Raw genomic sequence first — 288,358 nt, 5'->3', positions numbered from 1 at the left:
AGAAGCTACAGGGGTAGGTGTAGTCCTTGTGTCCCCAACACAGGAATACATTCACTTGTCGTTCAAATTAGCCTTTCAAGTCACAAAACATAGCAGAGTATGAAGCTTTGATTCTAGGCTTAAGCGCTGCTAAGGAAATGGGTATCAAAGGCCTGCAAGTGTTTGGGGATGCAGACCTCATCATTCAGTAGGTAAATAAAACATTCCAAGAAAAGCATCCAAGGCTGAAAGAATACAGGGATGAGGTATGGAGGCTCAAAGATTCTTTCAAAGTTTTCAACATTTCTTATATTCCAAGAATGAAGAACCAGCTTGCCGACTCCCTTACTGTCTCTGCTAGCACGTTTGTTCCCCCTTTGCCTCCTAAATTGACATATGAAGTTCAGGTAAAATACAGACCGTCCCTGCCAGACAATGTCAACTATTGGAGAGTTTTTGAAGACGATGAGGAAATTAACAGGTTTTTACAAGTCATTGAGGAATTTGCTAAAATGCACATCAACCAAGAAAATCAAAACGTGGAAGAATTCGACGAGTCCAAGCCAAAAAGTGAAATCGGCCGAGAAAGCATCGTCCAGTTGCCCAGTAATCACATACCAAAGGGATTGGTGCCTCTAGAGAAGCTTTTCGATTATAATGACGTGCCCTACAAGCCGGCCGAAATAGAGAATGAGTCTGCCATTTGTAAACATAATATAGGGAGCCCTGCCCATCTGAAATTCATCAATCTATCTACTCATTTGTCTCCTGCCCAGAATTCTGAGTATTGCTCCCTCATGAAGCAATTCACTGATATTTTTGGCTAGGAATACAATGATCTTAAAACCTATGACCCATAAATTATTCAGCATAGAATCCCACTGGAAAAGAACACCACCCCTTTTAAGTAGAAATTAAGACCTACCAGCCCTCTCTTACTGCCTTTGATTGATATAGAAATCAAGAATCTGTTGGATGCCAAAATCATAATTCCCCTAAGATATTCGAAGTGGATAGCCAACCTGGTGGCGGTAAGGAAGAAAAATGGAGAAATCAGGCTTGGCGTCGACTTCAAAAATCTGAACAAGTGCTCTGAAAAAGATAATTATCCCCTGCCCAAGATGGAACACTTGCTATAGGGAGTTTCAGGGGCTAGAGTCATGTCTTTCCTAGATGAATTTTCAGGCTACAATCATATTGTTGTACATCCTGAAGATCAGAAAATGACCGCCTTCACTACTCCTTGGGGCACTTTCATGTACTCCAAGATGCCTTTCGGACTAATGAATGCCGGGGCTACCTTTCAGAGGGCCATGGACATAGCCTTTGTGGGAGAGAAGGACAAGTTTTTCCTTATTTATCTCGATGACATAAAAGTCTTCTCCAGCAACCACAAAGATCATTTACAACATTTGAAGAAAATCTTTCTGAAGTGCAGAGAATTTGGAATTTCAGTCAACCCAAAGAAGTCACAGTTTGCTCTAGAAGAAGGCAAACTTCTGGGACATATTGTTTCCACTAAAGGTGTGAAGATTTATCCAGCCAAGGTTCAAGCCATTCAGACATTGTCCATCCCAAGGTCAAAGAGGAACATTCAATCCTTCCTGGGTAAGATCAACTTTGTAAGTAGGTTCATTACAAACTTTGCAGAGTTATTAAAGCACATCACTTCCATGCTAAAGAAAGGATCGGAGATAAAATGGACAATCGCTTCAAGAAGCTCTTTTGAAGCCATCAAGCAAGCTATCATGGAGGCTCCCACTCTAATCAGCCCAGATTACACTAAGGGGTTTTGTATCTTCTCTTTTGCCTCTTATGATACACTAGCAGCAGTCTTGTTGCAGAAAAATGATGAAGGCATAGAGCTCCCTGTGGCCTTTTTCAGCAAAACACTAAGGGATGCTGAACTAAGGTATGACCTTATGGAGAAGCAAGTTTATTCTCTCATAAAATCATTGAAAGCATTCGGGATTTATATTCTACATTCTAAAGTAATTGCATATGTTCCCTTAGCCTCAGTGAGAGATGTCTTGACTTAGCCAGATATTTATGGAAAGAGGGCAAAATGGATTGCAAAATTCATAGAGTTTGACATAGAGGTGAAGCCCACTAAGCTTTTCAAAGGCCAGGGCTTGGCTAAGCTCATGGTCGAAGAAAATTGTAGCTTGTTAGACATAAATTTCATGGGTTTAACTTCAGATGATGAGCAAACAAGGGGAGCATCATAAGAGCAAAAGAAGAATTAGTTTGTGGCTGAAAATCTAGCCACATGCGAATGGTATGCCAGCATAGTTCATTTCTTGCAGAAGTTGGAAGTTCCTCCAAGGCTTAGTTCAAGTCAAGCTCGTACCACTAGACTCAGATCAGCCAAATTCTACATTGGAAAAATCTGCTTTACTGGAAAGACCCATCAGGAATCCTCTTGAGGTGTCTAGATAAAGAAGAATCTGTAGAGGTCATACACCAATTTCATTCTAGCATCTGTGGTGGGCATCGTTATTGGAAAACCACAGCTCACAAGATCTTGAGGGTTGGGTATTATTGGCCTACACTGTTCTCTAATGTGTTTTCTTTTGTAAAATCTTGTGAAAAATGTCAGAGATTTGGAGGAAGACAACAGCTAAAATCTCTGCCCTTAAAGCCAATACATGTCAATGGTCCCTTCCAGCAGTGGGGCTTGGACATGATAGGTGAGATTAACCCACATTCCAGTGGCCAACACAAATGGATCTTAGTAGCCACTGATTATTTCACCAAGTGGATTGAGGCTATACCCACTAAGAAATCCAATCATCAAGTTGTCATAAAGTTCTTGAATGAGAATATTTTCACTAGATTTGGTTGCCCAACCAAACTAGTCACTGATAATGCAATAGCTTTTAAGGAAAAGGAATTGATGCACATGGTTGAATCCATGGGAATTAAAGTGGTGCATTCTACCTCATATTATCCTCAAGGCAATGGCCTGGCAGAATCATCTAACAAGAGTTTGGTAAGGATAATAAAAAAACTGTTAGAAGACAACAAAAAGAGCTGGGATTCCAAGTTGAAGTTTGCACTATGGGCTAACAGAGTTTCCATCAAAAATTCCATAGCAAACCCTCTATTTGAACTGGTTTATGGTGCTGATGTTGTTTTCCCTATCCAACTGATCCTCCCTGTGGCTAAGTTCTTGCAAGAAGAACAAGATGAAGAGAATGACTTAGTAAGAAGAATGAATAACCTAGTCGAATTATAGCAGATCAGAGAGCATCTAGTTGAGAAGTCACAGGTCCATAAGAAGAAAATCAAAGGAACCTTTGACAGGAAGGCAAAAGTGGACAATTTCCAAGTTGGTGATTGGGTGCTCAAATGGGATGCATTGAAGGAAAAGAGAGGTAATCATGGCAAGTTTGACTCCTTATGGACTGGTCCTTTTGTCATCGCTCAAGTTTAGCGCAACAATACATTCATCCTGCACAATCTGGAAGGAGGAGACCCTTTTGGTAGCTCAGTAAACAGGCGGTTCCTGAAACTCTATTTCATTTAAGGCTCTAAAACCTTATTATTGTACATATGTTTTTCTTTAATTTTTTATGTTATGCTAAAAAGATTACATGCCCAATGGAACACTAGGGGAAGAATTTAATTTTGTTTTACAAGAAAGGCATTGTTCTATAGTTCTTGAAACCTCACAGGGAGGATTTCATCCCCAGAAGGAGCCAATGTTAGCCTTGGAGGTGTTTGGCCCAAAAATGGACCCAAAACACTCCCAAAGTCTCCAAGGTTTGCTTAAAATCATGCCAAAGGATCCAAGTATGCCCCAAAAGTCTTCTAAATCCTCTTAAGGATCATTCAAAGTCAAAACCATCGTAAGAGGAGAGCCCTTGGAAGGGCGAAAATACACTATCGGGAGGCAAAAACACTCCAAAACCATGAAAAAACCAAAATCATAGGCTTAACAGTCCAAATGCACGATAGCCATTCGATCTGGCCGATCAATGGTCCAAATCTAATCGGCAGATTGCATCGGCAGATCTAATCGGCACAGGTAGGCAGTGGAAATCGGTGCAAGACACCACCGATTAGCGATCGCTCATGATCGGATCGGCAGGTCGCAATCGGTGGAGGTGAGTCAAAGGTTATCTGCGCAGATAGTATGCAATGAGCGATTGTGATCGACGATTCAACATGGACCGTCGATTGCATGCGCAGATCAATGGCCCACATCACATCGGCAGATCACAATCAGGAAAACCAAGGGGCACAACCTTTACATGTATATGTGTGCGATGTGATAAGACCCGGACCCGATGGGTTCCAGAAGCAAAATGTACAATCTTTCACATCTGCCAAAGCCCATTTTCAATGTATTTTTGTGTGTTTTCGCGTATTTCCAAATAAAAAGGGAATCATAGAACAGGCCGAGTGCGACATGCGACAGTGACCTAAGGGCGGACCTGATAGATAATTAAACCATACTTGAGGACTTTTGAAGTACGAAAGAAGTAGAATGGGCAGGATTTTTTAGTATTTCAGCATTTTCTGTATACAACAGGCAACGATCATTATTAAGCATTTTCAAGAGATCACAAAGGCCTGAATAGCCATTCCATCAGCTAAAAGAGGACGAGAAATAGAGATAGAAGGTAAGAAGGTGAAAGGCGATAGCACAACACACACAGCTCATCCCAAACCGACAAAGCAATCATGGAGTAGCATAGCGTAACATAGCATGCACAACACATCCAAACAAACAGAATGGTCATGAAGAAGATAGTGCAGCTTGCCCAAAACAAATAGAATCAATTATGGGGCATCTCTAGCACGAGAGAGCTCCCAAGCATCATGGCAGGCTACCCAAAATATCTTAATATGCTTATTCCTCTGTTAGAAGAGGAAAACCGTCGAGCCATGCCTGCCTATTGAGGGAATCAATCAGTTAAACAAGACAGAGGGATAGATTAGGACACCTGAAGCCTTAAAAGGCTCAGGACCATTGTAAACAAGCTATAACTAGCTGAAAACAAGATGTAACAAGGGTTCAACTTCTAGAGGCTATTGAGACTTTGCTACTCAAGCTTCTCATCTTCATTCTAGAAATATAAGCTTATTTTACTGTTATATGTTCAATGTCCATTTTTTCTTCTGTTCCAAGCTTGCACTTGAACAGGTTGTTCATGTTTCTTCTGTGTCTAATGCCAGATAACTGTCATCTTATCTCTGCGTTGATAAATTAGATTTGGAAGCTTCTTTTACTTCCTATAGTTGGCCATTCAAATGTGTTTATATATGCATCTGCTGGTATAGTAGGTATTCTCCAGCCATTCATTAAATCTACAAACTATTGGCATTAGTGGTCTAAAGCCTTGTAAAGATGAGGGTGTTCATGCATGTCTTCAGTAAAAATAGAATTGAAATGGTTATCTGGCTTGATCCAAACCGTCTTTCATTCCAATTGTTCAGAGAACAACATTGAAGATTATATGTTACCAGGCATCTCCGAGCTACAAGCTAGGCGAGTTTCCTGGAGTGATAATAGGTCCAACGGTGAATTTTTATCTTACTTCCACTTCTTTCATGGAATTGTGGCTCTCTCTTTGGTGTGCTTCTAGAATTTAAAGGGGGTTAACACCTCCTCAACCCCATCATCACCCTACGTAGATAGCTCATGCTCTGTGGTATGCGAGGAAGCTGACGCTTGCTCCTTTTCTGTACGTTCCTTGTCTGCATGCTCCTTTACAATGTGCACTGTTTCCACAATGGTATTTTCAACAACTTCTTTCTTTTTCTAGGCAACCTTCTCCCACACGACTACCTATTTTTTTCCATTCCTCTAGTTCGTAGTAGAGATCTGCACGGATGATCTTTCTCCTATTTTCCTTGTCCCAACATCCACTCGTAGGCTCGTGCCACTTTGTTGGCCATCCACCCACAACTTCTTGTACATCTGTTGGGGCCACTAAGTAATGAAGCTTGTTCCATACCTTTTGAGGGTCTCTCCTCGTGTGGATCCAAACATTGTGAAATTCTACCTTAAATTCTGTGAATGCCCATAGCTTCTTGAAAAAGGTGTGAGATAATGTTGGTCTCTAGTTTATATTTGTTTGGATGTCCATCTCCATGAGTACCCAAAAAAATTTGGATTATGTAATCTGGTCCGCACTTTTTGTCTGCCATAGCGAAGCAAATTTCGCTACCTCTGGGAGGGTCTCATTCAAAGGATGGAACTGACTATCCTTCAGAAGCCTCCATGCCACCAAACCGATTAGCAATAAGAGCCAAGAATAGTGGAATGATTGGCTCTTCTCTTGCACCTTGTGATAGTTTGTAAAAAATTCTCTACAAAGATACTAGTCCCAGTTATACTGGACCCCGTTCGCACACTGCACTGCTAATGAAATGACTAGCGTGTGCACTTCATCACGTGACACTTCCGCAATATCTTTCCTTCTAGGATATGCATTGCAAACTGTACCTCTTGGTCTGTTATGGAGCAGATAGAATATATGTGCTTTCCCTTTAGAAGCCCAAACTCGGTCTTCATGGAATATGCAAGTTGTTTTTTCTTAGTTTTGCCTGTAAACTCCTTTTTTAGGTCTACTCCTTTATATGGTAGCTTAGTAATATAATGGATTAATATATCCATGATGGGGATAGGCTCACCTAGCCATACACACCCATCATGTCCTAATGTCAGCAACTCCACACAGACATCGTATTGATGCTGGAATGGTGAAAATGGGGTATGAATATCATGTGCAATAGTCTTGCCAACTGAACTCCTCTGACCCATTTCATTGGTTCCACCTTTTTGACCCATGTCCCTTCATAATATATGCACTGACATATATTGAGTTGTTGCTAAATGCGATAATTTCCCCTGGTCAACAAGGTCCTAGTCTTCCATTTCTAATGCTCATATGCGTGTTAGGAGCATACCCTCAAATGCAACTTCATCTTGGAGTAGTGGTGTCGAAATTGAAAATTTCCTATACTCAGGGGTCTTTGGTCACCTTCCTCTACCATTTTCGTGGAGGCATATATGTCAAAAGCATAAGGATTAGTTCAGCATCCCCGACATCTAACTCCTCAATCCCCTCAAAGAGTTCCTCTTCTTCTAGATCTAGGGGAATAAAAAGTTGTTTTTTCTTGTCCATTTTTCCTTTTTTCCGCACCTCCTACGGATGCTTTCTAGGTGAGTGGCGCACTAGTTCTATGACTAAATTCTTTTGCTTTGGCTTAGAAGCAGTTTACTTTGGCCTAGGTGACCTTGGCACCGTAGTTATTACTGGTGTAGCTTCTATGCCCATAGCTTCCGGAGCTGGGGCCTTAGACAATGTAGCCTCATAACTCATAGGCTCAGATATCCTCTCCAAAGAAACTTGGAACAATGTATTAGAATAATGAGCTTGCCCTGGGTGCTTGAAAAAAACCTCCCAATCCTCGCGATGCATGAAAGAAATTTGTAGACAATAAAGTGTTTATTTGCAGACCAAGAGGATATACTTATAGAGATTTTTGGATTCAAATCCAACTGTTCCCTCTATAACTTTGTCATAAATTCACCTTTAGCTACAGATTTTCAAATATTTTCACCTTAATTGATACCTATCTGCTCCTCCTAACGATATTTTCTCAGTCAAATCAGCCACAGTGACTCTAACGACTATTTTTGGGTTAGGACATATGACACCTTCCTCCATGGTGCAACATCTTGAGTGCAGCTTCATCTGTTGCACCATTGTCAAACTTCATGTAGCCTTCTTTCTACCTTGTCCTCCTAGTCGGGCAGTGTAGTTTATTGTCCTATTCTCCCTTTCAACTACTTGGAGCACTAGGATTGTCCTGCATCCATATAGTCATTGCATAGGGGTAGGATCCCCCTTATACAACTTCAACTAACTCCCATTCACTTTTCCCTGAAAGGGTTCACCATTCAACTTCATGAGCTGAACTGCACCGCCCTCTGTAATTTCCTTGAAAATATATGGTCCTAACCAATGCATATGGAATTTACTTGGAAATTTGGTGAACTTGCTATCGTATAACACATGATCATTTATCTTAAAAGTGCAAAGCTTGATATGGCGATCATGCCATGATTTTTCACGTTCCTTCTGCACTTGTTGGTGGAATTGCACTAGAAATCCGTCCTCCTCTAACTCCATTAGCTATGCGAGCCATTCCTCCAAAGCCTCACAATCCACCATATGTGTCAAAGCTGTTATGCACAGACTCGGTACAATGTACTCCATAGGCATCACCACTTCGACACCATAGACCAATATAAATGGCATTTTCCCTGTCAATTTTTACAGGTTATTCTATAGGATTATAGTACTATAGGTACATGCACATCCCAATCATTCAGTTGCACATTACATATCTTTGTCAACGTGTTCTCCAAAAAAAAATTAAAAACTTCGGCTGTCCCATTTGCCTGCGAGTGATATGGTGTGCTATTCTAATGGTAGACTTGAAATTCATCTATCATCACACTAATCATTTCATTCAGAAAGTGTATTCCCCTATCACTCATTAGTACTTTCAGGAATCCAAACCGCATTAAGAAATATTCAGAAAAGGAATTTCTTGTAGTAGTTGCTGTACAATCCTTGACTAGTTGTGCTTTTGCCCATCTGGTTAAATATTATGTGGCAATGATAATGTACCATGTGTCCATTTTCTTTCTAGGTGGCTGAATTGGGCAAATAAAATAGATCGCCCATTTCTCAAATTCCTACAAAGATATAGGAGGATGTAGTGGTAGTTCAACCCTTCCCAATGGTCTACCAGTCCTTTGACATGCATCACACGCCTTTCAGTATGCCTTGGAATCCTTCTGCAATGTTGGCCACCATAATCATGTGAGAAAAATCTTTTGCGTGGTTGATTTTCCTTCATAATGGCCTCCTGCAGCTCCCCCATGAGCTTCAGCAAGAATATTATCACACTCAAATTCTAGCACATATCTCTGCAATATTTTTTCTACCCCCATTTTGTACAAATGTCCCACAATGACCGGAAAATTTGCTACGCGAATGACTAGTTATTCCTTTTGTTGATTTGTATATCCTGTAGGTGTCATCTATGTAGTTAAGAATGGAATAATGTTAGCAAAATGGTCATCTGTGATACGTATCGTAAAAATTTATGTGTCTGGCAACCCTTTCTACAAATTACTGGGTTCGTTGCCTGTTTCAATCCTTGACAAATGGTCTGGACTGGCGTTCAACAAACTGAGCTTCACAATAACTTCAAAATGATATTCCTGAAATAATAACAATCACCTCAAATCTTCCCCCCAACACAGGCTTGTTGACTAGGTACATTAAGGAAGAATGATTTGTATACATCTTGAAATGTCCCCCTAATAGATAATGTCGAAATTTTTGTAGTGTGTAGACCACGGCCAACCCCTCGCACTCTGTCATTGAATAAATTTTTTGAGCCTTTGATAGCTTCCTACTTGCAATGGCTATAGGATGGTCTAGTTTTCCTTCGCCTACTTGTGTTAGTACTACACCCAACACAATGAAAGAAGCATCCACATGTACATGGAACTCCTTCTTCCAATCAGGAAATACCAGGATTGGTGTAGTCACCATATTTTGTTTTAACACATCTAAGCTCCACTAGAATTCCAATGTGTCCAATGAATTTTCTATAGTATCCAATGTGTCCCAGCATTACACGTAGCTGCTTCACATTCTTAGGGGCCTCCAAGTTCACAATTACAATGATATTTGCAAGGTCCACCATCAATCCTTGCTTACACACAACATGACCCAGCAAGATGCCAAAAGGAACATAGAATATACATTTTTTCAAATACAGCACAACCTGGTATCTTCGACATGTATGCAACATAAGGCACAGACTTGCTACATGGCATTTTACCTATCCAAATACAGTCCATTCATCTAAGTATACTTCTAGAAACTTATGAATGAATTCTTTCAACACTGCTATGACTACGCGAAAAAATATTGCAAGCGTGCTATTTAACCCAAAAGGCATAACAGTGTACTGAAAGAAACCCCACTTTATTACAAAGGTAATTTTTCTTCGATCCTCTAGCACAATATTACTTTGATGAGAACCGGAAAACCCATCTGTAATGGAATAAGTCTCCTGCCCTCCAACATTTTCTAACACTTCATTTGTAAATGACATTGGAAATGGATCATGAACACATGCATGGTTCATCTTTCATAGATCTACACAGATCCTTATTTCTCCCTTTTGTTTCTTCTCTTGGACTACCATCACGGTCACCCAATTGGACTCTTCAATAGGTTCTATAATTCCATCATCCAATGTTTTATCCAGCTCTTGGCTAACCTACTTCTTATACTTAGGATTAAGGTGATAATTCCTTTGTTTGACAAGCCTCATATCCTACTTCAATGTGATCCGCATAACACCCAAATCGTGAAGTATGCCATTTAAATCTGAAAACTTAGTGGGGAAGAGATCCTGGTACTCACGAAGTAATTCAACAACTTTGTCTACTGTAGCATCATCCCAATAATCTCCAATCTTCGCGAACTTCAGTTCTTCTTCAATGCCAATGTATACCTATCTTGTTTTCAAAGGTGCATAGATGTCTAGGTTCTCTACTTGTGGCCCTTCTATTATGCAATGCCATTCTGTTTCACGAATATTGATATTCCTTGAGTCCTATTTCTCCTCTTCAGTAGTCACATTATAGAATTCCAATGCGTGGTGCAGTTGGGTGCTCCAATCATGTTGTGTCCATTCCAAAGGATTCTTCGCCATCCTAAAGATAACTACTTTAACCTCTTAAAGTGCTTCATCAATGTTTACAAACACATCCTCGAAGCTAAAAGTCAATAATAAACTCTCTCTCAATACATCCCATTCCGCAGTGTCATGGCGGAGTTCTCTCTCGAGATACCAGTTCATGGGGATTTTATCCAAGGTATGAAAAGTTATATGTACCCATTCTGGCTACGGTTCCATCCACCACGCCTTAGTCCACTTCACTAGGTGATCACGCGGATCATCCTTCCCATTATACTTCTCAATCATTTTGGTATTAGGATACCCAAATCGTAACTTCATCATTCGTTTGTAATCCCTTCATCCAGCAAAACTTTCTTTATGAGTAACCCACCAATGGGTAGGTGTAGCGTGAAAAGCTAATTCCAGTGCCTGGAATCGATGTCCTTCTAGTACTTCATGTTCAAATTCATCTAAAAACAATTCCGCATCAGTGAGCCCATCATAATAAGGTAGCTTTCTTACCTTCGACGAAACACAACATAGTGACTTCGTCATCATATTGCACCGTAATGTAGACACTTCATGTAAGCGATTTTGTCAATGCTCTAATTCCTCAACTAAGTCAGAAATGCATGAAATATCTCAGTCCCATGCAATCAGTCCATCCACCATTGGATTGATCCAATCCCCATCTTGGATTGTAATCTTGTATATTTGATCTAGTTCGTCATCACTTTCTACATAATCGCAGACGGGTTCCCTATAACACACTCATTTCGTAGGATCTAGTGGCACTACAACCCTAAGTGAATTATTTTCGAAGGTCATTTTTCTCTTCTTTAAATTAATGACCCCATTAATATCAATAGCCCAGTCGATTCTGAGGAGCGCAGGGTAGGGATTACAGTCATTGACAATTTCTATAACTTCAAAGTCCACTAATGCACTCGCACCTTCAATGTCAACTGTCACACCATACAATCTTCCCATGGGGATGCTTTTCTATTGATTCTTCATTTGGAGCTGAATTGAAGACCACTGTAGTGTAGGTCTCCCCATCCTTTCCCATGTATGTTTCGATAGAACATTCACATCAAACCCCAGATCCAAAATTACCTTGTCCATTTCATAATCGCCTATCTATGCCATTAGTCTCAACTCCTACCCTATTCATGTCTTATGCTTACCAACATGTCTAACTGTGCATTGCTCCATAAGAGTCTTTTCCTTATTGGTGCACTTGTCTATTAAGTCTTGCAATCCTTCAACAACTTTTTGATCACACAACAACTTCATACAAGTTTTCAGGAAAGTAGTAAGTATGAAAGGATCTACTTCCTGCGAGGCATTAGTCTCCAATGTTTTCTCCTGACTTCATAAGGCAGAGGACTCAACGAAGTTCTTCTTTGCTTCCAATAACATTTCTTTAGCGCGATTTAGATCAAATTCGACTTCCTTCTAAGGATCCTTTGCCTACCCATCTCTCTTTCTCAGGCTACTTACCTTTATCTGCGCCAATTGTTATACCACTTCTTAATACAATGTTTATGTTTTGATCCTCCTCATAGGGCTCAGCCCTCATCATTTGTAAATTCTATGTAGGCCACTTGGGTTGCACCTTGCTCTCTTGCATCTTCTCCATAAGGAATGGACATTCCTCTATGATGTGATCAAATTATCGACAATGCTAACATGAGGGATGCAAGGGATTTGGACAATCACGAGCAAAGTGCCTTGCTTCACCATAGTTATAGAAAATTACCTATGGTTTTGTCCATATATTTTGCACATGGTTTTGGGCATGATGATTTCCTGTCCATGGTATTTTCTAGATTCAGTCAAGGGAACTACGGTTATGTTCTAATCTAGTCTTAATGGATTGAGGTTTAAGAATGCTTTGACATGTATATATATGTATTATAACATTGAGAGGAACTTAATGAAAAATCAATCTGGTAGTCTTGGCTATGTGATCTAGGGGAAAATATCTGTGTATATCTGTTTTATGTTTTATGTTCTTGCCATTGTTTATTTTTTGTTTTTATAATTAGTATGCAGGTAATTTTTGTATGGGGTTAAAACCTACACCAAAACATATCCCTCAAAAAGATCCATGTCCCAGAAATGGAACCATTTATTGGTTGGAGGGGGCTTGACTCAGGTTTAAAGTGTACTATGCACCAAGAAAACCCTCAACCACTAGCCCTTTCGGAAACGACCTACAAGAAGATCGCAGTTTCACCTGAAGTAGTTATGGGAGGTCATAGAATGAGGTTTCTATAGTGAGAGGGATACTGCATTGTGGTATCCATGTGTTTAGTTTAGTTAGGGTTGTAATATGCATGGGATGACCCTTGCATGCCCTACTAGTATGGCCAAGGCCCATGAGGTCTCCTATTATATATGTAGCAGAGTTGTTTAGTCACCCCTTCAGTTCCCTAATACACAAATTTTAGTCCATGTAGAGAAGGGCACTTGTCTATGGAGTGGTTTGCTTCCCAGACATAGCACATTTCAATCAAATTCAATGGACATTCATTCCTAGGGTGCCTCCTTGTGCATGTAGGGTAGAAAATGGCTAAGGCTCTCTCTGCTTCCTCCTACCTTCTCTTGATGTCCATAGTGTCCATATGTAGGGAAAGGGTTTGTAGCATTTCACTCTTGAAATCATCCAGCATATTTATAATTTCACCTTTGATGGATGTATTGGAATAGGATGGAATTGCCATTGGTTAACTACCCCTACCCTTTTTTCTAGTTGCCTTAGAATGGTTTCTAAATATAGTCTTGATATCTTCATAGGGTAGCTGGTAGATATCCCCTCCTGCTAGTAGGTTTAGGGTATCTAGAAGATCTTCCCTTACCCCTCTAAGCAGGACTAGCTTCAGTGATTGAGGATCAAGTGTGCACCTAGCCCTTTTATAGCTAAGATGGAATATTTCTTCATAATCCTCTAGGGATTCATTATGCCCTAAGGTCATCCTAAAAATATCCTTTTTAGTGTTTTTGGACCTACATTAGTCTCGACTTTTTGTTGAAGGCTTGCTGCATCTGAGCCCAGGTTGTGATGCTATCACTAAGTAAACCCATGAACCAAAGTAGAGTTGCATCTTTGAGAGTGGATGGGAATAGTTTCAACTTATTCTAATCAGTGGTGTAATCATAAGTTTTGCATATGACAACAAACTCAAACAAGAAATTGTCTAGATCTTCCGAGGTCAGGCCATGGAAATGAAAAAGAGCAGAGGGGCTTATGTTTCATCTTGGTATCCCCATTAGTTTCTTTAATGGGAAAGGCACCCTCAATTCTTTCCCTATCTCCTCTATCATTTCTATTTTCAACCATTAGGTCAGTTGGGATGGGTTCTCCATGTTCTTCTCCCCATGTAGGCTCTTAAAATATATGTGGTTGTTCACCTAAGGGGTCCTCCAATTCACAACCATCGAAGAAGAGGGAAGGTTGGTTGTTTGAAGTGTTGGGGGTATTTGGTAGAAATTTTCCTAGGTTATCCCTATTCCTACATGGCATGAAATAAGTGTTTTTGTTTTGTTTTGTTTTATGTTTTTTCAAGCTTTGAGAATAATTGCAGAATTGAAATCAAAAACTTAATGGAAACTAATTGACTGAATGAAAACTAACTGCTTGAATGAAATCTCACTTGGAGAATGGAAAAGAAAGCAAAGTAACTTACAATTACTTTTGTAGAAATTAAGCTAATAGAAGAATGTCATATACAAGAAATGGAATAAATAAAGTATAAATCACAAATTACTCATAATGTAGCGAGAATGCTTCAACTCCTAGGGCTACCAACTTTACTTTATCAACCCAGGGTTCGTACAAACTTGGAGGTGATAGTGTTGTATACACAAGTAGATGTGATGGGTCCACTCTTTGTCACTGCTAAGCTGGTGATAGACAAATTATGTTTTTTCAAACTAGACTTCTATTGATTCAGAAGAAGCTTGATTACCAATGAGAAGAAAAGGAAAATTTGCACTAAAGGAAATCTTGTCTATTGTAGTAAGGAAAAGACTGAAATCAAATGCTAAACACATCATTCATCTAACTAACTGCTACGAGGAATTTCTTCAAAAGAATGCTAAGTTAACATATGTGCAATCCTACTATCCTAGGCATGTAATTTAAAACATCCAAACATTCTACTGTTGTGCATGTAAATGAACAAAATAACTCTTTTTTCCTTTTTGTATTTTTTGTGTGGAAATGCTAACTTCTCTTGGTGGTGTGGCAGGTGGATTATGGAAGATGGTGAATGGTTTGATGGCTTGGGAAGCAAGTAGGGGACTTCTCCTATCTTCCTAGGAGCCTTTTCCATCATTTGACCTTAAGACAAGCCACTATAGGTCAACCTACAGGACATCCTAATGCATCCTATAGGGTGTCCTAATGCTCCTATAGGATCCCCTGTATTCCTACAGGATAAAGCTGAGAGCAAGAGGAGAAATTTGGAAGGTGATGTAAGGCTTAGGGAAGGTGAATAGTGGGTGAAATGAGGCAAGGGAGTGCCTAGAACTCCTTTAGAGCTCAAAACAGAGTTGTGAGATGGTTGGATACACTCAACAATATTGAAGAAGTATTCTTATGAAATGATGAACTTGGTGAGGGATTTAGTTAAAGAAAGTGATAACCATGGATGGATGAGGTTAGTATGGGGTTCCTTTTCATTAATTCTCTTTCTACTACTGGAAATCCTGCACTGCATCAATCACTAACATTTTATCCATGAATAATGTTAAACAAGAATGTTTTTCAATTAGCTAAGGAAAAAATTAATTTTATTATCTAGTTGCCTATGCATGGGAAATCATGTAGAATTATGTGAAACCATTATGAGATCTAATGCAAGGTTGAAGACATCAGAAATGGCAATCAAATCCTATTCTTGAAAACTAGTACAATGTTGGCCTAAGTAACAGAAAACCATAAATTCCATGAGAAATAAAAGTTGTGTCTTTTTGGAGCTGCATAGGAGTTCTTTACTCAAACCATGGTCCCTGAAGGGATGAGTGAGGCTAGATCCACCCAATAATAGATTTTGGATAGTCCTTTACCTTCCTAAGATACTGCTACAACAATGAACAAATGGTAGCAAAGTAATCAAATCCACAACTACTTGCAACGAAATAATGTAAAGACATTTGAATCATTAATTTATAAAATGAACTAAGCATACAAATAAAAGAAGAGGAGCGTTTGCTACTAGGGTTGGGACCTAACCCAAGAGCTTCAACCCTTTAAGTCAACTTAGTGCTGGATCAATGAAATGCTCATTCTTGTTATCAAGTCATAAAATTACATAACAATGTCTTCCACAAGTCTTGAACTCGAAAAATTCTTAATGATTTTACATAAAAAATTCGAATCCTAATGAGGTTCTAGGACTCCTTATTTATACAACTGAAGTCTCCAACAAATTCCTTAAATATAGGGAGGTTTAGCTCCCAAACTCAAGATGACTTGGCTCTTTAACTGTCATTGGCTTGGCAGGCATTTGATCCTCATGACTTGGCTACTTGTAACTCCAAGCTAGTGTGATTTGGTGGAGAAATATTTGAATCAGTGAGGAGTAAATGAGGAGGATCTATCTCCTCCTTGTCTCATTCACGTTTCTACCCTTAATTAGCCAAAATTTCCATGATTTTCTCTCAAAAACCTGCAATCAATGCACATTAGTCCACTAAGCATAATATCTCACTTTTACTCATCTCAGTAAGCAAAATATAGTCAAAATATATAAGAAATTATGAGAAGAGTTGATTTAAATAAGCTAGGAGGTGTATTAAGGTCCATATAGTTACCCAACAATGAGGCTCACCAATATTGACCTTGCATATTTTTCATGACTACTCCTCTCACTTAATTCCCATAAGACCAGGAACCTCATCATGCCATCCTCTTGCATAAGTAGTCATTCCTCCACGAGAATGATTCCTAATGACCTATGGGATAATGGCATAGATAAATGGATATATGAATATATATACATAAAAATCAACATAGAATAGTAAGGATCTAGTCATTCAATGACATACATACATTCATACACATACAAACATAGAAAAACCAACATAATCAAGATCATAACATAATTACCAAATAACATAAGGTCTAGGTTAAGAGAACTTCCTTATTTTTTCACAACTTGCCCAACATTCAGAACAACAGTTCCCAACATAGCCAAGGAATCTGACACCTCAGATCCATTTACTTTACCTTTTCTAGATACCTTTCTCATGTTTGTACTACTACCATCCATTTACCACTATGGACCCAACGAGTCCAACCAACTGTCAGTCTTACCTTTGCTACACTCACTCATGCATAAAGCTTCATCTGAATCTTACATTACCTTTTGGGTACCACACATCTCTTCCGATCTCCATCAACTTTCCTCCTACCAACCAATTTCTAAGTCTCAAAAGATAAAATGAAAGAACAAGGAATAAACAAGATGGATACCCATGAAAACCAATAACAACATGATTATGTAAATAAAGTGGTATATCCATACAATAGACATAAATTAAGCCGCAAATCAAGCACAACAAATCATGAATGAACAAAAGTACAAGACTGACAACAAACACCATGACTCAATCCCCATGGTTTCCAGGGAAAGCTCAACATGAGCCTTCTTCGAGATTTGATGGAAACCTATCTTGCCATGAAACTCCTTGCATCATGTTGTCATTAACAAATAACTATGAGTGCATAAATAAATATAAAATATACCATTTATCTTATGTTTCTTTTCTTAACACATTTCTAGCAACTAAACACATCCATGGTATCTCTTAAGGGACTAAAATTCCTTTGACAGATTCACCTGCAACTAGATACTGGCTAATATACATATCAAGTACATGTTCATGACTATAACATATATCCAAATAATGTCAGAAAAAATCAAGGTTAAGAAGCCTCCCTATATGCAAAGCACTCCTTCGTTTGGAATTAGGGTTTCCAAACATAGCCAAAGGACTTCTTAATTGATTCCTTTCTTTTACCTTTACCCTGTTGCAACTTAGTCTTACTATATACTATCACATCACCCAATTGTTGGTTATATAAACACATCAATTACTATCTCATCATGCTAATACCAACCATGTTTCTTGCAACTACTCACACATGTCAACCACGTGGTTGAAATATCAATACAATCATAACTATTAATTTGAAATCAACTTTTACAAACAATCATGTCATAATCCATAGTCAGCTAATAGTCATTAGACATAATGCTACAACTATCACCTTGTACACTCAAGTACATATCAACTGTCTCAACACATGTGTTACTAAAACCATATTAAATCAAGATCATTGGAACGGATACTCATATTATGAAATTCATCAAACATCCAACCAACTTGAAAACATACCATGTTAAATAAATCAACTAGGCACCAAACACTCAAACAAAAAATAGACGTCATAATGAAAGAACCAAGCACCAAATATATGAAATAATAAAACTCCTACCTTAGTGTATATCAGGGGAGGCTATCTTATCTATACAATAAAGCTAGGTTAGCATGATAGAACTTCACAACATATCAACTCAAACATAAATCATGATATCCATCACAGTAACTAACTAATATGTTCACGTCATAATCTCAAAAGCATTTATTGTTCAAGCATAACAATCACATATGTATTATCAATCTAGATTAGTATGACACCATATCACAAATATGTCGGCTCATACCTAAATATCACAACCATAACCATCTATGTAGGTCAAACCAGGTTAACACAATACATAACCATCACGGATATGGCCAATCCAAATTACAACATCAAGATCTCAATGAAATAACCATAACCATCAAGTTAATATCACATAACAACAATAAACTATAGATCATGCTCATCAATAGAATAAAGCCTAATCATCAAGGTAAATGTCATATAACAACAACAGGTTAGACTATAACATAGTCATCAACATCATATCATATAACATAATCATCAAGTTATCTAACCTAAATAGAAACAAGAATGCTTAAAACGACATGTTACTATCATTCTTGACTATCAAACTCATGTGCATATGACTATGCTAATCAACTATCATCTATGAGGCATGTAACCATAACATCAAAATTAATGTACATAACCTAATGTATATAACCCTAATGCATATAACAATCGTTAGCCTACATACTTTCATGCCCAACATACAAACCTATATGAAGACATGCTCTCGAATCGAGATCCAATGCTATAACTTCACTTTTATGATCTACATATCCTCCTTCACCTTGTTCAACACATTAGCACCATAACATACCAATATCTCCATGATGAACTAAATTGCATACAACGACTTCACAAGACATGTTTTACCTACTATTCAAACTATAACCAAGACGATACATGCATAACAACTATATATAGACATATAACAAATGAGTACCGAACCATACACACACCATTGTAACTAGAGTCCAGTCATCGATGCATGACCATATCAACTACAAAAACCATTACCTCATGCATGACAACAACAACCCCTCACGTGCATTTGATAACATGTGAATACTCATGTGCATAACAATTCATAATCAACCATACGCGCATGAAGACATACTCCATGAGAACAATTTCAACCATCGGATGGCAGCATCACTACAACCAAGATCAACACCATGCAAATGAAAAAAGCACATGGAATACATGCATAAGGAACACATATGCAACCAATATGAAATCATGATCAACACATAGCCCAAGGAGAGCGTAGCCATGCTCTGATACCACTCCCTAACACCCTCCTCTCACATCTACACAATCAACCAATTAGCTGGGGTAAACATGCAATGAGAGGCTACTATGATTAGATTCTACCTCCTATGTGACATTAAGGAAGTGGAATCCACTAAACATCACATACAACCATCTAACTCCATCAACAGAACCCTCAGGAGACAAGTCAGCAACTCAGACAACCTATCCCTTAGTCCCACTACTCTTCTAGACCTCTTATGTCATAGTCGCTCTCATGCTATGGGTGAGGGAGTGACGAGAGACCTAAAATTGATGTCATAGGCCTGCATTCCAGTGACTCTGAACCAAACTTGCTAGTTTTGTACCAATGACCTTGGGATTTATGCTACCTTTTCAGTTCCAGAGTGTAGGCCACTCCCCAAAATGGAATGGTAGCTTGAAATAAAGAAGAGTATATCGAAACAATGATGCAAAAGTAATAAGCTCAATAAGAGCTTAATGAGACCACTACTAGCCATGACATGCATTTCGTCAAACATATCATCGACATGTAACCTAATGGTGTAAATTACAAAATTAATTGTAGGGATGTCATACTTATCTAAGAATCATTATGAACCATTGTTCCCTCATGCCATTTGCTACATACATATCTATTAGGTCATATACACATTATCTATTCATATATAAGTAAAAACATGCTAAGATCCATACATAGTTGTTGTCATAAAATGTGCATATAATTGTTGGGCAGTATAAATGCAAGATTTACACCAACATTTAATTTGTCAATCCGAGTAAGTAAACTTAAAAGCATAGCACAATATATGCGAGAAAATGACCTCAGGGATCTGTCAAATAAAAACCAAGCTTTTTCAAGAAATTCAAAATGGCATCATTCAGGAAAAATGAACAAGACTCTTTGAAGGAAAAGTAAACACACAATGGGAATCTACTTCTGGCTCCTGTTGGCATTATGATGCATATGTTGTACTTGATGGCAACACTCTCATAGAAGATCATCTCACTTATATACATTCAGATGAATCTACAGAAGAGATATCAGATGTGACATATTACAGGATAGCTCAAAGGAATCAAATGGCAAGCTCTTTGTAAGTAGAGGCTCAAATATTGTTGAAATTATGAAGGACGCAGGTACACCTTACAGAAAGTGCGTCCCCGCAGGTAATCCATACAGAACCCGTGTCCAGGGACGCCGGCCAGCCGTTCAGGAGGTGCGTCCGCCCAGTGCACACATTTCAAGGCAGAGAAAAGCACGTGGGGGTTTCTTGCGTGGTATCTAGCCGACGGTTTTGTGTTTCTATGGTGTCGGCTCGTGGTATTGTTCCATGTTTTGGGGAGAAGCTTGCCTATATAAAGCAAAGGAGTTCATTTGGATTAAGCACCATCTTTGTTGAATATCTTTTGGTGAGATCTAGTCCAGATCTATGAAGGCGAATCTTCTAATGGACTATGATCGCTATGGCGCACGATCAGATCTGTAGATCTGACTGTTTGGGTTAGTCTTGAAGTCTTAATATCTTTCATATCTAAAGAGACGCAGGTGCAGTAAGGGTTCAGGTGCGTCCGGGACGCAGGAGCGAACCAGTTCAGGTGTGCCGGACGCAGGCGCAGAAGGGTTCAGGTGCGCCGAGACGCAGGCAGTTCAAAAGACTCAGAGCGAGGGACGCAGGCTAGCAGTTGAGCAGAGTGCGTCCGGGACGCAGGCTAGCAGTTGAACAGGGTGCGTCCAGGGACTCAGGCCAGCAGTTGAGCAGGGTGAGTCCGGGACTCAGGCTAGCAGTTGAGCAGGGTGAGTCCGGACTCAGGCTAGCAGTTGAGCAGGGTGCTTCCTTCTCTTAAAATCTTTGTTTATCATTGTTGCATCCTGGGTTTGGTCCTATTATTGTTGATCTAGTTACTACAGTTGATTGGGTGTTTCAGAAGGTTGTTTGAGCTTCAATGTTGTTGTTGGGTCCAGTATGAAAATTGGATGAAATGTGGCCTTTCAAGATTATGAGTTGTGCCTCAATGTATCCAGTATGAAAATTGATGAAACGTGGTACTTAGAGGGAGAAGATTGTAGGCCGGCGCCTACGTACTAGTATCTAAGCTAGTACAAGAGCTAAAAGAAATCTTGGAGCATTGTAGCAGGTAGTAGCCTGCGTACTAGTAAATGGATCGGCTAGTACAAGAGCAAAGGGGGTTGTAGCTCCCGTACTGGTATAAGGCTGCACCAGTACAAATATTGTAAAAGAATTTTCTTATTAAGAAGAAGATTGAGATGACTTGCAGCAGGTGGTTTTCTCCCGCATTGGGTTTCCACCTTATATCATTGTGTTCATATGTGTGCCTTATGTGTGATGATCTACTTTATGTTACTGCATCTGTTAACTGATAATATGGTTGATAATGTCCTAATGCACTCATTGAAGATCGATTAACTTAATCTTAAGAAGTTGTGGAAGTAGCATATATGAATCTGATTATGGAATTGAAAAATTTTATTAATGTGATAATACTGATTCACCCCCCCCCTCTCAGTATTATTTCCAACAATTGGTATCAGAGCAGGTCCTTCAGAAAAGCTTGATCGCTTGAAGGAGATCCGTGGAACAATGGGAAAGAAGCTTAAGAAGAAAGCTCATAAGAAAAAGAAGTCATCTCAGAAGAACTATGATAGTGGAAGAATCGATTGGGGATTAGGCATAAGAAGCTCTTCAGATTCAGAATCAGATTCAGAATCAGTATCAGGTATGAATGTGTTATCCTCTGATGTTCCAGCTATATTTCCTTGTGAAAGAGATGAAAGTGATAGCGAAACTATTGAATTTGCTCTTATGGGTGAACAAGAAAGATATCAAATAGAGGCAGAATTTAAAAAGCTGACAGACAAAATTAGAGATCAACAAGATCTATTGAACAAAAGGGAATGTGATTTCAAAGAAGAAGCTACCAAACTAAGGGCCCAACTAGAAGAAGGAAACAAGGTAAGAAAGCTACTCAAGGACAAGGAAGACCAATGTCAAAAATTGCAGCATGAAGTGACATCATTAAGAAAAGAAGTCAACGAAAGAAGCACAACCATCAAGAAACTCAAAGATAGATCTAGCTACTATGAAAATCTTGAAGCTACAATCCTCTCACTAAAAGGAGATCTTGAAGAATCAAAGAAGCAGAATACAGATCTACTCCAAGCTATTGCAAAACAAGAAAACGAAGTCACCAGCTTAAAATCTCAACTGGAATGTGCCTTCCGAGTTCGTCAAATGCAGCAGGATCTGTATGAAGAACATGAAAAAGAAATTCTCAAACTAAGGGAACAAATGGAAGAAGGAAGGAAAGCTGAAGAAGTTTTGAAAAAGAAATCTCTTGAAAAGGAAGAACAACTTCACGTTGAGGTAAATATCTTGAAAGGTAAACTAGAAGAAAAGGATAAGCTTTTACGATTTCAAGATAGCTCTAAAGTATTGGATGATATTCTTAGTAGTCAAAGGTCCCCTGCTATAAAGACTGGTCTTGGTTTCCATGAATCTGTTGAAGGTGAATCTAGTTCACAAGGTGAGGCAAGAAACTCTAAAAGGAAATCTAAAGTGATCAACGAAGAAGTGAAAGATCAATCTCATCATCAACCAAGGAAAGAGATTCCTCAAAGAAAATCCTTTACTCCTCCTATGAATAATGTTGAATGTTATGTATGTCATAATCTTGGACATGTTGCAGCTAGATGTAGAAGAAGAAGAATTCAAGACCATTATGCAGAAAGGTCATCTCAATCAAGGTACTTTTATGGATATTGCTTTGCTTGCAATATGTTTGGTCACAAAGCTACTGATTGTTACAGGAGGAATATGAAACATGTAAGATGTTATGCATGTAACAAGCTTGGACATATAGCCAAGGAATGCAGGAACAAAGTTTGGGCACCATATCAAAAGGAGAAAATGTCATCATCACGCTTGAAGATATGGAGGAAAAAGGAAGTACAGTCAGAAAAGGATGGCACAGTACAATGTACAGACATACCAGAATCAGAGGAAGCTGAAAGTACAGGACGCAGTGCAGTAACAGGAGACCTGCGTGTGGACGCAGGCCAGACCAAGTCCAGGTGCGTCCAGGACGCAGTTCAGTAACTGAAAATCTGCGTGGGGACGCAGAGCGACTGAGGATCAGGTGCGTCCCTGAAGCAAAAGGACGCGGCGCAATAGTAATTTTGGGTGCGTCCCTGAGTAAAAGTACGCGGCGCGATAGTGTTTTTGGGTGCGTCCCTGCAGCAACAGGACGCAGCGCAGCAGAAGATGAAGTGCGTACCCGTCTCAAAGCATTTATTGGCTGATTCTTCTTGGTATGCATGATCAGATTTAACAGATGGCACTGGTTCAGGGGGAGCATATGTCCTGAATGCATTGTTGGCATTATGGTCCTTGGTGACAATGCTTATGATTCATCTTGCTATGGTTATGAGTTGATCACATGATCAGATTTATGGTTGATTCTCTAATGATGCTTGCATGGAGTCTTTATTTTCCTTGGCACATACATAGATGAGGTTGGCTGATTTCATGGATGATTATTCAAAGTCGCATTGTTGAAGACATGACGATGATGAGTCACTCATATGCAGCTGTTGACATGTGCATGATGCATGATTTCTTTCTTGGCACAAATGGATAAGGATTGTTGGCTAGATACAGGGATGATTATTCATACATATGTTGATTGATGTTGATACTCTCATTTGATGACTCTTGATTCATGTAGATCTGGATGGTTGTGAGTTGATGTTGACAGATACTATGGAGCAGATTATACAGTGTTGTTGATGATGTTTGTCATCTGAAAGGTCATAGCAAAACTCATGTTGTAATGGTCTATTGTAGTCATCTCTTCAGGTCATGTAACGGCCTTTGTCCCCCCCCACTATGCATGGGATGAAGATGTAATGTATTTGGTTTTCATATTTCTGATGTATTCCCACTTGGTTGGATGGATGATCCTTATTGTGATGGGTGATGGATGTATGTATTGAGTCTTTTGGTGATAGGAAGGTCATTTATGATATATATAGAGTCATGTTCTTCTTGTAGAACATCTTTTTGCAGACCTTGCTTATTGTCAGGGGGAGTTTGAGCATGAACAAGCACTATACAGCAGAGCAGACATCTCAGCTTGTTCTCAGAAAGACCATTATCAGATTGGAGCACCATGACATATACAAAGGGGGAGCTCATTCAGAGACTTCAGCAGATCTGGCTCATAGTCAAAGGGAGCATGTTCTTAGGGGGAGCATACCCCTTTGCCCTTGATGTCAAAGGGGGAGAGTGATTCGGTGTTGTTGCCATCAAGTCCAAAGGGGGAGATTGTTGGCATTATGATGCATATGTTGTACTTGATGGCAACACTCTCATAGAAGATCATCTCACTTATATACATTCAGATGAATCTACAGAAGAGATATCAGATGTGACATATTACAGGATAGCTCAAAGGAATCAAATGGCAAGCTCTTTGTAAGTAGAGGCTCAAATATTGTTGAAATTATGAAGGACGCAGGTACACCTTACAGAAAGTGCGTCCCCGCAGGTAATCCATACAGAACCCGCGTCCAGGGACGCCGGCCAGCCGTTCAGGAGGTGCGTCCGCCCAGTGCACACATTTCAAGGCAGAGAAAAGCACGTGGGGGTTTCTTGCGTGGTATCTAGCCGACGGTTTTGTGTTTCTATGGTGTCGGCTCGTGGTATTGTTCCATGTTTTGGGGAGAATCTTGCCTATATAAAGCAAAGGAGTTCATTTGGATTAAGCACCATCTTTGTTGAATATCTTTTGGTGAGATCTAGTCCAGATCTATGAAGGCGAATCTTCTAATGGACTATGATCGCTATGGGGCACGATCAGATCTGTAGATCTGACTGTTTGGGTTAGTCTTGAAGTCTTAATATCTTTCATATCTAAAGAGACGCAGGTGCAGTAAGGGTTCAGGTGCATCCGGGACGCAGGAGCGAACCAGTTCAGGTGCGCCGGACGCAGGCGCAGAAGGGTTCAGGTGCGCCGAGACGCAGGCAGTTCAAAAGACTCAGAGCGAGGGACGCAGGCTAGCAGTTGAGCAGAGTGCGTCCGGGACGCAGGCTAGCAGTTGAATAGGGTGCGTCCAGGGACTCAGGCCAGCAGTTGAGCAGGGTGAGTCCGGGACTCAGGCTAGCAGTTGAGCAGGGTGAGTCCGGACTCAGGCTAGCAGTTGAGCAAGGTGCTTCCTTCTCTTAAAATCTTTGTTTATCATTGTTGCATCCTGGGTTTGGTCCTATTATTGTTGATCTAGTTACTACAGTTGATTGGGTGTTTCAGAAGGTTGTTTGAGCTTCAATGTTGTTGTTGGGTCCAGTATGAAAATTGGATGAAATGTGGCCTTTCAAGATTATGAGTTGTGCCTCAATGTATCTAGTATGAAAATTGATGAAACGTGGTACTTAGAGGGAGAAGATTGTAGGCCGGCGCCTACGTACTAGTATCTAAGCTAGTACAAGAGCTAAAAGAAATCTTGGAGCATTGTAGCAGGTAGTAGCCTGCGTACTAGTAAATGGATCGGCTAGTACAAGAGCAAAGGGGGTTGTAGCTCCCGTACTGGTATAAGGCTGCACCAGTACAAATATTGTAAAAGAATTTTCTTATTAAGAAGAAGATTGAGATGACTTGCAGCAGGTGGTTTTCTCCCGCATTGGGTTTCCACCTTATATCATTGTGTTCATATGTGTGCCTTATGTGTGATGATCTACTTTATGTTACTGCATCTGTTAACTGATAATATGGTTGATAATGTCCTAATGCACTCATTGAAGATCGATTAACTTAATCTTAAGAAGTTGTGGAAGTAGCATATATGAATCTGATTATGGAATTGAAAAATTTTATTAATGTGATAATACTGATTCACCCCCCCCCTCTCAGTATTATTTCCAACAGCTCCTCTTCTGGGTTGAGTTTTCTCCTGCAATAGGTCTTCTTGAGTTGTCGAGGGGACAAGGGAATGTAGGCCCCATTCATAATAAAGTGATTCAAAAACCTATTAAAAATTACTACTATGTTGCAAGCATGAAAATAATGAAATTAAACTAGAAATCCAACATCAACTTCATTCCAACTAATCTATGGAAATAACCGAATGATTTAAAGAGAATCAAGATAATAATGCACTACTTCTCTTAAAGACAATTTAGTACTTTAGTTGTAAGGAAAATATGCAATAAGAACCAATGAAATAAATATATAATTCGTGTTGATTACCCTCATATTATGAAATACATCGTGAAAATGTACTATATAATAAGTGAACCATTTAATTATAATGAATAATTCTGTGAACACTTTACCAACAAGTTTTACAATATTTCCTTATGCTGGTCCTAGCATTTTCTTATTGAGAGTGTAGGAATCGATTTTTTCTTTGAAAGTGCAGGAATAAATGTTTTTCTTTCAGAGTGGAGGAATCAATTTTACATTTAAAATAATGATCTTTAGGCAATTAATTTAAATTAACGAGAATTCTTCACCCAACAGTTGTTTCCTTCACCATTGCATTATGAAAATAAACTTTATTATGCAGCAATGAGACCAGGGCGAATCTTGTAATAATGAATAAGAGATGGAGTTTAAAACATTCACTATTTATGTTTAGCCTTGATAAAAATATATCCAAGAAACAACAATTAACGTTAAACTTAAATAATCAGAACAACAATGAAGAATTTATGGATTGAAGTTGAAGGTTAAATGGATGAAAAGAAAAGCTATCAAATGAAATTGCATAATTTTCTAAGATCACACTCACACCATGAAAAATAAAACGAAACAAAGGAAAATTAAGAGGTTTGGGGCAATGGACTCGCTGGTGGGCCCAACCACCTAGCTTGTTTCCCTTGTAGCAATTTAAATCATAGTCTTAGAACGTTATGGAGAAACAAAATTACTCAAAAGTGATTCCCAAACAAACTCATTTCTCAGACGAAACCAAAATTCAAAATTAAATGCCAAAGAAATTCATTGGAGAAGTCCTGTTACAAAATCATTAAATAATGCAGAGATGGCTCCAGTGGTCCCCCGAGGGATCATCCAACTGAGAGTGCAACTCCTCCCTTCCTGCACAGCAACATCAAATTCCCTGTTCTACAATCTGTAAAGTAAAACACCCGATCTGAATCTCAGGTCTCCCATGAGTTCGATTGCTGATCTTCTGAGTGCACAATCCTCTCTTTATAGTAGCAAAACTGCCCCTCCTTAATCAAATCCATGCTTATGATTTTAGCATGATTTGTTAAAACAAATTTTCATCCTGAAAGAAGAAAATATCACTTGGCTAAGTTCGTGAGATAATACAACCATAAGAATTATAATTGTTAAAGGATATGACCATTATAATGTATGATATTGAGATACCATTCACGCAACAGTATTCATAATCTGCTCATGTTCTTCTTCACTCTAACCCTGGGAACATTGCCAATCAATGCAATGAATGGTTTCCATAATCCTCGAGTGGTGTGGATTCCTTATCATCATTTATATAGGACCGTGAAAATGATAGCAACGCTTCTATGGTGGGAGAAATTCTTCAGCCGAGAAGAAAGTTATGGTAACACGATAATGCAGCATATGTTTACACTCTTTTCTCATCACGTGACAAACACCAAGCAAGGTAGGTTTTAAGTCCAATGCCCACATGATTTGTGTGTGCAGTACCTAGTGTGTTTCAAGTATCGTGATGTAATCATCATAGAGCAAAAAATTTTCTTGTATTTCCCTTAACATTGATGATGAACCATATTCATTTCCTTTGTGATCCTTTGAATACCTCTTCTCTATTCCATAAGCCTTGTACGACATAATTATGTTGTCCGGAGCCCATTCTAATGCATTAAGCTTTGTTCACTTTCGTCCACGGAACTTAAAACAAACGGGATAGTTGTAGTACATTACTCCTTCTACACAAGGATGACAATATTTCAACGCAATTGGCTAAATGTGATAGTTATGCTGAGCAGGACAGTGGTGGTAGTAAGTGTGCTCTCCTCTTTCCCTGCTACTACAACCTTATATGAACACACATCCTTTCCTTGCTAAACAACGAGGTAGTCATCACCCTCAATAATAAAAGCCAACAACATAGAAACAACATATCATATATGTATTGCTAGTACACGAACCACTGGTGTAGGAATAGCTAGTGCAGGAATCATTGGTACAGGAACAACTGGTGTATGAATAGCTAGTGTGGGAATGTTGGTGTAGGCACAACTAGTATAGGAACTGCTAGTATAGGAATGTTAGCACCTGCCACAAAAGAGCCTATCGTTAATGAAATTTTCACACTAAATACTCTTCAAATAAACAAAACGAGAAAATATCATAGATCAACAACTATCAGCTCTAAATGCCTCTAAATAATGGCTCAATAATGCGTAGAAACAATACTAATGACTATAAATTCTTAGTATAGGCATATAGTTATTTAGAAAAAAAGCATAGAAAGATGGACAAAATGGAGGCCCAACACTCCCCCACGCCGACCTTCTTGCATGTCCTCATGCAAGCCAAACTTTAGGACTATAAAACCATGGAAGAAGGCAGGGGAATGTATGCTTCTCGATAAAAAGTGTGAGAAAAAATATCAACAAGGGAATATGAAGATATCTGGTATGTCATCATTTTTAAAACATTCATTAAGTCTGCAACATTATTATTATTGTGCCAACTAAAACCATGTTACAATCATAACGAAGATATCAAGTGCAGAGATGTTAAAATTGTAATGTAAGAGATCAAGTAAAGGAAAGAAATGCTTGTACCAAACATGATGGAAAAAGAGTATTTCACCCTTATGATAGACATCGCATACCTGCTATCCTATTTCAAATGAAGTCCCTGCTTGTCATATATTTAATAGCTCTTATTTCTATCAAGAGTCTTATTAACAATCATGATAAAAAATAAATCTTTGTTGAAAATTTGCATTTTTAAGAAAATTACCATAAGATTCCTACACCTACTATAACAATCCTATACATAGGTCATGTAGTTCTTATTTAATGGCAACCATAATCAACACACATTTTTGTGCATGAACACCTAGTGAGTAATCATCACTGAGAAATTCATCACTCTAAATACCATAAAGAATTGGAGTTATGATAGCAAAAAAGGGAAATAAAAATAGAACACTCTAAATTTTATTGTCATCTAGGTGCAAAACTAACTTTCTTCTTAATCCAGTACAAAAAATTACCTTCACTAAGGGTACCACATCATTAAAGATTCCTAATTTTTGAAAGATAGAACTCAAAGCACCATGCTGAAATCATCTTAAAACCATTTTCCAAGAAATAAAATGATGAGTTTTAGGGAAAGAGAAGGATAACCGAGTAAATCTTAGTATGCAATTAAATTTAATACCACAGACATGGCCTTGCTACCCTCATGTTTCTATAACCTCGACATGGATGTCTTTTAACCCATTGAAATGCATGTGTCCCACTTACTAGATATAGATTCAGAGTTATCTTATTTAATTTTAAAAATTAGATAAAGGCCACTGTCCTTGCTTGGTAACCAGCTGATGGTAGTGCCACTCATAAGAAGCAACACAGATGAACAGGTCACTTCATGATGAGAGATCATGTATTCCATATTTTTAGATGAAATCCATTACTCTCACTTGGCAACCAACACAATAATGTCATGCATGTTGGGTCCCATGATCATGGTAGTTCGGCTCATCACGAGACCTCCTATTCTCCACTAAATCTTTTATAAATTCTTATCGTAATTAAATTTGAAGGCTACTTAATAAGTGGGGAGGAAGATCTACTCCTTAATAGTATGGGATGGTGTGAAAATTTTTTAATGAATAATCATTACTGGCTAGTTCCTCTACCCTAAAGACTTATTAAAAATATCCCACATAGTGACTGAAAAATTCTTTAAGTAATTAATTATAGTGTTCCCATGACTAGCATATTATGATCTTTATAAGAGTGGTCCAGCATAGGGGCTCTCCAATAGTACCTTCTAAGGGAAACTTGAAAATATATATCTGTGATGAAAAATTCATTAGAGTGATTAATCATGGTTACTTTTTCAAAATGATGAGGTATTAGGGTGAATCATACTCAACTAGATTTGTCACAGATGTGTGTAACAACCAACGTGGATCAAAGCAGTTTCAATGGTTATGCTTTGAAAGTCAAAACCCCAATTGCATTGTTGTAACAACTTTATTCATGGAATTTCTTTATTCTTATATCCTACTCTACCTTAAGAAGTAGAAGACTCCCTTTTAAGTATAGGAGGACTTCCAGTGCAACCAAGTGCACAACAAGAGGATAATCATATTCATGTTCAAATTTAGAAAGTATATGCGAGAAAATACCAGAACATGAGGAACCAACTGCATTAACTAAGGTGATACTACAAATTGCTGAATGATAAAGGAGCAGATACTAATAGTCATATGAAACCAAGATTCGATGGGATCCATATAGTCTTGGTCATTTAATTCATGGGTAACATATGGTGTATCATGCAAATATTCCACATTTATTTTTTCATCCTCTGAAGTGCAGGCTCGATCAGGTTGGTGTTTTTTAATCTCTCCTTCTATTGGATTCTCCTCATCAAGCATTATCCATAGCTTCTCGGTCTCCCTAGGAAGATATTCTGGTTCTTCATGAGTCTCTTCCTCCAAAGGAATATACTTCTCTCTGATTGATGCCAAAATGTGTTCTTTCTGTGAAGGAGAGACCCCAGCTTCTGCCAAAATTTGAGATAGTTACTTGAATAGGATTGCACTTCGTGGAATTTTCCTGCTAGTTGGGAAGTCTTGTTAGCACTTGGATTGAGAGTTGGGGGTTATTTTAGCACCTGAAAAACTCAAAAGATTAATTGTAGTAAAAAGAACAAAGCAAGATTGTAAATTAAGGAAAGCACACATGCGGAAATTAAATAACCTCTATTGGAGAAAAAAAGTAACACACTTTGCAGTAAAAGAAATTTCTCATAAAAAACTCAATTGCAGTAAATTAAACATCACACTTTGTAGAAAGAAAAATTACTCATAAAAACTAAATTGCAGTAAAAGAAACAAATCAGGCATCACACTTTGCAGTAAACAAAATCAGTCATTTGTAGAAAGGAAAACCTATCTTGTGAGCCCTCTCAGAATGTCATCTAGTATACTTTAGCAAGCAAGAGGAATCTCATTAACCTAGCAATTCAATTGTGAAGGAATGGGAAAAGTATGACAAATCATTGAGCCCTTATCCTACAACGCTTCCCGGCAATGATGCCAAAATGTTGGGCAGTATAAATGGAAGATTTACACCAACATTTAATTTTTCAATCCAAGTAAGTAAACTTAGAGGTGTAGCATAGTATATGCCAGAATGCAACCTCCGGGATCTGTAAAATAAAAACCAAGATTTTGCAAGAAATCCAAAAGGGCATCATTCAGGAAAAATGAACAAGACTCTTCGAAGGCATAGTAAACAAACTCCGAGAATCTACTTTTGGCTCCTCTTATAGGTTGAGTTGACTCCTGCAGTAAGTCTTCCTCGGTTGTCAAGGGGACAAGGGAATGTAGGCCCCATTCAAAAGAAAGTGATTCAAAAACCTCTTAAAAATTATTGTTATGTTGCAAGGATGAAAAGAATGAAATTAAACTAGAAATCACATGGCAACTTCATTCCAACTAATATAAAGAAATAATTGAATGCTTTAAAAAGAATCAAGATAATAATGCACTACTTCTCTTAAAGAAAATTTGATATATGCAATAAAAACCAATGAAATAAATATATAATTGATGTTGTTTAACCTCATCTTATTAAATACTTCCTCAAAATGTCCTGTATAATATGTGCAACATTTAATTATAATGAAGAATTATGTGAATGCTTTACCAATAGGTTTTACAATCTTTCCTTATGTTGATCTTGGAATTTACTTATTAAGAGTATAGGAATAAAAGTTTTTCTTTCAAAGTGCAGGAATACATGTTTTCCCTTCAAAGTGAAGGAATCAGTTTTACATTTAAAATAATGATCTTGAGGTAGTTAATTTAAATTATCGAGAACTCTTTACCCAGAAGTTGTTTTCTTCACCATTGCATTCTGAAAATAAACTTTATTATGGATAAATGAGACTAGGGTGAATCTTGTAATAATGAATAAAAGATGCATTTAAAACATTCACTATTTACTTATGTTAGGCCTTGATAAAAATATATCCAAGAAACAACAATTAATGTTAAAATTAAATAATTAAGACAATAATAAAGAAATTACGTATTGAAGTTGAAAGTTAAATGGCTAAAAAGAAAAGCTATGAAATGAGATTGCATAATTTTCTAAGATCACACTAAGACCATGCAAACTAAAATGTATCAAAGGAAAATTAAGAGGTTTGGGGCAATGGAATGGCTAGTGGGCCCAGCCTCCCAACTCGTTTCCCTTACAAAAATTTAAGTCATAGTCTTAGAACATTACGGAGAAACAAAATTACTAAGAAGCGATTATCAAATAAAATCATTTCAGAGTAGAAACCAAAATTAAAAATTAAATGCCAAAGAAATTAATTGCAAAAGTCCTGTTATAGATTAGTTAAATAATGCGTCATTGGCTCGAGTGGTCCCCTCCATGGATCATTCCACTAGTTGTGTAGCTCCTCCCTTCCTACACAACAAGATCGAATTCTGTGTTCTGCAATCTACAAAGTACAACACCCGATCTGAATCTGATGTCTCCCGTGAGTTCTATTTCTAATCTTCTGAGTGTGCAATCCTCTCTTTTATAGCAGCAGTGCTACCCCTCCTTAATTGGATCCATGCTTACGATTTTAGCATGATTTGTTAAGGCAAATTTTCATCCTGAAACGTGAAAATCTCACTTAGGTAAGTTCAGGATTAAGCATTATAAGTGTTGAAAGTTATGCCCATTATGATTTATGATGTTGAGATACCATTCATGCAATAGTCTTTATAATATGCTTGTGTTCTTCTTCACTTTAATCCTAAGAACATCGTCAATCAATGCAGTGAATTGTTGTCATAATCCTCGAGTGGTGCAAATTCCTTATGCAACATTTATATAGGACCATGAAAATGATAGCAACGCTTCTACGGTGGGATATATTCTTGACGTGAAAAGAAAATGATGGAAATGCAATAATGTAGCTTACGTTTACACTGTTTTCTCGTCATGCGACAAACAATAGGCGGGGCAGGTTTTAAGTCCAGTGCCCACATGATGTGTGTGTGCAGTACCTGGTGTGTTTCAAGTATCATGACGTAATCATCATAGAGAGAAAATTTCATTTGTATTGCCCTTAACTTTGATTATGAACCATATTAATCACCTTTGTGATATTCTAAATACCTCTTCTCTATTCGAGAATCCTCGTACAACAAAATTATGTTCTCCAGAGCCCATTCTTTTGCATTAAGCTTTGATCACTTTCATCCACAGATCCTAAAACAAATGGGACAATTGTAGTACATTACTCCTTCTACATAAGTATGAAAAGCCTTCAATGCAATTAGTTGAATGTGATAGTTATGTTGAGCACAATGGTGGTGGTAGTAAGTGTGCTCTCCTCTTTCCTTACTACTATGACTTTATAGGAACAAACATCCTTTCTTTGCTAAAATAATGAGGCAGTCAACAGCCTCAATAATCCAAGCGAGCAACATAGTATATTTGTACTACTCGTACAGGAACAACTGGTGCACAAATAAATAGTGGAAGAATTGTTGGTGAAGGAACAACTAGTGCAGGAATATCTAGTGTAAGAATGTTGGTGTAGGGACCACTAGTGTAGGCACAACTCATATAGGAACTGCTAGTATAGGAATGTTAGAACGTGGCACAAAAGAGCCTATCATTAATGACATTTTCACATTAAATAATCTTCAAATTAAGAAAACAAGAAGATTTCATTGATCAACAAATCTCTATTCTAAATGCCTCTAAATAATGATTCAATAATGCATAGAAAGAATAATAACGTCTATAAATGCTTAGTACATGCATAGAGTTATTTAGAAAAAGGACATAGAAATATGGACAAAATGGAGGCCCAACAATAAATAGCATAATAGCAACATAAATAGAATAAACATATCATGTACCAAAATCCGTATATACATCATTACCTTTACACTGAAATTCAAGGGAATGGACTTCTCATTAATGAATGTAGTGAACCAACCAAAGATGGGACTACCACATTCCACCTGACCGTGGAATGGCTAAGCCAAATCTCTCTTCAACCATTCATGCCCATGCCATATTCCAAGCATTAATGTGGGATCTCAAAGAAAACATCAATAAAAAATCATTAAGGGCTTCTAGAAGCCATCCACCTCAACCCATCAAACAGTGGTTCCACCTCATGGTCAAACATCAGAAAACCATCATGAGATTGGTCTCCATCCAAGCCTTTTAAGGCTTCTAGAGCGTTTTTCCAACCAAGGATTCTAGAACTAGTAACTCAACCCACAACTTATACATGGCTTCCAGAGTGTTTTTCCAGCCAAGGCTTTGAGGACTAGTAAGTCAACCCAAGTTTTCACAGGGCTTCTAGGGTATTTGGTCAATGAGGGCTTTGATGACTAGGAACTCAACCCATGCTAATGGAACATGAAAACCAACCAAAACAAACAATTAAAGTAAACATACAATCACCATGACTATCGAGGAAATGGCAAGGTTAGGCAAAACCACTATCAATCCAGGAAATCCTCCATTCCAGTGAGATCATGACCAAAAAACCACATGCACGTGCCATGCATGGGAAAACTAGTGATGGAAACATACATGCAACTCGATACTTGAAAGAAAAACCTGTTGTAGCTATTGATACTAATGTCATTTTGCGTTTTCCTACTCTTCCTTTTCCTTCTTTCTCCAAAAATCCAAGTATGCCACACCCTCTAAGAGTGCTCCAAGAAAACTCTAAGTAAACAAGTGTGTGAGAGAGGGAGAGAGAATGATGAGAGAGATCCAATATTGAACTCACCAAGTCTTCCCCACTGACACTCATAAGACTTTTTATTAATGGGGCATCTATTTTCTTTATTTTCCATTATTTTCCTTCAATTTCCTCCTCACATGCAACCTGTGACCTTTCACCTTCCTTTTCTCCCATTTTCCATTATTTTCATAAATAAATGTGCCAAAATACCTTTTTGCCTCTTTAAAGCCTTATTTATTTCCTTTTCCAATTTCCTTGGCCATAAACAACCAAATGAACACCCACTAGGATATCGTGCCAACCATTCAGCTTGGAATGCATGTCCGATCTTCCGTGGTATTTATATATTTTACATCAGTTTTTTAACGAGGGCTCTTACATGTAATTGTGTGAAAGTGATCAAGTGAGCATGAAAAGTGTGAGAAGATATTCATATTCGATGATCCATTTCAATATGATCCTAATTACACTAGATTTCAGTTGTAACTTTCATGAAAAAAATGATATGTGGATAATGGGTTTCTTACTCGTTTTCCTATTACACTATGTGGGACTAAAGGAAGATCGAAAAAATAAGTGCATTAAGAATTCTTTCATATGCTAGCCCAATTTTTCCCAAAAGACAAAAGGGAAGAAGAGGTTACTTCATTTCTATACTGATACTTGGTCCTAGTCTAAAAACTATTGAAATGAAAAAATTCATTGGTTAGTAACAAGATTTGTGGATGATAGGCCACTTTCTCCTTTACTAATTAAGCTACGTTATTTGAAAAAAGTAGCAAAATAGATTCAAAAATATGTGTGGAATTTGGAAACTTACTTTTTACCTTCTTCGCAAGGCGCTCCAATGTAGAAATTGAGCGTGTCGTAGCCCTAACCTTGTCATAATGATTTTGGAGCTCGCGAATCTCTATATTCAATATCTACATGTTGGGGTCTTATTGGAAGGTCATCACCAACTCCATCAATTGTTCAAATAGGGTTGTGCAGTTAGCAATTGCGTCATCCAAAGTGGTCATTCCTTATTTTATAGTTCTTACTTTCGAATCTTGGCCTCTCATTGTGTGTTCTCGGGTATGTGCAACTCTGACGTTATTCTTCATGCCTCTCCAACCGCAGCCACTAGCTTGGAACTCTGTACCTAGATAGTATCTCTCTCTTTTAGGGCCTCTGTCTTCTTGGTAAACATTTCTTCATTGTTCACCTGGTACTCGCTAGTTAAACTGTGAGCATGCTCCTCCTGAGCTATCAATTCCTATGTTACCCCTGTATGTAGCGCATGAATAAATTCATTGGGGAGCGTTGCAATGTTCAATGCGACGTACTTATGAGTTCTTAAGATAACTTTGTCATCATATGATCCTACTTGTAGGGACCCTTCTGGTAGGGCAACCATCCAAAGGTCCAATGTCCTAAACAATTCTACATCCTCACTTGTCCCGAGTGCGAGGCTCATTTTTGTTGTGCTCGCTTGACCTACGCCCACCAGTATCCTACTAGTTTGGATATATAGCTCATGCACATCCTCCTAGACACTCCCTAGTGTCTTCATGTACTATTTCTCAAACTTTCGTAGCAGTTTAGTTGTCCTATCCTAGAGTTTCTTTCTGATCTCATCGAGATCTCCCACCTTCAAGGTCATGGAATCCACCTATGTTTTTTATGACTTCTTCTTCTTGGAGGAACCCTCATGTTATTGTTGTCTACTCTTTTTTAGCTGAAATGGGGTGCTCTACCCCTCAACTCCTCAGCCACCCTAATCATATTTTTCTTCCTCCTGTGTCATAGGGGAAGGGGACTTACCACTTCTTTGTGATTCACACCACTCTTGCTCGACTTGCTCCTTTGCAACGCACTCCTTTTCCATCCGAGCCTTTTCTATGGCTTCCTCTTTTCATTGCACAACCAACTTCTGTGCAACCTACTTTGTTGCATCCTTCCTTTTCTTTTCAAAGGAGATGCTCATGCCCTTACTAGTTCCGGCATCCAAATATGATGGGGTGTGCCACTCTACAGGCCAGTGCTTCATCACCTCTTGAATGTTATGATCTGTGACCCAGTATGGTAAATCGTACCATTTCTATTGCAAGTCCTTACGTGCTTGAATGTAGAAGCAGTGAAAGTCAGCTTTGAATGTAGCATATGCATACAACTACTCATACAAAGTTCGCGAAAACCTTAGGCACTCGTTGATGGCATATGGATGATGGATTCCATCAACACCCAGAAGATATTCATCTCAGTGACCCATGCGGGGTCCTTCATGGCCCAGAGGGAGGCGAACTCCACAGCCTCTGACAATCCTTTCTTCAATGAAGGGAATTGGCTGTCCTTAAGCAGCTCCCATGCGACCAATACAATTAAGGGTAGCAACCAAACATAGTGGAAAGGCTTGGTCTCATCTTTGACCTAGTGGAAATTTGCGAGGAACTCGCTGCATAGGTATTGTGACTAGTTAAACTCCAGACCCTTTATGCATTGTGTAGCTAATGATACCACAGGCGCCGGAACTTTGTCCACGTGGAACTTCCTCATTACATTTCCTCCGAGGATTTCTGTGGAAATTCGTACTGTGGGGTTATTGATAGACTTGATTGGATAGTGTTATCAGGAAATCTAGTGTCCATGCGGAGCTTGTAGTCCCACTAAGATGGGTAGCTATCTTAGAAACAAACAAATTAAAGTTACTTTCGTTTTCCTTTATGGGAAGTAGATAGGAGAGGAGCAAAGAATACCAACCTCAATCTTTCGCTTGGTCCTTTGCTCTTTCCTTCTCCTCTTTGACAGATCTTTGCCACTCCTCCCTTGGTTACCCCACTTTTAAGAGTACCTATAAAGTCAAAGCAGCATAAGGCCTTCAAAGTATAGAGGTCTACAATCATAAACAATATAGGACCAGATATATATATTGACCACACAAATGTATATATCATCAAACGTACAAGAATGTGGAGGAAAGCTTGAATAGCTTTATTGATATAAATATTAGAAGAAAGGATTACAACCCATTGATTTGACCTAGCGTCATCCTCCCAGCATGAAAGCCCTTCTTCACCTCATGAAAAGCTTAGATCACTCAACACTATGATGTTTCACGAGGAAACCAACAACACTTCCAGCCTCTGGATCTCTGGAATGAGGGATCCATATATAGATGATTGCAGGGGGGTGAGTCGGCTTCTGGGATTTTGATTAGTATCCTCTCTCTGATAGTTCTTGATTCCACTTGGAGATTCATGATCTCTTACTCATCCCTGCGTGAATTCAGAGAGGCAAGTGTCACAGGAGAAGTTTCTAGAAGATTCCATGATCATCCACCTTGCAAACTATCTCTGCCATTTGTCTACTCTAGCCCATCGCACCCTACAGAAGGGACTTTCAGTATGAATCACACTTTTTGCATGTGGCATGTGTGATGCATCACACCCTTTGCACTGAGCAGTCTGTATGGTCCAGTTTTGACGAGTTCTGAGCAGTTTTCTGTGGAGAACTTATGGGAGATGATGTAATAGTTTGACCTTGTTCCTTTAGGGTGTGAAACAACACTTTTAGGGACTCAGAAGCCCTTGGTTTATGGACATATATGATTGGGGTTGCAGTTCCCAAATATGTCTATAACAGTTGCCCCCTAAAGCATGAGGTCAAAAATCTTTTGATGTCGGGTGAAATGCTTTATCATGAGGATTCGAGGTTTTTTGATTTGGAAGGTGACTTGTAATAAGATACAATACAATACATTATGTTCATAACATTTTCATGATCTAGCTGAGGTGGGCATTCCCATGCTCAGCTTTCTAAATTCATTTTCATGTACATAGGACAGACAACCGTCTGTGTGGCACACTAATGATTCTGATAGAGCCATCATCCTTTGATTTAGATTATCATATGTGCAGTAATGATGTACATTTGATGTCTTTATTTTCTTGAATATATCGTAGCTCGGATGGATGGAACTAGATCCGGGGTCTTCAAAATCGTCCAATCTTCGCCTGAAGTACAAGTTGATCCATGTGAAAAGATGTTCTGGAGTCGAACATGGAAAGACGTCACCTAATTACCAACCAATGATGTAAGTTGTTAACAAGCATGAGAGGAATCATCGATAATGATGATGACCCTCAAGGTACGACAGTACAATTCACGTGGTGTGAAAATGGGACTTGGCATTGAACACCACGCAAAATCTTTGGTCGAAGGCCATTGATGTAAACCTGTCACCGGAAGTGAGAAACTTTCCATTAAGGCATGCAAGCTTCAAAGTACTGAAAGGGTTGTTCCTAGGTCGACTTCTTGGATAATGAGCTGTTGTCAACAAGAAGTGACCCATCATAGGAGGGCCTTAATGAATCCCAAATCTATGACACAAAACAGAGAAAATGATTTTGTGGAGGTGAAACAATCCCATGATATAGGGTTCAGGGCGGCGGTCATGAAAGAATGAAGCGTGAAGGTATTGCAGTGGATGAGACACAAGCTGGGTTGGTGAGTTCTCTGATCGACTTCTCTTGAATATATCAGCGACACTGAAATGGATCGGTAGCATTAATCCCAAATATGGATGGTATGACGGACCAATGGTAATATGACTGGTGAATGGAATAACCCAACCTGACTCAATCATGGTGATGGAGTGAAAGTGTCATGTTCAAGAGCGACTCATTACCAATAAAGTTTCTTCAAGTTTTCTTCCCAATTTTCCCCAGTCATTGCTAACCAATACCTCTTTATTTTTATCAAGCTTGAGGAGGATAACATATGCTTGTTCTATAATTTTCCCTTCAGGCAAACCCGTTGCTATGTTTTAACAAGCATAGCGACAGTGAAACTCACTCTTGTATCTATGGACAAGTTTGTCGCTATTGGTTTCAATGAGTTTAACAACAAAGACAACTCAGTCCTTTTTCAATTTTAGAGAGTCTGAAAAGGAACGTAAAGGAAACTCGATTAATTCTTTTTCGTCATATAATCCCTTAAGTCTGAAAAAGTATAAAATAATACGAAAGGGATGAATTTTCGATAATTTTAACGAGCCAAACAAAACAAGCACTCGATATTTTTGTGTAATAATCCCTCAGGTCCAAAAAGATTAAAATCTAGAGGAGGGATAGCACTTCTGATAGCTTTAACGAGCTAGAGAGGCCAATTTCTTGGCAATATTTTCATATTTTACGAGTCAGATGAAAAGAGCTTAAGGGAGACTTGTTTTTTAGGAACGAGTGATATTTTCAGGTAGCTGCTGATTCCAGGTAAGGTTTGGAATTTTCCAATCATGCTAGTGTCACAAGGATGGCTAATAAAATAACTCATTGCAGTTGTTCCTCAAAAGGGTAAATAATCAAATGGAGGCGTATGATCCGCTAAAATAGAGTGGAGGTGATGATGAGAACACGACTAGGGCTCAAGAGCTGATGATAATGCATTCGTAATGGTTATTTACCAGATATTGGTTCATTTTTTAATGAGCTTAAACTCTCGGGGAAACATTTTCTCATTGCTTAGGTTTAATTTTTAACGAGCTTAAACTTCGCATAAAAACTGCCCGTGCCAGTCGTAAAATAAGGATGTCTCACCGATAGTTTCAATTTTTAAGGAGCTTGCACCATTCAAAACTTTGCTCCATATACTTTCTTTATGTAAGCTAGGAATGACGAATCCCACGAGTTTAAAGGGTTAAGAATCTACAAAATAAGAAAATAAATGGTTGCTCTTCACTTGCATGCAAAAAGGTTTTCATGCCCCCAGGTATAGTGAAATAGAGTTTCCAGGCTACCATATATAAGTTCTCGCATTTGCAAGATAGTTTCCATCCGTGTAGTAGACAGAAACACTTCCTGGCTTAGTCCATTTGGACAAATGTGATCCTAGATCCAACCACCTAACCTTGACGAGGGAATCTTATTCCGGTCTAATCCCATTTTCCTAAACAAATGGGTGTCAGACTAGTCATATATCCTTCGTGGAAACCTACACTATACCCAAAGTTTCCCTGCTGAAGCAGACTAGGGTGCATGCCCCCTGGGTTTCAGTCATGGCCACCGAATTATTCGCACTCTTCAGGAGGATGGACTAGAGATTGATGAGACATTCCTTGCATGAAAAGACCAGATAGCGATGGCATTTGACTATTAGCTATGTGTGAGCTGGGGAATGAAAGATGGTCTACGAGCTAGACCACTCGGCCTTCATGCGGAAAACACATTACTCGAAAGAGTGAGGAGACAATGGCTCCCATTCTATAAATATAGTCATGTCCAAGGAGCATATTATAACCTAAAGGTCCTTGGACTACCATTATGTTCAGATACATGGTTTTCCCTCTCAAAGTTATAGGCAAACTTGGAAGGATCCCTAACGGTCGACTAGTTCCTTTGTCAAAACCTGTTAGATTTCACATCTCAGGCAGAAGCGATGGAAAACCAAGCGCTTTCCAAGCAGTTGAGGAAATGATACTCACAGAAGCCCCTTCATCTATGATTGTACTGACCATGACCAATCTGTAAACTTGTACAATGATTCAAAATGGTACATTAGATGGTAGACAAGGTCTGACTAGTAGATTCCAATCGAAGGAAATGACTAGGTTGCTTGGAGGTGGGACCGAATAAATGGCTGCATATGACTCTGAAAAATTTCCTCCCTGTTACAGGGACAAGTGTCTATGCAGAACTGCTAATCCCACTAAGGCGGGTAGCTACCTTAGAAACAAACAAAGTAAAACTACTTTCGTTTTCCTTTATGAAAGATAGATGAGAGAAGAATAAAGGAGACCAACCTCTGTCTTGTGCTTGGTTCCTTGTTCGATTCCTCTCTCTTCTGATAGTCCTTTGCTACTTGCTTTCTTGTATACCGAGCTTCACAAAGTACGTGTACAATCAAAGCAACATAACACTATACGAGAACATCGATCTATTATCATAAACAATCTAGGATCAGATGTAAATTTACCATCCAAATGCACAAAACATAAATTACACAAGAGTATGGAGGAAAACTTGAATAGCTTTATTGATAATCAAGAAAGAGCCAAGAGAGTTACAACGAGTTGTTCAGACCCAGCATCATCCTCTCACCAAGTAAGCCCTTCTTCACCTCATGAAAAGCTTAGATCACCCAACACTATGATGTTGCCTCAAGAAACCAACATCAATTCCTTACAAGATGCAAAATTCCAGCCTCTGGATCTCTCGGATGAGGGATCCATATATAGATGTCTGCAAGGGAGATGATTCAGCTTGTGATTTGATTAGTGTCTTCCCTCTGATAGTTCTTGCTTCCACTTGGAGATTGATGATCTCTTACTCATCCCTGGTCGAATTCAGAGAGGCAAGTGTCACAGGAGAAGTTTATGCAAGATTCCATGCTTCTCCACCTCATGGATTGACACTGTCATTTGTTTCTTCTCGCCCATCGCACCCCATAGAAGGGCTTTTTGAAATGCAACGCACCCACTGTGTGTATTTATGTGGGATGCAATGCACTTTGCCTATGGAGCAACTGAAATGATCTAGTTTTGACCAATTCTGAGGGGTTGGAACAACAATTTTAGGGACTTAGGAGCCCTCGGTTTATGGACATTTTATGCTTGGGGTTGCAGTGGCAAAAAATGTCTATAACAGTTGCCCCCTAAAGCATGAGGTCGTTCATCTTTTTTGATGTCGGGTGAAATGCTTTATCATGAGGATTCGAAGTTCTTTCAAGCTGGAAGGAGACCTGTAATAAGATACAATACAATACATTATCTTCATAATATTTTAATGATCTAGCTGAGGTGGGAATTCCCATGGTAAACTTTATAAATTCATTTTCATGTACATAGGACAGACAGTTGTCTGAGTGTAGACTGGTGATTCTGGTAGAGCCATCATCCCTTTGATTAGATGATTATCTATGCTGCAATGATGTACATTTGATGTCTTTATTTTCCTGAATATATATCGCAGCCCGGATGGATGAAACTAGATTCGGGGTCTTCAATCTCGTTTGATCTTCACTCAAAGTACAAGTCGATCCATGTAAGAGATGTTCTGGAGTCGAACATGGAAAGACATCACCTGATTACCAGCCAATGATGTAAGCTGTTAACAGGCGCGAGAGGAATCACCGATAATGATAATGATCCTCAAGGTACTGCAGTACAAGTCATGTGGTGTGAATAAAGGACTTGGCGTCGAACACCATGTAAAATCTTTCGGTCGAAGGTCATTGATGTAAACCTGTCGCCGGAAGTGAGAAACTTGCCATTGAGGCATGCAAGCTTCAAAGTACTAAAAGGGGTGTTCCTAGATCAACTTCTTGGATAATGAGTTGATGTCGACAAGAAACGATCTGTCATAGGAGGGCCTTAATGAATCCCACATCAATGACACGGAACAGAGAAAATGATTTTAATGGAGGTGAAAACGATCTAGTGATATAAGGTTTAGGGTGGCGGTCATGAAAGAATGGAGAGTAAATGTATTGCAGTGGGCGAGACACAGGTGAATTCTCTGAGTGACTTCTCTTGAACATACCACCGACACTAACATGATGGATTGGTAGCATTAACCCCAAATGTGGATGGTGTGATGTGACCATGGTGATGTGACCGATGAACGAAACAACCCAACGCGACTTGGATGTGGAGTGAAAGTGTCATGTTCAAGAGCGACTTGCTACCAACAAAGTTTCTTCAAGTTTTTTTCCCAATTTTTCCCTAGTCATTGCCGACCAGTACTTCTTTATTTTTGTCAAGATTGAGGAGGATAACATATGCTTGTTCTATAATTTTCCCTTCGGGCAAACCCATCGCTATGTTTTAACGAGCCTAGCGATAGTGAAACTCGTTCTTGTCTACTATGGACTAGTTTGTCACTATTAGGTTTTAACGAGTTTAATGACAAAGATAACTCGGTCCTTTTCAATTTTAGAGAGTATGAAAAGGGATGTAAAGGAAACTCCAAAAATCCTTTTTCGTCATCTAATCCCTTAAGTCCGAAAAAGTATAAAACAACATAGAAGGGATGAATTTTCAATACTTTTAAGGAGCCGAACAAAACAAGCGCTCGATCTTTTTGTGTAATAATCCTTCAGGTCCAAAAAGATTAAAATCTAAAGGAGGGATAGCACTTTCGGTCCCTTTAGCAAAGTGGAGAGGGAAATAGCTCGGCAATCTTTTCATATTTTACGAGTCAGTTGAAAAGAGGTTAAAGGAGACTCGTCTTTGAGGAACGAGTGATAAATTTGGGTAGCAGCTGATTCGAGGTAAGGTTTGGAATTTCCCAATCACAGCAGTGTTACAAGGATGGCTAACAGGATCACTCTTCATAGTTGTTCCTCAAAAGTGGTAAACAATCAAAAGGGGGTGAATGATCAGCCAATACAAAGTGGAGGTGATGATGAGAACACGACCAAGGCTTCAAAGGCTGAAGTACTACATTCACGATGGTTATTTACTGGAAATTGGTTCATTTTTTAATGATCTTAAACGCTCAGGGAAACATTTTCTCATTGCTTATGTTTATTTTTTAACGAGCATGAAGTCCGCTTTAAAACTTCTCGATGCGGGTTTATTTTTTTATGAGCTTGAACCCTGCAGTAACACTGCTCGTGATAAGTTTGCATGCCCCTAGCATAATAATGCAAATCAAGGTGCATGCCCCCAAGCTTCATTGCATTCAACTCGGTGGTTGGAATGAAGGTTTACCTTTGAGATTTGGAAAGGGGATTTGTTTCATTTTTTAATGAAGTTGACACAGTAAAATAACTATCCTCATGACTCCTTGTTTCATTTTTTAACGAGGTCGACACAAGATAAGAACCATCCTCAAAATCAACCGTATTTACAGTATTTGATAGAATATCAAAAACTGATGGATGATTAAGGTTACTGGAATAATCTTCATGGTAATCCGGCAGATGGGAGCGATGGTGGTAATATTCCCATGGTTTCTTTCCTATCCTCATTGATTGAATGATTCCTTCGTCTCTAGAATATACATGCGGCCAAGGATCTGAAGAGGTGCCATATTCCTTAGACCTATCTATCCAAACACTCGATGAGCGTTGATTTGGGTTTGCCCCCTAAGCCAAGAAAATTGATTGCTACAATATTTCTAAAATGGCGATGATCCATGCTCACAAAATGTTTAGGATTCTTCTTAATCCATTAGATATAGAAGATTTTATATTGTAGGTTTCTCCTGTGGCCACTTCCGCCAGATTACTCGGAGGCAGTAGGGCAGAAGTACCCATTAAGGTAGGGTCTTTTAGGAGACCTACTCCGATATTTTGAAGTGAATGATTGTTTCCATGGATCATTGGAATGCTTCCCGTAACTTGTGAACTGTTGGGGAGAAATGTTTGTTGGTTGACGATTTTAATTTCTCCTTGAAAAGGAAATGCAATCTTCCTGAAGTAGGTTGACACAACAACATCCATAGCATATATCCATGGTCTTCCCAGTAGGATGTTGTAATCGATATTTCCGTCGAATAATTCGACATCTATTTCTACTGTTTTCCCTCCTAGTTCAACCTGCAAGTTACTTAGAATACCATATGGGGTATATTTTCTTTTTTCGAATGATTTTAATGTCGTCAAAGATCACGACAAGGTTGGAGACCCTAAAGTTTTCTAGCAACTCATCAACATAATACATGTAGATGCCCCCTCATCAATAATTGTTCGATGAACAGTTTTGTTGAGGGCTTCACTTGAATGAGGAAGGCTAGTTGAGCTGGTAACTGAGGGTCATATCCTTTGTGATCAAAGGATACAAGATTGGAATCTGTTGGGTCAATCCCACCTATTACTGATAATAGATCCTGCTTTTGGGAGAGGCAATTTTGCGGTACCTCAAGTGTCGACATAGCGGATGGCGATTGGGCTAGGTCCTCTACTATATTATAATTCTGTACTATTTTGGCACGAGGATTAAATGTCGATTTGTGTACTACTCCCTTTGGCAGCTTTATCATTGATTCAAGAATGATGGGTGGCACAAATTCTATCAAAGTTGTTTTCGAACTACTAGGTTGTTCATTAGCCTTGTTATTCGACAGCTATCGATTCCCGTAATCCTTATTCCTTGCAAAGCATCATTTTGCTGCTTTGAGATAGAAAACATAAGCACTTGGGATTTGGAAGCATTTTTATTAGCAACCAGTTTGGTTCCCGAGTTTGGAAATAGATCAGTCAATACTGCTGAGGTTTTTGAACTCTTAAAGAGTTTCTTAACTTCAGCTTTATGTGGACAATCTCTCGTCTGGTGATCCTCATCGCATATCTGATAGCCCACAGGGGGTTTCCTTTGCCTAGAAGGGTTTGCAGAAGCTTTTTCATGAGATGACTCATCCTGCTTCTTTTTTCTCCCTTTCTTTTTCTTCTTTCCCCCTGGTTACTTCAGTTGTTTGCCCTTGTTGGTCAACATGGATTTACCTCCGAGGAGAGAAGTTCTTCATTTTCATTTTGATCAGAAATCTTATGGGCTTTCTTAGATGTAGCCTTTGTCAATTTCATGCTTTTCGTAGCTATCACGCCATCACCCGCATGAGAGTCTTTGTTTGATTTAGGATGAGGAGGGACCGAGAATTCCGGTCTGGGCACGTCAAGTATTTTATCGTAGATCATGCCAGACTGAGTGTAAATCAAGTCCAAATATTGCGCACGAGCAATAACTTGCTCTTTGGTGACGACTCCCCCTTTTGCCACATCTTCTATAATGGAAGTTTACAAAGACTTAATAAACCATTCAGCTAAAAGCTTATCAGGAACATACATTTTTACCATTATACAACGATGTCACCACTCATGTATATGATCAGATATGTGAGTGGCTGTTGTTTGTTTGAAATTGGTAAGAAGTTCTGTTCCCGTTTTGTACCTTATTGGTAACTGAGAATGGGTTAGAAAGGTTGTGGCTAGTGTTGTTGGGAAAAGTATCCAATACGGAATGACCCTATCCCACTCTAAGGGTGATAGTTCCTTAGCAACAATCAAAGCAAAGCTATCTGAGATTACTTCTTTATGAGATGTAAAAGAGGGGAGAAAGGGATCCACTAACCGATGTCTTTCGCTAATGATTGATCCAATCTTCTCTCCTTGCTGCTTGCTCCCAGCTCCTCGCTCTTTCACTGGCCCAGCTACACCAAGATCCTGCAAAATGGCAAGAGAGGGAAACTACAAGAAGCATACATTCATAACTGATTCAAGGATTAGAATAATTCAAATACACAAGTATAACAACACAGCATTGAGACACATGCATATAGAAGAACCTCAAATGCTTTATTAATGGAAGAAGTAAGGTTCAGGAAGTGATACAACCATAAAAGGCCCAATCCAGCATCACCTTCCCAGCAGAAAGAAATCTCCTCTTCACCTCCTTCAAAGCAAATCACCCAATAGTTCTAAACTCAGACCAACAACAATTCTTTACATTCACCAGATTCCAGCCTCCCTAGACCTCATGAGAGAGATCTATATATAGGAGTTTTTGAGAAAGGATGAGTCAGCTTGAGACTGGCATGAAGCTGACTAGTGTCCTCTCTCACTTCAGTTATTCTTCAGTTCTTGAGTCCACTTGGAGGTTCTTGCTTCCACTTGGAGATCTAGAACCTCTTACTCATCACCAGTCGAATTCCCTGATCCAAGTGAAATTTTGGAAGCTTCCTGGGCATTGACACCTTGAGGAATGACTGTGCCACATGTCCAAACTCGCCCAGCGCAGGTAGGCTTCTTTGCAGTTGACATTCAATGCAGGTAGACAGTGGAGCAGTTGACATTCAGCGCAGATGCTCAGTGGAGCAGTTGACATGATCCAGAATTGCCTTGTTTTTGAGTGTTTTTAGGTGGAGAACTTTTATTCAGTGCTGTGGTTTGCTGACCTTGTTCCTATAAGGGTAGGAACAACATGTTTAGGGACTTTGGATCCCTTAGATTATGGACATTTCATGCTTCATGCTGTAAGGCACAAAAATGTCTATAACAGTTGCCCCCTAAAGTATGCGGTCGTTTATCGGGTGAAATGCTTTATCAGGAGGATCCGAAGTTCATTCAATCGCTGAGAGGTGACCTGTAATAAGATACAATACAATACATTATTTTTCATACTGCTTTCATGATCTAGCTAAGGCGCGCATTCCCATGCTCAGCTTTATAAATTCATTTTGGTACATAGAGCAGATGACCGTCTGATGGTAGACTGATAATTTTGGTGAAAATTATCATCCTTTGAGTAGGATGATCATCTGTTGCAATGATGTACATGTCAAATGTCTTTATATTTCCTGAATATATATCGCAGCCTGGATGGATGAAACTAGATCCGGGGTCTTCAAACTCGTTCGATCTTCACTCTAAGTACAAGTCGACCCATGTGAGAATTGCGCTGAAGTCGAACATGGAAAGACATCGCTTGATTACCGGTCAATGATGTAAACCGTTAACAAGCGCGAGAGGAATCACCGATAATGATAATGACCCTCAAGGTACTACAGTACAATTCACGTGGTGTGAATAAAGGACTTGGCGTTGAACACCATGCAAAATCTTCTGGTCGAAGGTCATTGATGTATACCTGTCGCCGGAAGTGAGAAACTTGCCATTGAGGCATGCAAGCTTCAAAGTACCGAGGGGGTTGTTCCTAGATCAACTTCTTGGATAATGAGCTGAAGTCAACAAGAAGCGATCCGTCAAAGGAGGGCCTTAATGAATCCCACATCAGTGACACGGAACGGAGCTAATGATTTTAATGGAGGTGAAAACAATCTGTGAAATATGATTCAGGGTGGCGGTCATGAATGGATGAAGGATAATGTATGGCAGTGGATGGGACACGGTTGACTCTTTCTGAACAACATCTCTTGAACATATAACGACACTGATGCGATGGATCGGTAGCATTACCCCAAATGTGGATGGTTTGGCGAGACCATGGTAATGAGACCGGTGAATGAAACAACCCAACCCGATGTGATACGGAGGAAAAGTGTCATGTTCAAGATCGACTTGCTACCATTAAAGCTTTGAGGTTCTCCCAATTTTTCCCCAGTCATTTCTGACCAATACCTCTTTATTTTTGTCAAGCTTGAGGAGGATAACATAAGCTTGTTCTATAACCTGCCCTTCGGGCAAGCCCATCGCTATGTTTTAATGAGCCTAGCGATAGGGAAACTCGTTCTCGTCTAAAGACAAATTTGTCGCTATTTAATCAATTTATCGAGTCTAACGACAAGGAAAACTCAGTCCTTTTCATTTTTAGAGATTTTTACCTTTATCTGATTTCCTTATATCGAATTATAAAGACCCCCTTTTAAACCTTATTAGTAGTAAGATAATTAACTAATAACATAGTTAATAAAAATAATTAATGAATATAATTATTAAATTAATGATAAAAGGTGATCTAGTTTTACCAAATGACCCTTAGGTTAAATGGTAAACAATAAAAATATATGATAACATGAGATAATGGATATACTTTTAATAAACTTTTATTTTTATTTCACCTAATGTAACTATATTCTAGGAATATTAGTGGTTTAACTAGAACACTATTTATTGTTTTTAATAATATTAGAACTATAAATTAGTAAGAAAATATAGATTATTGTATAGAACTTATTATTTTAATTTCGAATGGGCCTTTACATTAAATGAAAATGATTTATTGGATTTGAACTTTTACCTTTGATAACTAAATCCTAAGAACAATTTAATAATATTTAATCGTATTTAAATAATTTGAATAATAATAAATATAGGTTCTATGAAGATATAATTGATTAATGACCATTATATCTAGTTTACCATTATTAATTTACCATAATTTATTAATGACCTTATATCTAGTTTACCATTGGGTCCCTAGATATTAACAATTATTATCAAATAAATACACAGATAGTAATTTAATACTATTTATTTGTAATTAAATAATTTACGAATAATAAAAAATATAGGTTTTTAATAAATATGTAGATTTATTGACCATTATATTTAAAACAATAAATTTGTGGTATTATTCAATTACCTAATAATAATATGTCTCTATTAACAATAAAAATATTAGTTTGACTTTGGTCATCAGGTCAAAATTAGCCGTTGCAATATAGCCGTTGGAGTCTTTGCACACTCTATTTATTCAAGCTAAGCCAGATCAGTTCTTCATCTTGTCCTGACGATGAACCACACTGGTTGGTTCAAAACGTGTCGACATATGATTGATTATGTGATTTTGCCGAAGATTACTAAACAATGTTATGGATCACAGAAGTCTAAATTCCTTAATAAGGTACGTAAAGTTAACTCCAAAATTCCTTTTTTGTCATCTAATCCCTTAAGTCCGAAAAAGTGTAAAACAGTACAGAAGGGATGAGTTTTCGATAACTTTAACGAGCCGAATAAAACAAGCGCTTGACCTTTTTGTGCAATAATCCCTCAGGTCCAAAAAGATTAAAACCTAGAGGAGGGATAGCTCTTCTGGTCCTTTTAACGAGCTGGAAGGCCAAAACTCGGCAATCTTTTCATATTTTACGAGTCAGTTGAAAAGAGCTTAAAGAAGACTCGTCTTTTGAGGAACGAGTGATAAACAGGGATAGCAACTGATTCCAGGTACAGGTTGGAATTTTCCAATCACGGCAGTGTCACAAGGATGGCTAGGTGAAATCACTCTTTGCAGTTGTTCCTCAAAATGGGTAAACAATCATATGGAGGTGAACGATCGGCCAAATGAAAGTGGAGGTGGCAGGTGCAAACACGACTAAGGCTTTTATGGCTGATAAATTTACGATCACAGCGGTTATTTACCGGAATAGGTTCATTTTTTATTTAAAAATGAGCTTAAACTCTGGAGGAAACATTGCTCACTGCTTTTATTTATTTTTTAACGAGCATGAAGACCGCGTTAAAACTGCTCGGATCTTGCGTTTATTTTTTAACGAGCATGAAATTTATGCTAAAACTGCTCGATATACCAGTCATAAGATAAGAAATGTCCCCTGTGAGATCTCTATTTTTTAAGGAGTTTCATCTTCACTAAGCTTTACTCCATATCCTTTCTTTATGCAAGTTTGGAAACGGCTAATCCAAAAAACAGATAAACAACTGCTCCTTGCTTGCACTCCAAAAGGGTCGCATGCCCCCAGGTATAAAATACAATTTCAAGGCTGCCCCTCCTCCTTCCCACCTCTGCTTTTCTTTGGGTGTTCACAGCTACTTGTCGTCTTGCTAGTCCAATTTTAACGATACTTGTCTTCTTGTTAATTTTAACGGGTCTACGATACTTGTCTTCTCGTCAGCCCAACTTTCAACAAATTTTTCGCAAGATCGCAAGAGAACAGCTACTTGCGACAAGAGAGCAGCTACTTGCGACAAGAGAAGAACACTACTCAAAGACAAAACATTTGTGTTATTGAGGGAGGCTTGCCTCTTTCTGGTTACCCAAAGATTGTCTCGTTAATCTTTCAAACAAAACATTTCCTCGGCAATGTCTATCGAAATAGAAAAGGGTGAATGACCTTTGTCAAACACGTAACTTTGACAAAAGAATCTTATTCCAGAACAACCCCTCTTCCATCCAAGGACGAGGTACGGACTAGTCATATTCTCCCGCGGAAATTCTACCTTACACCCAAGGTTTTCTCTGCCCGAAGCAGACCAGGATGCATGCCCCCTGGGTTCCAGTCCCATCTTTCCGAATCACTCGCATTCATCGGGAAGAAGGACTGGGGGTGGAGACATTTCTTGATTGAATAGACCATTCAGGGTTGGTATGTGACTATTTGCGATGCGTGATCCCGGAAATGAAAGTTGGTCTACGAGCTTGACCATTCTTCCTTCGTGTGGAAAACACATTACTCTAAAGAGTGAGGAGACTATTGCTCCCATGCAATATATATAGTCTCGTCCAAGGAGTAGGTTATAATCCAAGGGTCCTTGAACGACCATCACGTTCATTTGAACGGTCTTCCCTTTCAATGTTACAGGCACATTGGGAGGATCCCTAATGGGCGACTGGTTCCTTTATCGAAACCCGAGAGATTTCTTATCTTAGGCAAAAGCGCCGGGGAACCCAGTGCTTTCCAAGCAACAGAGGAAAGGATACTCACAGATGCCCCTTCATCAATGATAGTTTTAGCCATTACCATTCTGTATATTTGGACTATAATTCTGAATGGTATACTGGCTGGCAACCGGAGTCTGCCTAGTTGGTTCCAATCAAAGGACACAACCAGGTTGCTTGGTGGTGGGACCGAATACACGGCCGGATATGAACCTGACGATGTTCCTTCCTGCGATAAAGGAATGGGTGCATTGCCCTGATGCTCGTCAGAGTCTGTGTTGATGAAAAGAATCTGGATGGTATCATCCTTATTCTCTTCAGTGAGGGTGTCATTTGAAGATGAATCTTCAGTGACGGTGTCATTTGAAGATGAAACTTCTGAAGGGAGAACTGGGTCAACTGCCATTTCGACCTTTGGACTTTCGTCTGGTCTGGATTCAGTAGGTTCATTTTCAATTACTGACGCTTCAGCTGACCACTTGAGCGGGCCAGCTGTATTCTCAACCAGCGAAGGACTTGGCACGAGTTTTTTGTATCCAGGAGGAAGTCTCAACGGTGAAACCGGACGATCTTCCAAAACTCTCTTCGCTTCGTCTAAGAAGGGACAACGGTGGATGGCATGATCGCCTTCACACAGTCTACAGGGGGATCTTGCTCCCCCTCTTTGTCTTGAACCTTCACTTTTGCTGGTTGACGGTAAGCATTCAACATGGCTATCAGAGGTTGATGCTCCCGAACTGTGCAAACGAGGGGACCAGTCCCTTAGTATTCGGGGAATACAGGGACAATCTCTATGGAAGTGGTCTCCTTTACATATGACACATGGCGATTTAGGCCCGGTCTGTGCTGTGTGTGGATTTTTGTCAGATGTCTTTTACTTGCCCCCAGTCGCCTTAGGCTCCTTCTTCTTCTTCTCTCTCTTCTTCTCCTTCTTCTCCATGGGAGCTTGGCTTTTGCTGGCTCTACCTTGCGAAGATGAAGGATTGGAGGAAGAGTTATAGGAAGTAGAAGGCTGGTGGGTAGCTCTAGACTGATCTAACGGTTGACTCGACTATTCAGGAACCATGGTGTTCTGAACTACATTGGTTGAGAATAGCCATATTGGCAGGCCAATTGTCAGTCCTCGAAGCGACAATGTGGCCATGTGGGGTGCACCGACTTCTCCCCAAGAGGAGAAAGGACTAGGATTCCCATCATGGGGAATTCCTTGGTTGGTGCGTTCCATGTTCTCAACCTACAGATCAACGTAGGAATAGGAGGTGATTATGTTCCGTTTAAAATAGATTTTATAACGACGCTTTAGACACAACTTGCTTTTTCACTTTTTAAGAGTCGAGAAAAAGCTAAAGATGACTCTAGTCTCCTTCAATGTTTTAACGAGCCCGAAGTGACAAATGCTCGGATGGACTTTTTCAGTTATAGAGTTTGAAAAAGGCCAAAAGAAACTACTCTGGAGTTCTAGGCAGAGGGTGTGCCAAACTTTTCGCAAAACCACAGAATACGTTTTACGGTACGGGTGGTCAATCTTCGTGAATGTTGTGTTCACTACATTGCGATCAGTAGGGCGACCGACACGGCTTCCTATGGATAAAGGATTTTTCCTATAGGGGTCTCCCAATATATACGCAACGGTACGTGGGAGCACAAGTCCGTATTGATACTTATTGCTTCACCGTGGAGGAATCACCCAACCACTCAATGCTAAGATATCACGTTTAACGACGCCGGAACACGTCTCTAGCTTAGACCTCTATGTGTTTGCGTTATGTTTCAATGCGTTGTTATGTAAATTCAATTTATTTTAGGTTGATCTTGTTTAGCAGTTTGCCTTTATGGATCACCACGAGATGTATGGTACAACTTCCTAAATGCAGTCTAAGATGATAAGCAAGCTTTTCAATCTTTCAACTTATGAAAATCTTAACTACTGAGGGAAAAGAAAGACATCATCTTTTCACACAGATCATAGAGCACACACTAATGCACTTTTTCCCTAAATCAACATGCAAACTGTCAAAATGCACATGTACAATGCAGGTATTTCTTTTCTCTTTCTTAATGTTGGTGTACTACAAAAAGAAAGCTGTTGTATAACTTTGAATTCAATTTCAAGTGAAAGCAAACAAGCTTTTGTCCAAAATCAAAACACACCTTAAGATTTACTTGTTTCAACACTAGAAATACATAAATTCAAACCATATGATGAAAGCAAAAGCTCAATCAGCTATGAACAGCAAACAAACTAACTCTTAAGATCAGAACGACACTTATCACAGGTCTAGATCTAAGAGGCCACAGCAAGACTAGTTCACTTTCGTTATGGGAAACTGCAAATGATGGAAGAAATACACAAAGAACAAATACAGTTTCTTTATACAACCGAGGCGGAATAGTGGTAAAGAAAGGTGGTTTCAGATAGGTACATTGACTGATAACAGGCTGCAAAAACAAGGATGAAAACAAGGCAACAGAAAGCAGAGAACCCCAGTTGCACAAGGAAAAACTGGTTCAGCGCAGGTAGAACACTGTCAGTTTGACATTCAGCGCAGGTAGCCCCTTCGGGACCTGCGATGAAATGCAGACTGCCTTCACAGTGTCTGCAATGAAGAGAGAAACTCTCGTTTCTCTTGGTTTCCGGGTTACAGGTTGCTCAAAAATCAACAGTTTTTGGCCAAATCAAAGCTATCAATCAAGTACACACTAAAGGGTGAAAAGGAGGATGAAAAGCTATCACTAAGAGCTGTTCAGAGTCTTTGTGGATCAGCTCTTCAAATCATAAACATGCCCAGAAACTGAGCTAGAGTAGCTGCCCTCTACTTTGCATTTGAAAGATCCAAATGCAGTTCGATTCGGTACTCCTTGTGTTTAGGAAATGAATAGCAAAAACACAAACAACCAACAAGATACGATCCCCAGCGGAGTTGCTAATTTATTGTTGGGAAAAGTATCCAATACGGAATGACCCTATCCCACTCTAAGGGTGATAGTTCCTTAGCAACAATCAAAGCAAAGCTATCTGAGATTACTTCTTTATGAGATGTAAAAGAGGGGAGAAAGGGATCCACTAATCGATGTCTTTCGCTAATGATTGATCCAATCTTCTCTCCTTGCTGCTTGCTCCTAGCTCCTTGCTCTTTCACTGGCCCAGCTACACCAAGATCCTGCAAAATGGCAAGAGAGGGAAACTACAAGAAGCATACATTCATAACTGATTCAAGGATTAGAATAAATCAAATATACAAGTATAACAACACACCATTGAGACACATGCATATAGAAGAACCTCAAATGCTTTATTAATGGAAGAAGTAAGGTTCAGGAAGTGATACAACCATAAAATACCCAATCCAGCATCACCTTCCCAGCAGAAAGAAATCTCCTCTTCACCTCCTTCAAAGCAAATCACCCAATAGTTCTAAACTCAAACCAACAGCAATTCTTTACATTCACCAGATTCCAGCCTCCCTAGACCTCATGAGAGAGATCTATATATAGGAGTTTTGGAGAAAGGATGAGTCAGCTTGAGACTAGTATGAAGCTGACTAGTGTCCTCTCTCACTTTAGTTATTCTTCAGTTCTTGAGTCCACTTGGAGGTTCTTGCTTCCACTTGGAGATCTAGAACCTCTTACTCATCACCAGTCGAATTCCCTGATCCAAGTGTCATTTTGGAAGCTTCCTGGGCATTGACACCTTGAGGAATGACTGTGCCACATGTCCAAACTCGCCCAGCGCAAGTAGCCTTCTTTGCAGTTGACATTCAACGTAGGTAGACAGTGGAGTAGTTGACATTCAGCGCAGATGCTCAGTGGAGCAGTTGACATGATCCAGAATTGCCTTGTTTTTGAGTGTTTTCAGGTGGAGAACTTTTATTTAGTGTTGTGGTTTGCTGACCTTGTTCCTCTAGGGGTAGGAACAACATGTTTAGGGACTTTGGATCCCTTAGATTATGGACATTTCATGCTTCATGCTGTAAGGCAAAAAAATGTCTATAACAGCTAGGGTACTGAAGTTGTCAAACGAAGCTCTGGGAAATTCGATATACCATTCTTCTGTCGGACCAGTTAACTTCGTCTTAAAAAGGAAAAGCCTAATCGAATCATCGTTCAGGGTGTTTGATGAACACCACAGATGAAAGGTCATCACATGATTCGACAGATCTTCTCCCGGATTTCCATTAAACTTAGGAATATCTGACGGAAGTTTATGCGGAATTGCTGGCCACCAAGGGGCGTAAGCGATTGGATCGTTTGTTAACCGATTTAGCTCTGGTAACTCTAAAGTTGCCACGAAGGGTAACTGTTGATTCAAGTTAGACGAAGCATGCCCAGGATAAGATGGAATCACCTGAGCAGTTGGTCTTTGCATACCGACATAATGCATTTGATGTTGGTAACTTTGGTAAGGTTGGTGGGCATAACCATTGTAGAATGGTTGATTTTGACCGTTTTGAATATACAGCTGCTGACTATTTGCAAAGATTTTTTGCTCAGATCCTTGGTATACTTGTTGGAATTACGGTTGTTTCTATTGCACTAGCCAGGGTTGTGAAGCCATGTGTTGTTGCCCGATACTAACTGTTTGACAAGGATGAGGGGTAATTGAACCTGTTTGGGCCTGTGTCATTCCACCAGTCGACGATTATGATTGAGTCGCAGGGTCAAGAGGTTGTTGCATTCTTGAGAAACCTGAGGTTGGCATACAACAAGTAGCGCTTGTACTTGCGACGTCGTCATAATAGCTGGTGTAGTTGGTATATTTGACATAGGTAAACATTGTTGCATTGAATATACAACTCTTGGTTGTTGAGGCAGTATCGACACCCAACCGTAGATGTAATTCTAGCATAACCTGAATTCTGTTGTGAACTCCTGTATGGTTGTCCTCCCAGAGGAGACAATGAAAGGGTATACTGCCCCCCATACGGCGGTAATGCGGTACTTAAAGGAATGGTTTGCCCTTGGGGACCGGATTGCCTAAATTGACACTGTGATGGATCAATCTGCTGAGTCTCAACATAAGAGTTTCCAGATACTATTCCGGACGAACAAACAAGAACGAACCATACTGTTGAAGTAGCCCCTGAGTGGGCCCCTTTTAGCGATTGAGAGCTAGTTGGGGCAGATGGTATACCAGCGAACATTGTTGGAGTGACAGCAAGAAGTTCTGTCGTCGTTGTGTCGGACGACACAGTCCTAGATGTCGATGGTTTTTTAGACATTTCTAGTCTATCCAAAAGATTACCTAGCGATTCTACAGGAGCTTTCGTTGGCGATAGACTAATTTCTAATGAAGAAGGATAAAGAGTGATCTCAACTCCAAATTGCGATGGAGTACTAGATGTAGGATCCTCCACAATATCTTCTATAGCAATCAAACTAGGTGGAAGAGGTAGACCGTCAGGTCCGTAAAATATTTCTGGTGCCGAAGAAGGTATGGAATCTGCAGTGACAAATGTTTGGGGAATAACACTCTCCGAACTGGTTGTAGATGAAACTGGTTCAGTAACACAAGCGTTTATATTCAAACTAGGATCAGAGCTACTGTCCCTCGGTGGTTGCTGAACTTCTTCTGTAAAGGCAGGGATACCAGAAACGTTTGGAGTAACCGGAGTCTCTGATGGTGTTGGAACACTTGTTCTAACTTTACCAGGAGATTTGGAAATAGTTAAACGAGTTTGCTTTGTCCGTAATAGTTTTGATTCCGGAGACAAAGATGGTTGAATCGCAAGCCTCCGCGAATGACGGGCTTTCAATTGACTTTCTTCCACGATTGCGGATTACTCGATCAACTAAAAATAAAGGGGAAGTATGTTTCCAAATTAGATGAATTTTAGACGCTTTGGCACAACTTGTTTTTTCAATTTTTAAGAGTCGAGAAAAAACAAAAGATGACTCTAGTTGCCTTCAATTTTTAATGAGCCCGAAGTGACAAGTGCTCAGATGGACCTTTTCTGTTAAGGAGTCTGAAAAGGAACGAAAGGGATTGCTCCAGAAATCTAGGCAGAGGGATTACCAAACCAATCGCAAAACTGCAGAATACTTTTTACGGTACGGAAGTCAATCTTCCCGAATGTTGTGTTCAGTGCATTACGATCGATAGGGTGGTAGACACGGCTTACTATGGATAAAGGATTAAGCCTATTGTGGTCTCCCAAAATATACTCGACGGTACGTGGGAGCACAAGTTTGTACTAGCACTTATCGTCTCAAAGTGGAGGAATCACCCAACCAACATTGAAAAAAACAGTTACCAGGCTTTACAATGCCATAATACATCTCTAGCCTAGCTTCTAGATGTTGTGCGTTAGGTTCCAAAGCGTTGTTAGATTCATTAAATTTATTTTATAGTTGATCTTGCTTAAGAAATTTTCCTTTCAGGTTCACCGTGTGATGTAGATGTACAATTCCTAAAATGCAATCTAAGATAATAAATGGTCGTTCTATCTTCTTTGTGCAATGAAAATCCTAGCTACTAAGGAAAGAGAAATGGCGTTCTTTCAGCAAAGAGCATAGAGCACACACTATATGCACTGTCCTAAATCAAACCAATCAAATAGTCTAAATGCAAATTCACATGCATGTATTTGTTGTCAGCCTTCTTAATATGTGAATGATAAAAAGAAAGCTACTGTGCAAATCTGAATTATTTTTCAAAGCGACAGTTACTAACAAGTTTCTTTTCAAAACCAAAATGAAGACAATGACAACACTTTGCGATTTTGAAATGAAAACTTTCTTTCGACACTAGAAAAAACTACTAATTCAGATTGAATACAATAGTAACAGGGTAATCGACTATCAAGAAGAATCAAATTCTCTTCTATGACTGAAAACAACACTTGCGACACTTTCAAATCAAGAAACGACAATATAATTACATTACTTCTTTGTAAAGGAGAACTGAAAATGACTCAAAAAATACATAAAAACATTTACAGTTCTTTGCACAATGGAGGCAGAATAATAGCAAGGAAAGGGGTTTCAAACAGAGATGTACTGACTACAGGGAGCAAAACTCTAGAAAAGATCTGAAAAGAGTGAACACAGAAACCAAAATTTAGGAACAATGCCTAGTCTGATCAGCGCACCTGTAACACAGTGAAACTGAAATGCAACGCACCTACTACACTCGGGAAGTGCGCTGAATTTGAGATTCACAGAATAGACAGTGCGCTGGACCAGGGACGAGACTTTGATTGGGTTCTGGGTCACAGTTTGGAATTTAGTTCAGGGATTTTGGCCGAGCAAGTGGTAATCAGTGAATCAATCACAGCGGTAGATCTAAGGAGGTTACTAGAGCCCCCACGAGGGAAATTAGAAAGCTTGTAAATCAATTGTTTAATTCATAAAAAAACCTGGAGATTGACTAAAGCAACATTGATCTACTTTGCACTTGCATAGCAAATGCAGTTCAAAGGCTAGCTGGCTTGACTTCACGCTCCGTCTGTAAGTTTATATTTAAGTAAACAAATGTAGATAAACAATCAATCTATTCACTCCCCAGTGGAGTCCCCATTTTGGTACAGGGAAAAAGAGTCTATGCAGAACTACTAATCGCACTAAGGCGGGTATCTACGTTAGAAACAAACAAAGTAAAACTACTTTCCTTTTCCTTTATGAAAGATAGATGAGAGAAGAATAAAGGAGACCAACCTCTGTCTTGGGCTTGGTTCCTTGTTCGATTCCTCTCTCTTCTAATAGTCCTTTGCTACTTGCTTTCTTGTATACCCAGCTTCATAGAGTACCTGTAGAATCAAAGCAGCATAACACTATATGAGAACATGGATCTATTATCATAAACAATCTAGGATCAGATGTAAATTGACCATACAAATGCACAAAACATAAATTACACAAGAGTATGGAGGAAAACTTGAATAGCTTTATTGATAATCAAGAAAGAGCCAAGAGAGTTAAAACTAGTTGTTATGACCCAACATCATCCTCTCAGCAAGTAAGCCCTTCTTCACCTCATGCAAAGCTTAGATCAGCCAACACTATGATGTTGCCTCAAGAAACCAACAAAAATTCCTTACAAGATGCAAAATTCCAGCCTCTGGATCTCTGGGATGAGGGATCCATATATAGATGTCTGCAAGGGAGATGAGTCAGCCTATGATTTGATTAGTGTCTTCCCTCTGATAGTCCTTGCTTCCACTTGGATATTGATGATCTCTTACTCATGCTTGGTCGAATTCAGAGAGGCAAATGTCACAGGAGAAGTTTCTGGAAGATTCCATGCTTCTCCACCTCGCGGATTGACACTGCCATTTGTCTCTTCTCACCCATCGCACCCCATAGAAGGGATTTTTTAAATTCAATGCACCCACTGTGTGTATTTAGGTGAGATGCAACGCACTTTGCCTATGGAGCAGGTGAAATGATCCAGTTTTGACCAGTTCTGAGTAGTTTTTCATGGAGAACTTCTGGGAGAAGCTGAAATTAGTTGACCTTGTTCCTTTAGGGGTTGGAACAACACTTTTAGGGACTTAGGAGCCCTTGTTTTATGGACATTTTATGCTTGGGGTTGCAGTGCCCAAAAATGTCCATAACACTCCCTACAGTAAAGGAACGGGTAGATTTCCCCCATGTTCATCGGAGTCTGTGTTTACAAAAATAATTTGAACATTGTCATTATCTTTCTCTTCGATGACTGTATCATCTGAAGGTGGGCCTTCCGAAGACAAGACTAGGTCGACTGCTGCGTGAACCTTTTAACTTTCATCTGGTGTGGATTCAGAGGGTTTATCTTCAATGGTAGATGCTTTGACTAACCATAAAGTTGTGTCAGTCAGATTTTCAACTAGTGATGGACTCGGCAAGAGTTTCTTGTGCCTAGGAGGAAGCTGTAGCAGTGAAGTAGGATGGTTATCCAAGAATCTTTTAGCTTCATCTAGGAAGGGACAATGGTGGATGACATGATTTCCTTCACATAGTTTGCAAGGAAATTTACATTTTCCTTTCTGTCCAGAGACTTCGTTTTCACTAGTTGACGGTGTACTCTCAACATGATCATTAGAGGTTGATGACACCGAATTGTGCAAATGAGGAGACTAGTCCCTTAAGATCCAATGGATACAAGAACAATATTGATGATAGTGGTCCCCTTTGCAAATGACACATGGATATTTGGGTCTGGATGGTGTAGTGTGTGAATTTTTGCTAGATGATGCTTGGTTGCCCCTTTTTTCCTTTAGCTCCTTCTTTTTCTTCTCCTTCTCCTTCCCTTTCTTATTCTTATCAGTTACTTGGTTTTTAGCTTTACCAACTTCAGCAAGTGAAGAGGAAGGAGGGGAGGGAGAAACAAGTGAAGGAGAAGGTTGGGGGGTAGCTCTAGTATCATCTAGTTGCTGACTCGATTGTTTAAGAACTGCGGTGGTTTGAATGACATAGGTTGAGAACAGCCATATTGGCAAGTCGATTGTCAATCTTGGGAGGGACAATGTGGTCATATGAGGTGCACCAACATCTCCCCAAGAGGAGAAAGGACTAATATTTCATCCAAGGGAAAATCCTTGGTTGGTGGACTCCATTTTCCTCAACCTAAGATCAATGAGGGAACAATGGTGTTATTCTGATTAAAATAAATTTTATGATGCTTTGACACAAGTTGCTTTTTCAATTTTTAAGAGTCGAGAAAAAGCTAAAGATGACTCTAGTCACCTTCGATTTTTAATGAGACTGAAGTGACAAGTGCTTAGATGGACTTTTCCTTTAAGGAGTCTAAAAAGGAATGAAAGGGACTACTCTAGAAATCTAGACAGAGGGATTACCAAACCAATCGAAAAACTGCAGAATACTTTTTACGGTACAATATTCAATCTTCCCGAATGCTATGTTCAGTGCATTGCGATCGATAGGGCGATAGACACAGCTTCCTAAGGGTAAAGGATATAGCCTATTGTGGTCTCCCAATATATACTCCACGGTACGTGGGAGCACAAGTCCGTACTGGCACTTGTCGTCTCAAAGAGGAGGGATCACCCAACCTACAATGAAAGCGATAGTTACCAGGCTTTATGACACCAGAATATGTATCCGGCCTAGACTTCTAAATGTTGTACGTTAGGTTCCAAAGCGTTTTTATGTTCATTGAATTTATTTTACATTTGATCTTTCTTAAAAAGTTTTCCTTTCAGGTTCACTGCGTGATGTAGATATACAATTCCTAAAATGCAATCTAAAGATGATAAAAAATCGTTTAATCTTCTTTTTGCAATGAAAATCCTAACTACTAAGGAAAGAGAAGCAGGATTCTTTCAACATAGAGTAGAGAGGACACACTAGATGTACTATCCTAAATCAAAATCAACAAGCAGTCTAAATGCAAATGCACATGCATGTATTTTTTTTCACTTTCTTAATGTGTGAATGACAAAAAGAATGCTAAGTACAAATCTGAATTGTTTCAAGTGACAGTACTAACGATTTTCTCTTCAAAAGACGAAAGGAAGATAATGACAACACTTTGCGATTTTGAATTGAAAACTGCTTTCGACACTTGAAAAACTTATTAATTCAAATCAAATACAAGAGTAATAGTGTAATCGACCATCAAGAATAGTAGGATTCTTTTCTTTGACTGAAAACGACACTTGCAACACTTCCAAATCAAAAGACGACAGTTTGATTACGCTACTTATTTGTAAAGGAGAACCGTAAATGGCGAAAAATACATAAAAACATTTACAGTTCTTTTACAATGGAGGTTGAATCATGCAAAGGAAGGGAGTTTCCATAGTGGTATACTGATCATAGACAACAAAAATCCTGAACAAAGCTGAAGAGAGTGAACAAAAAACCAAAATTAGGAGCAGAAGGATACTTATCTAATCATCGCACCTGTGACACAGGGAAAGAGCAATGCATCTCACCTACTGCACACAGGAGGTGTGAGGCATCCAGATTCCCAAGAGGAGAAGGTGCAATGGTCCAGGGACGAGATTTCAACTTGGTTCTTGGTCACAGTTTGCAACTTAGTTCAAGGATTTAGGCCGAGCTCATGATGGTCAGTAAATGAAAATCATAGGAGCTAATCTAATGAGGCTACTTGAGCCACCACCAGGGCAATTAGGATGTTTGCAAATCAATTGTTCAGTTCATAAACAAAACCCAAAGATATACTGAAGTAGCATTGATCTACTTTAAACTTGTATAGCAAATGCAGTTTGAAGGCTAGCCGGCTTGACTTCAGGCTCCGTCTGTAAGTTTACAAAGTAAACAAATATAGACAAGAAAAAATGCTATTCATTCCTCAGTGGAGTCTCCATTTTGTTATCGAGAAATCTAGTGTCCATGTGGAGCTACTAGTCCCACTAAGACGGGTAGCTATCTTAGAAACAAACAGATTAAAGTTACTTTCATTTTCCTTTATGAGAAGTAGATAGGAGAGGAGAAAAGAATACCAACCTTAATCTTTCACTTGGTCCTTTGCTTTTTCCTTCTCCCCTTTGATAGATCTTTTCTGCTCCTGCCTTGGTTACCCCACTTCAAAGAGTACATGTATAGTCAAAGCAGCATAATACCTTCAAAGTACAGAGGTATACAATCATAAACAATATAGGACCAGATATATATTGACCACACAAATGCATATATCATCGAACAAACAAGAATGTGAAGGAAAACTTGGATAGATTTATTTATATAAATACTAGAAGAGAGAATTACAACCCATTGATCTGACCCAACGTCATCCTCCCAGCATGAAAGCCCTTTTTCACCTCATGAAAAGCTTAGATCACCCAACACTATGATGTTTCACCAGGAAACCAACAAAACTTCCTTACAAGATACAAAATTCCATCCTATGGATCTCTGGGGTGAGGGATCCATATATAGATGATTGCAAGGGGGTGATTCAGCTTCTAGGATTTTGATTAGTGTCCTCTATCTAATAGTTCTTGATTCCACTTGGAGATTCATGATCTCTTACTCATCCCTGGGCGAATTCAGAGAGGCAAGTGTCACAGGAGAAGTTTCTAAAAGATTCCATGATCATCCACCTTGCAAACTGTCTCTGCCATTTGTCTACTCTCACCCATCACACCCTACAGAAGGGATTTTCAGTATGCATCATACTTTTTTCATGTGGCAGGTGAGATGCATCGCACCCTTTGCACTGAGCAGTCTGTATGGTCCAGTTTTGACCAGTTCTAAGCAGTTTTCTATGGAGAACTTCTTAGAGATGATGTAATCAATTGACCTTGATCCTTTAGGGTGTGAAACAACACTTTTAGGCACTCAGAAGCCCTTGGTTTATGTACATATATGATTGGGGTTGCAGTGCCCAAATATGTCTATAAAAGATAGCCACACGGATTTTTCACCAGTGCAAATTCCTTTTTCATTTTGTCTACCAAGACTTTTTCTCCTGCCTTTCCGCCAAACTCTTTGGCTAGATTGAAGCCCTCATGTGGCAGGTATGTTATCCTATGGATGAGCATGTCTGTGATGGGTATAGGCCCACCAAGCCATAAACATGCATAGTGTATGAGAGTAAGCAACTGTCACAAACAAGCTACATTGATAGTGGTGCGGTGATAGTGGGGCACACACAAAATGTTCAACAAGCTGGAATTCTCCACTTCACGGAGCCATTCCACCATCTCCAACTCAGTGACACCTAAATCTAGGCAATAAACATGATTTATATAATTTGTTGTTGCGAGGTGAGGGAACCATTCATGGTTTGTTAGGTCTCAATCTTCCATCTTTAAGATGGGTGTCCACGTGAGGCACGAACCTTCAAAGGGAACTTGCTTCAGTAGCAGGGGCATAGAGATGACGAATTTGTTAGAATCCATGTCCTTGGTGACCTTTGTCTTCCCTTTGCGCAGAGGGATGTAATCAGGTAACTTGGTATAGGGCTCCACTCCCTCAGCATCTATGTCCTTAGTGCCCTATCCCTCCTCAGCCTCCAAATCAACAACCTACTCAGGCTTCTTGTCCTTCTTTTGCTTTTGAGTTGCAGAATTTTTTCTCAGTGACTCGTGCACCAAAACTGACTTCTTTTGCTTATCCTTCTTTGGCTTCTAGGTTTCTTTAACAAGAGTAGGCTTTGGCCTAGGTGACCTCAGTGTCATAGGCATAACAGCCTGAGCTTCCATGTTCACCACCTCTGGAGTAGCTCCTTCAGACGTGATATCTCTCCCAGTACTTACCATCTCAACCGGGCTTGGACCTAACATGGTTTCAAGGATAAACTTCTGGTTCAACTCTGGTAAATTGGAAAATGCAAGGCTAGCGACCAAATCATCAAAGAAAGAGTGGCTCATAAGTAGTAGACAACTCAACTCAAAAACTCAAGGTATGCAAAGTTTTCTCTGTTGGAACTGTACACATAATTTATAAGGGTTTTTGAATTCAAATTTGATCGTTTCCCCCAAAATTTGACCATTAATGTTGTTTGGTGGTAGATATTCCAATATTTTAGCCTTAAATTCCATGAGCCCACTCCTCTTAACCATCTTCTAGTTGTCAAATCATGAATTGTGACCCGTTCATAGCACACCTCCCTTCGTGCAGTTTCGTATACTGTAACTTCACCACTTTTCACATGACCTGTGAGCAGCGGAGTACTCCGAGCCTTGTAGTGTAGTTTATAGTCCCGTGCTCCCTTACAACTTTGTGGAGCACTAAGACTGTCCTTGCATCATATAGTCATTGAGCCGGATCCCATATATATGGATTCAATCAGCTCCCATTCACCCTTCCTGGAAAAGGTTCTCCATTCAGCTTCGCGAGTTGAACTATGCCTCCATCTATGATTTTTTTCATAACATATGGCCCAAGCAAGTGCATTTGAAATTTCCACAGAAACTTAGTGAACTTGCTATCATATAGTAAGACCAAATCATTTACCATGAACATGCACATCTTGATGTGTTGATCATTCCATTCTTTTTCGCGCTCCATTTGTACTTACACATGGAATCCAGCTAAGAATTTGTCTTCTTCAAGTTCCATGAGTTGTATGAGTCATTCTTCTAAGGCTTTGTGATCTGCCATACCTTTGAACTCTACTATGCTTAGACTAGGCATGATTTATTTTATAGGCATTAGATATTTTATGCCATATACCAATCTAAAATGTGTTTGTCCTATCAGTTATTTGCAAGTATTCATGTACGCCCATAGTACTACAAGTACGCGCACATCCCAATCATGCCACTATGCCTTGCAAATCTTCATCAAGGTGTTCTCCAAGATTTTTTAAAGGCCTCAACTATGCCATTAGCTTGAGGATGATATCATGTGCTCTTCTGATGATAAACGTGGAACTCTTCAGTGAGTTCATTGATCATTTCATTCAGGAAGTGCATACTCCAATCACTCATCAATACTTTTAGGTAGCCAAATCACATTAACACATATTCAAAAAATAATTTCACTACTATATCCCATGTACAATCCTTCACTGGCTCTGCCTCTACTCATATGGTTAGTTACTCTATTGTGGTGATGATATAGAGCGCACATTTCTTCATTCGTGGGGGTTAAATTCACCCAACAAAATCAATTACCCATTTTTCAAATGGCTATAGCCATACTTGAGGATTCAATGACAACCCGTCCCTTCGTGATGGTATGCTAGTTCGTTGACATGCTTCACATGCTCTATAATATGCTTTGGAATATTTATGCAGCGCAAGCCACCAAAACCTTGCACGAAAAATCCTTTGCGCGGTCGAATTTCCTGTATAAGGTCCTCCCACGGCCACTCCATGAGATTCAATGAGGATGTTATTTCATTCAAAATCTGGCACGTATCATCACAATATCTCATATGCACCCATATTATATAAATGTCCCGCAACTAAGAAATTCGTTGTGCACACTACTAATTCCTTCTTCTGTTGATTTTGTATACCTCTCCAGTGTCATTCTTGTTGTCAAAAAGTGAATAATATATGTGAAGCAGTTACCTCTTACGTGTACCACGAAGAGTTGCATGTTAGGAAACCATTCTTCCAGATTAGTAGGCTCTTCCCATGTTTCGATTCGTGATAGATGGTCAGGTCCTACATTCAACCTACCGGGCTTCACAATAACATCAAAGTCATACTCCTGGAATAGAAACAACCATCGGTATATCTTCCCCCCCAACATAGGCTTATTGACCAAGTATTTCAACACAAAATGATCTATGTACATTTTCAAGTGACCGCACAACAAGTAGTGCCTAAAATTTTGAAGCGCGTAGACCATAGCCAATCCTTCGTGCTTTGTCATTGAGTAATTCTTCTCGACTTTTGATAATTTCCTACTCGTGAATTCTATCGAGTGGTCCATCTCTCCTTGACCGACCTATGTCAACACTACACCCAATGCGATGCAATAGGAATTGACATGTACATGGAATTCCTTTTCCAATCCAGGTAGACAAAAATAGACACAGTGACCATCTTCTCCTTCAATACATCAAAGTTGTGTTGACATTCTTCATCTGAACAAAATTTAGTGTCCTTCTTCAGCAATTTTTCCATGGGTGCGGTAATGTGGGCATAAGCCTTGATGAACTTCTGGATTTAAGACCTCTGTGGTTTATTATTTTCGACTTAGTCACCAGAGAATCCACAGTGAGAACGATTTTCTGCCAACGTTTCAAATCCCAACCGAGATCCATCATCAGGACAACGTGAATGCTTGATAGAAGAAGAGCTTATTTGAGGGTTTAAATAGTAATGGAGAGAGAAAAAAAGAGATGAATGCCAACTCTCAATTTTTGAAAAATATTTTTTGATGAGAAATCGGTTGTCTCTGATTAATTAATTTAATTAATTAATTAATTAATTTTTATTTATTTATTTATTTTTAAGATTGATCATTATCATAATAAAATTAATATTAATATTAATTAGTTACTTTTAATATGATAGTTATTATTAATATTAATTCTATTAATAATTATTATTAATATACTAATTAATAATAATAATAATTAGTATTATAATAATTAAAGATAATTAGAATTAATGATATTATATTGATCATAATTAATGTTAAAAATATTAATCTTGGTATATTGTATTAATTTTTAATATTTATTATAATATATGTTGGCACAATTTTTATTTATTTATTTATTAATTTTTTAGAATAGGTTTTAGCTTAGTAAGGAAATTAATAAAGAAATAATTGCTAATTGTAAATATTGTTTTTATTAATAATTATTATTTATTAATCTAATAACTAATAATAAATAGAATTAATAATATTAATAATGATCATAATTAGAATTGATCAAAATAATCCTAGAATATTGTATTAAGAATAATATTGAAAATATTAATCCTAGAATATTATATTTATTATTTATTTAATTATATATAATAAATCTGTTAGTACAATGTTATTTATATTTTTAATTAGAATTATTATCAATATAAATTTGATAATTTGGGAGAAGAATTATACGAGTAATGGGATAATATTAAAATTAGTTAAAATTATTATTTAAAAGTATAAATATTAATAATTATTATTATTATATTAAAATAGATATTTTAATATTAAGAATCGAAGAAAGTAATATAAGTAATTAATAAATTGATTAATTAATTAATGATAAAGGTCAATATCATAATTAATATTGTAAATTCTTAATTGTGAATTAATTATTATTATTATTATTATTATTATTATTATTATTATTATTATTATTATTATTATTATTATTATTATTATACTGATAGCGGGTTAATTTTTCTGATTAGGGGAAGCGAGCTTCCACTAATCTCCATACCATTGTCTCTATTGAGATTATGCGGGTGTTTGATAATTTCAAGAGCTTCTCTGATCTTTCGCCTATGGTGTTGCTCTTCCTTAGTGATAATAGAGGCACTTTCCAAGCAAACATGGTGCTTAGTTTTTTACGAGTGTTCTGCCATGGCGGACGTACGAGACCTTTCATTCTTAATATCAGCTCCATGTTCCTTGAGTCTGGTCTGTAGGGAGCGACCTGTTTCACCAATGTAGCTTTTCCCACATGAGAAATCAATTTTATAGACCCCTTTAAGTTGATGTCTACCAATATTATTCTTGACAGATCCCATACCTTGCTTAATAGTTCCAGGTGCTGAGAATTGTGTGCTTATGTTTTTCCTTCTTAGGATTTTTGCAATCTTATCTGTAACTCCATGAATGTAAGGTAGAAAAGCCCTACCACCCTCAGGTTGATCTCGGGCCTTAGGTTCATGAGATAACATCCTTTTCTTAGCTTTCTGAATTGCTCTTTTAATCTCATTTTCTTTGTAACCTATACCTTTAAAGGTTGAGACTAAATGCTTCTTTTCTTCATTCAGATGATCAACGTTAGAATGAACTTCCTGTAATATCTTGTATGTATAATAATTGCACACAGCTATTTGACACTTCTTGGGACCTCCAAATTCACTATTACCACAATCTTAGAAGGGTCCACCATCAACCCTTGCATGCACACCACATGAACCAGTACGATCCCAAAGGGGACATAGAATAGGCACTTCGTTATGTTCAGGGTGGTCTAGCATCTATGACACGTATCCAGCATCAGGCGCAGGCTTTTACATGCCACTTCACCAATCCAAGCACTGTCTAGTTATCAAATTACACCTCCAAGAACTGATGGATGAATTCCTTAAATGCTGCTATAACTACGCAAAATAATATCGCGGGCACATTCTTGAGTCCAAATGGAATGATAGTATACTGAAAACAACCCCATTCAGTGAGGAAGGTTGTTTTTCTCCTATCCTCTGGCGCGATCTTGATATGATTGTACCCCGAAAACCCATAAGTGAATGAGTTTGGCTCTTTCCCTCCAACATTGTCCAATACTTCATCAATAAATGGTGTCACTAATTTTCCTTAGATCTACGCAAATTATTATTTCTCCCTTCTATTTCTTTTCTTGAACCACCATGAGACTCACCCAATCAGATTCCTCCATAGGTTCGATGATGTGTTCTTATAGCATCTTATCCAATTCCAAACATACCTCTTCCTCGTAATTCCAAGCAGAGGTTCTGCAACTCCGATTAAATTTGTTGGACTCCCAAAGTCGCATCCTCAATAAGCATGTCGTACAATCTTATCGTGATTTCTATGGCTTTCGCTTGAGTTCCTATCTTCGGTTGTGAGAAACAAATCCTCAAGTGGGGTAGAAGTGAGGCTATAAACCATTTGCAATGTTGACCTTCCATGAGCTGCATATTAGCTTTGTTTATCACACATTTCAACCTTTGATCTAACTCACAAGGCATTTCACCAGCCCTCATTGTGATTTCCTTTAATCCAACTACTAACTACAAGTCAGGATTAGGCTTACTAAACTCTTTGTTTAAAGCATCATTGGTCTCTGCAAGCATTGCTACAGGATGATGAGCGTAGTAATTGATTTACCATGTTAGCGCATTATCCTGTAGGTCAGTAAAAAAGTGTGCCTTATCGATGTTATCATCAGTGATCCGTTGTGCGGTCCATACAACATTCACAAAAAACAAGAACTGATATATATCTTTACTCTATATACCCTTTAAAATAGTCATCTTTATCAACTTTGAGATGTTTATTAACGATGGGGGTGGCGGTGGTGTGGGCAAAGGTGTATGTTGTGGATGGATGATGTGTCTGTGTAAAACCTTGAGTGATCAGTTGTACAACACTTCGTGGCGTGGTTTGCTCCACTCCTTCATCATCACTTACATGGGGCCCAATCAGGGGAGTTTACTCTGGTCCTGATCCTTCACGATTTCTAAAGACCCGTCCACTTTGCTTAGATCTAAGCATCAAGGCAATGGCATAACCCTTTTCTCATAGAAGAGCAACCTAATTAAGGTATTCAAAGATCTCAAGTACTTACATTGTGGTCCCTTTAAGATGTGTCACTTTGCTTCATTGTAGCTAAATGAGATATCAACCATGAACTCTGTAACAAGTGCTGCTATGATTCGATCGAGCCAGTGGTTTATAGTGTGCATGATCATGTCTTCAGAGGATTCCAACATCAGTACCAGCTCTGGAGGCCACACTATTGGATCGTCAAGCCTCCACCTTCCTTGGCCTTCTGCTAACCTAGATATCCATTTGCATAGTTCGATCAGGAAAGTGCAAAAGAAGATTTCATGTCTGTGTACAAATATTTGTCCAACCACTGTTCCTTTGTCAAGCACAGATTTATGTTTTCTTGTGCCACAAATTCATGGATCTTCTTATCCAACCACTTCTAAATTTCCTTCTTGGTCGGATTCTAGTGATGCAACATCACACATCTCCTTAAGTAGACCACATCCTAGCAATGGAATGATTTGTTTTCTTAACAGGTCTTGACCTAGGTTCAGAGTTAATTGTGCCAAAAAAAAAACCTACACTATTGTCTGTTTCAACATCAAGTCACATAGCGCAGGCTGAAATCTCACCTGAAGCAGTATGGGGGGATGCTGGAACTGAGTTTCCGCATCAAGAGATCTGTGTGATTTCTCTGATTGTGCTATATTTTCCTTCACAGGGATCTATAAGTCCTTAGGGTTTAGCACTATAACTCCTTTTAACAGCTTCTAGACATTTGCATATGTCTACGATACGTCTTTGCGAATCCTTAGCAGGAAAATTATCTACTTACATGGACCATAAATTAACCCTAGATCTGAGTTCATGTAGATCTATTTAAGAGATTAATAAACATAACACAACGTATTATAATCATTGCATAAATACTTAACATGTATTGCAATTAGTTAATAGTGCTTATTCAATAAAGTCGCACATCTATACATTATTATTTCATAAATGCATTATTTTATCACAACGTATATTGCAAACATAAATAACAACAATAAACAAATGAACACATGAATTCCTCTAAGAGTCCTATTTATTGATATTCAATATGAGGTTGTAGACTCAAAAATTCTCTGCGCAGTTAGTTGTGGACTCTACTCTAGGTCTTTATGCACTTAGCTGCAAAGCGTTTTCCTCCTCTATGACTCACTTCTCTATGTTACCTTCTATGGACCCATTACATCCATCATCATCTTATTATGCCTTAGAATCTCTAAGACACAATCATTTATAGCTTTCTGCATACAATCCCATGGCTTGTGGACCATGCGTGGATCTGAAAAATGACTTGACTTTACATAGAGAAGGGGCTAAACCTCTTTTGACTTCTAACTATCTACGAGCTTCGTGCCCATAAATTCTGGAGACTTTACATACTTTTACCAAAATTTACATCAAAACATGGGTTTTTAACCCCGAAACTGATCCAAGGGACCCAATCCCAACACATTCAATTAGAAGTAAAAACTTGATGAGAGACACACATGGCTATTGCCATAAAATACATACATAACCAACATAATAGCAGCAAAAATACTCACGAAATTATAGCCATGTATACCACATGTAATCCATCAAAATTATTATATAAATACAAGGAGAAATAACCTTTCATTAATGTTTCAAAATCTAAACCTGGGATGGGACTTCCAAGTTCTACCCAATTGTATAATGGCTGAGCCAAATCTCTCTTTAGCCATTCACCCTCGTGCCATATTCCAAGCATAAATGTGGGATCTCATAGAATACATCAATCAAAAGTTTTCTGGGGCTTCCAAAGGCCATCCACCTCAACCAATCAAACATTGGTTCCACCTCAGTGTCGGACATCACAAAACCATCATGGAATTGGTATCCATTGAAGCATTCGAGGGCTTCCAAGGCATTTGTCCAACCAAGGCTTCCAGGACTAGTAACTCAATCCATAGCTTATTGAGTTCCTCCAGAGTCTTTGTCTAACCATGGCTTCCAAGACTAGTATCTCAACCCACAAAGTGATTCCAGAGTTTTTGTCTATCCAAGGCTACCAATACTAGTAGCTCAACCCAAGGTGTTACAGGGCTTTCGGAGTGTTTTTCCACCCAAGGCTTCCAGGACTAGTAACTCAACCCAAGCTAAGGAAACATGAGAAACAACCAAAACAAAACATTGAATGTAAACCTACAATGACCATGGATATCCAGGAAATGGCAAGGCTAGGAAATACATTGTTAATCACGGCCATCCTCCATGCCAATGATAGATTGCAACAAAAAGTACACATGCATATGTCATGCATGGCAAAACTAGTGAAGAAAACATACATGCAACTTGATACCTGCAAGAGAATATGATGTGGATTCTAATCCTAATGCCTTATTACACTTTCACGCACTTCCTTTTCCTTCTTTCTTCAAGAATCCAAGTATTCCACGCCCTCCAAGAGTTATCCGAGAAAACTCAAGTATCGAAGAGTATGAGAGAGGGAGAGAATAATAAGAGAACTCCAAAATTGAGCTGAGAAAATGTTACCAATTGATCCTCTCAAGCCTGTTTATGAATGAGGCCTCTACTTTCTTCATTTTCCATTATTTTCCTTCAATTTCCTCCTCACATGCAACTTGTGACCTCTCACCTCCCTTTTCTCCTAATTTCCATTATTTTCGTAAATAAATGCACCAAAATTCCATTTTTCCTTTCCAAAGCCTTATCCATTGCCTTTGCCAATTTCCTTAGTCGTAAACAATAACAAATGATCCCCATCATTAGCATTTTTCACAACATTCATCTTAAAATAAGTGTCCCATCATCCGTGGTTCTTACTTTTCCTTTATTTACTTTTATTACATGGAATTTTCACTAGGGTTGTTACAATTTCTCTATCATTTCTAATCAGAAACATATCATCCACATACAAGACCAGGTAAATAACATAGTCACCAATTAATTTGATATACACATAGTGATCCACTTTAGTTATGGTGAAACCGATTCCCAGTATCTATCTATCTATATATATATATATATCTATATATATATATATCTATATATATATATATATATATATATATATATATATATATATATATATCTCAAATTTTTTATACGACATCCTTGGTGACTGTTTTAACCCATACATATACTTTTTTCGCTTACGTACCAGTTCTTTCTTTCTGTTCATGGCAAAGTCTTCAGGTCGCTTCATGTAGATCTCTTCTTCTAGATCCCCATGAAGAAATGTTATCTTCACGTCCATATGTTTTACCTCCAAATCAAAATAAGGAGCAACAGATAAAAGTAATCTAATAAAAGCTACCTTGGCAACATGAGAAAAATATCACCAAAATCAATTCCTGATACTTGGGAATTCAATTTTGCTACCAATCGAGCTTTGTACTTCTCCACCTTTCCTTCTGCATTCATCTTCTTCTTAAACACCCATTTTCTTCCAATGGGTTTCCTTCCAGTCAGAAAATACACCACATCCCAAGCCTCATTTTTGTCCAAAGATGCCATTTCATCAGCCATGGCCTCTTTCTATTGTTTTCCATCCTCTAAATTTATTTCCTTGATGACAGTTTTTGGATCATCATCAGTAATATATAAAGAAAAATTTGAATAGAAATCAGATGGACTATACCTTTTTGGCCACTTTATTTCTCAAACTAATCTTCTCATAACTGGAGTTTGTCACTCTTCATCTTCTAATACCTATTATGTTGTAGAGTTGGATTCTTCCACCTTTAGCTCAAACTATATCTTCTTAGGTTCCTTTGGTAGGACTTCATGCTTAATAACATCTTTCATCTCTCTAAACACCACATCATGGTCGTACACAACCTTCATTGTGTCTGGGTTCCAAAGCTTATAACCTTTTAAACCATCCTTATACCGAATAAAGATGCATCTTTTAGATTTACTATCCAACTTGGCTCCTTTCTCCTTTGGAAAATGTACATGTGCATCATAATCAAATACCCTCAGATGTGAAAGTGATGGTTTCTTACCAGTCCATACCTCACATGAAGTCCCATCCTTAAACACTCATGAGGGTGATCTATTAACCAAGTAACATGTAGTCTCCACCACCTTTGCCCATAATTATTGTGCTAACATGGTATCACTGAGCATGCTTCTTGGATTTTCCATCAATATCTCGTTCTTTCTTTCTACAAATCCATTTTTCTGACGTGCGTATGGATCTTTCCATGCTATACCACACTACTTATATAAATCTTCAAATTCCTTCTTGCACAACTCTCCACCATTATCTATCCTCAGCACCTTTATCTTTTTCTCTATCTGGCTTTCCAACACAACCTTAAATTCTTCAAACTTGTCAAAGACTTCATATTTCTTCCTAAAGAAATATATCCATGTATTGCTTGAGAATTCATCTATAAATGATACATATTACATAGAATTACCGAGTGATGGAATCGACATGGGTCGAAACACATCACTATGCATAAGTTCTAATCTCACTTTCACAGTCTTAGCACTAAATGGGAAACTCACCCAATTCTACTTCCCATATACACAATGTTCACAGAAATCGAAATCCAGAGAGGAATTAGACATACCTTCTTCCATACTATTACCATGAAGTATTCGAAGGCCCTTCGATATAATATGTCCAATCCTTTGATGTCATAACATGGTCTTTCTCGAGAGACCACTAGATTTTTTGCTCCACTTTCATGGACCACAAAATTATTTCCCCCCTCAATACAAATACTACCTAGAATCTTGTACAAATTTCCAATCTCACTTCCTTACATCAATACTAGTGATCCCCGAATAATATTGCATGTATCTTTCTCGAACACTATTTTTACACCTACATCATCCAATTCTCTTACAAAAATCAGATTTCTTGCCAATGTAGGAATAATATGAAAAACACCTGGAAGTGTTCTAATCATTCCACCTTGCAACTTAAGCTTTAATTTATCGCATCTATTGATTATAGCCTTCCTATCATCCGTTAGGAAGACATCACCACCATCATATTTCTCATACTCGTAGAACCACTCCCTATGGTGAGTGAAGTGAAAGGATGCACCTGATTCAATCAACCATGCCTCATGATCGACATGCGTACTTGAAGAAGAATCCAAATACACATCCCCACCTTCATACGATATGATTTTTTCCTCTACAAAAGGAGAATAATTAGATCCCTTTCCTTTATCATGAGATTTATATCTACATTCCTTTTTGAAGTGCCCTTACTTTCCACATTTACAGCACACCTTAACAGGTTTTCCTGGAGATTTAGATCTCCCACTCGAGGAGTTAATTTAATTTAATTTAATTAATTATATATATATATATGTATGTATATATGTATATATGTATATGTATATATGTATATATCTATATATATATATATCTATATATATATATATATATATATATATATATATATATATATATATATATATATATATATTCTGGGACCGTCCTCGTATAGACAAGGAATCTCCATTCTGTCCCTTGATATTTTTCTATATCATCTCCTCTTATAGCAAGGATGAGACTATTTCATAAAACTTCAAGTTATTTATATTTCTACCTATAGAAACAACGAAAATATCCCACGAATCTGATAGAGAACATAGAAAATTGATGCACTTATCTTCATCTGAAATTTTAATATCAAGAGATAAAAACTCACTTACCACATTATTAAAGGAGTTTAGACGATCTATCATCCAGTCTTCATCCTTCATCCTCATGTTATATAACTTTTTACATAAGAATAGTTTGTTCACCAAAGACTTAAATTGGTAGAAAGTCCCTAACTTGTCCCACAAAGCCTTCACCATAGCTTCCCATCCTGCATTCAAAAATACTAAATATGAGACACACAACTGTATTGTTCTCTTTTCTTTCTGATCTAACTTCACCTAGTATTCTGCTGACATTGTCCTTGATTTAGTACCTGGATCTACAACAATCCACTAATATTTATCCATGAGAAGATCCTCCATATTGATATTCCACAATTCAAAACATTGACCATTAAATTTCTCTATCTTTCCACTTCTCACCATCTTCTTTCACCATAAGGATCAATCCCACATATCTTCCACTGAGCAAGGTCTACAAGAAACCTGAGAAAAACCCCTCAGCAGAAAAGGCAACCCCATGAAGCCAAAACAACTCTCATACCAGATGTAGATTTTAACCCTATATAGAAACTACTTGCAAACAAATTATTAAAAATAGAAAATATACAATGACAAGGATATAAAACAGATACACAGAGATTTTCCCCTAGATCTCAAAATCGGGACTACCTAATTGACTTTTCATTATACTCCTTTCAATGCTACAATATGTATATATATACATTCTGAAACATTCATCAACCCCAATCCATTAACCCTGGATTAGAATATAACCGTAGTTCCCTTGACCGGATCTAGAAAATACCATGGGTAGAAAACCATCATGCCCAAAACCATGTGCAAAATCGATGTACAGGACCATAAAACACACTGAACACCAATGAAAGATATTGACTTCAGTGTAGAGGACACATCGTTCGAGTGGTTAATAACGTTTACTCTGATGCGTTATATAATGATTACTAGTTATAGGTAAATAAAAAATATTACATCCATACATATAATAAAATAGTCATTTTTACATTTAATTGACAAAATTGATGCATAAGCAGGATGTCATTCAAGTTCTTTAGCATTTACTAGTTGTCTAAAAAGTAAGAAGGTACACAATGCTCCAAGTATCCATCATAACATATTTAAAGGATGTGTGAACCCCCTCCACACACTTTTTCTGCACTTTGTCCTTTTCTATGACAATGCCTTTACAAAAGGTTAAATAAAATTAATCCTGCGATTAGCAGAAGCTTCATTGTTGGTAAATGTAACTACTTTTGACATTTATTTGGTGACTTGACATCTAATTGAGACATCATTCAAGTGTTTAATAGAATTTACTAGGTTTAAACAAATCAAGAAGCTATAGAGGGCTCCACAACTAGTATATGTCATAACAAATTAAAAGGATGTGCTAATCCCCTTCTTACAATTCTTCGACACACTCCCCTAGGACGAATGATTGGTAATAGAATTTTTTTTATTATGAAATTATTTTAAGTTTTTAATAAAAGAAGCTTATATGTTGTACATATCCTTCATCTCAATGTTATTTAAATAGATGGTTTTAGTCAAATTTTAATTCCTTTATTCAACATGGTGCCATGGAATTATTTTCAATAGTACTTGTTATTAGTTTTTGAATAGTACTTGGAAATGATCATAGTTTTGTACTTGACAAATCTAATAATTTCCAAAAGCCATTTATTTTCTATTTGGGAGGAAAATCTTCAATTTTGGAACAATTATAAAGTCATAGGTATTCAATCACTATTTTTCCAAGTGTTTTTCTAAACATGATGAAATTATGACAACCATGTAAAGTGATCTTTTTGAGATTAATTTAAATATGGAGGTACATCGAAATCCTCTCCAAAGTCTAAAAAAAATTTAGAATGATAGATTTGAGGTTTATCATAGAAAAGTGTTTTAAGGCATGTTTTGACTGCAAATTCCCCTATATTGTCAATTATATCCTTTCTTAGAGGGATGTTCACGGATTAGGTGTTCATTTCTATATATATAGTAAAGGATATTAAAAAAATAATTGAGACTTAATTATAGAATTAGAGAAGTTTCCCTATTGATTAATGTAATCCTTTTCATGGTAATGAGTGGTTGATATTAAGTGTGGGGTCCCTCCCTAAACTCAAACAACATCCTACATCACGAAATTGTGCATATTGAAAAATTAATTTATGCTTAATCCTACAATTAATAAAATATCCCTTGCTAGTTGTTGGATTATAGGGGCCTGACCGAGGTTTGGAAGAAATATTTAGCCAAACAAATCCCACAGCTACTGGCCCTTTCAGCAATAACCCACAAACCGTGGATTGAGGTCTTGTTACAGGTAAAAGTATCTATGAAAAACTGCTAATCCCACTAACGCTGGTAGCTACCTTAGAAACAAACAAAGTAAAACTACTTTCGTTTTCCTTTATGAAAGATAGATGAGAGAAGAATAAAGGAGACCAACCTCTATCTTGCACTTGGTTCCTTGCCTGATTCCTCTCTCTTCTGATAGTTCTTTGCTACTTGCTTTCCTGTATACCCAGCTTCACAGAGTACCTGCAGAATCAAAGCAGCATAACACTATACAAGAACATGGATCTATTATCATAAACAATCTAGGATCAGATGTAAATTGACCATACAAATGCATAAAGCATAAATCACACAAGAGTATCGAGGAAAACTTGAATAGATTTATTAATAATCAAGAAAGAACCAAGAGAGTTACAACTAGTTTTTTTGACCCAGCATCATCCTCTCAGCAAGTAAGCCCTTCTTCACCTCATGAAAAGCTTAGATCACCCAACACTATGATGTTACCTCAAGAAACCAACAACAATTCCTTACAAGATGCAAAATTCCAGCCTCTGGATCTCTTGGATGAGGGATCCATATATAGATGTCTGCAAGGGAGATGAGTCAGCTTGTGATTTGATTAGTGTCTTCCCTCTGATAGTTCTTACTTCCACTTGGAGATTGGTGATCTCTTACTCATCCCTGGTCGTATTCAGAGAGGCAAGTGTCACAGGAGAAGTTTCTGGAAGATTCCATGCTTCTCCACCTCGTGGATTGACACTGCCATTTGTCTCTTCTCGCCCATCACACCCCATAAAAGGGCTTTTTGAAATGCAACACACCCACTGTGTGTACTTACGTGAGATGCAACGCACGTTGCCTATGGAGCAGCTGAAATGATCCAGTTTTGACCAGTTCTGAGTAGTTTTTCATGGAGAAATTCTGGGAGAAGCTGTAATCAGTTGACCTTGTTCATTTAGGGGTTGGAAAAATACTTTTAAGGACTTAGGAGCCCTTGGTTTATGGGCATTTATGCTTGGGGTTGTAGTGCCCAAAAATGTCTATAACAGTTGCGCCCTAAAGCATGAGGTCGTTAATCTTTTTTGATGTCGGGTGAAATGCTTTATCATGAGGATCCAAAGTTCTTTCAAGCTGGAAGGAGACCTGTAATAAGATACAATACAATACATTATCTTCATAATATCTTCATGATCTAGCTGAGTCGGGCATTCCCATGCTCAACTTTATAAATTCATTTTCATGTACATAGGACAGACAATCATCTGAGTGTAGACTCATGATTTTGGTAGAGCCATCATCCCTTAGATTGGATGATTATCTGTGCAGCAACGATGTACATTTGATGCCTTTATTTCCTGAATATATATCGCAGCCTGGATGGATGAAACTAGATCCGGGGTCTTCAATCTCGTTCGATCTTCACTCAAAGTACAATTCGATCCATGTGAGAGATCTTCTAGAGTCGAACATGGAAATACATCGCCTGATTACTAGCCAATGATGTAAGTTGTTAACAGGCGCGACAGGAATCACCGATAATGATAATGATCCTCAAGGTACTGCAGTACAATTTACGTGGTGTGAATAAAGGGACTTGGTGTCGAACGCCATGCAAAATCTTTCGGTTGAAGCCCATTGATGTAAACCTGTCGCCGGAAGTAAGAAACTTGCCATTGAGGCATGCAAGCTTCAAAGTACTGAAATGGGTGTTCCTATATCGACTTCTTGGATAGTGAGTTGTTTTCAACAAGAAGCGATCCATCATAGGAGGGCCTTAATGAATCCCACATCAATGACACGGAACGGAGAAAATGATTTTAATGGAGATGAAAACGATCTTGTGATATAAGGTTCAAGGTGGCAGTCATGAAAGAATGGAGCATTAATGTATTGCAGCGGGTGAGACACAGGTGAATTATCTGAGTGACTTCTCTTGGACATATCGGCAACACTGACATGATGGATTGGTAGCATTAACCCCAAATGTGGATGGTGTGATGTGACCATGGTAATGTGGCCGGTGAATGAAACAACCCAACCCGACTTGGATGCGGAGTGAAAGTGTCATGTTCAAGAGCGACTTGTTACCAACAAAGTTTTCCAAGTTTCCTTCCCAATTTTTCCCCAGTCATTGTTGACCAGTACCTCTTTATTTTTTCCAAGCTTGAGGAGGATAACATATCCTTTTTCTATAATTTGCCCTTCGAGCAAACCCATCGTTATGTTTTAACGAGCCTAGCGATAGTGAAACTCGTTCTTATATGCTATGGACAAGTTTGTCGCTATTAGGTTTTAACGAGTTTAACGACAAAGATAACTCGGTCCTTTTCAATTTTAGAGAGTCTGAAAAAGGACGTAAAGGAAACTCCAAAAATCCTTTTTCGTCATCTAATCCCTTAAGTCCAAAAAAGTATAAAACAATACAGAAGGGATGAATTTTCGATACTTTTAACGAGCCGAACAAAACAAGCGCTCGATCTTTTTGTGTAATGATCCCTTAGGTCCAAAAAGATTGAAATCTAATGGAGGGATAACACTTCCGGTCCCTTTAACGAGCTGGAGAGGCCAATGGCTTGAAAATCTTTTCATATTTTACGAGTCAGTTGAAAAGAGCTTAAAGGAGACTCATCTTTGAGGAACGAGTGATAAATTTGGGTAGTAGCTGATTCCAGGTAAGGTTTGGAATTTTCCAATCACGACAGTGTTACAAGGATGGCTAACAGGATCACTCTTTGTAGCTATTCCCCAAAAGGGGTAAACAATCAAATGGAGGTGAATGATCGGCCAATACAGGGTGGAGGTGATGATGAGAACATGACCAAGGCTTTAAAGCCTGAAGTACTACATTCACGACGGTTATTTACCGGAAATTGGTTCATTTTTTATTGAGCTTAAAAGCTGGGGGAAACATTTGCTCGTTGCTTATGTTTATTTTTTAACGAGCATGAAGTCCACGTTAAAACTGCTCGATATAACGGTAATTTCTTGACTTTACCATTAATAGCTTTTTTCTTTCAAAGATTGTACTGCATGCTCAATTGCTTCATCAAACTAGTTAGAAATTGACAATATATGTTTGAAAAATGAGTTAGGACACTAATATTTTACTCGAATTACATAAAAGTAATTTAAAAGTGCTTTTACCTCTCATTTTACCATTTCATTTGAACTTTGGCTTGTTGGAGCTTTGGAGGTGCTTTCCCCCTTTGATTTTTCACCAGCTAATTCCGGGAGATTTTGTGGATGATTTTCGGTGCCGTCTGGACCAGGTAGGAGCTAAACCTGAGCTCTCTCATTTCATCCTTTCCATTTTGCATTCTGAGCCTGATTTCTGGTTTTTCTAAGCCTTTGGGGTTTGAAAAACTCGTTGTGGCTCCATCGCACCCTTTATGCATCGAAAGGTGTGTTGTATGTTAGCCTGTCCACTGGCCAATTGACATGCAATGCACCCAAAACAATATTGTAGGTGCGATGAGTGCAAGGAAGGAAATTTATGCACAATTTTAAATGGAAATTTTTTCTTGTTTCTCACCAAATCAGGATCTAACTCTTCTCTTGTTTGTTTTCAGAGATTTATTGGAGTAAAATGACCATTACATGGCGAGAACGTGAGCATGAAGAAGATGTCATGCTTGCTTTACATGATCCGGTTACAAGAAATGCATTACGGAACTGTGGCTTGTTGAAGATTTTATGCATTTCTAGCATGAGACAACAAATCAACTTGCTCCAGTATTTGCTCGATGCTTGGGATCCTACCAGCCAAATGTTCCAGATTAGGGGCAAATCCATCCCCTTGACTGTAGTGGACATCTATTTTTTGACTGGCTTATCGAGGCGGGGTGCCCCTATCTCTTTATCAGGTTCGGCCCATGGAGGTGAATCTGTGAGAGATTATGTTCACATGTATTGCAGAGAAGGATCTCAGCTGAGTAAAGATGGCAGGATCATCATCCTAGATGTCACTGACAGGTCTTTGAGGACCATTCTGTTCACTTCTGGTAGGATGGCTGGTGGTGCGGCTCTTCAGGTGGCGAACCGATCTTATATGCAGTACACCTTGGAATGTCTCGAACCGAATGTGTTCAACTGGTGTGACGCAGTACTCCTTGTGATGTAAGAACAGTTGACCAAGGTGAAAAGCAGGAGATTTAAGAACTTTGGATATGGTTATATTTTGACCTTCCTTGCCTTGGAAAAGATACCACTGATGTAGCCGCAATATATTGCACTTGGTTTACCTCCACTGACTGAACCACGTATGCAGAGATGGATCGACCATATGTCTAGGCATGCTCATCAGTCTCAGATTTCCTTTTTTGATACCTTCTTCGGGTGGTTTTATCATCAAGAGACGGTTTATTCTGAGTACCCATATGCTGGTATGGACTTCCGGGGTCACTTACAGTAAATGCATTACGGAACTGTGGCTTGTTGAAGTTTTTCCGCATTTCTAGCATGAGACAACAAATCAACTTGCTGCAGTATTTTCTCGATGCTTGGGATCCTACTAGCCAGATGTTCCAGATTAGGGGCAAATCCATCCCCTTGACTGTAGTGGACATCTATTTTTTGACCGACTTATCGAGGCAGGGTGACCCTATCTCTTTATCAGGTTCGGCCCGTGGAGTTGAATCTGTGAGAGATTATGTTCGCATGTATTGCAGAGAGGGATCTCAGCTGAGTAAATATGGCAAGATCATCATCCGAGATGTCACTGACAGGTCTTTGAGGACCATTCTGTTCACTTTTGATAGGATGGCTGGTGGTGCGGCTCTTCATGTGGTGAACCGATCTTATATGCAGTACACCTTGGAATGTCTCAAACCGAAGGTGTTCAACTGGTGTGACGCAATACTCCTTGTGATGAAAGAATAGTCGACCAAGGTGAAAAGCAGGAGATTGAAGAACTTTGGATATGGTTATATTTTGACTGCCTTTGCCTTGGAAAAGATACCACTGATGCAACCACAGTATATTGCAGTTTGTTTACCTCCACTGACTGAACCACATATGCAGAGATGGATTGACCATATGTCTAGGCATGCTGGTCAGTCTCAGATTTCCTTTTCTGATACCTTCTTCGGGTGGTTCGATCGTCAGGAGATGGTTTATTCCAAGTATCCATATGCTGGTATGGACTTCTGAGGTGACCCGGATTTGGTACTGCCAGCTCGCGAACAGTGGGGTGCCATTGGTAAATTCTTGACCATATTTCTGTTTATCGTTTTTCATTTTATAATGTCCTTGTGCTTTATTCTGTCAAGACTAATCAGAACTCATGTGCTCATGCAGATGTTGGTCCCGTTCGTCCAGTAGTACGCCTGAGAGTGCCAGTTTTCACTCCAGTAGGAGAGGCTATGGGAAGGACTATCCTTCGCGACCTTGATGTGGCTGAGACTCTTTCAGCAGTACAGGATCAGGTCGAGGGCCTCACTCTCGGTATTCCAGACGTGAGGACTGACGAGCTACCTTTGAGGTTGCAACGACATACTACTAGTGTGTCAAGTCGATGGACTAGGCTATTATGCATGATTGCACAGGCAGTGACTTGTTATCACCAGCATCATTAGACTAGGGTGCCCGCTAGCGTTTTGAGTTTTGGGTCATTTGACCAATTTTTTCTTGGTTACAGAACATTATGTGTAAACCATAAACAGTTATATATATATATATATATATATATATATATATATATATATATATATATATATATATATATATATTTGATTTTCGGAGTTTTATTTTGGTTAAGTTACATGTTCCTGATGCAAATAGTGATGAGATGCTTCTTTTTATAAATGTTGCAAATGTCTATCTGACACATAATTTTACAATGAGTCAGTTAATGTGTTTAAGCTTCTGGAAATATGCTAATATTGAATAAAATCAAATTTCCTTTCCAAAATCTTGACCCTTAGGAACATGCGATAGATAGCTGGATTTCGGACGGAGTAGATACCAGTGAGCTATAGTATGACAAGCGGTAAGTCTAGCCTGACGACCAGTCGACATATGCCATGTGTGATGGCATCAGAGAGAAGTTCTATCCACGTGCTATATTCAGCGATGTTATTCGTTGATCGACCAATACATACCCCTCTGAAACTTACTAACTCACCGCTTGGATCAAAATGGCCAAGGCCGTAGAAGATAGGTTCTGCGAACTACGACTTGCTTCGTCGGCATATCCAACAAAATATTCCAATAGGTTCAACATCAGCGACAAATGTAAAAATTGGATTTACTTGACCAAAACAAATACTTTAGCGAAAACAAAAATGTAACAAAAGCATACAGGTTACCACACTGAATCATGCATAGTAACGCTTAAGGTACAACCCATTATGAGGTTGTGCCAGTGGAATCTCGTCATAATCCATTAACTCGTAGGCTCCTTTTGCTAACACTCTCTTAAAAATATAGGGGCCCATCCATAAAGACTTGAATTTACCTGTTCCCAATTTATCGGATTCTTGGTCATAAAGCAAGACCAAGTCACCTTCTGAGAAGACACGGGGTTTGACATTCTTGTCGAACTGCGTATTCACTCGTTTCTTATGGGCTTCGTTATCCAAAGTGGCATCACGATGGGTTTCATCCAATTGGATTAGTTCCAAGAAATGAGCCTCCTCTTCTGGAGTTCCGGGGAGAAGGTTGATTGCAAGTTTGAGGGACGCGATTTCACACTGAACTGGTAAGATTGCTTCTAGGCCATACACCAGTTGGAAAGGTGTAAACCCGGTCACATTCCTTACCGATGTTTGGTATGCACACAAGGCTGAGTACAGGATCAGGTGTCAACTCCTTTTGTGGACTCCAATCATCCTTTGGAGCATGCGCTTCAGGACTTTGTTGATTGCTTCAACTTGTCTGATGGCCTGCGGGTAGTATGGAGTAGAGATGTCATGGGACAACCCTAATTTGGCAGCTAATTCGACCATCATGTGATTGTGAAAATGCGATCCATGATCTGTGACGATAGCCTATGGAACACTGAATCTGATGACTACATGATTAAAAAAGAAAAGTGCAATTGTTTTAGAAGTGTTATCTAATGTAGGCATCGCCTCGGCCCATTTGGTAAAATAGTCCACTACGACTATGATATACCCATGCCCCCCGGTCGAGGTGGGGTTACATGTCATGAAATCGATGCCCATTTGGAAAATGGCCCAACAACAACTATTGGCTGCAGAGGTGCGGGTGGTATTCTGGTTTTGCTATCGAAAATTTGATAGGCATGGCAACTTCTGACTATGATTATGCAATCTTTGAACATTTTTGGCTAGAAGTATCCTGCTCGTAATTTTTTTGCATCGTAGCGTAACCGGATTGATGCCCCCCACACGCGCCTGAATGGCAATCATTCAAGACTTTTTCGGACTCCTCATGGGTGAGGCACCTACGTAGAGCTGTGTCGACACCACGACGATAAAGTGTATCATCAACGATCATGTAGTCTTTTGATTGGTATTGAATACGTTTTTGTTTGGAGCGAGAGGTATTAGGCCTATATTTTTGGGTTTGGAGATAAATGATTATATCTCCATACCACGGATTGCTTGAAGATATCAGAAATAAAGATTCATCCATGATTGTTTCTTCGGATGTTTTATCGTTGGATGACGATGGGAGATCACATAATAATTCTGTGAAAACCAAAGCTTTCTTTGACTTGGATTTTACAAATTCCAGATCAAACTCTTGTATAATTGCTATCCATTTTGAATATTTGCCCCCCAACAACTGTCGCGACAATATATAAGTCATGGGGTTGCAATCTGACAGAATGGTAGTTTTTCGAAAGAGGATATAGTGTCGAAATCTCAGTATCGTTGAACAGATGCGAGTGCTAGCTTTTCCACATAACAATATTTGCTTTCTGTATCATTTAAGTTCTTACTCAAATAATATATAGGATGTTCAATTATGTTGTCTTCTTGAACTAAAACCATTGTGATGGTTGTATCCGTTGTAGCCAAATACATGTTAAAGTCTTTTTGATAATCGGGAGCGTACATTAATGATGCTTCAACCTGATCCCAGACGAAGGGCACTTCCTTTTTCAATAGACAAGAATGTAAACTTTGAAACGGGAACTATAAACTCAAAATGGGAACTCTGGCCAAAAAACCCCAAAAAAACATCAAAAACAGTGCTAAAAACGAAAAGTGTGTATACTGGAACGATGTTTTTTTTTTTAGGTGTGAATTTTGAACGTGTTTTAAAAATGGTGGTGACTACGAAATTTACTACGAAATTTTCGTGCAAAATATAGCTTCAAAACGAAAGTGATGCTACTGGAATAACGTTTTTTTTTTAGGGTCAATTTTCAAACTTTTTAAAAAATGCTAATAAAACCAATTTTTTATGTCTCAAACAAAGTTAATTTTTAAGGAAAAAATACATTAATGTTTCTGGTAGAATATTTTTCTTTCCTAAGTATAAATTTAACATGTTTTCAACCACACCATGCTAGATACAAAAGAAATTGAAATTTTTTCAACTATAAAATTAAAAAACCATGACATTATGAGAAAAGTATATCACTGAATTAAATCAAAAGTCTTTATTTGTATATTGAATAAAATAGGCATTATATCTCTAATTTGATATTGCATTGTAGATATTTAAACAATAAAATTTATCATACTTAAGACATAATCCAACAACATAAAAATGCTTCATAACTTCTCATTTAACAACATATGGAAAACATTAATTTTATTTGAAGATATGATGCGTACATCAGTTATATAATCTGTCTTAAACAATTATTCAAAATCACTCATATTTTCTTGCACACCATCACAATCCACATCTTCAAATGAGTGACTGGATGCTGACGAAGATGTTCCATATTCTTCTCTTTCATCAACTAGTGCCCCATCTGAGTCCACATGCATGCCCAACATTCCAGGTTTCAAAAGTCTTCTAGATCTACGACTGGTTTCAGCAGACTCCCATGTCAACACTATTCCTTCTGGTAACAACCTTTTCAGAATCTCTATCGTCTTGAAGCGAAGAGTTCCTCTCTTTGTTAAATTGAAGTCATAAACAAGTATGTCAACATCCTCCAATTGTAATATGTTTGTGCGGCGGCGATTTATATTTGTACCCTTTATTTTTCTTTTTACACCATTTTTTTTGTCAACTACCATCTCTGGCTTATACACACCATTGAATGGGTGTGTATTTGTGGCATACCAATGTACTTCGACACTTGTAACATCCTCATTTTCTGTAAAGACCTTTATAACTTTAGCAACCCAAAATGGATAGCCTTTGGGATCTCCATCTGCTAGCACTGAAATCATGCAACCCTCCTTAATATCATGTACTGAACCCCTAAAAATGTCTTCCATGGCTTCACGTTGTGCACGAGATCTTCTGGAACCAATATACATCTTTCTTTCCATTGCCTGTGAAGAATTAATAATACCTTGAGTTTGTTGTTGTTCAACAATGTTTACTTCCTCTTGTTCATTCGACACATTTTGTGGCCAAATAAATGGATTTTTCAAAGGTATATCTTCATTGGTTGTTGTTGAAATGATATCACTTTGATTATTGAAAAATGACTCCCACCAAACTGAATCAGCAATGTCAAAGTACTCATATGTATATCTAATACATTTTTTAATTTCTTCTAGGCAATCAGAATAATTTATATGCCTATTCTGTCTGCGTGCATTCTGAACTTCACCAACTGATTGTAATAACAATATTTTTGATGCAAATATTGGACGATCTGGAATGAACTTCAAAAATTGCAAACCTGATGACGATGCCGATTCTGTAGTAGTTGAAAACTTCTTGCCCCATATTAGTGTTTTCCCATCAATTTTTTTTATATGAAACTGATGTTGGAAGCTAATATCATTAAGTTGTTCAATGCATTTCCCCTCACCATATGATCCTAGAATAAACCTTCGCATGTCAACAGTTTCTTCCAACACTTCAAAAGCAGGCTCTGGCATGTATGATTTCTTAATACATTCAATTAGTGATGGCAAGCTCCCAACTTCTTTCCTCCTCAATGTGACTGAAAAACGACTGAACATCTGATCAATATGGTCATGAGTGTGCCCAACAAGAAGGAAAACAACCTTGTCCTTTTGAAAAATTCTCAATTCAACAAGCATGTTTAGATACCCAAAAACAACCTGATTTTTGTTTTCACGGCAAGTGTTGTCGAATTGTAGATACAAAACTTCATGAAGATTACCAGACCAATGAGAAATCACATCATGAATTATGGTTATGGTCAGATTTTCATCATTATGAATATTTGGAGCTGTGAAGTACACCCTTGGCAACATTTTCCCATTGAATACCATACAACCGACCAAGTGAAACTGAATAAAATTTTCCTCTTGTAGATTTCTGGGTGTGCGAACAAAATGTGGTAAAAGTGTTTTCTTCTGGTCCATACCATCACTTATCAAACCCAAATATTTATTTGGATTATCATAACACTTCTTTCGATGCTTTTACAACTTCTTCCTTTCATTTGTTTGTTGTTCGCGATGCTCCTGAAGTTCTTTCACAATTAAATCTACACAACATAAAAGAAATTCATTAAGAAATATGTTTTCATAGTTGATGACTATACAATTTTGAAAGTAAAAGTTATGAACACTTACCTCTTTCTGAGCCTTCACATTTGTCCCTTTTTTATTTAAGAGAAGCACATGTACTGCAAATCCCCATCCTTGTCTTCTTAGGAATACGAACATTATTGAATTCTTTCTTCCATATCTTCACAAAATATTGATATGTAATAAATTGGCCCTGTCCCTCAGCACTTTCTGCATATTCTTTGTATAAGTTGTAGATTTCTCGTCTTGAAAAAATATCTGGAATATGTATTGTCTCTCTATTTGGCATACACTCTCCATGCTTTGAAAAGAAATCTTTCATCCATGACATTGCAGTATTTGATAATGGCCCAAACTGTCTTTTATAACGTACTTCTAAATAAAATGTGGGATCCTTTTCCAAATTTTCTTGAATTCTCGAGAGACGAAAATTCCCAATTGAATGAAACATTTTGAAAGCTTTTCTACACAATAATAAATTCCTAATATGATAATCATAACCTGACAATGTAGATTGCATACAGCCAACTAAATATGAGTTTTTCATGCTTTTATTCATTGACAAATATCTCTTCCTGCTTTCTAATGCAAATGTGAAATCCATACGTTTCAAGCAATTTTTTTGGCAACATTCACTTGAAATGAGAGCGCTGATAGAACTTCTTCTCGTCAGATATTCTGCTCTACCCCTTGTATAACTAGAATAGTTTGCATTGATACGAAAAGGTCTGCTCCTACTCCTCGATACAATATTTCTTGGCAACATCTCCATCATTGGATCATCATTGCTGCTCTCATCCTGTTCTTCATCACTGCTGCTCTCATAGTCCTTAGAATCAGGACTAAGAGGAAATTGTGATACTGCAATCTTTTGAAAATCATCATCCCGCGCTTCATCACTGCTGCTCTCATAGTCCTTAGAATCAGGACTAAGAGTACATTGTGATACTCCAATCTTTTGAAAATCATCATCCCGGGCTTCATCACTGCTACTCTCATAGTCCTTAGAATCAGGACTAAGAGGACGTTGTGATACTCCAATCTTTTGAAAATCATCATCCCACGCTTCATCACTGCTGCTCTCATAGTCCTTAGAATCAGGACTAAGAGGACATTGTGATACTCCAATCTTTTGAAAATCATCATCCCGCGCTTCATCACTGCTGCTCTCATAGTCCTTAGAATCAGGACTAAGAGGACATTGTGATACTCCAATCTTTTGAAAATCATCATCCCTCACTTCATCACCACTGCTCTCATAGTCCTTAGAATTAGGACTAACTGGACACTTTGACACTCCATTCTTTTGAAATTCATTATCACACTCATCATCAATGCTGCTCTCATAGTCCTTAGAATTAGGACTAAGTGGACACTTTGACACTCCATTTTTTTGAAATTCATTATCACACTTTTCATCACTACTGCTCTCATAGTCCTTAGAATTAGGACTAAGTGGACACCGTGACACTCCATTATTTTGAAATTCGCCATCATGCACATCAAAATTGCTGCTCTCATAGTCTTCAGAATTAGGACTGAGTGGACACCGTGACCCTCCATTCTTTTGAACTTCACCATCACACTCTTCAAAACTGCTACTCTCATATTCCTCAGAATTAGGACTAAGTGGACATCGTGACACTCCATTCTTTTGAACTTCACCATCATGCTCTTCATCACTGCTGCTTTCATAGTCCTCAGAATCGGGAGTAAGTGGAAGAATTGACTTTCTATTCATAGTAGAAGAATTCCCGCTATATTCATCAATATAAATAGAGTTGTTACGCGATGAAGATGTTGATGGTTTATAAATCGAAACCTCACAATCAGAACAATCCATTCCTTTCAAATAGAAGATGTTGAATGATACAAATGGAGTCTCCTAAGAATATTGTATAGCTTAAAGAATGAAATATTCCCTCCAAAAATATTCGCGAAAATATTTCCCTCCAAAATTTTCGTGAAAATATTTCCCTCCAAAAGTTTGTTAGATTTATTTACCTTTATTATTTTATTCTACAATTCATTGAAAAACATAAACTAAATTTTTTTATGAAATCAACCACTGAAATTCAAATTGTAAACTACAACTTCTATATTAATTATTATAATAGTTAAAGTATATAATATTTACTAAACAACTAATTTTTTTTTTAATTTTTATAATATATTCTAAAACAAATTAATACCACATTCAATCCATTGTAAAATAACTCTACACTATTCGCTCTAAAAGAGTTTAAAACAAATTATCCCACATTAATCGTACAGAAAAACATCTTCGTATTTTCACATATATATTAAATTTCGTTATCACTATTACTTACCTCACATCCAGGTTTTTTGAAGTTTGTTGAAAGACGTGAATTTATGGAGCAGCTATATTGCTATCAAAAACATATTCAACGAAGAATTATCGCAATTGAAAGGTAAGTTCAATTTTTTTTTCAAAATTTTCATATTAAATTAATTTAACGTCGAAGAAGATTTTTTTTTTTAAATTAATAATTTTTCCAAGCCAAAATAACAATTATGTCAATCGTGAGCATGGTGGGCCCAATCAAACTCAATCACCCAATAACCGTGGTTGGTCGTCGTCGTGCCCCCTTCCCCCAACCCATTACCGATCTTTCCCTTTCACCCATGCCCTCTTCCCCCTTCTACCCTACCCATGCACCAGCCCTTCCCACCCCCAACGCACCCACCCATGCACCCTTTCCCCAACTCTTCCTTCCCTACCCCACAACTCTCCTCCCCATAAGCCCACCCCCTAACTCCCATTCCCCTCCAATCTCAACTCCTCCCCCCCTTCCTTAACGCCGGCCCCATGGGCCCCACCCCCTAACTCCTTCCCCGTGCCCCCTCTCCCTCCATCCCCTTCTGCCCCTCCGTCCACCCCCGACCTAACCCCCCTACCCCCCCCAACCCTACCCTACCCTAACCCCCCTACATCCCCCCCACCCTACCCTACCCTAACCCCCCTACACCCCCCTACCCTACCCTACCCTAACCCCCTACACCGCCCTCGTTACCCTACCCCCCCTACTCCCCCGCCCTACCCTACACCCCCCTACCCTACCCCCCCCCGCGCTACCCTACCCCTACCCCCCCCTGCCCCCTACCCTACCCCCCACCCCCTACCCCCCACCCCCTACCCCCCCTCCCACCCTACCCTAACCCCCCGGCCCTACCCTACCCTAACCCCCCTACCCCCCTACCATACTCCCCCCGCCCCCTACCCTACCCACCGCGCCCACCCCTCCCCGACCGGCCCCTCCCCTACCCCTTCCCCCACCCTGCCCCCTCCCCAACACCTCTGCCCACCCCTCCCCCTCTCCATCCCCATCCCCCTCCCCCACTTGGCCCACCCCGCCCACCTGGCGCACCCGGCCCACCCGCACTACCCGGCCCACCCGGCCCCGCCCCTACACGGCCCACCCCGCCACCCCTCCCCCTCCGCCTCCCCCTCCCCCGGCCCACCCCACCGCCCCTCCCCCTCCACCTCCCCCCCGCCCCTCCCCCTCCGCCTCCCCCTCCCTCGCCCCTCCCCAGCCCCCTCCACCTCCCCCTCTGCCCGCACAGGGCCACCCCCGGGCCGCCCTGCCCCACCCGATCGGTGGCGGATTGATTCCCGGAATCGACCCGCCGCCAGTCGGGCGGGGCGGGGCGGCCCGGGGGTGGCGCTGCGCGGGCGGAAGGGGAGGCGGAGGGGCGGGGGAGGGAGAGGGGGAGGGAGAGGGGGAGGGGCGGCGGAGGGGGAGGCGGAGGGGGGAGGGGCGGCTGAGGGGGCCGGGGAGGGGCGGCGGGGTGGGCCGTGTAGGAGCGGGGCGGGGTGGGCCGGGTGGGCGGGGGGGGCGGTTGGGGGGGGTTGGGGGGGGGAGGGTCGGGCAGGTGGGCGGGGTGGGCGGGGGGGCCGGTTGGGGGGGGTGCGGGTCGGGCGGGTGGGCGGGGTGGGCCGGGTGGGCGGGGGGGCCGGGTGGGCCGGGTGGGCGGGGTGGGGCCGGTGGGCCGGGTGGGTGGGGTAGGGCCGGTGGGCCGGGTGGGCGGGGTTGGGCCGGGTGGGTGGGGTGGGGCCAGTGGGCCGGGTGGGCGGGGTGGGGCCAGTGGGCCAGGTGGGCGGGGTAGGGTTGGTGGGTCGGGTGGGCCGGGTGGGGATCGGGTAGGATAGGGGGGCGGGAATGGGGTAGGATAGGGGCGGGGGGGGGGGGGAATGGGGTAGGGCAGGGGGGGTAGGGTAGGGGGTGTGGGGGGGAATGGGAGGGTTAGGGGTAGGGTGGGGGGGTGGGGGGGGTAGGATAGGGGGCGTGGGAGGGGGGAATGGTGGGGGTAGGATAGGGGGCATGGGGGGGGAATGGGGGGGTAGGGTGGGGGAATGGGGTGGGGTAGGGGGCGGCGGGGGGTAGGGGTAGGGCAGGGGGGTGTGGTAGGGTAGGGGGCGGAGGGGGGGGGAATGGGGTGGGGCGGAGGGGGGGGGAATGGGGTGGGGTGCGGGTGTGGAATAGGGGGGGTAGGGGGGGGGTAAGGGTAGGGCGCAGGTAGGGTGTAGGGGGGGGGATAAGGGTGGGGGGGGCTAAGGGTAGGGTGCAGGTAGGGTGTAGAGGGGAGGGGGGATAAGGGTAGGGGGGGTAAGGGTAGGGCGCGGGTAGGGTGTAGGGGGGGGGATAAGGGTAGGGGGCGGAGGTGGGGCGGGGGGGTAGGGCGCGGGGATGGTGGGGGGGATGGGGTAGGGGGGACGCGTGGTGTGGGGAGTGGTGGGCGTAGTGGGGAGGGGCGGCCACGGGGAGGTGTTGGGGGGTGTAGGGGGTTTGGGGGCGGGGGATGGGGGGGGAGGGGGTTTTGGGGGCGGGGGTGTGGGGGGACGGTAGGGGGTAGGGTGAGGGAAGGGGAGGGGGGGCAGGGAGGGGGGGAAGCTTGGGGGGTTGTAGGGGCCGCGTGGGTAGGGGCTCGCCCATACTTGCCTAAATGTCTACTTAGCCTCATTATCCCTCACCTGACCTCCCGCTCACCCATCGACCCGCCTGCCCGTTAGAGGTGGCTGGGCAATTCTGATTATACAAATAAAAAATTTATGGTATATTTTTGTTATTAATTTAAGTTAATATGTTTTTTTATTTACTAATTTATGTGTTTTTTTTAGGAAAATGGCATCAAGGAAAATTTCTGTGAATCTTTGTGGACCAAAGAGTCTTAAAGGTGTATCTTCAAAAAACATTGGTGAACGAACTCCACCTGAGCTCATGCCTACAAATATTTCAAGTGCTTCAAGTGATAAGAAGCTAATCTCAGATTGGAAAAGTTCAAAAGAGGTGAAATTTCCATCAAGAGTCTGGTATGTGAAAGAAAGAGAGAGCACAACTGTGAATATATATCTATACATTGATATACCCCAAAATAATGAAAATTTGGAGGTGATGGGAAGAGTCATAGGTATGTGTTCGATACCAAACACTGAAGTTATTTACGTACTTACAAAAGCTCCCAAGTCACATGAAAGGATTAAATACCGACTATCATATTCATTATATGACATGAGAGAAGTATCTACAAAGTTGTGTAAACAAATCGTAAATGAGATGACACAAAACATCGTAAGTATTGTTATTTGTATTTTTATTTTGCGTTTTGAAAGTGTGTCGTTATATTTTTTTAACTTTCTTTATATTAACATATGATATTTTGTTTGGCAGAATTTTGTTGAAAGTTGTTCAATTAAGTTGGGAGGCATTCATTTCATAGAGCATGATATCATGAATGTTGTCAACGATTTTTACTCAGTGTCAGAAGAAGATATGGAAAACATGGAAAATGTAGTAATTGATGATGCTACAAAACTACATCCAAAGAATCAGAAAAAAAGGCCTCTCGTGGATAAATCTAGCAAGGGTAAACAAGTTACTTTTGAGGACGATGAAGTTGAAATTGACAATGAAGCATATGTTGCCATTACTGAAGATGACATTGGAACTGAAGAAGGTCGTAAAAGACCAAAAGTAACAATGCCCAAGAATAGATCTCTTGAGAATGTTATGATGAAAAAAAGTAGAGTTGAAGATCTTGAACTAGTCATTACCAGTAGTCAAGAACCTAGTGAAACTTCAAAAGAAATCAGAGAAATCATTACACCAGGAGCTGATTTAGATGATGGCATAATCAAAACAAAACAAAATGCCATTCAACAGAATTTGACAAAGAGAAACTTAATTGATGGTGGTCGTACATTTCAGTTAAATGTCAGACAAACCTATAAGACAAGTGAAGGACAATGCCAATATCAAATAAGAAAGCCACATCATCTGCATGTTCACAACTTGAAGACATTGATGATGTACAATCCATATGCTCATGTTTTTAGTTATGTGCTTCTTGTTGATCCACTTCAAGTTCCCAACAAAGAAGCATTTGATAAGTCAAAATGTTTTGAATACAATTATTATGTGCTTGGGGGGAACCATTATGTTGAAGCTCAAAGACAATTGATGGAAGAATATCCTAATAACCCACATTTTGAAACAATCAAATGTATCATTTATGCTGGTTTAAATGAAACAGAAGAAAAGTTAGTGGCATTGGATCATAATTCAGATAATGAATATAGGATGTCTATGACTTTGATCCAAAAGGTTAGATTTATTCATAGTGAATTCCTAGAAAAATGTGGTGGGGATAAGATAAATATTACTGCAGATTTCCGAAAGGAATGTTGTATGGAAATAGGCTATCAAATTGAAGAGAAAACCAATTCAAAAGCTGGAAAAGACAGCAGATATAGCGATTTATTCAGAGGTATTGATAACATTTTCCAATTGGCATTTATAACTGGAGATATTTGGAATTTGATTGATGACATTTTTAGCATGTGGGAAGACATCGTCATTAAAAACCAGAGGGTCAAAAAGTCTAAGCCATTGATATGTAGCAACAATAAATCAGTGCCTGAACTGAAGCAACTTCCAGACGATATGACCATCACGCCTTGGAGGGCGATGCAAGGAGTGAAAGATGAAAAAATTGTCAAAACAATATTATCTCGTGTGAGGTCGGGGGAATTATGATTGGAAGAAATGTCTAAAGAATTTCAAAAGTAAGTTTTCTGAATTATTTTTACTTATTTCTAGGATTATAGTTATCTTTTAAATAAAACATGTTGTTATTGGTAGTATTTGTTATACATATCATTATATTAACTTTTTCTTACTTTATCTATGCAGTCATAAAGTTTACATGAAAATTCAGGAACAAATGGTTAAACTATTGAATGAAGATAGTTGGGATGATGTTGTACGCAACTATCCAGATTCAAGTTCTATGTCAACATTAAAAGCTTTTTTATCTTGCATTTAAAAAGGTAACTTGATTTATACATTCAGTTTTAATCATCTGTGTACTATTTTTAATTTAAAACTTACACATACATTTGTTTGTTTGGTAAAAGATGAAGAAAGAAGATAATGGAGCACCAGACAGTTTCAAGACTTTTATTGAAAAAATAAAGATTGAAATACTGAGAAAGCAACGTATTAAGAATGTTGTACTTGATCCAACTCTTAATCATTTCATTTGGAATGGGCTAGACACTATTCAATATCAAGTAATACAAGGCGACTGTGAAGAATTGCTAAACTCGTATAAAAAAGGGATTATGCCCTGGTTATTGCAGATATTCCCCATGGTTTCAATATTCCAAACATTTACTATGATAGTGACCCTTATACTTATCAAGCTTTTAATAAAGTGGTGGCGGGATTTATGGAAGTGACTTCATCACCATTATGGAGATTTGTGACATTTCATTCAGACACACAATTGGCAATGGTATTGTCAAGCTTCAAGGGGAAAACAAATTCAAGGATGCAGCTTACATGGTAATATGTTTAAAGGTATATTTGATTAATGTTGAAAAATTCATTTATGTAGATCAACAATTTATAAATGATTGTGAGTTCATTCATGTTGATAGTTGGGCAAAAGATGATAGCCATATTTCTATGATTTTTAATCGGGTGGAGAGAAAGAGTCATAGCCAAATAATGACTTATGGTGCTGTTGTGAGAAAACTAACATATGAAGACAAAGAAACGAAAGGAGAGATAGTTAACATTTATCAGAAACCACAATTATTGATTAACTATCTTATAGACATATGTTCAAATGAAGGAGATTGGGTTCTGGATTTATTTTCTGGCTCAGGTAGGTTTTGCCACATGGAATTGAATTTCAATATGTTCTTTTTTTTAATTAATATGCCATTGTACTAATTTACTTCATTATTTTTTTGTGCTTGATAATTAGGTACAACACTAGCATGTTGCCTTCAAAAAGGAAGAAATTGCATTGCAATTGAGAAAGATCCATTAAAATGCAATTTCATTCAGCAAAGAATTAATGCTCTTCAATTTCTTCCAGATGAAATGCAAGAAATTGAATTGAGGAAAGGGAACTTTAGTGAATCACGTGTGGCAAAAAAGGCAAAGGAACCCCAACCACCATTACATGGAATGTTTGGAAAGACATATATTGGGAGATTTGGAGACATCAAAGACCCATTAGAAGAGGAAATTGCGCAAAAGGAAGCAGAAAATATTGTGGAAGATGACGATGAAACTCTAGAGGACAAAGAGTTTGGATTACGTGACATTGTTGATTAAATTTAAGTTATACCTGGAAATCGAACTTTGCAATGTTTTGACTCTAACATTTCATGAAAAGAATAATCAATGAATTAAAGTTGTTATGTGTTCAATATTTGTAATTTGTGATTTTGACATTGATTTTTAAGTTAATTATTATTTTTTGAAAAAAAAGTTGTTATTATTATTTTTTTGACATGAAATTCATAAAAAAAACTATTATTTGACCATTTTTAGTTAATATTTTTGTATAAAAATTGTGATTTTGACATGTTAATTCTAGCAAAAAATTATCAAAACGTTTAGTTTTTTTGTTATATTTATGTTAAAAATGGTTATTTTTATGTCCATTGTTAAAAAATGTTGTTTTTTAGAAACAATTATTTCATGTGGATTGAAAAATTAATTAAGGATGTATAAATATGTAGATTATCTAAAATTCAAACTATCGACTTTCTAATTTAAAAACGCAAAACAATAAAAACCCCCCTAAAAAAAAAAATTAAGATAGAGAACAAGAAAATATGAATAAAATGACGACTTCAAAAACTATCAAATTTAGAAAATAATTTTTTACATTTCACACACTAGAAAATTAAAAGTCAAAAAATAGGTCTTTTAAAAAAAGGGTGTGATGCAGAATACTCTTTTTTTAAAATCAGCATGAAAATCACTACCATTCTAAAACTTGATTTCATCCTTGAACATGAAAAGAAATTAAAGTTCCAAAAACCATGTTCTAAAAAAAACATGTGTATTCTGCATCACCACATTTGAAAATCGGGTCATTTTTTTGCTATCTCTACGAAACGGGTAAAAGTATCAGTTCCTGTTTCAAAGTTTACATTGTTAGACGTGTATAACCTTTAGCAAGTTCGGTGTAATTTGGAATGAACCTCTTCAGAAAGTTTGCTTTCCCTTGGAGTTTCTGAATCTGAAGCAAATTCGAAGGTGGAGGCAAATTTATGATTTCCTGAACCTTACATGGGTCGAGACGAATCCCGTCTTTTGAGACTACAAAGCCAAGTAAACGACCAGAACTGACACAAAACACACATTTGTGTGGATTGAGTCGTATCTTGTAGTGTCGGCAACGTAGAAATATCACACTCAAATGTTGTGGATGATCAGTCCGCTTTCGCTAATGAGCCAAAAGGTCGTCGAGCTATGGTTGAACGATGTTTTTGATGTCATGGATGGCATAATTCATTGCCCTATGAAATGTTGCCCCTGCGTTCTTTAAACCAAAGGGTAATTTTCGATATGCGAATGTGCCCCACGGACAAATAAATGCAGTCTTTGACTGGTCCTGTGGGCAGATATTTATTTGATTATACCCAGAGAATCCATCTATAAATGAAAAGATTTCACATCCAGCACATTCATCAGTTATCTGGTCAAAGAAGGGTGTAGGGTAGTTATCTTTTGGACAAGCTTGATTTACATCGCTATAATCGACGCACACTCTAATCGTTCCTTGTTTTTTCATAACAGGAACAATGTTCGATACCCAATCGGTTAGAGGAACCGGGTAAATGAAACCAACATGGAGAAGTTTTTCAACTTCTGCCTTGATGGCAGTGGCTTTCTTGGGGTGCACCTGCCGTATTCGTTGTTGTACTAGTTTGACATCTGGACACATCTTAATTTTGTGTTCAATGATACTCGAGTCAATGCCTGGCATTTCATTATATGACCAAGCAAAGGCATCTCTGAATTCGTGAAAAAGAGTGTTATATATTTCCAGTTCTGAAGGAGAACAACATTTTCCAACATAAATATTCTCTACAACATTTGTTTTGGTCGAGATATTTATGGCTATAGTCTCTTCAATGTTGGACAAGTTTCGCTCGGAATCCACCACGTTTACAGTATTTGATAGGAAATCAAAAACTGAAGGATGATGAATGCCATCAGGAGTATCTTCTTCACAATCTGGAAGAACTGATCGATGGTGGTAAACTTCACATGGTGCCCCTTCAATTACCATTCATTGAATAATTCCTTCATTGGTGTAATGCACTCGCGACCAAGGATCTGAAGGGGTGCCATATTCCTTAGACCTATCTATCCAAATGCTTGGTGAGCATTGATTTGGGTTTGCCTCCCATGCTAGGAACATTGATTGCTACAATATTTCCATTGGGCTTTGAGGAAATACCTACATATGATCCATGTTTATATCGTTTTCTGAAATCTTTTCAATCGATGATATCATATTGCAGGTTTCTACCGATGCTACTTCTACCAGATTTATTGGATGCGGAAGGGCAAAAGTTCCCATTAATATAGGGTCTTTTAGTAGGCCTACTCCGATATTTTGAAGCGAATGGGGGCTTCCATGGATCATTGGAATGTTTCCCGTAACTTGAGAACCATTGGGGAGGAAAGTTTGTTGATCGACGATTTTAATCCCTCCTTGAAAGGGAAATGCAATCTTCCTAAAATAGGTCGACACAACAGCAGCCATAGCATATATCCATGGTCTTCCCAGTAGGATGTTGTAATCAAGGTTTCCATCGATTACTTCGACATCTATTTCTACTATTTTCCCCCCTAGTTCAACTTGCAAGTTACTTAGAATACCATATGGGGTATATGTTCGTCCCTTGAATGCTTTTAATGTCGTCGAAGATCACGATAAGGTTGGAGATCCTAAAGTTTTCCAGCAAATCATCGACATAATACATGTAGATGCCCCCTCATCAATAATTGTTCGATGAACAATTTTGTTGAGGGCTTTCACTTGAATGAGGAAAGCTATTTGAGCTAGTAATGGAGGATTGTATCCTTTATGATTAAAGGACACAAGACTGGAATCGTTTGGGTATATCCCACTGATGGCTGATAACAAAGCCTGCTTTTGGGATGGGCAATTTTGTAGTACCTCAAGTGTCGACATAGCAGATGGCGATTGGGCCAGATCTTCCACTATATTATAATGTTGTGCCACTCTAGCACGAGGATTAAATGTCAACTTGTGTACTACTCCCTTTGGCGGTTTTATTGTCAGCTCAGGAATGATGGGCGGCGCAACTTCTGTCGAGGTTGTTGTCTAACTACTAGGTTGATATTTATCCTTGTTGTTCGAGAGCTGTGGATTCCCGTAATCTTTGTTCCTTGTCGATATCAAAGAATCATTTTTCTGTTTGGAAACCGACAACATCAGCACTTGAGACAGGGAAGCATTTCCACTGTCAACCAGATTAGTCCCTAGGTTCAAAAACGGATTAGTTAATACTACCGAGGTTTTTGAATTCTTGAAGAATTTTTTAAGCTCAGCTCTGTGTGGACAATCTGATGTCCAATGATCCTCATCGCATATAAAGCATGGAATTTTTGGTTTCCTATTTCCAGGAGGGTTTGCAGAAGATTTTTTAGGTGATGATTCCTCCTGTTTCTTCTTCTTCCCTTTGTTTTTCTTCTTGCCTCCTGGTCGATTGGTTCCTTTGCCTTTATCTATCCAGATGGCATTTACTTCCGAGGCAAGAAGTTCTTCTTTTGAATTTTGACTGGAAATATTACGGGCCTTTTTAGATGTAGCCTTTGTCAATCTCGTGTCTATTGCGCCAATCACCCCATCGCCGGAATGAGAGTCATTGTTTGATTTAGGACGAGGAGGGACTGAGAATTCCGGTCTAGGAGCGTCATGTATTTTATCGTAGAGTGTGCCAGACTGAGTGTAAATCAAGTCTAAATATTGTGCACGAGTGATAACTTGCTCTTCGGTGACGACTCCCCCTTTTGCCACATCTTCCATGATGGAAGGCAATAATGAGTTAATAAAACATTCAGCTAAAATCTGATCAGCAACATACGTTTTTACCATTCTACGACGATGTCGCAACTCATGTATATGATTGAATATGTGAGTGGCCGTTGTTTTTTTTAAATTGGTAAGAAGTTTTGTTCCCATTTCGTACCTTATCGATAACTGAAAATGGGTTAAAAAGGTTGCGGCTAGGGTACTGAAGTTGTCAAACGAAGCTCTGAACAATTCGATATACCATTTTGCTGCCGGACCAGTTAACGTCCTCTGAAAAAGGCGAAGCCTAATCGAATTATCGTTTAGGGTGTTTGACGAACACCATAGATGAAAGGTCATCACATGATTTGATGGATCTTCACCTAGATTTCCATTAAATTTAGGAATATCCGATGGAATTTTATGCGGAATCACTGGCCACCAAGGGGCGTAAGCGATTGGATCGTTTGTTAACCAATTTAAATCCGGTAACTCTAAAGTTGCCACGAAGGGTAACTGTTGATTCATGTTAGGCGAAGCATACCCAGGATAAGATGGAATCGCCTAAGTAGTGGGTCTTTGCATACCAGCATAATGCATTTGATGTTGGTAACCTTGGTAAGGTTGGTGGGCATAACTATTGTAGAATGGTTGATTTTGACCGTTTTGAATATACAGCTGCCCACTATTTGCAAAGATTTGTTGCTCAGATCCTTGGTATACTTGTTGGAATTGCGGTTGTTGGTATTACACCAACCATGGTTGTGAAGCCATGTGCTGTTGCCCGATACTAACTGTTTGACCAAGATGAGGGGTAACTGTACCCATTTGGGCCTGTGTCATTCCACTAGTTGGTGATTATGGTTGATTCGCAGGGTCAAGAGGCTGTTGCATTACAACCTAAGAAACCTGAGGTTGGCATACAATAGATGGCGCATGTACTTGCGACACCGTCACAATAGCTGGTGTAGTTGGTATATTTGACATAGGTAAACATTGTTGCATTGAATATATAAATCTTGGTTGTTGAGGTAGTATCGGTACCCAACCGCTAGATGTAATTCCAGCATAACCTAAATTTTGTTGTGAACTCTCGTATGGCTGTCCTCCCAAAGGAGACAATGAAAGGGTATATTTCCCCCCATACGGTGGTAATCCGGTACTTAAACGAATGGTTTTCCCTTGAGGATCGGACTGCCCAAATTGACATCTTGAAGGATCAATTTGTTGAGACTCAACATAAGAGTTTCTCGATACTATTCCGGATGAACAAAAAGGAACAGACCATACTGTCGAAATAGCCCCTGAGTGGGCCCCTTCTAGCGATTGAGATCTAGTTGGGACAGATGGTATACCGACGAACATTATTGGAGTGATAGCAGGAAGTTTTGTCGTCGCTGTGTCGGACGACATAGTCCTAGATGTCGACGGTTGTTTAGACACTTCTAGTCTATCCAAAAGATTACCTAGCGATTCTAGAGGAACCTCCGCTGGCGATAAACTAATTTCCGATGAAGAAGGATACAGAGTGATCCTGACTCCAAATTGCGATGGAGCACTAGATGGAGTATCCTCCATAATCTCTTCTATAGCAATCAGACCAGGTGGAAGAGGTAGACCATCAGGTCCATAAAATATTTTTGGTGCCGAAGAAGGTATGGAATCTGCAGCGACAGATGTTTGGGGAATAACATTCTCTGAACCGGTTGCAGAAGAAACTGGTTCAGTAACACAAGTATTTACCTTCAAAATAGGATCAGAGCCACTATCCCTCAGTGGCTACTGAACTTCTTCTGTAAACACAGGGATACCATAAATGTTTGGAGTAACCGGAGTCTCTGAGGTTGTTTGAACACTTGTTCTAACTTTACCAGGAGATTTGGAACCAGTTAAATGAGTTCCCTTTTTCCGTAATAGTTTCGATTCCGAAGAAAAAGACGGTTGACTCGTAAGCCTTTGCGAGCAACGAGGTTTGAATTGACTTTCTTCGACGATTGTGGATTACTCGATCAACCAAAAATAAAGGGGAAGTATGTTTTCGAATTAGATGAATTTTAGATGCTTTGACACAACTTGTTTTTTCAATTTTTAAGAGTCGAGAAAAAACAAAAGATGACTCTAGTCGCCTTCGATTTTTAATGAGCCTGAAGTGACAAGTGCTCAGATGGACCTTTTCCGTTAAGGAGTCTGAAAAGGAACGAAAGGGACTACTCTGGAAATCTAGACAGAGGGATTACCAAACCAATCGCAAAACTGCAGAATACTTTTTACGGTACGACAGTCAATCTTCCCGAATGCTGTGTTTAGTGCATTGCGATTAATAGGGCGGTAGACACAACTTCCTATGGATAAAGGATTAAGCCTATTGTGGTCTCCCAAAATATACTCGACTGTACGTGGGAGCACAAGTCCGTACTGGAACTTATCGTCTCAAAGTGGAGGAATCACCCAACCAATAGTGAGAACAATAGTTACCAGGCTTTACAACGCCGGAATACGTCTCTAGCCTAGACTTCTAGATATTGTGCGTTAGGTTCCAAAGCATTGTTAGATTCATTAAATTTATTTTATAGTTGATCTTGCTTAAGAAATTTTCCTTTCAGGTTCACCACATGATGTAGATATACAATTCCTAAAATGCAATCTAAGATGATAAACAGTCGTTTTATCTTCTTTGTGCAATGAAAATCCTAGCTACTAAGGAAAGAGAGATAGTATTATTTCAACAAAGAGCAAAGAGCACACACTATATGCACCATCCTAAATCAAACCAATCAAACAGCCTAAATGCAAATGCACATGCATGTATTTGTTTTCAACCTTCTTAATATGTGAATGATAAAAAGAAAGCTAATGCACAAATCTGAATTATTTTTCAAAGCGCCAATTACTAACAAGTTTCTTTTCAAAATCAAAATGAAAACAATGGCAACACTTTGCGATTTGGAAATGAAAACTTGCTTTTGACACTAGAAAAACTACTAAATCAGATCAAATACAATAGTAACAGGGTAATCGACTATCAAGAACAATCAGGTCCTCTTCTATGATTGAAAACGACACTTGCGACACTTTCAATTCAAGAAACGACAGTACAATCCCGTTACTTCTTTGTAAAGGAGAACTGAAAATGACTCAACAAATACATAAAAAAATTTACAGTTATTTTCACAATGGAGGCGGAATAACAACAAGGAAAGGGGTTTCAAACATACATGTACTGACTACAGGCAGCAAAACTCATGAATAGATCTGAAAAGAGTGAACACAGAAACCAAAATTTAGGAACAATGCCTAGTCTGATCAGCACACCTGTGACATAGTGAATTTGAAATGCAGCGCACCTACTACACTCGAGAAGTGCGCTGAATTTGAGATTCACAGAACATACAGTGCGCTGGACCAGGGATGAGACTTTGATTGGGTTCCGGGTCACAGTTTGCAGTTAAGTTCAGGGATTTTGGCCGAGCAGATGGTAATCAGTAAATCAATCACAGGGGTAGATCTAAGGAGGTTACTAGAGCCACCACGAGGGCAATTAGAAAGCTTGTAAATCAATTGTTTAATTCATAAACAAAACCCGGAGATTGACTGAAGCAGCGTTGATCTACTTTGCAGTTCCATAGAAAATGCAGTTTATGAAGGCTAGTTGGCTTGACTTCAGGTTCCGTATGTAAGTTTATAAAGTAAACAAATGTAGATAAACAATCAATCTATTCGCTCCCCAGCGAAGTCGCCATTTTGTTACAGGGAAAAGTGTCTATGCAGAACTACTAATCCCATTAAGGCTGGTAGCTACCTTAGAAACAAACAAAGTAAAACTACTTTCGTTTTCCTTTATGAAAGAAAGATGAGAGAAGAATAAAGGAGACCAACCTCTGTCTTGCGCTTGGTTCCTTACCCGATTCCTCTCTCTTCTGATAGTCCTTTGCTACTTGCTTTCTTGTATACCCAACTTCACAGAGTACCTACAGAATCAAAGCAGCATAACACTATACAAGAACATGGATCTATTATCATAAACAATCTAGGATCAGATGTAAATTGACCATACAAATGCATAAAACATAATTCACACAAGAGTATGGAGGAAAACTTGAATAGCTTTATTAATAATCAAGAAAGAGCCAAGAGAGTTACAACCAGTTGTTCTGACCCAGCATCATCCTCTCAGCAATTAAGCCCTTCTTCACCTCATGAAAAGCTTAGATCACCCAACACTATGATGTTACCTCAAGAAACCAACAACAATTCCTTACAAGATGCAAAATTCCAGCCTCTGGATCTCTGCGATGAGGGATCCATATATAGATCTCTGCAAGGGTGTGATTTGATTAGTGTCTTCCCTCTGATAGTTCTTGCTTCCACTTGGAGATTGATGATCTCTTACTCATCCCTGGTCGAATTCAGAGAGGCAAGTGTCACAGGAGAAGTTTCTGGAAGATTCCATGCTTCTCCACCTCGCAGGTTGACACTGCTATTTGTCTCTTCTTGCCCATCGCACCCCATAGAAGGGCTTTTTGAAATGCAATGCACCCACTGTGTGTACTTAGGTGAGATGCAATGCACTTTACCTATGGAGCAGGTGAAATGATCTAGTTTTGACCAGTTTTGAGTAGTTTTTCATGGAGAACTTCTGGGAGAAGCTGTAATCAGTTGACCTTGTTCATTTAGGGGTTGGAACAACACTTTTAAGGACTTAGGATCCCTTGGTTTATGGACATTTATGCTTGGGGTTGTAGTGCCCAAAAATGTCTATAACAGGTCTCACCCAGGGTTGCAGGGGAGAGTGTTGGAACCAGGTTTCCGCACCCTGGAGGTGTCTTAGATGTGGCTTGGGGGCTCACACGCTATCTTGTAGCCTTGATCTATGCCAGGTCTACACAGATTTGAATACTCTTATCGCGCTTATTACAAATTGAATCACTTATTACTATTTTGATCTAGTTAGAGTGGTCCTTAAGCAAACATTTATTACTTCTAGTTACTTCTCACATCAAGATTAACCCAGTTCACAAGTATTCAACAGTAGAAAATGCATAGGTCATAACAGTTCATTTATCATAACAGAGTAAAGTCACAATTAACACAGAATTCAGAAGAACTTTTCTTTATTATCAATCCTCAACAATACATCCAGATCCACCCTGTGCACTCAGGTGCAGGGGTCCGCGCACACAGTTGTGGACTTTCCAGGCGTCTGCACACACAGGTGCAGAGCCTCTACCTATTACCCTACTCCCTCGACTCAGACTTTCAGATGCTTTCAGACTATTCATCCATTACATGTCAGATCTATTCTTTCCAAAAACTGAACTAAACTGCCTATCCCTCATAGAGCCTCGCTCTATTTATACTTTCCCTTGGCCCGTGATCCCTCCATGCGCCGATTCTATTACTATTTCTTTCCATTATTTTTGGGTGGACTACCCTTTGACTCAACCTAATATAGTTCATGCTCCACACTTTCTACGAAGTCTTTACAATACTTTAATCCTAATTTTTGGGCTTTCTGCCCCAAAACCATTATGCAGGACCTCCACTACCCAACAGTCCCTCAACACAATCATTGTGACTCACCCGGAGTCACTCACTGGCATGGCTAGATTCTCGTCCTAGGCTTTACGGTTCACCTCCCTTTGAGTGGCGCTCGTCGTCCTACTGCTCCTTCATTTTTGCCTTCAACACTTCATCCATTTCCTACTTCAGTGTTTCTACCACATCTCACAACCAATGATGTTGATTCTGCTTTGCTCAATTAACACAGAACACCCCCTCTGAGGACATCAGTGAGAGTGGGGGAGCCACGTAAGGGACCTCCTGCTACCACCACAGATGCTTCTGTCCTTCGTATTCTTACGTCGCACCGTCCGCTACAGCCTGTGTTGCAATTTTGCAAGACCCTGGCTACTATCCATAAGATCCCAATCATCAAGGAACATCAGAGGCGACTTCTTAACTACATCTCCACCCATGGTCACCATCTGTCCATCATTTCATTATTCTGTTGTAGTGCACCGTCCTACCCCTGGGCGAGGCGACGACATCTAGACCAATTATACTTCGTGTTCCTTTGTTTCTGGTACATCCCCTACTAGTGATGTTGCAGCCTGCAGGATACCTACAGCGATCAAAACCAGACTCCTTAAAGAGTCCTTCTCCTCCATCAGCCAAATTACTACCTTCGGGTGCATGCCTTGTGCAGAGATAATGAATAGCTCCATCTGTGTTTCCAAAGTGTAGACTAACCAACGGATTCCCCTTGGTGATTTATAAGCCATGCGAGTTTCAAATGCCTGGATTGCCGCTCGTTCCAACTCGTGTAACCTTCTTGTGTGAAATTTGTAGCTGATCATTCCATATCTAGTTTGTACTATTTCTCTTAATTGCTCGCCGCCTCGTCCCTTTTCCCATAATGCAGACATCTTGTCATGAACAATGATATTAACAGTCATCATTCCTTGGAGCAGCGCACCCATGTGGCTTCGTCCGTGGAACCACGCCCCTGATTTTTGGCCAAATGTAAGCGCACCCTGATACCCATGCATCTATCCCCTAGACTACTTTATCATCCCTCACTCTCTTTCAATTGGTCAGAGTGGTGAGACTCTCCTCAAAATGGTTAGTCAGGCGGTCGGCCTGCCCGTATAGAGCTTCAAGTGACTGCCATTCACTCTTTCTGGGAAGGGGTCTCCATTGAGCTTAGCAAACTAAACTGCACCCCCATTAGTCACTTATTTGATGACATAAGGCCCCAGCCAATGCATGTAGAGTTTACCTCGGAATTTCTTGAACTTATTGTCATATAACAATACAAGATCATTCTCCTTGAACCTACACACCTTGATATGGTGATCATGCCATGCTTTCTCGTGCTGTTTCTGTAGTTGCTGATGAAATCCAGCCAGAAATAGTTCTTTGTCCAGTTCATTGAGTTGTGTGAGCCTTTCTTCCAAGGCATCATGATCTGTCATTCCTGTAGTTGCTGCAATTCAGAGACTAGGAATAATATATTCCATAGGCATAACAACCTCCTTACCATAGATTAATTGAAATGGTGTCTGGCCTATCAAATTTTTGCATGTGGTTTAGTATGCCTATAACATAGCATGGATACAAAAGTCCCAATCATTCCATTGCACATTGCAGATCTTAGTCAGTGTGGTTTCCAAAATTTTGTTGAATGCCTCAACAGTCCCATTTTCTTGCAGATGGTATGGCGTGCTCTGTTGGTGATATATCTGGAATTCCTCAGTGAGTGCACTGATGGTTTCGTTCAAAAAATAAGCTCCCCAATCACTCATGAGAATATTAGGACATCCAAACCTAGTCAATACATTCTCAAACAGGAACTTTGCTGCTATCATAGCTATGCAATCCTTAACTGGCTATTCTTCTACCCATCGAGTCAAATATTCAGTCACGATGATGATATAGTGCGCACCCATTTTCCCTCATGGCTCAATAGGCCCGACGAAGTCGATTGACCATTTTTCAAATGGATGTAGCATCATCTGGGGTTGGAGTGGCACTTCATCCCTTTGTGATGGCTTGCGTATCCGCTGACATACATCACAGGCATGACAAGGTGGTTTTGAATCTTGGTGTAGCATGGGCTACCATAATCCTGTGCGTAGAATCTTCTGGGCTGTCATGCGTCCTGCATAATCTCCACCAACAACCCTGTCATGTGCTTCGGCCAGAATTTGTTCTCACTGAAACTCTGGTACATATCTATGTAATATCTCATCATGGCCCATCTTGTAGAGATGACCATCAATCACGGTGAAATCTGCTGCTCGTGTCACCAATTCCTTCTTTGGTTGAACAGAATACCCCTGCGGCACAGTGCTGGTAGTAAAAAAATAGAGTATATCTTCAAAGTGGCCATCCGCAATGTGCATTGCATACAACTAAGTGTCCAGGAGTCCTTCTTCTAGATTCATGGGCTCATTTCTAGTCTCAATCTGGGACAGGTGATCCGGACCCGCATTCAGACGCCCCAGCTTTACAACAACCTCAAAATTGTATTCCTAAAATAAAAACAACCATAGACAGCTGTGCTCTCCCAACACAGGATTATCCACTAGGTATTTTAGCACAGAGTGATCAGTATACATCTTAAAATGTCCTCCAAGCAGATAGTGATGATACTTCTGGAGTGCGTACACCATCGCCAATCCCTCTCACTCAGTAGTAGAGTAATTTTTCTCAGCTTTCGACAACCTACGACTTGCAAACGCAATCAGGTGGTCAATTTCCTCTGCTCATTCCTGAGTAAGTACTGCCCCTATCTTGATCTCATCATGCAGTTACAACTTTTCTAATCTGCGAAGGTTCCTTCATGGGTAACACCATTGCACTGGTGTTGCGCGCAATGCCCATTTGAATGCATAGAACTGTTGGTACTCTGGTACCATGATTTTTAACTTAACTAGGAACTCACTCACTACTATGAGTCTGTCATACATTGGCAGCTCGTGGTCTTGAGTTTTAACGCAATACACAGATTTCGTGAGCATATTGCAGTTTAAAGTAGTTTCCCTGTTCATTTTGTTCTGCCATTTCTTGTCTTCTTCCTCTGAATCATTGGTGTATGGTTTCATGTAGCCCTGTGGAATTCTCCATTCTTCCATTACTTTACCCTTTATTAGCCTTTCCGTGGTAATTTGGTAGATGCAATCCAATGCTTCGCCCTACTCGTTGTCACGCACAGGTTCCGTGTAGCAGGGTCCTTGTGTTAGATCTAATGGAGCAACTACACGGTTCAACGTTTTCTCAAATATCATCTTCCTCTACTTCAGATTGATAATCCCATTCATGTCGATGGCCGAGTCTATTCCCAACAACGCGGGGTAGAAGCTTTTTTCGTCCACTATCTCAATAACTTCAAAGTCCGTTCTAGTGCTTACACCATCCAAGTCTACTATGATCCCTTGTAGCCTACCCATGGGCATGATCTTCTGCTGATTTGACATCCATAACTGTATCGGAAACCATTGGAGTAGGGGCTTGCCAATACGCTCCCACGTCTTCTTAGAAAAGATGTTTGCATCCGAACCTAGGTCCAGAATGACTTGATCCATCTCATAGTCGCCAATCTACGCTGTTAATCACATCCCTTGTCTAGTCCGCGATGTATGACTTCCCACTCGTTGGACTACGCGAGATTCTCCCCATCCTACATATTTCTTAATTACCTCCTGCAATCCTTTCATTGCCCTATTATTGCGAAGTAACTTCATACAGGTCTCTAAGACATTTGTAAACATCGAGGGACCTTTATACGGCTCAGAATAATTCCCTTCTATGGTTTCACTGCTCCTCAATACCATATTTACTTTGGGTTCTTCATCGCGTGCCTCGGCGTTCATTATCTGCACATTCTGTGTCATCGTAGGAGGTGTTGTCCTTTTTTCATGAATCTGTGCTAGCAACATAGGGTAATCTAGTAGTTCATGGTCAAATTTCTCGCAATAGGGACATGATATTCGAGTTGGATTTGTGCAATCCCACGCATAACGTCTTGGTCCTCCACAGTTGTAACAAATTAGCTGTCCTCGACCCCTTCCTAGTCCCATTCCGCCCCGTCCTTGACCCCGTCCTGTGAATCCGCCGTGTACAAAATTTGCAACTGGGTTTTGACCTCGCCCCTCAGTCTGCATTCAGTAGGCAGGTGCCTGATCCACCAACATCTGACAATCCCTTTCCTCATGACCCACCAATCTACAAAAGGTGCAAAAGAGTTGCTGGGGGGTCTGATTGTATTTCGACAATAGGTGGCAATTATCCGTGTTGTGTTTTCCTCCTATTTGACAGATTGCGCACTAGAGTGGGGCAATCATGCTCAACCCTGCTTGTGCCTCTAGTTGCAATGGTGTTGGTCCCCCCGTGACCACAAGATTCACCGCGACTGGACAATGGTCTTTATCATGTCCTTGGCCCCTACACTTGATGCACCAAACTTCTTCCCGAACGTCCAACACGTGGTCTTGTTTTATATTCTATATTTCCAAACATAAATTTTTGACCTATGCTTGGATTTGCTGAACTCCCAACCCTGGGTCTTTTACAGGGATTTCGTGGAGCCGCATTGCTGCCTCTAGCACTTCTTCTTGGGTTGAGATCTTCTGTTGTGACACAACGAATTTTAGATATGGTGTTAGTGATATGATGAACCAAGCGTGGTGTTGTTCATCTGTTAGGGTCATGTTGGCTTCATGAATAATGCTTTTCAACCTCTGATCCAAATCCCATAGGGTTTCTCGAGGCATCATTGTGATCTCTTTAAATCCCACGACTAACTGCAATTCCAATTTTGGCTCGCTGAACTCCTTTTTTAATTCAGTGTAGATGTCAGCTATCCCCACAGTTGGGTCGATACCTGAATACTTCATATACCATGTTAGCGCTTGGTCCTGCAATGTGCTGACTAAGATGGATTTATTGATATTATCATCCATAATCTGTTGCGTGTTCCATACTGAATTCAATACAAACCAAAACATTTCTGGATCTTCACTTCCTACTCCTTTGAATATTGGCAAATGGATGGCACTTGCCATTACTACCGTCCTGATCTTTCATCACTCTTTTCTCTAGCATCCCTGCATTTCACACCAGACACCCATTAGGTAGATCTTGGTCCTAGCAATGGAACCATTTGTTGGCTTATAGGTGCCTGAACCAAGTTCGGAAGTATTATTTAGCCAAAAAAATCCTGCAGCTACTAGCCCTTTCGGCAACGGCCCGTGAAGCGTGGATTGAGGTCTCACTTGAGGTAGCAGGGGAGGGTGCTGGAACTAGGTTTTTGCACCCTAGGGGTATCTTAGATGTGGTTTGGGGGCTCGCACACTGTCCTACAGCCTCGCGCTTTTCCAAATCCACGCAGATCTGAATACTCTTATCGCTCTTATTACAGATTGAATCACTTATTACTATTCTGATCTAGTTAGAGTGGTCTTTAAGTAAACATTTATTACTTCTCGTTAATTCGTGCATCAAGATTAACCTATTTCGCATGTATTCAACAGTAGAAAATGCATAGATCATAACGTTTTGTTTCTCATAATAGAGTAAAGTCACAATTAACACAGAATTCAGAAGAACTTATCTTTATTACCAATCCTCAACAATACATCTAGATCCACCCTGCGCACTCATCTACAGGGGTCCGCGCGCACAACTGCGGACTTTCCAAGCCTTTGTGCATGCAACTGCAGAGCCTCTACCTCCTACCCTACCCCCTTGACTCAGACTTACAGACGCTTTCAAACGATTCACCCATTACATGTCAAACCTATTCTTTCCAAAAACTGAATTGAACTGCCTATCCCTCATAGAGCCTCGCTCTATTTATACTTTCCCTTGGCCCACGATGCCTCCGCAGGCCGACTCTATTACTATTTCTTTCCATTATTTTTTGGCGGAATACCCTTTGACTCAACCTACTATAGTTTGTGCTCCGCACTTTCCGCGGAGTTTTTACAATACTTTAATCCTACTTTTTGGGATTTCTGCCAAAAAAACGTTAAGCGGGACCTCTGCTACCCAACACTAGTAAATGTAAGTATTTTTGGAATTAATTCAATGAATCAACAGGCAATTAGGACATCATTTGAGTTCTTAATAACATTTAATCTAATTAATTGTGTAATTATTATAGGTTGTAAGAAAATCAAGAATGTCATATCCAACGATATTATAAAATAGACTTTTTCGCATTTATTCACTAAATTGACACATAATCAGGACATTGTTCGAGTGCTTAATAGCATTTACTGGTTGTAAACAAATCAAGAAGGTGTACAAGGCTCTATAGCCAATATCTGTCATACTAGATTGGAAGGATGTGTGGAAGACAGATACATACGAGAGAATATTTTCTCCCTCACATCTAAAACTAATCACATGTTCTCCTTCTCCACATGTCAACCTCCCATAGCACAAATTAGTGGATATTAAAAAATTAATTAAAGCTTAATCCTATGATTAACAAACATATTTTAATATCTTAATGGAAATTACTATCAAAATCATAACTCCCTGGATTGATGGTGAAATGATCATATATTTAGAGCTTAAGAAAATCAAAGCCTATTGAATTTTTCTAATGGTTCTTGTTTCTTCATGCTGTATATTTTTCACATTCCTTTGTTCAAGCTATAGAGCACTCACATTTTTATATTTTTTATTCCAAATACATCAAAATGTAATCTAAATATATTTTATTTTTATTGTTGTGTTGAGAGAAACAATTGAAAGTAAAAAGAAATTGTAATAATTTCCTCTCGTCTAAACATTTTCTAGGATAGGATGAAAAAGAGGACACAAGCCAATAAATATGAACCATTGTTTAGAATCTATAAGTGAAATGGAAGATGAATCTTAAGTATTCTTATTTCAGCGTTGGAGGAAGAAGCATGGTACAATATCCATTACTAAATAAACCCATAATTTTTAATAGACAAAAGGCCAAATTTCAATACGTAAAAAGGAAAGAACATCAAGTTCAATTGACATCCCTGAGAAATCATATCTTATATATGTACTCTTTATGTAAGGAGCATCTATGCTACTCTTTGTCTTATCCACTCAGTTATCATCTTGTGGTGAAAAACGACGCTGAAGAAGCTGAGAGACCTCTATAATGAAATAAAAAAAAAATAAAAGTGATTGTGATTGCATTTTATTCAATGCTCAAATATAAAAACCATTTAAAGTAACACATTAGACAATTGGTTGAGAACAACCCGAAAATTTCTTTCAAGGAATATGTAAGTATGCGTAAATTAAAATGTGTTAATCTCATATTTTTTATTACATAGGTTTTGTACATATGAGAAGAGGTTTTTGAAGGAAGGTAATGATTGTGATAACCTCATGAACACTTCATTAAAATCCGTACTAGAATAGTTCTATATGGTACACCACTTATTTAGATAGAATTGCATTGAATTAATTAACTATCAACTATAAGTTTTCCAAATTTTATCAATTATGGCTTTTGTTATAATTTCATGTAATCTAGTTATTGTTTATTATTTTTGCTATCTTAATTTATGTCAATATTGAAATTTTCAATGATTATAAAAATACAATAATTATGAATTAGTTTTATTCTTTTCCATTGCAATTGTTTCGGTAACTATTGAAAGAAATGTGAATGTTGCAACATCTAGTTTTATCATGCATATTCAGTCTTGGAAATAGATAACTGATAAAATAAGTTCAATTATGTTATTGTAAATGTTCATTTAAGACCTAACTTTTTTTCCTAGAAAAACAATATATATATATATATCTATATCTATATATATATATATATATATATATATATATATATATATATATATATATATATTCAAACTTTATGTCATTGTTGAGCACATTTTAGCTTTTTTTAGTGATATTAGCTGCGGTGATAAATGGATGAATAATTCAATCAATTATTTTTTAGTTCTGAAATCATGGGCAATGATCCATTATGTTTTACTCAAACCAATAACGGTGTAATATTCAGTAAGAAGAATCCATGATTAGGGGAATTCATATTTGTCTCTACCTCTAGGTTGGTTAATAGTTCTTTTCGATAGCTAACATGCATCATAGCTATAATTCACGTGTTTGGAAGAATGTTCTTGTTCTCATTTACGTACATGCATTCCCTTGCATAACCTTTCTCCTGCACGTATTTGTATTTCAAATAAAATGTTCAACAAAATAATATAACATATTTTATCCATAGTATTTCATATCACTCAAAAAACTTGACCTAAATCCTCAGCCAATATGTGCTTGGAAATAACAATAAAACGTTCTTCCAAACCTAAAATATCCATGTAAAATAATGTGAAAATTAGAGTTTACAAGTGGTGTGGGATTAAGGTATCCTGAAAAAGTGCACTGAGGGACAATGTGTGTGAAGATAAAACTTTTACACATTCATTTTAACCTTTTACCTATTATTTATCCAAGAATAGTAGATAGTAGATATATCCAGAATGCATGCTTAGATATTCACACCATCTTCTTACATGATATATTCTCACACACCCATTCCCTTGCACATACGCCCTATTTTGCACATCGTTTACTCCACATAACCAAATGTGTAAAAGTTTAAAACAAAAAATTAAGTTAAATAGTAAGAGAAGCTTTTGATTTCCCAATTATTTGTAAAAATTTTTATTTTTAAGTTTCCTTCGCTCTGGAAATCTTCTCTTTGCACATACATCATCTTTCACACATTCCTTTTCCAATGCACATTCTTGATTCTTATTAAAATTCAATTTTTTAGCATCACAACTCATCCATTTACTTCAAAAAGCATTAGTGGGGATCCTAATCGAGTTTTTGACAATCCATGTTGGAATTTTTGTCAGAGAGTAGAGTTCTTGGAAGGTAGCGCAACTACAATTGCATCCCCCTTCAATGTACAAGAACTGTGTATATTTTCAAATCAATTGTTTGTCACTAGATTGAGGATCTTTCCAAATCAAACATGAAAATCATCATAACCACTCTTAGAGTCTTTAGAGCTACTAATCATGTAATTGCTTTTCTTGATATTTTGAAATTGTTTTGCAATCTCTGAGAAATACTGAAATTAAATTAAGGATTTTTTTTTGGTTTATGAAAATATGGGACAAATGAGATTCTTCACCCAGAGTATGGAAACCATTTTGTCCCACCAACAACTACCCCAAATTTCAACAAAAATGACGGGCCACCCATTAATTTCTTTTCTGAAAAATTATCACTTCAAATTTCACTTGATTGGTTGATGGTTTCTCCTATCATCACTATTTGGATTTTACACTTATTTATCTTTCAAGGTTTGGTCATGTCTTAACACATATTTTGTTATGATCCTTGGAGTTATCGGTTTGGTTCCTTGGCCTTGAGTGGTTTTTCTCATCAATTTCCATTGTACCATTAGCCTTGACTTCTGCAACAAGCTCTCCAATGATTCATAAGTTTCTTGGTTTCAATGCTTGGTCTACATGGATTGATTTATTCACTCGTGAATATGGTTCATGTACATATATTTGAGATAATATTAACTTAAATTAATTATATTTAACACATTCATTATGGAAAACTTCAATATGTATTAATAACATGTGTAAAATAATGTACATTTTCTATATATATATATATATATATATATATATATATATATATATTATATATATAAATTAGATACATTTACATTGTGAATATGAGGAAATAACACATACATTAATATGTATTATAATTTTTTTACAATATTGTAATAAACACATATTATAAATAAAAAATAAACAACATAAACACATAATTGTTGGCATTATGGCTTGTTGAATGGTTGGCATTCATGTCAACCTAGATTTTACATGGTTTGGATGAATTCTTGATACTTGGCATGCTTCAGATGTGTTTTTGAGCTATGCAAGTTGGTATAGAGGTCTAGCAACTTGGTGAATCAGTTTAACAAACTTTTTCGCAAAGCACCTAGGATTTCCCTCAAGTTGGACTATCTTCATTGTGAAGATAACTAGCACAGTGTGATCATTCAACATTTTCATTGGTTACTCCACACTATCCACATGATGATCTTCTATAGGAGAAAGTGTGATCCCCATGATGATGCCTGTTGGAGGAAAAAACAAAAAACTATTTGGCTAAAATTCATCGTGGTTTAAGGAGTGATCAAACTACTATTTAATGATAAATTATTTAAATTGTCCATAAGAGAAATTTAATTTATTGATTGTGTCTAATGGTTGAGTTTTTTTGTCCAAAGGAAAAAATTTCGTTTCAATATTTTATGGAGTGATTTGGTCTAGAAATTAATTTTATATGGAGGCATTCAATAAATTGGTCCATCAATAAAAACCATCAACAAGTCTATGGTTTTTTCCCAACGTAGTTGAAGGGAAAAGAGCTTATAGATTCAGAGGGAAATTTTTCAGTTATGTGAATTTGGGTGATCGATCTAAGTATATGAAGTTTGGGTTCTCTATAGATTGATGTGATCAAAGTTTCATTTAGCTTTTATTTCTCTACATTGTTTGTTCTGTCATGGGCCTTTAAGAATGTGATTGAGCAATCAACTTAGTTTGTAGATCAAGGTGTCATGTGTTCACTAAGCCAATCTAAGAAGAATGAAGTATGATTAATGTAGCCCCTAAATAATCTTGGACAATGACACAAAGATGGGCATGATTCGGTAGACAAAGATCAATTTAAAGAGTTATGATCTAGTCACTTGAGTTCCTACCCAAATATTATCTCCACATTTTGACATTGAATATCAATTTGGAGTATTTGTCCATGAGAGATTTGAAAATCATATGCATTATACCTTTATTAAAAGTGCATAGAGATGGTGACTCATAGTAAGTGCGCCTGGAATTCACAGAGACAATATCATGGTTGTGCATAAGTGAGATGAAACTAAGATCAAAAAATGCCAAAATGTGCACACAAGTGCTAGATGGATTGATTTTTATGCATTGTGGGCGTGTATCATACCATGGCTCAAATGTCTAGATATATGGACTAGTGATTGTGTATTGGATGATTTTGTTTAGTGTGTGTTATATTCTTTCCGTGACTAGCATCCCCCTGCTTCGTTGTGTCACGCACAGTAGGGGGGTCAAAGGGTGCACAGTAGCCCCCCTATCAGGGCTACAAGTGGGGTAGTAGCCCCCCTCTACAGCACCCCAGGGAATTTTGTTTCTTTGAACCTATATTATGTGGGCAAACCTACCTATGGTTTTGTGCATGGTTTTGGCACATGGTTTTGGGCATGATGGTTTTCTGCCCATGGTATTCGGTAGACCCTATCAAGGGAACTACGTTTATGTTCTAATCAAGGGTTAATGAATTGGAGTTTATGGATTCTTCAACATGTATATATATTTTTGGTAACATTGAAATGAATAAAATGAAAAATCAATGTAGTAGTTCCAATTTTGGGATTAAGGGGAAAATATTTATGTATATTTGTTTTATGGTTTATGCTCTTGCCATTGCTTATGTTATATTTTTAGAATTCCTATGCAGGTAATTTCTATACTAGGTTAAAACCTACATTTGGTATCACAGTTTTTTTGGAATTAGGGGATGCCTTTGTTGCTGAGGGGTTTTTCTTAGGCCTGTGGTAGACCTTGTTCAGTGGGAGATATATGGGATCGATTCTTGTGGTGAAAGAACATGACGAGTAGTGGAAATATAGAGATCGAGAAATTTAATGGTCAGAGTTTTGAGTTGTCGAAACTCAATATGGAGGATCTACTGGTGGATAAAGATCAGTGGATCGTGGTAGATCTAAGTACTACACCAATGACAATGTCAGCTAGATATTGGGTGAAGTTGGATGGCAAGGCAAAGAGCATAATACCGTTGTGTATCTCTAATTCAACATTGTTGAACATATGAGCGGAAGCTTTAGCAAAGGCTTTGTGGGACAAGTTAGGGACCTTTTACCAATCTAAGTCTCTGGTGAATAAACCATTCTTATGGAAAAAGTTTTATAACTTGAGGCTAAAGGATGGACACTGAGTGACAGATCATCTAAACGCCTTTAATACTATGGTAAGCCCTTTGTTATCTATCAATAAAAAAAATAGATGAAGATAAGTGCATCAGTTTGTTGTGTTATCTACCATATTTGTGGGATAGTCTGGTTGTTATAATAGGTAGAAATGTGATTGCCTTACATTTTGATGAAATAGTCTCATCCTTGCTGTTAGAGGAGATGAGACAGAATAATATGGAGGGAAAAAATGGTGATGCCTTCTATACGAGGAAAATACCAGAAAAGAAACAAAACTAAATCCTTGAGTGGGAGATCTAAATCTCCAAGAAAATTTGTAATTGTGTTATGGAAATTTGGAAAGGAAGGGAACCTCAAAAAGGAATCTAGATATAAAGCTCCTAAGAAAGGAAAATAATGTTATGATGATGCTTCTGTAGAGGCGAAACCTCAGATGAAGGTGGGGATGTGTACTTGGCTTCTTCTTCAAGTACACATGTAGATCATGAGGCATGGTTGATTGACTCAAGTGCATCGTTTCACCTCACTCCCCACAGGGAGTGGTTCTATGATTATGATAAATATGATGGTGGTGACGTCTTCTTCGAGGACGACAAGAAGGCTAGAATCCTTGATCATAGAAAAGTCAAGTTGAATTTGCAAGGTGGAAGGATTAGAACACCTCTTGGTGTTCTTCATATTTCTACATCGACCAAAAGTAATTTTTTTGTAAGTAAGCTCAATGATGCAAGTGTAAAAATAGTGTTTGAGAAAGATACCTATAAGATGGTTCGGGGAGAACTGGCATTGATGCAGTGAGTTCGTATTGGAAAAATGTACAAGTTTCAATGTAGCACTATTATTGATGGGTGCAAAAATTATGTGGTTGTTGAAGGTGGAGCAGAAGATCGAGTGGTCTGTGGAGAAAAGACCATGTTATGTCATCAAAGGCTTAGACATATTGGAGAGTTGGGCCTTCGAATACTTCATGGTAATGGCATGGAAGTAATTATGTCTAATTACTTTGTGGATTTTGATTTCTATAAAAATTGTGTATATGGGAAGCAGAATCGGGTGTGTTTCCCGTTTGGTGCTAAGAGATCGAATCAAATATTAGAGCTTGTGCAGAGTGATGTGTTTGGACCTGTGTCAATTCCATCACTAGGTAAGTCTGTGTACTATATATCATTTATAGATGACTTCTCAAGGAATACATGGATATATTTCCTCAGGAATAAATCTAAAGTCTTTGATGTGTTTAAAGAATTTAAGGCTCTAGTGGAAAACCAGACAGAGAAGAATATAAAGGTCTTGAGGATAGATAATGGCAGAGAGTTTTGCAAGAATGTATTTGAAGAGTTTTGTAAGAAGTGTGTTATAGAACGGCATAAGGCTACTCCATACACACCTCAATAAAGTTGAGTTGCAGAAAGAATGAACAAGACACTGATGGAAGAGCAAAGAAGCATGCTTAGTGGTGTCGGGTTAGGGCAGGAATTCTGAGTAGATGCGATGGAGACTTCATGTTAACTGGTTAGTATATCACATTCATCAGCATTGGAGGATAAGACTCCACAAGAGGTATGGACTCGTAAGAAACCCTCTCATTCACAACTAAGGTTATTTGAGTGTGATGCATATGTACATCTTCCAAAGGAGAATATAACCAGGTTGGATAGTAAATCTTAAAGGTGCATCTTTATTGGGTATAAGGATGGTTAAAATGGTTATAAGATTTGGAACCTAGAAACAAGGAAGGTTGTATATAGCTCCAATGTGGTGTTTAGAGAGGTAAAATATGTTATTAAACATGAATTCCTACCTAAGGAACTTGAGAATATAGAGTTTCAGCTAAAGGATGAGGAACCATATTTTACATCATAAGAGGAATAAGAAGATGAAGAGCCACAAACTCCAGCTGTGAGAAGATTAGTTTGAGAAAGAAGGCAGCTGGAAAGGTATAGTCCAGCTACTTTATGTTAAAAAATTTCTTTATCTATTACTAATAATGATCCCAAATCTTTTAGGTAAAAGGTATATTCAAAGGATGGAAAACTTTAGAAAGAGGCCATGGTTGATGAAATGGCATCTTTGCACAAAAATGAGTCTTGGGATCTGGTGGAGTTGTCCAATGAAAGGGAATCCATTGGAAGAAAAGGAATGTTTAAGAATAATATGAATGAAGAAGGTAAGGTGGAGAAATACAAATCTTGGTAGGTAGCAAAAGGTTATTCCCAGATCCCATCAATTGATTTTGGTGATATTTTTTCTCATGTTACCAAGGTAGCTTCTATTAGATTACTTTTATTTCTTGCTACTAATTTTTATTTTGAGGTAGAACATAAGGAAGTGAAGACAACATTTCTTAACAGGGTTCTGGAAGAAGAGATCTACATGAAACAACCTGAATGCTTTGTGGTCAAGGGTGAGAAAAAATTGGTATGCATGTTACAAAAGTCATTGTATGGGTTAAAACATTCACCAAGGATGTGGTATCAAAAATTTGATACATATATACAGGGACTTAGCTTCACCATAAGTAAAGTAGATCATTGTGTGTATTTTAAATTAATTGGTGACCATGTTATTTATTTGGTCTTGTATGTGGATGATATGTTCTGAATAGGACATAAGAAAGAAATTATCGAGGAATTGAAGACCCAGTTTTCTTCCAAAATTCGACATGAAATATCTTGGTGTTGCAAAATATATTTTGGGCATGGAAATTAAATGAGATCATGAAAAGAGAAAGATTTGGTTAATCGAGAGAAATTATGTCGAGACAATAATGCAGAGGTTTAATATGCATGATAGTAAACCAGTGAAGGTTCCTATTTCTATAGGTGTAAAGTTATCTGTTTAACAGTATCCCAAGGCACAAGAAGAGGAAGAGGACATGTCCTTTGTTCCATATGCAAGTGTAGTCGATAGCCTGATGTATGCAATGGTTTGTACTAGACCACACATTGCAGATGCAGTGGGAGTATTGAGCATGTTTATGTTAAAACCAGGGAAAGAACATTAGACAACATTGAATCAAAATTTTAGGTATTTGGATGGCATTAGTGATTATGCTTTGTGCTACCAAGGAAGACAAGTATTGGAGATATTTTTGGACATCCATGGCATTGTTGATGCAGACTAGGCTAGAGATCTAGATCAAAGAAGATCTACAAGTGGGTATGTGTTAACCTATTTCTAGGTGTAGTCACTTGGATGAGTAAGATACAGTCTGTAGTGGCCGTTTCAACTACAGAGGTAGAATACATGGCAGTTACTCATGAAATCAAGGAAGTAGTTTGGTTTTCAATGTTATCACTCCAATATCTCTCTAGATTTGTTAAGAAAGAAATGATTAGAGGTAACCAAAAACCTACTTTGGAGATTAGGATCTAGCCTTCCTAATTCTCAGAGAGGGCTCTCTCTTTATGATTTAACTTTGTTTTAGTTATTTGATTTTAGGCTAGTTATGATGGTACTTGGGTTTTGATTTGGATTTACTGGTGAGATCACTAACCTAGGTGGGTAGAGGGATGCCTTTTACCATTGGGCTATGGGGTCAAGTGTCAAGACAAACACGACTAGAGTAAGTTCTAAAACTAGTGTCTACAACGCAAGGTAGCTGAGTAATTTCAGGTCTTAAGGCTGGAATGATGAAGTTGGTTTCAATCGGATACAAGGACCAATTAAGGGTTCCTTATGACGAATAATTAAAAAAGTGAAATAGGTCAACCGGGATGGGAGAGAAATTAAGGATTCTCAGATCCGGATGTCAGAAGAAAACATAGAAATGATCAGTTGTTCAAAACAAAGTGTAGTTAAACAAATTCTGTGATAAATTTCCAGTTAATTCATTCACTTTAGATAACATATAAGTTTGTGTAATACATAAAAATATAACAAATTTGACAAAGAAAATACCTCACTATAATAGCTCAACACATGAATCCTGTAATGCAATCTTTTTATTACTCATTCCAGTCTACTGACTTGAAAAATTGGTACAATAGCACTCAGGTTTTTGATCAATACAACTCTACAAATTTCTAGAAATCTGCCCTCTAATACTTCAAAAGCGAAAGTATTTATAAAGAAAATTACAAAGTATTTACAATAAATGATGTATCTAACAGACAAGACATTCTTAGACTATATATGAACTAAAAGATCTGACTGGTGCAGATTAATAATTCTGGTGGAATGTGTGGTGCAAATATTGTTGTCGTTGGAAGTGGGAGCAGGTAGGATGTGGACCAAAATTTGTGGTTGTGCTAGCAGATGAACTAGCATATGTAGATGTATCTCTCCTTTTCTTAGTAATTCACTCAACTGCTTGCTAGTCCTCTAACTTGATAATGTGAGACTTCCCTCACTGATGGTTGATCTTGTTACTACCCTTTGTTAAATACCTGGATGGCTTTTCAAAGCCATGTGATGATTTGTATGGTTAGAAGAGTATTCTCACTTTACTCTTTTACTTTTACATGCAACTTGTTTTTACACCTATAAATTGATTTCACCATGCTTGTAAATTGATTTCACCACACCTGTAAATTTATTTCACCATTCCTGTAAATTGATTTCACCTTAATCTTGTTGGGAAATTATAACTTGGGGGATTTATAAAGTAGGACTTTAGGAAAAACTTAGGATAAAGGATTTCTTTTTTGGTTTGAAGGGAAAACGGGGAAATTATTTAGGGGAAAATGATTTCTAAAGGGTAATGTCTAGGGAAAAGTGTGAAATAAAATTGGAAAAAGGGTTAAAATAAGGGGAAAGGGTATTTTTACAAGGGAAATTAAAGGGACGGGTCATAATGAAGGGAAAGTTAGTGAATGAGAAGTAATGAAGGGGTAATGGAGGGAATTTTAGACATGAAAGGGGTTGAGTGAAATGAGGGGAAATTAGTGAATGAGCTGTAGTATTTAGGCCTAAAATCATATAGAAATTTTTAGGGTAAATACCCAAATTAATACACAATTTCTTTGAATGTCCTCTTTCATTTGATAGTTCCTCCTGCACATGAAACATAAGATTTAAGCATGATGAAGGTGCATTTGAGCTAGCAACCTTGTGCACTCCAAAACATCTTCTACCTACCCTTTATTTATCGTAGCATTTTCTCTTCATTTATTGGGTGAATTTGAGCTTGTTGACCCTTTATTCCTTTTCCTTTTGATAAGAAAAATATCTAATTCTAACCTTATAACTTCCAAGGGCTCATATGAAACTGATGATCTCCTTATTATTCTCTACCTAGCTACTGATCTGCCAATATTAAACAGTTTGGCTAGATCTTTATTTCTCTATATATCAACATGAAATTTAAATCATGAATGAATCTAGATTAAACTGTTTGATCATCACGGATTGTAGCATTTTGACAAGTTGGACACAATCTTATTTTCAAAAAGTAAACTAAGAGGAGTGGCATTTGAATGTGCACACTTTCATGATCTATTTTTATCTTTGTTTCTTTTTTTCTTTTGATTATTTTTTTAGCACATGCCCTCTTTACAATTTTTAATATAGGAAAACATTTGCATAAAATAAAAGGTATGTACAATATTACAAGACTTAACATAGTCAATTCAAAATTATGATCCCTATTATTATAGGAACCTAACAGTGGCTCCACTTGGGGATGGCATCTCCTTGTGGGATGTCAAGAACACTGTCAACTAGTGGCCTGATCCATTGGGTCGATCCCAAGCATTCCACTGCTTTGCTATATAATCTGTGAATCAAAATCTTAAACTGAAATCTTAACCTTTTCTACAAACTATAATCTGACACATGCTGTACTGAAATCTGATCTAAAATAAACTTGCTACTGAAAAAACTAAATTTAGTCAAACTGAAATCCTACCTACTTACTCTAATCAATTGTCCAACTGCTGGTTAGGTAAAATGAAATAGCCAATGCAACCATTAAAGCATCATATACATTGGTGGATTTTGCTACTTGTGCTTGTTTGTGATTAAAAATGAAGTTGTACAGCCCAATATAACCTTGTCAACAAATGAGAAGATAATGAAATAATTTATTTCCTTCGTTCACTCTAAAAACTGTACAAAAGGATCTTCGAAAATATATACACTATTTTTTAACTGATTTAAGTAACTATACAATTTTTCTGGATGGTGTTGGCTTAGTTGGGCCTGACCCAGGTTCAGAAGTGATTTAAATAAGAAAATCCCAGTACTAGTGGCCCTTTCAGCAAGAGTCTGTGGAGCGTGGACTAAAGTCTCACACGAAGTAGTATGTGAGGATGCTAGAACCAGGTTTCCACACCCTGGGGATGTCTGATATGAGGTGATTGGTACGCGGACCAAACTTCACGCTCACTGCACTACGCACACCAACAGGCACCCTCCACCCTATAATACTATCTTCACGTAGTTCTAGCCATGTTATTTACCCAAGTCTCCCTTAATTAGGCTCTATTAGTTGATTACTTGGATTATTTTCATATATAAGCATTCGTACAAGTATTTATCAATTACATGTAGTAAATAAACAAAGTAAAAGTAATGCATAACATCAAAGTACGGATTCAAGAAAAGATGCACAGAGTAAACTTTTCTTTATTAATTTCCAATGCCAAGTACAGACCCGACTCCGCCCTACGCACTCAGCTGCAAGGGTCTGCGCACTCAGTTGTAGACTCTACTAGGCCTCTACAGACTCACCTGCAGAGCCTATACCTACTACTATGGCCCAGTACACTTCATATTCAACTCTAACCTTGAACCATGCCTTCGTTATTCTATCTATCCCTACCTTAGCTATCTTTACACTTAGAGCCTCGCTCTCTTTATACAATCCCATGGTCTGCGGACCATGGGTAGGTTGACACAACTTTACATTAAATTACAATATTTTAGGGTGGACAACCCTATGACTCATCATAGACTTCACACTCCGCGCCTGTAATTTGCGGAGTCTTACAATCTAATTGACCAAAACTTGGGCTTTGAGCCCCAAAAACATGTTGCAGGGGATCCCATGCCCAACAACCCCCCCAACACAATCATTGTTACTCATCCTGAGTCACTCTGCTGGTGCGGTGATCTTGGAACAGAGCCCCTCCAACTATGCCTATGATGCGAAGGTTCACAGACACTATTTTGCCGTCTGCTAGATCTGCTCCATTCTTGCTTTTGAATCATCTGCGTCTAACTCATGTCTCTTCTTTGGTACCAGCTTCTGGTGATTGTGTTTATAGTCCCGCACCCTTGTCCGACTCCTCAGGTCGTGGAGACTATGCTTCGGTCAGTTAATCAAATAGTTGGCCCACCCATGTAGGGATTCAGGTGATTGCCATTTACTTTTCCTGGGAAGGGTTCTCCATTAAGTTTGACTAACTGGACCACACCTCCATCTGTGACCTCTTTTACCGCATATGGTCCCAACCAGTGCATTCTGAACTTTCCTAGAAATTTTTCAAACTTTTTATCATACAATATCACTAACTCGTTTACCTTGAATGTGCGCAACTTGACATGGCAGTCGTGCCAAGATTTTTCACGCTACTTTTGTACTTGCTGGTGAAATCTAGCTAGAAATCATTCTTCCTCGAGTTCTCCTAATTGCGTGAGCCTTTATTCTAGAGCTTCGTGGTCCGTCATGCCTGTGAGTGGTGCTATTCGCAGACTAGGTATGATGTATTCCATTGGCATGACTGCTTTCGTACCATAGACCAACCGAAATGGTGTCTGTCTCGTCAATTTCTTGCACGTTGTCCTATACACCAATAACACAACGGGTATGCACAAGTCCCAATCTTCCTATTGTACATTACATACTTTGGTCAGTGCAGTTTCCAGTATTTTATTGAATGCTTCTACTATTCCATTAGCTTGTGGGTTGTATGGTGTACTATTCTAGTGATAAACTTGGAACTCTTCTATGATCGCACTAATGGTTTCGTTCAAGAAATGTGTTCCACGATTGCTCATTAGGATTTTCCAGTAGCCAAATCATGTCAACATATTTTCGAACAAAAAGTTTGCATTCGTGGCAGCTGTGTAGTCCTTGACTGGTTGTGCTTCCACCCATCGTGTCAGGTACTCCATCGCGGTGATGATGTAACACGCATCCGTCTTTCCCTGAGGTTTGATTGGGCCCACAAAGTTGATTGCCCATTTCTCAAATGGTTGCAGTGTCATTTGGGGATTTAGTGGCATCTCGTCCCTTTGTGATTGTTTTCCTGACCTTTAACATATATCGCAGGCCTTACAATGCGCTTTCAAATCCTAGTGTAGGGTCGTCCACCATAACCTTGCGCGAAGAATATTTTGTGCAATTGCGTGTCCTGCATAGTGTCCTCCTGCACTATGCCCATGTGCTTCCATGAGGATCTGACCTTGTTCTAATTAAGGTACATATCTTTGAAATATCTCATATTTTCCCATCTTGTAGAGGTGCCCTGCGATGGCAGAAAATTCTATCGCGTGCACCACCAATTCCTTATTTTACTGGATTGAGTACACCTTTGGCATAGTCCCTATTGTTATAAGAAGGGATTATATCTTCGAAGTGTCTGTATGCAATGCGTACTTGAAAGAGTTGTGCATCTAGTAGTCCCTCCAAATTTGTTGGTTCCTCACCCATCTCAATTCATGACAAGTGGTCTGGTCCTGCGTTTAAGCATCCCAGCTTAACTATGACCTCAAAATCATATTCTTGAAACAATACAAGCCATCTACATATGTGCCCCCCCAACACAAGCTTGTTCACCAAGTATTTCAACACAGAATAGTTGGTATGCATCTTGAAATGTCCGCCAAGTAAATAGTGTCGGTATTTCTGGAGAACATACACCATTGCCAACCCCTAGCGTTCGGTGGTAGAGTAGTTATTTTCTACTTTGGACAATCTTCGACTCAAAAACATGATCGGATGATCCACACCCTCTGTGCCCTCCTCTGTGTTTACAGCTCCCAATGTGATACACAACACATCGCCATGTACATGAAATTCCATGTCCCATTTCGGGAAGACCAAAATTGGCGCGGAGGCCAGTTTCCCCTTTAAGACATCCAAACTCTTCAGGAAATAATCATTCCAGCAATACATCACATCTTTTTTCAATAGCTTTTCCATCAGTGTGGTCTTCTAGGCATAACTCTTGATAAACTTCCTATAGTATCCAGTGTGCCCCAAAGTAGCACGTAATTGTTTGACACTGTGTGGTGCTTCTAGATTTCGAATAACAACAATCTTCAGAGGGTCCACCATCAGGCCTTGTTTGCAAACCACATGGCCTAACAGGTTTCCAAAGGGAACAATGGAGGTGCACTTTTTAACCTCTAGATAGACCTCTATGAACTTGTGGATGTATTCTTTGAACGCCACCACCACTATACACGAAAATATTGTTGGTGTGTTCTTCAGTCCAAAGGGCATAACGATGTACTGAAAGTAGCCCCATTCTATTGAGAAGGTTGTTTTGCTCCTATCTTCTAGTGTGATCTTGATCTGATGGTACCCTGAGAAGCCATACGTAAATGAGTAAGCTTCCTGACCACCAACATTCTCCAATACTTCATCTGTGAATGGTGTCGAGAATGTATCGTGAACATAGGTGTCATTGAGCTTCCTGAGGTCCACACATATTCTTATTTTGCCTTTATATTCTTTCTCGTGCACTACCATAGGAATCACCCAATCATATTTTTCCATTGGTTCAATAATTTTGGCCTTGAGAATTTTTTCTAATTCATCGCAGAACTTTTCTTTAAACTTTGGGTTCAAGCGGTAAGACCGCTGCTTAACTGGCTTCGTGTCCAGTTTCAGAGTGATCTTCATCATCCCTAAGTTGCCAATGATCCCTTTTAAGTCTGTGATTTTGGTTGAGAACAAGTCTTGGTATTCGTGGAGCAACTTAGCGACCTTATCTACCATAACATCATCCCAATAGTCCCCAAGTGTTGCATACATCGGCTTTGCTTCTGTGCCAATGTTTACCTGCTTTTTTTTATAGCATCGCAATGACATCAAGATCCTCAATTGATGATCCTCGAACCTCACAACATCCTTCGGTTTCTGGAATATTAATATTTTTGGGGTCAGCATCATCCTCCTCCACCTGCACATTATAACATTCTAGGGTGCTGCTTAACTGGGTTGCCCATACTAGTTGAAGCATTTCAAGTGGCTCCTGTGATATCTTGAAGATGGTGGATTTCACTGCTTGCAACCCATCATCAACAGTATCCGACCACTAGTCTTCAAATGTGAATGTTAACAAAAATCCCTTGTGCAAAATATCCCATTTTCCCTTACCATGTATTGGGTCTTGAAATTGTCATTAATTTCCATTATACTTTCACTATTATGTCCATTATATCACCTCCACTTCACCTGCATTTCACTACCATGTCACTACATTCATCTCACTTTCATTATCATTGGGTCACATTTATGTTTTTCCAAACCTTATTAATGCTTAGCATTTTTTAGTGAATTTGTGGTTAAAAATTAGAAAATAATGTGCATATGCTTATACCTAACAAGTGGGATGAGATTGTTGACATGTGTAGGTCAAAAGGATGCTTCTAGAAGACCTTTATGTGGCATCCTAAGGCCAAATTCAAATTTGAGTGGAGAGGATCATGGGATCATGAGGATATGTGTCACATTTTATGTTTGTATTGAAACTCTAAAAAGACATTTGTCTTATCATTTCCTATTTTGATTAGAACTCTAGAGGTATAGGGAGAGATTCATGGACTCTCATTAATGAGATGACTTCTCATATTTTTGTATAAATAGGAGATCTCTCTCCTTCATTTGGTAGCTTTGAAGCTTTTGGTAGCTTTGGAAGCTTTGGAAAGCTTTGATAGCTTTGTAAACTTCCATTAGCTCAACTTGTTGTACTTTGTAATTTTGAAGAATTTGAATAAAGCTTTGATGTTCCCAACATGGAAGGAGATGTGAAGTAGATGTCATGGAGTATATTAGAATGTAAGGTAGAATATATTTTATTTTTTAGTTTTTCTTTGATTTCATTCAAGTATGTCATTTTATTCTTTTCAAGTTTAATAGTTTAGATTTTCCATTCATCCAAGTTTAATTCATGCAAGTGTGTTCAATCGGTTGATTGTAGATCTATCTAACTGTGTAATCTATGCTTAACAAAATAGTCCAAGAAAGTATTGGTGTTTGGAGCATTAGAGCACACAATAGATTAGTTTTCCTTTACATGTTTTGTATTTAATTTTGTTGCAATTTCATTTTCAATTTTAGAACAATGAAGTATTGAATCCCTCAAAATTATATCAAGGAAGTAGTTCTCCCAAAATTGTATAGCAGAGTGAGAAAACACTTCATTTAGCTGTTATAGTAGATTAGTTGCAATTTCACTTTCAGTCTTAGCATTTCATTTCAATTTAATTTTCAGTTTTAGAACAATGAAGTATGGAGTCCCCCAAAATGCTATCAAGGAGGTAGTTCTCCCAAAATTGTATAGCAGAGTGATAAAACACTTCATTTGGCTGTTATAGTAGATTAGTTGCAATTTCGCTTTCAGTCATAGTCTTTCATTTAAGTTCGTTGCAATTTCATTTTCAGTTTTAGAACAATGGAGTATTGGATCCTTCCAAATGCTATCACAAGGAGGTAGTTCTTCCAAAATTGTGTAGTGGAATGATAAAACACTTCATTTAGTTGTTATCATTTTTTCTTTCCTTTTGTAGATATTTTGTTGGCTTAGATTAATCTAAATGTTCAAAGTTTTAATTTGTTTTTATCTAATGTTCATTTTCTTTTCTCCCTTATTTGGAAATTAGATTTTAACATTAAAAGTCATTAGATTTAGTTGTCCATTAACACTTAGAGATTTCATTTAAAAGCATAACTTTTATTTCTTAGATTAATTTCCTTAAGGATAAAAAACAAAACCCCCAAAAAAACAACATAAACTATAAAACAACGAAGTAAGAAAAAGGGTTAACTAAGCACATATATTGCACCACACTTCATTAGTTTATGATACTTGGATTGATAATTTATGTAGAGTAATTTAGGACACTAAATTGACTACACGTTTTGGTGCCATTACTGGGGAAGTGTAATTAGGAGACCTGATTTGTTACATCTAAAAAGAATTAATAATTTCTCAAGTATGCTCTCCTCTTACACTTTGTGTGATCTGGAGGATCAGAAAAAGAATTGTTATGATAAAAAAAATAAAAATAAAAATAAACAATTATTTCATTTGATTGAATGAAAAAACAATAAAAATCCAACTGCTTTGGTAGGTTCAGCTGTCCAAGATTGACTGGTTATGGTTTGAAGTGACCCTCAAAACACTTTGTCCTATTTAATAAGATTTTGCAAATTAGCTACGGAACACAGCCCTATTCTGCAACTAATTGTGTGTTGCGTAGCTATTTCCAAGGTTTAGCAGGTTACAGGTGCCTAATGAAGAAACCGACCACATGGGCATCTTTGGAATCGTCCCGACATGGATTCTATCCTAGTCACCCAGCCCAGATCGATAAAAAAACTAGCTTAAGACCTCAGTCAAAGTCCTCTTTTCAGTACATTTACCTTGAAGCCTTTGTTGCCTAAAATTGAGAACCATTAATCATTTTTATAAAAATTTCACAATTTTAGAAGAAAAAAAGAGGAAACAACCAATGGCTATCTCCAATCCTAGTTTCCACTATGGCCTCAATACAAAACCTGCATTCCTGTTCGAGCTTTGGCCTTGAAACATACTTGCAAGAACATTGTAAAAAAAATAAAATAGATTGAACTGCATGGACTGTCGTGTTGAAATAAAATCTCTGCATTTTCGGAATTTGTGAGGGCTCTTTTTCTACTTCAAAAATGGGAGATGGACGATGTATTGGAAACCTACAAAAAGCCTCTCATGACATGAGAAAAATGTGTTGACAAAAGCATCAATTTCAACAAATCCTTAGTTTTCTTTTGTGGATACTCGGCTACTCATTTCAATGGAGGGCAATGAGTCTAAGCCAATATACAAAGTGATCCATGCACGCTAACGTTGAGAACTAGTAATCGGGATCCACAATGTGCTTGCCAGATTCGCTCGTTCACCATTGTCAGACAATGTTTAGATCATCGAAAGCCTTAGTTTTGGAGGCTATATCACCAAGAATACACCATTGGTTGGATCATTTTTGGTGCCATTTTCTACGTTGTGATTGCATCTGAAAACAAATTTTTTTGAAATCGATTTTACAAAATATGTAATTAACAAAAATGCAGAACTATAAAAAAAATGTCAAACTTTAACTGCACATTCCAACCAAATGAAGATGAATTAGGAAAAAACATGCATTTTTTTGGGGGACGAGGTCTATTAGATAACCCAGAAATGGTTTTAAGAAATTCGCAGCGGTTTAGGAGAATTTCGCAGTTCTCTGAAGCCCCATTTGGCATGTCGCGTGAGGGAAAATGGATTATAATTAAATGAACAGAGTGTTGTTTTAACACGGCATGCTTGAGGAAGAGAAATCTGATTTGGTAACTAACTATACGGTGGCATTCATTTCTAATTACACCACGTCTCTTGTATTTAATACTAACCATCTCATGCAATCTCTGTGACTTGTACTTCATTATACACCTGTTTAATGACAAGATACATGATGTAACTCAATTGGATACGGCTCTTCACAACCTAGTTACGCCAAGTTCCTTGTTTGTATTTCCATAGTCTTCTTGAGTATACAAGCACTCAGGAATAGTGAGTTCACAATCATTCATTATGTTTTCGATTCTCTCTATTTACGTGGGTAGCCACTCCATTCCATATAACTTCCGCACTGATTCATGCATACAGCTTCTTTGTTTCGTATACCCTATGTGTTTCATCTCCTACTCATAGTCGCTTTCCTTACACATACTCTATTATTTCATCTCCATATCTATAACTATTTCCGCTTCCATATACCACTGTCGTATATACAGTCTTCTCCATGTAGACAGTGAAGAATTTTTTTGAAAAGTAGCAGAGAACAAAATCTCATGAATGATTGGTCCTGTGCACCAGCTCCAGTCTTCGATTTTCTCCCTGGTACTTGGCTGCATAAAATCTATTTTCCAATAACTTAAATCAGAAAACTCATGGTTGGCTATCTTTTAGCTATGGAACACAGCCCTATTCTGCAACCATCTCCACACTTTTGTAGGTTACAGGTGTGAATAGAGGAAAAGGACCATATGGGTAGCTTGGAAAACATTAGAGCATGGATCGTGTCCTATCCATCTGGCCTAGATCAATGACAAGGACTCCAATCAAAGGGAAGTCAACTATAGGAACCTATCGTTGTTCTGCAACTACTTTCACACTTTTGCAGGTTCTAAGTATCAAGAGGGAAAAATGACTACATGGGTAGCTTGGAAAATATCAGGGCATGAATTTTGATTTGGTTCATTATCTCAAAGTGAAGAAGCCATCACCGTTTTCAAGGTGTGTGTTATCACTAAGTCACCACATGTCAAGGAGTAAAATATAAAAAACAAAACCAAAGATTCACAGGTAAAAAAAAATGAATTAATGAAATGAGTAGTTATTTGCTCATTTTTCTGAAAGGTATTGATTAATTTTGGACTGATGATAAAAAAGGAATGGCTAAATTTTTTTTCAAGCTTTTTAGCTACAGAAACTGTGCATGTTCCACAGCTAAACATCAATTTTGAAACTGAAAAACCTCATTGTTCAAATCAGCCTAAATTTCTTATACGAAATTAGATTTCGATGATTCAAGTATCATTGGAAAGATATCGAGAAGACCTACACAATAAGAAATCCAAAATTAGAGTTTGAAAAAATAAATAATGAAATAAATTTCTGAAAATAAACAACAGTTCACTTAGGTCACTAATTCCGAAGCACATATAAATTCTTCTAGTTTTCCTTCATGAATTTGTTTCATTAATACAAATTCTTAGTTTTCTGTGTAAATATCATAATTAGAGAGATTGATCACCTCTCTCTTTTGATAGTCTTACACTCCATTGCAGAAGAAGTATTAGTTTTTTTGCAGGTTCCCGGAGGAAGGACAAATGACTACAAGTGAATAGCATCTGTCTTAAGAGACCAATTTGTTTCATAAAAAGGATGATCAGCAACAAATAATAAATATGCTAATGCAAAATCAGATCTAAACACTTGCAAAAATTTCAAATACAATTGTCTCCATTACATCCATACTTCATAATAAACCATTGACCTCATTTCCCTTCATCTTTTCCATTTACATTCACATTTACTTTCCATTACTTTTTCTCCACTCCTAACCCACAAATAAAAGCAAGAGGCTCATTTACATGCTTATTTCCCATTTCCATCTCTACTTTCCATTACCATCTTCCATTTTCATCTTCCCTTTCCTATGATTTTCATTTCGCAAATAAACCCTGCTTCAATGCAAATTATTGAGTCTATAGTCCTTTGAGTCTAAATTCCTTGCAAAGACACCTTGAGGCTTGCATGCCTTAATGGCAAGTCCTCATGCCGACAAACAATGGGAATACATTAGTGTCCCTTGTTCATCAGATCTTCTAGGTGACTCAGCATCGGTAAATTTATTCGTACCTAGGAAGATGTGTTTGGGCATCTTGACTCTCATTGTCATCAATGATGACAGTTCTCGTGTTGACTAGTGGCATCCATTAATGGCCACCAAGTTAACAATTTCCTACTATGTTCAACATCGGAACATCTCTTCACATAGTAGGAATTGTGCCAATGAGTTTGGAAGACATGAAGACTATTATTTTCAGCATTTTGGAGCAAATATAAAGCAGATTAGCACTATTCAGCAAGTTTTAGTAGAAGAAAAAAAAGTCATCTTGACTCTTTTATCCATGACTCTTTTTGTCCAGCCACTTGAAGAAGATTATGATCAGAATTTCGTAGCCACCACACATACAACTCATCCATTTACAAAGGGTAAGTTAAGGTACGTTATTTTCTAACATTTGACCATAAAATTCCATAAAAATCTAGAATGGTAATTGTTGGAAAAACATTTCTCTTCCTCATTTCATAAAATTGCCAATACCATCAGTTGGGGGTGGGGGGAATACATTCATATTCATATCTTGCCATGTTCATATCATATTTAGAAGTCCACATACTTCCAAAATATATTAACTATTACATTATTATTTTGAGCATACCATGGCTTTTCAAAAGTGCTTAAAGAATATTTGGATACAAATACAATCATGATTGTCACACAAGAACAAACAATCATGCAACCCAATAAGGATATACTTTGCAACAATAATCAAATTATCATTATGAAAAGTTCAAATATCAAAATAGAATGCAACAACAAAATATGGTTGTAACACAAAAACCGACCATGTAGCAATTCAAGTAAAAAACACTTTGTAAAAATATGAAGTTATCAAATGATATAATGCAAATTTAATACAAAGCTCAAGGATCAAAAGAATTAATGTAATATATATTGCATGAGGACATGCAATAGTTTCAGTTTGGGGGTATGTTGGGTCTTGAAATTTTCATTCATTTCCATTACACTTTCATTATTATGTCCATTATATCACCTTCATTTCACCTTCATTTCACTACCATGTCACTACATTCATCTCACTTTCATTATCACTGGGTCACATTTATGTTTTTCCAAACTTTATTAATTCTTAGCATTTTTTAGTGAATTTGTGGTTAAAAATTAGAAAATAATGTGCATATTCTTATACCTAACAAGTGGAATGAGATTTTTGACATGTGTAGGTCAAAAGGAAGCTTCTAGAAGACCTTTATGTGGCATCCTAAGGCCAAATTCAAATTTGAGTGGAGAGGATCATGGGATCATGAGGATATGTGTCACATTTCCTATTTTTATTGAAACTCTAAAAACATGTGTCTTATCATTTCCTATTTTGATTAGAACTCTAGAGGTATAGGGAGAGATTCATGGACTCTCATTAATGAGATGACTTCTCATCTTTTTGTATAAATAGGAGATCTCTCTCCTTCATTTGGTAGTTTTGCGGCTTTTGGTAGCTTTGGAAGCTTTGGAAAGCTTTGAGAGCTTTGTAAACTTTTTTTAGCTCAACTTGTTGTACTTTGTAATTTTGAATATTTTGAATAAAGCTTGGATGTTCCCAACATGGAAGGAGATGTGAAGTAGATGTCATGGAGCATATTAGAATGTAAGGTAGAATAGATTTTATTTTGTAGTTTTGCTTTGATTTCATTCATGTCATTTTATTATTTTCAAGTTTAATAGTTTAGAATTTTCATTCATGCAAGTTTAATTCATGCAAGTGTGTTCAACTGGTTGAATGTAGATCTATCTAACTGTGTAATATACGCTTAACAAAATATTCCAAAAAAGTATTGGTTCTTGGAGCATTAGAGCACACAGTAGAATAATTTTCCTTTACATGTTTTGTATTTAATTTTGTTGCAATTTAATTTTTAGTTTTAGAACAATGAAGTATTGAATCCCTCAAAATGCTATCAAGGAGGTAGTTCTCCCAAAATTGTATAGTAGAGTGATAAAACACTTCATTTACATGTTATAGTAGATTATTTGCAATTTCACTTTCAGTCTTAGCCTTTCATTTCAATTTCATTTTTGGTTTTAGAACAATGAAGTATGGAGTCCCTCGAAATTCTATCAAGGAGGTTGTGCTCCCAAAATTGTATAGCAGAGTGATAAAACACTTCATTTAGCTGTTATAGTAGATTAATTGCAATATCACTTTCAGTCTTAGTCTTTCATTTAATTTCGTTGCAACTTCATTTTCAGTTTTAGAACAATGGAGTATTGGATCCTTCCAATTGTTATCACAAGGAGGTAGTTCTCCCAAAATTGTATAGTGGAATGATAGAACATTTCATTTAGCTGTTATCATTTTTTCTTTCATTTCATAGACATTTTGTTGGCTTAGATTAATCTAACTGTTCAAATTTTTGATTTGTTTTTATCTAATCTTCATTTCCTTTTCTCCCTTCTTTAGAAATTAGATTTTAACATTAAAATTCATTAGATTTAGTTGTACATTAACACTTAGATATTTCATTTAGAAGCATAAATTTTCTTTCTTAGATTAATTTCCTTAAGCATAAGAAACAAATCCCCAAAAAAAACAACATAAACTATAAAAAAACGAAGTAAGAAAAAGGGTTAACTAAGCACATATAGTGCACCACACTTCATCAGTTTACGATACCCAAATTGGATAATTTATTTAGAGCAATTTAGGACACTAAATTGACTAGACACCATGTTGAAGTTCTGTCTCAATATACTAGTTCATGGGTTTGATGTCTAGGGTATGGTAGAATAAGTGTACCCATTCAGGTTGTGGTTCTTCCCCGTAGACCTTGGTCCATTTCGCTAGGTGCATGAGTGGGTCATCTCGTCCATCGTATTTGCCTTCCAACCATAGTTGTGGTTTCCCAAATCATAGGCACATCATCCTTCTTCATCTACCAATCGTCTAAATTTACTTGATGTGTACCCCACCATTGTGCGGGTGTTGCACGCAGTGCCCGTTTCAACACATTGAACCATTATTGTTCCAGTACTACACTTTCAAATTTTCTCAAGAATTCATCCACCCTTGTCAATCCATCATATGTCGGTAGCTCTCTTTCCTCTGTTGTCGTGCAACGCAGTGAACTAACCATCATGTTGAAATTCAGCATTGTCACTTTGTGCAACCGATTTTTCCATCACTCTACTTCTTCGTTTGAATCCGAAGTGCAGGAGATTTCATGATCTGACGAGATCCTCCCATCTGCAGTTGAATTCACCAAATCCTGGTCTCATGCATTTGTCTTGTAAATACAATCTAGATCATAATCGCTATCATTGTCATGCACTGGTTCAGTGTAGCATGCTCCTTCAGCTGGGTCCAGTGGGACTACTACGCATAGTGACTTTTTCTCAAAGACCATTTTTCGCTTCTTCAAGGTGATGACTCTATTCATATCGGTGGCCCAGTCTATTCCTAACAGTGCAGGATAGGGGTTGTTGTCATCGACAATCTCTATTACTTCAAAATCCACTTCCGCGCTTGTGCCTTCAATATCAACTATTACCCCTTAATACCTCCCCATGGGAAAAATCTTATGTTGGTTCGCCATTCATAATTGAATAGGGGACCATTGTAACATGGGCATGCCCATGCGTTCCCATGTTTTCTTTGGTAATGCATTCGCATCCTAACCCAGATCTAGGATTACCTGATCCATTTCATACTCACCAATCTATGCAGTCAACCTCATTTCCCTTCCAGTTCGCAATACATGCTTCCCCAAATTCCTGATTACGCACGGTTCTCTTGACCCCACGCACCTGGTGATCTGTTCCTGTAGTCCTTTAACTACCTTTCTGTCACACAACAGTTTCATCCATATGTCTCCAGGAAGGTAGTGAGAATTGAAGGATCCATTTCTGGCTTTGGTTGATCATTACTACCTCAAGTGGAGACCTTCATGAAGTTCTTCTTAGCTTCCATGAATGTATCATTTGCGCGTTCTAAGTCAAACTTGGGTTCCTTTGCAGGAGCCTTGTGAACCCACGTAATTTCCTCTGGCTGCTTCCCCGTATCCTCTCTCGTGGCCGTACCTCTTCTGAGCATCATGTTTACATTCGAATCCTCTTTGTGCGGCTCAAACCTCATCATTTGTATATTCTAAGTCGAGGGAGGTTATAATACCCATTTTTCACGCATCCTCATGATCAATGTAGGACAGTATATTTTTTCATGATCAAAATGAGCACAATACATACAGGATATCCTCGTCGGTTTGGTACAATCACAGGCATAGTGCCCTGGTCCTCTTCAATTGTAACAAATTAATTGTTCCCGGCCCCTTCCTGGTCCCCTTCCACCTCATCCTCAACCTCGACCCTGAAATCCAATGCGTGCCATCCCCACATCTGGGTCGAGGGCTTACGTTTCTGTCTACATCCTATAGGGAGGGGTCTGTTCCATTATTAGCTCATAAATGTGGCAAGTGCACTCATCGTGGCTTACTGACCTGTAGAAATTACAAAACAATTACTGGGGTGTCTTGGCATACTTCTGCAACAAATGACAATTATTCGTTGTGTGTTTCCCTCTTATGTGCCAAATCATGCACCATAAAGTGGGTGCTGCCCTTCGCCCTGCCTATGCCTCCGGTCTCAACGATATTGTCCCTCCTCCTGATAATTAGTTTACGAACACTGGACAATGATCTTTGTCATGGACCTGGCCTTTGCATTTTATGCACCACACTTCCTCGCATGCCTCTGGCCATGGTGCCCTATCTTGCTTCAAACTTTGCATTTCTAAACACAGATTCTATAGCTTCACGTGGATTTGTTGAACTCCTAACCCATGGCATTGTATCGGGGTCTCATGTAATCTCATTTCCATTTCCAATTCTTTGGCCTGGGTGGAAAGTTTTTGTTGTGACAAAGTCATCCTCAACTGCAGTGTCAAAGATGCTACAAACCATGCATGATGTTGTCCATTTGTTAACGTCATATTAGCTTCGTGGATCGTACTCTTCAGCCGTTGATCCAGATCCCAGGGAGTGTCGCCCAAGAGCATCATGATTTATTTAGACCTGATGATTGACTCTATTTCTGACTTTGACCTGCTAAATTCCTTCTTCATCACATTCTGGATCTCTGCTATCCCTGCATTTGGGTGGTCGTTAGAGTGCTTGATATACCATCTTAATGCACGATCCTAAAATGCGCTCACCAATGTATCCTTGTTAATATTATCGTTCGTGACACCTTGTGCTTCCCATATTTCTCTTACCATGAACCAGAATTGGTCCGGATCTTCATTCCCTATTCCTCTAAATACTGGTAGTTTGATCGTGGTCGCCATACTAAACTGTGGAGGTGGTGGAGGTGGAGTGGGTGGAGATGCGGGTGGTGATGTGGCTGTAGGTGGTAATCGTGGAATGCACTGCCTTATCAAACTAACCGTACTTCTCAGAGAGGCCTTATCAAACTCTTCATTGGTCTCTTAGGAAGGTGAAATTAAGGGACTATTTTCTAATTCTTCACTACTCTTGTAGATCTTTCTGCTCCGTGTAGTCCCAAACATTAATGTACTTGCATGACCCTTCTTTCACACAATAGCATCTTAATCCAAGTATTCAAAGATTTAATACACTTACCTTGCGATCCTTTGAGAAAGTGTCATACCTCATTGTAGCTCACAGTCGTGTCTACCACAAACTCAGTGATAAATCACCTTATTTGCTGGTCAAGCCAATGGTGCACATCTCGCACAATGTTATCTTCTGATGCTTTTAGTTTGTGCACTAATTCCAGAGTCCACACTATCGGTTGGTCAAGCCTACACCTTCCTTGGTTGTCGGCTAACCTTGCGACCCACTCATACAGCTCAAAATGAAAGGATGCAAAGAAAATCTCGTGGATTTATATATACACGTAGCGCTCCAAAAACTTTTCCTAAGATACTTTCAGAGTTCTATTTTCCTGTGTCGCAAACTCATGAATCTTCTTGTCCAACCACTCTTCAATTTCCTTCTTTGTTGGGTTCCAATGGCACAACATCAGACATCCCTTATGTAGATCCCGGTCCCGGCAACAGAACCATTTGTTGGCTTAGTGGGGCTTGACCTAGGTTTAGAAGTGACTTAGCCAAGAAAATCCTGGTGCTACTCGCCCTTTCAGCAATAGTCCACGAAGCGCAGACTGAGGTCTCACCCGAAGTAGTATGGGAGAGTGCTAGAACCAGCTTTCCACACCTAGGGGATGTCTGATATGAGGTGATTGGTACACGATCCAACCTTCACACTTACCATGCTACGCACACCAGCGAGCACCCCGCGCCCTACGATACTATCTTCGCATACATCTAGCCATGTTATTTACCCAAGTCTTCCTTAATTAGGCTCTATTAGCTGATTACTTAGATTATTCTCATATATAAGCATGTGTACAAGTATTTATCAATTGCGCACAGTAAATAAACAGAGTAAAAGTAATGCATAACATCAAAGTATGGATTCAAGAATAGATGCACAAAGTAAAATTCTCATTATTAACTTCCAATCCTATGTACAGACCTCACTCCGCCCTACGCACTCAGCTGCAAACTCTACTAGGCCTCTGCGCACTCAGCTGCAGAGCCTCTACCTACTACTCTGACCCAGTACACTTCAGATTCAACTCTAACCTTGAACCATGCTTTCGTTATTATATCTATCCATACCTTACCTATCTTTACACTTCGAGCCTCGCTCTATTTATATAATCCCATGGTTCGCGGAACAAGGGTAGGCCGACACAACTTTACATTAAATTACAATATTTTAGGGTAGACAACCCTATGACTCATCCTAGACTTCGCGCTCCACGCCGGCAATTCGAGGAGTATTACAATCTAATTGACCAAAACTTGGGCTTTGAGCCCCAAAAACATGTTGTGGGGGATCCCATGCCCAACAGATGGCCTCCATGCCATGAAACTGAAATGTCACTTTTATCTTTATCCCCGTGCAGTTTTTTAAACAAGCTTTGTGATGATATTTCTACTGATTGAAATGTTTGATTGATGAAACCTTTATCATCTTGATCCTGAATCTCATAGTTAGTTAATGGAGAAACATTCTAATTGCGTTCACTATCCAACATATGAACTATTGGATCATAAAAAACTTGGAAAGATTGCTGCAACTTATTGGGTATAGGTTTGAATGGAACTTCATAGATTTCTACAAGCTACTCATCCTTTTCTTTAGATATTTTATACCACATTTCCTTTAAAACTGAAATGATTCAAACCATAGTGGTATAGAACTTTCATGTGTCATTTTATCAGGTGTTTCAATGAAATTTGATAACTGTAGTTGTGAAATTGAAGAATCTTGATCAAGAGTTTCATTATGTTCTTTGCTATCAATAACAATACCAAAAGACTATGGATCATACTTAGGAAAATCATTAAAAGAAGGAATGCCACAATTATCATCATATTGATCATACTTAGCAAAATCATTAAAAGAAGGAATGCCATAATCATCATCATATTGGTGATACTTAGGAAAATCATTAAAAGAAGGAATGCCATCAAACATACACATTAAATCAGTAGAATCCTCTTCCACATAGTGATCTACAAAACCCATTTTCTAATCTATGGTAGTTGGAATTAGCAAGAATTTGTTCATGGCAATCAACCTCTTCTTTTTGTGAAATAAATATGTGATTGTGATCTTGCACAAAAATATTACCTTGCATGGTGATATTTTGTATCATTTCCTCTATTTTTCTTGCCAAAATGTCAAGTTTTACCTCTACAATGTTGTTCTTCTCTGCTTCTGCTTTCAACTTTTTCTTTTTAATCACCAGATGAGCTTATACATCTACTGGAATGTTATGCATATTTTCAAGACTTGCTGGGTTTATTTCTCTTAGCTGAAATTCTATTTCTGGATCAAATGCTTTTGGATAATGCAAGAGAGCTGAATTAGGAGGAGGTCTTATATTTGATGGAATTGAATAATATGTTTGATTAGATCTATCAGAAAAATGTTGTACTGTTTCATTTGGCCGTCTTTTCAACTAATTATATTCTTCTATGATCACAAAAAGATTGACTTTGATTATCCATCTATCAAGGAAAAATTTGAAAAACTGTTGGAAATTTGAGATGCTTGCAATAGTTAGATTCTTGAACCAACTCTTTACTCTACTTTGCAAAGAAACAGAAAAAAGTCTGATTCTAACATCAACTTCATTAATCTCAAGTAGGTCTAGATAATTCTCAAAGCCTTAAATATGTTTTTGGGCAGTGATACGATTCTCTCTGTTGGGTAGAAAGCCCAACAAGGAGGATTAAAGTATTGTAAAGACTCTGCAGACAACATGACACGCGAACTATAGTAGGTTGAGTCAAAGGCTAGTCCACCCATAAATCATGTAAAGAAACAGTAGTAAAGTCAGCCTGAGGAGGGATTGCGAGCCAAGGGAAAGTATAAATAGCGCGAGGCTCTATGAGGGAAAAGTAGTTTTTAGTTCGGTTTTGGAAAAGAATAAATTTGACATGTAATGGGTGGATATTCTGAAAGCGTCTATAAGTCCGAGTCGAGGGAGTAGCATAGAAGGTAGAGGCTCTGCAGTTGTGTGCACAGAGGCCTGGAAAGTCCACACCTGTGTGTGCGGACCCCTGCAACTGAGTGCGTAGGGTGTACTTGGATGTAGTATTGAGGGTTGATAATAAAGATAAGTTTCTTGTAAACTCTGTGTTAAGTGTGATTTTACTCTTTTATGATACATGAACTGTTATGATATATGCGTTTTATATTTTTGAATACATGTGAACTCGGTTAATCTTGATGCATGAAGTAACCAGAAGTAGTAAATGTTTTCTTAAAGACCACTCTAACTAGATCAGAATAAGTAATAAGTGATTCAAACCATAATAAGCGCGATAAGAGCATTCAGATCTCTGCAGATTTGGTGTAGCACGAGGTTTTAGGACAGTTTGTGAGGCCCCAAACCACATCTAAGACACCCCCATGGTGCGGAAACCTGGTTCCAGCACCCTCCCCTGCTACCTCGGGTGAGGCCTCAGTCTATGCTTTGCAAGCTATTGCCGAAAGGGCTGGTAGCTGCAGGATTTGTTTGGCTAAATAATTCTTTGGAACTTGGGTCAGGACCATATAAGCCAACAAATGGTTCCGTTGTTGGGACCGGGATCTGCCTAAGGGGTGTCTAATGTGGGAACAATGGAATCCTACAAAGAAAGAACTCAAATATTGGTGGGATATGAAGCTCCACGAGTTCCCAGTTCAGGAAAGCAGGAACTCACAGATATCAGAGGAACAGTGGTTGGATCAATATATCTTCACGGACATACATGAGATCTTCTTCGTAACATTCCCGATAGAATTGTATGAGTGATTGCAAAGTTAGCTAATAGCGTGGGAAGGTGCAGATTAGACTAGCCGATAGTGTGGACCCCAAAATTGGTGCGTAGACTAGAAGCCACTGAAGACAAGCTCACGCATGCAGTTGATCACTAGGTAGATCAGATCATTGGGGCATTTATCACTAAATTTGAAATAGATACCACTATAAGATATAGTGAAGCAAAAATGCAATTTCTCCAAGGACCGTAGGGTTGGTACATCAAGTCATTAAACACTTGAATTAAGATGTTGTTGTGTGAAAAACAGATTATGTGCATATATTAATGTCTGGGGTAACGTGGAGTGGAAGAGGTTATTGAGAAATGGAAGGAGCAAGGAACAATCCTCTGATTTCTATCACGTGGGAAAGCGAGGAAGAGCTCGCTAGGTTCTCCCCCAAAAGCCTAGTCCGGTTGATTACAGAACACCTCCCACTGATACCACCTCCATCTACGCCATCACTTGCATCACCCACATCAAATCCATCCACATCGCCTCCACCTCCTCCATGACCATCTCCTAGAACATGGATGGCGGCCGCAGTCAAGTTACCGACTTTTCAGGGTATAGGGAATGAAGATCCAAGCTAGTTCTGGTTTGTGATAAACTCCATGTGGGACGTGCAACATATAATGGATGAAAACATCAAAAAGGCTACGCTGCTTAGTGCACTCCAAGACCGCACGTTGACATGGTACATAAAACACTCAACTGACCATTTGAATGAAGTACTAGTAGCTATACAGGATGTGCTTAATAAGGAGTTTGGATGACCAAAGTCTGAGAACCAATTGATCATTGTGTTCAAAGAGATAATGCTGCCTGAAAAAACCCCATGGGATCTGGACCAAAGATTAAAGAGTACTATTTGCGAGGCTATTATGACATTGACATACGAAAAGAATTGCACATGGTTTGTGGCCTTATTAACACCCCATTTGAGGACAACTCTGTCACAAGAGAAGATCTCAACCCAATCCGATGCACTAGAAACAACAATGAGGTTATACGTGACCTCGATACCAGACCCAGGGTTGGGAGTTCAGCAACTCCACGCGCAACTTCATAACTTAAGTTTGGAAGTACAAAGCTTGAAGAAAGGAAGAATGCCTCGATTAGGGGTATAGCTAGAGGCAGGGTGTATTAAATGTAAAAGCCATGCACATGACAAAGACGATTGCCTGGTCTTCACAAACTATCTGGCAGGGGGAGTCCCAATGCCATTAAAAATGGAAGTCCAAATAGGACCAACTACCATGCCTATGCTCTGGTGCGTGATTTTTCAAGTGGGAGGGAAACATGCAATAGATAACTGCCATATATTACAGAAGTATACCCATACCTCACAGCAGTTGTATTGCAATTTTTGTTGATCAGTAGGACATGATGAGCGAATGTGTCGAAGTTATGACTTAATGTTGGAACAGACCCCAGCCTACCAGGTATAGGCTAAAGAACGGGGAGGATTTCAAGGACAGGGTCAGGGAAGAGGATGGGGACCTGGCCTAGGTCATGGGCAGATAAATTGTTATAATTGTGGTGTACAAGGACACTACAATTGCGAGTGCACTAACCCAACTAGGATCTCATGCCCTTACTGTGAGCAGTTCAATCACGAATTGGTAGATTGTCCAACCTTGCTTGTTCAATTGAATGAGAAAGGGGCCCTTCAACCTTCGCCAACTCAGAATGTCTAGATGATCCGTGTGAAACCCCAAGAAGAGGACCCTAGTATTAATATGGTACGAAGGAGTGGCGCAATGGTAGGCGAGAACAGAGGTGGGGAGCGAAGCGACCCACCTATGGGGAACCATACTGTTGAAACAAAGCAGGGGAGGGCAGGGCCAAACGAAGATCAGCTGAGCTTTGCGGAAGCGGCTACCTTAGGTGGGAAGGACAAAATGGAAGCCAAAATGGACCCCCACATGATCACCTCATTTCTTGACACATGCATGAAATTACTGCAAGATCGAAAGGTTGTCCAAGGGTTACAAGAATTGATTACCAAGAGCGCCAGATCCAGTGAACCCCAGGAGGTCCAGAGGATAGGACAACATGCTTTAAGCACTAGACGAGAAATGAGAATGACGGCAGATAGGTGATTATGAAATGGATCAATTCATCCTGGATTTAGGCTCAGATGCAAATATACTACCTAAGAAAACTTGTGAGCATATAGGCAAGCCCGTATTGAAATGGTCCCTGATTCAACTATGAATGGCTAACAAGAAAAAGATCTTACCAATGGGTCGATTGAAAGGGGTGACAGTGGATATCAATGGTGTAACTACCCAAACCGATTTCGAATTCATAGAGCTTATTGATGATAGTAATCCTCATGTTTCCTTGCTCGGGATTGATTGGGCCATCGACATGAAAGGAATCATCAACTTAAAAAGGCACATGATGACTTTCAAAAGGAAGTCACTTTGCGTAGTAGTTCCGCTAGACCCAACGGAAGGGGAGTGCTACAAAAAATGCATCCATGACAAGAAAAATAATGATGAACTGGATTGCATTTACTAGATAACAACACATAACCATGGTCAGATGCATTTCAATGACAATAGAAGAACCACGTGGGAACGTGAGAGTATCTGCACCATCGATTCTCAGGTGGAGGTAGAGTGCTAGCATAATCGATTGCAGGAGGTTACAACACTCAACTATAATAGGGTGATGCACTCAGCACAATGTGAAGAAATACGCCACCCTAAAGAGAAGGACGCCACCACTGAAGAACAACTCACATGCGCAGTACAGAAACAGCCCAGTGCATCGGCAGACAGGTTGCGTGCACCAACAGAAGAATTGTGGAAGCTCAGATACAAGTGAAAGTTTCGACTCTGAATTGGAATATATGGGCGGCAGTTAATGTAGGTTTTAACCCTGTACAGAAATTACCTGCATACGAATTCTTAAACAAAGAAAATAAACAATGCAAGAGCATAACCCATAAAACACATATGCACAGAGATTTTTCCCTGGATCCCAAAACTGGGACTACCAGCTTGATTTTCATTATATTCCTTTCAATGTTACAATACATATTTATACATGCCGAAGCATCCAATACCATGAACCGAAAAACCATCGCGTCCAATACCATGTGCGAAAAACATGCACAAAACCATAGGTAGGTTCGCCCAACCTAATATAGGGTCCAAAAAAAAATTTCCCGGGGCGCTGCCCCAGACCCCGTAGAGGGGGGCTACCCACCCCCCTCAAACCCCCCGGATAGGGGGGGCTGCTGCCCCCCCGCTGCGCAATCGGCGCAACAAAGGGGGGCTTCCGCCCGCCTCTAACCCCCCGTTTAACTACATCGATTAGTCGTGGAAAGAATATAACACAACCCAACAGTTAAGATGGCATAAGACAATAGCCAGAAGAATACGAGTGTATGGCGGACGACCGACACCTCAAACAGACCAGAGTAGACCACAGGATCAACAAGCTAGGGGGAACCCCCTCCCTACGACCTAATCAACCACTATAGGTACATCTTCTCCCACCAAGGATGATGTCCGCAGAAAGGTTCAACAGTTGTGGGCTACCATTCGGCATGCAAAACAACGACTTGATGAGTTGGAACAAACTGAGGCCCAGATTCGTGACCACAATATGCATTTCGACAAAGCCATCGAAAAAATTTGATTAGAAGTAGCTGCCCTATATGATGAAAAGGAATTGACTAAGGAAACCAACATGGTTGGCTTTCCTACCTTGATACTATTGCACCTGAAGCCACAGGGGTGCAGACACCATAGTTCCATAATAGAGGCAGAAGGACATCAAGGGTGCTCACAACCTAGGTCAGTGGGGAACCAGAGGACCCACATGAAGAGTTCGCCCTTTTGACTATCCATCGAGGGTTCAATCCCAACACCCCAAGCAGTTGAAAGAGGGTGCGCGACTATAAAACAGGTTGCTATACAACTGCGTGATATGACCGGATCCATGTAGAAACTGCATCTACATCCTTAGGGATTCACTGCTACAAAGGAAGGATGGAAAGTGACCATTGAAGATATTTCTCATGGTATGATGGCGCATTTAAAGAATTCTAAAGTGGGCAGCAGGCCATTAAGGAAAAATCATAACTGCCCAAGTAGCATTTATGATCCATCACAGGAACGAGCCGCCAGTCTCTAATTTCAATCGATATATAAACAAAGTAAAGGTCGCACCACCATGTCATACATTCTAGTAAGAGAATCAATCTGTATTGCCTACATCATGAGCAACGACGAAGTTGCAAACAGTCCGTGGTTTCGGGCATTGCCGCAGCATTATAAAGAAGTTAACCTGAAAGCTCAAAGGCCTACCACCACTAGTCCACAACCAAAGTTTCCACAGATAGCCAAGAATTCTAAATCCCACCTGACGCTGAAGACCAAGAATAAACCTCCACTTCCAGAATCAGTTCGACGATCACCACAAGACCTGCCTGTTGGTAAATCCACAATGAAAGAAAAAGGTAAAACTGTTATCATCGATAGTGAAGAAGAAACAGAAGATTCTCCCACGCAGTTCGAAGAGGATATCCCTAAGGAGGACCCTGTATAGCTAGTGCGACGACCCAAGTATATGCCTCCCAGTAAGGAGACGAAAAAGGTACCTACAAACCTGGATGAATTCAATGATGTAATCACTACACCCTCTCTCCTAAAAGTTTTCCCAGTGGAAAACTCAGTGGTTGCTCATGTTGCGAAAATGAAATTCAAAGATTGCGACCTTGCAGATCAAAAAAAAGTTTCGTATCTAGCGATAGATGCCTTAATGGACCACAAGATAGAAGGCATGGTGACCACTCTACAGCTGAAGAAGTGGCTACCAAAGGTGGACGGAGATGGGTTACTTTATCTCCTGGCAATTCCACACTTTTTTCAGTGCCCTACTACTATGTTAATCATCAAGAAGTTGCTATGTCTAGTGCATGAAGATACATTATGGGTTGGTAAACCCGTTCGAATAACAGTAGAACTTGTTCATCGGGTCTCGCATCTTCCCTGCACCAGACGTAATGCTAAGGAAATTATTGCTAAAAGTAACGATGTAGGGATGATAGAATGATTGAAGAATATGTATAAGCTCACCAAGGGACTGCGAGGGTACGTCATTGAAGGTATCTCTGACAACGCAGTCCAGGTGGCCACTTAGTCACTCGCAGGAAAAGTGATGAGGAAATGTTGGGGCTCTGAGGTCCCCACCGTAGTTATCGCACTGGCTGAAGAATGTGTTGTTGGTGTGTGGTTCAACTGGTCACAGTTTCTTTGTGAATAATTTCTAACCAATTGTCATGAAATCTAGGAGGAAGGCAAGACGTTCCATTATGCGTGGTTTCTATTGTATCTCATGCTGGTCACTACTGAGTTCCTTGAGGATAGCCAGTTCCCCGTTTTAACCCCGGAATGGCCAGAAGTCATGTAGTATGTGTCCCTCTAGGTGACAAACAATGTAAACTTTGAAACGGGAACTGATACTGTTACCCGTTTTGTAGAGGTGGCAAAAAAATGACCCGATTTTCAAAAGTGTTGATGCAGAATACACATGTTTTTTTAAGAACATGTTTTTTGGAACTTTAATTTTTTTCATGTGCATTAAGTGGGTGAGGCTCGATGAATGGTAGTGATTTTCATCCTGATTTTAAAAAGTGTGTATTCTGCATCACACCCTTTTTTTAAAAGACCTATTTTTTGACTTTAAATTTTCTAGTGTGTGAAATGTAAAAAATTATTTTCTAAATTTGATAGTTTTTGAAGTCGTCATTGTATTCATATTTTCTTGTTCTCTATCTTAATTTTTTTTTTTTTTTAGTGGGCTTTTTATTGTTTTGTGTTTTTAAATTATAAAGTCGATAGTTTGAATTTTAGATAATCTACATATTTAGACATCTTTTCAACCCCCTTAATTAATTTTTCAATCGACATGAAATAATTGTTTCTAAAAAACAACATTTTTTAACAATGGACATAAAAAATAACCATTTTTAACATAAATATAACAAAAAAACTAAACGTTTTGATAATTTTTTGCTAGAATTAACATGTCAAAATCACAATTTTTATACAAAAATATTAACTAAAAATGGTCAAATAATAGTTTTTTTTATGAATTTCATGTCAAAAGGATAATAATAACTACTTTTTTTAAAAAAAAAAATGATTAACTTAAAAATCAATGCAAAAATCACATATTACCAATATTGAACGTATAACAACCCTAATTGAGTGTTTATTCTTCTCATAAAATGTCAAAGTCAAAACATTGCAAAGCTTGAGTTACAAGCATAACTTAAATTTAATCAAGAATGTCACGTAATCCAAACTCTTCGTCCTCTAGAGTTTCATCATTGTCCTCTTCCACAATATTTTCTGTTTCATTTTGCTCATTTTCCTCTTCTAATGGGTCTTTCATGTCTGCAAATCCCCCAATATGTGTCTTTCCATACATTCCATGTAATGGTGGTTGGGGTTCCTTTGCCTTTTTGCCACACGTGATTCACTAAAGTCCCCTTTCTTCAACCCAATTTCTTGCATTGCATCTGGAAGAAATTGAAGAGCATTAATTCTTTGCTGAATGAAATTGCATTGTAATGGATCTTTCTCAATTGCAATGCAATTTCTTCCTTTTTGAAGGCAGCATGCTAGTGTTGTACCTAATTATCAAGCACAAAAAAATAATGAAGTAAATTAGTACAATGACATATTAATTAAAAAAAAGAACATATTGAAATTCAATTCCATGTGGCAAAACGTACCTGAGCCAGAAAATAAATCCAGAACCCAATCTCCTTCATTTGAACATATGTCTATAAGATAGTTAATCAATAATTGTGGTTTCTGATAAATGTTAACTATCTCTCCTTTCATATCTTTGTCTTCATATGTTAGTTTTCTCACAACAGCATCATAAGTCAGTATTTGGCTATGACTCTTTTTGTCCACCCGATTAAAAATCATAGACATATGGCTATCATCGTTTGCCCAACTATCAATATGAATGAACTCACAGTCATTTATAAATTGTTGATCTTCATTGTCAAGAAGATTTGACTTTTGCCTGTAACATAAAATAGTAAAATTTCAATTAACTTGTACATAAATTAATTTTTCAACATTAATCAAATATACCTTTAAACATCTTACCATGTAAGCTGCATCCTTGAATTTGTTTTCCCCTTGAAGCTTGACAATAACATTGCCAACTGTGTGTCTGAATGAAATGTCACAAATCTCCATAATGGTGATGACGTCACTTCCTTAAATCCCGCCACCACTTTATTAAAAGCTTGATAAGTATAAGGGTCATTATCATAGCAAATGTTTGGAATATTGAAACCATGGGGAATATCTGCAATAACGAGGGCATAATCCCTTTTTGGTATGAGTTTCGCAATGTCTTCACAGTCGCCTTGTATTACTTGATATTGAATAGTGTCTAGCCCATTCCAAATGAAATGATTAAGAGTTGGATCAAGTTCAACATTCTTAATACGTTGCTTTCTCAGTCTTTCAATCTTTATTTTTTCAATAAAAGTCTTGAAACTGTCTGGTGCTCCATTATCTTCTTTCTTCATCTTTTACCAAACAAACAAATGTATGTGTAAGTTTTAATTTAAATTAAAAATAGTACACAGATGATTAAAACTGAATGTATAAATCAAGTTACCTTTTTAAATGCAAGATAAAAAGCTTTCAATGTTGATGTAGAACTTGAATCTGGATAGTTGCGTACAACATCATCACAACTATCTTCATTCAACAATTTAACCATTTGTTCCTGAATTTTCATGTAAACTTTGTGACTGCATAGATAAAGTAAGAAAAAGTTAATATACTGATATGTATAACAAATACTACCAATAACAACATGTTTTAGTTAAAAGATAACTATAATCCTGGAAATAAGTAAAAATAATTCAGCAAACTTACTTTTGAAATTCTTCAGACATTTCTTCCAATGATAATTCCCCCGACTTCACACGAGATAATATTGTTTTGACAATTTTTTCATCTTTCACTCCTTGCATCGCCCTCCAAGGCGTGATGGTCATATCGTCTGGAAGTTGCTTCAGTTCAGGCGCTGATTTATTGTTGCTACATATCAATGGCTTAGACTTTCTGACCTTCTAGTTTTTAATGCCAATGTCTTCCCACATGCTAAAAATGTCATCAATCAAATTCCAAATATCTCCAGTTCTAAATGCCAATTGGAAAATGTTATCAACACCTCTGAATAAATCGCTAGATCTGTTGTCTTTTCCATTTTTTGAATTGCCTTTATCTTCAATTTGATAGCCTATTTCCATACAACATTCCTTTCGGAAATCTGTAGTAATATTGATCTTATCCCCACCACATTTTTCTAGGAATTCACTATGAATAAATCTAACCTTTTGGACCAAAGTCATAGACATCCTATATTCATTATCTGAATTATGATCCCATGCCACTAGCTTTGCTTCTGTTTCATTTAAACCAGCATAAATGATACATTTCATCGTTTCAAAACGTGGGTTATTAGGATATTCCTCCATCAATTGTCTTTGAGCTTCAACAGAATGGTTCCCCCCAAGCACATAATAATTGTATTCAAAACATTTTGACTTATCAAATGCTTCTTTGTTGGGAACTTGAAGTGGATCAACAAGAAGCACATAACTAACCACATGAGCATATGGATTGTACCTCATCAATGTCTTCAAGTTGTGAACATGCAGATGGTGCGGCTTTCTGACTTGATATTGGCATTGTCCTTCACTTGCCTTATAGGTTTGTGTCACATTTAACTGAAATGTACGACCACCATCAACTAGGTTTCTCTTTGTCAAATTCTGTCGAATGGCATTTTGTTTTGTTTTGATAATGCCATCACCTAAATCAGCTCCTGGTGTAATGATTTCTCTGCTTTCTTTTGAAGTTTCACTAGGTTCTTGACTGCTGGTAATGACTACTTCAAGATCTTCAACTCTACTTTTTTTCGTCTTAACATTCTGAAGAGATCTATTCTTGGCCATTGTTACTTTTGGTCTTTTACGACCTTCCACAATTTCAATGTCATCTTCAGTAATGGCAACATATGCTTCATTGTCAACTTCATCGTCCTCAAAAGTAACTTGTTTACCCTTGCTAGATTTATCCACCAGAGGCCTTTTTTTCTGATTCTTTGGATGTAGTTTTGTAGCATCATCAATTACTACATTTTCCATGTTTTGCATATCTTCCTCTGACACTGAGTAAAAATGGCTGACAACGTTCATGATATCATTCTCTATGTAATGAATGCCTCCCACCATAATTGAACAGCTTTCAACAAAATTCTGCCAAACAAAATATCATATGTTAATATAATCAAAGTTAAAAAATATAGCGAGACATTTTCAAAACGCAAAATAAAAATACAAATAACAATACTTACCATGTTTTGTGTCATATCATTTACGATTTGTTTACACAACTTTGTAGATACCTCTCTCCTATCATATAATGAATATGATAGTCGGTATTTAATCCTTTCATGTGACTTGGCAGTTTTTGTAAGTACGTAAACAACTTCAGTGTTTGGTACCGAACACATATCTATGACTTTTCCCATCACCACCAAATTTTCAGTATTATTGCGTGTATCAATGTATAGATATATATTCACAGTTGTGCTCTCTCTTTCTTTCACATACCAGGCTCTTGATGGAAATTTCACCTCTTTTGAACTTTTCCAATCTGAGATTAGCTTCTTATCACTAAAAACAGTTGACATATTTGTAGGTATGAGCTCAGGTGGAGTTCGTTCACCAACGTTTTTTGTAGGTATGAGCTCAGGTGGAGTTCGTTCACCAACACTTTTTGAAGATACACCTTTAAGACTCCTTGCTCCAGAAAGATTCACAAAAATTTTTCTTGATGCCATTTTCCTAAAAAAAAAACACATAAATTAGTAAATAAAAAAATTGTTGGGCGGGGCTGGGCGGGGTGGGCTGGGCGGGGCGGGCCGGGTGGGCGGGGCGGGGTGGGCGGGCGGGCCGGGTGGGCTGGGCGGGGCGGGCGTGGCTGGGCGGGGCGGGGCGGGCGGGCGAGGTGGCTGGGCGGGGTGGGCGGGTTGGCTTGGCGGGGTGGGCTGGGAGGGGCGGGCGGGCGGGGTGGGACGGGTGGGCTGGGCGGGGCGGGCGGGCCGGGTGGGCTGGGCGGGCGGGCGGGGCGGGCCGGGTGGGCTGGGCAGGCCGGGCGGGCCGGGCCGGGTGGGCCGGGCGGGACGGGCGGGTGGGATGGGCGGGCCGGGCCGGCCGGGCGGGTGGGGTGGGCGGGGCAGGCGGGTGGGATGGGCGGGGCGGGGTGGGCGGGTGGGATGGGCGGGGCGGGTGGGATGGGCGGGGCGGGACGGGCGGGTGGGATGGGCGGGGCGGGTGGGGTGGGCGGGGCGGGCGGGGCGGGTGGGGGGGGGGGGGGGCGGGCGGGGCGGGTGGGCGGGCGGGCGGGCGGGGTGGGATGGGCAGGTGGGATGGGCGGGGCGGGGCGGGCGGGGTGGGATGGGTGGGTGGGATGGGCGGGGCGGGCGGGCGGGCGGGCTGGGCGGGGTGGGCAGGTGGGATGGGCTGGGCGGGCGGGGTGGGATGGGCGGGTGGGATGGGCGGGGCGGGCGGGCGGGTGGGCTGGGCGGGGTGGGCGGGTGGGATGGGCGGGGCGGGCGGGGTGGTATGGACCACCCCGCCCGCCCCGCCCATCCCACCCGCCCACCCCGCCCAGCCCACCCGCCCGCCCGCCCCGCCCATCCCACCCGCCCATCCCACCCCGCCCGCCCCGCCCATCCCACCCGCCCGCCCGCCCGCCCACCCCGCCCCGCCCATCCCACCCGCCCGCCCGCCCCGCCCCGCCCATCCCACCCGCCCGCCCCGCCCATCCCACCCGCCCGGCCCGCCCATCCCACCCGGCCCGCCCGCCCCGCCCATCCCACCCCACCCGGCCCGCCCGCCCCGCCCAGCCCACCCGCCCACCCCGCCCGCCCCGCCCAGCCCACCCGCCCGCCCCCGCCCAGCCCACCCGCCCGCCCCGCCCAGCCTACCCCGCCCGCCCGCCCACCCCGCCCCGCCCAGCCCACCCGCCCACCGGCCCAGCCCACCCCGCCCGCACAGGGCCACCCCCGGGCCGCCCCGCCCCGCCCGAGGGCGGAGCGTCGATTCCGGGAATCGACGCTCCGCCCTCGGGCGCGGCGGGGCGGCCCGGGGGTGGCGCTGTGTGGCGGAGCCGCCGCGCAGCGCCACCCCCGGGCCGCCCCGCCCCGCCCGAGGGCGGAGCGTCTATTCCCGGAATCGACGCTCCGTCCTCGGGCGGGGCGGGGCGGCCCGGGGGTGGCCCTGTGCGGGCGGGTGGGCGAGTGGGCTGGGCGGGGCGGGTGGGCCGGGTGGGCTGGGCGGGGCGGGAGGGCGGGGTGGGCTGGGCGGGCGGGGTGGGACGGGCCGGGTGGGCAGGGTGGGCGGGGGGTGGTGGGCGGGGGGGCGGGCTGGGCCGGGTGGGCGGGGCGGGCGGGGTGGGCGGGTGGGATGGGCGGGGCGAGGCGGGCGGGCGGGATGGGCGGGTGGGCGGGCGGGCGGGATGGGCGGGTGGGCGGGCGGGTGGGATGGGTGGGGTGGGCGGGGTGGGCGGGCCGGGTGGGCGGGCGGGTGGGATGGGCGGGTGGGCGGGCGGGCGGGGTGGGCGGGACGGGCGGGTGGGCGGGCCGGGCGGGTGGGTGGGCCGGGTGGGCGGGGTGGGCGGGTGGGATGGGCGGGGTGGGCGGGCCGGGCGGGCGGGCGGGCGGGATGGGCGGGCGGGCGGGATGGGCGAGGTGGGCGGGCGGGTGGGATGGGCGGGGTGGGCGGGCCGGGTGGGCGGGGTGGGCGGGGCGGGCGGGGTGGGCGGGCGACCACCCCGCCCGCCCCGCCCATCCCACCGGCACGCCCCGCCCAGCCCACCGGCCCACCCCGCCCATCCCACCCGCCCGCCCCGCCCCGCCCACCCGCCCACCCCGCCCATCCCACCCGCCCGCCCCGCCCTGCCCACCCGCCCACCCCAGACCACCCCGGGGTGGGCGGGTGGGCGGGGCGGGGCGGGCGGGTGGGATGGGCGGGGTGGGCGGGTGTGCGGGGCGGGGCGGGCGGGTGGGATGGGCGGGGCGGGCGGGGTGGTCTGGACCACCCCGCCCGCCCCGCCCATCCCACCCGCCCGCCCCGCCCCGCCCACCCGCCCACCCCGCCCATCCCACCCGCCCGCCCCGCCCCGCCCACCCACCCACCCCGCCCATCCCACCCGCCTGCCCCGCCCCGCCCACCCGCCCACCCCAGACCACCCCGCCCGCCCCGCCCAGCCCACCCGCCCGCCCCGCCCATCCCACCCGCCCACCTGCCCGCCCCGCCCAGCCCACCCGGCCCGCCCGCCCGCCCCGCCCAGCCCACCCGGCCCGCCCAGCCCACCCGCCCCGCCCGCCCCGCCCAGCCCGATTCACAGTTACCGATTCACCATGTGGTATAAAAAAAAAAATTTGGCTTGGAAAATTTTTTAATTTAAAAAAATATATTTTTTCATTAATGTAATTTAATATGAAAATTTCGAAAAAATAATTGTACTTGCCTTTCAATTGCGACAATTCTTCGTTGTATATATTGTTGATAGCAATATCGCTGCTCCACAAATTCACGAGTCTTTCAAGGAATTTCAGAAAACCTAGATGTGAGGCGAGTAATAGTGATAGCGAAATTTATTATATAAGTGAAATTACGAAGATGTTTTTCCATACGATTAATGTGGGATAATTTGTTTTACATTATTATAGAGAGAATATTGTAGAGTTGTTTTACAACGGATTGAATGTGGGATTAATATGTTTGAGAATATATTATAAAAATTAGAAAAAAAAGAAATTGTTAAGTAAATATGATATACTTTAACTATTAGAATAATTAATGTACAAGTTGTGATTTACAATTTGAATTTTAGTGATTTATTTCATAAAAATAGATTAGTTTATGTTTTTCAATCAATTGTAGAATAAAATAATAAAGGTAAATAAATCTAACAAACTTTTGGAGGGAAATATTTTCGCGAAAATTTTTGGAGGGAAATATTTTCGCGAAAATTTTTGGAGGGAAATATTTTCGCGAAAATTTTTGGAGGGAATAACTTTGGAGGGAATATTTCATTCTTTAAGCTATATAATACTCTCAGGAGACTCCATTTGTGTCATTCAACATTTTCTATTTGAAAGTGATGGATTGCTCTGATGGTGAAGTTTCGGTTTATACACCATCAACATCTTCATCGCGTAACAACTCTATTCATATTGATGAATATAGTGGGAATCCTTCCACTATGAATAGAAAGTCAATTCTTCCACTTAGTCCCGATTCTAAGGACTACGAGAGCAACACTGATGAAAGAGGGGATGGAGAATTTAAAGAGTCACAGATTCCACTTAGTCCAAATTCTAAGGACTATGAAAGCAGCGGTGATGAGGAGCATGATGGTGAAGTTCAAAAGAATGGGGTGTCACAATGTCCACTTAGTCCTAATTCTGAGGACTATGAGAGTAGCAGTTTTGAAGAATGTGATGGTGAAGTTCAAAAGAATGGAGGGTCACGATGTCCACTTAGTCCTAATTCTGAAGACTATGAGAGCAGCAGTTTTGAGGTGCATGATGGAAAATTTCAAAATAATGGAGTGTCAACATGTCCACTTAGTCCTAATTCTAAGGACTATGAGAGCAGCAGTGATGATGAGCATGATGATGAATTTCAAAAGTATGGATTGTCACAGTGTCCAGTTAGTCCTGATTCTAAGGACTATGAGAGCAGCGGTGATGAAGCGCGGGATGATAATTTTCAAAAGATTGGAGTATCACAATGTCCTCTTAGTCCTAATTCTATGGACTATGAGAGCAGCGGTGATGAAGCGCGGGATGATGATTTTCAAAAGATTGGAGTATCACAATGTCCTCTTACTCCTAATTCTAAGGACTATGAGAGCAGCGGTGATGAAGCGCGGGATGATAATTTTCAAAAGATTGGAGTATCACAATGTCCTCTTAGTCCTAATTCTATGGACTATGAGAGCAGCGGTGATGAAGCGCGGGATGATGATTTTCAAAAGATTGGAGTATCACAATGTCCTCTTACTCCTAATTCTAAGGACTATGAGAGCAGCGGTGATGAAGCGCGGGATGATGATTTTCAAAAGATTGGAGTATCACAATGTCCTCTTAGTCCTAATTCTAAGGACTATGAGAGCAGCGGTGATGAAGCACGGGATGATGATTTTCAAAAGATTGGATTATCACAATGTCCTCTTAGTCCTAATTCTAAGGACTATGAGAGCAGCGGTGATGAAGCACGGGATGATGATTTTCAAAAGATTGGAGTATCACAATGTCCTCTTAGTCCTGATTCTAAGGACTATGAGAGCAGCGGTGATGAAGCGCAGGATGATGATTCTCAAAACATTGGAGTATCACAATGTCCTCTTAGTCCTGATTCTAAGGACTATGAGAGCAACAGTGATGAAGAACAGTATGATGCAGTTTGTCCTAATTCTAATCAGTATAAAGGTAGCAGTGACAAAGGACAGGATGTAGCATCTTCAATAAGTAAACAGCCACATTTTCAACATAGTCCTAATTCTATGGACTATGAGAGCAGCACTGACAATGTACATGAGGAAGAATATCCATTAAACATCGAGTTAGATTTTCCATTTAGTCTGAATTCTAAGGACTATGATAGTAGCACTGAAGAAGGGGAAGATGAAGGGTATCCTCTCAGTCAAAATTTGAAAATCAGAGCAGATCATAGTGTGGATAACGTTCCTCTTAATGATGAAAGTCCTTATAAAAATGAAGATCCAATGATGGAGATGTTGCCAAGAAATATTGTATCAAGGAGTAGGAGTAGACCTTTTCGTATCAATGCAAGCTATTCTAGTTATACAAGGAGTAGAGCAGAATATCTGACGAGAAGAAGTTCTATCAGCGCTCTCATTTCAAGTGAATGTTGCCAAAAAAATTGCTTGAAACGTATGGATTTCACATTTGCATTAAAAAGCAGGAAGAGATATTTGTCAATGAATAAAAGCATGCAAAACTCATATTTAGTTGGATGCATGCAATCTACATTGTCAGGTTATGATTATCATATTAGGAATTTTTTATTGTGTAGAAAAGCTTTCAAAATGTTTCATTCACTTGGGAATTTTCGTCTCTCGAGAATTCAAGAAAATTTGGAAAAGGATCCCACATTTTATTCAGAAGTACGTTATAAAAGACAGTTTGGGCCATTATCAAATACTGCAATGTCATGGATGAAAGATTTCTTTTCAAAGCATGGAGAGTGTATGCCAAATAGAGAGACAATACATATTCCAGATAATTTTTCAAGACGAGAAATCTACAACTTATACAAAGAATATGCAGAAAGTGCTGAGGGACAGGGCCACTTTATTACATATCAATATTCTGTGAAGCTATGGAAGAAAGAATTCAATAATGTTCGTATTCCTAAGAAGACAAGGATGGGGATTTGCAGTACATGTGCTTCTCTTAAATCAAAAAGGGACAAATGTGAAGGCTCAGAAAGAGGTAAGTGTTCATAACTTTTACTTTTAAAATTGTATAGTCATCAACTATGAAAACATATTTCTTAATGAATTTCTTTTATGTTGTGTAGATTTAATTGTCAAAGAACTTCAGGAGCATCGCGAACAACAAACAAATGAAAGGAAGAAGTTGTACAAGCATCGAAAGAAGTGTTATGATAATCCAAATAAATATTTGGGTTTGATAATTGATGGTATGGACCAGAAGAAAACACTTTTACCACATTTTGTTCGCACACCCAAAAATCTACAAGAGGAAAATTTTATTCAGTTTCACTTGGTCGGTTGTATGGTCTTCAATGGGAAAATGTTGCCAAGGGTGTACTTCACAGCTCCAAATATTCATAATGATGCAAATCTGACCATAACCATAATTCATGATGTCATTTCTCATTGGTCTGGTAATCTTCCTGAAGTTTTGTATCTACAATTGGACAACACTTGCCGTGAAAACAAAAATCAGATTGTTTTTGGGTATCTGAACATGCTTGTTGAATTGAGAATTTTTCAAAAGGTAAAGGTTGGTTTCCTTCTTGTTGGGCACACTCATGACCATATTGATCAGATGTTCAGTCGTTTTTCAGTCACATTGAGGAGGAAGGAAGTTGGGAGCTTGCCATCACTAATTGAATGTATTAAGAAATCATACATGCCAGAGCCTGCTTTTAAAGTGTTGGAAGAAACTGTTGACATGCGAAGGTTTATTCTGGGATCATATGGTGAGGGGAAATGCATTGAACAACTTAATGACATTAGCTTCCAACATCAATTTCGTATCAAAAAAATTGATGGGAAAACACTAATATGGGGCAAGAAGTATTCAACTACTACAGAGTGGGCACCGTCATCAGGATTGCAATTTTTGAAGTTCATTCCAGATCATCCAATATTTGCATCAAAAATATTGTCATTACAATCAGTTGGTGAAGTTCAGAATGCACGTAGACAGAACAGGGCTATAAATTATTCTGATTGCCTGGAAGAAATTAAAAAATGTATTAGATATACATATGAGTACTTTGACATTGCTGATTCAGTTTGGTGGGAGTCGTTTTTCAATAATCAAAGTTATCTCATTTTGACAACAATAAATGAAGATATACCTTTGAAAAATCCATTTATTTGGCCACAAAATGTGTCGAATGAACATGAGGAAGTAAACATTGTTGAACAACAACAATCTTAGGGTATTATTAATTCTTCACAGGCAGAGGAAAGAGAGATGTATATAGGTTCCAGAAGATCTCGTGCACAACGTGAAGCCATGGAAGACCTTTATAGGGGTTCAGTACAGGATATTAAGGAGGGTTGCATGATTGCAGTGCTAGTAGATGGAGATCCTAATGGCTATCCATTTTGGGTTGCTAAAGTTTTAAAGGTCTTTACAGAAAATGAGGATGTTACAGGTGTTGAAGTACATTGGTATGCCACAAATACACACCCATTCAATGGTGTGTATAAGCCAGAGATGGTAGTTGACAAAAAAAATGGTGGAAAAAGAAAAAGAAAGGGTACAAATATAAATCGCCGCCGCACAGACATATTACAATTGAAGGATGTTGACATACTTGTTTATGACTTCAATTTAACAAAGAGAGGAACTCTTCGCTTCAAGACGACAGAGATTCTGAAAAGGTTGTTACCAGAAGGAACAGTGTTGACATGGGACTCTGCTGAAACCAGTCGTAGATCTAGAAGACTTTTGAAACCTGGAATCTTGGGCATGCATGTGGACTCAGATGGGGCACTAGTTGATGACAGAGAAGAATATGGAACATCTTCGTCAGCATCCAGTCACTCATCTGAAGATGTGAATTCTGATGGTGTGCAAGAAAATATGAGTGATTTTGAATAATTGTTTAAGACAGTTTATATAACTGATGTATGCATCGTATCTTCAAATAAAATGGATGTTTTCCATATTTTGTTAAATGAGAAGTTATGAAGCATTTTTATGTTGTTGGATTATGTCTTAAGTATGATAAAAATTATTGTTTAAATATCTACAATGCAATATCAAATTAGAGATATAATGTCTCTTTTATTCAGTGTACAAATAAAGACTTTTGAATTCATTCAGTGAAATAATTTGTTCATAATGTCATGTTTTTTTAGTTTTGTGGTTGAAAACATGTTAAATTTATACTTAAGAAAGAAAAATGATATTCTACCAGAAACATTAATGTGTTTTTCCTTAAAAGTTAACTTTGTTTGAGACATAAAAAATTGGTTTTATTAGCATTGTTTAAAAAGTATGAAAATTGACCCCTAAAAAAAAAATCATTATTCCAGTATCAACACTTTTTTTCTGAAGCTATATTTTGCAGGAAAATTTCGTAGAAAATTTCGTAGTCGCTGCCATTTTTAAAACAACCGCAAAATTGACACCTAAAAAAAAAAAACATCGTTCCAGTATACACACTTTTCGTTTTGAGCACTGTTTTTGTGGTTTTTTTGGGGTTTTTGGGCCAGAGTTCTCATTTTGAGTTTATAGTTCCCATTTCAAAGTTTACATTGTTGACAAAGGACGCAAGTAGAATGCGGGGAATTAAAATCTTTTGGATATTGATGGACACGAATGTGCGTTAGTGGATTAATGAGTTAACACGCTTGAAAAATGAAGTTTATGAGAGCATGAAGCACATTGCGAAATTCAAAGCAGATATGCATCATGTCTACATCAGGGCGCGGAAGGACCCAACCCAGGAATGGACCCCTCTCCAATTCATTGTCACGAATGATGTTGTTAACGAGATTGTTGAGGCTTGGCCAGTGGCTTGGTGAGGACCCGTGGTAGTGGAACGAGATGAGGCTCCTATGTAGAAAAAAAGAGGAAGCCAAGTGCACCGCACAACAAAAGAGGAATGAATAGTATGCTGCACAGGTTAAGGTAGTGCAAGACGCAAAAATCGCAGCAAAGGAAAAACTAGTACCAGGTGCACAGAAAATGACAAGGGAAAAAGGCACTCAGAAGGAAACCACTCAGCCAGCCGCAACAGATATGTCGTCCACTACTACGGGTACCCGATTGAAGTGCTTAGCCACACCAAAGTGACTGAAGCCACAAAAGAAAGCAAAAGCATCTAAGGCAGACAATGAAGTTAACACCCTAATGGAGGGAAACCTAAATGACATCAAAAATATCATTCATGAAGCTACTCGAGAGGTAGTTGATGAGGCTATGTCGGAGAAGCACATTGTGTTGGGGGAGCTCTAGAAATAGTTATGTGAACTAGGCTCAAGAATGGTGTAGGTAGGCACTATCATTGCTACAGAAGCCTCTAGTATGACAATTGTAGAACCATTGCTCAGAGCATCATCAAGGAAGGTACATGAAATTTAAGAATCACTTTTTACTTCAAGGTGGCTATGTTGTAGCTTTTCTAAGGCTTCGTCCTTGACTTGCAACTAGCGTAGCAACCTTTATTTCTCCTTTCCTACTTCTTGTTGGAGTCTCCTTAGCTCAGTATTCTCTACTTGAATGCTTTGGATGATCTCCTCAAGTTCCCAGAGCCTTGCCACATTGAGTGTCCTTCTCATCTTTGGTACAATACCTATTGAAATTTTTCTTTCATTGCCTGAATGAGAACCCAAATCAACAAGTGCATCTATTGTGATGCCAAGAGATTCAATCTTCCTTTTGTCACTAGAATTTGACCCCAGTTCAATTGGTATCTGTTATTGGGAAATCTAGTGTCCATTAAGAGCTGCTAGTCCCACTAAGGCAAGTAGCTATCTTAGAAACAAACAAACTATAGTTACTTATGTTTTCCTTTATGAGAAGTAGATGAGAGAGAAGCAGAGAGTACCAACCTCAGTCTTTCACTTGGCTCCTTGCTTGTTTCCCCTCCCCTTTGACAGATCTTTACCGCTACCCATCATTTGTCCCGCTTCAAAGAACACCTGTAGAGTCAAAGCAGCATAATACCATCAAAGCGTAGAGATCTACAATCATAAGCAATATAGGATCAGATATATATTGACCACACGAATGCATATATTAAATCAGACATACAAGAATGTGGAGGAAAACTCAAAGAGCTTTATTGATAGAAAGAATAGAAGAGAGGATTACAACCCATTGATCCGACCCAGCATCATCCTTCCAGCATGAAAGCCCTTCTTCACCTCATGAAAAGCTTAGATCACCCAACACTATGATGTTCCATAAAGAAACCAACAACACTTCCTTACAAAATACAAGATTCCAACCGCTAGATCTCTGGGATGAGGGATCCATATATAGATGTTTGCAGGTGGGTGAGTCATCTTCTGGGATTTTGATTAGTGTCCTCTCTCTGATAGTTCTAAATTCCACTTGGAGATTTCATGATCTCTTACTCATCCCTGGGTGAATTTAGAGAGGTAAGTGTCACAGGAGAAGTTTCTAGAAAATTCCATGATCATCCACCTTGCAAACTGTCTCTGCCATTTGTCTACTCTCGCTCATCACACCCTACAAAAGGGCTTTCTAGTATGCATCGCACCCTTAGCACTGAGCAGTCTGTATGGTCCAGTTTTGACCAGTTCTGAGCAGTTTTTCATGGAGAACTTCTCAAAGATGATGTAATCGGCTGACCTTGCTCCTTTAGGGTATGAAGCAACGCTTTTAGGGACTTAGAATCCCTTGGCTTATGGACACATGTGATTGGGGTTGCAGTGCCCAAATATGTCTATAACAGTTGCCCCCTAAAGTATGAGGTCGTAAATCTTTTTGATGTCGGGTGAAATGCTTTATCATGAGGATCCGAGGTTTTTGGAACTAGAAGCCTACCTATAATAAGATACAATACAATACATTATCTTCATAATATTTTCATGGTCTAGATGAGGCGGGCATTCCCATTCTCATCTATATAAATTCATTTTCATGTGCATAGGACAGACAACCGTCTATGTGGCAAACTGATGATTCTAGTAGAGCGATCATCCTTTGGCTTGGACGATTATCTGTGCAGCAATGATGTCCTTATTTTCCTGAATATATCATAGGCTGGATGGATGAAACTATATTCGGGGTCTTCAAAACTCATTTAATCTTTGCCCGAAGTAGAAGTCGATCCATGTGAAAAGATGTTCTGAAGTCGAACATGGAAAGACATCACCTGATTACCAGCCAATGATGTAAGTTGTTAATAGGCACGAGAGGAATCACCGATAATGATGATGACCCTCAAGGTATGACAGTACAATTCACGTGGTGTGAAAATGGGACTTGGCGTCGAACACCACGCAAAATCTTTCAGTCGAAGGCCATTGATGTAAACCTGTCACCAGAAGTGAGAAACTTGCCATTGAGGCATGCAAGCTTCAAAGTACTAAAAGGGTTGTTCCTAGGGTGACTTCTTGGATAATGAGCTAATGTCGACAAGAAGTGAACCATTGTAGGAGGGCATTAATGAATCCCACATCTACGACATGAAACAGAGCAAATAATTTTGTGGAGGTGAAAACAATCTGATGATACAGGGTTCAGGGTGGCGGTCATGAAAGAATGAAGGGTGAAGGTATTGCAACAGATGAGACACAAGCTGGGTTGGTGAATTCTCTAAGTGACTTCTCTTGAACATATCAGAGACACTGAAATGGATTGGTAGCATTAACCCCAAAAATCGACGGTATGGTGGACCAATGGTAATATGACTGGTGAATGGAATAACCCAACCTGACTCAATCATGGTGATGGAATGAAAGTGTCATGTTCAAGAGCGACTTGCTACCAATAAAGTTTCTTCAAGTTTTCTTCCCAATTTTTCCCCAGTCATTTCTGACCAGTACCTCTTTATTTTGGTCAAGCTTGGGGAGGATAACATATGCTTGTTCTATAATTCACCCTTCGGGAAAACCTGTCGCTATGTTTCAACGAGCCTAGAGACAATGAAACTCGTTCTTATCTGCTTGGACAAGTTTGTCGCTATTGGTTTTAACAAGTTTAACGACAAAGATAACTCGGTCCCTTTTCAATTTTAGAGAGTCTGAAAAGGGATGGAAAGAAAACTCCAGGGTTCCTTTTTCATCATGTAATCCCTTAAGTCTGAAAAAGTGTAAAATAATATGAAAGGGATGACTGTTCAATAGTTTTAATGAGCCGAACAAGAAAAGCGCTCGATATTTTTGTGTAACAATCCCTCAGGTCCAAAAAGATTAAAATATAGAGGAGGGATAACACTTCCAATCGTTAGAGCACAAGGCTTTTTTCTCTTTCAAAAAAAAAGCCCCCGAGGGATAGCTCAAATGGTCGAGTTCCCGCTGATAGTACTCTCCGGTTTGAGAGGTCACGGGGTCAAATCTCCTCGACGCCCTCGGGGGTAGGCCTGATGGCCGTGCAGCTTTACGTGGACGTAGCGGCCCACCTCCGGTGCCCCGTGAACCACATCGAAAAAAAAAAACACTTCCAATCGTTTTAACGAGCTAGAGCGGCCAATTTCTCGGTAATCTTTTCATATTTTATGAGTCAGACGAAAAGAGCTTAAAGAAGACTCATTTTTTGAGGAATGAGTGATAATTTCGGGTAGCAGCTGGTTCCAGGTAAGGTTTGGAACTTTCCAATCATGGCAGTGTAAAGAAGATGGCTAACAGAATCACTCGTCACAGCTGTTACGCAAAAGGGGTAAACAATCAAATGGAGGCGTATGATCAACTAAAACAGAGTGGAGGTGATGGTAAGAACACGACCAATGCTCAAAAGCTGATGATGATTTGATCGCAATGGTTATTTACCGAAGGTGGGTTCATTTTTTAATGAGCTTAAACTCTACTAGAAAATATGCTCATTGTTAGGTTTATTCTTTAACGACCTTGAAATTCATGTAAAACTGCTCATGCCAGTCATATAATAAGGATGTCTCATTGATAGGTTCATTTTTTAGGGAGCTTGCACCATTTGAAACTTCGCTCTAGATGCCTTTCGCATGCAAGCTAGGAATGACCAACTATTGTCCTAGGGGTTAATTAACTACCGGGGTTAGGTAGGAAAAGTATTCCTTTACTTTGCCAGTGCCATTTGGCCCCTAGAAAGGTGAATGGTCGATCTGACTAATCACCTAACCTAATCAGTTGAAGTCAGAAAAAACTATGGAGTTAGTGTTACGCTGGTCGCTTTTCACTTGTGTACAAAAAGGTTTGCATGCCCCTAGGTATAACGAAGTAGAGTTTCCAGGTTACCCTTCAATTTGCAGACAAAACACTTGCTCTGTCAGGAAAGGCATACCTTCTGATGAAGGTATCTTATTCCAGTCTAATCCCATTTCCTAAACGGACGAGTGCATCATACTAGTCATATTCCTACGCGGAAACCCACCTTATACCTGGGGTTTTCCTACCAAAGAAAACCAGGGTGCATGCCCCCTGGGTTTCAGTCACAATCACCAAATCACTCACGCTCATTAGGTGGATGGATTGGAGATTTATGAGACATTCCTTACGCAAAAAGACCAGTTATGGATGGAATTTGACTATTAGCTGTGTGTGAGCCGGGGAATGAAAGTTGGTCTACAAGCTGGACCACTCTGCCTTCATGCAGAAAACACATCACTCGAAAGAGTGAGGAGACAATGGCTCCCATGCTATAAATGCAGTCATGCCCAAGGAGTAGATTGTAATCTAAAGTTCCTTGGACTACCATTACGTTCAGGTAGATATTTTTCCCTCTCAAAGTTATAGGCAAACTTGGAAGGATCCCTAAGCCTGTCAGATTTCACATCTCAGGCAGAAGAGATGATGAACCAAGTGCTTTCCAAGCAGTTGAGGAAAGGATACTCATAGAAGCCCCTTCATCTATGATAGTACCGACCATGACAATTCTGTAAGCTTGTACTATGATTCAGAATGGTACATTAGATGGTAGACGGGGTCTACCTAGTAGATTCCAATCAAAGGAAACAACTAGGTTGCTTGGAGGTGGGACCGAATAAACGACCGGATACAACTCTGATGAATTTTCTTCCTGCGGTAAAGGAATGGGTAGATTATCCCCATGTTCATCAGAGTTTGTGTTTATGACAAGAATTTGAATGGTGTGGTTCTCACTCTCTTTGGTGACCATATCATCTAAAGGTGGACCTTCTGAAGACAAGACTGGGTCAACTGCCGTCTCGACCTATTGACTTTGGTCCGGTGTGGACTCAAAGGGTTGATCTTCAATGATAGATGCTTCAACCGACTACAAAGATGTGTGAGTTGGATTTTCAACTAGCGATGGACTCGAAAAGAGTTTCTTGTATCTAAGAGGAAGCTGTAGTAGTGAAGCAGGACGATTATCCAAGACTCTCTTAGCTTTTTCTAGGAAGGGACGATGGTGGATGGCATGATCGCCTTCACACAGCCTACAAGGAAATTTATATCTTCCTTTCTGTCCATTGACTTCGTTTTCACTAGTTGACAGTGTACTCTCAACATGATCGTTAGAGGTTGATGACACTGGATTGTGCAAATGAGGAGACCAGTCCCTTAAGATCCATGGGATGCAAGGACATTCTCGATGATAGTGGTCTCCTTTGCAAATGACACATGGAGATTTAGGTTTGGATGGTGCAGTGTGTGGATTTTCGCTAGACGATGTATGGTTGCCCCTTTTTTCCATTGGCTCCTTCTTCTTCTTCTCCTTCCCTTTCTTCTTCTTCTCAGTTACTTGGTTTTTGGTTTTACCAACTTTACCAAGCGAAGAGGAAGAAGGAGAGGGAGAAACAAATGAAGTATAAGGTTGGGGGTAACTTTAGTATCATCTGATTGTGGAATTGATTGCTCAGGAATCGCGGTGCTTTGAACGACAGAGGTTGAGAAGAGCCATACTGGCAGGAAAATTTTCATTCCTAGAAGGGACAATGTGGCCATATGACGTGCACCAACATCTCCCCAAGAGGAGAAAGGACTAGGATTTCCCCCAAGGGGAAATCCTTGGTTGTTGGACTCCATTTTCTCAACCTAAGATCAATGAGGGAACAATGACATCATTCCGATTAAAATAAATTTTATGACGCTTTGACACAACTTGCTTTTTCAGTTTTTAAGAGTCGAGAGAAAGGTAAAGAGGACTCTAGTCACCTTCGATTTTTAATGAGCCTGAAGTGACAAGTGATCACATGGACATTTTCTTTTAAGGAGTCTGAAAAGGAACGAAAGAGACTACTCTGGAAATCTAGAGAGAGGGATTACCAAACCAATTTTAAAACTGTAGAATATTTTTTACAGTACAACAGTAAATCTTCCCAAATGTTGTGTTCAGTGCATTGCGAGCGGCAGGCATGGCTTTCTAAGGATAAAGGATATAGCCTATTGTGGTCTCCCAATATATACTCGATGGTACATGGGAGCACATGTTCATACTGGCACTTATCGTCTCAAAGAGGAGGAATCACCCAACCAATGATGAAAGCAATAGTTACCAGGCTTTACAACGCTGAAATACGTCTCTAGCCTAGACTTCTAAATGTTGTGCATTAGGTTCCAAAGCACTTTTATGTTCATTGAATTTATTTTACAGTTGATTTTTCTTAAGAAGTTTTCCTTTAAGGTTCACCGTGTGATGTAGTTATATAGTTACTAAATATGCAATCTAAGATGATAAAAAGTCGTTTACTCTTCTTTTTGCAATGAAAATCCTAGCTACTAAGGAAAGAGAAGCGAGATTCTTTCACCATAGAGCAGAGAGCACACACTAGATGCATTGTCCTAAATCAAAATCAACAAGCAGTCTAAATGAAAATGCACATGCATGTATTTGTTTTCCGCTTTCTTAATGTGTGGATGACAAAAAGAATGCTAAGTACAAATCTGAATTATCTTTTCTTTCAAAGCGACAGTACTAACAATTTTCTCTTCAAAATACAAAAGGAATACAAGGACGACACTTTGCATTTTCTAAATTGAAAACTGCTTTTGACACTTGAAATACTATTAATTCAAATCAAATACAAGAGTAACAGTGTAATCGACCATCAAGAAGAGTAGAATTCTTTTCTTTGACTAAAAATGACACTTGTGACACTTCCAAATCAAAAGACGATAGTTCGATTAAGCTACTTCTTTGTAAAGGAGAACTATAAATGGCGAAAAATACATAAAAACATTTACAATTCTTTGCACAATGGAGGCTGAATAATGCGAAGGGAGGGAGTTTCTATAGTGCTACACTGATCACAGATAGGAAACCTCCTGAATAAAGTTGAGGAGAGTGAAGAAAAACCAAAATCTGGAGGTAGAAACAATCTTATTTTATCATCGCACCTGTAACATAGGGAAAAGGGATGCATCTCACCTACAACACACGGGAGGTGCGATGCATCCAGACTGTCATGAGGAGACAGTGTGATGGTCTAGGGATGAGACTTTAACTTGGTTTTTTGTCACAGTTTGCAGCTTAGTTCAGGGATTTATGCGAAGCTAATGATAGTCAGTAAATACAAATCATAGGGGCTCATCTAATGAGGTTACTTGAGCCACCACCAGGGCAATTAGGATGTTTGCGAATCAATTGTTCAGTTTACAAACAAAACCTAGAGATGGACTGAAGCAGAATTGATCTACTTTGCACTTGCATAGTAAATGTAGTTCAAATGCTAGCTAGATTTACTTCAGGCTCCATCTGTAGTTTATAAAGCAAAAAAATATAAACAAGAAAACAAGCTATTCGCTCCCCAGCGAATTCGCCATTTTGTTATCAGGAAATCTATTGTCCATTCAGAGCTGCTAGTCCCACTAAGATGGGTAGCTATCTTAGAAACAAACAAACTAAAGTTACTTATGTTTTCCTTTATGAGAAGTAGATGAGAGAGAAGCAAAGAGTACCAACCTCAGTATTTCACTTGGCTCCTTGCTTGTTTCTCCTCCCCTTTGATAGATATTTGCCACTTCTCCCTTGTTTGTCCCGCTTCAAAGAACACCTGTAGAGTCCAAGCAGCATAATACCATCAAAACGTAGAGATCTACAATCATAAGAAATATAGGATCAGATATTTATTGACCACACAAATGCATATATTAACTCAGACATACAAGAATGTGGAGGAAAACTCAAATAACTTTATTGATAGAAAGAATAGAAGAGAGGATTACAACCCATTAATCTGACCCAGTGTCATCCTCCTAGCATGAAAGCCCTTCTTCACCTCATGAAAATCTTAGATCACCCAACACTATGATGTTCCACAAAAAAACCAACAGCACTTCCTTACAAAATAAAATATTCCAGCCCCTGGATCTCTAAGATGAGGGATCCATATATAGATGTTTGCATGTGGGTGAGTCAAATTCTGGGATTATGATTAGTGTCCTCTCTCTGATAGTTCTCAATTCCACTTGGAGATTTCATGATCTCTTACTCATCCCTGGGTGAATTCAGAGAGGCAAGTGTCACAAGAGAAGTTTCTGGAATATTCCATGATCATCCACCTTGCAAACTGTCTCTGCCATTTGTCTACTCTCGCTCATCGCACCCTACAGAAGGGATTTTCAGTATGCATCACACTTTTTGCATTTGGCAGGTGAGATGCATCACACCCTTAGCATTGAGCAGTCTATATGGTTTAGTTTTCACCAGTTCTGAGTAGCTTTTCATGGATAACTTCTGGGAGATGATGTAATCAGGTGACCTTGCTCCTTTAGGGTATGAAGCAATGCTTTTAGGGACTTAGAAGCCCTTGGGTTATGGAAATATGTGATTGGGGTTGCAGTGCCCAAATATGTCTATAACAGTCTCCCTCATGTAAATCTTGCAGTTGTCTTCTACCTCTCCTTTTTGTTATTCCCCTTAGGCCTTAGCTCAGGGTGTAGTTTCCAGCGGTTCTATTTAGTGTACCCCTCTTTCTCACAATGTGTACAAGAGGGATTTGGCCCTCTTCTCTTGGTTGTTGTGCTCTTTTTGGGTGGTCATTTTGTTCATGCATCCCCCAACTCTCAAGATGCATGGCCTTCACACTGGCCTATCGATACTAAAGGCTCAAACAATAATAATGAATCCCTTATGTAACTATGTAAATAACTGATATACTTAGTTACAATATTTGGTGGGTCTAATGAAATGCTTAAATTCAATGTTTGTTTCCTAAATTCTTCGGTGAATTTTCGCACATATTGACTGTTGTTTTGTCTGAGGTGTTTCTATTCCATTAATTATTTTTGTTTATATCCCAGAGGGTGAAACTGATTCTTCAATGTAGAAACAAAATTTTACCGTCATGAAAGAAGGTTACCCACATTTTTGCTGCGTTTCATTCTTCTCTCCCACCAAGCAAGAGCGGTGTCACTCAATCGAAGGGATGCCAACTGGATCTTTGCCCCATCTTCCTCGATCTGTTGAATCTGGGAGTAGAACTCAATCTACCTAATCCAATTCTTGAGCTTTTTTGTATTACATTCTCCAGCATACATAGGAAAGTCAAACTTTAAATCTAGTTTAAGGAAAGGTTTCTTAGATGTATGTATATGACATCTACGGTAATGATGAGTAGAAGCAGCGGAACTATCACTAGAAGATGGAGAGGGAGTGGGATCTTGTCCACCATCTCCATGATCTATTGATATGTTGTCATTGACATCTTTCTTCTTCTGTCCAAGTGCATTCTCATACTTTGAAAAAAACTTTTCCAGTTTCTCTGCCATATTATAGAATACCTTGCGGAAATTTTGTTCCTCTTCCCAATGAGCTTATTCATTAGCCATGTTTCTTATTCATTGTGCACATCCTACTTTAGGATCAAAGGAATTAAGCTTCCCTTCTCCTTTCCATAGCTTGTTTTGGGTTAGCACATACTCATGCAATTCACATCAACAAAGAGTTGCTCCAATACCAAACTTCATCCAAGATATTTTACTTATAGATGCATTAGAATTACATATAATAGATCTTATTAACCATGGAACTTAACAACACATAAAACAATGTTGAAATAGCCAGATAAATCATGAAAACCATAAGACAATGATTTGATTATGGAGTTCGTCAAATTTGGACTATGTCTCCAGGCCCTTATCAATAGTGGGGAGGCCTTCATTCATTAAGTGGCATAAAAATGAGATAAAAGTACAAGAAACACTATCTACAATCCTTATACCTCCAATATAGAAGATGGGACAGAGAATGGGGAGCCCAACTTCAAAAACATATAGTACCACCAATATCCTTGTGAAAAATCATGCAAAAATACCTATCTGAATGCCCAATTTGGACAATCAGGCCTTCCACAACTTCTCGAAGACTCCCTGCTAGTCAAGGTGAGGTCCTGGCCTACTGCCAGGTTAGTATCTATTGTGATCAATAGCTTCAGAACTAATATACTATTTGTCTCAAATTTTTGTGACGTGGATAATCCTATATATATGTTGCTGATAAAATCCCTCAATACCTGGGTAGTTCTAAACAAACTACAAAGTTATCAGGTGGTTTTGATTTAATAATACAGATAATCTCAACCCTGAATAACACATGACAAAAACTCTTTCAAATAAGGAGAAACCCCTTTAACTGCGTGTTTAACCCAGGGGCCTTTTACTATTGGCGTTTCCCCCATCGACATTTCCAATCAGCAGATAAACCCAAAGCCCATACAAAAACTACCCTGTCATAACCACAGACCCAATGAACTTATTAACCGTAATATATAATATATCGAGTCTTGGAGTCCATATCGCAAATCACATCATAATTATGTGATTGCAATATATCGCATCGCAACCAGGACTATTTCTGGGGGCCGATTCTTTAACCCTTCTCCTATTGTGATGGCTGATTGCAATTTGATTGTATCACAACAATGATCTATTTCCCTTAAGTTGTAGCCTCTTTCTTCTACGATCTACAATATGTGGGACCAATGGCATTCTACCACTTGGCACTTCCCCATTCACTGAGAGTGTTTTCCATGCCATCTCCTCCTACCACAAAGACAAGTCAAAAATAAAATTTGACTTGCTCTAAGTTATTCATATCAATTGGGATTTGAGTGCTCTTCGCACTGTTGGAATTAGGATGACAAAGAATTTGATCTGATGCTAATTTTATCCAAATTATACCATTTTGAGTCGAGCCTTTTACCATGACAGTGGTAATTTTTGAAGATCCACCTCGATCATAGCAACTATGAAAAGAGAACATATATGTAAATATATTATTAATGTTGTTATGTCTTCATCAAGCATGTGATTATCCTCTCCTTTTTAAAGTCGCTTATCCATTTCTACTTGGAGATGTTCTGCAAAAGAAGTAATGAAGCTACCCATGGAAAAATAAACTGATTTTATAAATTGTTTTGAAAAATCATTAGCTCTTTGTGGCCTCTATAATGATGCCCCTGAAGAAGCCATTGTCACAAACTGCGCTCATTTGTTTTGCAATCAGTGCATATTAGATCACGTTACTCAGTTAGACAATAGCATTTTCCCTACTCAATGATGTAAAATCCATCTAAATGATGATTCTATGTTTTCTCTTACCACCTTAAAGAATTTCACTTATGATGATACTTTCAATTATTAGATCTTTGCAAGTTTAGAAGGGGTCAATGAATTGGATTTTAAATATGATATTCTATACTTTCATTCTTCAAAGATCAATGTCACAGTAGAAACTCTCCAAGCCCTCCCAAAGTTACATAGAAGTGCCTCTAGCAATAACTATGTCAATAATATCAATACATATTCATCTAAAATGTATGATAGTGGTAATAGTAATCAACATGCAGAGCCAAGTCTAAAGAAGTAGATTTTAGAGACATAGGAGAAAGCCATAGTTTCTCCAAGTGGATCAGTATGTTGGATTTTCTTGAGGTTGTACTAAAAAAAACATGCATACAATATAGAAGGGTGGATGGAACTATGTCTGTAATAGCACAGGATAAAGCTGTGAATGATTTTAAGGCACTCCTTGAGGTAACTAGTATGACAATGTCCCTGAAAGTTGCAAGTTTTGGTCTCAACATGGTTGTTGCATGTTGTGTTCTTATGCTTGATCTTTGATGGAATCCAACAAATGAATACCAACCTACTAGATAGATCGCATCAAACTATACAAATTCACCATGTAATGGTTTCCTGATTCACAGTTAAAGATAGTTTGGAAAATCGTATTTAGCAATATTACTATTGATGAACACACGACTGTCATCAGAGATAATTGTATAGTAGCCATAACTTGAAACTGAAATAATGCATCATATCTTACACACCAAAACATTGACATCCCATCTACAATAGACAATACCACAATGACCATATCACCCATTTACCACAGAGAAATCCACATATCCAAATCAAGCCAAGACAACATGAATTCAAAGAGAAGCATTTTCCAATAGACCCATACAAAATAAATTCAACTCTGGGCCACGAGTAATTAACACTATTGATGTTGGATGAACATTTGCTTGGGATTCTAGATAACCTTATAGTAGACATGAATTAAAACTAAAATAATGTGGCGTAGTTGGAACTTTAGAACATTGACATCCCTAGTACAATAGACAATACCACAATGATCATATCACCCATGTCCCATCGAAAAACCAACAAATTCAAATGAAGCTAAGACAAAATAAATTCAAACATACGCATTTTCCAATGGACACACACAAACACATTTAAATAGACATACAAAATATAAAGTCATATTAATATCAAACAAAAAGAGGTATATTCAATCAGAGATGACCATGAGGATTTATTTCAGTGTTTCCATCGGATGGTCAGACGGTTGAGTGGAGACACAAATACTTCTTCTATCTCTTCCGCGCAGGAAATATAATTTGCTAGGGACATATAATTCCCTCCTTATTGACTTCTTGTCCATGTTTGTTTGTAAAAAAATTTCACAATTGGGTCTTAACAGCCTATGGACTAGAGCCTATCTTTGCACCAATAATTATCAAGCAAATTTGAAGTGCTTTCATAGACTCGTCTGCAACAAATTTCATTCTAGGATGTCACTCAAATAGAGTTTCACCAGTCTGGCATCTACTTATTCTCCATGGAATTAGCCATAACCTGCACTGAAGTTTCCCCAAATAAATACTGAAAATGAAAAAGTGTCTAAGCCTGTGGCACTAATTCTCCATATATTTACATACATGATCCCTAATATTGCATGAGAGCATAGTTAAAACAATATCCCTTTTCATAATTTCCTCGTTAATTTTCTTTTTACAAACAAACATGGATAAGAAGTCAATCTAGAGGGAATTATACACTTGCACCAACTAAATTGCATAAATTCATGAATGCTTCTGTATGCTCGACGGGCTTCCAAATCCATGCTCTATCGCATAAACAAGAAATTCGGAAGAATTTATCACATAATCTTTGTAATGGCCATTTCCGGTACATCCAAAAGTAATTATTCCCCTCTTGTTGTCAAGTCGAAACCCATATAAATCTACACGATTATTGATGTGCTCTTTTTTCGTACAAGAGTTGATTATTTCTTAAATAAGAGCCACAACAAAGCCAATATCTTCCTCAAATCACTGCTCCACAGTGAGAAAATAGTAATAGTGCACTCGAGTAATGGAAGCGAAAAATGCTCGCATTAACATTTAGGTAATATGGAGTAGGTGGTTTTTAAAATAATTTCTACTTATCTTCATAATTTAAGGGTTTTCACCGATCCAAGAATAGATAAATTCTCGCATTAAGATTTAGGTAAGATGGAGCTGGTGGTTTTGAAAATAATTTCTACTTATTTTCATAATTTGAGGGTTTTGAAAATAGAGAATGAATAAATGGAACAAATAATACTATTCCAGAAATAAAGAATGAATAAACGGAACAGGAGCATATTAATGGTGACATCACACTCTGGAGCATATTCCTATTCCCTTGGGACCAAGTGAGGTGAAGAGGATTCTCACAATGGCACTAGCTGCCACAATATTTGCCTTTTGAGCATCTAAGTCTCTCATTTATGTTTGCTTATCTTGCTCTTTTATTATGGAAAATGATCCCTCAAATGCATCAAATGCCAACACCCTCCTTGCAAACAGTAACAAAATGCAGCACAAAGATTAAAGCCTAAACATAAGTGTGGATGGAAAAAAATAGTTGATTTTTAAGCAAATACATGAGTTGTGTGTACTCTTCTCTGTGTGGAAGAGTGAAAATGGGGAAAACCTGTGAAGCTAGAGATGGAACATGCCTTGGCGTAGTCAATGCACTGAAGATCCCATGTTGGGCCTTGGCATAGTCAATGGAGTGAAGATCCAATGGTGGTGTTCAATATTGTGTTTTCTGTTGGTAAAACCCTAATTCGCAACAATATTAAATCTCATTTTCACTCCCACCCTGTGAAAATGTGAACAAATACTATTTATTCTAGAACTTAAACAAAGATTGGGGTTGGGAGGGACTTTGTAAAGGGAAGTTAACACTTAATTTTTTCAAATATGCTAAAATTTTCCCTCCTATACAATAAATACATTATTTTATTTTAGAAATACATTATTTTATTTCCACTTAAATACATTATACATATTTTAATAAATACATTATTTTATTTTATAACTACATTATTTTATTTTCACTTAAATACCTTATACATTATTTTATTTTCTCTTGGATACTTAGGACTGTTTTGTTGTATTTGAAAGCATTTCTTGCATATTTGGAGTGTTTATAATAATAATAAGAATAAGAACAAGAATAATTTAATTTCAATATTATTGTTTTTAGGAAAATATTGTGTTGTTAAAGTTTATGGAGGTAGACATGCTCTACTTTTGGAATTTGAATGTGAGACCTTTCACAAGGAAACATGTGCTCTTAACTTGCTTGTATTGAAAACATTTAAGTGTTAGAAGGGAACATTTACTCCTAACTTGCTTGTATTGAAAATATTTGAGAGTTCTTTCATATTAGGTGGGTGGAAACAAAAGAGAGTATATAGTAAGTCGATTTAATAATTAAAAACAAGTGTTAGTTTCTTCAAAGTCATATGACAAATTTAGAAGGAGTAGGGTGTGTACCCTAGGTTAAATATATTCAAACTATTGTGTGAATGGGTTTGTAAGACCCTATATTTTTATCTTGATAAAACAAAATCCTCTCCAAGTCACTCACATAGTTTAAGTTGTAAACAGAAAAGGAGGTGCTTTTCCTTAAGATATAAACATTTCATTTTAGACAGTGTGAAGATGTGGTTTCAGTGAGGCATTAAAATATGGAAGGAGCATGCACATTTGGGATGCTAGTGTTACATTTTGCTTGCGGCATGGGTGCATGTACAAGAAGACTCTAATGAGGATTGAAGAGGTGGAACAGTTAGAGGGGTTGGGGGTTTTGGTCCCACTTAGAGATGTAGAAAAGCAAGCTATGAACCATGATAAGTTGTGAATATAACTTAATACATTTCACAAGTTGGAGAAAGACAACTTGGCAGTGATACTAAGTGAACATTCCTTGATAGAATTTGATGACCTATCCTTGCAAAACTACTTTGTAGGATAAAGAAGAAATGTGAAATATATGTGCAACCCACTAAAGAGGTTGGCAAGGTTGTTGCAAGATATACAGGTGGTTTTTTCTTGTTGCAGAAGTAGGTGTTGGAACTTGGAAGGTGACCATTGGAGTTGATTTCTCATGGAGTGTTAAGGACATGCAAGGATTTGAGAAACATTGAATTACAAAAATCTAACAAATGGGCCATATTGGGTTAGAATAGTATTGTTTTTGGACATCCAAAGTTGAAGGTGCATTTTATGGAGGTGTAGTCTAAGCACTTGGGTGTGGGCCACATCTTATGGGTATCTTGGACTTTTGGTGTGGGTTAGTGATGTTAGTGCATTTTGTTTGATGAACACTAGCTAGAATATGTTACATGAAGGCAAAAACCCCATCAGTTTCAGATGGGTTAACCATTTCAGATTGTAAGGTATGTTATGCCCGTTTTGAAGAGATATTTAGAACCATATTAGAGTGTGATGGGTTGTACCATGTACTTAGGTCCACTTGCATGGGTTGAGGTGTAAAGGTATTGTAGGTTTTAACCCCGTACAAAAATTACCTGCATACGAATTCTAAAACAGAAAATAAACAATGCGAGAGCATAACACATAGAATACATATACGCAGAGATTTTCCCTGGATCCCGAAACCGGGACTATGAGCTTGTTTTTTTATTACTTTCCTTTCAATGTTATAGTACATATATATATGCCGAAGCATCCAATACCATGGACTAAAAACCATCACGCTCAAAAGAATGTCTGAAAACCATGCACAAAACCATAGGTAGGTCTACCCACCTAATATAGGGTCCAAAACAATTTTCCCCGTGGCGTTGCCCAAAACAACATAGAGGGGGGCTAATTGCCCCCCTCAAACACCCTGTGACCCCCCCCACTATGCAATCAACACAACGAAGTGGCGGCTCCACTCCCCCTCTAACCCCTTGGTTAACTAGGGGAGCTAGTCGTGGAAAGAATATAACACAACCCAACATTCCTCCACTTGTTGTTTTGTTTCCATAGGAGAGCTTGGTCATTTATCTAGCCCTTCAATGCCCATTATTTCTCTACACCAAGAGAACTTCTCATAGCTCATAGATTTTGTCAATGCATCTGCAGTATTCTTTAAAGTGTCCACCTTTACAGGCAACACCTTTTTGTCTTCTATCATATCCCTCACAAAGTGATATTGAAAATCAATGTGCTTTGTCTTGGAATGGTAAGTAGGGTTCTTTGCCAAGAAAATTTCACTTTGGCTATCACAATATATTCTTATAGTTCCCTATACTAACCCCATACTTAAACACAATCTCAGCAACTAGAATGCTTCCTTGCTTGCATGAGTGGCTACCATGCATTCTGCCTCTGTAGTTGATAGTGACACTACAAATTGTTTCTTACTCATCCAACTGACTACACCTCCAAATAGGTTAAACACATACGCACTTGTAAATCTTCTCTGATCCATATCTCCAACCAAGTTTGCATCAACAAAGCCACGAGTATCCAACACTTTGTCCAATCCTAGTCTTCCTTGGTAGCACAAACCATAATCACTAGCTCCTCGCAAATACCTGAAAACCTGCTTCTCTATTGTCCAATTCTCCTTCCCTAGTTTTGACATAATCCTTCTCAATACTCCCACTACATGTGCAATGTCTGGTCTAGTACATACCATCGCATACATTAGGCTACTGACTGCACTTGCATATGGAACACAAGACATCTCGTCTTCCTCTTCTTATGTCTTGGGACACATTTTAGCAGATAACTTCACACATACGGGAATAGGAACCTTCACCGGTTTACTATCCTGCATATTAACCCTCCCTATTATTTTCTCAACATACTTCCTCTGATTTAACTAGAGCTTCCTCTTTACCGGATATATTTTAATTTCCATGCCCAAAATATAGTTTGGAGCACCAAGATATTTCATGTCGAATTTGGAGGAGAATTGGGTCTTCATATCCTAGATAATTTCTTTTTCATTTCCAACCAACAAAATATCATCCACATACAAGAACAGATAAATAACACGGTCACCAATTAATTTGAAATACGCACAGTGATCTGCTTTACTTGTAGTGAAGCCAAGTCCATGTATAAATGTATCAAATTTCTAATACCATATCCTTGGTGACTGTTTTAACCCATACAAAGACTTCTTTAACTTGCATACCAGTTCTTTCTTACCCTTCACCACAAATCCTTCAGATTGCTTCATCTAGATCTCTTATTCCAGGTCCCCGTGAAGAAATCTTGTCTTCACATCCATATGATATACCTCAAAATCAAAAGCAACATCAACATATAACAATAATATAATAGAAGATACCTTGGTAATAGGAGAAAAAATATCACCGAAATCAATTCTCGGCACCTGGGAATAACCTTTTTCTACCAACTGAAATTTGTGTATCTCCACCTTTATTTCTGCATTTGTATTCTTATTGAACACCCATTCGATGCCAACGGGTTTCCTTCCATCCAGAAACTCCACCAAATCCAAAGCCTCATTTTTGTGCAAAGATTCCATTTCATTAACCATGGGCTCTTTCCATAGTTTTCCATCCTCTGAATCTACTGCTTCTTTCACGGTTCTAGGATCATGTTCGATAATAGATAAAGAAAATTTTGACCTAAAAGTAGATGAACTATACCTTTCTAGCTGACTTCTTTCTCAAACTGATCTTCTCAGAACTGGAGTTTGTGGATGTTCATCTTCTGATTCCTCTTCCATTGTAGAGTCTGATTCTTCCTCCTTTAACTCAAACTCTATCTTCTCAGGTTCCTTTGGTTGGACTTCATGTATCTTTCACCTCTCTGAACACCACATATCGGTTGTACATGAACTTCCTTGTTACTGGCTTCCAAAGTTTATAACCCTTTAAACCATCCTTATACCCAATAAAGATGCACTTTTCAGATTTACTATCCAATTGTGTTCTTTTCTCCTTTGGAACATGTACATATGCATCACATCCAAATACCCTCAGATGTGAAAGAGAGGGTTTCTTACCAGTCCATACCTCTTGTGGAGTCTTATCTACCAATGCTGATAAAGGTGGTCTATTGACCTGTTAACATGAAGTCTCTGCCACCTCTGCCCAGAATTCCTGTTCTAACCTGGCACCACTGAGCATGCTTCTTTCCCTTTCCATCAATGTCTTGTTCATTCTTTCTACAACTCCATTTTGCTCAGGTGTGTATGGAGTATTCTTCTTCCATGATATACCACACTTCTTACAAAATTCTTCAAATTCCTTCTTGCAAAAAACTCCATCATTCTCTGTCCTCAGCACCTTTATCTTCTTCTCTATCTAGTTTTCCACGAGAGCCTTAAATTCTTTAAACCTGTCAAAGACTTCATATTTCTTCTTAAGGAAATATATCCATGTATTCCTTGAGAAGTCATCTATAATGATACATATTACACAAAATTACCTAGTGATGGAACCTTCATGGGTCCAAACACATCACTATGCACAAGCTCTAATATCTGTTTCGCCCTCTTACCACCAAAGGGGAAATTCACCTGATTCTGCTTCCCATGTACACAGTTTTCATAGTAATCAAAATCCATAGAGCTATTAGTCGTACCTTTACCATGAATTATTCAAAGGCCCTTCTCTCTAGTATTTCCAAGCCTTTGATTCCATAGCATGGTTTTTTCTCGAGAGACCACTAGATTTTTTGCTCCAGTTTCAGGAACCACAGAACTGTTGCACCCATCAAAAACAGTGCTACCTTGTAGTTTGTACAGAGTTCCAATCCAAACTCCCCGCATCAATACCAGTACTCCCCGAACCATCTTGTAGGTATCCTTATCGAACACTATTTTTACACCTGCATCATCCATCTTGCTTACATAAATTAGATTTTTGGCCAATGCAAGAATATGCAGACACCCAGAAGTGTTCTAATATTTCCACCTTGCAAATTCAACTTAAATTTTCCATGACCAACAATTTTAGCCTTCCTTTCATCCCCCAAGAAGACATCACCATCATCGTATTTCTCATACTCACAAAACCACTCTCTATGGGGAGTAAAGTGAAAGGATGCACCTGAGTCAATCAACCATGCCTCATGGTCTACGTGTGTATATGAAGAAGCCAAATACACATCCCCAACTTCATTTTAGGTGGTTTTCACCTCTGCAGAAGGAGCATCATCAGATCCTGTCAGGAGATTTAGATTTATAGTCTCTTTTGTAGTGCCCTTCCTTTTCATATTTCCAACGCACCTTTACAGGTTTTCTTGGGGATTTACATCTCCCTCTAGATTTAGATCTCCCGCTCCATCACTTATTTTTGTTTTTGTTCTGGGACCGTCCTCATACAAAAAGGCATCACTATTCTAGCTCTCCATATTTTTCCATCTCATCTCTTCTGTCAATAAGGATGGGACTATTTCATCAAACTGCAAGGCAGTTGCATTTCTACCTATTGCAATAACCAAACTATCCCACGAATCTGCTAGAGAACACAAAAAACTGATGCACATATCTTCATCTGAAACTTTAATATCAGTGGATAATAAATAAATTACCATAGTATTAAATGCGTTGAGATGCTCTATGATCGAGTCTCCATATTTAATCCTCAGGTTATACAACTTTTTCGTAGGAACAGTTTATTCACCAGAGACTTACATTGGTACAAAGTCCTAACTTTTCCCACAAAGCATTTGTTGTAGCTTCCCCTGATACATTTAGCAATACTGAATCTGAGACACACAATCGTATTGTGCTCTTTGCCCTCTGATCCAACTTCTTCCATTATTCATCAGACACTCTCGTTGGTTTAGTACCTAGATCTACCGCGATCCACTGATCTTTATCCACCAAAAGATCCTCCATCTTCAGTTTCGATAATTCAAAACTCTGATCATTAAATTTCTCGATCTCTATCTTTCCACTGTTTGCCATCTTCTTTCGCCACCAGAATCAGTCCCGCAAATCTCCCACTGAACAGGGTCTACTACATGCCCGAGAGAAACCCCTCAGTAAGAAAGGCGTCCCCTTGTTTCCAAAATAACTATGACACAAAATGTAGGTTTTAACCCCCTCCAGAAATTACCTGCATACGAATTCTAAAACAGAAAATAAACAATACGAGAGAATGACACATAAAACACATATACACAAAGATTTTCCCCTGGATCCGAAAATTGAGACTACCAGCTTGATTTTTTATTATTTTCCTTTGAATGTTACAATACATATATATACAAGCCGAAGCATTCAATATCATGTACTGAAAACTATCGTGCCCAAAACCATGTGTGGAAACCATGCACAAAACCATTGGTAAGTCTGCTCAACTAATATATGGTCCAAAAAAAAATCCCCGCGGTGCTGCCCTGGACTACATAGAGGGGGGCTAACCGCCCCCCTCAAAGCCCCTGTGACCCCCCCGCTACCCAATGAAGGGGGGGCTCTACGCCCCATCTAACCCCTCGTTTAACTAGGGGAGCTAGTCGTGGAAAGAACATAACACAACCCAACAGGTGCCCCATGAGTTGAGGAAAATTATTCCAATTCTTACCTATATAAAGTGTTTATGATATAAGATTAATGATTTTTTGTTTAGGAATGGAAGAGGAAGATAAGAAAGGAGAGGCACTAAATTTTGTTGTAAATAAATCAAAAGGAAGGAAAAATGTCTCCTATTAATAGTATTTGTCATGTTGCCTCTTCAATAAGACTAAATTTTAGTTGGCGCTAGGGAGTTGACCTCAAAAGAAATGATTGGATACTCTATAAATCCGAAACCTAAAAAATCCAACATATCCCATTAGATAGATTCATCTTGGGAAAAGGTTGCAAAGGCTAAGGTGAAAATACCCCCCTTTTAATGTGGGTTTAAACATTCCATTTTAGAATTCTAAAAACAAGGTCATTGTCTTGAAAGGAGGTCCTTAATTCTACCAAAACCTAATTCCAATGCTTAATCCATGGTGTTATTCTTTCTATTTGAGTTTGAGCTTGAAAGTTGAGATCTATCTTTGGGTCCAGTTATCACTTTGTTGTTTCACTTATGTGTTGAGAAGGTCTTAAGGGCTATAGATGATAAGATAGTTATTTTCCAATACCTCTCCCTTCAAACCTTGTAAAGAGATGGTGTGCCCCATTTTTTTTCGTAATATTTCAACCACAAGTATTCCTATGAGGATTCCCTTGAAGGGAGGATTTGTAAAAGAAGTGGAAAAAGATAAAATTTCGTGTTGAATCAGACAAGGGGTATAGATTACAGGTGTATTTAAAGGTCTTGAAAAAGGTAAAGGGGAATGGAGTTTACCTCCTATTGCAATGCCTTCTATTCCACCATTTAAGGTGATAAAGGGCACTGACTTTAAGGGTCATAGGGGAAAGCTGACGAAGATCTTAAAAATGAGAAGGTAGGTGTGATTTAGCATAGGGTTAATTCTTCAATGCTTGATGTTTTGGGTGAGATTTCCTAGTAAATGGAAATAATTGAAGTGCTAGTACTTATATATTAAGTAGATTATGAGAAAATGTTTCCTAGGATTCAAAGACTCTCTCCATATTTTTTCCATGAGATCCATGTCAACTATGTTCAAATGTCAATAACTCATGTTACGATATCATATTTGACTCAAGGCATGTATAGTTCTTCAACTAGTGGTGGAGAGTCTAACCAATTAGTACGCAAGGTTTTTCATTTTCCAGCTTAGAATCAATCCATAATTCTCCCTCTCTTTCCAATTACAAAAATATCGACTCTGTCAAACGTTGGTATTCTCATAAACAGATAATTGACCTAGTCAAATGTTGGATAACTGAAAAACATTCAATTGTCATCACATATCTAACCAACAAATTTATTGTTGGATATTTCAATAACATATCATCAGATATCCGATGATAATTTTCTTTGTCAGATATGTCAGAAATGTTAGAGATTTAAAAATAAAAATAAAAATCTTTGCAAGTAAAAGCCGACATTATGACTAAACTATTGAAGTATGACATCAAATTTTCTGCCCATATGTACTAGTTGGGGTTAGTGGTTAAGGGTCACAGGTTAACAGGATAAGGGGTTATGACTTAGGGGGTTCGTGGATTTTAAGTTAGGGGCTAGTGGCTTAAGGTTTAATGGGTCAAGATTTTAATGGGTGTTGAGTTCTGAATGTATGGGTTAACGGATGATGATATGGGGGTTAATCGGATAACAAATTTTGTGGTTATGGGTTAATGGCTTATGGGCTGTGGTAATTGAGACCCTAATCCCCTTATCACCACTATTGGGAGTTCCCCTATCAATTTCTCTCATTTCCTTCCCTCTAGGCCCCTTAGCCAATATGACATTAGGTCCTAATTTTCCTTCTCATTCTCTAATGTTGGGATTATAGATCTTACTAAACCATGCTTGGACCTCCCCTTCCCACATTCAATACACAAGAATATAGCACTCCCACCTTTTTTGTTGTACCATTAAACTTTTCCTAATGTTGTGATTCCCCAAGTTTGGTGCCAATTCCCCTACAACTACACCCTTTCCCCCACTTTGATAAGGGTTTAAATGCATTAGGGTTTACACGTTGTGATAAGGGAGCCCCTAATCCCATTATCACAACTATTGAGGGTTCTGTAATCAACCTTAATTACATGATACATATGAGAAAATGAGAGAAAAAGACAAGGAACTTGGAAAATTAAAAGTAGTTATTGAAGAATTAATGAAATGAAAAGCTATCATGAAGGTGTAGACAAGCAAGTTAAGCACCATGAGAAGTTGTGAAGAAAACTTAAGACATTTTATGAGTTGCACAAAGGAAACATGGCAATGGTACTAAGTGAACAATCCTTGATGGAAGTTGATACCCTCTCCTTGGCACTACCCCTTCGCAAGACAAAGAAGAAACGTGAAATATATGTGCAATCCACTAAAGAAGTTGGAAAGGTTGTTGCAACATATATAGGTGGTTTTTCCATGCCGCAAAAGGAGGTGTTGGAACTTGGAAGGTGACCATTAGAGTAGATTTTTCATGGAGTGTTAAGGAAGTGCAAGGATATGATAAGGACAAAATTACACAATTCTCACAAATAGCCTATATTGGGTTAGGATATTACTGTTTTGGGACATCCAAAGTTGAAGGTAGTTTTTATGGAGGTGTAGTCTAAGCACTTGGGTGTAGGGTGGATCTTATCGGTATATTGGAACTTTTACGTGTGTTAGTGGTGTTAGTGCATTATGTTTGATGAGCACTAGCTAGAATGTGTTCCATGAAGACAAAAAGCCCACAAGTTTGAGATGGATTAACCATTTGGCCTTGTAAGGTGTGTTATGCCCTAGTTTTGAGGAGACAATTAAAACCATTGTAGAGTGTGATGGGTTGTACCATGGACTTAGGTACACTTGCATGGGTTGAGGTGTAAAGGTACCCCATGAGTTAAGGATAATTATTGCAATGTTTACCTATACAAATTGTTTATAATATAAGAATAATGATTTTTTTTGGAGAATGGAAGAGGAACATAATAAAGGAGAGGCATTGAGGTTTGTTGTAAATCAATCAAAATGAAGGAAAAATGTCTCATATTAGTAGGATTTTTCAAGTTTCCTCTTCAATAGGAATAAATTTTAGTTTGATCTAGGGAGTTGGCCTCAATAGTATTGATTTAGTACTCTAGAAATCTAGGACATGGCATATCCAAGCTAGTCCATTAGATAGATTCATCTTTGGTAAAGGTTTCAAAGGCCAAGGCGAAAATATACCCCTTTTAATGTGGGTTTTAAACCTTCCATTTGAAAATGATAATAAACTCAATGTCAATGCTTAATACATCGTTTGATTATTTTTAATTCAGTTTGGCCTTGAAGGTTGAAATCTTTCTTTGGGTCTATCTATCAGTTTGTCATTTCATTTATCTATTGAGAAGGTCTTCAGGGATATAGGGGATAAGATGGTTATTTTCCAACAACCCTCACTTAAAACCATATAAATATAGGGTGTGCTACACTTTTGTTGTTGTAATATTTCAACCACAATCCCTTCCTATGAGGATTCCCTTCAAGGGAGGGTATGTAAAGGAAGTGGCAAAAAACAAGATTTTATGTTGAGTTGAAGGAGGGGCATGGATTGCAGGTGTGTCTATAGGTCTTGACAAAGGTAATGGGGAATGTAGTTTACCTCCTATTACAACTTCTACTATTCCACCATTTGAGGTGCTAGAGGGCACTAAATTTAAGGGTCAGAGGTGAAAGCTCACAAGGATATTAAAAACAAGAAGGTATGTGTGGTTTAGCATATGATTGATTCTTCAACGATTGAATTTTTGGGTGATATTTCCTATTAAATGGAAAACATCTAGTCCCTACCACCTCCATATTTTGTCCGTCTCTCCGTCTTTTGTCCATGAGATCCATGGAATTTATGTTCAAGTGTTGATAACTTTTGTTAAGATATCATCTTTGATTTAGGGCACATATACTTCTTCAACTATTGGTGGAGAGTGCAACCAATGGGTAGGAAAAGTTGTTCATTTACAAGGTTGGCATCATTAAAGTATTCTCCCTCTCTACCCAACTCTAAGATGAGGAGTGTGCATAATGGACTTACTTAAAAAGCCACAAATATTGGATTATCTTGAAGTTCAAGGGCTTAAATTGGTTGCATCAACTAACAAATATTTAAAGGAACTATGTGTTTTTCAATTAAACCCTTGTTTTCAAGCAGTTGGAAAAGAGTAAGGCCTTATGGCTATCTTTAAGTGGTTGTAATGACCCCGGTCTTGTGGTAAATATGTATATATGATGCTAATGATCCTAATATTAGTACATTCATGTATATATTGTAAATATTTTCCTATCACTTTGAATTGGATAAATATGATAAATATTTTGTCGTTACCCTCATGTACATGTTGAATTTTCACTTGCATGACTATGGGAAACACTTCTCAGTTATCCTTCTATACATGGGGGAGATCATAATTACACCATGCCAAAAAATATAATAATGAATAGTGTCCTAAATCAAAACCATAACCATCGACCGAACCTCCATTGATGAGGCTTCAACCAATGGTCCTTCCTTAGGGTAACCACTTATAATTATTGATGGCATACGTTTCTAACTCACAAAACCTTGTATTAATTAGGGAGAGTTAGATGGAACCTCAATGAATTCAAGGTGAGGGTAATAACCAAAGTTCAACATATACCACAACAACCTAGACATATGTATTTATACGAGGGACATGATATAAGTATAAGGAACTCTATCAATTGGGGGGGGGGGGTGCGCATGTAAAGAGCATATAGCTCAACTCATATAGTTAAAAGAGCGAAAATAATTACACCCAAGACCCGAGAAGAGGCTTGCAGACACTCATAGAGATAAGATTTACAAGCCTTGATGTAGGCAAAGAGGGCGGGGAGATGTTTTTAAACCTAGTAGCACATATGAATATATTTTTCTCCTCCCTCACATGTTGTCTATTCTAGAATAGTCCTAAGAATAGGGAAAATGACAGATAGGAAGAAAATGGGAGGCCAAATGGTAGAAAAATGGAAAAGCCAATTATCCAAGTCCTAACTAACTAGAAGAATTGAGTGAGAAGCATAAAAAGGAAAGAAATTGGGATAAGGAGAACAAGAATTAAAGATCACAGTGAGAGGAGAGTAAGGGAGAAAGAACTGAGAGTGAAGAAGATGAGAAGAGGGCAATCAAAGGAATGGAAGTCACTGGGTAACTACGCGAAGGGCATTGTTGCAAGGAGGGTGTCACAATTGGACATCGTGGGGTCTAAACCACAAAGATAGTAGACTAAATTCAGATGTCAGAGGTAAGCCTCCATCATGTTGTTGAACTGTACATTTGACATTTTCTGCATCAAACTACTACTTCTCTACATCTAATTAACAATTGAGTTCTCGAGTCTAGTGGAATGGAAAAAAACACTACCATGAATCTCTTGTGAGCACTAAAATTTACCAAATATGATAGTCATATAATTGTTGGCTAGTTTTACAATCCAAGATTCAGGAACCTTACCGTCATGCTTGTGGCTTAGCCACCTTCCAACTAGTGTGGTAAAGACACCTAGTAATATTTTCACACTGAACACTATACAATAAACTTAACCCTAGTCTCTTAGTGAACAACAAGTAACTATCTAGCCTTTGGAAGGGTTTTTAGATTGACTGTTGGTGAAAATCACTATAGTTAGGTGTGCCAATGTGTGCTAAGTGTTAGAGATTGCTAGGGAAACACAAGGGAGCACTAGGTCAAAATGCATGGAAGTGAATGAATAAGAGTGTGTGATAGGGAGTGTGAGTGATTTCCAGGTGTGGTAAGGGGGGATTGACATCGTATGCTAAGAAACACTAAGTCATGATAGTGTGCCAGAGAAGCATACGACCAAGATGTGCCAGGTGTTGGGGTATGCCAAAACTTGCTAGGACATGTTAGGAAGTGCTAGGGAAACACAATGGATCACTAGCTAAAAATAATGCATGAAAATGAAAGATTAAGATTTTGTGACATGAACTGTGAGTGATTTCAAGGTGTGTTAAGGAGGGAGTGACAAGGTATGATAGGAAATGCTAAGGCATGCTAGAGGCCAGGGAAACATGCCAAGATGTGCCATGTGCTACAGTGTGCCAATGCATGCTAGGGAGAGTTATGGAGTTTAATGGCAAAACAAGGGAGCACTAGTTTCAAATGCATGGAACTGAATGAACAAGAGTGTGTGACAGGGATTGTCAATGAATTCTAAATGTTCTAAGGAGGGACTGCCAAGGTATGCTAGGTAGTGCCAAGGAATGCTACAGTGATAGGACGACATGCCAAGATGTGTCAATTCCTAGGGTGTTCCAATGTGTGTCAGGGAGTGTTAGGGAGTGCCAGAGGAAAACAGGGGATAACTAGTTCAAAATGCATGGAAATGAATGTATAAGAGTCTGTGATAGGGAGTTTCAGCGAGTTCCAATTGTGTTAACGAGGGAGTGACAAGGTTATATGCTAGGCACTGCCAAGGCATGCTAGAGTGCCAGGGCATGTCAGGGAGTGATAGAGTGTAATAGGGAGTACCAAAGCATGCCAAGTAATGCAAGGGATGCTAATATGTGCCATGTAGTGCCAAGGGATTATTAGACGTGCCAAATGTTATGGAATGTGAATATGTGAACTATGTTGCTTAGTTCTTTAATGGGTACATTGGATGTGTGCCTTGACTTGGTAACTTGTTATGTGGGATGAGTTAAGATTATACATGAGAAGCCTAAGATGCGTTATAGGCCATTCTTAACTTGGTTAAGTTGTTGTAGTCGAGGCAGGACTTGCTTGGGTTCCCAAGTATAGAAAAAAGTAAGGGCAATTATGAGGGCATGGTAGCTAGGGATTTCCAGGACATGCCAAGGAATGAAAATTCATGCTAACATATTCTAGATAGTGCCAATGAATTCATAGGAGTGTTTTGGAGTGTTAGGGAATCACAAGGGAAAAGCTAGGTCAAAGTGCATGGAAATGAACACATAAGAGATTATGCGACGGAGTCTTAGAGAATTTCAGGGTGTCCCATGGATGAAGTGTGTTAGGATAATTTCATAATAGGACTTGTAGAAGGAAATCCTATGATGTGATAAGGGGGCGGACAAAGACATTTTAGAACAACACTATTTCTCCAATGACTTCGTTGGGTTCCTAAGTTGCAAAAAAAGTAAGGCTATCTATGAGGGCATGACAAATATGGAGTGCAAAGGTGTGTAGGGAATGCCAGGAAGTGATAACACATGTTAGAAAATTACAAGGCATGTTAGTCATGCCAAGATTTGTTAGCTTTTATGATCTGGTGCCAACGCATGCTAGGGATTTCCAGGGAGCACAAGGGAGGACTACTTTCAATTACGTCGAAATGAATGAATAAGAGTGTGTGATAGGGACTGTTAGCAAGTTATTAGTGTTCTAAGGAGGGAGTTACAAGGTATGATAGGAACTGTGAAGGCATGATAGAGTGCTAGGAAATCATGCTAATATGTCCCAAGTGCGAGGGTGTGGCAATGTGTGCCAAGGAGTGTTAGGGAGTGCTAGGGAAGCATAAGGGAACACTAGGTCATAATGGATGGAAATGAACGAATAAGAGTGTGTGACAAGGAGTGTCAGCTAGTTCGAAATGTGCTAAGGAGGAGTGACAAGGCATGCTTAGAAGTGCTAAGGAATGTTGGAGTGCTAGTGAGGCATGCAACCAAGGTGTGCTAATGTGCGAAAGGAAGTGTTAGCTTGGAGTGGAAGGGAAAAACAAGGAAGCACTATGTCAAAATTCATGGGAATGAAAAAATAACATTTTTTTATTATAAGTTTCAGTGAGTTCTAGGTGTGCTAAGGAGGGAGTGACAAGGTATGCTAGGTAGTGTTTAGCCATGTTAAAGGCCAAGGTGACATGCCAAGATGTCATAGGTTCTAGGGTGTACCAACATGTGTGAAAGAGTGTTAAGGTGTGCTAGGCAAACACAAGGGAGCACTAGGTAAAAATTCATGGAAATGAATGAATAAGAGTTTGTGATCTAGAGTATTGGTGAGCTTTAGGTGTGCTAACGAGAGAGTGACAAGGTATGCTAGGTAGTTCTAATGAATGCTAGAGTGCTAGGGTAGTGGGCCAAGATGTGTCAGGTGCTAGGGTGTTCCAATGCATGCTAGGGAGTGTTAGGGAGTGTTACGGAAACATAAGTAAGCACTAGGTAAAAATGCATGGAAATGAATGAATAAGAGTATGTGAGAGGGAGTTTCAATGAGCTCTAAGTGTGTTAAGGAGGGAGTGACAAGGTTATATATTAGGCAATGCGCAGGTATGCTAAACTACTAAGGCATGTTAGGAAGTGCTCTAGTGTGTTAGGTATGTCAAATCATGCCAAGGAATGTAAGGGATGTTAACACATGCCACATAGTTCCAAGGAATTATAATACATGCCAGGTGCTATGGCTTGTCAAGATGAAAACTATGTTTCTTATTTGTTTTACGACCATGGTTGAGAGTGATGAGCCTCATTGTGGTAACTTGTTAAGTGGGATGACTTGATATTAGACATGATTATCCTAAGATGAGTTACATGTAGTTCTTAGGTGAACAAGGCATCTGTTAAATTTCCATGACACATGAGAATTTGGGTTTGGTCTTGGAATATTTGATGCAAACACACTCAAGTTCCACAACACATCTACTTTGCAGAACAAAATCTAGACACAAAGGGAATCAACTAGTGCACATGACAATTTTTAACTTTTTCAAACCTTTCTTCATTATATTACAAACTATAATAGAATAGGCTAGAGATCTCATACCAGGAATCATGGCCCTTTAAAATCACACTACTACAAATAATACAACTAGGACTTGGTGTTAACCCTTTGACAACCAATCTACCTTTAAAAGGACAACACTTGACTTACTTGTTGATGGTGGATATACAAAACCCTTTCAGTCCACATGTCCTGAACACATCTACCAAGTCCTCATTCCTGTCATTCTACAACTCATCAACGTTCTTCTATCAATGAACTAAACCCCTTTAGGTTAGTGAAATCACTTCAAAAAACGTTTCCATCTAGCTACCTCCTTTTTCCTTTAAATTCTTCAAAACTTAGGGTCTTTGATCAACTATTCACTCTTTCGTTTTTGAACAACTCTTTAGTCTACCCACTTTTTCCATAATGTTTCTCCAAGATGAAAAGTTTAGGGCTATGAAGGTTTCCATTCTTCTAACTGACTCAATCATCTACAATATAGTGAACTAGGGCTACTTGGCTAGACCACTTTGCTGCTAGTTTAGTCCTTCAAAGTTTGCATGTCCTTAGGCCCACTACACTTACCCTTCTACCAGTCTTGTTATCCTTCACAAGTATAAAACTTAGGGCTCTTGTTTGGCAATCACCTAACAACTCTCCACTATACTTGGACTACTACAAATTTTCCCAACCATGGTCAATTATTTTACTGATATAGGGTCCACAATGTTGCCCTAGTCTAGGGATCTCCAAATATTCCACCTAATAGTGATTTGAGTCCTCTCAAAATCACTATTCTTGTGTATAACTTTCTTTGTTGTCAAATCTATGAACAAATCTAAACTACTCCTCTTATCATGCTTCTAACAATATGTAGATTACTGAACTAGGGTCACAAATCATCCACTAACAATCCATTGACTAACTGTTTATAGGCTGCTTCAGATCTCTGTCCAAAACTCTTTGGACAATCCACCAAATTTAACTCCTCTTCATGTCAATCCATTCCTCATATGGCACATTTATTCTGGCCAATATTCTACATAGTTTCCACCCTCCTTTGTATCTTCTATCTCCACACATACTTCTACAAACCAGCCTCCAGATCTTTGGTCTAAATTTCATAGATGAACCTCACTCTAAGGGTCATGACCCATCTTCTTCTACACATATTTGTCATAGTATTAAGGGCATAACTTATGGACTGAACATGATAGGAAACCACCCTAAATAGGGCATTATACTTTTGTTCTAATTGATTTAGAACAAACCATATCCACCCACAGAAAAAACAACAACTCTTGCCTCCATAAGGGACTCGACCTAGCTCATATGGATCCCTAGATTCTGGGAAATTCTTTGACTGAATGTTGACTTGAACTTTACATCTCTATGACCCTCAACCTATGATTATCTTAGTCAATATTACACCTGTAGCTACTTTTGTTCTGACCCTAAATTCTAGTGAAGGTCTCTTGCATTTGTGTTGGCATTTATCATAGAAATTGCAGCCTACGAACCACCACAAGACAGGGTCTCAACCCTCTCCGTTATTTCATGATTTCATGCAACCTTTACATAGAAACACCATTGAAATCACATGCCGAAATTCTCATGAAACACCTCCCTTGAGCTCAATCTACCAAAAGAGAACCACCAATATGCCATTCTACTTCCTAGCTCGAACCCATTAAGGTATGCGACATTCTTGTGAACCCTCACATGATGATCTTACTCTTGGTGGATGATCATGAAATCAATTTAGCAACCCCTACTTAGCCCTTTAACTCGACCTACTTTAGGAATACATATTTCCTCACCTCCTTGATGAAATGAGGTCCTTCTCACTTGATGTTCTTAAGGCCTCCTTAAGTATATTTTAGATAGGCCTCTTAGGAACCCTCTAGAACTCACAGGTTTTATCCACTTATACGTTAGGAAATATTAATTTTCCTTTTTAATTTTATTTTATATTTTAAACCCTATCTTGTGTCCAAAACACCTTCACTTGGGTTCTTTTACGACAAATCATTTTGTAAGCAAACTCACAAGCCGATATCACTAGGAGTTGTCAACTTTTGTGTACTTGCGAGGTAATCCAAGCTCTAATGTTTGAGGGTTTGAGGTCAATGTGCCACAAGTAATATTATGGCTTAGAACCCAAGCCTGGCGTCTTACAGCCAATCATGTTTGGGGAAATTCTGGAAGCACACTTTTACATGTGATGACATGAGATGATAGAGGGCAGAAAGGAGAATCCAACACTTCGAGAATTTTCGAATTCCAAGTTGTAGAAGTGGAGAAATGAATTTTTGAAGTTGGAAAATAATTATTGGTTTTCAAATCATATAGTATTGAAGTAAAATTTGTCCAATAGATGTGTCTCTTCACTAATTCATTAGAGCCCCTTTATTGTCTATAAATAAAGGGTGATTTGATGTGTTATAGTCATCCATTGTGCAACATCTTCTCAATAAAATGACTCGGTGGAGAGAGGAGACTATCAAGCCCTAGCTACAAAAAACAGGAGGCCTAGATAATGTTGAGGAGAGGGTCTGAAGCCTCTAGGGGAGGCCGAGTAAGGAGGCTCGTGCAAAATGTGTTTGGGCTATCTAGGTTACTATTTTGAGGGCATAGTAGGCTCTTTATTAGATAGATCTCATGAGAGGCAAGGACACTTTTGTTAGAGGGTTTTTGGGCATTGTTTGGAGGGGTTAGTTCTATAGGAGGGTTTTTGTGATAGGTAGTAGCCCATAACACACAACCAGGAGCTATGTAAGTGATGTCAAGGGTGGACCATGTCCTAAAGAGGCAGTGTGGTGAAGGAAGATTCTTCTTGAGGTATGTCACAACCATTTAAGGTATTTTTTTGGGATTGTCAAGTGGAATTAGGGCTACAATAATTTCCCTAACTAGGATAGTTATGAAAAAAAGTTGAAAACACTAGTACAAAAATGTTTTTCAAGGGATGTTGGGTCAAAGAGTTAGGCTAGTGCTTGGATCATCTTGATGGGAAGCTTGAGGAAACCTTAGGATTTATTTGGATTAGCCCATGTGGACTGTTGGGGAGTCTACTAAGAAGCCAAGTTGACAACAAGAACATTAGATGAGAGGAAAGATGACACCAAAAAGGAGAGTTATAGATGTTCCCTTAGATGGTGGTTGGATTGTGTCCTAATAGAGGACATGGCTATTTTCCAGATTTGTTTAATAACTCTTATATTATAGAAGAAAAGGGTGGATTTTTGAAGTATGTAGGTAATAGTGTGTAAAGGTCTCCTAGGTGTGGGGATTCCCTAACTAGGTGCAGATGCTACAATGTCGACTTAGTCTCTCATGGACTGTTGGAGCTAAACTTGAGAGAAGACCAAGTGTGGATGTGATTGAGCACTTATGTTCTACTAGAGGAAAATGTGATAGTGTCCAACTTGGAGCCTGATGAGAAACATCTTGATGGACAAAGGTGTTTACAATAGAGGCAGTTGATGAGCTCAAGGGTCTCATCAACTAGGACTAGTTTGTAGAGCCCGAGACTTGCGTGTGGAGAATGACATTTACAAACAGAAGATGGGAAGTCCTCCTAGTCTATTGATACATGTGGATGTTGGTGGCCACCCACTTATCTCACTTGGACCCCCACAATTGTCTCTTTCAATTTTTCAATTTCCTTAATTGTAGCACAATTTACTATTTTTAGCAGTTTTTCGAGTCCTAAACTTTTGGAGTTGCTTTGAGGCCCTAAACGACATTTTTTGGAAAAACTAGGAGAAACATGGGTCCATGGACCGTTGTTGCTCATCCCAAAGTTATCTTCCTTGGATCGATATTTCTAATGAGCTATTGTGCACATCAAACGAAGGTCGTATGCGAAAGTTATGACCCCAAGACGTTGATGTACCAATTTACCCAAATGAGGCCCATAGTTCAGTGCTTGATCTCCTAGGGTTAGTTTTTTGGATGGTTAGGGTTTTCCATTGTTTCTCAACAATAAATAGGCCTTCGAGCCTCATTGTAACATAGTTCAGACGCATGTAACCGCCACATCTCTTATCATAGATAAATTGCCATCGCCCTAGCCGATTTAATTCCATTTATGTCTATAAGCATATTTCCGTATTTCACATTAGTGAAATGATGTGTTATTTTTGTTGCATCTCTGTATTTATGGTTATTTCTATATTTTGTTGTGTTCCTATTTAAATCGAGATTAGTGGTACGAGAGCGGTGTTCTCTTTCTTTGTTTTTCTTTGCATGTCCCTAACAAGGTCGGGATATAAGGAGTTAGGGCTTGAATTGGTCTAACCTTTGCAAGACCAACATTGTAAATCTCCACGACCCCCATGGTGGATAAAAATAAATACAAGGGGGTAGGAGATCCTATCAAAATCTTGCTCAAATAAGCCCTCAAGTGACAAAGGAACGCGATGATGGACAACTTTTCCCAGATCCTTCAGCAGCTACCCAGGGGCAACGGAACTGCTTCCAACAGCTACTCTGGAAATGCAACACCTTTTAAGGTACAAGTTAACTTTGAAATCCCGATATTCGAGTGTCAGAAAGATGCATATGGCATAGATAAATGGTTAAATCTACTAGAAGGGTATTTTTCTGTTCATGATTTCTCCAGCCAAGAAAATATTACTTTCACTCTTCTCAAAACAGCCCCCCATGTCAAGGAATGGTGGGAAACCTACTGTGAGTAGAAGGATGAATGTACGGGCTCACTATTTCCACTCGCACCCACTTGGAATTCATTCTGGGATGCCATCAAGTAGCAGTACTACCCTGTCTAAAGCTATAAGGATAATGATCCAGGTAGATGTTGGTGGCCACCCACCTATCCCACTTAGATCCCCACAATTGTCTCTTTTAGTTTTTCAGTTTCCTTAATTGTAGCACAATTTACTACTTTTAGTATTTTTTCGGGTCCTGAACTTTTGGAGCCATTTTTGAGGCCCTAAACAATGTTTTTTGGAAACATTGGGAGCAACATGGGTCCATGGACCGATGTTGCACTTCCCAAAGTTTTAGTCTTCGGATAGATATTTTTAACGAGATATTTTGCATGTCAAACGGAGATCATATGCCAAAGTTACGACCCTAGGAAGTTAATGTATCACTTTACCCAAAACGGGGCCCACAGTTTGGCATTTCATCTCCTGGGGCTAGGTTTTTGGATGTTTAAGGTTTTCAATTGTTTGTAAAAAATAAACAGGGCTTCGAGCCTCATTATAACATAGCTTAGAGGCATGTAGCCACCACATCTCTTCTCAGAGATAAGCTACCATCAGCCTAGCTAGTTTATTTCTATAAATTGTTTATAAGCATATTTCAATATTTTACAGTAATGAAATGAAGTATTATTTCTGTTGCACCTCTATGTATATGGGTATTTATGTATTTCGTTGCATTCCTGTTTAAATCTAGATCAATGGTATCAGAGCGATCTTCTCTTTCTTTTCTTTTTCTTTGCATGTCCCCAACGAGGTCAGGATATAAGGAGTTAGGGCTTGAACTAGTCGAACCTTTCCAAGACAAGCCTCACAAATCCTAGTGGCCTCCCATGATAGATGAAAAAAAGATGAGGGGGCAGGAGATCCTATCAAAATCATGCTCGAAGAAACCCTCGAGCGACAAAGGAACATGATCATGAAAAACATTTCCCAAATCCTTCAAAAACTACCCAGGGGCGATGCATCGGCTTCCAACAGCTACTCTGGAAATACCACACCCTTTAAGGTACAAGCTAATTGTGAAATCCCCATATTCGAGGGTTAGATAGACACAGATGCCCTAGATAAATGGTTAAATCTGTTAGAAGTGTATTTTTATTTTCATTATTTTTCCAGCCAACAAAACATCACTTTTTCACTTCTCAAAGTAGCCCCCCACGTCAAGGACTGGTGGGAAACCTACTGCGAGTAGAAGGATGAAATCACGAACTCACTGTTCTCAGCGACTTCCACTTGGAATTCATTCCGAGATGCCATCAAGGAGCAGTGCTGCACTGCCAAAGGCTATGAGGACAAATACATAAATTGGACCACATTGCGACAGGGAAGGGACCAAGATGTGCCAGATTTCACAAACATTTTTCATACCCTTCGCACACAGTTGGGTATCAAGGATTCTGAGATGCATTTGGTACTCAAATACTACAGCTACCTATATAGATACATCCAGGACAAGATGGAGTTCCTCAAAATCTACTCGCTCAGCATGGCGTACCGATACACTGTCGAAATCGAGTAGAATTTTAAACAAAATAAGCGAGACTTTGGATCTGTGAATCCGAAGAACAAAGGACAAAGCCAAGGTGGGGTGACCCAAGATAACCCATCAAAGCTATAAGAAAAGAACAACACCACAAAGTCAAAGAAGGACAAAGGAAGATCGTGTGAGTTCCATAAGAGCCCCACTCATAACACAAGTTAGCGTCGAACCAAGCAATCGCTGGTGGTCGATGTAGGTTTTAACCCTGTACAAAAATTACCTGCATACGAATTCTAAAACACAGAAAATAAACAATGCGAGAGCATAACACATAAAACACATATACACATAGATTTTCCCCTAGATCCCAAAACTGGGTCTACCAACTTGATTTTTCATTATATTCCTTTCAATGTTACAATACATATTTATACATGCCGAAGCATCCAATACCATGGACTGAAAACCATATGTAGGTTCGCCCAACCTAATATAGGGTCCAAAAAAAAAAATTCCCGAGGCACTACTCTGGACCCTGAGGGGGGCTACCCGCCCCCGTCAAACCCCCCGGATAGGGGGGGATTCCACCCCCCCGTCACCCCCCCGCTGCACAATCGGCGCAACGAAGGGGGGGCTTCGGGGCTCCGCCCCCCCTCTAACCCCCTGGTTCACTACGTGGGTTAGTCGTGGAAAGAATATAACACAACCCAACAATCAAGTTGAAGGCTTCAGAATCAAATGCATGTTCTAACCCTTAGTCAAAACCCGAGAAGGGGAATGGAAAAGGGAAGTAGATCATTTATGTGGAGCCCAGCACCATTGTTGCCACCACCAAGATCTAGAAGAATCAGCCTGAAGATCCAGAGGAAGGGAAGTGTATTTTCCACTCACAGATGTGGGTGAATGGTTCACCGTTGTAATCCATTATCAATAGTGGTAGCCAAAAGAACCTCATTTTAGCAAAGGTCATGAAGTGGCTGGGCCTACTAACTTATGCCACACCCACAGCCATACAATATCTGGTGCATTCACCAAGGACAAGATCTCTGAGTCCGCCAGCAATGTCACCTTCCATACAACATCAAGCCCTTCACAAATGAGGTACTGTGTGACGTTGCACCTCTTGATGTTTTTGATGTACTATTAGGCAACCATACTTGTGGAGGCAACATGGTGTGTATGAGTAAAGGCCTCATGTTGTTATTATTTCTTTGGGTAATTCATTATATAGGATACTAGAGGTAGCCCCACCTACCGCCACCTCTTTAATCACTACTAAGAAATGCAGCAAGCTCATCTCCTAGACTAGGAAATTCATTTTTTGTCTAGCTCACTCCCAAAGTAAGGGGAATATCGTCACCACATCCATGACCCCTGTGAAGCATTCCTCCACGCAGTAGCAACAGCATATGGATACAATCATGAAAGTAGACAAGAACATCTTCTCCTCACCCACAAGGACATCGTTGCAATATCAGTTCAATAATTCATTCGATCTGAATCCTAGAGAACCTCTACCTACCGGGTTGATACATCACCACTCCACTCTGGAAAATGCCAAGAAAAAGTAGTGACATGATCAATAGCAGGTGCCACACAAGTTTCAAGTGGCCAACAAAGTCTAGTTGCATCTACAAATAGAATGCCTTACCAAAGCCCATCAGAAGCTCAGACCACTCCCACGTGGTCCTTACACCATTACCAAGGTTATGGGAAACAATGCTTTGGAGCACAACATTCCCCCATTCCTTCACTTTCACCGAGTGTTCAATGTGGACTGCCCTCGACCATGCTTCCCACCATTTCTAGACACATCATAGGTTGCAGAACAACTCACTAGGGACCAAGTTCAGTACAAGTTTCCTCATCTCATGGAGGAACTCAACGGAATGGGGACCATTGCTTCCTAATGGGGGAGGAATGTTCCAGGTGGATGTTGTTGGCCACCCGCCCATCACACTTGGACCCCCGCAACTATTTCTTTCAGTTTTTTAGTTTCCTTAATTGTAGCACAATTTACTATTTTTAGTATTTTTTCAAGTCCTCAACTTCTGGAGCTATTTTGGGGCCCTAAACGACGTTTTTTGGGAAAACTGGGAGCACATGGATCCAAGGTTTGAACTTTCTCTTGCCAAAGTTGTCATCCTCATATATATCTTTCTAACAAGATATTGCTCATGTCAAACGGAGATTGTATACCAAAGTTATGACGTCAGGAAGTTGATGTACCAAATTACCCAAAATGGGGCCCACAGTTTGCCATTTCATCTCCTAGGGCTAGGTTTTTGGATGTTTAGGGTTTTCCATTGTTTTTCAACAATAAATAGGCCTTCAAAAATTATTATAACATAGTTTAGAGTCATGTAGTCGCCACATCTCTTCTTAGAGATAATCTACCGTCACCGTAGCTAGTTTATTGCGATTTCTATTTGTAAGCATATTTTAGTATTTTACAGTATTGAAATGAAGTATTATTTCCGCTGCATATTTTTTTATATGGGTATTTCTATATTTTTTTTGCTTCTGTTTAAATCTGGATTAGTGGTATAAGAGTGGTCTACTATTTCTCTATTTTTTCTTTGCATGTCCCTAATGAGGTTGAGATATAAGGAGTTAGGGCTTCAACTCGTCGAACCTTTGCAAGACTAGCCTCGCAAATGCCGAAAAACTCCCATAGTGGATGAAAATAAAGACAAGGGGGCAAGAGATCTGATCAAAATCTTTGCCCAAATCCTTCAGTGACTACCCTGGGGCAACGCATCAGCTTCCAATAGCTAGTCTGGAAATGCCACACTCTTTAAGGTACAAGTTAATTTTGAAATCCCCATATTCGAGGGTCAGATAGACACAGATGTCGTAGATAAATGGTTAAATCTATTAGAAGGGTATTTTTCTGTTCATGATTTTTCCAGCTAGCAAAAGATCACTTTTGCACTTCTCAAAGCAACCCCCCACGTCAAGGACTGGTGGGAATCCTACTGCGAGTAGAAGGATGAAAGTACAAACTCACTATTCTAAGCCACTCCCACTTGGAATTCATTCAAGGACCCATTAAGGAGCAGTACTATCATGTCAAAAGCGATGAGGAAAAATACATATAGTGGACCACGCTACGGCAGGGAAGGGACCAAGATGTGCCAAAATTCACAAACATTTTTCATACCCTTCACACACAGTTGGGTATCACGGATTCTGAGCTACATTTGATACTCAAATACTGCGGCTGCCTACACATATACATCCAAGATGACTTGGAGTTCCGAAACATCTCCTCACTCAATACGGCGTACCGATCGGTTGTCAAAATAGAGGAGAAGTTTAAACAAAAGAAATGATACTTTGGATCCGTGAATCCGAAGAACAAAGGAAAAAGCCAAGGCGGGGTGGCCCAATGATCCGGGTGGCTCCAGAGACACACACAAGACAAAGAAGACTCACAAAGGGTCAAAAATCAAAGTTTTTGGATTATGCTCGAACCAGGTTCATGTTAAAGATCTCATCGTCATGATCGCGGTGGTGTGAACAGTTTGTCAATCTGAGTCTGAAAGAGGAAGATAGAGGCAGTTAAAGTTAGGTTGACTTTTGCTGACTGGGTAGGCTTAAAGAGGCCACAATTTTTACTTTTCCGGTGGATGGAATCTAGCTAACTCTAGCTAGATTTCGGGTGAAATTTTCACCTGGTTAAAATGTCTCCTTCGGTAAAAAATCCAGATTTTTGAAATTGTCATATTGTTTTTAAATAAAAAAATGTTTAAAAAAACGGTGGCGAGCCACCAACCCCACCACCCCAATCCATAACCATATGCCATACAAAACAAGGAGGTCGGCGGGGATTGAACCCATCCGGCCCACGTGGGCCTACCCCCACCGTGCAGCCCCATGAGTAAACCAACCAAAATAACACACACTCAATTAATGAACCAAACCATGGTAATGGCTCCCTTTACTCTACGAACAAACAAAACATAAAGCGCCATATAAAGGAGGGGTGGGATTTGACCCCCTGACACCTCCTCAAACACTCTTCTAACTTTACCAACATGCCAACATCCTAGGGTTGGTAAATACGCTGGGAATTTTCTATGTTAACCCTTACATTTACTTGCACGGAGCGAGAGAAAGGATCGAATGATGGATTTGAGAACGGAGGTGTGGAACGGGAGTAGAGCCACATGATGCAGAGCAACATGGAGAAACCAGGAGTGGGCATGCAAATCGAGATATAATATTTTTTTAGTGGTTCTGCAGGTGGAACCATGAGGCTGATTAAAACACAGGTGGAACCACGATTGGGCAAAATTTTTAGGACGATGAACTTTTTGCAATGTCCAAATTGGAAAAAAAATTGTTGATATTAGACCTCGTAGTGACAAAAACCCGATGGTGTGGTCAGAATTTTGATCTGAGCAACCAATTTTTAGAGGACTCGGAGGAGGGAATCTTTAAGGAATCTAGGGGGAATCTAAAGATTCCTTGAGCTCAAGATTCTCAATTTCTCAGAATTCAGAAATTTGATTGTCGATTTTACACTATTCGATGCCACAAATCTGATGGTGTGTTCAGATTTTTCATTTTCTCATTCTATTTTTTAGCCACTTTCCTAAGTGGAATGCATGTGTTAGCATTCATGTGCGAGCAATGATTTCCATGCGATTCATGTTGTGAGATTGATGGCATGAACAACTTCAACAGTTTGACATCTGGTTCTTCAGATGGCCCTTGGTCGTGAGGTATATGCAATGTGTTCATATACTTCCTTTTCGATGCATTGTGCTACACAAATCCCTATTTGATGTTGATGACGTTTCTTGTCTATTACTTGTTTTCGTGATTCTTGCTTGATGTTATGTGGAATCGTCTATGTGATGTACTTATTGTCATGATTAGTCATGTTATGTTTTGAGATCCCTTTTATGCCATGTTGGGGGATGCTCATCATGCATGAGTCTGTGTCATACTGATAGGAGTTTTTTTTACTGAGAGTCCCTATAGTGGAACATCTCTTGGAGCCACTCCTGTGTGAGGGAAATTACCTTATATGATAGCGACATCACCTCTGATGTACATCATCACTATTGACAACACTTAATGCAACGACCTACACCATCTTGACACTAAGGCCAGGAGACATAGACCCTCGTAGATGAACTCTGATATCAAAGGCTTATGTTTTTTTATGTTGTTGATGATTGACATGTTCTTCTTCTTTACAACATGAAGATGTATTCATTTATGTTCTTTTAAAAATTAAATTTAATACATCACGAAAGTAAAATTTCTTGGAAGGGTCCTTCGTCACACCCGGACCTGGATCAACTGGTATAGGAGCAGTCTTTGCATTGATGTGAATTAAAACATGAAAAATGGAATGTGCAGCGACAAAGGATGAAAAAGCAATGTATGAGACCATGCTCAACATTTCCAAATGAGTGGAAATAATATATGAAACTCTACAGAAATACACAAAGGAAAATGAGCGATTGCAGCTTCAGTTGCAAGCCACGGAAGAGCCCCTGGAAGAACTGAAGCACAACAAGCACAATATTCAAACAGAGAACATTGAGTTCAATATGTGTCTACATGAAGGGAAAGAGGAAAAACAAAGTTTGCTACGAGAGCTGCAAGCAAAGGACGAGGCCTTTGAAAATCTGTTGTGTGACCCATGTGAGGTAAAAAGTACTTCTCCATCTTCATGTATGTCTCCTGATGATGATTTCGTTGTTTTTGAAAATCACACCACAGGAATTGGCTCTAAACTGCTGAAGAGAATCGGGTATGAAGGAAAAGGCTTGGGCATTAATGGCCAAGGCATTGTCAACCCCATCAAGGTAGAGCAATTACTGTGTCGTAGAGGACTTTGGTATGACATAAAGGAAGTTGGGGAATGCACCACGACAGTTAGTGACCACCAAAAACAGATGATGAGCATCCCTCTTCAGTTCTTTCCAAATCGATAGAGGAGGTAAAAGATGTTGATTTCCTTTCAATTTCATCTCCACATAGTATGATTTATGTTGGAGATTTGGAGATCCCAATTACAGGGACAAACATGACGCTCCTTACGATGACGAGGCATGAGGAGGAAAAAGAACTTGGCATTAATATCTAAGGCATAACTCAACCATTGGAGGTTGTGCAGAGACCTCAATTTACAGGTTCGAGATACACCAAAGGAGAATGCTCGAAGGTGTCATATGCTTCTGAGACATCGTCAAAATCGTCGAGGAAAGAGAATGATGGGAAAATATCTCCGTCATCCCATGACAGTTCCCATTGTAGGGAAAGAGCTGAGGCAAGCTCTCATTGCCATACTTGCACAGGGGATGGTAAGGAAATGTATAACCACTTTCGATCTTTGAATGTTTATTTTGATTATAATCATGTTGTTAGAGATGAACATAAAACATGGAATCGGAAAACATGTACCTTTTGTGGATTACACAGCCATACATTTTCTAAGTGTTGGAAAAGAATGACAACACACAAAAGGATGAGGCATGAAAGACCCTCTCAACAGCATGAAAAGATTAAGCAGATCTGGAGGAAGAAAACCTATTGTAGTTATTGCGATAGAAGTGACAATCAAAGAGCCACTTGTTGGAGGCTCCATCTAGAGCAGTGCCTTAAAGAAAAAGCATTGGTGTGTGAACCAGGTGAAGCAGTTGTTCGACAAGCAAAGCCGCCACAAGGAGGTGACCCATTCACCTTGATAAGTAAAAAATGATTTCTAGACATGTTGTCATTTCATGGTCATTCTTTTGTAAATCATTTGTTGAATTTTAAAATATAAAAGTGATGACGTATTTCCATCACTTGTTTAGCAACAATTATCTCTGGTCTTTTTTTGAGATGCATGATAAATTGTGAAAGTGATGTTGTGTTTCCATCACTTGTAAAAACAATAGTGTTTGGCCTTATATTTGTAAATCATGTGTTGCAGTGATGATGTGTTTTTCATCACTTATTGAAGCAACAATGATGTGTTGGCCTTATTTTTGTAGCTAGGGTATTACGTCCACCTTGCTGTAAGCTTGACCACTGAGTATGTGTTATAAACCTATGGCATGTGTGGGACGTTTGGGTCATTAGTTGGTCATGAAAGTTAAGCATGTAATTTGAGAAACAATGTACTAAAGGTTGCAGAGGATGCAAGTGTCAGATCATTTCTTAAGGCTCTGAAGAACAAAGGTGAAGGAGATGGAAGCGAGACCTTTTAGGATGCTTGTGATGAGGACAAGCTACAGAGAAGTCATAGATTATTTTTCATGCTTTTCGAGGACCAAAAGCTCCTCAGTGGGGAGGATTGATGCAGGTCGTTCCAGAGACACACCCAAGTCAAAGAGGACTTAGGAAGGGTCAAAAATCAAATTGTTTGGATTATGCTTGAACTAGGTTCATGTTAAAGATCTCGTTGTCATCATCACAGTGGTGTGAAAAGTTCGTCAATATGAGTCTAGATGAGGAAGATAGAGGTAGTCAAAGTTGGGTTGACTTTTGCTAACTGGGTAGGCTTAAGGAGGCCACAATTTCAACTTTTCCGGTGAACGGAATCGAGCCAACTCTAGCCAGATTTCAGGTGAAATTATCTCCTGGTTAAAATGTCTCCTTCAGTCAAAAATCCAAATTTTTGAAACTGCAGTATTGTTTTTAAATAATAAAAAATGTTAAAAAAATAGGTTGTGGGCCACCAACACCGCCACCCCAAACCGTAACCATATGTCATACAAAATAAAGAGGCTAGCGGGGATTGTACCCGCCCATTCCACATGGTTTTGCCCCCACCGGCCAGCGCCATGAGCAAACCTACCAAAACAACGCACACTCAATTAATGAACCAAACCATGGTAACGACTCCCTTTACTCCTTCAGCAAACAAAACATAAAGCGCAATATTAAGGAGGGGCGGGATTTGATTCCCTGACCCCTCCTCAACCACTCATCTAACTTACCAATGCGCCAATGGCACAGGGTTGGTAAATCCGCTGGGAAATTTCTATATAAACCCTTAAATTTACTTGCACGGAAGGAGAGAAAGGACCGAATGACGGATTTGAGAACGGAGGTGTGGAAAGGGAACAGAGCCACATGATGTAGAGAAACATGGAGAAACTAGGAGCGGGCATGAAAATAGAGATATAATATTTTTTTAATGGTTTTGCAGGTGGAACCATGAGTCTAAGAAAAACACATGCAGAACCATGATTGGGCAAAATTTCCAGGGGGTGAAATTTTTGCAGTGTCCAAATTAGACAAATTTTATGTTGATCTTACACCTCTCGGTGACATGAACCCGATGATGTAGTTAGAATTTCAATCTAATCAACCGATTTGCAAAGGACCTGGAGGAGGGAATCTTTAAGGAATCTAGGGGGAGTCTAAAAGATTCCTTGAGCCCCAGATTCTCAATTTCTTAGAATTCAAAAATTTGACAGTCGATTTTGCACTATTCGATGCCACAAATATGATGGTGTGTTTAGATCTTTCATTTTCTCATTCTATTTTTAGTCAGTTTTCTATATGGAATGGAGGTGTCAGCGTTCATGTGCGTGCAACCATTTCCATGTGATTGATGCCATGAGATTGATGTCATGAAAAACTTCAGCAGTTTGACATCTGCCTCTTCAGATGGCCCTTGGTTGTGAGGTATATGCAGTGTGTTCATGTACTTATTTTTTTATGCATTGTGCTACATATATCCTTGTTTGATGTTGATGTGGGATCTTATCTATTACTTGTTTTCATGATTCCTGGTTGATGTGATGTGGAATTGTCTATGTGATGTACTTGTTGTCATGATTCGTCATGTTATGTTTTGAGATCCCTTTGTTGTATGCTAACAGGATACTCATATTGTCGTCATGCATGTTTGCATTGAGATCCATTTTATGCCATGTTGGCGGGATGCTCGTCATGCATGAGTCTGTGTCATACTGATAGGAGTTATTTTGACTGAGAGTCCCTGTAGTGGAACATCTCTTGGATCCACTCCTGCATGAGGGAATTTTCCTTGTATGATAGCCACATCACCTCTTATATACATCATCACTATTGACAACACTTAATGCAACGACCTACACCATCTTGACACTGAGGCCTAGAGACGTAGTCCCTCCTGGACGAACTCCATTATCAAAGCCTTATGTTATTTTATTTTGCTGATCATTGACATGTTCTTCTTCTTTAAAAAATGTATATGTATTTGTTTATGTCCTTTTAAAACTGAAATTTAACACATCACAAATGTAAAAGGTCTAGGAAGGGTCCTTTCTCACACCCGTACCTTGATCACCCAAGACAACCTATCAAAGCCATAAGAAAAGAACAACACCATGGATTCAAAGAAGGACATTGAAAAGTGGGGTGAGTTCCATAAGAGCCCCACTCATAACACAAGTGAGTGTTGAACAAAGCAGTCATTGGTGGCCAAGTTGAAGGCTTCAAAATCAGACGCATGTTCTAACCTTGAGTCAGAACTTGACAAGGAGAATGGAAAAGGGAAGAAAGTAATTGATGCAGAGCCCAGTGCCACTATTTCCACTACCAAGATCCAGAAGAATGAGCCTAAAGATCAAATGAGGGGGACTGTCTTTTCCACTCACAGATGTGGGTGAAGGGTTCGCCGCTGCAATTCATTGTTCACAGTGGTAGCCAAAAGAACCTCATTTCAGTAGAGGTCGTGAAGCAGTTGGGCCTAATGACTATACCACACTTGCAACCGTACAATATCAGGTGGATTCACCAAAGACGAGATCTCTGAGTCTGCCAATAGTGCTGCCTTCCCGACAATATCAAGACCTTCGCAGATGAGGTATTGTGTGATGTTGCACCTCTTGATGTTTGTGATGTACTATTAGGCCAACCATACTTATGGAGGCAACATGCTATGTATGAGTCAAGGCCATGCACTGTTATTATTTATTTGGGTAATTCATTATATAGGATACTGGAGGTAGCTCCACCTACCGCCACCTGTTTGATCACTACTAAGAAATGCAACAAGCTCATCTCCCATACTAGAAAATTCACTTTCTGTCTGGTTTGCTCCTAAATTAAGGTGAAGATCATCGCCACATCCATGACACCCACGAAGGGTTCCTCCATGCTGCAATAGCAGCAGATGGATATGGTCATGAAAGCAGACAGGAACATCTTCTCCTCACCCACAGGGACACCGTTACACTATCAGGTCAAGCATTCAGTCAATCTGACTTCTAGAGCACCTCTACCGAATGGGTCAATACATCGTCACTCCATTTGGGAAAATTCCAAACACAAGAAATAAAATGATCAGCAATAGGTATTGCACAAGTTTCAAGTGGGCGACAAAGTCTGGTTGCAGCTACAAAAAGAATGCCTTGCAAGAGCCCATCAGAAGCTCAAACCACTTCGACATGGTCCTTACACCATTACCAAGGTTGTGGGAAACAATGCTTTGGATAAAATCATTCCCCTATTACTTCTCTTGCACTGAGTGTTAAATGTGGACCACCCTTGACCATGCTTCCCACCATTACTCGACACATTGTAGGTTGCAGAACAACTCACCAAGGACCAAGTTCAGCAGAAGTTTCGTCATCTCATGGAGGAACTCAATGCAATGGGGACCATTGATTCCTAAGGGGTGAGGAATGATCTAGGTGGATGTTGGTGTCCATCCACCTATCCCACTTGGATCCCCACAACTGTCTCTTTCATTTTTTCAGTTTCCTTAATTGTCGCACAATTTACGATTTTTAGCAGTTTTATGGGTCCTGAACTTCCAGAGCCATTTTGAGCCCCTAACAACTTTTTTTTTGAAATATCGGAGAAACATGGGTCCATGGACTGATTTTTCTCTTCCCAGAGTTTTTATCCTTAGATATATCTTTCTAATAAGATATTTTTTGCGTCAAATAAAGATCGTATGCCAAAGTTATGACCCCGGGAAGTTGATGTACCAATTTACCCAAAACGGGGCCCACACTTTGGCGTTTCATCTCCTAGGGCTAGGTTTTTGGATGTTTAGGGTTTTCCATTATTTCTCAACAATAAATAGGCCTTCGAGCCTCATTGTAACATAGTTCAGAGGCATGTACCTGCCACATCTCTTCTTAGAGATAAGCTACCATCTCCCTAGCTAGTTTATTTCCATTCCTGTTTGTAAGCATATTTCAGTATCTTACAATAATGAAATGAAGTAATATTTCCACTGCATCTCTGTGTACATTGGTATTTTTGTATTTTGTTTCATTCCTGTTTAAATCCAGATCATATAAATACATAAAGTGGACCACACTGCAGTAGTGAAGGGACCAAGATGTGCCAGAGTTCACAAATATTTTTCATACCCTTAGCAGAAAGTCGGGTATCAAGGATTTTGAGCTGCATTTGGTACTCAAATACCACAACTACCTACACAAGTGCATCCATGATGAGATGGAGTTCCTGAACATATCCTCGCTCGGCACGTCATACCGATATGCTATCAAGATCGAGCAGAAGTTTAAAGAAAAGAAGTGATACTTTGGATCTATGAATCCGAAGAAGAAGGGACAAATCCAAGGTGGGGTGACCCAAGACAACCCGTCAAAGCCGCAAGAAAATAAAAACACCACGAAGTCAAAGAAGGACACAGTAAATTTGTGTGAGTTCCATAAGAGCCCCATTCATAACACAATTGAGTGTTGGACCAAGCAGTCATTGGTGGTCGAGTTGAAGGCTTGAGAATCAGATGCATGTTCCGACCCTGAGTCAGAACCCGATAAGGGGAATGACAAAGGGAAGAAAATCATTGATGCAAAGCCTAGTGCCACTATTGCCACCGCTAAGGTCGAGAAGAATGAGCCTGAAGGTTTAGAGGAGGGGGATCATCCTTTCCGCTCACATATGTGGCTGAAGGGTACATCACTACAATTCATTGTCGACAGCGGTAGCCAAAAGTACCTCATTTAAGTAGAGGTCGTGAAGTGGTTAGGCCTACCGAATACACCACACTTGCAGCCATATAGTATCGGGTGGCTTCACCAAGGATGAGATCTTCGAGTTTTCCAACAGTTCCACCTTCCCTATGTCAAGCAGTAAAAAGGATCTTTTTCACCTCTATTTACCCTACATTAATTGTCAATCCAAGAACGATTTGTTATTTCAAAGAGTGTACTCAGTCTGAGGTGTTCATTTGTCAGAGTAATGCTACTAGTATAGTTCTCCCAATACAAGAGTAAACGGATGCTTGAAATGAAATCTATTTGCAGAAATAAACCTGGAATTCAAATGATGTGTTCAGAAAGCTACAACAATTTATCAGTCGAGGGTACAGTAACAACAACTCTTCCCTCTATAAACTGATGCAATTAAAGAAACACTCAAAAGAAGGATCATCAAATTGGGAACTAGACAGTATATGTCAGTGTTCACTATAGTTTCAAACCCTTTGTGTACCAAAGAAATTATAATCTTCAAACGACAAGAAATGGAACAACAACTGTCTCTATGGATCAAATTGAACAACAAAACTTTAATCTACGGAAAAAAATGAAGCAATTGCATCCTACAGGAATCAAATAACAATCTTTACTCTAAACACAAATCGAACAGCAACGGAAATAGAATGGCAGCTAATCATAAAAAAAATATAGAACATCAACTATAATCAAATATAAAGGTATAATGAACCAAGATAAATATCACACACGACACACTTAATATTAGAAGAAATAGTAATCTGACTTCGATACAATGAGTATCAATCTCAGTTATTAAGAATAACGATTGTAACTTGTAATGGAACAACAATGCCAAGTAAACAACAATCGCAATTAAGTGTAAACCGTAGATGAATACAGTAATACCCACTTATAAATGTTACAGCACGGTTACTTTGTAATTGAACAACAATAATATTCTATAAGGAATGGCAATGTCACATCAGCGATTAAAGGAATAGCAATGTGTTACAAAGTCAGAATGATCAACACAGCATTCCTATCACAGAGAACAACATTACTCAGTTGAGCATAAGAAAAATATACCAGAACCGTGATGTAAAATATCAGCACACATCAGATTACCTAACAAAGATAATAATGAAAACCACACACGAATTAGAAATAATGGTACAGAAGAAAGTGTTCCACCAGGGTCGGGCCCTTAGCCTCCAGGGACACACCGCTTGAGATTACTCTAGAATCAAAGATGGAACGACAACTAGACTTATATTAAAACATCAAAACAGAGTTACAGTGATCGATCTTTAATGAGAGTCGATGACCAAAGTTCAAATATAAAGTATAATTACATAAAAATAACAACAGGTCGTCCTGCTCGAGCTAGTAGTGCTGCCCCTTTTTATAACAACCAAACGACGATATTAACAATGCAGAAGATCATTAAGATAGCGATCCCTCAGGATCAAAGGATCCTGAGGGATTCATCAAGTTGTTAACTTGCAGTTATCTTCTTGTTCTTTTGCACCGATTGGAGATCTCCTCTTCCTTTTTCTGGCTGTTACACTCCAATTTGGATCACCTTGTTTGAGCACAGTTCCCTGCCAAAGGGACAGCAGTTAAATTTTCCCTGTATTTTCCTTTGGGATGGAAATCTTTCGTTTTCTCCTTTTCCTACATAAGAAAATGGCAATTATTAGTTGTTTCATACTACAAATAAACATTGTAGATTTTATCATATTTTTCTATCATATGCTTAGCTCATGATGTGAAAAGGTTGTGAATTTTGAAGAAAATATAACACGGTAAATGGAAATAGCATACCTTCTCTGGTATAGCATCAAACCCTTCACAGATGAGGTATTGTGTGATGTTACACCGATGTACTATTAGACCAACCATACTTATGGAGGCGACATGTTGTGTATGAGTCAAGGCCTTGTGTTGTTATTATTTCTTTGGGTAATTCATTATAGAGGATACCAGAGATAGCCCCACCTACCACCACCTCTTTAATCACTACTAAGAAATGCAACAAGCTCATATCCCAGACTAGGAAATTCATTTTCTGTCTGGTTCACGCCCAAAGTAAGGGGAAGATCATTGCCACATCCATGACCCCCACAAAGGGCTCCTCCACGTACCAACAGCAGTAGAGGGATATGGTCATGAAATAATACAGGAACATCTTCTCCTCACCCACAGGGATATCGTTGCACTGTGAGGTCAAACATTCATCCGATCTGACTTTCGAAGCACCTCTACCTAATGGGTTGATATATCACCACTCCATTCTGGAAAATTCCAGGTACAAGCAGCGACATGATCAACATCAGGTACCACACAAGTTTCAAGTGGGTGACAAAGTATGGTTGCATCTGCAGAAATAACGCCTTACAAGAGCCCATCAAAAGCCCAGACCACTTCGATATGGTCCTTACACCATTACCAAGGTTGTGGGAAATAATGCTTTGGAGCACAACATTCCCCAATTCCTTCACTTGCACTGAGTTTTCAATATGGACTGCCCTCGACCATGCTTCCCGCCATTACAAAACACATCAGAGGTTGCAGAACAACTCATCAGGGACCAAGTTCAGCAGAAGTTTCCTCATCTCATGGGGGAACTCAATGCAATGGGTTCCATTGCTTCCTAAGGGGGGAGGAATGATCTAGGTGGATGTTAGTGGCCACTCACCTATCCCACTTGGACCTCCACAACTGTCTCTTTCAATTTTTTAGTTTCCTTATTTGTAGCACAATTTACTATTTTTAGTAGTTTTTCAGATCCTGAACTTCCAGAGTTGTTTTAAGGCCCTAAACGACATTTCTTGGGAACATTCGGAGTAACATGGGTCCATGGACTGATGTTGCTGATCCAAAAGTTGTATTCCCTAGATTAATCATTCTAACGAGGTACTGTGCATGTCAAACAAAGATCGTATGCCAATGTTACGACCCCGAGAAGTTGATGTACCAATTTACCCAAACGGGCCCATAGTTTGGTGCTTCATCTCTTAGGGTTAGGTTTTTGGATGGCTAGGGTTTTCCATTGTTTCTCAACAATAAATAGGCCTTCGAGCCTCATTTTTAGATAGCTTAGAGGCATGTAGCTGCCACATCTCTTCTCAGAGATAAGCTTCCATCACCCTAGCTCGTTTATTTCCATTTATGTCTGTAAGCATATTTTAGTATTTTACATTAACGAAATGAAGTATTATTTCTATTGCATCTCTATATTTATGGTTATTTCCATAATTTGTTGTGTTCCTATTTAAATCTATATCACACGTGTTCACTATGGGAGATAAACATCTTGTAGTGATAGGTGGCATCCCTCTATACCCTATGTTGGTCTTCATCAGTGCAGCACAGGAAGACCATAGTGGGCTGAAGTCCTTGAGTAGTTGAGGGGAAGCAGTGGGTAGTATAGAGTTGTTCATAAGTGGAGCTATGAAGAAATCGAGAGGAATTTCAATGTGTTGTGGCATTGATAGACTAAGGAAAAAATATAGAGCAGACTGGATAGCCAACATTTAGTGGCTAGATGGACTTGGAGCATTGATAGAGGTAGGAGCTACAGATCAGGAGCCGAAGGACTAGTCAGGTACACGATATGGCCAAGGGGAGCTCAGAGAGTTGACTTCATTAGCAAGATGGTCAGAGTATCTTGTTGAGCATATATTGGTTTTTAATGGAATGACACCGAGCCCCAGTTTGTATCTTGTACTAGTGGATATATGAGGGCCATTATCCCTGGTACGAGATCCCTAAACTGTTGTATTATATGTTGTTTAATATAAAAAAGTTGGGTTGAAAATTCTAAAAACTTGTCTATATTTTGTGCATTTGTGATTTACTGTTATTTATATTCCATTGTGCAAAGTAGTATCATTGAGATTCTTGGTTTGGTAGCATTATAGATTTTAAGATTCTATCCTAAATCCAAGGTCGTGGAAATTCAACATGGTATCAGAGTGTGTGTGTCCTACTTTGAGGGACAGTGAATCAAAGTGTGCACAACGAAGCAACTCACAGGGATTTGTGGATGTCTAGGTCATGGAGCAAACATGGAGATGTCGTCTTGACTGGCATGGCAATGAGATTAGTTAGGAGCTACAGTGGATTGGTGGTAAGCCTGGTGAGAAATAGTTTATTGTAGGGTAGATTACTGATCGTGGACTTTTGTTGACTTTTCGTGGATTGATGGAAGAACTGAAGGGTTTCTTTGGCATGGACAGGATCAATTTGATCAACATGGATTAATGTGATGGAATTCATATTGCCAGGCTAGAGTCTTCATTAGATCGTGATGTTGCATATCTAAGATTGGAGGGATTTGTAAGAGTTGTATTTGATCCAGGAGGATGACTGCTTGTAGGAATGATCGAGTAGAGATCGTGTAGCCTCAGTGGATTCTAGCCTTAGAGGAAGCACCCTTATGGAGGTTTGGGATCTTTAGGTTCATAAGTGATGAGGCAGAGGCACTACCACAATTTCTAGATTCATCTAGAGCGTATGCTGCAGTGATACGTGCCAGATGGGAAAGTGTCATCGTCAGATGATGATGGTCACTTCCTAGTCTTAGAAGTACCTCCCTCACAAAGAGGGAGTGTTGATTTTTGTGTAGCTTGGGAGGTAATCCAATCCCTAGTGTTCAAGGGTTGGAGGTCAAAGCACCATAAGTAGGCTTGTGGGCTTAGAACCTAAGCCTAGGGTCTTGCACCTAATCATGTTTGGGGAAATTCTGGAAGCACATTTCTACATCTGATGACATGAGACGATAAAGGGTAGAATGGATAATCCAACGCTTTAAGAATTGTCGAATTCTGAGCTATAGAGGTGGAGAAATTATTTTTTTAAGTTGGAAAATAATTATTGGTTTTCAAGTCATGTAGGCTTGAAGTAAAATTTAGCCAATAGATGTGTCTCTTCACTGATTCATTGGAGCCCCTTTATTGATATAAATAAAGGGTTATTTGATGTGTTATAGGCATCCATTATGCAACATCTTCTCAACAGGACTCGCTGGAGAGTAGAGACTATCTAGTGCTAGACGCAACAAAAAAGGAGGCCTAGATAGTGTTAGAGTCGGTCTTTACATACCTCCGTCAGAGATCATTTCTCTTTTTTCATTTCATTTTTAGGTGTCTTGCTCGATTCGCTCAGTTGCATTCCGTTAGGAGCATGCCATAAATCTGACAGAAGGGTTTTGTCATTCATCCCCCTCATGTCTTGTACCTACTAGCTTAGGTCTTTTCATCAATGTCTATTAAAGTCCATGACAGTCAATGTTTGATCTTTTAATAGGAAAAGATTCTTGTCAATTATAGGTCTAGGGTTTCACAAATTGAGTCGTTAAAGTGTCCAAATGCCAGCAGGCCAGAGGGAGGTTCTACACATGTTTTTTTTTACTTCGCGAATTTCATCGTCATATTGATGAATTATGATTGTTCTTTGAAGAAAAGTAAACATTTTGCCTTTTGTAATAATTTTCAAAAGTTTTTCAGTTGTTGAAATCTTCAGGCGTAGCCCTGGTCTCCTTTTCCAAATTCCATGTCAGCTATCCCTGCAAAAAATTGCCAAGAATTTCATTATTTCAGTTAAAAAAATCAAAAAGGAAATTTAAAACAAAGTTGTATTAAAATGAAAAAAGTGCCAATGCCAAAACATTACAAAGATGGGTCTTGGAGAGTCAAAAATCAAATCCATGTCTTTATAAAGATATTTTCATGAAGATCAATGTCATTTGAATGCCAAGAGCAAAGAGAAGCCACTCAAAGCAAATTGGTTGAGTTAGTGTATGATTTGGGTGAAGTTGGAGGAAACTTGGCCGGCACGGTGCACTGGGAGAAGTTGCCCAGTGTCATTCTGAATGGGTGCGATGCATTGGGAAGGCGTGGCACGTTGGGTATGTGGCACGGTGCATCCACTTGAAAGCACGAATTTGCTTGAAATTTCTCCAAATTGCCCATAACTTGCATGGATTTGCCAGGTAGGATTGTTATCTTGGTATTTCATCCAATTGTGTGATATGTTATGGTGGTTTATGGCTGATAAATATTGAAACAAAAATCTTAAACCCTACCTCCAAAGTACCTCAAAAGGAAAATTGTTGTGGGTTTCAAAATCAGTGTTTTGCTACCAAATTTGTCACTCCTCCTTCCCATTCCTCCCTTGTATTTATCATTCCCTAATTTCTAACCCCCACCCCCCCCAAGCTCATTAATTCCTTATCCTAAATGCTTTGTCCCAAATTCTCCAATCTCACACCTCAAACCACACACAACAATTCCTAACCCTATACATCAAACCCCTCAAAACCCTCATACATTTCCCTAATCCCTATAGTCCCAATAGTCCCTAATCCCTTACTACTTTCCCTATTCCTAACGGTCTCTTCTTTCATTTGTTTCCCCTTGGTGGCTGAATTTGAACACATCACTAAAGAGCAGTTCAACACAATTTTCCTACACCATCATCTTTTTCTCCAAGGCAGTTTGAAAAACAGCAGTCATGGCATCTGAGCATTCATCAGATTATGAAATGGAAACCCAAAGTGACTCCCCCATTGAGGAACATGCACCCCGAATGCCTCATAAAAGTGGCAGACATGTTAGAGAAGAACCGACCACCCTTATATAATTGCAGGCCTACCCTCTTGCTATGTTTTATTACCAGCATCAGTCATGCTATGATTTTTTTCAAAAGGTGGCTAGTGTTCAATTTCATCATGAGCTGGCTTGTCTATTCGTGCTGCACTTACATGGAGATCAAGCTACCTTAGCCAGTGTCACCTTCACACTTATGCTAGAATATTTCTCATTAGAAACCATCATACCGAAGATTGGAGAACCATGGAACAAGAAGTAGAAGATTGACCGGCATCATTATGAGCCATACATTAAAACCAATTTCTTGAGGCAGCTCAAGAGAGTGTTTCCATTCCGATATCTTAAAGATGAATATGCTCCACTAATGAAATTGATCATGAAGTATTTCAACTGTGAGGGACGTTTCTCTCGTTTATACGCTTATCACATCAGTTTGCTCATGCATTTCACCAGGGTACGGATGGTGAACATTCCGTATTTCATTTGCCGGAACATAGAGAGGATGACCACCCTTGTGCAACACAAAACTCCTCAACAACAACTTAACAGTGTTTATCATTTTGCTCTTATTAAGATTTTGGTGGTTCATCAGCTTGGATCACAGGGCATCACTTGGGATGATTTCATCTCCCGTGACTTCTTCAGAGCTTCACAGGGATTATCAGAGGTTAAGCATGAAGGTGGACCTTCTCATCAGTATGAGCGCCATGAGACCGCTAGTGTGCCAGTTTCATCACATATCAGAGAGGCACTAGACATTTGTTCGTAGCGGCAAAGTGAGTGTTATCTCCACCCGGGGTGGAAGGGGCCTCGTTTCCGACATCAGCACCACAGGTGCAGGACAAAGACAAGAGGCAAATGTAGGATGAGGGGTCATCAGGTGAACGAGATACTGACTTCATTTTCCTTCATGATTATGATACAGATACGGGCCCGCAAAGTGTGCAACTTAGAGAGATCATCCAAGAGCAGCAAACAGAGATCCAAGCCTTATCCCTTAACTTGGAGAGGGCTAAGTGGACTATGAAATAATTGGAGTAGAGGAACAAATAGCTTGAAGAACAGAAATCAATCATGGAATTACAAAAAATCCACGAGAATCGCCAAGCCGCACAAAGGAGAAGAATTGAGCTCATGTCATTGTAGCAAGAGATTAATGAGGATTGGGAGCCGAATCTCGAGAGAATCAAAATCCACTTGGAGAGACTGCTAGAAAAGGCCGATAAGGACAATGCATTACTGAGACACATGGCTTTCCACTACATGGCGCGGAACAAGGTCTGCAAGGCACGAATCAGGAATTTAAAGGCAAAATTGAGGAAGGCAATAAGGAAGCAAAAGAGGCAGAGGGATCTTTATCATCTTCAGATATTGGTCGAAGCCTCTTTAGCTTAGAATGGCACTTAATGAAGAAGCTCCAGCCCAAATTTCAAGAAATTTGGGGCATTTTTTGCATTTTGACAAATTTTGGTACAAAAAACAGGGTTTTTCTCCCTATGCGCCACGCCACGTGGCACGCGCTTTTGCTAGGGAGCTCCAAATTGAAAAAGGTTTACATTTTTGGATTTTTCATGAAAAATCATGACTTTTGGTGCATGGCCAAGAATTTTGGGCAAGTTTTGAGTTCTCAGGAGCTCAAAAACACTCAAAAAATGACCTCACTGCCCCTATTTTGACACACAGGAAGCAGTCCTAGGAGATTGCCGTTTTGGAGGGGCAAATGACATCCAAATTGAAAAATTCCACTTGGGTTGGAAAGTAGACAGGCAGGGATTTCCAATGCGATATCTTGGGCTCAATTTGGACTTCAGTAAGTGCCTCCAAATCAGCCTCAAATTGGCGCGACACATAGAGGATTTGGCGCGGCGCATAGAGGATTTTTGCTCAATTTTTCACCTTGGAGCTCAGAAATTCGGCCAGTTTGACTAGTTTTTCTTTTTGATGTAATTTTTGATATATCTTGATGTAATTGGATAAACTTGATGTAATTTTATCACTTATTTACTTTTTCTAGAGGATTGATTCACTAAAAAGTGAAAATTTAATGAATGAATCAGTTTCCTACCTTATAGAGGCAAGTTGTTTTGATTGCCTAGATTTCAGTGCTTTTTTTAGAACTGGTTGAAATAGCTCCTAGAATGATGAGCTCAACCCCTAGAGGCAAGGGAATGGGTTTGGCTAGTCTATATCGTGTAATCCCTAAGTCATTTTCAGGGTTGGACACTAGGGATTTCTTTGGCATATCATTGTACATTCTATCTCTGCATTTTTGGCTAAGGAAAGACTAGGGTTTTGCAGCACAGTTTGGGATCCATGTGGCTTTATGCTTTGATGGTGTTCTTCTCCAAGTAATTTTAAGTTAATTAGTGTTATGTGTATCATTTTCCTGTCTCTTCTTCTGAATTTGAACACATGAGTGAATAAGGTAGAATCCATTAACTGTTATGCTTTGCCTTTGAATTTGTTTAAATTTCCATGTTTTCATCTGTTTAAGGAGAATTCTTGAGACTCTCTTGCTCTCCTTAGCTCCTCACGAGTCTGGTCTATCCATTCACTCAATTTAAAGCATCAAAACTATTTCCTTCTTTGCCCCAATCAGAACTCTACAGAAACTGTGCCTCATCCCCGAACCCAAATTTGCCTTTCCCTATTTCCAGCACAAAAACTCAAATCAAACCTTTGTACTTCATACCTAGCCTAAAATTATCTTTTATTTCAATCATCTCGAGCCCCATCGCTTATCTTTTGTCGAGATTGACCCGGAGAGAACCCTCTCCTGTCCTCGTAGGGCTAGCTACGAGGTTGAGCATGGTTTGATGTGGACCTAGAATCTTACCTTTTCAGCCTGAGGTAAATCTAGATTCTAACGGACAGCATGAAGGAGAGGGTCTAAAGTCTTCACGGGAGGCCGAGTAAGGAGGTTGGTGCAGGATATTTTTGTGATATCTAAGTTGCCATTTTGAGGGTCGATTAGGCTTTATGTGAGGTTAATTTCATGAAAGGTAGGGAACCTATTGTTGGAGGGTGTTTGGGCATTGTTTTGAAGGGTTGGTGCTCCAGGAGGGCTATTGTGCTAGGCCACAGGACATAGCACACAACCGAGAGCTATGTATGGGATGTAAAGGGTGGACGATTCCCTAAAGAGGAAATATGGAAAATGAGGAGCCTTCTTAAGGTATGTCACAATCCTTTAAGGACTTGTTTGTGGACTTTCAAGTGGATTTAGGACTACAATAAGTTCCCTAACCAGGACAATTACGAATAACTAGTGAAAATATCAGTACAAAAATGTTTTTGGAGGGATATGGGGCCAAAGAGTTAGACTAGTGCTTGGATCAGCTTGATTGGTAGCTTGAGGAAACCTTAGGAGTTGTTTGGAGGAGCTCACATGGACTGTTTGGAAGACTACCAAGCAGCTAAGGTCACAACAGGCACATCTGATGAGAGATAAGAGGACAATAACATGGAGCATTGCAGGTGTTCCCTTGGATGGTGGCTAGATTGTTTCCTAGGAGAGGACATGACTGGTGCCCAAATTTGTGTAATATCTCCTCTATTGTAAAAGCAAAGGGCATATTGGTGAATTATTTGAGTAGTCGTGTGTAACGGTCTCCTAGGTGTGGGGATGCCCTAACTAGGTGCATATGCTACAATGACGACTTGGTCTCTTGTAGATTGTTGGAGGCGAGCATGAGAGAAGACGAAGTGTGGATGTGATTGGGAACTTATGGTCTACTAGAGGATATTATGATAGTGTCCAAGTTGGAGCCTAGTGAGAAAATAATTGATGGACAAAGGTGGTTGCAATAGAGGCAGTTTATGAGGTCAAGGGTCTAATGAAATAGGAGCAGTTTATGGAGCCCAAGACTTGTGTGTGGAGAAGGACATCTACAATAGAAGACAGGAAGTCCTCCTAACCTGTGTTCATTATGGGAGATGAACATCTTCAATTAATAGGTGGCAACCCTCTGTGCCATATGTTGGTCTTAATTGGTGGAGTGCAGGAAGACCATAATGGCTTGAAGTCCCTCAGTAGCTAAGGAGTAGAAGTGGGCAGTTGAGATTTGCTCACAAGTGGAGCTGTTAACAACTCGATAGTAGTCTCAATGTGTTGTTGCCTTGATGGACTAATGCACAACTAGAGAGAAGATTGGATATCCAAGATTCAGCGGCCAGATGGGCTTGGAACATTGATAAAGGCATGAGTTGTAGATCGGGAGTCGAAGGACAAGGAAAGTACAGGGTACAACTGAGGGAAGATAAGAGAGTCAACTTCATCAACGAGATGGTCAGAGTATCTTGTTGAGGGTAGATTGGTTATCGATGGAATGACACCAAGCCTCAGTTTGTATCTTGTACAAGTGGATGTATGAGGGCCATTATCCCTAGTACGGGAGCCCTAAACTGTTGTATTATATGTTGTTTAATATAATGAAGTTGGGTTAAATTTGTAAAAGATTGTCTATATTATATGCATGTGTGGTTACTGCTGCTTATATTCCGTTGTGCAAAGTAGTATCATTGATATTCTTGGTTTGGTAGAGTCATAGCTTTTAAGATTCTATCCTAGATCCAAGGTCATGGAAATTCAGTAGATCTATCCTCACCTCCTTGATCAAAGGAGGTCCTTATCACTTGATGTTATTGCATTCATGCTAAGGCCTCCTTAAATATATTTTCCTAGCTAGGTCTCTTAGGAACCCTCTAGAACTTACAGGTTTTATCCACTTAGACCTTAGGAAATACTAATTTTACTTCTTAATTTTATTTTAGATTTAAAACCGTATCTTGGATCCAAACCCCTTCATTTAGGTTCTTTTCCCACAAATCCTTTTGTGACCAAACTCACAAGCCTATATCACTAGGCGTGTGGAGTACCTTCCAAGCTACACAATTCAGCAACATAGTCTAGTTGTCGTAACCGAAACTTGGTCAAGTTGTTGTAGTCAAGAGAGGACATGGTTGGGTTCCCAAGTTGCAAATTAAGTAAAGGTAGTTTGAGGGCATGATATTCAGGGAGGGTCAGGGCATGCCAAGGAATGAAAAGTTGTCCTAACACATGCCAAACAAATTCAATGCATGTTGAGGAGTGTTAGGCAGTGTTGAGGCATCACAAGGGAGAAATAGGTCAAAATTCATGTAAATGAACAAATAAGAGTGTGTACTAGGGAGTGTCAATGAATTCAAGTGTGCCAAGGATGAAGTGTGTTAGGAGAAGTCCATAATAGGATTGCAGGAGGTAAGCCTACTGTTGTGGTAAGGGGCTCAACAAAATAGCCTTAGACAAAGCGGGTTTTGTGGTGGGCATAACACTGTTTTGTCTTTATCTTTCATTTGTATATGACATGTGGCACAATTTGGTCAAATTCTCATGTTTTAAATTATTTTAGACAATTTCATATTGTACATTGTTGTGTATAAGTTTTTGGGCACTCGACTTGTGTTAGCTTATATATTATGTCTCTTGTGTATCTTGTGGTTCTTGAAAATTCTCAATTAATGCTCTACTGTTTATATGAACTAGACATACATGTGAAATATTATCTGTAAGATGTGTTTTTAGTTTTTTTATGGACATGGCTAGCTGTGATCCTTGTCTTATAAAATTCTTATGTGGGACAAGCTTAGCTTGGACATGAGTGGCCTAATCTGAGTTATAGGTAGTTATTAGGTGAAAAATGTACAATCTACTTGTATTAGGTGAAATTGGTCAAGTTGTTGCAGTTGAAAGAGGCCAATGTCACATGAATTGTAGTAGCTAAGGACGTGATTATGTTCCCAAGTCGTGAACAAATGTAAGGCTAGTTTTGAGGGCATGAGTTCCAATGTGTACTAGGGAATTCTAACATGTGTGAGCTAGTTCAAAGGCATGCCAAATATGCTAATATGTGTCAAGTGTTAAGGCGTGCCAAGATGTGGAAGAGCGTGACAATACTTGCCAAGGATTGTCAATGAAACAAAAAGGAGAAACAAGTTAAACTATAAGGAAATGAACATATAAAGGGGTTAATAAATCATCAATTTACCTTTTCCAAGAGAGGCATGTTAGGCGCACCAACACTAGGTGCTAATGGGTGCCAAGTGCCAAGTTTTAGTGTATTCTAAGTGATAAATATTCCTCAGTTACTTCTCATCTACTTTCCAATAATTGATCTCAAATAAATTTGATATTAAACCATGCTAAAGCATACCAAGGCATCTTAAATAATGCTAGACACGCTAAGACTTATGAAGCGCCAACACGTGCCAAGCTCCAATGTGTGTTAGGGAATGATACACATGTTATGAAGTGGCAAGGCATGTTGAAGAGGGTTGAGGTGTGCCAAAGAGTGCTAATTCACATTGAGGAGTGTTAGGGAGTACTAGGTAAACACAAGGGAGCACTAGGTAAAAAATGCATGGAAGTGAATGAATATGAGGGTGTGCCATGGAGTGTCATCGAGTGCTAGCTAGCATGCCAAGGAGGGAGTACCAATTTTTATTAAGTATTGGTAAGGCATGCTAGGGAATATCAAGGCATGTCAATATGTTCCAGAGTATGCTAGGGAGTTCTAGTGTGCGTTAACATGTTCCAAATAGTGACAAGGCATGCCAAGACATGGCATATGCTAAGGCATGCTAGGATGTGTAGGGTGACAGGGGATGCCAATATGTGTCAAGGAGTTTGAAGGCAACAAAAGGAATAACCATGCTAAAATGAAAGGAAATGAGGACATAAGAGGGCTAATAAGCCACAACTTTATCTTTTTCAAAATGGTCATACTAGGCACACTAATAATAGGTTCAAATACATGCCACATGCCAATGTATGCCAAGTGCTAATGTATGTTAATGCATTCTAAAGTGTTCTAGGGCATGGTAGGGACTACAAGGCATGCCAACACATGTTAGGAGAGTATTATGCTATGCTAGAGCCTGCCAACATGTGCTTGGTTGTCCTAGTCATGTCAAGATGTTCTAGGTATAAAGATGTTCCAAGACATGTGAAGTGCCAAGGAATGTTAGTGTGTGCCAAAGCATGTTAAAGTGTTCCAAGAGTTATTGAATTGAGGCTTTTGTGATCCATAATAGTTGTAAGCAGAACTTCAGTGAAAATCACATGAGGAAAGACCTTTGTCGACGCGTTTTGAACCAACCAGTGTGGTTCATCGTCAGGACAAGTTGAAGAAACAGATCCAGCTAAGCATGTTAAATAGTCTGAGCAGAGACTCCAACGGCTAAATCGACTAACGACTAATTTTGACCTACGGACCGAGGTTAAATTGCTATTCATTAATTTAATATTATTATATATATATATATAGATATTTTACATCAAATATTTTTAATGGTTAGTTTCTTTAAAAAATTAATTAATTAATTTATTAATAATTCTATATATATATATATATATATATATATATATATATATATGTATATATATATATATATGTATAGAATTATTAATAAATTAATTAATTAATTTTTTTAAAAAACTAACCATTAAAAATATTTTATGTAAAATATATATATATATATATAATATTAAATTAATGAATAGCAATTTGACCTCGGTCCGTAGGTCAAAATTAGCCGTTAGTCGATTTAGCTTTTGGAGTCTCTGCTCAGACTATTTAACATGCTTAGCTAGATCTGTTTCTTCAACTTGTCCTGACGATGAACCACACTGGTTGGTTCGAAACGCGTCGACAAAGGTCTTTCCTCATGTGGTATTCCAAGAGTGTAGAGGAATGCTAGGTATCTCTCATTAATAGAATTGATAGAGATTGATTATGTCTTAAATAATATAATTCCTACACACACTAGTGGAACTTTCTCTAAAGGTAATTTGTTAGATAATAAAACTAATAAAGTTGAATCATGTATTCACTCATAGGAAAACTATATTCTCATTAATTGAGGGAAATTATGCACACTAATTACTTCTTAAAAAATTGACTAACTCTAACCACTATGGAATTGGACACATAATGAAAACAACTCTACAACAATGGTCTTAAATCATTATCTGATGACAAAAAATATTGTAACATGCACATTGCATCATCAAAATATCATTGGAATGATCAATGATGACGAATATTTTTTGACCATCACCAAAAAGAACATTGTTGAGGGTCAATAAAAGATCATCACTAGAAGTGTCACCAAAGAGAGAATTAGTGACGGGCCTTTAACAACCCTCAGCAAAAGTGTCACTGAAAATGGCTCTGGTGACAAACCTTAAAGGATCACCACTATATGCACTTACAACAACAATTTTTAAGGACCGTCACCATATGCGACATTAGTGATGGACCTTAAAGGTCTGTCAAAGGCATGACCCTCACCAATGACCATTTTTGTTGTAGTGACAACTAAAAGTTAAACTATAAGATACTTGTCAAAACAATATAACATAATCATCACATTACCTAACCTAAAACAACAATAGTAATGCATATAACCACATGTTACTATCATTCACAGTTATATGACACATGTGGATATGACTACACTAATCAACTAGCATTTATCATACATGTAACCATAACAATAATAATATGACAAGTATATAAGCAACCCTAATTCTTATAACAACCATTAACCAACATACCTGCATGCCAAACATACAATAGTTGTATGATGATCTGCTCTTACCATGAATTCCATTCCTACAACTTCACTTTAATGATCTGCATCTCTTGCTCTATATCACCCAACACATTAGGATCATAACATAACAATATCACCATGATGACCTAATTGTATACAATGACCTCACAATGCATGTATGACCTACCATAGATGCATAACCATAACCATGACAATGCATGCATAATAACATATGGACACTCACATATATAACAAATGCATATACATGTGACATGCATTCATGACTAACACATCGCAACAACAACAACATCAACCTTCACATGGCAGCATCACTACAACCATGATGAACTCCATGAAAATGCAACGAGAACATGGACTACAAGCATAAGGAACACATATGTAATCGACATGAATGCCTCACTAAAAAACCACCCATCTAGTTCTAATGGTGAACCATGCTCTGATACCACTATGTGGTATCAGATATCTCCCAACGAGACTGCAAACCAATGTAATACCACTTTGTAACAGCATCCTCCCACATCTATCCAACTAACATACCAACCACGGTAAACATGTGACTAGAGACTACTATGATATGATTGAACCTCCTATGTGACCTTAAGGAAGTGGAATCAACAAAAACAAAAAAGATAGACCTTCCATGTCAGCTACAAGACTCCCTGGAATCATCCCAACCACTCAAGTAGCTAGCCCCTAGGTACCACTGAGGTGTTAGACCACTTGACCCTCAAACGCTCCCTGGATATGGACCTAACAACATCCAGGATGATCGGGACGCTCTCATGTCAAGGCATACAAGCATCTCGGGACTATGTTTCCCAGTGTTGTGTCAATGTCCCCAGGTTTGAGCCACGTTTTCAGGCTGAAAGCCTAGGTCACTACCCAGAATTGAATGAAACCTTCAAAATAGAGAGATAACAAGGAAACAATGATGTAAATGTGAATACTTGAACAAGCCCTTAACTGAACCCCTACTAGCCATGCCAGGGGTTTCTTCAAACATATCATGAATATGTAATATAGAGCTATAAACAATAGATTTAACCATAGGGGTCTCATACTTATCTAGGAATCGCTATGAAGCATTGTTCCCTTATATTATTTTCTTCATTATCATCTATTAGGTGATAGATACATTGTTCATTCATTTACAAGAAAAAGAACATGATGAGAACCATACGTAGCCATTTTCATATAAAATATACATAACCAGCATAATAGCAACAGAAATACCAAGGAAACCATAGCCATATGATCCCCATATAAACCAATATAATACTCATAAAAATATAAGGAGAAATAACCTCATATTAATGATGCAAAATTCAAACCCAAGATGGGACTACCACATTCCACTCGACCATAGAATGGTTGAGCCAAATCTCTCTTCAACCACCACCTCCATCATATTACAAGCAAGAATGTGGGACTCAAACCAAAAGAACCAACTAGGGCATCTCAAGTCTAAATCACCTCACCCTCATCAATAGAAAGGAAGATTTATTGTAATCCATCTTGGATCACTAGGCCAACGCAATGAACATGTAATAATAGGCTTTACCATGATCTCCACTCGATCACAAGGCCAAACAGGTATGGATGTACCATATTTCTCCACCTACACCTTGAGGAATTTCCTCCTAGACTCTCAGTGTTTACCCCAATCCACACCGGATCACTAGGACCTAAAACAAGACCCGCTCTCCAGGATTTAATGCAAATACAAACTAGATATTACTAGGCCCAATGGAGAGAAATCCACACCTTGGCTTTCCCGTATATCCTGCCATTTACTGACCAGGATTCCTAGGGCCACCAATGCAACACAATCTTGGATTTACTGCAACCCACAGTGTGGCTCAAGGTTTATTGTTTCAATGGCTTTACCGTGATCCACAATCTAGTTTAGGGACCACTAGGTCATGTTGTCTATCATTCAAATATCCACCACACTCAACTTCAAATCCATCCAACAATCGAGCTCAACCAAGACATGAGAACCCCATCACACCATGGCTATCTGGAAATGGCAAGGCTAGGCTAAAAGCACTTCACACCTCGCAAAATACATGCCATAATAACAAAATAACCACATGCAATACCATGCATGCCAAATATAGCATGGAAAACACACATGGAAATCAATACCTGCAAATAATATTGTTGTAGCTTCTTGATCTTGCTCTTCCTTGCTTGATCTTTTCTTCCTCTTGCCTTCTTTTCCTTTCTTTTTCGAAAGCCAAAATGCTCCAAGAAAACTCTAAGTGTCCAATTGTGAGAGAGAGAGACAGAGAATATCGAGAGAGCTCCAAAACTAAGAAAAAACTTGGCAACTAATCCTCAGAGAACTTTTCATCAATAAGGCATCTATTTTCTTCATTTTCCATTATTTTCCTTCAATTTACTCCTCACATGCAACGTGTGACCTTTCACCTTCCTTTTCTTTGAATTTTCATTATTTTCATACATAAATGTGCCAAAATGCCACTTTTCCTTTCCAAAAACCTTTCCATTGCCTTTGCCAATTTATTTTAGCCATAATAACTGAAATGAACACCCACTAGGATGTTTTGCCCAACATTCATCTTGGAATAAATGTCCCATCATGCGTGGTCTTATATATTTTTACATGGAGTTTTAACGAGGGTTGTTACAGGTGGCATGAGACTTAATGTAAATTTTCCTACTCTTCTATAAAGTTGAATTTCTTTCTACAAGTGATCTGAGGTTGGTATCTTATTACTTCTCTGATTAAAGGATATTTATTATGAATTTAATTAAATATTTGATCATGAAATGTGAAACATCTATGTAATCATTGACCTCATTTTATGGCTAAATTTGTCAATGATGAAAGTTTTCTCGAGATTATTTTAGTGTGTGTGCATAGAAGATCCTATGCTTGAGTATTTGGTGTGAGTGATGGACAAAGTATCGATTTTTGAAAGTAATTATGTAACTACTAAGAGAGGTCAATGCGACTTTTTTTGTATGGAAGTAGTGTTTCATGATTAACACGTTGTCTTACAAAGTTTATGGCTAAGTGGGTTTGTGAAAGATACATATGTTACTGTGTATTCTTGTATGGCTGAGATTTATATGGTAAAGATCCATTGATGTCATTCTCGCTTGCAATGAGTTTTTACATGTTGGTTTGAGTAACATGTTCTTGTTTGTCATGGGTTGATGATTAAATTTATTAGTATATTAGTTGTTATATTTTAATGAAATTTGATCTACATTTAGTTGATGCATTGGGTTGTAACACAATTGTTTGAAATGTAAACCGTTGTATGATTTGAGTTGTTAAGAAGTGTGATTATATGAGAGTAGTGAAGTTGTCTACATTGGAATACACGTAATATTATAATTGTGATTTCTTTTACTAGTTGAATTTCTGACAACAATGTATTGCAGATGGACTTGGTGTACTATTCTATTAGAGTGATCTTGTAGTAGCATATTTGCTAGTGTTCAAAGATTGAGTTTGTTTGATGCTGACAAGGGTTGTGGGAATCTTCTATTTTAGATATGTATTTAGGTGTTGAATGATCATTAAATTTTTCAAGTGGCGATGTATTCATGAGAATATTTGTATATTATAGGGGAAGAGGATGTTAAGAATAATGCTTAATTAGTTATGTAAATTTCTATTTAGTGTTCTCTACAAAAACAAGGCAGCAAATTGTTAGCTGCAGTAGTGCTGGAAATTAGCTGTAGATTGATTGCAGAGTTGGAAATTAGCTGTAGATTGATTGCAGAGTTGATTGAAAAATATTTTAGTAATAGTTTTAGTATTTAAGAATGTAGTTTATAGTTGAATGAAATATATGAGATTTGCATCATTTGTTAGCACACATAGTCACTGTGTTTTTTAATTGTTTTATCTTTTATATGTTTTTTTCTTCATAGTACTGTTTTCTCATTTGGCTGGAAATAAGTCATTTCATATTCTACATGTGGTATCAGAGCAGGTAAAATTATTTTAGGTTAAAGCTGTATTGTTGGAATTTCGCCAAAGTTAATCATGTCGAATTCTAACCAGATGCTAGTTCCAGAATTTGATGGCAACGATTATGATTATTGGTGCATTAAGATGCTAACCTTTTTGATTGGAAAAGATTTGTGGGAGATTGTTGAATCAGGATATGAAGAGCTAGCTGATTGGAATGCTCTTACAGTCAATGAAAGAACAGCAAGAAAGGAAGCAAGGAAGAAGAATGCTCAAGCTTTGTTTCACATTTAGATAACTCTTGATAAGAGCTTATTTCCAAGAATATCTGGAGCAAAAACTGCCAAAGCTACCTGGGAGACTCTACAAGAAGCTTACCAAGGTAGTGATCAAGTTAAGGTGGTCAAGCTTCAGACATTGAGGCGAGAGTTCGAGAATTCGAAGATGCAAGAAGCTGAAAGTATCAGTGACTATTGTGTGAGAGTCAAAGATGTGGTCAATAAAATGGCTACACTTGGAGAAGCTGTAAGTAATGAAGTTTTAATTAAAAAAGTATTGAGGTCTTTAACACATAGATGGAATCATGTTGCAATAATCATGGAAGAAAGTAAGGATTTAACAAAACTACAGTTTGATGAATTGGTTGGATCTTTGATGTCTCATGAAGAAAGATTGAAGGATACTTTTGAAGCTGTAGAGAAAGCTTTTTCCTCTAAATTACAAATTACAAAGAATGAAGATGCAAGTAGCAGTACCAAAAGCCATCAAGGTCAAGGTAAATGGCAAAGCCAAAATTATTCAAGAGGTAGAGGAAGAGGTGGCTCAAGTGGAAGAGGTAGTTTCAGAGGAAGAAGTAGAGGTAGATTTGATAAGAGAAATGTTCAATGTTACCATTGTAACAGGTATGGTCACTTTGAAAGAGAATGCAGATTGAAAGAAGGTAAAAATGCTAATTATGCTCAAGAAAGTGGTGAGTATCCTCAAGATCACTTATTTTTATCTTATGCCAAAGGTGAAAATACTAGTAAAGATGTTTGGTACCTAGATTCTGGATGCTCTAACCATATGACGGGAAATGAGAAGTTTTTTTCAGTAAAGGATGGAAGTTTCAAATCCAAGATCCAGCTTGGTGATGATAAATCATTGGAGGTTGCTGCCAAAGGAGCTATGGAGGTCCAAACAAAAGAAGGTATAAAGAGTATTCATGACATTTATTATACTCCACAATTGAAGCATAATTTGTTGAGTGTTGGACAGCTATGTGAGAAAAATTATAAAGTAGTCTTTGAAAATAAGACATGTACTATCTATGATAAGAATAAGGGAAATAGGGTGATCACTGTTGTGCCTATGACAAGAAATAGGATGTTTCCCTTGAGGTTTGATGAACATAATAGCAATCTTGCTAATATGGCTTATGAGGATTCAAGTTGGTTATGGCATCTCAGGTATGGGCATTTAAATTTTCACAGTTTGAAGTTTCTAACCTCACATGCATTAGTTTCTGGTTTGCCCAAGGTAGAAGAGCATAAGGAGGTTTGTGAAGGATGTGCTAAAGGAAAGCATGCAAGGGAAAGGTTTCCAAAGGGAAGTGCATGGAGGGCTCATTACCCACTTCAGCTTGTTCATTCAGACATATGTGGTCCTATGCAGACTAAGAGTTTGGGTAAGTCATCATATTTCATCACTTTTATTGATGATTACTCACGAAATTGTTGGGTATATTTTTTGAAGGCCAAAAGTGAAGCCCTGGATACATTCAAGAAGTGCAAAGCCCTTGTAGAAAATGAGAGAGGGTGCAAGATCAAATGTTTGCGGACTGACCGTGGAGGAGAATTCTGCTCAAAAGCTTTCCAGAGTTATTGTGATATGAATGGCATCAGGAGGCAGCGTACTACAACATGCACACCCCAGCAGAATGGCACAGCTGAAAGGAAAAATCGTACTGTGGTTGAAATGGCAAGATGCATGCTACAAACTAAGGGATTGAGCAACACTTATTGGGGAGATGCAGTTGCTACAGCAGTATACATCCTCAACCGTAGCCCCAGCAATGCATTAAAAAATATGACTCCTTATGAAGCTTGGTATGAAAAAAAGCCTAATGTTAATCATTTCAAAGTTTTTGGTTGTTTGGCTTATGTGCATGTACCTGATCAGAATAGAAAAAAGTTAGATGCAAAGAGTGAGTTATGTATTTTTATTGGGTATAGTGAGACAAGCAAGGCTTATAAATTGTATAATCCTCTAACTAACAAGCTTATTGTCTCAAGAGATGTAATTTTTGATGAAGGGGGAGTTTATGGTCATCAAAAAGGCCATGTTGAGAAGACAAAATCTGTTTTGAATGATATAATTGTTGATAATGATAATGAGCAGCCAACTAATGTTTCTGTAATTAGTGGCTTAACTCCACCAAGCAGCGCTTCATCAATTTCTTCAACATCAAGTTCAAGTCCAACTTCTTCTCCAAGTTCTACAAGGAAGGTAAGAAGATTGAGTGATATTTATGAGAGGAGTGCAAATCAAGCACATGAAGAAAGCCCAATAGGTGAGATAGTCAATTTTGCTTTATTAGCTAAGGCTGAATTTGAACCATCATGTTTTGAAGATGCATGTACTAATGAGGTTTGGATGCAAGCCATGCAAGAAGAGATGGATTCCATTCAAAGGAATGACACTTGGAAGTTGACAGAGCTTCCACATGACAAGGAAAAGATTGGCACCAAATGGGTCTATAAGACTAAATTTAACAGTGATGGGAGTGTTGAAAGACACAAAGCAAGATTAGTTGCTAAAGGATTCACACGGAAGTATGGAATTGATTATGAAGAGACATTTGCACCAGTAGCAAGACAAGAGACCATTAGAATGTTGATTTCATTAGCAGCTCATAAAAAGTGGAGCATACATCATATGGATGTGAAAAGTGCCTTCTTGAATGGGTACTTAGAAGAGGAAGTATATGTGGAGCAGCCACAAGGTTTTGAAGTGGAAGGAAAGGAGAACAATGTCTACAAGTTGAAGAAGGCTTTGTATGGCCTAAAGCAAGCACCAAGAGTGTGGTATGCAAGGATTGATGGATACTTTCAGGAAAATGGCTTCCAGAGAAGTAAGAATGATCCTACCCTTTACTACAAACAAGAAGGTATTGATATTTTAATCATAAGTTTGTATGTCGATGATCTATTGTATATGGGTAGTAGTTCTAAGATGAGTGATAAATTCAAAGCTGCTATGATGAATGAATTTGAGATGAAATATCTAGGCATCATGAAATATTTTCTAGGAATGGAGGTTTATCAAAGTAGGGATGAGATTTTCATTTGTTAGACAAAGTATGCACAGGATATGCTAAATAAATTTGATATGCTTGATTCTCATCCATCCCCTACTCCATGTGCTCATGGAGAGGTGTTATGTAGAGATGATGGTGCTGATTTAGTTGATGAGAAAACTTACAGAAGTATTGTGGGGAGCTTGATCTTTCTAACCCACACAAGGCCTGATATTACATATTCAGTTTCACTTGTTTCTATATGACAAATCCATCTGAAATACATATGAAGGCAGCCAAGAGGATTTTAAGGTATGTGAAAGGCACTCTAAATTTTGGTATTCATTACTACTCTTCTGAAAAGTTCAATCTTGTTGGATTTAGTGATTCAGATTGGGGAGGTAGTCTTGATGACCGTAAGTCCACATCTGGAAATTGTTTCTCTTTTGGTTCTGGTTTGATTACATGGAGCTCAAAAAAACAAAGCATTGTTGCCCTCTCATCCACAGAAGCGGAATATGTTGCAGTACTTCAGCAGGTACACAAGCTCTTTGGCTCAGAAAAATTTTGGAAGAAATTGGAGAAAAACAAGTTCACCCTACAGTCATTTATTGTGATAATGTAAGTGCCATCAAGTTAGCAAAGAATCCAGTTCATCACAGCAGGACAAAGCATTTTGACCTCAAATATCACTTCATTAGAGATTTGGTGCAGAAGAAGGAGATTGAATTGAAGCATATAAATACTCAGCATCAACTAGCAGATATATTCACTAAAGCAGTTGCAAAAGATCAGTTTTTGGCATTACGAGATAAGATAGTAAATCCTCATTAATCATTAAGGGGGAGTGTTGGGAATAATGCTTAATTAGTTATGTAAATTTCTATTTAGTGTTCTCTGCAAAAATAAGGCAGCAAATTGTTAGCTGCAGTAGTGCTGGAAATTAGCTGTAGATTGATTGCAGAGTTGGAAATTAGCTGTAGATTGATTGCAGAGTTGATTGACAAATATTTTAGTAATAGTTTTAGTAATTTAAGAATGTAGTTTACAGTTGAATGAAATATATGAGATTTGCAGCACTTGTTAGCACACATAGTCACTGTGTTTTTTAATTGTTTTATCTTTTATATGTTTTTTTCTTCATAGTACTGTTTTCTCATTTGGCTGGAAATAAGTCATTTCATATTCTACACAGGATTGATGGATCATTGTATGCTAATAATTGATTTATTTATAGGGTTTCTCATATACACTATATGTAAGTTTGTTGATGGGGTGAGGTATGTTCCTCTAGTAGTGAGAGTAAGGGTATGTTTCTAACAAAGTAAATTATCAAACGAGAAAAATATCGAGTTCTCATTTTTTTGAGGTAGCAAAAAATCATTTGATTTTGAAAAGTGTTGATTTAGAATACACTTTTTTTTAGCATATTTTTGACACTTTAAATTTTCTTATGTATCAAGTATGAACATTTCTTTTAATATGTTAGTGATTTTCAAAATGATTTTGAAAAGTGTTGATGCAACATCAACGGCTTTTTTTAGAGGGCTTATTTTTGACACTTTAAATTTTCTAATGTATTAAGTGTGGACAATTTTTTTAAAATGTTCGTGATTTTCATGCAAATTTTGAAAAACATCAACATTTTTTTTCTAATACATATTTTTTGCACTTTAAATTTTCTTATGTCCTAACTATGCACAATGTTTTTTTAAATATTGATTATTTAACCATTTTTCAAGTTGTCTTATTCATCTTCTTGTTTTTCATCACAAAATGTTTGTCTTATAACGACATTCCAAACTTGTGTTTTTGCTTTTCTTTGAAAAGTTTTTTTCAATGAAATTTTTAGGATGTTATATATATATATATATATATATATATATATATATATATATATATATATATATATATATATATATATACATACATATATACATATCATTCATTAATACTTTAATATCCACAAAATAATTGTCACTAAAAAATAATAATTTTAAACACTCGACAAAAACTACACATTTTGCATGCAGATATAAGTAAAAAAATAAGTATTTGAGGATCGTTTCGCTCAAAGTGACATGCTAAATAAAAGATTTCTATGAAAATTTTAACTTAAAAAAGTTGTAAAATAGCAAATTTTATGTATTTTTTTATGAATTTTATGTCCAAAGGTAATGCCATTTGAAGTTTTGTTTCAAAAAGATTGATTTAGATAGAATTTAAAGTAAAAATAGCAAAAAAGATATTTAAAATAAATAAATAAAACAATTAAAATAACCAATTAAAAGTAAAAAGCAAAATCCTTAAAAACAAAAACTAAAAAATTTCAAAAAAAAATAAAAATACAATTAAATTAAAAAAATAAAAACCAAAAAGGATTAAAAAAGAATAAAAAAACATTAAAATAGTTTTTTTTTTTTTAAATATTATAAAAATTAAATTGAAAATAAATCATTTAAATGAAAATAAAAAATCTAAAAAAAAATACATTGAAAACAATTAAGAAAAAACATTAAACTAATAAAGAAGAGAATGTTGCATTGCAAAACATTAATAACATTAAAAATATTGTTAATTCTAAGTTCAAAGAAAAAATGTGTTGTGAGAAAGACTTAGCAGCTAAAAGAAAATTAAGATATTTTAAGGAGGTCATCAACCCCACCCTAGAAGATCAAAAGTATCTCTCTGTTTTAACTAGCTCAAAGAAGAAAATAAATATAGCCAACATTAGAATGAACTCTCATGAGCTCCATAGTCAAATGGGTCATTGGGCAGTTCCTCTTAGACTGCCCCAAGTTCAACCACATTAGATCTCAGTTTCAAAATCTTTTTTGCAATATTGAGCTTCCTAGCTTTTTAGGTTGTCAAATCTTAAATCAAAATAAATAATTTTTTTATTTAAGTCTGATAGATCAAAGTTTGGTCTCAGTGGACATTAACCACCACCACCATCATCATCATCATAACAAAAAAAGAACGTATTTAAAAAAATTAAAATTAAAATAAGGAAAAAAAAACAAAGAAACACAATGGTCCCACACAAGGCTTGTAGGGTTGCCTGGGTTGGCGGATTACGACTATGTTTATATATATAACTGAAATTTTTTTAACCTCCTTTTATAAAAAAATTACATTTTTTTATTTTTCTTTTAAAATTTTTGAGTTAATGATTTTTTTGTAATTTTTTATTGTTAGTTTTTCTAAAGTCGTTATTTTTATAATTTTAATTTAATTTTAATGTTGTATTTATTTATTTTTGTATTTAGTATTTTTTTACTTATCTAATTTTGTTTTAATTATCTGTTTTTTAATTATCTAATTTTGTGTTAAATTTTCATTTTTTTCTTAAATTATGTTTTTTTTCTTTATATATTTTCTTGTTTTCCCTTTCTTTTTCTATATTTCTTAAGGGTTTAAGGTTTTTTTTGTTTGTTTAAATTTTATCTTTTATTATTTATTCGAGCATTAATACTTTTCATTTTTAGGATGTTGTTTGCACACAAAAATGGTTTTTATTGACTTTTACTACCATTTTTAACTAATATTGAAAATTTAACGAAAAAAAAACAGCTATTCAAGAATCAACACTTTTCACTTTCATGTTGTTTTTTGGGGGTTTCTTTTGCTAGAGTTCTCATTTGATGGTTTACTTTGTTCCCTTCAAAGTGTTCATGCATTGAGCAAGAGTATATTTGATTCATAATAGGGTTTGTCATTATTGTTGGGACGAAAGGATTTAGGATGCAAAGATATTTGGTATTGTTATTATTCTCTTCAGGAAAATCTTATTGGAGCAACATTGTTGTTATTAGAGAAGTTTCATGTTGACATGATGTTGTAAGAGAATATAGTATGGCTGGCGTAAAATTCTAATGACCGTTTGAGAGTGTTGACTCATGATGTGTGCAATTGTGTGTGTGTGTGTGTGTGTGTGTGTGTAAGAGACAATTGTATTAGCTATTCGTTGTCTTTACCATTGTATGAGAAATGTTTGTATTAGGTTTGTTATGATGTTGTTGATGTATAGGAAAATAATTTGATTTTATTAAGGTTTTTGCTACTAATGAGAACAAGTCGTTTTCATTTATTAGATATAGTGAATGGTTTTATATCACATTGATTATTGATGTATGCAATTATGTTTTTCCACTAGTTTATTTGGTTATCTTAGAGAGAGCTTGAAGGTAGTTATGCAAAGGAAAATTTATGGTAATTTTTGTATTCTTTGATTGAGCATAAAAATTTATTTAGTTCTAGTTTGAAAATTATGAAATGTGGCCTATGGGATTTTTGTCTCATTCATATTGATCCAATGTGAAACATTTTGAAATGAGGTCCACATGGAGTCTTAGGGTTGGAGCCTTTAGTGAGAGAGCGGTCTCTTACTTCCATTGGTGGTCAAAGAACTTGATGAGGGAGTTGTGGCTTCTTTCATCTGGTAGTTTCAGAAATAGTAAGAGGTGGTAGACTCAAGAAGGTGAGAGCCTATGCACCAGTAAAATCTTGTTCCATTGGAAGATGTAAGAGATGTTTTTATGAATATTAATAAGAGATGATGAAGATAATAGCAACTATGGTTTTCCGAGATGGGTTTTCCACCTGATATCTAGTGTCTCTATGTGATTATGGTTATGTTAACTTGTTGATGTGTTGTTCTCTTATTTTTCAGTTGAATTCATTACTTACATATATTACATTCTTATACATAGTTCTACTATGATTTAGTTAACATTATAGGAAAAATAAAACCTCGTCAAAAATTGATCATCATCAAATATCGACCTCCCCCTTAGTATTTCTAAAAAAAATTATTAGAGAAAGTTCTTCAAGGACTATTTTAACACTTGGAAGGATACCTTAGGGATCATGGAAAGGAAGCACAACAAGAAAACAACTCAAGGAAAGAATACAATTCAGGAAGACTGTGACAGTGCGAGAGGTGTATCACATATTGTGGCAATATCTACTATTGTTAATGAGGGACAATCAGTAGTGGAACAAGTCATGTTAGATATTATGGATCATAATGGTATGATTATGCCATGGGGGCTTCACTCAGGGAGAAATACCATACGAGGTGGGTTCATATTGCGGGATACATTTTGAGGAAAAACTGACATAACATATTGTAGGATATATAGGGGGTAAAGAGTTTTTATGTTGGCAGATATAAAAAATGGAGCTCAAAGTTAATGAACAAAATAAAGGGGTATAAAAAATGTTAATGAAAAAACAGATACCTACAATATCTAGTGAAGGGTTTTTTAAATTGGGAAGATTTATTGGGTTCATACTGGTAGGGGGTTAAATAATGTGATTTTTATAGGTGTTTTCCAATATGTAGTCAAATTAGGGGTATTTTTTATTATGCCATGAACACACGTGATATATCATAGGTTCATTGAGTGAAGCCCCTGTGGATTATGCTCAATGATCAATATCATTAGGAATGGAAATAAAGGATTAATTCTAGGTTAATATCCCTCGATTTTTTTGTTTGGCACTTACTATATAATGGTTATACTAATACTCCCCAACCATGTCAAAAAATGCAGAAAAACATGAGGAAATATGTAACATCTCTCGTAAAAATTCCATGTAAAATTATATAAATACCACAAATGATGGGACACATTCCAAGATGAATGGTGGGCAGGACATCCTAGTGGGTTTTCATTTGGTTGTTTATGGTTAAGGAAATGGGAAAATGCGATGGCTAAGGAATTAAAGAGGCAAAAAGGTATTTTGGAACATTTATTTATGAAAATAATGGAAATAGGAGAAAATGGAGGTGAAAGGTCACAAGTTGCATGTGAGGAGAAAAATGAAGGAAACAATGGAAATTAGGACAAAAGGAGGTGAAAGGTCACAGGTTTCATGTGAAGAGGAAAATGAAGGAAAATAATGGAAAATGAAGAAATTTGAGGCCTCATTAATAAAAAGGCTTCTCAAGATGAGTTGGAAAGCTTCTTCCTTTCAATGTGAACCTTTTGTGAATTCAATTTTGGAGCTCTCTCATTATTATCTCTCTCTCATACTCTTGGAAACTTAGAGTTTTCTTGGAGTACTCTTGGTGGGTTTTTCATATTTGGATTTTTGGAGCAAGAAGGGAAACGAAGAGTAGGAAAGCGCAAGAAGGCATCGACATCAACAGCTACATCAGATTTTCTTGCAGTTACCGAGATTTGTGTATGATTTCTTCACTATTTTTGCATGTATGGAACATGCATGTGGTTTCTTGGTTATGATATGTCATTGGCATGGAGGATTGCCTGGATCAATATGGATTGCCTAGCATTTCCATTTCTGAGATAGCCATGGTGATTGTGGATTTACTTTCATTATTTTTTTTCGGTTGGTTCTCATTTTTCTTAGCTTGGGTTAAGTTATTAGTCCTGGAAGCCCTAGATGAAAAAATGCTCTAGAAGCCGTGTAACAGCTTGGGTTGAGTTACTAGTTGTGGAACCCCTGGTTGGAAAAATGCTTTGGAATCCCTTGGTGGGTTGAGTTACTAGTCCTGGAAGCCTTGGTTGGACAAACGCTCTGGAAGCCCTATATAAGTTGTGGGTTGAGTTACTAGTTCTGGAATCCTTGGTTGGACAAATGCTCTGGAAGCCTTGGAAGGCTTGGATGGAGACCAATCTGATGATGGCTTTTCATGATTTCTGATCGTGACGTGGAATCATTGTTTGATGGGTTGACGTGGATGGCCTCTAGAAGCCCTAGATGAGTTTTGATTGATGTGTTTTATGATATCCCACATTCATGCTTCGAATATGGCATAGGCATGAATGGATGAAGAGACATTTGGCTCAGTCATTCTATGGTTGGGTGGAACGTGGTAGTCCCATCTTTGGTTGGTTCATTGCATTCATTAATGAGAAATCCATTCCCTTGATTTTCATGTGCAAAGGTATTGATATATTTATGGATTTGATGGTTGATATGTTTATTGTATTCATATGCCTATTATGCTAGTTATATGCACATTTTACGATAGAAGCTATGTATGGCTCTCAACATGTTTTTACTTGTATGTGAATGGGTAATGTGTCTATGACTTAATCTTGGATAATCCAGCAAATGGCATGAGGGAACAATCTTTCATAGTGATTCTCAGATAAGTATGAGATCCATACACTTAATTATGTTATCCACACCTTTAGATTACATATCAATGGCATGTTTGATGAAACGCCTGTCATGGATAATGGGGTTTTGCTTATGATCTTCTTTAGTTTATTGATTTTTTGGATTCCATTTCCTTAAAGAAACCAATAAGGTTGAATCTTATCCATAGTGGTATCTCGTCATAAGTTTACCCTGGTTGGCTATTTTATTTGGTAGATATGGTAGGAGGGTGTTATAAAGTGGTATCAGGGCATGGTTCAAATACTTGGACTCGATAGGCTCTATGATAGGTGAAATGAAGAACATAAGCTTAAATTTTAGACCTTTCTTTCATATCTGTTATAAATTTTCTTCTATGGCATATTAGAAGTTGATAAATTATCCATATTAAAGGTAACGCCCACTGATAATGTGGTCAAAATTTTAGATATTTCTTCACAATACTTTAGGAATTATGATCTAAGGAAGATGACCTTCCTAAATGCACCTTTAAACAGATCATGTTAGAATTTCTGCAATAACTTATCTTCTGTATGATTTGAAAAGCTAAAACATCATTCACATTGAGGGGCATACCACTGATTATGTGGTAGAAATTTCAGATATTGGGTCACAATATTTTAGGAGATATGGGTAGAGGGATTCGAGCCTTCTGAATGCTCCTAAAATCAGGCCTCAAATAGGTCACGCTGACAGTTTTGTTATAAATTTTCTTCTGGGTACTATCAGGAGCTAAAACTTTTTCAAAAATGAGAGGAAATCCGACTGATATTGTGATAAACATTTCAGACATTTATTCTCTATATTTTAGGAGATATGACCAGGGGAAGGCGAGCTTTCTCGATAATCCTAGAATTGTGCACCAAATAAGGTAATGTTGGTATTTTGTTATAAATTTTCATCTATGAAATACTAGAAGTTGAAACTTAAACCATAGTGAGGGAAAATATCACTGATAATATTGTTCATTTTTCATAACTTTTACTACTACAATTTGGGATATATGCATTGAATCATTCACTATATTAGTTTGCATGCAAAGTGTTTGATGAAATGCTTAAATGGTTCAATGATTAATTGCATACAAACTGTTTCATAAAATGCACCAATGAGCATGTTGTTTATGGTTTGGGATAGTATTCATGTGTAATAGTATTATTGTAGTTGATATATGCTGACTTGTATGAAAATAGTTTTCTATATTAGTTTGCATGTAAAGTGTTCGGAAAAATGCTTACATGCAAATGTAATAGTATCGTAGTTGTTTGAAGAAAAGGTAAAAGTATGGTAATTGTTTGAAGAAATTTTTTTTTTTTTTTATTGGATAGTGTTATAACATCATTATATGGATGTAGCTAATCTATTCCTATTTTCATGCAAATAATTTGAGTTTCATTTAAGGAATTTGAAGGGTTTCATGTAGGGAATTTGAAAAGTTGCATGTAACGGAATGTAAAAGTGACATGTTTTTAGTTATTATGTTACAAGTCGAATAAGTGAAATGTTTTGACTTAATCTCATACAAAATGTATGAGAAATGAATATAAATTTCTTTTCAAGTGTGGTTAAATTTAGTAGAGCTTTGGAGATCCCATTTCCATAATTGGACATTGGAAATCGGGCCATTATAGTAGCTTCCTCCTTCTACTTTGTATGGACCATGGATAGTAACGGGTTATATTTATAGGTTGTTTGAATGCTTGATTAAGTGCATGATATGTGTTTGTGCTTATAAAATTGTATGAAGGAATGCTCTTGTTTTAATACAGTTGTACTAACACAATATGTGTTGAGACAAGTGATATGCACTTGCATGGAAGTGGGTGCTAGTTTCAGTATTATGACTATGATTGTGAATTTATTGCCGACTATGACATGGTTATTACTATTGGTGAAGGATTAATAGACACGATGTCTTGATTTTTGGAAAATGTCACTGACATGTGTGAGAAGTTGCAGGGAAACGTGTTTGGTATTATCTTCACAAGGTAATATTGATTTGTTCATATAACTAACATCTTGGTGAATGTGATAGCACATAATAAGACACAATTGCAGCAAGGTAAAAAGGTAAAATAAAGGAATTGGGTGATAATTCCTTTGGCTATGTTTGGAAACCACAATTCCAAATGAATGAGTGCATTACATGAATACAAAAAAAAATCTTAACCTTAATTTTGACTGAAATTATGTGGATATGTGTTATATTCATGAATATGTATTTGATATGTTGCTATCTTAAGGTTAATATTTGAGATAAGAGGTTGAGTTATAATATTGTAAAGGAATGAATAAAAGCATGAGTTAATGTTTCACGATGTAGGGAATCAAATGACAAAATAGACTGTCATAGATCTTGAAAAAGGCTCGAGCTAAGATTTCACTCATGAATCCTTGGAAGTACTAGGAAATCATGGGGGTTGAGTCATGGTGTTTTTCTTAGAAGTCTTGTGCTTTCAGAGTTTTATGATTTGTTTGTGCTTGATTTTCAGTTTTGATTATGTATGGTTTATGCCCATGCCACTTTCTTTTGGGTGTAGTACTATTGTTGGTTTTCCATGTTCTTCTTCTTGTTTGTTTCTTGAATTTCCTTTTATTGTTTTGAGTCTTGGGAATTGGTTGGGAAAGAAGAAAGTTAATGGAGCTCGGGAAGAGCTATGTGGTACCCGACAGGTAATGCAAATAATGCAAGGCCCGGATGAAGCTGAATGTATGAGTAAGCGTAGCGGAAGGTAATACTATGGAAATTAGATTAGGTTGGTTTGGTCCATTGGTGTAAATGGACAGTGGCAGTATAGTCATGAGAAAGGTAGCTATAAAAGATAAAGTAAATGGATTTGAGGCATCAAATGCCTTGGCTATGTTGGGAATTATTGTTGTCAATATTGTGCATGTTGTGCATGAATAAAGGAATTTCTCTTAACCTTGACCTTGATACGTGGTAATTATTTTATGATTATGATTATGTTGTTGTTTATACATGTATGTTGTTATTTATATATGTATACATGTATGTATGTATGTCATATTTGACAGGGTGATCATGAGTCATGATTATTTTATGTTAATGTTTATATGTACATATCTATCCATGTCTAATGTTGACAGACGATATCATTATTATTTTATGGTGTATGTATGTGTACATGTATATATGTAACTGTGTGACAGGGTCATTAGGAATCATTCTTGTGGAGGAATGATTTCTTATATAGGAAAATGGCATGAAGAGGTTCCTCGTCTCATGAGGAATCAAGTGGAAGAGTAGTCATGACAAATATATGAGGTCAATATCATGTGAATATGAATTTATATGCTTGTATTATGCCTATGTTTATGTTATGACAGGTAACATTGAACGATACACCAATGAAATGAAAGCAGCATGGCCCGCGGCATGCTAAGACAAGCATGGATAGGACACGGGAAGCAAGGCTTCTTGGTAAGGACAATGTGGCTTTGGATGTGTGGTACTACTATTGTGCATATACTATATATGTTGTACATGTTTCATATATGATGTGTGCACATGTGGTGTTGTGTATATATAGTGTGTGTACGCGTTGTTTATGGAGTGTTATGTAAATGATGGTACAGATAGTGTTGTATAAATTTTACATATTCAATACTAAGTATAGATGGTGCTATGTACATGTTGGATATGCGGTATTGTGTAGATATTGTACTGTGTGCATCAAGGACATGTGGTGTTGTGTGCATATGGTGTTATGCACATGTTGGATATGCGGTGTTGTGTACAGATGATGCTATGTACATGTTGGATATACAGTGCTATGTACAAGTGGTGTTGCGTGCATGTGGTATATTGGTACTATGTACATATGGTGTGGTGTGAATGATTGTAGAAGTGGTGCCATGTGCATGTGGTGCTATGTACATGTTGTACAAGTGGCGTTGTGTGCATGTGTTTCTATGTACATGTCATGCATGTGGTGTTGTGTACATATGGTGTTGTGTACATGTCATGCGTGTGGTACTGTGTACATGTGATATTGTGTACACATTACACTAGTGGTGTAGTGAACATGTGGCATTATGTACACATTGTGTAGGTGGTGCCATGTACATGCGATGTTGTGCACACGTTGTGCAAGTGGTGCAGTGTACAAGTGGTACTGTGTAATGTTGTATATATGGTAGTCGTGTAAGTGTGCTATTGTGTGCATGTCATATATGGTGTGTTGTGGGCTTGCAGTACTATATATGTGTATTGTGTAGTTGTGGTGTCGTGACATGTGTACTTGTTGTGTTGTACTCTATGTGGTTACATGTATTGTGTGGTGTTGTACATTGGGTATATATGTATGAGTTGTGTTGCATATTAGGTGTATGTTTATGCATTTTTGGCATCACACGTTGTGTTTGGATGCATGTCATGTTATGTATATTGTGTATGTATATGTATGTAAACAGGGTGTAGGTGTATGTGTTGAATGTCAGGTATGCATGCATGTGTTTCATGGTTTTATATGTTGTATGTCGTTGTATGTGCATGATCCACACTATGCATATGTGCACCTGGTGGCAGAAAAGGGACTTGGTGTTTTCTAAGTATGGAAACTAATATAGTGTGTCTACAAAAGAACAAAGGCAGAAGTAAGGATCGATGAAGGATAATTATCAGTATATTATTTCAGTTTTATTATGCGTGTGATTTACAATTCTGATATATGACAACTATATGTGACCTATGATTTTTTTTTATGATGGTTACATGTGATTTATGTTGTTGATGTATGATGGTTGTGTTTTGAGCTAACCATATGTGATATGTTTATACATGACATTTTGATCAAACAGTTAGTTTGACTTGTTGTGATAGGAAGTAAAAAAGCTTTTGAATGTACCTTATTGACGAGCTACAAATGAAGTATGATTTGAAGTTATTATAATTTATTTTTAATCTAATGGAAGTTACGTGCTTGGTACAACAAGAACGGAAATTCCTGGTTGGGTGGTTAAAATCAACTCCAAGAATTGGTAACAAAATCAAAAGAAATTGGAACATGTAGCAGCATGATAGTAAAGTATTCAGGAGCAGGGCCATTGTGAGACATTGTACCCAGTGTTGTCCATTGATTTCCATGAGCATGCTATGGCCGGTATGATGGTTTTAAGGAAGTGATATGCCATTGTTGTTGTATCTTCCGATGCGAGGAAACCTTGACAAGGGATGGACTTCCCAAGATGGGTGTGCCAGCGAAACTTGGAAGGTGAGTGATTATACAAAAGGAGTGACCAAATTCCTAAGGGACTGTGTAGCAGAAAAGGGAAGGTCATGGATGGATTTGTTTTGGTCATTACTATTGGTAGATGGAATCATATGCACATTGGGAGTGCACCCTGAAACAATGAGCCAATAACTATTGGCTGAGAGGACAAGTGGGACAAGCTTACATGTTGGACATTGGCTATAGATTTTACTTTGAAGTGGATTATAGACTTCCTAGGAAGGAGGTGAATCTTGGTATTACTTTGACAATGGAGGTGGGAGCCTCTAGATTCCCATGTTGATTGATAGAGGCATCATATCTTTTACTTCTTGGTTAAGAAGATGTGTATATGTGTATATCATTGCAGATACCATAATGAGCTATGTTATAAAGCTCCAATATGTGGTATGGTTTTTAGCTGGTCATGTTGTCATGATGTTTTTCTTTTGAGAGGGTCATTCATTTTAAATACTGCAACACGTTGCATTATAAAGCTCCATTACAAGTATGTTTTTTTTTCAACAGTCATGTTGGTTATAAGTGTCATTGAACAATGAGGACGGTGTTCCCCCAACAGGGTGCGTTCTGTAATAGCCCTGTGAAAATTCCATGTAAAAATATATAAATACCACAAATGATGGGAGATGTATTCCGAGTTAAATGGTGGGCATGACATCCTAGTGGGTGTTCATTTGGTTGTTTATGGTTAAGGAAATTGGAAAAAGGCAATGGCTAAGGCATTAAAGAGGAAAAAAGGTATTTTGGCACATTTATTTATGAAAATAATGGAAATAGGAGAAAAAGGAGGTGAAAGATCACAGGTTGCATGTGAGGAGGAAAATGAAGGAAAATAAAGGAAATTAGGAGAAAAGGAGATGAAAGGTCACATGTTGTATGTAAGGAGTAAAATGAAGAAAATAGAGGCCTCATGAATAAAAAGGTTTCTGAGGACCTGTTGGTAAGATTTTTCCTTTCAGTGTGAACCTTTTGTGAGTTCAATTTTGGAGCTCTCTCATTATTCTCTCTCTCTCATACTCTTAGATGCTTAGAGTTTTCTTGGAGCACCCTTGGTGGGTGTGGCATACTTGGATTCTTAGAGCAAGAAGGAAAAGGAAGAGCAAGAAAGTGCAAGAAGGCATTAACATCAGCAGCTACATCAGATTTGCTTGCAGGTACCAAGTTGCATGTATGATTTCTTCACTATTTTGGCATGCATGGCACAAGCATGTGGTTCCTTGGTTGTGATTTTTCATTGGCATAGAGGATTTCCTGCATCAATAGTGGATCCCTAGCATTTCCATTTCTGAGATAGCCATGGTGATTGTCGATTTACTTTCATTGTTTTTTTCTGGTTGGTTTTAATGTTTCCCTAGTTTGGGTAGAGTTATTAGTCATGGAATTCGTGGTTGAACAAATGCTTTGAAAGCCCTGTAATAGCTTGGGTTGAGTTACTATTCCTGGAAACCATGGTTGGATAAATGCTCTAGAAGCCCTTGGTGGGTTGAGTTACTAGTCCTCAAAGCCTTGGTTGGACAAATGCTCTAGAATCCGTGTATAAGCTATGGGTTGAGTTACTAGTTCTCGAAGCCTTGGCTTGAAAAATTACGTGGAAGCCTTAGAAGGCTTGGATGGAGATGAACCTGATGATGGTTTTTGGTGATCTGTTACCATGAGGTGGAATCATTATTTGATGGGTTGAGTTGGATGGCCTCTGGAAGCCCTGGAAGAGTTTTGATTGATGTGTTCTATGATATCCCATACTCATGCTTGGAATATGGCACGAGGGTGAATGGATGAAGAGAGATTTGGCTCAAACATTCTACGGTCACGTGGAACGTGGTAGTCCCATCTTCGGTTGGTTCATTTCATTCAGTAATGATACATCCATTCCCTTGATTTTCATGTGTAAAGGTACTGATGTATTTATGGATTTGATGGCTAATGTGTTTATTGTGTTCATGTTCCAATTTGTTGGTTATATGCACATTTTATGATAGGAACTATGTATGTCTCTTAACATGTTTTTACTTGTATGTAAATGGATAATCTGTCTATGACTTAATGGAGGATAATGCAACAAATGGTATGAGGGAACAATGGTTAAGTATGATATCCCTAAACTAAATTTTGTTATTTACACCTATGGATTAGATATCGATGGTATGTTTGGGAAAACGCATGTCATGGCTAATGGGGTTTTGGTTATGATATTGTTCATTTTATTTATTATTTTTATTCCATTTCCTTAAAGTCACCAAGGAGGTTGAATATTCCACACTCGCCTCTCGTTGCATGTTTACCCTCACTAGCAACTTGCTTGGTATATATGGGAGGAGGGTGTTACAAAATAAATATATTTTTTAATGACATATCCAATTCAAAACTTGAGAAAAATTTGCACTATGAATTTGCAAAGGATGTATGAGATAACTTGTAGTCCATTCATGAAGTAGAAAATAGCCAAAGTAACATAGTTATGAAAGAAGTTAATTAATTAGGTAATATTATATGTAATATTTTTTTTGTGACATTGAATATCTGAAGTTAAAACTTGTATCCTATGAGAAGTTGAATGTGACCATGAAATAGTTTCCATCATATCAGATAGAGTTAGAGATTTGGAAGAAGAAATATTAGATAATGAATTTAATATTAGAAGAAACAATTTCTCTACTTTGAAAAGAATTGAATATCTCAAAGAAAAGTTATAGGTATATGAAGATAGGGTTCACAATGAATTAGAAAAAACTATATTAATATGTAAACAACTGAATGAAAAGGGAATACATTATGAAAAACTTGAATTTGAGACTATCTCTCTTAAGTGTGAACTAAAAGAGTTAAATGAACTAAGGAGCTATTCCAGCTATTTAAAGAACAAGAAAATGGACTTAAAGAAGAAATTATTTAGTTAAGAACTAAATTAGAAGAGCCAAGAAGACTTGGAGAAGCTATAAGCAATCAACTAAACAAAAAGGGAATGAGGTAATCTTATTAAGAAGTAAATTAGAAGAAAGGGACATATAATTGATATTTCAAGATAGTACCAGGATATTGGACAATCTTCTTAGCATTCAAAGGACTCCTTGCATTGAATTAGGCTTGGTTTTCATGAAACAATGAAAGAAAAATATAGATCATAGACATGTGTACATAAAATAAATTTTGAAAACCATAGCAAAGAGTCAACTAAGAATCAAAACCAATAACCAACGAAAGTGACTATATAAAGAGAATTATTTTCTCAAAAAAATGAGTATGGTATAAATGAAGACATCAAAATAAGGAACAACAATTCTTTCTCTCCCTTGATTATGATATTATGTGTTTTATATGTCACAGCTTTGGACACATTGCAGTTGATTACAGAAACATATTATTCATACCTCAAGAAAACAAACTATCCTAAAGAATATTGATGCAATCTAGAATCTATAGCTTTCACATCACCTACAAAAGTTGGATCATTGTTACAGAGCACACAACCTAGGCCATTAGAGTTTGGCTACTAAATTAATTAATTCACGACTAAATCATAGAGAAAAAATAGAAAGTAATTAGGGCGCGCTCACAAGAACACATGAACATAAAATCTTCTTTTTTATTAAAAATGTATTGTTATAGACAAGAAATCAGATTATAGAACAACTCCTTGAAAACACTTTAATTTCCTACATTGCTACACAACAACACCATGCATATCAACTTGACACCTTCCTACCTCACACAAAAGTAAGTCACAGTGTGTGAAAATCATGTAGTAGCTAACCAATGCCAACAATCAGACAACCAAGCATCCAAGAGTTGAGAGAGGTAGAAGAAAAAGCTAGAACGAAGAAAAAAAGCTTATTTTCCTTCCTCTTTCTTTCTATTTATCCTCACGATGTTGAACCCTTTGTATTAGACTGAAACAAAATGCTTCTCACTTTGTCGACCTCTTCATCCTCCAAAAATGAAGTAATTCAAGTAGTCCTCTATCAACTAAGGGTAGACACCAACACAAGTTTATGTTTACCTGGGTACTTGTGTAGGTTCTTATCTTTTGTGTTCAATATCAAACACTCAGAAAATCATATATGCAACTAGATATAATGAGACTCTCTTTACACAACCTCCATGGCAATGACACCAAAATATTCCTATGATTAATTTTTCTAAAAAGAGAAACTAACTATGAGAATAAAAATTTTCAGCCCAAGGTTTCGTTTAGTTATTTCAAGGTTGTCTGCAAAGTATATGCAAGAGATAGTGCTGAAAACTAACATGAAGAACAACTAAGATAAAAGAAATTTGAAGGAATCAACTCCTAACATGAAGCACACATTTGAAATATTTAACTCTTAATCAAACTATATCTTTCAAAAATCATGTAAAAATATCGAATTCTAATTACTATTTACAAGAAACAATAAGTAAATCGATCAGATGTGAAGCTGCTACCTAAAAAACAACAAACTCATAATTGAAGAAACAACACTAAGAAATTATATTCTATGTAATAGAAAATAACAAATAACATGAAAGTAAACTAAAATAATGTGGAAACATCAACGATCTAGCAATAACCTTCAAGGAAAAGCAAAAAAGCATAATTAAATCAACTTATCTAAAGAGAAATCCTTGTAAAGAAATGTTATGACTATCAAATAAAGCACTAGATGTTGCAATTAATCTAACAAGTAGATGATTAGCATGAAACAATGAAATGTGAATCTTGTGATAAAGATAAAGACAATGCCTCTTCTAGGAGCGAGCTCAAACCACTGTAATCAGATTGTCTCGAAGAAAAAATCAAAATAGTAAATTAAATCTCAACAACATAAACTTCCATTATATTTTGAAAGAACGATTATAACGCTTCAACGATTTTATCAAATATATACAAAAATATTGCATCCAAAAGCTCTCATCCAGGACATAAGTACCCATCATTATACCACAGTCACAAATGATAAAAACAAAAAATCTCTTAACAAAGAGAAACCCTGATTCTTAGGATACATGTTTTCAGTTACAAAAGGTTATTAATATTTCCTAGATGATATAACCAAGGGATTTTCTCCAAAAAAATATTTCTCTATTAAGGATAGGACTCACCTTTTTCTCTAGTTAGATGAGACACCATCACATTAATGATTCTGCCATGAAGAAATCACGACACAACATCGAATTCTAGCTATCACAAAATCCTTGTTCACAGTAATGATTCGGTCATAAGAAAGTAGAGTTTTTACAACTTCATTAGTTCATCAACAAGGATAAATAACAAAAGTAAATTAATCCCTTCTAAAACCCATATTCTGCAATTTAATATATCGTAAATATAAGATAAAGATAAGAGAGCAATATTTAAACTAAGAAATGGGATGAGGGAATTATGATAATTGTGAGAGTCAGCACTAATATTTCTATGCTCTAAATTTCGGTAATGAACATATTTTAGTTTATTTGATCCATTAAATTATTATGATTATGGTTAGTGTGAATTGAGATCTATAAGTTGAAGTCTCTCATGTGTAATGGTGAGGAATTATATTCCCTGGTTATGAGTTGTGGGTTTTGGGTTTTGTGTTATCAATTTAGAGGAGATATGTCATGCATGTTAGGGATGGATATCTTGACCAATGCCATCTATGACCAATTCACCATCCATTATCATCGATACTTTTGGTAACTATTATAATGTACCATGTTATTAATTGTTCTTAATTAAAATCTCGATTTTATGTTGGGTTGACCCTTGGTTGTCTCATTCTCTTCTCTCATTTGTCCTATATTCCAAAAATGGGTTAGGGTTTCAAGAAGTGTTTTCCTAGTGCATGACTAGTCTCTATCCTTTTCTTTCTTGTTTGATTGTAAACCCTCTTGAGTCAAGCCATGGCGTGTATTATTTGAAATGAGGTTATCTGGACTGAAATGGTTGAGTTTTATGATGATTGTGCTAAAACAATTTACCTGCTATCTTGTGGGATTTTCTCCAGCTTTTTGAAGGATATAGTGAGGGTGTTGTGGAAGCATTTTCTTTCTAGGTTGTGGTGAAATAAGTGAACGACTTCCCCTACTGAAGATTCATCTTGATCTTGAGACAAATACAGTGCATGAACCTATGAAGTCTAAGCCTGAACTCTCAATAAATTTAAAAGTGTTTCAGATAATAAATAAGATACACCTAGAGTGGAAAATGATCCTGAGAAAATTTCTTCTGAAGCCCTATATGATCTTTTGTGGCATCAACAATTTATGTTCACTCCTCCATGAATTAAACATTGGATGGCACAACTCATGCATGAAAATGAGCTACTAAGAGCCGCCTATTGACTTAAAGAAACACAGAAAAACAAAAAAAAAACAAAATTATAATAGTTCAATTAAAGTCACAATTCACTCATATGCACATTGAAGCCATGTCCTTGAAGGTCAAAGTCATAATTTCCCTATATATTGATGATTATCATGATGCTAAATAAAGGTCTTTCTTCTTGATATTTCACAACATTCCAAAATGATAGAGTATATGAATATTTTCAATTTGGTTGTTGTAATTATAATGGTGTTACAACATCACAACCGGGAAACAACCATTTCCTCTTGTTTTTATCAAAGACTAATTTCCTTATTTAATTTTTCATAGGTATCTATCTTGGTTTGTGAGAGATTTTTCCGCGAAAATCAATCACTCTCATCTGTCATGGAGTAGATACCTGCAAATTATCCCATTCACTTTGGATCTTATCGTAACAATTCATGTTATTTATCTAGTTGATTTTCTTTTATATTTTGAATCTCACAAGGAGACTGAATACATAAAATTATGTTTATATCGTAAAAGACAGTTTTTATTTCTCAGATAAGTTTGGACATAGTTGGTTGCTTGATGGATATGAAACCTCCTATTTTGTAATGAAAATGGTGATAACCATGGTACTATAAGGAGAGGGGGAAACGCTAGAAATCAGGTTTAAACTGCAAATGTGTATTTAATGTTCATTTTGAATGCATTTACTGATATGGTTTAATTTTATTGGTATTTCTTTATGTGAATTTCTTCTCCATGGTCATATCAGTAATGTCACTTATATTTATTATTTGTGTAGTTTTATCTATGGAATATTAAAGTTTATGATGCTTGAGGAACACTGACTTGGATCGTAGAATGATAGCTATCTTTATGTATTTCTTTTCTATTGTGATTAGTTTAATTTTTTTTGCATTAAATAGATTGTAAAGCTGATGCAGTGACTTGTGTCCAAACGATAATGTGATTAGTTTAATTTTTTTGCATTAAATAGATTGTAAAGCTGATGCAGTGACTTGTGTCCAAACGATAATATAGATCATAATGTTATGTTGGTTTTGACTTCTATCATTTGATTTTGGAAGGTCAGAGTCATAATAGTGTTACTTTTCTGCGATTTAAGCTAACACATATCCCTGTGTCATTTTCTATTGACTTATTATTTTCTTGCTATTTGTCAGTTTGTTTGACTCACTGGTGAATGGTTAGAACATTGTTAGATAAAGAATGATACAGTGACCATGTATCTCCAAGTATTCTATGTTGGTTGAGTATTAAACTTATATGTGTGTGCATCATCTAATGGAGTTTTATATATATCCTTTAATGTGTGAATGCATCTACTAATGGGGTTTTATATTTTTTAATTTTATAGAGATACTATTTACTTTGATGTAAATTTATATCATTCACTAATGCCGCATTATTGAATCATTTTCTTTTATATTAATTTATAGCTACATTTATAAATTAAATATTAGTGAGTATATTTCATTTTGTTGTTATAGAATTTTTTTTTTGTAAGCAAAGGCGAGATTCTTCATTTCTATTACCATAAAATAGGAAACATAAACATAAACATATGGGACGGTCTCAACCCGCCCAGAAGGGAAACCGGGTAGGTTCTTAACAGCCATCCAAAAATAAAATACCATCAGTCTTTCTACCCATGTTATATATCCGGTTATCCAAAAATAGAAACCCATCAGTCTTTTTTCCCATATTACATATCCCTCTACCTTTCCTACAGTGAAACAGAATATGATTTGACTCATGAAAAACTAGTATATCTACAGCAAACTAAAAGCAAAAAACCTCTTTTCAGCTAGCAAACTAAAAGCAAAAAACCTCTTTTCAGCTGCTCCATCTGCTACTAGGTCCGAGTCTAGAGATTTGCCTCATTCTCTGTCTTAACACCCATACCACTGGCTTGAAGAAACTTCAGGATCTCATCCATCTTCCTATCTTGCATCATTAAGGTGACTTGAAGATTTTTCAGCTCTTTCTTCATGACAGGTATACCGTGAGCCATTTCTACCATTTCCACGGCTACCTGTTCAAGTGCTTTAGCTAACAATAGTTTCATGCCCCAATAGACATGCAAAGATTGCTTATATAATGTCATCCTGCCTCTGGTATGTCCTTGATCAGGCAGATATGCCTCCCAATCCTCCAGTTCTGACCCTGATTGTTCCTTCAATGCTTCCTCTTCCAAATGTTCAATAATTCTTCGAATGTTTGGATGAGTATGCTCATGATAAGCCTCTTCTGCCTCGTGCAGTTTCTTTTTCATATCTCTCTTACCTCGTTTCCTCTCTCTAGCCTCACTTCCCATTTCTTCCTCAAGCTCAACTCTTGTTGTTCTGCCCCCTCTGCCTCCTCTCCCACTGAAACTCCCTCTACCCCGCTGTTATATAATTTTGTTAAACGAGATTCATTTATATTTTAGGGACCAATTACATTATGCTTTGGTCATTCTTCCTCTATATTAAAATTCTGTATATTTTATGTACCATAGCATTTTATTTGTGTTTCTGTAACATATTTTGAATAACATATTTATATTTATAAATGACATGTATAGATTAGAATTGATTAGTGATCAAATAAACAGTGCTTTTAAAATTTAATACTAGTATTTAGAGAGGCTCTTGTAACTTATAGTTTTGCTATAACCATTAAAAAGTTTACATTAGTTTTATATATTATATTATTTTTATATAGTAGTATAGGTTAATTTATTATTAGTATAGTATTAATATTAGTTTAGTATTAGTTTAGAATATGATTAGCTTTCCTGTATTCAGGTCGTCATAAGAAGGATCTAATGCTAGCAGAGCCTATAAATGATAAAAATGGCAATGTTTGTATTAATGAAAATAAAACCCACTTGTCAACTCTACAACAGAGAGTCTGAACGAGGAGATTTTGGCTCTGAAAAAAGCTCTACACTATTCTTCAACATTACACATTAAATAGAGTACATGGTTTTAGGGAAGTTAGAACAACATCCTAAGAAATAGAAACTAATTCCCCTATTCTAGGATATTCTCCATTATATTCAACACTCCCCCTTTGGAGAATGGGTTCAGATATATGCCTAACATCTCCCTAAACATTTGAAACTTAACCTTTCCAAGAGACTTAGTGAAAATGTCCGCAACATTATCACATGTATTACAATATTCCATATGAATTTCTTTATATTGCACTTTCTCCATGACAAATTGGAATTGAGTATCAATATGTTTCGAGTTTTTGTGAAACACTCGATTGTTGGCCAGCTTGATTGAAATTGTTCTTCACCAACATCATGGAGAAGTCTCCGCAACCAAACCTCCTCACATGTTGCTACACACATGGCTTGATACTATGCTTCTGCTGAGGACAAGGAGACTATGTTCTGCTTCTTGCTGCTCCAAGTGATCACCCCACATCGAAGACTGAATGCATAACCTGTTATAGATCTGTGATCATCTACATTTCCTGCCTAATCTGAATCTGCAAATCCTACCAATCTAACATCAGAAGAGCTAGTGTAAATAATTCCATAATCTACAGTACCTTGTAGATACTTCAAAACATTCTTCGCTTCATTCCAATGGATTTCAAGTGGCTTAGACATAAATTGGCTTAACACACTCAGTGCATAAGCCAAATGAGGTCTCATGGTGCTTAGGTAGATTAAACTCCCACCCAATTGTTTGTAAAGTGTTGCGTGTGCCGCTTTTGAGCCGTCCTCACACTACAATTTGATGTTTCTGCTGCAATGGTACCAGTGTCCGCTTACACTGATCCATTTTAAACTTTTCCAATAGGCCTTTGACATACTTTTCTTGAGACATAAATGTTTGTCGTGAATCTCTCGAGATCTCGAGACCTAAACAATATCTAAGTTCACTCAGATGCTTCATCTCAAACATTTGTGACATCTGTTGCTTGATTTCATCAATTAAATATGTAGCATCACCTGTAATTATCAAATCATCTACATACAATGAAAACATCACTATGCACCCTTGTTCATCTTTCATGGTGTAAAGATTAGGGTCATTCTTACTTCTATTGTAGCGAGCTTGTAGAAAAATGAATCAAATTTCTCATACCACGACCTGGGAGCTTGTTTTAGTCCATAAAGTGATTTCTTCAACCTAGAGACTAAATGTTCTTTTCCCTTCTCGACAAATCCTTCCGGCTGCTCTAAATAAACCTCTTCTTTCACTTCTCCATTCGGAAATGCCCACTTTACATCTAGTTGGTGCATCATCCAATGTTTCTTAGTATCTGAAGCGATTAACATTCTGATGGTGTTCAATTTAGCTACACGGGTGAAGGTTTCTTCATAGTCTATCACTTCTTTTTGTGTGTACCCCTTTGCAACCAACCTAGCTTTCAGTTTTTCTATAGTTTCATCTGCATTAATTCTCGATTTATATAACCATTTGCAACCTATGACCTATTTTCCTCTAGGAAGTTCTACCAATTCTCAAGTGTTATTTTTTATTATTGAATCATATTCCTATTCCATGACTATTTTCCATTCATTTATTTCATTTGCTTCTGTATAACTAGATGGTTCAACCACATTCATCATACTAGTTATAAAAGAATTTTCCCTATATCTTGCAGGCATTTGAGCTTTCCTTCCTTATCTCCTGAGTGGTGGGGTAGTGGTTTCAAACCTTATTTCTTCCTGCTACTATTGTTGTTGTTGTTGTTGTTGCTATTATTGTTGTTTCTATTGTTGTTGTTGTTTTTGTTGCTGTTGTAGTTGATGTTGTTGTTGTTGTTGTTTCTGCTGTTGTTCATCATCTGCCTTTGTTTGATGCTGACCCTGATTGTTCTCTGCTTCTTCTTCCTCAAAGTAGGGAATGTCCCATCCATCATAGTGCTCATAAGGTTCTTCATTATCATGTTCATGGAATTTAACATCTCTACTAGCAAAGATCTTGTGAGTAGAGGGATTAAATAATCTGTATGCTTTATATGACGAACAATACCCTATGAAAGTACATCTAAGGGATTTTGAGTCTAATTTCTTTCTATCTTCCTTCAGTATGTGGGAAAATGCTTTACATCCAAACATTCTTAAGTTTTTTACTGCAGGCTTATACCTATACAAAGCTTCAAAAGGAGTTTTAAACTCAAGACTTCCTGTAGGACTCCTATTTTTTAAATAAACCGTAGTATTCACTGCTTCAGCCCAAAAACCACTTAAAAGATTCTTACCTTTAAGCATACTTCTCACACATTCCACCAGAGTTTTGTTCTTCCTTTCTGTCACTCCATTTTGCTGTGGAGTATGGGGTACTCTAAACTGCTGCAAAATTCCATGATCTTTACAATAAGTGATCAACTCATCTTTCCTGTATTCTCCCCCTTGATCAGAACAAAGAATTTTTATATGTTTCATTGTTTGTCTTTCAATCATATTTTTAAACTACTTAAAGTATTCGAATGTATGATTCTTCTTATTTAAGAAATACACCCAAGAAAACTTCGTATAGTCATCAATAAATAGTAAGAAATACACTACACCTTCTAATGATTTTGTCTGCATGGGACCACTAAGGTCTGTGTGCACTAACTCCAGTATATCCCTCTGTTTCTTTTCTACTCTAACAAGGAAATATTCTCTATGCATTTTTCCTAAAGTACAAGCATCACAATCATTATGTATTTTCTTTAGCATAGGAAGATCTCTCACCATTTCTTTCCTTTGTAGTAACAACAAATCATTGTAATTGATATGGCCGAACCTATGATGCCAAAGCTCTTTTATAGCCAGGCTCGTTGTTGTCAATGCTCGAACCAGTGCAGGTCCCACATCCAACTTGTACAGTCCTCTTGTTCGGATTCCTGTAGCAATTGTCTTCATTCCATCTAGCAGATCCTTAATGTAACAATTATATTTTAAAAGTTCAATTTTCAAATCTTGATCTGTAATAATTTATACAGAAATCAAGTTCTTTGTTATTCCAGGCACATACATTACATTATAGATTTGTTTAATATTACCATTAGGTAGAACGAAAAAAACTTTACCACATCCTTTGATTTGATGACTTCTATCATCACCTAGGTAAATCTGTGTGCCTTCATTGATCTCTTTAAAATTCTCTAGCGAGTGCTTTTTCCCTATCATGTACGTTGATTCTCCTAAATCTACATACCAAATGTCTCCATCAACATTTTCATTACAATCTGCCATGAACAATCTCAAATTTTTCACGTGATCACCATTCGCGAGATGACCAGCATGTCTCTTTGGCTTTTGTTGTTCTTCATGATACTTCTTTTTCCTACATTCCGTGGCAATATGACCCAATTTTTGACAATAAAAACATTTAGTTTGAGAGTAGTTTTTATTCAGATGCATACCTTGGGTCGGATTTGGCCTTTTATGTGAACTTGCTCTGTTTTGTTGTTGTGGACCTCCTTTCCCTTTGTAGAAGTTCTTCCTCGCCACCAATGGAAGATTGGCACTCTCGGGCTTCAGAGTCGATCTCCTCTCTTCTTCCTGCATGAGTATACCTATCAGCTCTTTAAAATGCGGGATCTTTTCTCTCGAATTGATCCCAGTGATGAAAATTTGATAGTCATCAGTGACACCATTCATTGTAATGGTCACAAGATCTGTATCGTCCATTGTATGACCAATATCTGATAATTTGTTTTTGAGATCCTTGATCCTTGCTATGAATGATACAATTGTTTCATTCTCCTCCATCTTCATGGACAGAATCTTACTCTTGAGGAACAAAAGATGATTTGAATTTCTGATCTCGTACAATTCCTTCAGAATTCCTTAGATCTTGTTAGTTGACTTACCCTCTCTAATGTGTGGTATAGTGCAGTCTTTTACTAACATCTTTAACATTGTCCTTGCTCTGCTTTCTCATTTATCCCAATCTCGGACTCTTGTTGATCTAGTCGTGGGCCTCGGCTCATCCCCATTCATAATCGTCCAAGCACTCTCTGCTTCTAGGAGAGTCTCCATCTTGAACTTCTAATTTGCATAATTGGAGCCATCGAGCTTGTTATGCTCGTTCATGCATGCTTCAAATATATTGTTATTCATCTTAGCAATTTAGAAAAAATAAAAATTGATAGGTAAAAGATGTTAAATTTACCCCAAATCAGTGATAGAGATAGATCACTATTGTTTGATCTCGCAACACACACGCAAATCTCCATGGCTTCCTTCTGAGCCTCAAGACAACCCCCTGTTGTTAGCTTCAGCCTTGTTCTTGGCTCCCTTTGTAATTTCTTTGATTTACACAATCATCGGAGATATTTGCCCAATATTTGACACAGTCACAAATATACATCAATTTTCTAAGACGTGTCACAGATATACACCCAATATTCGAGACAGTCGCAGAAATACACCAATTTTCTGAAACCGTTGCAGCTGTACACTGAAAAAGTGCGACGATCGAAAAATAAAATTTTCGAGAAGTGTAATAGTGTTATCTTCATGGCTATCCACTCAAAACCTACGACAATTTTGGTTCAAAGAACCACCCACCAAGCTAGCGTACAGGTTCCTCAGCCTTGACGCTTTGATACCATGATAAAAATGGCAATGTTTCTATTAATGAAAATAAAACCCATTGGTAAGCTCTACGAAAGAGAGTCTCAACCAAGAGAGTCTCACTCTGTAGAACGCTCTACATTGTTCATCAACATTACACATTAAATAGAGTACATGGTTTTAGGGAAGTTAAAATAGCATCCTAAGAAATAGAAATGAATTCCTATCATGACGCTACGTAAACCAACTCTACCTATTCTAGGATATTCTCCATTATCTTCAACAATAAACCCATCAAGAGTACGTGTAAAAAACAACTTGGGCTATTAAATAGCCTTGATCTAGGCTATTATTCCCTTGTTGTCTTACATGTACAATGCACGTGTCAACACAACATAAGTGATTAGAGTTATGAAGGAATGTAACTTGGTACCTTGTGCACTAAAGTAGAGGGAGAGGAGTAGTTGAGTCCACGTAGCACAAAGTCTTTCGATCCTTGAAAACAAAATCAGACCTTTCCTCGGATGGAATCCACGTCCCCACACACTTCTACAAATATCAAGGTAAGTACTCAATATATTGTCACACACAGTGTAGAAGGTAATTAAAGGCGGGGAATTAGAGTTACGAGCAGTACTATAATTTGTCAAGGAGTGGGAGGAGCATCGTAAGGTGGTCAACTTTAGTTTGGTGCACATACAAGTGCACAATATTTTAGTACTTCATTGGGTGAAATGAGGAGTACTTCATCCATAAGTATTGTACAAAGTTGAATGGCTGATGAAGAGTTAACAATGTCAATGTCCCATGGTGCTAGGAATGAAGACACATAACAACATTGGTTTGTTTGTGAGACCGTCTTGACCTTTAAGAAGGTCCAACATGAGGTGATGAAGCTTACAAAGTTGGAAGAAACCTTCTGGTAATACACATTAATAAGGTATATTAAATTTAAGAGGACAACCCTAACTGGGAAGAATAAAAAACTGAACGAGATTAGGTAGGCTTTGACTATGGTATTTTAGAAGCCAAAGTCTAAATATCAGTGTATTATTTAGTTCAAATAAATTAAGCAATGGTCAACTGAATATATGTTGGATTTCGAATAGCGATTTAAGACTGAAGGATAGGACGATGTTCAAAATTTCAGACATGCGGAAGGAGGAGTGGTTTACTGTTGGACTGTTGCCCCATATCATGATACCATTGACGTAGTAGTGAATTAGTTTGTAATCAAAGGAATTTGATCTTTCATTAATGCTAGAAGCCTCACTAGTAGGAAATGGAGAGAGAAATGGTATGGATCAAGTATAGTCGTAGCTATTTGCGCTTACTCTACAACTACAGGATTTCACCAATGGGAAAGAGAAGTGGGAGGAAGTGCGGCCCACCATCTTTAAGACAAAGGGTCACCACCAAAATGAATGCAGGTTGTTGATGGACTACATGGAAACCAATGTAGTGAGTTTTCTCATGCGGTGGAGAGAGTTATGGTGTGAAGTTTGTCAAGTGTGGGGCCAACCTTCACAAAATTATCTAATGATGCAGAAGCATGAATTGGCGACTTTTACTTTGTTTTGCGGCTTATTTAAATCGATGGGGTATGATATCCACAATTCGCAGGCATTAAATTTGATGCGTGAATGCACCTTTGATTCATTTTGGGTGAAGGGACCTAATGGAAACAAATAAGTGATAGTTGGCTTCAATCAACGAGGATACAATCACACTAGATAATATAATCAGGTTCATTGAGGACAAGGACTCGAAGCTATAGGTTTAGCAGTACAAGCATAAGGAAGAGGAGGATTTGGATGAGTACAGGGAATGATTTTCTGCTACAATTGTGGTCATCTAAGGTAGCTCGCACATGATTATCGTAACCTTTGTTGTACATGTACCTATTGTAGATCATTGGACCATTCAACCAAAAAATTTGAGAAATTTATTTCCAAAAGGTAAGAGGAGGAAGGGCCAAATATGTGAATGATAGTCATCAAACCTCGCAGATCCTAAAAACGCGTTAGCATAGTAACTTGAGGAGGTGTTAGAACTGGAGTGGATGCTACAAATCTTGGAACGCCTTATCCACAATGGGTTAGAAAGTCACCGGAAGCTCCTTCAAAGTTTGATCCTCTCCACGAAAAAGTAACCTACAAGGAGTCGCGTAGGAAGATAGTTGTTGTAGAATTGGATAAACCAGAGAAATCATATGAGGAGACCATGCCAACTATTTATGATGATACTATATGCAAGGATGTTGTGATAGAAATAGATATGGTATCGAACCTACCCCAAAACTATCTTTAGTTGCTAAACAATACACGGGAATTGGATAAATCTAGGAAGCAAGTGGAACAATGTGCCAATGAATATAAAGTAGCTACCACATTAACATCTCTATTCTTTGTAAATGAGGTAGCCCATAAGAAGAGAACAAATAAGGATTTCAAATTTGGTGCAAAGATCATAAAATATGAAATGGACAATATGATATCAGACTTGGCGTATAATGTAAATATTCTGCCAAATAGTACCTGGGAGATGATGGGAACCCAAATGTAACTTGGTCTCCCACTTAGTTAAGGTTGGCTAATCAACATTGTATCTTTCCCATTGGTAGACAGATGAGAGCGCAAGTAGATATTGATGGAGTTGCAAGTAATGTTGACTTTGAAGTTATAGAGATCATCGATGACACTGATCCATACTTAGATCTATTGGGGATCGATTGGTCATTTGACAATCAATTGATTATTAATTTCAATAAGAGGTAGATTATTTTTGTAGGTTGGGACATTCAGGTGATAACACCCTGAAGGAGACTGGTATATTGAATCAGTTAGAGGTGATTTGTGTAGGGAATAGCTAGATAATATCCACAATGTGATAGCTCTGAGAGAGGAATATGTGAACCCTATAACTGATCATGTGTTAAGTTGGCGTACTATCGGTTCACGTGCATCATATTTAGAAGAAGCGTTGGAGAACTGGTAGAACAAACTACATGAGGTCAACACTCAGAGGTGTGTGCACATCACCAGGGTAGTGTGTTGGATAGTGACCAAGGTACATAATCTGACTTACTTTGATCGACTGTTAGAGGTGGTTATTTTTGTGTAAGAGTTCGAGAATCAAATACTTGAGCATATGAGGATTCCCATATTAGACGTTTCATTACATACAACACTAGCTAGATGGTGGACTATAGACAAGGCCCAAGCTGTCGGATAGTAGAAATACAAATAGTTTATGTGTATCAGGTTTAGGAAAAATTCTAGGGTCCCTGTGGAGAAGTATTCAGGCATGGAGTCCGCAGGGATACAATTAAAACAATTTGTCACAGCATGGATGCGACAATGTGTGAGACAGTAGGAGTGGGTACACACGTTTGTACATATGCTAGACATTATTCCTACAAATTGGAATATTTAGTTGGCAGGGATACAATTAAAACAATTTGTCACAGCATGGATGCGACAATGTGTGAGACAGTAGGAGTGGGTACACACGTTTGTACATATGCTAGACATTATTCCTACAAATTGGAATATTTAGTTGGAAGTGTGCAGAGTAACAAAGGATTGGAATGAGATGGCGTATAATTTTAAAGATACTTTTAATTTTGAGCCAGAAGATCCAATTGTTGATGAGGCTCTGAAAGAATTGTGATATAAAATTTTCACCATTGAAGAAACGACAATTTTCGACGGTATAATGATGTGTCCTACACATAAGCATTCACAATAGACACAATATTTTATGGAGAGCTGTAATATATTAGAACAAGGAAAGCATGATGATGAACCCAAGAATATACAAATTCCATAGGTTGGAAGGGGGCATGCAATAGGTGGATCAGAGTTGTAATCCATTAAGTATGTGCAACTTATCAAAACTAGGAAAGTAAACATTGGCATGAAGAAACGGCCCAAGATGGATGTCATAGGGGATTATTGGGATGATCAAATAGTAGAGAAGGTTGTAGACCTTTTGCACAAGTACCAGGAGTTATTCCCAAACATGTTCAAGGAAATGAAAGGGATTTTTACGGAATTGGATGAGATGAGGATTCCATTGAAGCTCGAAGCCAAGCTTGTGAAGTAGAAACCCTATCATCTAAATCCAATATACAAGGATAACATCAAGTGAGAGTTGGATAATATGCTACAATCAAGAATTATGAAACCCATGGAAGAGTCTTAGTGGATAAGTTTGATGGTGGTACAGAATAAGAATATAGATGAAATAAGGATCTGTGTGGATCTTTGGAAGTTGAATAATACCTCTGCCCATGATCCTTTTTCTACTCCATTTATAGGTGAGATACTCTACAACATGGGAAGACATCAGGCTTACTCCTTCACCAATATATATTTTGGTTATCATCAAGTGAAAATCACTAAAGAGGATAGTCATAAGACCAATTTTGTATTGAATTGGGATGCCTCCAATGCACTATCATGTCATTCATATTAAATAATGCACCAACCATATTCGCTAATATAGTGGTTATAGAATTTAAGGAGTTAGTCCATATGTTCTTGGAGGTTTACTTGGATGACTACAAAATATTCAGTCTACTAATGAAACATATCGAGGTACTCTCGATAATGCTAGACAAGGGCACACAACTGTAAATTTCCTTAAACCTAAATAAATATATATGTTATTCATGTTTTGGTATTTATCATTGTAAACAAGGTTTGTTGGTGGACCCCACCAAGATCATCGTAATAGTTAAATTACCACTTCCTACATGAGTTATACATTTTTTGTCTACTTTGGGGCATAGATGTTACTATCATAAATATGTTTAAGAATACACCATGATTATAGCTCCCTTGAAAACATTTTTGGAAAAAAGAACAAATTTTCAATGGAATGATGACTGCTAGAAACATCTTGACACCTTGTAGAATAAGTTGGTGTCAACACCTATTTTGTTATTTTCATATTGGCATAAGGAATTCCATGTGCATGTTGACATGTCATCAATTATAGTTTCAATATTAGCATACCTCGAGGAGGGAGAGAGAAGAAAGCTATCAACAGTTTAGTGGAGATACACTACAACAGAGTGTAAAGGAATAGCCATGGTGGATTTAGTTTAGAAGCTCAAAGATTACCTATTGGGTAATAAATTTAAGTTGTGCATTGACCGTTCTATGTTAAAGTACCTTGTCAACAAGCCTGTGTTGGCCATTAGGATTTACAAGTGGCTGCTCTATTTTGAGGAGTATTATTTTCAAGTGGAGGTTAAGCCTGGTAAGTTGAAAGTATGAATGTATCATTTTTCATGCCTAACATCGGGAGAAGAGGCACAAATCTTGGAAGAAAATCTGATAGATGCATATCGTTTTGTTATGACCATGGTGGATGACCACTTTTCACAAATTGCAATCTTTTATGTACAAGGATGGCATGAAAAGATTATAAAGTTGCATAAAAGAGACAACTAGTCATGAAACTAATTTACTATTAGCTAATTGTGGGGTCCTTATATAAGTTAGAAACATATGGAATTATGCGTAGGTTTGTTTTGCAGAATGAACAGTCTATGATTTTGAAAGAGGCCCAAGAAAGTGTTGTTGGAGGATACAGTGTAGGATCATCCATGACAAAGAAGATCATTCATGCAAGATTATGGTGGCATACTCTCCACACTCATGCTAAGTGTTTTTGCAGAACTTGTGATGTATGTTAGCAAGTGGGTAAGCCTTGTGAAATACATGACATTCCTTTGCCTCTCCAATTGACATTGTATCCATTCGACAAAACGGTGATTGATTTCATAGGACTGATACACCCAAAAACCAGGAGAACTCGTAAATAATTACTGCAACAGACTATTTGACCAGATGGGCAGAAGATGCACATATCAAGGATTATGATGATGAAAATATAATTGCGCATTTTTTATTTGATAATGTAGTAACCATGTTTGGATGTCTGAGAATTTTTATGAGTGATCAAGGCACTCACATTTTGAATAAGGCTATTATAGCATTGATGTAGGAATTTGAAATCTTCCATCAAAAATCACCCCTACCATCCACAAGTTAATGGGATATTTGAGACCATGCCCATAAAGGTGTGCAATGTGTAGCACAATAAATGGGACCCGAGGATGCTAGTAGCCTTATGGACCTATAGGACCACATATAAAAACATGACTCGAGAAAAACAATTACAGCTAGTATATGGCCACAAAGCCATAATGTCAATGGAGATTTCGGTGCTGAGTTTGTGCATTAGCCATGCAACTCACATAGTCTCGTGTAGTGGAATAGAGATTGCAAGAACTACTCGAACTACAAGAAGATTGAGGAGCATCTAGATTCCATCAAGAAGTATAGAATATTAGGATCCACAGTAATGCAACAAGAATGATACAACTCCCAAGGCTTCCAATATTAATTATCAACTCTGGGTTTGTACAAACTTAAGAGGGGTTGTCATTATGTGTACAACAAACACCTTCCACTTCCTAGTTTTACTCTCATTAACACAAGTGAAAGAAGGAATTGAAACAAATTTAAATGAGAAAACATATAGGTGAGTCGCGAGTTCTAATTTGCATAAGGTAAATAGGAATAAGCCAACTTATTTTACATTTTCCAACAAGTGAATGACAAAAAGGAAATCTATTCAATTTACAAGAATGGAAAGGACACATAAGCTAATGACAAAAAACAAAATCTATTCTATCTTGGTGGAAAGGAAATGATATTAAAGGAAATATATTTTACTTTTGTAGGAAAGGAAAGCCCTAGATTATTATTTTAGGAAAGAAATCAAACTTTTCTTAAAGTAAATTGTGAGAAATGAAATCTAGACTAGTTGTAGCAATCACCATTCAAGAAGCAAGAAATGTAGAAGATAAATGGTGACTTAACCAAGTTGTAACTAAAATAAAGTGGTTTTAGAGAATTCAAGGGATATTCTAAGACATGAATCTACTTCTACAATGAATTTGGAGTGAATCTAGACAAGGGAAGAGCTTAAAATCATACTGAAACTCTCTATTGCTACAGAATTGCTACAAGAAACTTCGAGCAATCTTGTTTCTCGCGATAACTTGCGGAATTAAAAAGCTAATCAAATGTAAACACTGTGGGGTAATTTTTTTTATTAATTTAAATTTTATTAGGATTCAATGCAAGTGGAATAAACTTGAAAGAGATTCAGTAACACATTCTAAAATTCAGCACATATTTACTACTAAAAACTAGAAATTTCAAAACAATGAACTAGTAGGTTGATATAAGCACCCAAATGCCTGAGCTAATCAAGTGAAATTACTATGGGGTATTTTTTTTTAATTAAGTTTGATGTTTTTATACTTCAATACAAGTGGATTAAACTCAAAATAAACTCATTAACATGTGCTAAAATTCAACAAAAATGTATTACTAAAACTAGAAATTTCATAATTGTGAACTAGTAAAGTAATCCAAATAGCTCAAGGATTAATATGAATTTTAATGGTTGTTATAACCATGCTTCATACTTTCAATTGTATCAATGACCTTTAAAACCACATACTTCAATCATTTGAGCAATATAACCTACAACAAATGAAGCATGAATACTAATTGAAGAAATAGGAAATGCAAGAATAAGATATGCAAGTGAAGAATCAATGTAAAGAAGATAAAGAAATTGTACAAGAGGGCTTTGAGGCTACAAGGATGGTGAAGTACAAGGATACTCAGATTCCTATGAAGGAAAGACAACCTTAGAACCTAAAAATGAAACCAAACTTCATCATTGTAATCAATTGAAGTATATCCCTCGTAGAAATGAAAGTAGTGTTACTAAATAACAAGTTTCTTCATAACAAGACTACAAGAACCATGCCCCTAGAGGATAATTCGAATTCGTACTTATACAAATTGATGGGGAATCATCCTCCTTGAAAGGAGGTGGCTTTCCCCTCAAAAATTGGATCTAATTCCCAACAGTATGAATATTCATTAAATACTAAGTTTCAACTTCTCCTATAGCAGGGAACACATACGTACATATTCTCAATCAATGGAGCTCGAGAATCCATTTAATAATTTCATAATATCAAATTCATTTATTGGTCCATTCTATACCATCCTCTGAAGGGAGAAAGTCCCTAAATTCTCTCATTCTGCAAATATTTAATATCTATTCAATGTTCTCTCAATATTCTACAAAATAAATAATATTAGGCCATGTGGTGTTCACTCAATGAACCTCTCACATATCACGTGCATTGGTGGCATACTAAAAAATACCCCTAGTTTGACTACATATAGGAAAATACCTCTTAAAATCACATTATCTAACCCCGTACCAATACGAACCCAATATACCTTCCCAATTTAAAAAAAACCCTAGTTTCACTAGATAATGTAGGTATCTATTTTTTCATTAACATTTTTTATACCACTTTATATTTTAACTTTGAGCTCCATTCTTATACCTTCCAATATAAAAACCCTTTACCCCCTATTATAGGCTCAATGTATTATGTCATATTTCCTCAATATATATCCCCTAATATGAACACACATGGTATGGTATTGTTCCCCTAATGAAGTCCTCATGTATTAGGCACATAATAAGTAATTACCTATAAACCTTCCTAAGAACTTATTAAAGATAATAACACATTATTAAGCGTACAAAGAGAGATATAATATAGATGTTACCTAGCTAGGAAATGTTATATGGCCCTTATTTTGCACCTAATTGGGAGGCCCGCTAGAAGGTCTGAGACAAAGCATTGCATGACAAGAGAATTAAGTAAAAGGTATTTCTAGTCGAGGATTTAGTAATGCTATATGAAAACAAGTTCCTAAAACATCTAGGAAAATTCCACATACACTAGACAGACTATATATCGTCAATCATGTAATAAATGTGGGTATGGTAAAATTGAATCATTTGGAAATTACAACACATGAAATATTTGTTGATAGGATCTGGTTGAAACTATATAGAGAATGTTGAGCTCTTACACACCTAATGTGAGGAGTTAGAAAATAATCTACCCATTATACATGCGGACCCAAATAAAGATTTTGTGGTGTGTAAAAACTCCTACAAGAGAGGAGTTGGTCGATTCTTGATGTAGGAGGGATAGGTGGTATGTAATGAATCAAGTAAAGCATGAGCATAATTATATGACTCATGATCTTGAGTTGGAAGTGATCTTCCATGCATTGAATATGTTGAGAGACTATCTTCTTGGAAGGAGGTTTATATTTATGAATGACCATAGTGGATTGAGATGCCTATTTCACCAACTAAAGCTAAATGACAGGCAAGCTAGATGCTTGGCCACGATCAATGAGTTTGACATCAAGATCAGGTATATTAAGGGAAAGGAGAATAGGATCGCAGATTCTCTTAGCACAAGAGTACAAGTAAATCATATAGCATTTATGAGTTCATATGTGATAAATTGATGGAATCATATCTTACAAGAAGGACAATAGGATGACAAGTATAGAGAGCTTAGAAACAGGTTACAACAACAAGGTACATGTGATGAAGATGTGGATTATCGTCTCACAGTAGATGCTTTGATCATATTTAGGGAAATACCTATGTTTGGGATAACAATGAACTCAAAAAGGTTGTTTTGAGAGAATTTCATGTTAATCCATATTTGGGCAATCCAGGATATGAGAAGACATTGATAACGGTGAATAAGTTCTACTATTGGCCAAATCTGAAGAAGGAAGTGGCAAATTTTATGGCTAGAATTTTGGATTTCCAATAGATAAAAGTAGAATACAAGCATCGAGGTGGTCTACTATAGTTGATCATAATAGTAGTGTGGAAATGGAGGTCAATTCCATGGATGTCGTTATAGGTCATTTTCATGGATTTCATCACAGGTTTGCCAATGACATCTAGGCAACATGATTCTATTATGGTTGTGGTTGGTAGGTTAAAAAAGGTAGAACACTTCATTGTGGTGAAGTCTGCTTATTCAGCAAGTGATTTAGCACAAGTTTTCATTAGGGAGATAGTGAGGTTGCATGGTGTTGTGTAGAAGATTGTGCCCAATAGAGATGCTAAGTTCACCTCTAGTTTTTGGAAGAATTTATTTTCAGGTTTGGGTATAGAGTTAGCCCTCAACACAACTTATCATTTGCAGATAGATGGACAAACAAATATGGTCAACAAGGTTTTGTCGACATGTTGAGAATTTACGTTATGCATCAGCAGCAAAAGTGGGAAGACTACCTACCACTAGTAGATTTTTCTTACAACAATGGGTATCAAAAGCCACTGAGGATGAGTCTATTTGAGGCACTTTATGGGCGGAGTTGTAATACTCCTATCAATTGAAGTGATCTAGTGAACAAGGTGTTGATAGGACTTGACATGTTGGAAGAGATGGAACATGAAATTCAAGTTATGAAGTAGAATCTAAAGATAACACATGATAGGAAAAGAAGGTATGTAGATAAGTACAGGGAATTTAAGGAGTTTCAAGTTGGGGAACATGTGTATTTGTGCATAAATCCCAAGAAGAGATCCTTAAGGAATGGGTCATGTGTGAAGCAAATGCCTAAGGATTGCGAGCCTTTCGAGATCCTCTAGAGGATTGGATGAGTGACCTACAGACTTGCACGACCTCCCACAATGAAATTTCATGATGTTTTCCATGTTTCATTACTTAAAATTCATGTAAAGGATCTTGACCATGTTATTAATTGGTCAGTATTGCAGGTGGATCCAGAAGGAAATTTCCAATTGAACCTCAGTGCATATTAGAGTGAAAGATGTGCATGCTCTAGAATTGAGCAATTGAGCAACTTAAAGTGCAGTGGAAGATCTTTGGTCCCAGTGAAGCTACATGGGAGATTGTTGATCATATGTGGGCTATGTATCCTTCAATATTTTCTGGTGAAGCCAAATGATTTTTCGTATATGTACATATCTATGTATAGTTGTTATTGTAAATAGTGCAACAAGCTATGTTATAAAGCTCCAATAAGCGGTATGGGTGTCATGTTGATATGTTGTTATGTTGGTTTGCATTCCAGCAAGTTGATCATTGTAAATACCGTGTTGAGCTAAGTTATAAAGCTCCATAGGCAGTATGTTTTTCTTTTCATCAACCATGTTGGTTGTATGTATGATTGAACATTGAGGACGATGTTACCCTAAGGGGGAGGGGTTTGTAATAACCCCAAGTTCAAAGTTCATGTAATCAATTTAATAAAGAAAAAATAAGACCAAGGTCATGAGATTCATATTCCAAGTTTAATTATAGGAAAAACATCTTAGTGGTGTTCATTTGGTTTATTATGTCTAAGGGGAATTGGCAAAGGCAATGAAAAAGGGTTTGGAAAGGCAAGAGGCATTAATTGGCATTTTTTTTATGAAAATGATGGAAAATTGGAGAAAAGAAAGGTGAAAGGTAACGAGTTGCATGTGAGGAGGAAATTAAAGGGAAATAGAGAAAATTGAATAAAATAGAGGCCTCAATAATAAAAAGGCTTCTGAGTACCAGTTCACAACCTTTTGTTAGTTTCATTTTGGAGCTTTCTCTCTATTTTCACTACTCTCTCATACTCTTGCACACTTAGAGAAATCATGGAGCACTCTAGCTTTGGAGAAAAGAAGGAAAATAAAGGACAATGAAGCAAAGGGAAGCAAAGATCAAGCAAGGAAGAATTGGATCATGTGGCTACAATGAAATTACTTGCAGGAATTGAGTTACATGTAGATTTCCTTGCTAGTTTTGGCATGCATGGTACATGCATGTGTGTATTTGGTTCTCTTACTCTCATTGGCATGGGCTTTTCTAGGTGTGACAGTGCTTTCAGCCCTGCCTTTCAATTTCTGGATGGCGATGGTGTGTTGGGTTTCTTTTACTTGGTTGAGTTGAATTTCCAAATGGTTTCAAAAGTGAGTCGCGTGGTGTTAGGAAAATTCACAAAGGCCTAGGAATCCCTTAATCAGTAAATGGTGGGATACATGATAAGAACCGAGCCTGGAAACAGGAAAATTATTCATGGTTTAGGTGGAGAGGTCCAAAGGCATCCATGCTTGTTTAGTGCCTAGTGATCCCTTGACCAATGTTGGGTGTGTGTTATATTCTTTCCATGACTACCCCACATGCGTGGGGGTCGTAGACCCCCGTGTATGTTGCCTCGGGCGTAGCAGGGGGGACACGGGGGGTGGTAGTACCCCCTGTACGTTGTGTCAGGCACAGAAGGAGGTTCACAAGGGGTGCAGTTGGCCCACCCTATCGAGGGGTATGCAGGGGGACTGTAGCCCCCCTCCACGAATTTTGGGGAAACCCCCCGGGAAAGATGTTTTTCGATCCTATATTAGGTGGGTGGATCTACCTATAGTTTTCTGCATGAATTTCGCACATAGTTTTGTGCATGATGGTTTCTTGTCCATGGTATTTTGTAGATTTGGTCAAGGGAACTACGGTTATGTTCTAATCTAGGGCCAATGGATTGGGGTTTATGGATGCTTCAACATGTATATATATGTATTGTAACATTGAAAGTAATATAATGAAAAATCAATCCAGTAACATTGATTTTCGGATCCAGGGGAAAATCTTTGTGTATATCTGTTTTATGTTTTATGCTCTCACCATTATATATATTTTTTTAATTTGTATGCAGGTAATTTCTGTACACGGTTAAAACCTACATTTGGTATTAGATTTCTTTCAACTTCAAGGGGATGCCTTTGTTGCTGAGGGGTTTTGCTCCAGCTTGTGGTAGACCCTATTCAGTGGGAGATCTGCGGGATCAATTCTTGTGGTGAAAAAAGATGGCGAGCAGTGGAAAGATAGAGATTGAGAAATTGAATAGTCAAAGTTTTGAGTTGTGGAAACTCAAGATGGAGGATCTACTAGTGGATAAAGAGGAGTGGATCATAGTAGATCTAGCTTCTAAACCAACAACAATTTCAGCTAAAGAGTGGGCGAAGTGGGATTGGAAGGCAAAGAGCACAATACGATTGTGTGTATCAAATTTAGTATTGTTGAATGAATCAGAGGAAGCTTCGGCAAAGGCTTTGTGGGATAAGTTAGGGACTTGTACCAATCTAAGTCTTTGGTGAATAAATTGTTCTTGTGGAAAAAGTTGTAGAACCTGAGGATGAAAGATGGAGACTCAGTGATAGAGAATTTGAATTCCTTTAATATTGCGGTAAGCTAGTTGTTATTTGTTGATATTAAAATTTTAGATGAAGATATGTGCATCAGTTTCCTATGTTCTCTACCAAATTTGTGGGATAGTATGGTTGTTGCAATTGGTAGCGATGCAACTACCTTGTAGCTTGATGAAATAGTCCCATCCTTGTTTTTTGAGGAGATGAGATGGAAAAATATGGAGGGCCAGAATGGTGATGCCTTGTCTGTACGAGAATGGTCCCAGAACATTAAAAAAAATTAGTCCTTGAGTAGGAGATCTAAATCTCAAGGAAATCCTATAAAGGTGTGATAAAAATGTGGAAAGAAAAGGCACTTCAAAATAAACTGTAAATATAAAGCTCTTGATAAAGGAAAGGGACCTGATGATGCTCCTTATGAAGAGGCGAAAACCACCTTAGATGAAGGTGGGGATGTGTACTTGGCTTCTTCTTCAAGTACACATGTAGATCAGGAGGCATGGTTGATTGACTCGGGTGCATCCTTTCACTTCACTCCCCATAGAGAGTGGTTCTGTGAGTATGAGGAATATGATGTTGGTGATGTATTATTAGGGGAAGAAAGGAAGGATATAATCATTTGTCACGAAAAATTAAAGCTAAAGTTGCAATATGGAAGGATTAAACAACTTCCGGGTGTTCTACATATTCCTACATTGGCCAAAAATCTTATTTCCGTAAGCATGTTGGATGATGCAGGTGTACAAATAGTGTTTGAGAAAGAAACCTCCAAGATGGTTTGGGGAGCACTAGTATTGATGCGGGAATTTTATATTAGAACTTTGTACATGCTTCAAGGTAGCATTGTTATTGATGGGTGCAATAGTTCTGTGGTTCGTGAAAGTGGAGCAAAAAATCTAGCTGTTTCTGGAGAAAATACCATGCTATGGAATCAAAGACTTGGACATATTAGAGAAAAGGGCCTCCAAATACTTCATGGTAATAGTATGGTAGAAGGTATTTCTACTTACTCTCTCAATTTTGATTTTTGTACAAATTGTGTATATGGAAAGCAAAAATGGGTGAGTTTCCCCTCTAATGGTAAGAGAGTGAAATGGATATTAGATCTTCTACAGAGTGATGTGTTTAGACTTGTGTCAGTTCCATATTTGGGTAAGTTTGTGTACTATGTATCATTTATAGATGACTTTTTAAGGAATACATGGATATATTTCTTTGGGAAGAAATCTGAATTCTTTGACAAGTTTAAAGAATTTAAGACTTTGGTGGAAAATCAAATAGTGAAGAAGATAAAGGTGTTGAGGATAGATAACAGTGGAGAGTTTTGAAAAAAGGAATTTGAAAAGTTTTGTAAGAAGTGTGGTATAGCACGGCACAACACTACTCCATACACACTTTAGAAAAATAGAGTTTCACAAAGAATGGACATGACATTGATGCAAAAGAAAAGAGGCATGCTTAGTGGTGTCAGGTTAGGACAAGAATTGTGGGCATAGGTGGTAGAGACTACATGTTACCTAGTCAATAGATCACCTTCATTAGCGTTGGAGGATAAGGCTCCACAAGAGGTGTGGACTGGTAAGAAACCTTTTCTTTCACATCTAAGGGTATTTGGATGTGATGCATATGTACATGTTCCAAAGGAAAAAATAACAAAGTTGGATAGTAAATCTGAAAGGTGCATATTTGTTGGGTATGAGGATGGTTTAAAAGGATATAATATTTGGAACCTCGAAATAAGGAAGGTTTTGTATAGCCAAGATGTGGTGTTTAGAGAGGTGAAACATGTTATTAAACATGAAGTCCTACCATGGGAACCTAAGAAGATAGTGTTTGAACTAAAGGGGGGAGAATCAGATTCTATATAAGAAGAGGAATCAAAATATGAAGAGCCACAAACTCAAGTTGTGAGAAGGTTAGTTCGAGAAAAAAGGTAGCCAAAAATGTATAGTCCATCTTCTTTATGTTCAAATTTTTCTTTATCTATTATTTATGATGATCCCAGAACTGTGAGGGAAGCAAGAGATTCAGAGGATGGAAAACTCTGGAAAGAGGCCATGGTTGATGAAATGGAATCTTTGCACAAAAATGAGTCTTGGGACCTGGTGGAGTTGTCGGTTGGAAGGAAACCCAATGGCAGAAAATGGGTGCTTAAGAAGAAGATGAATGTGGAAGGGAAGATGGAGAGATACAAAGCTCGTTTGGAAGAAAAAGGTTATTCCCAAGCATCAAGAATTTATTTTGGTTATATTTTGTTCTCGTGTTGCCAACGTATCTTATATTAGATTACTTTTATCTGTTTCTATTGCTTTTGATTTTGAGGTAGAATAGATGGATATGAAGATAAAATTTCTTCATGGGTATCTCGAAGAAGAGATCTACATGAAGCAACATGAAGACTTTGTGATGAAGGGTAAGAGGAAACCGGTATGCAAGTTAAAAGAAAAAATTGTATGGGTTAAAACAATCACCAAGGATGTGGTATAAGAAATTTGATACACTTACAGGGACTTGGCTTCACTAGAAGAGAAGTATATCACTGTGCGTATTTCAAATTTATTGGTGACTGTGTTATTTATCTAGTCTTGTATGTAGATGATATGTTGTTGGTTGGAAATGACAAAGAAATTATCTAGGATTTGAAGACCCAATTGTCCTCCAAATTCGACATGAAATATCTTGGTCTTGAAAACTATATTTTGGGCATGAAAATTAAACGAGTTCAGACAAAGAGGAAGCTCTAGTTAAACTAGAGGAAGTATGTCGAGAGAATACTGCAGAGGTTTAATATGCAGGATAGTAAACCAATCAAGGTTCCTATTCCTGTAGGTGTAAATTTATTTGCTCAATAGTGTGCCAAGAAACAAGAAGAGGAATATGACATGTTCAGTGTTCCATATGCATGTGCAGTTGGTAGCCTCAAGTATGCAATGGTCTATACTAGACTAGACATTGCACATGTACTGGGAGTATTGATTTATGTCAAAAACAATGAAGGAGAATTGGACAATAGTGAAGCGAATTTTCATGTATTTGCATGGCACTAGTGATTATGCTTTTAGTTTTTGCTCCCAAGGAAGACTGACATTGAACAAAGTTTTGGACATCCGTGACATTGTTGATGCACATTAGACTGGAGATCTGGATCAGAGAATATCTACAAGTGGGTATGTGTTTAACCTATTTGGAGGTTAAGTCAGTTGGATGACTAAGAGGCAGTCTGTAGTGGCACTTTCAACTATAGAGGAAGAATACATGGTAGCCACTCATGCAAGGAAGAAAGCAGTTTGGTTGCAGAGATTGTTTTCAAGTATGGGGTTAGTATAGTGAGATATAAGGATATATTGTGATAGCTAAAGTGCACTTTTCTTGGCAAAGAACCCTGATTATCATTAAAAGACATATAACATTGATTTTCAATACCACTTTGTGAGGGATATGGTTGAGGAAAAAAAAGGTGTTGTTGGTAAAGGTGGACACAGTGAAGAATACTACAGATGCATTGAAAAATTATGTGATCACTAAGAAGTTCTCTTGGTGTAAAGAAATAATGGGCATTTTAGGTTTGAATCAATAACTAAGCTCTCTTGTGGCCCCCTGCGGAAAGAAAACAACAAGTGGGAGAATGTTGGGTGTGTGTTATATTCCTTCCACAATTACCCTATGTGTGGGGGGGCGGTAGGCCCCCGTATATGTTGCATGGGGTGCAACAGGGGGGTGGCTTCCCCCCCTTGTTAGGGGGTATGTAGAGGGTACTGACCCCCTGCACGTGGTCCGAGGGAGCACCCCACAAATTTTTTTTTGGACCCTATATTAGGTGGGTGGACATACCTATGGTTTTGTGCATGGATTTCACACAAGGTTTGGGCATGATGGTTTTCTGTCCATGGTATCTTGTAGATCCGGTCAAGGGAACTAGTGTTATGTTCTAATCGAGGGTTACTAGATTCAGGTTTATGGATGCTTCAACATGTAAATATATGTATTGTAAATCTGAAAGGAATATCATAAAAAATCAATCTGGTAGTCCCGATTTTGGTATCCATGGGAAAATCTCTGTGTATATCTATTTTATGTTTTATGCTCTAGGAATTTTTTTATTTTTTATTTTTTAGAATTCGTATGTAGGTAATTCTTGTACGAGGTTAAAACCTACAACCAATATATGGCAGGATTGCGATAAATATTGTAGTGTAATTTTCTTTGTTTGGGCCTAGGAAACCCTTAACAGTAATGGCAGGATACACGATAAAGATTTGTTGTGTAGATGATGGTTTCAAGCCTAGGAATATCTTGATCGGTAATGGCAATATACATGGTCAAGCTTGGCAAGCCCTCATTGGTTTTAATGTCAGTCCAACATTCATGCTTGGAATATGCCATGGGGGTGATTGACTAAAAGAAATATATAGTTCAACCCAATCTATGGTTGGGTGGTATGTGGAAGTCCTTGTCTTGGTTGACATTGCACATGTTGACAAGAGCACTTTTTCCTCTTTTATTTCATGAGTAAATGTACTTTCTATTATGTGGCTTTGATGGTTGTTCTATTATTGTTATTATTCTGGTCATATGATGCTTATAAGCATGGTTTTATGATAAATTTGAGTTATGTCTCTCATTATGTTTTCTTTCTTAAATGAAATGTTAATAAATTTATGACCTAATAGATGATAATGCAACTATTGTGATAGGGAACCAAACCTTCTTGATTAATCTCATATAAATATTAGGACCCTATGTTTAGATTTGTATTTATAACCAATACATTACATGTTGAGGATGTGTTTGACGAAATGCCTGGCATGGTTAGGATTTGTCAGGCTAGGTCCTTGTTAAATTTTTGCATTAGAAGCCTTGTATTATTGTTATGTATCACTTCTGAGTGTTTCATCAATTTTTGGGAAGAGGTATGAATCCTAGCCCTAAAAAAGTGGCTTAGATCTCATGGTCATTGGCACAAAACTAGCTACAAATAACTATAATTGCTAGGAAACAAACCTATGAGAGCGACTTGAGGGTTTGAGTCACATGGAGTCCTTTTAATTGGAGCGACTGGGGGTTTAGTTCAATGAAAGTCTAAGTTAACTCAAGGGTTGGGCACCTGGGGTGGTTGGTTAGCTTCTCGGGTGTCCTGTAGCACCTGAGGGAGTTCTGTAAAGTTTTGATTCATCGATTCCACTTCCTTAAGGTGAACTAGGGATTTGAATCATATCATAGTGATGAAATATTGACTAAACTGAGAGGGGGGAATGAATCAATTTAGTATATTCATGGACATTAAAATTATTTTCGTTAATCTCGTTAATTGAACCATTACATGAGAGTGTTAAGAAATGATGAACAATAGATTGAATACGTGGAAAACAATTAATATGAAAACCAAAACATCATATCATCACATAATAATAACACATATTGACACAAGATATATGTGGAAACCCATAAATGGAGAAAACCATGATTTAATTGTTTTTGTGATGAAAAGGAAAGCTCCTACTCCTTATTACATATGATTTTATGTAGGCTGCAACCTACAGGAGGCTGCTACCTGAATTTTTTGCAAGCTACAACATACCCAACTCCCATATGTTTTTTGTAGGCTACAACCCACAAGAATCTCCTACCTCAACCAGGTCCAACTAGATATTTATCAAGCCACGACTTGAAAGGAGACTACCATCCCCTGATGCAAACATGAAACAACAATGTGTTGGTTTACCTGGCGATATATTTTTGCATGTCTCCCTCTACATTTCTACTTGTTCCTCCCTTCAAATATGCATCACATACGCTTCAAATGTACCAGGTAACTAATTCATAATAGCTCAATCATCTCTCTCACAATCTCCCATTCTCTAACTTCAATATGCCTTCCAAAATCACATCTTTTATAGAAATATTTTGCTGGCTATTTGTATCCCACATAAGAATATGAAGTGAATAGGCTTGACTCTTTTCCCTCGACTCATTCATTTCCAAACTCTTCAGATTTTGAACATTGGAACACAAAAATAAATAATCCATCCAATACTAATGGTGGTCATATGTAATGATTATATGCATCAACCTAATGTCAACAACAAACAACAATATTAATCATTAATGCATCACAACAACCTTTGCAACACATTTTCCTTTTCCTTGGAGTCTTTCATTTGCATCACAACAATTAAGATTAATCAACAATTTCACATTAGAAATTGTTCATTGAACAATCCCTCCAACATTATCCAAGCATCAAGCCATCAAAATTCCATGAAGTTATTTGTTGCTCCTATGCTTCTCCTTTGCTTGCTACTCCTTTGCTTGTTGTTCCTGTGTTTCTCCTTTTCCTACTACTCCTTTTCCTTCAATGACTATATTTCCAACAATCTTCCCCTTTGGAATTAATGGCAACACATTAGTCCTCCCACTTTTGTCCTCAAACAAATTTCTCATTGTTGTCCATAACCTATACTTACGTCCCCTTTTAACATCAATGGCAGGGGGTTATAGGTGTCTTGTAGCTTGTAAAACCTATCATCATTGCTTTAATGCTTTAAAACCTACAATGTACTATTCTACATCATTGACTGAATTCTCTTCCATATGGCTTATTAGACCTCCTCCATATTGAATGAATGATGTTCCAAAGCGAACACTACTCTATATGCCATATAAACATTGTAAGAGCATGAAAAATATTGTTGTCGGAACACTCTATAAAATATTACAAGAATACTATTGAGAGAACACTTTGTGTGGCCATTCTCAATTAAATATTTTGCAGGCATAGAAAGAGCACAATCTAGATTCCAATATTCTATTGTCATATGTTTCAAATGAGTCTCAAGCCTGAGCAACACAACATTCATTTCAAAATTTTATTTGTCATGAGCACGCTCAATGAAATTAGCTAAAAGTAAACTTCTATAAGAATACATCATAAGGACTTAAACAATGTTTCTTCTGTAAGTCTTTAAGGGTATTTAAGGACATGTTTTTCAAATCAGTTTCAACAAGTATCTGCCAAAGGGCTGCTTCAAGATATCCAATTATTGCCTAAAACAAATCCTCAACATATGCTCAGGTTGGTCTTAGGAGGCTACTTCAATGGTTCCAAATATTATTCAAATATGTCTTCTATAAATCTAAAAGTGTCTTAAGATATGTCTTCAACAATGTTGCTTCAACAATGTTTTGAGACTGAAAGGTGTTCAAAAAGAACTCTAACAAATATTTAGGTTTGCACATCAACGCAAGGGTAATAGAGAGGGCTGCATTAATCTAACTCCAATTGGGCATATAAATTCATGAAAAACATTCAAGACCTCTCTCAGTAATTATAACTTACAATGTTCATTGCAACTTGCTTGACTTGAGCTCTCCTGAATACCCAGAGAGACAGGTTCTCTACGCTCCAGAGGGTAACATTTTGTATGACAACATTTATGGCGGTAAACTCAGTGGCTACAAGGAATCCCTTCTGTAATTGTTCCATTGCATTATCTATTCTCTGAAAATCATATGGGTATCTAAACTTAATGACTATGGAGTCCTGAGTAAATCTCAGATCATCTGGGCTTACAATGAGGGCCAACATCCTTTCAACTTCAAGTCTTCCTCCAAAGCCTAGTGTAACCTAACATACATTGATATTAGTCACTAGCATCACCAACATGATACTTCTCTACAATCCTCTTTGGCTCTAAAAATAGTTTCTGAGCTTTAATTTATGATTCCTTAGAGGCATTACAAGCCTAAAACTAATCTAGGTAGGAACTTATGATATTTAAACATGTGTTTGGATCATCATCTCCATAAAACCATATCCTTGCATTGCTAGGATGATAGAACCTACGATAGAATTCCTAAAATTCTTGGAGTGTAAGTTTAGGAATTAATTGTGTATCTCCTCCACTATCAACACCATATGTGTTATCACGAAACAATTCATGTTGAGAAATTATGCCCAAAACATTGTCAGGATGTGAGTATACGCATTTCATCTCATTGAACACAACACCTTTAAGAGAAATATTCTCGATAGGATCATTCAACTCATAGTTCCAACCCTCCCGCTGAAATGTTTGAAGCTCATTTAAATATTTTGGAAAGAAGACTACACACAGGTATACATCAACCAAATTGTAGAAATCCTTCACATTAGTTGAAGCAACAGGATAGAAATTCAGGTCACGACAGGTGAACGAATTCAAGAAAGTATGCAATCTACCCTTCAATAACTCCATAAAAGGCTCCTTGAGTGGGTACTTTCTTGATCCACACAATGCATTGTTCTCTAGTATGTGTGGTACATCCCAGTTGAATATTTTGGTGGAATTCGAAAGACAATCACTAAAACTTTACTTTCATCATTGTTCTATAGAAACATCACTTTTCCACCTATTTTCTTGTGCTTGTACAGAACAATAGTAGAATTGTATTCCTTGATGAATTTTTCTTCAATTTTTTCAAAACCAAGCCTGCTCACAACATCTGGACTAGCTTCAGAAGTAGGGGTTGGTGGATGATATGAGAGATCCACCTATATATACTTGAACTTGCCCATAGTGAGGATATCTTTGCACCATTATTTCCTGTATGAATATATCCAATGAATCATTCTCTTGTCATGGATATAAAATAAGGAGATCACTCTTTAATTTAGAATGTGAATTCTTGTCAAGGGAAACTTATAGTGTATCCTTTATAATAAATATATAGAGTCTTAGTGGTTTATAAATGTTACAACATATTACAACTAAATATAATAACCATTATTAACCACACTTTATAGCCTTGTGTAAACAAGAACACGTTAGTTACTCTCTGGATCATATTTTGTAATATGTCAACATTGGCTTGTGAAAAAACAAAAATGGCCCTCTACGCCTATGAATAAATGTTCCATCAACAAGTTTGTCCATAGTCATCAAAGAGTTAACAACTGGAATAACTATTCTTCCTCCTAGCTTTAGTTGATTTATCAGAGCCTCTCGCACTTCTGAAGTTGTTGCACCTACATGGATTACATCATAAGGTGCTTCATCTGGAAAACCCTCGTTTCCATCACCCACATAAATGGAAAGAGATTATTTGTCTAACAAATGAGAAACACATATACTTCAATGATATCCAACACCTTCCCAAAAGTCCATAATGGTTTGGCATAAGGTTGTTGGTCTCTCATCCATGGTAGTTGTTGGTACCATCCGCAAATTTTTGGAGTTCTTCTAATAAATGAAATAAAATTTGTTACTGATCCGAATGGGATCCTAAAGTCTCTCTAAGTTTTCATGACTATTTCAAATTATGCTAAAACATTCAAGTCTTAGAAAAATCATGTTATCATAAGGAATCCCCGTGAAAATTGCAGTTGTGGCCAGAGCAGAGCAACGACGACCCTCGGTCAAGCACGCAAACCGTTGGCCCATGGTAAAGCGCAATGGCACAAACTGGCAAAACCAAAGGCTAGTTTGAAGAACACGGGTAGATTCTGATATGCGATTAGCATTAATCGTGTATTGCAGGGCATCCCCCTCAGTGAAGGAAAGCCCCGAAGCGCCCGAACCCGAAATCGATATGAAAAACAGAAAAGTAACTGTTTCAGTTCTATAGCACGGGATTCCCCAAACCGGTAGGATATCGGAAGGCTTCGAGGTGGTAAGAAGTTTTGACTGAGTCCCGCCCAATCCCACACACCAAGTGACACACGTCCGACAAATGAGAGATAAAACTGCCTGCATTGGACTGGTAAACGTCATGCAACTTACCTGCCCGATATGGATGAAAACCATAGGATTTGGGCGCCCCACATCAACAGCGGAGGCACAGCTTGATAACTGACTGGATTTGACACGTTATAAAGCAAGCTTACATGGGATCTTAAGTCCAACGTGGACGATGGGCTGGCAAAGGAGTCATGATTCACGGGAAATCTTGAAGCAAACAAAATTAATGGCCATTCAAAAATGATTCAAGGAATCTGACACTTAGTTTGTTAGGAAAGAGGTGGCAACCTCCCTGCGAGGTGTTACCCAGTGATGATGACGCAGAGCAGAGGAATTCGAACGGACAGAGGCAGGAAACCAGAAAGCTGGGAAGGGGAAACGAACAACCAAAGAACAGACTAGCTTTAAAAGTCATGAACTGACAGAAACAGAGTGGACCGAGAGGAAGTGACAAGAGTTAGTTAGAAGAAGCTAGCTAAGAGTAGAGAACAGAGAGCAGAAGCTGAGCTGACCTAAAGGTAGCATCATGCCAGATAGAGCTAGAGAGATTCATAGAGTTTGTGTACTCCAGAAGGCTTGAGATGTTCAAGCAAACTCCTCAACCTAGGCCTGTCATATTACTGTGACCCTTAGAGGTCAAGTTTCAGTAAGGAGAGTCTGTGTTCTCGAGTCCTACTAATTTTTATCTGTTTAGTGAGACTCAAATTGAGCTCACTGTTGTAAAACTCTGCTTGAAAACATAATATAGAGGCCACCACTAAAGGCTAGACAAGGAGACATACCCCAGGAGCATTAGGTGAACTCCTTCTTAAACTCATTGTGTTTACATGTTTGACTGTTATGTTTTCTCTAACTGCCTTAGTGTCTATGTATTCTATTAATCTTATCGGTCCATTGCATAAAGTAACATAGGCACATCTATGCACATAAGTCTGTAATACCTTTAATTCTTCGTCCTGGATAAATTCTAGATCAAGTGGTATCAGAGCTCTAGGCTATTAAGGTTAGACAAGCTTGTGCTAGATTTTGTTGTTGAATGCTAACTAGATCAAAGCTTAAATTAGGAGAAGGAGAGTTGGTTGAAGCTAACCCAAAAATTGGAAGAGTCTATCCTAAGAGGAAAATGTCAGAAGAAAGTCCCTTGGAATCATACTCCCAAATCATGGATGGTTTTCTTACCATGAAAGCCATGGTAGAGGAAATGTATAGGGAATTTAAGAAAAATAGAGATGAAGATTCATCGAACTCCAAACAAGACAAGGGAGTAGAAGAATCTCTCCTCCATGACCACTCTAAAGGCAAAGGGAAAGAAGAAAGATTTCTCGTCAATCCTAATAGCCCTAAAAATAAAAAGAAATCATCTTTTATTAAATTAGATGTTAAATTTGATTTGCCAATATATGATGGAGAGTTGAATGCAAAGAAGCTAGATAATTGGATCAGACAGATTGATGTTTATTGCAGAGTGCAGAGCATTGATTCAGACAAGAGTAAGATTTAGCTAGCCAGCCTATGCCTTGGTGGCACTGCCTTGGTATGGTGGGAAGGCAGGACACAAGATGACATGAAGAAACATGGTAAGATTTTTCCTATTTGAAGTGAATTTGTTTCTATAATTAAAAGCAATTCTATTCACTAGCCTATATGCAACAAGCCATGATGAGCTGGAAAACTCTTCGCTAATTGAAAGGGGAAAGTGTACAAGGTTACACCCAAGAATTTAGGAAAAGGGATTTGATTCTAGGAATTTCTTTAGACTCACCTAAAACTCTGTTGAACTAAATAGGTCGTCTACACAGCTACATGAGGCACACTATCCTCATGTTTAATCCCACTAGCATAGATGAGGTATCTATTCAGGCTACACATCTAGAAGCTAGAGGTAAGAATGGGAACACAGAAGTTTGGGGGTCATCCAAACCCACTGCAAGCAAGAATAAGGAGAAAAGAAAACAAAAATGGAAAGAGAGGAAGACAAATACTGTAAAAAAGAACAAGTCTTCATGCACTCACTATAAGAAGGATGGGCATGATGGTGAACACTCTTGGATTCTACATCCAGAGCTGATACCCAAGAAAAACGAGGGAAAAAAGAAGACTGTTGTAGCTATTCAAAAGAATTTGGGGTCAGACTCAGGGGATGAAACAAAAATCACAACCACAGGTATAAAAAGTAAAAATTCTAAAGCATCTACTAATAATTCTGCACAATCTACTGATAATGAAGAAAATGAGAGGAAAAGACATGAAATTTTTCATATTCAAGTGATTTCCAATCATCAAAAGATTGATACTTTGTTTGATAGTGGCTCACAAGTAAATTTAATTTCTGATGCAATTGTAAAGAAGTTGGGATTACTAACCACACCTCACAAGAAACCATATCCATTAGGTTGGTTATGTGATAAAGAAAATCTACAAGTGACTAGATAATGTAAACTTAAGTTTTCTTTTGGGTCAGCATTTGTAGATGAGGTTGAGTTAGATATAGTTCCTTTGGATATATGTGGAAGCGTTTTAGGAAGTCCTTACTTGTATGGTAGAAAAGCTATTTTATATAGAACTGAGAATAAGTATCTACTCGTTAAAGATGGAATCGAATATATTGTAAGAGCTCATAAGCTAAAGAATAATTATACTTTCATAAACTCAGGGCAGATGAAGAGAATTCATGCAAACAATTTTACTAATGGTTGTAAAGGAAAAGAAACTTGATAAAACCAATGTATTTGAGGGTTGTGATGCTAAACAGCAAGTTGACTTAGAAAAAGTTGGTTCATAATATGATATATTATTTCAACAACCTAAAGGTGTGCCACCCAAAAAGGAAATAGTACATGATATTAATTTGCAGCAAGATGCTCCATTGCCTAACATCAGAATGTACAGGTTGTCCGCTCTAGAGAATGCATAAATCAAGAAGCAGGGACAGGAATTTCTCGAGAAAGGGTTCATAAGACCTAGCACATAACCATGTGGGTCTCCAATTGTCTTGGTGACAAAGAAAGATGGCTCATGGAGAATGTGCATTGATTATCGAGCACTGAATAAAATAATGATAAAAAATCGTTATCCCCTTCCTCGCATAGATGATCTATTAGATCAGTTGAAAGAAGTTGTTTATTTTTCCAAGTTAGACTTGCATAGTGGATATCATCAGGTCAAAGTTGCAGAGCAAGATGCATGGAAGACTACTTTCAAAACAAAGCAGGGATTGTATGAGTGGCTGGTTATGCCTTTTGGCTTAACGAATGCTCCTGCTACTTTCATGAGAGTAATGAATGTTGTACTCAGACCTTTTCTTGATGATTTTGTTATTGTATATTTGGATGACATTCTTATATTCAGAAAAACATGGAAAGAACATTTAAAGCATGTTAAGCAAACTGTAGATGTTTTGAAAAGATAAAATATTTATGTTAAACTCTCAAAATGTGAATTTGCAAAAACATCTTTGAATTATTTGGGTCATATAGTAGGGGTGGTGGATTGAATATAGATCCCTCTAAGATTACAGTCATTGTAAACTGGCCTAAGCCCAAATATGCTACAGAAGTTAGAAGCTTCCTAGGAGCAACACAATATTGGAGAAAGTTTATTTCTAGCTTTTCCTTAATTATAGCTCCCTTGCATGCTTTAACAGGATTGAACAAGGTGTTTCAGTGGGGAGGCAAACAGCAGAAAACCTTCGACACCTTGAAAGAAAAGATTAGTACAGCACCAGTACTAGCACTGCCCGGTCCTCAAAGACCATTTGAGATTGAAACTGATGCCAATGACTATGCCACGGGAGCATTGTTGATGCAGCACAGTAAACTAATATGCTATTATTTTGAGACATTTAATTCTGCAGTAGTTAACTATCCCACATATGATAAAGAATTGTATGCATTAGTACAGAGTGTGAAAAAGTGGAAACATTACTTATTGGGTAAAGAGACAGTTATACACACTGATCATCAACCACTTCAATATTTACACTCCCAAACTAAGTTGCAGCAATCAAGACACTATAGATGGATGGGTTTTCTACAACAGTTTCATCTTGTCATCAGATATAAAAAGGGTGTACACAATAAAGTCATAGACATGTTGTTCAAACCAATTATAAATGCATCTACTATACTTAAGCATAATTTAGTATTTCATGAAAACTACATTGAACAATATGCTCAAGATATAGATTTTAAAGATGTATATGCAACTTTAAGTCAAGGCAAACAAGTAGGAGAATTGGACTATCATGTTAATGACCAACTCTTATATAATTTTGGGAATCTATGCATTCCACAAAATGAAATAGTAAAGATAATTCGAGAAGCACACACTTCGTTAATATCAGGTCACTTTTGTGTAAGTAAAATAGTTGCACGGCTACAAAGATTTTGTTATTGGCCAAAAATGAATGAGAAAGTTTCTAGATATGTAAGAGCATGTACCATGTGTGTTAAAAGAAAGCCCAGCAATAGAAAACTCGGCTTGTACACTCCACTACCAGTTCCTTCTCATCCTTGGGAAAGTGTGTCCATGGACTTTGTTGGAGGACTGCCTAAATCTTGGAAAGGTCATGACAATTTATATGTTATTGTGGATAGGTTCAGCAAAATGTGTATTTTAATACCTTGTAAAAAACAGATTACAGCTGAACAAACTGCAAAGTTGTTTTTTCAGCATATATGTGTTCATTTTTTATTACCCACTTCCATTATATCTGATCAAGATACCCAATTTGTTGGGAAATTTTGGTCGAGTCTGTGGGAATTGATGGACACCAGATTGAAAAAGAGTACATCTTTTCATCCACAAACAGATGGCCAAACAGAAGTGGTCAACAAGACAGTGATCCAATTGCTCAGATGTTATTGCAGAAAGCATCCCAAGCTTTGGGATGAACATTTATGTTATGTGTAGCATGCTTACAATTGAGCTAAACATTCTTCTACATAGAGATATCCTTTTGAGACCTATTTTGGTTTCACACGAAGGTCTCCCTTAGATTTTGTCTTTGGAAAAGACATAGCAGTTGATGGACGCAGTGATGTAAATAAGGCAACCAAGTTCATTGAAGAAATCTAAGAGATTCACCAGGCAGTACAGGAATAGCTAGAAAAGAGCCAAGCTAAGTACAAGGCAAGGCATGACAAGCATCGGATGGAGCATAGTTTCTAGGTTGGTGATCAAGTCTAGTTGTATATCAGCGAGGATAGAATGCAAGGTGAAGGTAAGAAGTTAAAGCCAATAAGGTATAGACATTTCAAAATACTTGAGAAAATTGGTGAGAACGTTTTTCGCCTTGATTTACCAGCTTACATGCACATCTGGTCAGTTGTTAATGCAGAAACCTTGAGACTATTTGAAACTTCATTAATTGAAGATCCTGAATAGCAGAGTCAATTTCCTTCTATTGATGATCTGTTACCTAAATATCTTAATGAGTTGCAAGAAGATACAGTTCTGGATAGGAAGGTGAGAACCACGTGCAAAGGGGATGTTGAGTACCTCAGGATTAGACTCAAAGGTTTAAAGCCAAGCAGTGCAAAATGGATAGAAATTGAGCAAGCAAGGAAACTATACCCTCACTTGATTGATGCTTAAAGAAAACCAACTTTTGGTGGTCTAAAAGCTTTCTTCAGTGGGAAGGTCGTGATCCGAATTGGATCGTAAACACTCTCTAAGTTTTCATGACTATTT

The sequence above is a fragment of the Pinus tabuliformis genome, chromosome 7 (assembly GCF_031772625.1).
Source record: "Pinus tabuliformis cultivar Carrire ecotype Pingquan chromosome 7, CPIR1, whole genome shotgun sequence".
Lineage (NCBI taxonomy): Eukaryota > Viridiplantae > Streptophyta > Pinopsida > Pinales > Pinaceae > Pinus > Pinus tabuliformis.
This window is presented reverse-complemented; position numbering follows the sequence as displayed.